General features: G+C 44.0%; 10 protein-coding genes and 1 non-coding gene across 35 annotated transcripts; 6 read left to right on the plus strand and 5 right to left on the minus strand.

Moving 5' to 3' along the window:
• The first annotated feature begins 474 nt into the window (after window positions 1-474).
• On the plus strand, window positions 475-7,842 carry LOC139547892 (general transcription and DNA repair factor IIH helicase subunit XPD). The gene is made up of 23 exons (XM_071357048.1): window positions 475-629; window positions 915-1,014; window positions 1,108-1,185; window positions 1,289-1,351; window positions 1,456-1,569; window positions 2,337-2,453; window positions 2,545-2,661; window positions 3,212-3,335; window positions 3,428-3,524; window positions 3,703-3,836; window positions 3,985-4,153; window positions 4,389-4,507; window positions 4,607-4,676; window positions 4,835-4,904; window positions 5,419-5,520; window positions 5,631-5,694; window positions 5,824-5,945; window positions 6,170-6,262; window positions 6,346-6,418; window positions 6,549-6,619; window positions 6,815-6,958; window positions 7,309-7,452; window positions 7,624-7,842. Exons 1-23 carry the CDS (start codon window positions 625-627, stop codon window positions 7,714-7,716), a joined length of 2,283 nt encoding a protein of 760 aa, XP_071213149.1. The 5' UTR covers window positions 475-624; the 3' UTR covers window positions 7,717-7,842.
• A 2,634-nt stretch (window positions 7,843-10,476) lies between these two features.
• On the minus strand, window positions 10,477-20,953 carry LOC139547893 (kinesin light chain 1-like). Of its 2 annotated transcripts, XM_071357049.1 has the most exons (12): window positions 20,679-20,953; window positions 14,819-15,049; window positions 14,461-14,691; window positions 14,025-14,100; window positions 13,568-13,796; window positions 13,355-13,442; window positions 12,983-13,084; window positions 12,181-12,354; window positions 11,849-11,948; window positions 11,496-11,676; window positions 11,345-11,411; window positions 10,477-11,189 (listed from the first exon to the last, which is right to left on the minus strand). In XM_071357049.1, exons 2-12 carry the CDS (start codon window positions 15,026-15,028, stop codon window positions 11,088-11,090), a joined length of 1,560 nt encoding a protein of 519 aa, XP_071213150.1. In that variant the 5' UTR covers window positions 15,029-15,049; window positions 20,679-20,953; the 3' UTR covers window positions 10,477-11,087. The 2 variants fall into 2 exon arrangements, with proteins under 2 accessions (XP_071213150.1, XP_071213151.1); XM_071357050.1 differs by lacking the exons at window positions 10,477-11,189; window positions 11,345-11,411; window positions 11,496-11,676 and having other exon boundaries at window positions 12,157-12,354; window positions 20,679-20,816.
• Window positions 20,954-34,203: 13,250 nt separating this feature from the next.
• On the plus strand, window positions 34,204-38,012 carry LOC139548540 (creatine kinase M-type-like). The gene is made up of 8 exons (XM_071358243.1): window positions 34,204-34,361; window positions 35,484-35,693; window positions 35,940-36,094; window positions 36,262-36,394; window positions 36,502-36,673; window positions 36,798-36,921; window positions 37,101-37,290; window positions 37,495-38,012. The coding sequence occupies exons 2-8, from the start codon at window positions 35,504-35,506 to the stop codon at window positions 37,671-37,673; spliced, it is 1,143 nt and encodes a 380-aa protein (XP_071214344.1). The 5' UTR covers window positions 34,204-34,361; window positions 35,484-35,503; the 3' UTR covers window positions 37,674-38,012.
• A 519-nt stretch (window positions 38,013-38,531) lies between these two features.
• On the minus strand, window positions 38,532-100,928 carry LOC139548539 (MAP/microtubule affinity-regulating kinase 4-like). 5 transcript variants are annotated; one of them, XM_071358242.1, is made up of 18 exons: window positions 99,898-100,928; window positions 83,730-83,927; window positions 82,337-82,390; window positions 67,994-68,042; window positions 67,377-67,442; window positions 64,764-64,834; window positions 64,467-64,523; window positions 64,020-64,256; window positions 63,458-63,577; window positions 63,239-63,338; window positions 62,907-63,016; window positions 62,044-62,236; window positions 59,706-59,932; window positions 58,775-58,881; window positions 56,958-57,227; window positions 53,059-53,141; window positions 51,333-51,369; window positions 38,532-41,614 (listed from the first exon to the last, which is right to left on the minus strand). In XM_071358242.1, the coding sequence occupies exons 1-18, from the start codon at window positions 99,943-99,945 to the stop codon at window positions 41,281-41,283; spliced, it is 2,361 nt and encodes a 786-aa protein (XP_071214343.1). In that variant the 5' UTR covers window positions 99,946-100,928; the 3' UTR covers window positions 38,532-41,280. The 5 variants fall into 5 exon arrangements, with proteins under 5 accessions (XP_071214343.1, XP_071214339.1, XP_071214340.1 ...); XM_071358240.1 differs by having other exon boundaries at window positions 41,410-41,614; window positions 51,333-51,377; XM_071358238.1 differs by lacking the exon at window positions 53,059-53,141 and having other exon boundaries at window positions 51,333-51,377; window positions 99,898-100,927.
• A 4,685-nt stretch (window positions 100,929-105,613) lies between these two features.
• Window positions 105,614-109,117, plus strand: LOC139548546 (insulin-like growth factor-binding protein complex acid labile subunit). The gene is made up of 2 exons (XM_071358256.1): window positions 105,614-105,891; window positions 106,884-109,117. The coding sequence occupies exon 2, from the start codon at window positions 106,890-106,892 to the stop codon at window positions 108,942-108,944; it is 2,055 nt and encodes a 684-aa protein (XP_071214357.1). The 5' UTR covers window positions 105,614-105,891; window positions 106,884-106,889; the 3' UTR covers window positions 108,945-109,117.
• Window positions 109,118-114,796: 5,679 nt separating this feature from the next.
• LOC139548547 (oocyte zinc finger protein XlCOF6-like) lies at window positions 114,797-125,521 on the minus strand. 14 transcript variants are annotated; one of them, XM_071358260.1, is made up of 6 exons: window positions 125,235-125,521; window positions 122,453-122,552; window positions 121,081-121,180; window positions 117,066-117,330; window positions 116,856-116,938; window positions 114,797-116,599 (listed from the first exon to the last, which is right to left on the minus strand). In XM_071358260.1, exons 3-6 carry the CDS (start codon window positions 121,081-121,083, stop codon window positions 115,190-115,192), a joined length of 1,761 nt encoding a protein of 586 aa, XP_071214361.1. In that variant the 5' UTR covers window positions 121,084-121,180; window positions 122,453-122,552; window positions 125,235-125,521; the 3' UTR covers window positions 114,797-115,189. The 14 variants fall into 14 exon arrangements, with proteins under 14 accessions (XP_071214361.1, XP_071214364.1, XP_071214368.1 ...); XM_071358263.1 differs by having other exon boundaries at window positions 122,440-122,552; XM_071358267.1 differs by having other exon boundaries at window positions 121,086-121,180; window positions 125,235-125,520.
• Window positions 125,522-131,959: 6,438 nt separating this feature from the next.
• Window positions 131,960-149,116, plus strand: LOC139548554 (protein yippee-like 2). Of its 3 annotated transcripts, none has more exons than XM_071358277.1 (5): window positions 131,960-132,152; window positions 135,922-136,159; window positions 137,641-137,684; window positions 137,924-138,032; window positions 145,772-149,116. In XM_071358277.1, exons 2-5 carry the CDS (start codon window positions 136,043-136,045, stop codon window positions 145,859-145,861), a joined length of 360 nt encoding a protein of 119 aa, XP_071214378.1. In that variant the 5' UTR covers window positions 131,960-132,152; window positions 135,922-136,042; the 3' UTR covers window positions 145,862-149,116. The 3 variants fall into 3 exon arrangements, with proteins under 3 accessions (XP_071214378.1, XP_071214380.1, XP_071214381.1); XM_071358279.1 differs by lacking the exon at window positions 131,960-132,152 and adding an exon at window positions 133,303-133,564; XM_071358280.1 differs by lacking the exon at window positions 131,960-132,152 and adding an exon at window positions 133,584-133,787.
• A 7,354-nt stretch (window positions 149,117-156,470) lies between these two features.
• On the minus strand, window positions 156,471-203,681 carry LOC139548544 (huntingtin-interacting protein 1-like). Of its 4 annotated transcripts, none has more exons than XM_071358250.1 (32): window positions 203,398-203,681; window positions 183,856-183,919; window positions 183,197-183,339; window positions 182,062-182,118; window positions 178,127-178,207; window positions 177,589-177,665; window positions 177,184-177,245; window positions 174,597-174,737; window positions 174,249-174,306; window positions 174,011-174,086; window positions 173,652-173,786; window positions 173,290-173,390; window positions 172,946-173,018; window positions 172,621-172,804; window positions 172,337-172,425; window positions 171,859-171,975; window positions 171,713-171,724; window positions 171,328-171,429; window positions 170,279-170,473; window positions 170,037-170,184; window positions 169,690-169,776; window positions 169,081-169,188; window positions 168,598-168,734; window positions 161,725-161,835; window positions 161,501-161,559; window positions 161,143-161,236; window positions 159,949-160,049; window positions 159,610-159,715; window positions 159,277-159,400; window positions 159,008-159,069; window positions 158,818-158,935; window positions 156,471-158,705 (listed from the first exon to the last, which is right to left on the minus strand). In XM_071358250.1, the coding sequence occupies exons 1-32, from the start codon at window positions 203,515-203,517 to the stop codon at window positions 158,695-158,697; spliced, it is 3,153 nt and encodes a 1,050-aa protein (XP_071214351.1). In that variant the 5' UTR covers window positions 203,518-203,681; the 3' UTR covers window positions 156,471-158,694. The 4 variants fall into 4 exon arrangements, with proteins under 4 accessions (XP_071214351.1, XP_071214349.1, XP_071214353.1 ...); XM_071358248.1 differs by having other exon boundaries at window positions 158,798-158,935; XM_071358252.1 differs by lacking the exon at window positions 203,398-203,681 and adding an exon at window positions 197,227-197,657 and having other exon boundaries at window positions 158,798-158,935.
• Window positions 169,533-169,636, minus strand: LOC139548658 (small nucleolar RNA SNORA16B/SNORA16A family). Its single transcript, XR_011669747.1, has one exon. It is a non-coding gene; the product is annotated as a small nucleolar RNA SNORA16B/SNORA16A family (small nucleolar RNA).
• Window positions 203,682-216,170: 12,489 nt separating the features above from the next.
• Window positions 216,171-219,752, plus strand: LOC139548551 (B-cell CLL/lymphoma 7 protein family member B-B-like). 2 transcript variants are annotated; one of them, XM_071358275.1, is made up of 6 exons: window positions 216,171-216,349; window positions 216,832-216,907; window positions 217,016-217,103; window positions 217,323-217,493; window positions 217,700-217,803; window positions 217,947-219,752. In XM_071358275.1, the coding sequence occupies exons 1-6, from the start codon at window positions 216,258-216,260 to the stop codon at window positions 218,013-218,015; spliced, it is 600 nt and encodes a 199-aa protein (XP_071214376.1). In that variant the 5' UTR covers window positions 216,171-216,257; the 3' UTR covers window positions 218,016-219,752. The 2 variants fall into 2 exon arrangements, with proteins under 2 accessions (XP_071214376.1, XP_071214377.1); XM_071358276.1 differs by having other exon boundaries at window positions 216,174-216,338.
• Window positions 219,753-232,787: 13,035 nt separating this feature from the next.
• On the plus strand, window positions 232,788-258,012 carry LOC139548541 (tyrosine-protein kinase BAZ1B-like). Its single transcript, XM_071358244.1, has 20 exons — window positions 232,788-233,863; window positions 235,247-235,363; window positions 236,313-236,457; window positions 236,663-236,879; window positions 238,057-238,178; window positions 238,450-238,647; window positions 240,174-240,344; window positions 240,568-242,140; window positions 243,211-243,349; window positions 243,589-243,734; window positions 244,413-244,524; window positions 246,874-246,972; window positions 247,162-247,342; window positions 247,577-247,762; window positions 248,455-248,602; window positions 251,208-251,355; window positions 251,688-251,806; window positions 254,732-254,868; window positions 255,000-255,106; window positions 255,384-258,012. Exons 1-20 carry the CDS (start codon window positions 233,745-233,747, stop codon window positions 255,988-255,990), a joined length of 4,791 nt encoding a protein of 1,596 aa, XP_071214345.1. The 5' UTR covers window positions 232,788-233,744; the 3' UTR covers window positions 255,991-258,012.
• The last annotated feature ends 30,346 nt before the right edge of the window (window positions 258,013-288,358 follow it).

The raw sequence follows: 288,358 nt of genomic DNA on the forward strand, positions 1-288,358 counted from the left end.
TTTCGTTTTATGAAGTTGAATAAAAGACTGCAAAATAGTTCTCTGAACCTCCCTGGCTGGCTGTATCGCTTTAGTGGATACTCAAACTGCTCTCAGGCAGGTCTGCAGGTTTTGACTAGCAGAAGTGTCGTAGCTGGTTAGGAGAATTTACGCAACAGTTTAGGAGAATTAACTTGGACATTTAGGACAATTTAAGTTAAGGTTAGGAAAAGGGTTAACTAACTTTTCCCCGACGCGACTCAGAAATACCTAGCTACAACCAGGTCTGCTCTGAGAATAGTCTTTGTTTCCACAAATGCGATTCAGCTCAACATTTAACTCGATATTTGACTAGTTAGTTCTGATTACAGGAATGGGGCGTACTTCCATTGAGGGATGCATACAAAACCCAATCAGAGAAGACCAAAGAATTAGCTCACAATTCTGCAGCCAATCGGAGAAGCAAAAGATAGGGCTTTGTGTAAGACGGAGGATGTCTGAAGAAATCGAATGTGTGGAACACAGCTAGCTAGCTAGTTGAAGGGTTTTGCTTTGCCAATAAATTAGCTAGGCATCTATTTATTGTAAAAAAAAAAGTGACTGACACATAAGCAGCTAGCTCGCCGCTGCAATAAATTCACTGAAATGAAGTAAGTGCTCATGGCAGAGAGATTCTCAGACAGGGCAAAGTTAGCACTATGTACCTAGTAAACTCTTTGCTAACATAGCTAGCAGTTGGCTATCGTAAGCTAGCTAACGTTAGCTGGTTAAACTATAAACATTACACCGTGCGATGTCTGTTGGAACGAACTTAGCCACAGATGAATAGGGGAGTTAGCTAGTTAGCTAGTTATGTTTTTTATATAGCTAATGCTATATGCTGAATGTTACCTGGCTAAAATGCCCTTACTATGACTACTACCTTTTTATTCTAGGCTCAACATCGAAGGGTTGTTAGTCTATTTCCCATATGACTACATTTACCCAGAGCAATATTCCTACATGCTGGAACTCAAGAGGACCCTGGATGCCAAGGTAAATAGAGAGACCCAGCAATATGCCACTGGTTGTAGACCTATCCTACTGCTATGGCCCTATGCATGATGGTAACACATTGTTTATCGAAAGGGACATGGAGTTCTGGAGATGCCATCGGGAACCGGGAAAACCATCTCTCTTCTGTCATTGATTGTTGCATATCAGCGGGTGAGTCAAGATATGTCCGTTCCTCCATCAGGACTCTGTTGGAAGAACCTTTGTCACCATCTGTTTCTTTGACAATTCACTTATACAGTGATCTCTTTGACAGGAGTATCCCCTTGAAGTCACAAAGCTGATCTACTGTTCCCGAACTGTTCCTGAGATAGAGAAGGTGATCTCTTTCTCTCTCACACCTTTCTTTGTGCTCCCCTGTCCTTGAAGAACATATGTTTCTCATCCCCTTCTCTGATGCCATGTTGCTCCCTTGTCCATCAGGTGGTGGAGGAGTTGAGGAAGTTAATGGAGTTCTATTGTAAGGAGACGGGAGAGAAGAACAACATCCTGGCTCTGGCGCTCTCCTCTCGGAAAAACCTGTGTGTTCACCCCGAGGTAGGAGCAACATGCCGTAGCCTCATATTACGAAATTACAGTAGGCTGCCTGTATCGATTACACTTTTCAGATATAATGGTATGTGGCCCCTTGAAAGCGCTATGGCATGTTTGTTTGTCTGTTAGGGTAGGCTACACTGTCTTTCTTTAAATGCCAACGCGAACCCTTCTCTGGAGACATGAACAGCATTTTACTTGTCTGTAAAGTAATGTTGCTTCTGAAGCGAGACTAACGTCTATCAGTAGGTGAGCAGAACAGTCAATCCTAGCCTGCCTGCGCGCAGGCCACTCTTTCCTAAAAAAAGTACTTTAAAGTTCATTAAATATTACCAAGACATTTAGTAGAAAGAAAGCACATCTAGCTACCCAGCCATAAAAAAGCAGCATAAGCAACACAGCAGCACATCAATCAGCAATGTTTATTGTTGTCAGGGAAACAATAGAACATGATATACAGGCAGAATTCTTCTGTCTGAAAAGGTACAGACGCTTCTAATGTGACACTTTTTCAATTGTCTGAAAAGTTATCAATTATCGACATGTTACTACTGTACTGTGTTCTATGTCTGTAAAGGGTCGCGGTAGACAACTTCATTGCCCGGCCCTAGCGGTCAGTACACATATCTTCACGATGACACCCACTAACCGTGGTTCTGTAACGCTCTTCAAACACATTTGTGTGTGTTCAATATAGAGCATTTCTTTGCATGTAGTTAAATTGTGTGTGTCCATGTCATGGTCCAAATTGCATGATTCTTTGTGTTCAGGTGAGCTCCTTACGCTTTGGGAAAGAGGTGGATGGGAAATGTCACAGCCTGACGGCGTCATACATCCGCGCCCAACGGCACAGCAACCCAAGCCTGCCTTCCTGCCGTTTCTATGAGGTGAGGGGCTTGGGATTGTGACAAAGAGAGTGATCTGGAGAGTTCCATGCCTCTGTCTGTCTGCCTGACTGACTCTGTCTATCTGCTCCAGGAGTTTGATGCTATGGGAAAGCAGGTGCCTCTCCCTGCTGGAGTCTACAATCTGGACGATCTGAAGGACTTTGGGCGGAGGAAAGGCTGGTGCCCCTACTACCTAGCACGCTATTCGGTAAGAATAGCCCTTTGTAGCATGTTATATTTCACAGCATTACTAAAGACGGTACAGTATGAAGATGGGCAGAAACTACTTCTCCAATAGAAATTGCCGATCACACTTGTAGGCGATGTCAAGTTGACGTTGGCTAGCTAAGCTCAAGCATAGAAACACGTAATCAGGTCTAACGATCGTCTCACGCCGAACTGAGCATGTGCAGGCGGTCAAATCATAGGCCCTTTCGACGATAAAGTTGTTTTTTACAAATGAAAACGTGCCTGTTTGTCACATTCACAAGGTTGCACTATTAACATGTTCAACTACTTAAGACATTGGCTCGAATCTAGGTTGTGCCTTTAGATTTTGAGAAAATTAACAACCAAGGATGTTTCACTTCTTCTCTCAATGTCTTCTCAAACCCTGGCCTGCTCTGCTTGGTCTGTTTCACAAGCCTTCCCGGACGTCTCGTGATGTTGCACTTCTGGGTTTATGTGGCATTACTTTATGAAGGAGATGGATTACTGGCAGTGTTTTTCCTTTTTGCTTCTTTCCTTAACACATACAGATCCTCCATGCCAACATCATAGTTTACAGTTACCACTACCTCCTGGACCCAAAAATTGCAGACCTTGTCTCAAAGGAGCTCTCCAAGAAATCAGTGGTTGTTTTTGACGAAGCACATAACATCGGTAAGGACATCCAGCTGTTTCTTTCCCATTTGTTTAAGCAGCCCACTGTTTCAAGCCTCCACAAGCTGACGTTCCATCCTCCTCTTCCTCAGACAATGTGTGCATCGACTCAATGAGCGTCAACATCACCAGGAGGACTCTGGACCGCAGTCAGGCCAACGTGGAGACCCTACAGAACACCATTCTCAAGTAAGGTCATACACTAGTGGATCTAGTGGAGAGCAGCACTAGAACCACTGTCATGTTCTGTGTACAAAGGAGAATGTACAAGGTGTCTATAATGAGACCGACTGAACCAGTTTGTTGTTCTTGCCCCAAAAGTGTAGAGGGTTGTGATGTCATCTCAACCGCTTGTCCTCTGCTGTAGGATAAAGGAGACAGATGCAGCCAAACTGAAAGAGGAATACAGACGATTGGTGGAGGGCCTGAAAGAGGCCAACGTTGCCAGGGAGACCGACATCTACATGTCCAATCCCGTGTTGCCAGATGAAATCCTCCAAGGTTAGCCCCCTGGAGTCCAGTCGAAAACAACCAGTTATTGAATATTTGTATCGATTTATGCTCAAACAGGTTTTCATGTATCTATCTTTCCGTTTCTATACCCTGTCCTCCCTCCCCCGCACTGTCTATCTTTCTTTCCCCCCTCCAGAGGCTGTGCCTGGCAGCATCCGCACGGCAGAGCACTTTGTGGGCTTCATGAAGCGTTTCCTTGAGTACCTGAAGGCCAGGCTGAGGATTCACCATGTGGTGCAGGAGAGCGCTCCACAGTTCCTCAAAGACATCTTCGAGAAGGTCTGCATTGACCGCAAGCCCCTCAGGTAACTTCTACAGTACTTTTGTGTTAGATTTATATAGCCTGGTGCCCTCGGTTGGTGGAGATTTCCACTTTAGGTCCTAACATGTGCAAACTCTGTCCACCAGGGCACCGAGCAATGTAAACCAAATGCTCCTAGACCTAACTGACTCCATCGTGGATTATGTCTCTTTGGTACATTGAAAGTTTCTAGTAACTCCTACTCACTCCTTATATGACATATCTGTTTGTTTCTCTAGATTCTGTGCCGAGAGGTTGCGTTCGCTGCTGAGGACTTTAGAGATAGCGGACATCGCAGACTTCTCAGCCATCACCCTCATCTCCAACTTTGCCACTCTGGTCAGCACTTACAGCAAAGGTACTGAACCTCCCTAGGCTGACTATGTTACCTCTACATGGCTACAGCTCTGTGGTTATTTATTTTCTTTGTTCTTCCCTTGCTATCTTCCACAATCAGGCTTCACCATCATCATTGAACCCTTTGAAGACAGAACCCCCACCATTGCTAACCCCGTCCTGCACTTCAGGTGGGGTTAATTTGTGTTGAGTATGTTCTGTTTTGCCAGCAGAACGGTGTGATATTGATGGATGTTGTGCCACTGCAAGAGCCAAGAGTGAAATAATCCACCAGGATGCAAGTGGATGGGATCTACTTTAACCCTGCTCTTCTCTCCTCTCCCTTCAGCTGTATGGACCCTTCCATTGCCATCAAGCCTGTGTTCGAGCGCTTCCAGTCTGTCATCATTACGTCAGGGGTAATCTCTCTCTCTCTCTCTCTCTCTCTCTCTCTCTCTGTTCCTAGATTAACTGTGACCTAGCCACTAATCTGTGATTATAAGACACCTGCTGATGGTCTCATCTGTCCAAGATGGGGCCACTCACATTCCAATGCAGTCGGGCTAGAGTGCCATTTTGTAAACTTAGTACAAGTGTTAATGAGGGACAAATGGCTTTTCTTTGTGTTTCTCAGTACTTTATCAACAGGGATCCCCTCCTTAAATCTGTGGCTTTTTAATGTGTGTTTTTTTACCACCATTCAGAATTTAGTTTATCAATGAATTTGCATGCGACGCAAACAGAAATGTAAAGTTTGACAGTTTTATATTATTTTCAGTATATTATTTAGGCTTTTCGGTGTCCTCAGCAGTCAGTTCAGTCGTATGATCATCACTTCTCTCCATTGACCCTCTCACTAGATCCCTTGGCTGTGTGTTGGCTCAGCTGTCCTACCCTGTGGTTGTCTACTTCTGATCATGTTTCTACCCACAGACCCTTTCACCGTTGGACATTTACCCCCGAATCCTGGACTTCCGGCCTGTTACCGTGGCATCCTTCACCATGACGCTGGCACGCACCTGCCTCTGCCCTCTTGTGAGTAACCTCAGAAACAGTCTACATGATATGACCTGAGTGGTTAATTCAAGCTATACTGAGCTTCAGAAAGGATGGAAGGGGGTGACACTGAGCTCTTCCTCTTTCAGGTGGTGGGGAGGGGGAACGACCAGGTGGCCATGACCTCCAAGTTTGAGACGCGTGAAGATTTTGGTTAGTGATTGTTACATTGTATCGAAATATTGTAAGCTTTCCTTGCCTCTTTGTAAGCTTAGACTCTCCTTTCCTTAGATGTGAAAAACAAATCACTGAAATAAACCTGGTCTGGGTTCAATTTTTCAGCTGTCATCCGTAACTATGGCAACCTGCTGCTGGAGATGTCTGCGATTGTGCCAGATGGCATCGTGGCCTTCTTTACCAGCTACACCTACATGGAGAACATTGTGGCGTCGTGGTATGAGCAGGTGTGTGTGTACACGGTCCACAAATGGAAGGGAGGATAAATGTTGTTAAAAGTGAATAACGTGTTGTTCCGTCTGTACTGTTATAGCAATAGACATATCTATGTTAGCATTTTATTGGCAGCAGATAGAATTGTGGCCAGAAATGTAATTTTTTGCAAGGTAGTAATCTGGAAGTTGAGTAAGCGTTGTCCTCTTGTCCTGCCCCTTTGTGTCTCTGTCTGTAGGGCATCTTGGAGAACGTCCAGAGGAACAAGCTGATCTTCATCGAGACCCCAGACGCAGCAGAGACCAGCATGGCTCTGGAGAAATACCAGGAGGTCAGGAGACCCTTTCTTTGACTGTCTTAGGTTGTCTTCTGTCATTGTTTGTGACCTCTGACCTCTTATCTGTTGTGCCCCAGGCCTGTGAGAACGGCAGAGGAGCCATCCTGCTGTCTGTGGCCAGGGGGAAGGTGTCCGAGGGAATCGACTTTGGTGAGTGTTGTTTAGTTCCTGTAACATAGTAGTAGAGCCTCTATTAGGTTCATTTGCTAAACAAAATGGCCGCCAAAGTTACAGCATAGGTTATTTGAAGAGATAAGTGATATGAAACTGTCTCCCTCAGTCCACCATTTTGGCCGTGCGGTGATCATGTTCGGAGTACCTTACGTTTACACACAGAGCCGGATCCTGAAGGTCAGTCTAACTCCTCTGCTGTTCATCATCTTTCCCTTGTTCTTCTGCTTTATTCACTGTTTTGGTCTGTTCCTCTCTTCTGTTCAGCGTATGTCCTCCTCACCCCTCTGTCTGCAATTCTTTCACTTCCTTTAATCCTAAAGGTCTGTTTTTCCAAAATAGTTACCCTTCCCCTCTTCTGTCCATCTCTACCAGGCTCGTCTGGAGTACCTGCGGGACCAGTTCCAGATTAGAGAGAATGACTTCCTGACGTTTGACGCCATGCGGCACGCAGCGCAATGTGTGGGCCGCGCCATCAGGGGCAAAACTGACTATGGCTTGATGATCTTCGCAGACAAGGTGAGGACCTTCGGAACTTGGTGTGTCTAGTTTTAAAGGAACATTTCTTACCACTCTGATCATTGATAGACTCTACTATGATCATTTTGTTTTTAGTTAGTTTAGTTCTGTGTTGGACCCCAGGAAGATTAGTTGACGTTGTGGCGTCAGCTAATGGGATCCTAATAAAAATTCTACATTTTGTGGCTTTCTTGAATTTGAAAGCCATTGTGCACTGAGGTCACAGCAGGTTGTTCCATAATGCTGTTACCTATCTAGTGCCTTCACATCAATGGTAACAAAAATAAATGGGTAAAATAAAAAAGGCTATTGAAGAGAATTGGAACAATTGTTTCTCACTCCTGTTGCAGCGCTATGCCCGGGCTGACAAGCGAGGGAAGCTGCCCCGGTGGATTCAGGAACACCTTACTGACGGCAGCCTCAACCTGACCATCGACGAGACGGTACAGCTGTCCAAACACTTCCTACGCCAGATGGCCCAGCCCTTCAGACAGGTACAGCACATCACAGTACAGGGACATGTTTAGCAGGGCTGTGGATTTTTTACATTTTTATGTAGACGCCTGTCTGACTTGTAGAATAAGAAATCACATCAGATCTATTCATGACATCTCTAACTGCAACGTTCAATGTTTTTGTCAACTGAACCTATCCATTCCCCTCAGGAGGACCAGTTGGGCCTGTCTCTGCTGACACTGGAGCAGCTGCAGTCAGAGGACATGCTGCAAAAGATCGCCCAGATCGCTCACCAGGCCTAAGAGGAAGTGTCATCACCCAGTCAAACCCACAGTCACTGTTCCAATACTGTCCTACTGTACATAGTTTATTTTTTAAGTGTATATTTGCATAAGCCGGTAGGCTGAAAAATAAATGTTTACAGTTTCTACCATGCAGTTGGCATGTTTTTTTTAAAAACACATTGACATGTCTTTGGCATCATTAAAAGTGAAGACTGTTATTTTATCAAATCGGTTCTCTGTAATTATTATTATTACATGATTAAACTAATCATGTAAATGTAATTAACTAGGAAGTTGGGACACTACGGAAAATCTTCAGATTACAAAGTTATAATTTTCCGAATATAACTATCAATTTGTCTTCTATTAATGAATTATTCTTTACCTCAAGTCAGTCTCATTCCAAACGTTGTAAATGGTTGGTTATCTGCACGAACCCAACCTTTTACTGTGAATCATACACCAATTGGCTTAATCATTTATTTACTAACTAAATAATCACAGAAATGCATAAACAAACATATGTTACTAACAAATCATAGGGAAGATTCCCTAGTGGGCTAAGCCGATATGACGGCTTGGTGGACAAAAGGAAGTGGGTGTGGACTGAGAGAGCGGGAAAGACCAAAGGAATCACTACAGTTAATTATATGAATTGAAATGCTAATCCTTTGCACATGAACGCTCACTCATTCGGGAATAATTGCAATCAATATATATTTACGCCCATGTGTCGAACTTTTCTGTTGGAATCCGGTCCGGTGCTGGAGAGTTCATCCGAGTCTGTTTCCTGAAGATCAGTCTTTCGTGGTTAGAATGGATACTTCAGAGTACCATTCAAAATGTTCTCAGATGTTTCGGCGGTTGTCGGCATTCGCATCCCAGGTTTACATAATTTCTAGCTGGAGACTAATAATTGGTATCTAAGATTTGCTCTTATTCGATAGTCTCAGAGTTTAACCATTTCCAGCCGTGTAGCCAATTCTCCACGTGGTATGGTTAGGAATTCAATAACTATTCGCAATCACAGCTCATGCTGTGCGTTTGCTCAGTCTTGGCACTCAAACCTGTGCCACAATTTACACCGAGGTATGTGTGGTCTAAAGAGGATTTCCTCAGGAGGGTTTTTTTATTCGTAACAATAGGAAAGGCGGTTCTATAACACCTGATCATGTCTGTGCTCACGGGGGCAGGCCAATGATTTAGTTAAACTTTAAAGGGAATACAATTCTCACATTAAAGGTTTATCACATTTCACAAAGTTTAATCTTTACTCATTTTATACAAGAATTAGATGCAAACCCCATAATTGAGAAATGTACACATGCAGAGACATAGTTGTGTTTCCTGTCCTCTCTGAGGTCACCAAATGAAACACACTCGTCATACCTGTCCCTTAAGTGTCCACAGACCATTCTCACCTCACAAGTGGAGATTTTGTTTCATTTTCCCATTTAGGGGATTTAGGAGTTTGGCCACGTGAAATCCTTTGTTCACTCTGTGGTCTCTGCATGAAAAGGGGGAGAGTCTCTGTCAGGAATTTACGACCTGAGATAACAGAACCTGGGTGTAGGAGAGAGTGAGAAGCCATGATCTGTACCCAGAAAGGGCCACGTCATGACAACATGTACATCATGAAACATACCCAGACAAGGCTAGCATGAACACAGTGAATTGAAGAGACTCAATATACTTTGACATTTGTCTGCTATGGTTTCCAGATATAAAATATATTTGTAATTTTCAATAAGATTGACAATCTGCAAAGAAAGCTCTCCATATGTAACAGCTAACATAATTCTACATAAATAAGATGTAGGGCTCTATTCAATCTGTATCGCTGAAGTTCAGCGTGATTGAAATTTAAAGGCAATGTTAGTGGAGATTGAATTCATGATAAAACGCTGCATATGAAATGCTTGACAGTTTGAATAGAGCCTGTGTGCTTTGTCAGCTTATAGCCCTGTTTATACTGTACATGGTGCTAACATGCATCCTGTGTCCTGATCTTGTCCACAATTTGGATTGTGCCCACTTTTTAGGCCAGAGTTGATCGTTGAAAGAATGGGCAAGATTAGAACCTGTGACCTTCTGGCTCTTATCCCAGTGCCTAGTCCACTGCAGCAGCATGAGGGAGGGTTCCACAATTATTTCCCACATATATACAGCTATTCAGTCAATTAGAACATCAAATGAGAAATGTGATTGGTTAAGGTTGGAAAACAAGACTCATTGTGATTCGAACTGGCGACCTTTTCGCAACCCACATTGAAGTCCCTCCATCCACCTCAATGGGTTAATAATCTTTTTACAATAGTGACTCCTCGATCACCCTTTTAAATGATCACTTGGAAATACCACCACAGTGAATTCATCGCTTTTTGTCCATCAAATTGCATATTTACTCTTGATAACATCCTGAGTAAGATGCATAGACAACAAAATCAAATAATTTAAAAAACATGTTTCAGAAGGAATTTAAATTAGCTAGCTCTACAAGAAAGTCAATGTATCCCAAACTGAGACAAATAAAAAAAATATGATATTACATACAGGCACATAGTGCTTTTACTTTTGGGCTATCAAAATAGCTTAAGCTTTTTATATCTGCTAAACATAGTACAAACATATTTTTACAGTATGCCAAGCCTTAGACAAATTGCATTCTACCACTGGACTGGGAAGTGCAGATTTTGTTCTAGTATTGTGGAATAAGGAGAGCACTTTACCACAACCTAACATGGAAGCCAATACACTATTTGTGCATCACATTCAATAGATATTAGTAAATATTTGTTTTAATTGTGGAATTAAAATCACCTAGGGCCAAAAACAAGAGTACCGCTGGTAATGGACTCAAGGAGATCAAATCGGAATGTAACACGTTTTAAAAACCACATTGTATAAATAAGACCTTTTTTGCATGCACAGATAAATTCATTTGGATAACATCCAATAGCTGCAAACACTTACTTGTTGACCCAACTGCAGTTGAAATGCAAATATCAAGATATTCATAATTGTGAACAATCGTTGAAGAATTCAAGCTTTCCCTCCTTGTACAGTAAGTCACAACAGAGCATTACTAAATCTAGTCTGAAACAGATTCAATCTGCATCTCTCAAAACCAATTGTCATTGCTGTGTGTATTCTAATCTATACCTCAGAACTGGCGCACCAGGGGATAAAACTAGCAGGCAAGGAGTATCAGTGACCTCCACCCACTACAACATAGTGCAGTAAACAAACCTAAACGGATCATTGTTCGATTTACACAGAGCAAGGGAAGGGGGTTGCAGTGACCCATGTAGGTCCACAGACAGATAGAGGAGTAGGGACCAGAGCTGTGTGAGAGTACTTCCTGGATGTGTGTGTGGGTGGGGGGGGGGCTAGTGTTCAGAGGTGTAGTGTGCAGAGCTGAGGGATCCTCGCCGTGCCAGACTCTGGGTGCTGGAGCTCAGGGTTCGGTTCTCTGTCAGGCTGCAGGGGTTCTGGAAGAACATACAATGACATATACATTCATTTTGATGACACACAGCCAGAGAAATGCCTTAGGATATGAAGCACATAAAATGAAAGGTGATGAATAAACACTAACAATCATATTGTACAGAAATGTGAGAATAAGCCAGAAACTGCTGCTCACCCTTGCTGCTTCTTGACGCTCCCTCGCACCCACGTTCAGCACATTCAGAGAATTAGCCCTTTTCATCCTGAGGGGGAACAAGAAAGAGAGAGTAAAAAATTGGACATCATTTTGAGAGCTAACACGTGCAGAATGAGGACTTGGTCTTTACCCAGGAGTCGGAGGGGTGGTATCCTGAGGTCCGACTCCTTTCAGCTTCCTGACCAGCTTCTCGCTGCTCCTGCGTATCGACTCGCGGAGCTTGGTGAATGAGCCGCTGCGCTTCAGACTGCCCAGGCCATCCTGCATGGAGCCCTCCTCTTCCGTGTGGGTCCAGATGTCCCGCACCTCACCTGAGACACCAACATCAGAGGATACACAGTGGCATCATCCAGTACAATTAGTTATTTACAGTACAAATCTGAGGTACATTTTCAATTCCAATACATACACCCCTTTTGGATCAAAAATGCTATTGAATCTAGAGAGCAGGTTTCAAATATCATATTATGAGTTTGCGCTCACCATCCACAGATCCAAAGTCTTTTTCATGGGCCCGGGTCAGGATCTCTTTATACAGAGCCTCAGCTTGTCTGTACTTCCCTTGTTTCAGGTAACATGAAGCCTGTAGCCAGAAATACAGCAATACTAGAGTCACAAATAGCACTATCACACCTCAGATAGATAGACACACGCATGCAACTTGGGTCAAAGTCCCCCAATTCTACTGAATCATAGCATATTATAAGCACACACACATAATATGGTAGCATCTAGCCCAGTGACCATGCCAACCATGTCCATCCCCCCTTTACACCCCTCCCTCCATTCACCCTCTCCTATTCTCCATCCTTCACCAGGTTATTCTTGGTCTTGGCCACGTTGGCGTCGTCGGGGCCCAGCCTGCTCTGGTAGATGTGCAGGGCACGCTCGTAGTACTGCTCCACTTCCTGGTACTTGCCCTGGTTCTGACACAGCAGCGCCAGGTTGTTCAGCTGCTTTGCCACGTCAGGGTGGTCCATGCCTAACACCTGCCCACGACAACAATAGGGTAGGGGGGGTGGAGATTAACAGGTTTGGGTAATAAGCAGTGTTAGGGGTAGCGCATTACAAAGTAACGTGTTACAGTAATTCAATTACTTTTTGCGATAACGAATAATATAACACAGAGTTACTGTTCCAATTGAAATAATACAGTTACTGATAAAAAAAATAGGTTGTTACTTATGTTATCATTCATTTCCTATTACAGTCACTGATCCAAATAAGTATTTGTGATGAGAGATAAGTGGCAGAAACGTACTCCCATTTCTTTGATTTGGTAGGACAAGAATATAACAGTAAAATGTCAACTGTGCCCAGGCAAGAAACACCTCTCCACTGCTAGCAACACGACATCGTTTATATTGAGTGAGGACGCGCAACGTAATTTGACGAGTAGTGTAACAAATTACTTTCCCCAGGGAATAATAAGTCATTATTTATTGTTGAAAGAAGTAACAAGTAATAGGTATGTGATTTTTGCTTGCATGACTGAGAAATTATAGTACAATATAGTACTGCAGGAGTGCTATACTACAGAATGCTTGCAGAGTTGCCATTAGTCCATCAGAGGGCAGGGTTTCTAGTCACGGTGCTGCTAGGTTACTGCCTCATTACCTTCTCTCTGATATCCAGGGCTCTCTTACACAGTGGCTCAGCCTCCTTGTACTTCCCTCTCTTTCCATACAGTACAGCAAGGTTGTTGAGTGTGGCTGCCACCTATAAACAAACACAGTACTGTTAGTTACATACAGTGATATACTCTGATCGCCGGTCGCGGTGAAAAAAGAAACACTCCCGATACCTTCAATACGTTCTTCCGCAAAAGGTGGGTAAACTGTTGGACAAAAAAACATTTACCCTACACCACTGGTTACATACTGTAGCTGCTTTTCCACTGTGCTGGGGAAAGCCATTAGCTATGCATGGTTTAGACTTCTTGTTTTGTCCATTTTGGTGACGCTTGAACTTCACTATAGAGGAACATACCGCAGGGTGATCTATGCCCAGGGTCTTCTCCCGAATGGCCAATGCGTCATTCAGGAGGTTAGCCGCCTCTTTGTACTTGTTCTGGTCTCTGCAGAGAAGAGCAAAACAGCCTTTAGCTTTAGCATACAGCTAACGTAACCAGCCACACTATGGAAATCCCCCACAGTAAGACCTAGCATGGAGGATATTCTAGGCTAACGTGGCTCCATTCACCTGTAGACCAGAGCCAGTATGTTGAGCATGGTGGCCACGTCAGGGTGGCTGTGGCCCGAGGACTTCTCCAGGTCCTCCAGGGCCTGTTTGCAGAGGGGCACGGCCACCTCGTAGCGGCCCTGGGAGGCGTACTGGATCACCAAGTTATGAAGGGTCCTCAGGCGGGCCGGGATCTCATAGCCTCCCTGCTGGGCCGCTGCTGCCGCACTACTACCGTGGGGCTGAGATACTGGGGGACAGGAGGACACGAGAGGGAGGTAGAGTCATTCATACAGACACAAAAATATACATTAACACAAACATACATAGACACATAGACATACACAAACAAACACACAGCGAGTGACAGACTATACAACAGAGTCACACCAAGACATCGACAAACATACATGCATAGCTCGTCTGCACAGCAGATTGACAGACAAGAATATCCGGTTCATTAGACGAGTGCACGTACTCTGTGACTGTTCCTCCTCGTCCGTGGGAAAAAGGTCATCTAGGGACTCCTTGGTGGAGCCCGTCTCTTTGTCATCCTGTCGACATAGAAAACATAACTAGATTGATAGTACAGAGCTGAGGGGAGTACCTATATTTTTTATTTATTTAACCTTTATTTAACTAGGCAAGTTAAATAAAGGTTTAACTATGAACTATACAGAGAAACACATAGCACCCTGCTCTGATAAGCCACCAACAGCTTAGCTTTAGTAATAACATAAAAGCTGAGGCAAAGACATGCACCGGGTCATATTCATTAGGGTACACCATAGCGAAACATTTTGCAATGGAAAGCGAATATGAGCAGTTTTGGTAGTTCCTCACTGTATCAGTCTGTTTCTTCCCCGTTTGGTGTATAATGAATACGACCCTGGTTGTGGTGGTCTGTGACATACCGGTGGGGGCGACTCCTGGTCGTACTTGCGGATGCTGCTCATGAACTGCAGGTGTCTGTTCTGCTCCTCCAGCGTGACCACCACCTGCTCCCTGTCCTGCAGCCTCTGCTGGGCCCCGGCCAGCTCGTCCCTCAGCCACTGGTTTTCCTGGCACAGCCTTCGTACCTGGGTGCGCAGCTTCTGCTTCTCCGCCTCCAGGGAGCCCAGGTGGGCCGACAGAGCCATCATCACCTGGGGAGGGAGAGGGAAAGAGAGCGAGAGAGCAAGAGAGTGAAGTAGGTGTGCATATAAACATGTACACATCCAATACAGTCAAAATACAACTTCACCCATTCTGCCATCTCCAGTATGACCCCACCTGTGCCTCTCCCAGGCCCAGCTCTATCCTCTCCAGAGACTGGCGGATGATGCCACTCTTCTCCTGCTCCACACTGCCACTCTCGGCCACCGGCCGGCCCTCCAGCACCTCCTGCAGGTTGTCCAGGAGGGTGTGGTTCTCACCTCGCAGCGCCTCAAGGCCCGCTATCACTTGCCGCGTGCTGCACAGAATCTCCTCCCCTGACAGCATGGCGCCTCTCTCAGCTCAACCCTGTATGGAGGAGGCGGCGGGAAGGGAGGGTTCAACATTTATTTATTTTTTTGTACACGGTCATATGGACTGTACAAGGTGTTGAAAGCGTTCCACAGGGACTCTGGCCCATGTTGACTCCAATGGTTCCCACAATTGTGTCAAGTTGGCTGAATGTCCTTTGGGTGGTGGGCCATTCTTGATACACACAGGAAACTTTTGCCCGTGAAAAACCCAGCAGCGTTCCAGTTCTTAAAACAATCCGTTGCGCCTGGCACAATCCATGTCTCAAGTCTTAGAAATCCTTATTTAACCCGTCTCCTCCACTTCATCTACACTGATTGAAGTGGATTTAACAAGTGACATCAATAAGGGATCATAGCTTTCACCTAGATTTACCTGGTCAGTCTATGTCATGGAAAGAGTTATTCATGTTTTGTATACTCAGTATATATGCACGTATGGGACACACAAATAGAATAAAGGTCTAACAGTGGTGTGCAATGGTAGCATTTAATTATGCACTAGCAGTAATATGGCTATTGGCTACACTCCACAGTAAACAGTGTTGTGTTGGACTAAAGCAGTACGACAATGTGTAGGCTAACCAACTAGCTATAGATATACAACTATACTTTTACCACTGCCGGTATGCTAAAGAGCCTTGTGACTAGAGAGTTACAGTAAAATACAGCTGGTACTGAACTGAGATGTCTAGGGGCTGCTGTTTGTGAGACACACACAGAGGAGAGAGGATAAGTCACTTCTAATAAGCTAAACCAGACTAATAGCACACAAGCCTACCATTATGACAACAATCCATTTTTATCTGTCCTATAGCTGTTTCACAAAACATCTTATCAGAACATACAATTATCCTCCAAGTTCTGTACAAAGTGCAAAACTACAAGTGTAGCCTATGTTTACCACCGCAGGGGGGTGTCAACAACGACAACAGTATGCTGCCCTGACAGCCTGTCAGAGCCTTTGAAACTGTAAAGTGATTGGCCTGTGGATTTTTATGCAAACTTTCAGAACCATGACTATGCATTCTGGCAGCCAAAGGAAACAGTGAATAGCCAATACAGATACCAATGGGACTGTATGTAAAACACATCCTGGTACAACGGTGCCATTTTGCTCCTGTGAGCCCGAAGGCATGAAGCCTAGAGCCGACAGCCGCCCAGTTCAATGACAAGTCATAACACATGATGTAGCCTACTTCCTGGTCGGTGAGGCATCATGCCACAGCGAGGGGTTGGAGTGGGATGTGTAGTACAATGAGAATGGGTCCATCAAGAACAGGTCTAATCATATGGTTGGAGTGCAGTTCTGACATTAAATGAAAACACGTTACAAGATCAACCATGACCTGCTTCAGATACAAATTAAAAAAATTGTAGTGGGTGTTATATTTCTGGTTAGGTGTTCTGCTCCCTGTGGCAATAACATGTTGATGCATCTTGCAACAGGGCTACAGAGGATGGCCTCCAAAAATTAAAAAAATAATATTATGTTGGCTTCTCAAAGACCAGCTGGGCAGCCTGAACTCGAATCATGAGCATAAAAGGACTCTGATCATCTTTCCACCATACCAATACTAATGGGGGTACAAGACAGGAGGGCTGCGCTGTGAAGCCAAGCGCCTAAGAGGAGAAACAGGTGTCTATGAGGAACAAGAGGGAGCTGTGCTGGGCCTGAGCAGGAGGCTGCATCAGCATAACACCAAAAGGCAGGCCAGCTGCAGCAAACCATACATTAACACAAGGATATCGGTTTACCAGTGGCTCCTGGGAGGAGGGCAGCATTTGGCAGTTGTAAACAACAGTGGTCATTGGAATTCACTGGGACTCATGCTGCAGTCGTTTTATAAAAGGACCTATAACAGATCTAATGTTGAAAAGAGCGGTGCTCTTATTTAATACTTGGGTAAATCCATTTGAATTCAATCCCTTTTTGACACCCTGCCTTTTGATTTAAACATACGGTAACATTCCATACATGTTCACCCATGGAAGAAGTGGTCAGAAAGTGACTTCTTGGACCTTATCAGTATTTATCGGGTCAATATGTTAGTGTATGTCTGTCTGTTTGTAACAGTGTGTTTATATGTGAAATTGTGTTCATATTATAAATTGTATTTTAATGTTTAAGGACTCTTGGACGATTAGTCCAAATGAGAACTAAAAGAGATTTAAAAAAATATATATATAAAAAATTAAATCAGGAGATAAAAGTACTCAAAGTTGACACATTTTGCATGTCTTCCCCTCACTGGAAAAGATAAACGGTTCAGTTTGATATCATTTAAAAGCTTACAAATAGTGTTGTCAAACTATTGGATTATTTCGTAAAACATCATTTTTTTAAATAAAAATTGTCATTTTAAACCTTTAACGTAAATGAGGTTTTTGTGTTGTGCCTACCATCGTTTACCTGCTCTTGAATACAGGGTGGGTGTCATTTCAATCATAGAAAAACAATTCAGAGAATTTACCTATCCTTCAGACCCCTGCCATTTAGCTGGTACACCATTGGAATTTAAATGAAATTGACATTAACTTCTAATTACTACCACAAAAGATGACCGCCGGTCCACCCACAGTCGAATGTCATCTTAAATGGTCATGTCTATTATCTATATTTTTATGATTTCAATAGGTTTCTTATAGAGGATTGAGTATAATTTAAAACAGATTCAAGTCAACCTTCTCTGATACGTGAAACTCCAACCATATGGTACCATTTTAAAGTTGAAATGTAAATTCTACTCCCATTTTAGTACATTAATCAGCCAAAACATGACACTCAACCTGTATTCAAGAGCATGTTGTGTCTCAACCAATGTGAACACAACCTCAAATTATGTAAAATAGGGTCTAAACTGCAACATATGCAAATATGGAAAGAAATCTGCCTTTTAATGTTTTTAGATAATTTACGTTAATGGTAAAAAAAAGAGATGTATTTAAAAAACTAAACAATCTCAACCGTTGGTCTTTTCCAGTGATGAAGACATGGATGTCTCATGGTATGGTATGCAAAATGGGTCAATTTGGAGCACCTTTATCTCTTGAATGTTTTGGCATGCAGGTCCAAAAAGTCACTTTCTGACCACTTCTGCAATGGGCAAATACAGTGCCTTTGGAAAGTATTCAGACCCCTTGACCTTTTCCACATTTTGTTACGTTACAGCCTTATTCTAAAATTGATTAAATACAAAAATAAAAAAACTCAACACTCCATAATGACTAAGCGAAAACAGGTTTAGACATTTTAGCAAAAGTATTAAAAATTAAAAACAGAAATACCTTATTTACATAAGTATTCAGACCCTTTGCTACGAGATTCAAAATTGAGCTCAGGTGCATCCTGTTTCCATTGATAATCCGTGAGATGTTTCTACAACTTTATTGGAGTCCACCTGTGGTAAATTCAATTGATTGGACATGATTTGGAAATGCGCACACCTGTCTATATAAGGTCTCATAGTTGACAGTACATGTCAGAGCAAAAACCAAGCCATGAGATCAAAGGAATTGCCCATAGAGCTCCGAGACAGCATTGTGTCGAGGAACAGCTATGGGGAAGGGTACCAAAACATATCTGCAGCATTGAAGGTCCCCAAGAACACAGTGACCTCCATCATTCTTAAATGGAAGAAGTTTGGAACCGCAAAGACTCTTCCTACAGCTGGCTGCCAGGCCAAACTGAGAAATCGGGGGAGAAGGGCCATGGTCAGGGAGGTGACCAAGAAGCCAGTGGTCACTGACAGAGCGCTAGAGTTCCTCTGTGGAGATGAACCTTCCAGAAGAACAACCATCTCTGCAGCACTCCACCAATCAGGCCTTTATGGTAGAGTGGCTAGACGGAAGCCACTCCTCAGTAAAAGGCACATGACAGCCTGCTTGGAGTTTGCCAAAAGGCACCTAAAGACTCTCAGACCATGAGAAACAAGATGATCTGGTCTGATGAAACCAAGATTGAACTCTTTGGCCTGAATGCCAAGTGTCACGTCTGGAGGAAACCGGGCACCATCCCTACGGTGAAGCATGCTGGTGGCAGCAACATGCTGTGGGGATGTTTTTCAGGGCAGGGACTGGAAGACTAGTCAGGATTGAGCCAAAGATGAACGGAGCAAAGTACAGAGAGATCTTTGATTAAAATCTGCTCTAGAACGCTCAGACTGGGGCGAAGGTTCACCTTCCAACAGGACAATGACACTAAGCACACAGCCAAGACAACGCAGGAGTGGCTGCGGGACAAGTCTCTGAATATCCTTGAGTGGCCCAGCCAGAGACCGGACTTGAACCCGATTGAACATCTCTGGAGAGACCTGAAAATAGCTGTGCAGCAATGCTCCCAACCAACCTGACAGAGCTTGAGAGGATCTGCAGAGAAGAATGGGAGAAACTCCCCATATACAGGTGTGCCAAGCTTGTAGCATCATACCCAAGACTCGAGGCTGTAATCACTGCCAAAGGAGCTTCAACAAAGTACTGAGTAAAGGGTCTGAATACTTCTGTAAATGTTATATTTCAGTTTTTAATTTTTTTCTAAATAAGCAAAATTGTTCAAAAACCTGTTTTTGCATTTTCATTACAGAGTGCTGTATGTAGATTGAGGGGGGGGGAACGATTTAATCAATTTCAGAATAAGGCTGTAACGTAACAAAATGCAGAAAAAGTCAAGGGGTCTGAATACTTTCCGAAGGCACTGTATGTATGGAAGGGTTTGAATTCAAATGGATTTACCCATTTCTTTCTGAGAAAGTGATCTTAAGGTACTATATCTTGAATTACTGAGTTAACAATGACATGAGGTTTAATCATGTCAGTCATAGAAAGTAGACAATAGGATCTGTTGCATTATTTGTGATACTTCAATGCAATACTCATACTGTGTGTGCAAAACAAATTAGTTAATTTCACATTTTATGGATGAATAGGCCTACAGCTCTATATTCACAGAATTAAGAAAATATAATATATTTAAGAAAATTAGAATATATCATTTTTATAATGCATTCTTTTGGCCTTTTTATGCACTTACTAGGACACTTTGGCAGGTCAGTAGACCTAAATGAGAAATCGAGAAGCAATTACCATAGGCCTACATTAAATTGGATGATGGCCTACAGAGGAGCATCCTGTCTGAGAGAAATACAACACCAGTCAGAGACAGATAAACAACATGTGCGCGTGTACAGGAGGACTTGTTCCATAAGCTATTGTATTTTGATGTTTTCCAATATTAGACCTTGTCTGCCTTCACAATGGACACGGTTTTATATAGATTACGAATTTGTATAACATTAGGCAATAACAACAGATGGTTAGGCCTGTGTGTGCATTGTTGTGGTTTTGTCAACGCGTTTAAAATGGTATAGGAATACTTAGGCTACAGACAAATAAAGAAAGAAAAACATTTATTCATCAAAATAAATAAATGTCAAATAAATGTATTGATGACATACTATAAGCATAGTGACAATTCGGCATTAAGGCAGCTGTGAGAGAAGAAAATAAAATACCATTGGGATATAACGCAGCCATTGAAACTACACAATTATGATCCACACGTCAAAGAAAAAAATGATGTGAAAACATTTTAACAAGAGTACGATCAACAAAAGTAATGTTGAACCTACCTGCTGCTAATTCCAGGTTTTTGGCGAGTTGTCGACCTCTTTTTGTTGCGTATCTCCGCTTTTCTTTCGGGCTCCCATTAAAGTTAATTGGACTCCTCGCGTCAAAACTTCCACTCTTTGTTCGTTATGGGACCAAGATAACGGATATATTTGGACGACAGCATTAACAGTAGACCTACAGTAATCATTCACCTGTTCTTGCGGCTCAGACTGTCTCATTTCAGCTTACCTGATCTGATCATTCCCACCATGCACCGCGGTAGATTGACGCCATCTCCTTCTGAGGACAAGGCCATCTATCTGTCGGTGCTCTGAACTGCGAGTGACGGGACAAACCAGCACAGACAGGACTGCAAGGATGACAGTTACCGAGATAAACTGCTCTTTTCACATTTTATTTTAAATAAATGCATAAAAAAGTGTATATAAAAAATATTATATTATGTATAAAATACATATGATATAAGTGATACTGCTCTATGACAGGCTTTCAATTTATTAGGCTGTAATGGAATGAGATTTTAGTTTTAAAGTGCTACATATCCCTTACCAGAACTGGATATTTCTCCATGAAATCTTTTTTGCTTTGGTATTCTTTTGGAATAGGCTACATGCTGGTGTGCTACAGTGTTACTGTTATTGTAAGTAACACATTGGTATGTGCATAATTCATTTGTTGAGTCAGTGACTATTATCAGTAAGAGTCAGTTACATTGTAACCAACACAACAAACAAACATGCCCAGTAGCACCACACATCACTGCATGGTGTTGTATTTATCATGCAGAGTACGAAACAATCAGTAATAACAGAAAGGTTGGGGCCTGGTATGTGTGTGGGGGCTGGGGGATGTGTTCTGGTGGTATAAGGGGTGGAACCCTGTGGGGACTTAATATAACTTGGCAAGTTTTCAACAAAGCAGATTAGAAGGGTGGGATGGAGGGATGGCCCAGGGAGAATAATAAACATTAGTAGCAGCAGCAGTAGTAGCTAAGCTGCTGGGCTTGTGTGGCTACTGAGGCTCCCAAAGTGGCGCAGCGGTCTAAGGCACTACATCTCAGTGCTTGAGGTGTCACTACAGACACTCTGGTTTGAATCCAGGCTGTATCACAACCGGCTGTGCTTGGGAGTCCCATAGGGCGGCGCACACTTTGTAGTGTTGTCCAAGGTTTGGCTGGTGTAGGCTGTCATTGTAAATAAGAATCTGTTCTTAACTGACTTGCCTAGTTAAATAAAGGTAAAACATAAAAGACAGTGGTGATGGCAGGGTTGTATGTGGCATCAACATTAGTTACAGTACGAGAGCAATGGCTTAGATAGATGTGACAAAGAGAACGTAAGTAAACTAAAAGGTATTGAAGTCTGTGGATCTTGGACAACATATCTGATGTGCAGGCCTCCCAGAATCTACAACATTAATGTAAACATTTGCATTGCAAAGATAAAGGATGCATGAAAAGTCAGAGTGATGGGAAATGATGGCAGGAGCAATGTGAGAGACTAATTGCAAGGCTATAGAGACCAACATGGACTATAGAACACAGTGGCATCTTCTACAGAGATGAAGAGAGAGGGAGACAGAGAGCAGATCACTCGGTGGGTGTCTGCAGGCAGTTATACGATCTGGGTGATTGATGGTTCAGCTGCTGGGCTGGTGTGGCTACTGAGGCAGACTCATACCTTTTAAGGGCAGCTCGGCCTCACTACTCCCCATGTCCTAGGTCAGGGATGGGCAACTCCAGTCTTTGGGGGCCAGAGTGGTGTCACTTTTTTCTAGCAAACACAGCTGATTAAACTACTTGCATTCTAAACTGAAGATCATGATTAGTTCATTATTGGAGTCAGGTGTTTTAGCAGATGCTGGGACAAAAGCGTGACATCAATCAGGCCCCTGAGGACTGGAGTTGCCCATCCCTGTCCTAGGTGAACACTGCTCAGGGGTCAGGTCAGCTGCTTGACAGCATCAGTGACACATTCTACACCCAATTCTAAATTCAGTGGCGTGGACCAGAATATTTACGTTTGCCAGTTGGCCTTAGTTTTGACACCTTTATTATTGAATCTTATTTAGGTCTGCAAATGCTATTCTGTTCCCTCTGAGCCCCCCAAAATATATATAAATACTAAGAGAAGTAATTAATATAATATAACGTTTGAGGTTAATAACAGTACAAAACTGTCCTACCAATATTGTTCTAGATTTATATCTTTGGCAATGTAATAAAGCGAATCCTCTCTTTGTAGTGTGATGTCAATGTTAAAAATCATATATCATTACTGGCCCCGCACGTAATTATTTATCTTACCGATTCCTATGATGCTTATCAAATTATCTCCCAAATGTCAGTGGTTTGAACTGTTGTAGGCCTGGTTTATGCCATGAAATCCCCTCATTCCTCTATATAATAACACGAGCCAGTGTCCATGTAATCCTGCAGAGTGGATGGTCCGTTTAATATTGGCAGAGGACATTGTGTGTGTGTGTGTGTGTTTTCCCATAGCTCATTGTATGCAGTGGGGCTTAAGGCTCCAGAAGATAGGGGTTTGTGGAAAGCCTGTGTTAATCGCAGGGAATGTGATATATGCGTCTGTGTCCAGGTGGTTTGGCAAATGGTAGAAGCAAACGTTACATCAACTGACGCCCACTGGACAGCTGTCTCTGTGCATACTGGCCATGCCTGAGAGGGGAGAATCATAGGACAGTTGGACGAGTGTGTATCAGTCAGTGTGTGGAGGTTAGTGTGTGTTTGGGGGTGGGAGGTGGTAGTGGATCTTATGCAATGTCTTCATGGCAACATGTAAAGTAAGTAAGCAATGTAACAATGTAAAATACATACTCTAACATGTACATCAGGGGTTCCCAATCTTTTTTTTAGCCCACGACCCCATTTTGATATCTGAAAATTCTCTCATCCCCACTCATGTGAAAAAAGTATGTAATTAACAGCCAATGTTTACTTTTTATTTGGGGCTATGGCAATCAATTGAAAAACATTCTAGCAGTATTTCTGATTGTCTTCTCAACTCACCCTCACATACTTTTGATGTGGGGCAGTCAATTGCAAATTAGTCAAACACAATGTATCTTATCATCACCACTAATGAGATAGGAGTGCTTGATGCATGTCGCGATGGGAGGTGTGGTTAGGGTAGCCTACTATGAGTTTTATGGTGCTTTCAAGACAACTGGGAACTCAGAAAAATACGAGGTCAAATCATGACGTTAGTGATCATTAGGTAGGAAAGTCTGAGTTCCAGAAAGAGGCCCGACTTCACAAGTTGTAATTCCGACCTGGATGACAGTTCAAAAATATTTTTTCCAGTCGGAGCTCGTTTATTTACGACTTCCCAGTTGTCTTGAATGCACTGAAGCTGGAAGTCAGAGATTTCCGAGTTCCCATTTTCCAGTTGTTTTGAACGTGGCATTTAATGCTCAGAGGTAGACGGCAGGGAATTCCCTTTGAGTCCAGTGATAGATGGAGCCATCTGTGCAAAAGCACACCATTTGATCCCATATGAAATCTGTTTTCCGTCAATATAGCCATTCAGCACACTGAACATCCCATATGCCGTTTCATGCTCGGGAATCGTGAGACAGAACAATATGTCCTCGTGAATAGCATCCCCCGACATGTATAGCGAACAAAAGTCAATGCATGGGCATCTCAGCCCTCACAGTTAACGTCCATTTGGAGATCATAAGCTGGGGAGTTTGAGTCGTTCAGTCAGTTTCCTCTTGATTGCTAGAAATATCATACATTCTTTGTTTAAAAGATATTGATGTGAGTTTCTGTTAATATATTTTAAAAATCCAGGATTTTGGAAATTTTACCGCAATCCCATTTTCATATCTGGCGACTCCATATGGTGTTGCATCCCCTACTTTGGGAACCACTGTTATAATATATATTGTTTTGTATAGGCCCTGTATGTTTTTTCTCTCAAGATTTGGGAAATTCTCTCGTGAACCCATTTTCATATCAGGCGACCCCACTTAGTGTTCTTAAACTGTTCCTAGGCTGTCATTGAAAATAAGAATTTGTTCTTAACTGATTTGCCTAGTAAAAAATAAAAAGGGTCACGACCCCTACTTGGGAAACCGCTGATGTACATAGACAACCCACTCAGCTATTCCCCCCATCTAGGCTATGTAAATCTGGTCAGTAGAAATCCACTGTGCTAAAGTTACAGGTCAAGGGGAGGAGAGGAGGAGAGGAGGTATCGGTAAATAGACGACAGACAGACAGACTGCTGAGTCGATGCAATTTAATCAGCCAATCTGGCACTGGTGGACGGAGAACTTTACACTGTGGCACTAAACATAGCCCCTCCAGCACAAGTGACTGAACTGGCTCTGGTTTCAATGGATGTGATTTCATCACCCAAACTGAGAGACACTATTTTAATGGACCTGTTTACAAAGATGTATTTTGTTTAATGTTTATATGTGCGTGACTCTGTGTAGGAATAACATATTATCTTAATAATACATGACAATGTGTAATTTCTCAATCATCCTGGGACCAATCACATATAAACCTATAGTCTAGCTAGCGCCTACCCTTTGACACATTATGATGTTGCCATACCTAGTTGATCCTTTCAGATCTAGGCTACCAAGAAGAATCTAAGGTCGTGGCAGGTAGGTGTGGCAGGTAGTTTAGGGGTTAGAGTGTTGGGCCGGTAACTGAACAGTTGCTGGATCAAATCCCTGAGCTGACAAGGTGAAAATCCATTGTTCTACTCCTGAACAAGGCAGTTAATCCACTGTTCCCCGGTAGGCCGTCATTGTAAAATAAGAATTTGTTCTTAACTGATTTGCCTAGTTCAATTAAAAAAAAAATTAAAATCTAGGGCAGTAGTATTCAAAATTCCTAGTGGAGGGGAACTGCAGTGGGGTTGGTAACTTTTGTAAGAATTAATTCTGGGGGGGGAACAAAAAATTAAGAGTACGTGTATGTGACAATATACAAATTTTTTTGAGAAAGATTATTTGAAAAATAAAATTTTATTGTGTAAATGTATTTATCGGTTTCTTTTTGTTGTGATAAGTGATGAAAATGTAATCAATTGAAGGCTATTTGTTGATGTAAAAATCTGAATTGACCAACTTTAAGGTTGTGTCATTAGATTTGGGGTGACGTGGGGTCATGATAAATTCTTTCCCAAAAATTGGGTCCCCAGAAATTCTTGTGAAAAAAGTTGGGTTTGAATACCATTGGTCTAGGGGGTAGAGTTTGGTTTGGGATTAAGTGGGTTGATCCTTCTCTCCTCCAGTTACAGACGTCCATGTTGCAGCTACAGCATACAGTATGTTCCATAGGCAGCCTGATAGCAGGCTCCTAGCTTGTTTATAATTTTGACCATGGCAGGTAAGCTGTGGTGCCGACAGCACAGAAAATTCGTACATAGAAAATGTAACATAGGGCCCTGAGATGCATACCACTGCCATTTTGAATAGCAACACCAATCCACACACAATCTTACAAGGTTATTTTGATTCTGTAATGTGTGAAAGTATTGAAATAGTGATGGCTATGGGAAGCTGGTTGTACTGTGATGAGGCTCTGACACCTCTATGTGAAATTGAATGTTAAACACATTGAAGTGCTTTACAAATATCTATACGATCTAGTGTACATGGTACTACAATGCTACCCGATATCTTAGAAGGCATCTGAAACTCAGACAGTGAGAGAAGTATAAACCAACAACACAAACCCCACTTCTCTGTCTCGTCTTTAGAACTCTACTTCATTCTATTCCACTTTGCAACAAATGCAACAAAGTCACATATGTTTATGGTGTCCCCTTTCAAGGGCTGGATCTATTTGAAGGGTCTGCAAACTGCTAAAATGTTTTTTTTTCTACATAGGTGTACATGTTTGACACTGGCCGCTCAGAGGTCACACCATGTGTGGATTCCAAAGAAGATGTCACTGTAGCCCAGCGTTAACTTCCTGTCTCATATTCTGTTTCGTATAGTACAGCCATCATCGCTTCTAGGGAAGTTCTCTGCTCTTTCAGCCTCTTCTAGGCCTCTTCTACCCTCTAACCTTCTAGGCTTCCCTAGATGTTTAAAATTATCCTATTTAAGAAGCCAATGTATTATCCTGTGCATGTGTAACGGAATTGGATATGTAACCTCACTCCCCAGCTTGAAATATCTCCACTTGCGCTATCAAATTGCTAGCTTTTTGGTATCGCAGTTGGCAAAGACACGTGTGTTTGCGTAGCAGAGGATCCAGGATCACTCCCATTGCACACGTGTAAGGAAGGAAGCTAAATGTTAAGCAAGCACAGTGACGCCTGTTACTCATGCTTTACTTTCAATAAGCAACAAGCCAATAGTAGATTGACAAACACCAGCATATAATGTGGAATGGTGGCCGTTTTACGGGGCGACAACGATGAGACAGCCTACAGGGAGGTCAGAGACAATCTCTCCCTCAACATCAGCAAGACAAAGGAGCTGAACGTGGACTACAGGAAACGGAGGGCGGGGAACGCTCCCATCCACATCAACGGGGCTGTTGTGGAACAGGTCGAGAGTTTCAAGTTCCTCGGTGTCCACATCACTAAGGAATTATTATGGTCCACACACATCAACACAGTTGTGAAGAGGGCACGACAACGCCTCTTGCGCCTCAGGAGGCTGAAAAGATTCGGCATGGGCCATCAGATCCTCAAAAAGTGACATAGCTTCACCATTGGCTGTGTATTGGGCCATACGCATTACCCTCTGTAGCGCCTTGCACATCTTGGCTGCATCACTGCTTGGTATGGCAACTGTTTGGCATCCAACCGCAAGGCGCTACAGAGGGTAATGCGTATGGCCCAATACATCACTGGGGCCGAGCACCCTGCCATCCAGGACCTCTATACCAGTTGGTGTCAGAGGAAGGCCCTAAAAATTGTCAAAGACTCCAGCCACCCAAGTTATAGACTGTTCTCTCTGCTACCGCCGATGCACCAAGTCTGGAACCAACGGAACTCTGAACAGCTTCTACCCCCAAGCTATAAGACTGCTAGATAATTAGTTATATAGTTAACCAATAGCTACCCGGAATATCTGCATTGACCCTTTTTGCACTAATCTCTTTTGACTCATCAAATACGCTGCTGTTACTGTTTATTATCTATGCCATTGCCAAGACATTTTATCCCTACCTATACAGTACCAGTCAAAAGTTTGGACACACCTACTCATTCAAGGGTTTTTCTTAATGTTTACTATTTTCTACATTGTAGAATAATAGTGAAGACATCAAAACTATGAAATAAAACATATGAAATCATGTAGTAACCAAAAAAGTGTTAAACAAAGATTGAGATTCTTCAAAGTATCCACCCTTTGCCTTGATGACAGCTTTGCACACTCTTGGCATTCTCTCAACCAGCCTCATGAGGTAGTCACCAGGAATGCATTTAAATTAACAGGTGCCTTATTAAAAGTTAATTTGTGGAATTTCTTTCCTTCTTAATGCATTTGAGCAAATCAGTTGTGTTGTGACAAGGTAGGGTTGGTATACAGAGGATAGCCCTATTTGGTAAAAGACTAAGTTCATATTATGGCAAGAACAGCTCAAATAAGCAAAGAGAAACGACAGTCCATCATTACTTTAAGACATGAAGGTCAGTCAATATGGAAAATTTCATGAACTTTGAAAGTTTCTTCAAATGCAGTCGCAAAAACCATCAAGCGCTATGATGAAACTGGCTCTCATGAAGACCACCACAGGAAAGGAAGACAGAGAGTTACCTATGCTGCAGAGGATAAGGTCCTTAGAGTTACCAGACTCAGAAATTGCAGCCCAAATAAATGCATCACAGAGTTCAAGTAACAGACACATCTCAACATCAACTGTTCAGAGTAGACTGTGTCAATCAGGCCTTCATGGTCAAATTCCTGCAAAGAAACCACTACTAAAGGACACCAATAACAAGAAGAGACTTGCTTGGGCCAAGAAACACAAGCAATGGACATTAGATCGGTGGAAATTTGTCCTTTGGTCTGATGAGTCCAAATGTGAGATTTTTGGTTCCAACCGCCATGTCTATGTGAGACACGGTGTGGGTGAACAGATGATCTCTGCATGTGTATTTCCCCCCGTAAAGCATGGAGGAGGTGTTATGGTGTGGCGGTGCTTTGCTGGTGACACTGTCAGTGATTTATTTAGAATTCAAGGCACACTTATCCAGCATGGCTACCACAGCATTCTGCAGCAATACGGCATCCCATCTGGTTTGGGCTTAATGGGACTATCATTTGTTTTTCAACAGGACAATGACCCAACACACCTCCAGGCTGTGTAAGGGCTATTTGACCAAGAAGGAGAGTGATGGAGAGCTGGATCACCCGACCTCAACCCAATTGAGATGGTTTGGAATGAGTTGGACCACAGAGTGAAGAAAAAGCAGCCAACAAGTGCTCAGCATATGTCGTTTGTTAAAGGAATCAACGGAATGGTATCAAACACATGAAACACATGGAAACAACGTGCTTGACTCTGTTCCATTGATTCCATTCCAGCCGTTACAATGATCCCATCCTCTTATAACTCCTCCCACCAGCCTCCTCTGAAGTACACATGTACTCCGATCACAGAGGCACTTTATAAAACACAAGGTGCTTTATAGGAGCAGCTGTCATGTGTGTAGAGACGCTGCCCCCTTTTCACTTCCTCCCTGCTCCCTTCTCGCTCCCTCCCTACTCCCTTCTCGCTCCCTCCCTGCTCCCTTCTCGCTCCCTCCCCACTCCCTACTCGCTCCCTCCCTGCTCCCTTCTCGCTCCCTCCCCACTCCCTACTCGCTCCCTCCCCGCTCCCTCCTTTTCCCTTTCTCGCTCCCTTCCTTTCCCCTTCTCGCTCCCTCCCTGCTCCCTTTTCGCTCCCTCCCTTTCCCCTTCTCATTTCCTCCCTGCTCCCTTCTCGCTCCCTCCCTGCTCCCTTTCTCACTCCCTCCCTTTCCCCTTCTCGTTCCCTCCCTGCTCCCGTCTCGCTTCCTCCCTACTCCCTTCTCGCTCCCTTATTGCTCCCTCCCTGCTCCCTTATCGCTCCCTCCCTGCTCACTGGAGCTTCCACAGCAGGGGCTTAGTGAGGGTCTAGTTCACGGGGACCCCCAGTCCCCGTTCTTCCTCAAGCTAGCTTCACATAACTGTTCCTCCTGTCTGCCAGCCCAGGCAGCTGAAGCCAGAGAGAGGATAAAGTGGCAGGCTAAATTGAGTGTGGCACTGGCCCAGAGTGCATCACTCTCTCCCCTTCTTCTCCTTCTCTATCGTCTCCTCACAGTGCATCCTCACCAAGCAGAATCTGTCTGGTCTGGCTTCACACCAGCACAGAGACAAGCAGAGCCCAGGCACCCAGGTGGAGAGTCCATCATGTGTCATGGAGGCCTCAGTTGGCAGAGCGGGTGTGTACATGGAATTCAGAATGATCAAACCTATGCATGGACAGTATTCTGCATGTAGGTGTATATTGTTCTACATGGTCAAAAGGCAAAACTACAAATCTCAAAAGTTTGACAAATGAAATTACTGATTGGTTGACAAGATTGAATGTCTTTTATTGATTGGTTGATGACCACTTAAAAAGGGAACCTCAAATAAGCTGCAAACATGAGTTGTGTGCCCAACATGCAGTCATGGTAATGCTGTTGACCATGGTGCATTAATAATGAGGATGGATGGGGGTTGACTGGTGTTGACTGGGCACACGGGAGGGGCATGGGGACATGGACAGAGATTAATTTGGTCAGTCATATTAGGGGAGGATAGGCATGACACAGCTGTAAAACTTCATTAAATAGTAGCCGCAAAACACCAGTCTCAACGTCAACAGTGAAGAGACGACCCCGGGATGCTGGCCTTCTAGGCAGAGTTGCAAAGAAAAAGCCATATCTCAGACTGGCCAATAAAAAGAAAAGATTAAGATGGACAAAAGAACACAGACACTGGACAGAGGAACTCTGCCTAGAAGGCCAGCAACCGGAGTCGCCTCTTCACTGTTGACGTTGAGACTGGTGTTTTGCGGCTACTATTTAATAAAGCTGCCAGTTGAGGACATGTGAGGCATCTGTTTCTCAAACTAGACACTCTAATGCACTTGTCCACTTGCTCAGTTGTGCACAGGGCCTCCCACTCCTCTTTCTATTCTGGTTAGAGCCAGTTTCGCTGTTTCTGTGAAGGGAGTAGTACACAGCATTGTACGAGATCTTCAGTTTCTTGCCAATTTCCCACATGGAATAGTCTTCATTTCTCAGAACAAGAAAGACTGACAAGTTTCAGAAGAAAGTTATTTGTTTCTTGCCATTTTGAGCCTATAATCAAACCCACAAATGCTAATGCTCCAGAAACTCAACTAGTCTAAAGAAGGCCAGTTTTATTGCTTCTTTATTCAGAACAACAGTTTTCAGCTGTGCTAACATAATTGCAAAAGGGTTTTCTAATGATCAATTAACCTTTTAAAATTATAAACTTGGATAAGCTAACACAACGTGCCATTGGAACACAGGAGTGATGGATGCTGATAATGGGCCTCTGTATACCTAAAAAAATCAGCCGTTTCCAGCAACAATAGTAATTTACAACATTAACAATGTCTACACTGTATTTCTGATCAATTTGATGTTATTTTAATGGACAAAAAAATGACTTTTCTTTAAAAAATAAGGACATTTCCAAGTGACCCCAAACTTTTGAACGGTAGTGTACATACTGCATATGTACACAAACAGACTTAAACCTGTCTTGTTGCTACTCTGCTGTGTCTTTCTACAACAAAGGGTTTAGAGCAGGGGTTCCCAAACCTTTTACCCAGGGCCCCCTTTTTCACATGTATTATTGTTTATTGAGAACGCCTATATTAAATACACCACCAGCTTGATTTTGTTTAATTTGAGGGACCTAGGAAAATGTTATTTTGAAGCTCATTTTCTGCAATTCTACATAGTTTAACAAAACTCTTGACAGAGCCCTGACCTCAACCCCATCAAACACCTTTAGGATGAATTGGAACGCCGACTGCGAGCCAGGCCTAATCACCCAACATCAGTGCACGACCTCACTAATGCTCTTGTGGCTGAGTGGAAGCAAGTCCCTGCATCAATGTTCTAACATCTAGTGGAAATCCTTCCCAGAAGAGTGGAGGCTGTTATAGCATCAAAGGGGGACCAGTTCCATATTAATGCCCATGATTTTGGAATGAGATGTTCAACGAGCAGGTGTTCACATACTTTTGGTCATGTAGTGTAATATTCCACTACCAAATATGTTTTATTATGATTATTTATATAACCCCTCAATTTAATTATACATATTTTATTTTACAGAAAGTGAATAGATCAATTGATAGCGACAGAGTCACACTACATAAGATTACTTCCCAAGCAAAGTCTAATTTATTTGACTCTTTGCCTTTGGAATGTCATAGTTCAGCTTCTGAATATCATAATGACAAACCAAAGATATTCCCATGTGCAGCAGAGTCGCATGTTCTTCGGGCATTTTACCGCTTGTTTCTATCCTAAAGCGGTGCCTATTTATGCTTTGTTTTAGATCAGTATAAACAATAGTGATATTTTTTTTGTAGCCCTTAAAGCAAGGACCGCCCCCCCCATGAAATGTTGGCGCCCCGCTATGGGGGTAGCGTTCCCTAGGTTGGGAACACCTGTTTTAGAGAATGCTTTGTTCCACAGAGTATAGCAAGCTTGAAACATATTGCAGAGACACATTCCACTTCCATCATTAAGAAATATGAACGTGGTCATTGAAATATTAACCTGATCATTGAGTCTTCACACATTTGGTTATTACATTGCTGTGACCGGAACCCCTCAGTAGTGTTGCAATAGAAAACCCCTGAGCACATCAATAAGTACTGAGCTTAGCTTCTCTTGGCTGCCCCCTACTTTGCATAATGGGAGGGATTAGAAGTGTTTGCGTCACACCCATCAACAATTTTGTTGTCACAGGGGCGCTCTCTGATTTAATATCTGTCAGTAATTGCACTACTGATATGTAATAGATCTCAGACACAAGGCACCTGCTATATCTCATACTCCTGCTGAACATCTCAAAATAATTTGATATAAAACCACTGGCTGGTACCCTTTGCCAATTTCCCTCTTGTATTATGTAAGGTGCATTTTATACATGAGATCGAATTTTGACAGAATTTTTTTACTTAATAATACTTTTGATAATATATGCTGAAAGAGGCTTGTGCACAAGGCCTGGACAATCAACATCTATCACTCTTACCCTTTCTAAATCTGCTTCAGCAAACTTTGGTTGTATACAGAGATGCTTAGGCTACCTGGGGTGGCAGGTAGCCTAGTGGTTAGAGCGTTGGACTTGTAACCGAAAGGTTGCAAGATCGAATCCCTGAGCTGACAAGGTAAAAATCTGCCTTTCTGCCCTTGAACAAGGCAGTTAACCCATTGATTCCAGGCCGTCATTGAAAATAAGAAATTGTTCTTAACTGACTTGCCTAGTTAAATAAAGGTAAAAAATCTTATGCAGTCCTTCCAACCAAAGACTCTTCTTCATCTGTGTGTTTGTTATGACTAGCTCTTGACTAGCTCTTATGACTATCACCCCATGGGACACAGCATCTTTCTTTGGCAGGGCCCTGGCATGCTGCTAGAAATAGACATGAAGGCATATATTATCTAGCACAGTTTGGTAGATTTGTCCTGACAGAATGGTTGGCACAAATGCTCAGGGTAGAGGGTGGCCGGCATGGATTTGTAAGTACGGCACACTGAAGTGTGGGGCTTGTTCATTCTGTCTAGTCATTGAGCTGGGAGACACAGTGGCACTGTGCGGAAGACTTGTTTTAAAAAGTCTCCTTATTAACATTGTTAAACCTTGTGTGATTAAACCTTGTGTGAAATCACATTAAGCCTTGATTGACTATGAGCTTCAACAAAAACCTCTGCGAAGTGCAATTGCTCTGAATCCAAGAGGAGTGTGTCACACAGTTCCAGTTTGTGGTTCATATTGTCAGGTGTTGTTAATGAAATGCTCAATGAAGTGGCTTTCTCCTTTCTCCTCTTCCGGTTCGTCATCTCTCTCAAGGGACCATAACCATATTCCTATGCAAAATCATATTACTTTTTTTGACTGATTCAAATTAGGACCAAGGGGGTGGTAATACGCACCAAACACACTATAGATGAATGAGAGGGAGCTCCAATGACCTTAGGGGAGAACTCCCATGAAATCCCACAACTAGTAATATAATATATGCCATTTAGCTGACGCTTTTAGACATAGTAGTTATTTGTTCCCCCAGGATCCCTCAATCTCTCAGTGTGAACACTTATAACAGTGTCCATGGAGAAAGTGTCTTTTTACAACTGTCGCTTTTCTTCAACTGTCTCCTTCAACCCCCCACCTCAACTAGCTAATCAGAGGAGGAGGGGGACGTTGCGTTCAGGGGGTAGGCACAGCTGTTGTACCGTATCGGGTGTTGTGATGTAAGTTCATGCCTTTTAGAAACTAAACTGGGCATCAGGGGTTGTGGCTGTCCAATCGAGTGAGAGAATTCAGAGACAAACCAGCCAATGGGTGCAAAGGTCTGGGTATATAAACTAGGGTCTAACACCTGTCAAAGTTGGGTAACTCCTATATTGGCTTTGGTGGATCCCGGGAACGTTACCTCCTTCTTTTCTCCTGTGCAGGTAAAACCTACTAGGCAGCGAGCTTCTGGAAAAGGGTTTTAAGTAGAAATTAGGAGAATTCCTGAAAAAGAGCACAAAAAGAAAAGAGGAATTAAAAAAAAACACTTTAGGCAATTGAAACCTCTCCGTTGCTGCACCATTTGGAATCCTGAAATCGGTTCTTCTTGTTTTTTTGCATTGGACTCCTCTTCAGTTTGTTGCAGCATTTCCTAAAATGGAAGATCTACTGTTTTTTCTTCTTTAAACTACTGCTTATGCGTTTATACTCGTCATCCTCTTGAGTGCAAACTGTAACTTTGTTAAAAGTTTTGTCGGTAAAAGAGACCACTAGTTTGAAAACAGCCATGATCACTAACGGCTGTTAGTAGAGGAGGGATAGTCACAGGAGGGATAGTCACAGGACAGTGGCTGGTTGATTTGTTACCAGTGGTGATCTATAGATGACACTGAGTCATTTTAGATATTTTGCTGAAAAAACATGCAAAGTGAAGTATTGAATTTCTATCATGTCCGCAATTATTCAACATGTTTGTAGTTGAGATGTTAATCTGAGATCCTATTCATTCTGATTTGAAGGTCAGTTGCACTAATGACCGGAGAATGAATCAAGTCAACTCTGGAACCGCCTACTGGGGTGGTAGCCAGACTAGGCTCCAGTGGTGGTGTTTCCCTTGAAGGAATGGAAATGTGGCTTGCATGCCAGTGTCAGAGTATAGCCACAGCAAGAGGGTGTAGTGTGGATGGCCTGGTCTAAAAATACCTTCTGCTGCTAAGTGCATAAAAGCACGTAGATCACACCCGTCACTCTCCGTGGAAACATGAGGCGGTGGCTGGAGGGTTCAGGAGACTGATAGATAAGACACTAGGAGACTCAGTACTACAAATCACAAAATATGGTATATTTAGTGGTATTGGTTGTATTGTTAGGCCATTGCTAGGACAGTTCCTTGTGATTTTTTTCTGAAAACCCATCATGCTCTCTTTTATAAATTGTGGCACAATTTTGTTGTTAGGGACCCAGATATTGTTCTTTCACCATTCTTGAATATTTAGTTGGGAGGGCTTTCGTCTGCCAGATCATCCTACATAGATTCACACTTCTTCCCCCTCTCCTTTTTGCAGGACTAAAGAGAGCCGCAATCATGACGAAGAACTGCCACAATGACTACAAGATGAAATTCTCTGATGTAGAGGAGTTCCCAGACCTCTCCCTGCACAACAACCACATGGCCAAGGTGCTGACCAAGGACATGTACAAAAAGCTGAGGAGCAAGTCTACCCCCTCCGGTTTCACCCTGGACGACTGCACCCAGACCGGTGTGGACAACCCTGGTAAGACTTGGAAGCACACACACAGGAAAACTCGTCAGGGCCCTGAGAGGTCACAGGATATGCATGTCCTGATCTGCTCTGATTGGTGGCTGATAAGGGCACCTGAAAGCAAAACATTCTTAGTGCTATTAACTAATACACTATTAGCATGAAAAATGAGACTGTTGGTAGTGCACTTTGTTGGGGGCCTGTTACATGTAGTTTTCCTGTGGCAATAGTTCTCACTTATTCTCTTTCTGTCTGCAGGACACCCCTTCATCATGACCGTCGGCTGCGTTGCTGGTGATGAAGAGTGCTATGAAGTCTTTAAGGATATGTTCGACCCCATCATCTCCGACCGTCACGGAGGCTACAAGCCCACCGACAAGCACAAGACCGACCTGAACTTCGAGAACCTGAAGGTGAGTGAAGAAAGTGGTCATGGCAATCACATTTTTACATTGGAGTTGCTCCTTTTGCAAGCTTGATTTCTTAGCTAATATATAAGGCTACAGTGGACCGTGGTGACTAGACAGCATTTGAATGAGTTCCAAGTGTAGAGCGACATAATTAATTTCCCCGTTTACAGGGAGGTGATGATCTTGACCCCGCCTACGTCCTGTCCAGCCGTGTGCGTACCGGACGCAGCATCAAGGGATACACCCTGCCCCCCCACAACAGCCGTGGCGAGCGCAGAATGGTTGAGAAACTGTCCATCGAGGGTGAGTGTCTGAGCACTCAGTAAAATCAGCACTATAAAATCATGGTCAGCTGTGCTGCCATGGAGCACGACCATGTCAATCTCATGTTTATGTCTCTCTCCCCTCAGCCCTGGCCACACTGGATGGTGAGTTCAAGGGAAAGTACTACCCCCTGAATGCCATGACCGATGCCGAGCAGGATCAGCTGATCGCCGACCACTTCTTGTTTGACAAGCCCGTCTCCCCCCTGCTGCTGTCCGCTGGTATGGCCCGTGACTGGCCCGACGCAAGAGGAATCTGGTGAGTGCCCAGGACACAGGCCCATACCAATACCCAAAACCAAAACGATACCATTGGTTAAACCAGATAATGAATGTACAGTATGTCCCACAGTCATGTAATACATACTCCCTCCTTTCTGAAGGCACAACGATGCCAAGAGCTTCTTGGTCTGGGTGAACGAGGAGGATCACCTGCGTGTCATCTCCATGGAGAAGGGAGGCAACATGAAGGAGGTCTTCAGACGCTTCTGCGTTGGTCTGCAGAAGGTACGCTTGCCACAGAGCCTACAGGACTGCCACACTGTCAATACCTAGATTGTTCTTTATCGCTTGTCGCTTTTCTTATAGTCAATAGTCGAACACACATCCCTTTCGGTTGGCTATTCTCACCTGAAAACGCACTCACTGGAACATTCTCGTCTCCTGTCCTTCTCTCCCTTGTGCAGATTGAGGCGGTCTTCAAGAAGCACAACCACGGCTTCATGTGGAACGAGCATCTCGGCTACGTGCTGACCTGCCCCTCCAACCTGGGAACTGGCCTGCGCGGTGGAGTGCACGTCAAGCTGCCCAAGCTGAGCACACACGCCAAGTTTGAGGAGATCCTGACCAGGCTGCGTCTGCAGAAGCGCGGCACAGGTACAAGCTTCTCTCAAACTCTCTTTACAGTCTTAATGCATGAAGTCATACTATACCTAGCAATAGTCCATAACATGTTATTACACTGCCATTACATATGCATTTCTGAGGTGACTTGTAAAGCCATATTTAACCTGACATGTACATCATGGAACACCAGTGTTAAGGATTATGAAGACTCACCTTTGACCTCTTTGCCTGCAGGTGGTGTGGACACGGCCTCCGTGGGTGGAATCTTCGACATCTCCAACGCTGATCGTCTGGGCTCCTCAGAGGTGCAGCAGGTGCAGATGGTGGTGGATGGTGTCAAGCTCATGGTGGAGATGGAGAAGAAGCTGGAGAAGGGAGAGGCCATCGATGGCATGATCCCCGCCCAGAAGTAAAGCGGCACTTGTGCTATTGAGTTTTTTGTATTATAAAAATGAGTAGCCTTGTCGTCACGCGGGCAGGAGACTGCCTCCCTGGACTTTTCCTAAAGACACTCCACTCTGATCCAACTCTTCTTTTCCTTCCTTCAATCTTTCTCTTCATCATTTATTTTTCTCCTTCCTCAGTCACTTTTTACCATCTGTCCCATTCTTTCTGTAACATCTTGGGAACAAAGTACCATCGCATAGTCTGGTGCCATGGGCCATCGCTATGTTTATGCACCAAATCTTAAATCCGTTTTTTGGTTGTAAAAATGTATTGAGCAAATAAAACAAGCCCCAGTTAACAATCAACCCCACTGTCTGATGTATGGTCTCGAAACACACACACAGACCCTCGCACGTACACATTCTTGCTGCACGCACACACACGGTGCACGCACGCACGCACGCACGCACGCACACACACACACACACACACACACACACACACACATAAACTCAGTGAGCGCAGCCCCGTAAATGCCCTAAAACCATGGTACAATTAAGCAATAAAACGAGAGGCCATGTGTTATGACATTTTTATCATGGCTGTGATGTGGTCATAGCCACGAGGCGAAGGCAGGTGGTCATGATGACTTATAGGTGCTAAGACTAGTAGTTTTAAAAGTAGTGGTAGTGGGTTGCTAGGTAACGACATAAACAATGCCACTTTATATGAACGTGACAATGTGTCTGTTGTCTCATATATCATGGACAGGAGAGGCTCTAACAATGGGAATTCCAAACCATCCATTACACATATGACCAACCTGTAATCTACTGAGACCACGTCAACCACAGTGAGAACAAAAATAAACTTCATCCAAAATGTCAGAGTTTGAAAGGAGAATTTATTTTTGCTTCAACACAATTTTCCTATGAGACATGCAGGACTGCAGGTCAGTCATTTCCATATTTGCACCCCGTTTAATCGATAACAGCGACTGCTTCAAACGCACTACTACTTCCTACTGTTGAAGCATGGTCCTAAGCTTTAAGCAATATATATGGGAATTGTTGGGCAAGAGAGGTCCTATTTTGGGCAAAGATGCCCAAAAATTGCACAAAATCACAGCTTTCACATTTTAAGACATTTGTGGCCACCTGTTGCAACTAAAATCTCCCATGATTCCTTGCAACGGGAAAACTGAAGTCATTGTAGTGTCATGGATTACTATGTACTACTGCCATACATGTGTGCAATAAATCTTTTTGCCAAAAGGAATAAGGTGGAAAATGTTGGAGTTTGAAAACAACTGAAGGTTTGTTATTGTGTTGGGCAGGCAGTCCAATGTAGGCAGGCTGGCGGATATGGTCAGAGGTGTAACAGTGACAAACAAGCACACTCTGTAATGAGAACATCATCCACTGTTGATGAATCTTTGAGCCATTTACAAAGGCCAGACAGACTTTCAGAAAACAAGGAAGGTTGAGGAACATTCAGCGACACCAACAACACAGTCTGAGCTGAGAAACTAGAAACATGGTTGAGCGATCTAAACTAGAAGAGCCCACTGCAGCAACTGGTAATGATGTTCTGGCATGTCTGCTGCTATGACCCACTGACAGGTGACAAGGATCATTACTGTATATTGGTGCAAATCAAAGCCAGTGACAAACAGTCAAGGCCGGAGTGAGGGACTATCTACCTGACTTGGATCAATTGTGAGCAGCTTGGAATCGTGGTTCATTTATAGAAGAGTGTCAGGGTTAATTTCAATAAGGTCACCCAGGGTCACATTCTAAACTACCCCCCTCAGCAATACAGAAGTCTGATTGGCTACCAGAAGGGAAGCGGCTACATCACGCCTGTTTTGCTGACCAATTGCTCAGTGTTGCCGAGGGCTGAGTTGAGGAGCAGTTCGGAACTCATCCTCCAGGGAACCACAGATAAAAGAATCAATGGACATAACTACTTAATGCAATTCAACTAGCATTGCTGTAGTTATTATAGTCTGTTTGATCAATCATATCCTTTTCTTTTTGAGCAGAAAATTAGGAGTTGTTGTAATTTTCTTTTTTATGCGATCTTGCGTCATTTTATACAAAAAAGTGATCCAAATTGTGATTGTGGAAATGTGACAATCAATATTCCCCAACATAATACTAAACACAGCTTACACCAAATCAAGTTTGGAATCTTGGCCCTGTGGATGTGCTGTAACATTTAAGAGGAAATACAATTATAAGAGGTGATATTGCTAAACCAAAAGTGCTACCAGAAGAGCGTGTAGAATGCTTGTGTACATTACCTGCTGAAACGCAGAAAATCAAAAGGTTAGTGGCTCAGAAGAGCAGTCATCACCTACTCCGCTTTGGACATTGAAGTCAGACAGCCTTGCTCATTAGCAACCAACATTCTGGTATATACAAAACACAAAATGAAACTTGACGAGAGCAGCAGACGGGGTCGTACAGAATTGAGCAGACGATGGACGGGCAGAAGGGTCTGGCATTTGTTTTACAGAATATTTTTTTGTCCGTCTCTGCATTTCAGCATGTCTCCCTATATAGCAGGGGTGTCAAATATATGGCCTGCGATGTGCGAGGGGGTCCAATCTGGCCTGCGGGTTTGAGTAAAACCCCACAAAAATAACAACCAAAAAATAGTATTTGTTTTATATATCTGTACCGGTATCCCCTGTATATCTGTACCGGTGCCCCGCTACTGTTTTTTACTGCTGCTCTTTAGTTATTTGTTATTCTTATCTCCTACTTTTTTTTTTTATAGTATTTTCTTAAAACTGCATTGTTGGTTAAGGGCTTGTAAGTAAGCATTTCACAGTAAGCCACCTGTTGTACATGTGACAAATAAAATGTGATGTTGAAAATATTTTAAAATGACTACAACCAAATCGAAACCGTGTAGAAATGATAAGATAATGGACCTACATTCATACAGTTTATTGATTGTGTCCAGATTGTTAATAATCACTGAAATGAAAGCTAGACAGTTAGGGAGCATCAAAAATGCAAAAAATGATGGATAGGGTGGATAGACTATTTTTGGCAAATTTTGACGGCAAGGAAATATAACATTTTCAGTGTTGCCGTCCGGACCTTGTTGAAGAACGAATGTGGGGTCCAGGGCAAAATGAGTTTGACACCCCTGCTCTATAGCCTGGAGTTCTGTCTAGGAGAGGGCTGGCCCCTTGTTTCTTAAATATGCATTCAGTCTGTCAACTGCTCATTGAAGTGAAAAAAAGAAAAACATGAAATTAAAAACCTTTTAAATAGCAGCTGTTAAAAAGGAATGACAACAAATATAATATAATCATAACGACATTGACGAAAAATATCTTAATCTGCAAATATGGAATTAAAAAATAACTGCTTGACTCCCTAGATTCACATAATATTGAGGTGCCTTAGCAGGGTTCATAGGTCATAGGTCTGTGAGTGGCGGGGCCGGGCCGTCCGTGCCGGTGCGCCTGCGTGTCCGTGTGGCACCAGAAGCGGGTCTTTGGCGGGGGTGAGGCGAGGTTGGCAGTGGGGGTAGCGGGTTCAGCCTGTCTCCTTCTCCCGCCCCCTCGGTCAGTCTGTCCAGTGTAGAAGCCCTCTGCCCCACCCCCTGTTGCCCTCAGAGCTCCAGATCCTTGGACACTTTTGTGGCGATATCCCGGAAGGCGAGCGGCGCCCCCCACAGGCGTTTGAAGCGCACGCCGCTGGTCTCGGCGGGACCGGCGGGCAGCTGGCACACCTCAGCCTCGAAGGCCACACGTGAGCCGGCCGCCCCGTGGGTGCAGGAGAGCAGGAAGGGCCCAGCCAGGTGGACCTGGCAGCCGCAGCCCTGGGCCGCCTCGCGCAGCGCCAGCACCACCTCCGCCGGGTCCCGCGGGCTCCGCACCCTCACATCCCAGCCGCATCGGGGGGTCCGGGGCTCTGCCGCTTTTTGATGCCCAGGTAGATGGCGACTGCAGGGGCAAAGTGGGTGAAGCGTGGGAGTGGGGGAGTGATTGGGGGTGAGAGATTGAATGAGAGAAGAGGATGCAGGTGGAGTGTGGGTGAAGTGCATTAACGTGGATGGGAAGAGAGGAACAGGGGAGAAATATATTAGTATCATATAGGGTTTGGTTTAATAGCCACAACTCTTAATTCATCAATAGCAATAGAAATCCATTCCTCAATTACGCATTAAAATAGATAACAAAGCCAGTAGAAATTAAAGTATATAAAATGTTTTTAACAGTCTTTACTGAAGAGTGGATGTAGCATCCACAACACACACAAGTTGCACTACCATCTTAAAATCATGCCACAAATTAGACAATTCTAGAAAAATAAATCTGTGGTTCAATTCAGAGGACAATTCAGAGGATACCGCAGTGCAATAAAATGGAATGTTAGGAAGCAACACAAGTTAGGCAAGATAACAACACAATTTTACCTTTTTGAGGACACGCTTGTTCTTCAAGGCAACAACATTCTAAATGATGCTGCACCATTATATCTCATTCATTAGACCAGGCTAGAGTCATGCCCCACTCAATGATCTGAACTGTATGCATATATATATATATATATATATATATATATATACACAGTGAGGGAAAAAAGTATTTGATCCCCTGCTGATTTTGTACGTTTGCCCACTGACAAAGAAATGATCAGTCTATAATTTTAATGGTAGGTTTATTTGAACAGTGAGAGACAGAATATCAACAAAAAAATCCAGAAAAACGCATGTCAAAAATGTTATGAATTGATTTGCATTTTAATGAGGGAAATAAGTATTTGACCCCTCTGCAAAACATGACTTAGTACTTGGTGGCAAAACCCTTGTTGGCAATCACAGAGGTCAGACGTTTCTTGTAGTTGGCCACCAGGTTTGCACACATCTCAGGAGGGATTTTGTCCCACTCCTCTTTGCAGATCTTCTTCAAGTCATTAAGGTTTCGAGGCTGACGTTTGGCAACTCGAACCTTCAGCTCCCTCCACAGATTTTCTATGGGATTAAGGTCTGGAGACTGGCTAGGCCACTCCAGGACCTTAATGTGCTTCTTCTTGAGCCACTCCTTTGTTGCCTTGGCCGTGTGTTTTGGGTCATTGTCATGCTGGAATACCCATCCACGACCCATTTTCAATACCCTGGCTGAGGGAAGGAGGTTTTCACCCAAGATTTGACGGTACATGGCCCCGTCCATCGTCCCTTTGATGCGGTGAAGTTGTCCTGTCCCTTTAGCAGAAAAACACCCCCAAAGCATAATGTTTCCACCTCCATGTTTGACGGTGGGGATGGTTTCTTGGGGTCATAGGCAGCATTCCTCCTCCTCCAAACACGGCAAGTTGGGTTGATGCCAAAGAACTCCATTTTGGTCTCATCTGACCACAACACGTTCACCCAGTTGTCCTCTGAATCATTCAGATGTTCATTGGCAAACTTCAGACGGGCATGTATATGTGCTTTCTTGAGCAGGGGGACCTTGCGGGCGCTGCAGGATTTCAGTCCTTCACGGCATAGTGTGTTACCAATTGTTTTCTTGATGACTATGGTCCCAGCTGCCTTGAGATCATTGACAAGATCCTCCTGTGTAGTTCTGGGCTGATTCCTCACCGTTCTCATGATCATTGCAACTCCACGAGGTGAGATCTTGCATGGAGCCCCAGGCTGAGGGAGATTGACAGTTCTTTTGTGTTTCTTCCATTTGCGAATAATCACAGAAACTGTTGTCACCTTCTCACCAAGCTGCTTGGCGATGGTCTTGTAGCCCATTCCAGCCTTGTGTAGGTCTACAATCTTGTCCCTGACATCCTTGGAGAGCTCTTTGGTCTTGGCCATGGTGGAGAGTTTGGAATCTGATTGATTGATTGCTTCTGTGGACAGGTATCTTTTATACAGGTAAGAAACTGAGATTAGGAGCACTCCCTTTAAGAGTGTGCTCCTAATCTCCGTTCGTTACCTGTATGAAAGACACCTGGGAGCCAGAAATCTTTTTGATTGAGAAGGGGTCAAATACTTATTTCCCTCATTAAAATGCAAATCAATTTATAACATTTTTGACATGCATTTTTCTGGATATTTTTGTTGTTATTCTGTCTCTCACTGTTCAAATAAACCTACCATTAAAATTATAGACTGATAATTTCTTTGTCAGTGGGCAAACGTACAAAATCAGCAGGGGATCAAATACTTTTTTCCCTCACTGTGTATATATATATATATATATACAGTGGGGAGAACAAGTATTTGATACACTGCCGATTTTGCAGGTTTTCCTACTTACAAAGCATGTAGAGGTCTGTAATTTTTATCATAGGTACACTTCAACTGTGAGAGACGGAATCTAAAACAAAAATCCAGAAAATCACATTGTATGATTTTTAAATAATTAATTTGCATTTTATTGCATGACATAAGTATTTGATCACCTACCAACCAGTAAGAATTCCGGCTCTCACAGACCTGTTAGTTTTTCTTTAAGAAGCCCTCCTGTTCTCCACTCATTACCTGTATTAACTGCACCTGTTTGAACTCGTTACCTGTATAAAAGACACCTGTCCACACACTCAATCAAACAGATTCCAACCTCTCCACAATGGCCAAGACCAGAGAGCTGTGTAAGGACATCAGGGATAAAATTGTAGACCTGCACAAGGCTGGGATGGGCTACAGGACAATAGGCAAGCAGCTTGGTGAGAAGGAAACAACTGTTGGCGCAATTATTAGAAAATGGAAGAAGTTCAAGATGACGGTCAATCACCCTCGGTCTGGGGCTCCATGCAAGATTTCACCTCGTGGGGCATCAATGATCATGAGGAAGGTGAGGGATCAGCCCAGAACTACACGGCAGGACCTGGTCAATGACCTGAAGAGAGCTGGGACCACAGTCTCAAAGAAAACCATTAGTAACACACTACGCCGTTATGGATTAAAATCCTGCAGCGCACGCAAGGTCCCCCTGCTTAAGCCAGTGCATGTCCAGGCCTGTCTGAAGTTTGCCAATGACCATCTGGATGATCCAGAGGAGGAATGGGAGAAGGTCATGTGGTCTGATGAGACAAAAATAGAGCTTTTTGGTCTAACTCCACTCGCCGTGTTTGGAGGAAGAAGAAGTATGAGTACAACCCCAAGAACACCATCCCAACCGTGAAGCATGGAGGTGGAAACATCATTCTTTGGGGATGCTTTTCTGCAAAGGGGACAGGACGACTGCACCGTATTGAGGGGAGGATGGATGGGGCCATGTATCGCGAGATCTTGGCCAACAACCTCCTTCCCTCAGTAAGAGCATTGAAGATGGGTCGTGGCTGGGTCTTCCAGCATGACAACGACACAAAGCACACAGCCATGGCAACTAAGGAGTGGCTCCGTAAGAAGCATCTCAAGGTCCTGGAGTGGCCTAGCCAGTCTCCAGACCTGAACCCAATAGAAAATCTTTGGAGGGAGCTGAAAGTCCGTATTGCCCAGCGACAGCTGAAGGATCTGGAGAAGATCTGTAGGGAGGAGTGGGCCAAAATCCCTGCTGCAGTGTGTGCAAACCTAGTCAAGAACTACAGGAAACGTATGATCTCTGTAATTGCAAACAAAGGTTTCTGTACCAAATATTAAGTTCTGCTTTTCTGATGTATCAAATACTTATGTCATGCAATAAAATGCAAATTAATTACTTAAAAATCATACAATGTGATTTTCTGGATTTTTGTTTTAGATTCCGTCTCTCATAGTTGAAGTGTACCTATGATAAAAATTACAGACCTCTACATGCTTTGTAAGTAGGAAAACCTGCAAAATCGGCAGTGTATCAAATACTTGTTCTCCCCACTGTATATATATATATACAGTGGGGAGAACAAGTATTTGATACACTGCCGATTTTGCAGGTTTTCCTACTTACAAAGCATGTAGAGGTCTGTAATTTTTATCATAGGTACACTTCAACTGTGAGAGACGGAATCTGAAACAAAAATCCAGAAAATCACATTGTATGATTTTTAACTAATTAATTTGCATTTTATTGCATGACATAAGTATTTGATCACCGACCAACCAGTAAGAATTCCGTCTCTCACAGACCTGTTAGTTTTTCTTTAAGAAGCCCTCCTGTTCTCCACTCATTACCTGTATTAACTGCACCTGTTTGAACTCGTTACCTGTATAAAAGACACCTGTCCACACACTCAATCAAACAGACTCCAACCTCTCCACAATGGCCAAGACCAGAGAGCTGTGTAAGGACATCAGGGATAGAATTGTAGACCTGCACAAGGCTGGGATGGGCTACAGGACAATAGGCAAGCAGCTTGGGGAGAAGGCAACAACTGTTGGCGCAATTATTAGAAAATGGAAGAAGTTGAAGATGACGGTCAATCACCCTCGGTCTGGGGCTCCATGCAAGATCTCACCTCGTGGGGCATCAATGATCATGAGGAAGGTGAGGGATCAGCCCAGAACTACCCGGCAGGACCTGGTCAATGACCTGAAGAGAGCTGGGACCACAGTCTCAAAGAAAACCATTAGTAACATACTACGCCGTCATGGATTAAAATCCTGCAGCGTACACAAGGTCCCCCTGCTCAAGCCAGCGCATGTCCAGGCCCGTCTGAAGTTTGCCAATGACCATCTGGATGATCCAGAGGAGGAATGGGAGAAGGTCATGTGGTCTGATGAGACAAAAATAGAGCTTTTTGGTCTAAACTCCACTCGCCGTGTTTGGAAGAAGAAGAAGGATGAGTACAACCCCAAGCACACCATCCCAACCGTGAAGCACGGAGGTGGAAACATCATTCTTTGGGGATGCTTTTCTGCAAAGGGTACAGGACGACTGCACCGTATTGAGGGGAGGATGGATGGGGCCATGTATCGCGAGATCTTGGCCAACAACCTCCTTCCCTCAGTAAGAGTATTGAAGATGGGTTGTGGCTGGGTCTTCCAGCATGACAACGACCCGAAACACACAGCCAGGGCAACTAAGGAGTGGCTCCGTAAGAAGCATCTCAAGGTCCTGGAGTGGCCTAGCCAGTCTCCAGACCTGAACCCAATAGAAAATCTTTGGAGGGAGCTGAAAGTCCGTATTGCCCAGCGACAGCCCCAAGACCTGAAGGATCTGGAGAAGGTCTGTATGGAGGAGTGGGCCAAAATCCCTGCTGCAGTGTGTGCAAACCTGGTCAAGAACTACAGGAAACGTATGATCTCTGTAATTGCAAACAAAGGTTTCTGTACCAAATATTAAGTTCTGCTTTTCTGATGTATCAAATACTTATGTCATGCAATAAAATGCAAATTAATTACTTAGAAATCATACAATGAAGCATACAATAAAAAATCATACAATAAAAATTACAGACCTCTACACGCTTTGTAAGTAGGAAAACCTGCAAAATCGGCAGTGTATCAAATACTTGTTCTCCCCACTGTATATATACAGTGGGGAGAACAAGTATTTGATACACTGCCGATTTTGCAGGTTTTCCTACTTACAAAGCGTGTAGAGGTCTGTAATTTTTATCATAGGTACACTTCAACTATGAGAGACGGAATCTAAAACAAAAATCCAGAAAATCACATTGTATGATTTTTAAGTAATTAATTTGCATTTTATTGCATGACATAAGTATTTGATACATCAGAAAAGCAGAACTTAATATTTGGTACAGAAACCTTTGTTTGCAATTACAGAGATCATACGTTTCCTGTAGTTCTTGACTAGGTTTGCACACACTGCAGCAGGGATTTTGGCCCACTCCTCCCTACAGATCTTCTCCAGATCCTTCAGGTTTCGGGGCTGTCGCTGGGCAATACGGAGTTTCAGCTCCCTCCAAAGATTTTCTATTGGGTTCAGGTCTGGAGACTGGCTAGGCCACTCCAGGACCTTGAGATGCTTCTTACGGAGCCACTCCTTAGTTGCCATGGCTGTGTGCTTCGTGTCGTTGTCATGCTGGAAGACCCAGCCACGACCCATCTTCAATGCTCTTACTGAGGGAAGGAGGTTGTTGGCCAAGATCTCGCGATACATGGCCCCATCCATCCTCCCCTCAATACGGTGCAGTCGTCCTGTCCCCTTTGCAGAAAAGCATCCCCAAAGAATGATGTTTCCACCTCCATGCTTCACGGTTGGGATGGTGTTCTTGGGGTTGTACTCATACTTCTTCTTCCTCCAAACACGGCGAGTGGAGTTTAGACCAAAAAGCTATATTTTTTGTCTCATCAGACCACATGACCTTCTCCCATTCCTCCTCTGGATCATCCAGATGGTCATTGGCAAACTTCAGACAGGCCTGGACATGCACTGGCTTAAGCAGGGGGACCTTGCGTGCGCTGCAGGATTTTAATCCATGACGGCGTAGTGTGTTACTAATGGTTTTCTTTGAGACTGTGGTCCCAGCTCTCTTCAGGTCATTTACCAGGTCCTGCCGTGTAGTTCTGGGCTGATCCCTCACCTTCCTCATGATCATTGATGCCCCACGAGGTGAAATCTTGCATGGAGCCCCAGACCGAGGGTGATTGACCGTCATCTTGAACTTCTTCCATTTTCTAATAATTGCGCCAACAGTTGTTTCCTTCTCACCAAGCTGCTTGCCTATTGTCCTGTAGCCCATCCCAGCCTTGTGCAGGTCTACAATTTTATCCCTGATGTCCTTACACAGCTCTCTGGTCTTGGCCATTGTGGAGAGGTTGGAATCTGTTTGATTGAGTGTGTGGACAGGTGTCTTTTATACAGGTAACGAGTTCAAACAGGTGCAGTTAATACAGGTAATGAGTGGAGAACAGGAGGGCTTCTTAAAGAAAAACTAACAGGTCTGTGAGAGCCGGAATTCTTACTGGTTGGTAGGTGATCAAATACTTATGTCATGCAATAAAATGCAAATTAATTATTTAAAAATCATACAATGTGATTTTCTGGATTTTTGTTTTAGATTCCGTCTCTCACAGTTGAAGTGTACCTATGATAAAAATTACAGACCTCTACATGCTTTGTAAGTAGGAAAACCTGCAAAATCGGCAGTGTATCAAATACTTGTTCTCCCCACTGTATATACACACTACTGTTCAAAAGTTTGGGGTCACTTAGAAATGTCCTTGTTTTTGAAAGAAAAGCACATATTCTGTCCATTAAAATAACATCAAATTGATCAGAAATACAGTGTAGACGTTGTTAATGTTGTAAATTACTATTGTAGCTGGAAACGGCTGATTTTTTATGGAATATCTACATAGGCGTACAGAGGCCCATTATCAGCAACCATCACTCCTGTGTTCCAATGGCACGTTGTGTTAGCTAATCCAAGTTTATCATTTTAAAAGGCTAGTAGATCATTAGAAAACCCTTTTGCAATTATGTTAGCACAGCTGAAAACTGTTGTTCTGATTAAAGAAGCAATAAAACTGGCCTTCTTTAGACTAGTTGAGCATCAGCATTTGTGGGTTCGATTACAGTCTGAAAATGGCCAGAAACAAAGCACTTTCTTCTGAAACTCGTCAGTCTATTCTTATTCTGAGAAATGAAGGCTATTCTAAGCGAGAAATTGCCAAGAAACTGAAGATCTCATACAACGCTGTGTACTACTCCCTTCACAGAACAGGGCAAACTGGCTCTAACCAGAATAGAAAGAGGAGTGGGAGGCATCGGTGCACAACTGAGCAAGAGGACAGCCCCGGTGCACAACTGAGCAAGAGGATAAGTACATTAGAGTGTCTAGTTTGAGAAACAGACGCCTCACAAGTCCTCAACTGGCAGCTTCATTAAATAGTAGCCGGAAAACACCAGTCTCAACATCAACAGTGAAGAGGTGACTCCGGGTTTCTGGCCTTCTAGGCAGAGTTGCAAAGAAAAAGCCATATCTCAGACTTTCCAACAAAAAGAAAATATTAAGATGGGCAAAAGAACACAGACATTGGAGAGAGGAAGATTAGAAAAAAGTGTTATGGACAGACGAATCCAAGTTTGAGGTGTTCGGATCACAAAGAAGAACATTCGTGAGACGCAGAAAAAATTAAAAGATGCTGGAGGAGTGCTTGACACCATCTGTCAAGCATGGTGGAGGCAATGTGATGGTCTGGGGGTGCTTTGGTTGTGGTAAAGCGGGAGATTTATACAGGGTAAAAGGGATCTTGAAGAAGGAAGGCTATCACTCCATTCTGCAACGCCCTGTGGACGGTGCTTAATATGACCCAATTTCCTCCTACAACAGGACAATGACCCAAAGCATGACACAATCCAAACTATGCAATAACTATTTAGGGAAGAAGCAGTCAGCTGGTATTCTGTCTATAATGGAGTGGCCAGCAGTCACCGGATCTCAACCCTATTGAGCTGTTGTGGGAGTAGCTTGACCATATGGTATGTAAGAAGTACCCATCAAACCAATCCAATTTATGGGAGGTGCTTCAGGAAGCATGGGGTGAAATCTCTTCAGATTACCTCAACAAATTGAGGTAAGGTCTGCAAGCCTGTAATTGCTGCAAATAGAGGATTATTTTATGAAAGCAAAGTTTGAAGGACAAAATTATTATTTCAATTAAAAATCCAACGTCTTGACTATATTTCCTATTCATTTTGCAACTCATTTCATGTACGTTTTCATGGAAAACAAGGACATTTCTAAGTGACCCCAAACTTTTGAACGGTAGTATATATATATATATATATATATATATATATATATATATATATTCAGGTGATTATATAGTTATTTCTGGAGGTGTCTGTGGTTTGCAGAGATGTGGTAAAATCCATTTAAATCCGGTCCATTCAGAAAGTAAACCAAATTCCAATTCTAATTCCTAATTTCCCTCATTGAAAAGCATTGAAGAGAATTGGAAATTCAGTGTACTCCCTGACTGCAATTGAAATGGAATTGAGCCCAGCCCTGGTGGTATGCACAGCTAATTAAAGTTGGCATTGATTTACATTTCAAAGCAGACATTTTTCTTTGGAATGCTGTCCTGGTGGGTCACAGAATCAGCTTGCGGTGGCATCTTACTATGCTCGGTCACAAGCTAGCAAAAACACATCTGCTGGGTAAGTAGGTGTAGGTTTAACGGTGGACATAGCCAGAATACCACACACTAGTACTAATACTACTCTTGGAAACAAGTGGAAGCTCTGTGTATTCTGCATGTCTACATAATTATGGGTATTTATTAATTTATTAAAATCGTTTGAGTAAGTGAGAATGAGGTTCATGTCAATGGATGGGGAGTTGAAGTTGTTATTACACTGAGGGAACCTACTTGATAAAACACACAGAAGGACCCTACTTCAGAAAATAATTAGAGAGGCAGTCACTCACAGGCATCTAGCACAGAGTACCACATCTACTATCTACGAGTCACACCAAGGGCATTTAGAGCTAATGCTGCATTGACCCATGCTCTGAGCTTTACCTGCTGGTTTTAACCAGAGACTGTCTGACCAGAGACTGTGCAGCCGAGGCTACAGTGTGAGGGAGAGAATAGAAATGCCTTTAGTAACTACTGGTCCTGGAGCTGTCATACTGCCCAATGGTGGGCAGACATGGAGTGATACAGAAAATCTTTGATTGATAGCACAACTATCTAACTGGTCTGGGTTCAGTTTCGCATTGTGTGATCATAATGAATGTGGTTACAACTGGGTTTGGGGAAACTAATCTTGGGCCTGTAATTAAATCGTTTCTCATCACAGTGAGACATACTGTATTGTAGACACTCACCTTGTGACCGGAGATCTGCAGATTCTCTCAGGTTCGTCTGTGACCCTCAAGAGGAAGACAAAAGTGCGTGTTAGGAATGAATCAGCCAATAGTGAAATATCCCTTGTTCCCTCCACTTCCTGTTCCAATCCTTCCCTCAACAACAGCCAATAGAGAAATAACCACAACACCAACAACTCATCAAAGACAGAGTGACATCAACCTTCCGAAATGCACGGAAATCATATGAAATAAAATAAACAAATAAAACAAAATATACACTTTGAAGCCACACTAGGAATGTTTTTTAGAGGAAGGGCTCAGGGCAGGTTTGGGTGTCATCCAAGAGACTAGAAAGCTGCTCCTGCTTGCACTGCATGACATAACTGGACAATTCTTACGTGTGCTGTGATGGATTTTACCAGGGTTTGTAGAACATTTATTCGAACATTTTAACAAAAAGCATAATGAAAGCACATAGTGTTTGCCCAATGACTACTACCACTAAAGTATGGTCAGCTTTTGAGATGTCCCATTACACATCCATCTAACACACACAAGGGGGCGCTGCTGTTCAAGCACCACAAAGGGTGTTGTCATGTTCGCAACCTTCCCATTTCAAATGCCGTCTCCACCAGCCTGACCAACCCAAATGCCATCCCAGGAACTGGGTGTGTCTTGAAAGGACTAGAGCTTTCCTTCTATAAAATCTCCATCTAACGGGATAGGGGAAAAATCTGACCTGTAGAGTGTCTTAAAACAAACCTGCAAGTGGGGATAGTGTCTGGGCTGCCATGTTGGGTCAAATCTCTCTGGGAGAGAGGGAGTGAGTGGTCCATGGTGAGTGGAGTGGAGGGATAAGGACTGACAAGCCTGTGCCTCTGGCTGGGACTGTGAAGAAGATCCCGTTAAGAGGGGGGATAAAGGCTCTATTACGCAACTAATCCTGCTTTGAAGTGTCAGCGATGCTAAGGACGCATGGCAGCAGCTCCTTACAAAAAAAACACCACCCCCTCCAATCTGAATCTCCTTGGCCTTGTGATAGTGTTGTCTTGTGTGGCAAAGAGGGAGGTTGGCTAAATCAAAAACACTGAAACAGCTTCACAGTACTGGCTCTGGGACTGGTAACGTTTTAACAACACGAGGAATATATGGAGCTCATTAAATGAGTCACCGTCTTACAATCGCGTTAAAAAGTACAACTGGACGGCACAATGAGTGAAGACGTCATCAGGGTGAGGTGCACCCTGAAGCTTTAGGAGAAGGTAAAGAACAGCCCGTAGAGTCCAAAGCCACATCAGACCCCTTTGATTTGACTTTCAAAGATAAGAATAAAGAAATGTTTAATGTCCAATCATGTATTATTGTTTTAAGTGCCACAATCATTTGGTAGATATCCATACAACAACACATCCATTAACCAACTGCCTTTACATGAACTGAAAATACAAGAAGAATGTATAGGGGATCCCAAACTGCTCCTACATCAAGTACTACAAGCGTGTGCGCATTTTAAAAGCCTTTGGAAAGCAGGGTTATTGCTGGCTGTTGTTGTCAAGGGTATGCTGTGTCACCTGTGGCCTCTAGGGCGCGCTCTTGTACTGAACTCAGACAACAGACACAGCGCACAGACTGTGAATGAGAGGAGTGGGCGAGGGGTTGGAGGTGCTGGCAGACAAGCAGGCAGACAGACAGACTGACAGGCAGACAGAGAGAAGGAGCCAGAAACATGGGAAGAAGAACTTACTAACTGTTTTTGATCCCTGCGGAAGAGTGCAGCCCGAGACGGACTTGTTTGAGTTTGGACGCTTAGAGGGGTCAAGATTGACCCTACAAGGAAGAAGAGAGAGAAACAAGGAAGAAAAATAGAGAGACAAAGAAAGAAAGACAGAGAGAGAAAGAGATATGGATAAAGGGGGAAAAGAAGGATAAAAGATTGCAGCTGATTGGCAAGGAAAAGTAAAGTTAACAAGGAAAAGCAAAGTAGTTAAGAAACAGAAACATGAAGCACTTCCCCAAAAAACAGCCAAGACCGAGCGAGAGAGAGAGAGAGAGAAAGAGAGAAAGAGAGAAAGTGTGAGAGAGAGAGAGAAGTAGGGAGATGTGAACTGGGTAAGTGGGGGGTTTGAGAGAGAGAGAGAGAAAGAGAAAGAGAAAGAGAGAGAGAGGGAGAGAGAGAGAGAGAGAGTAGTAGGGAGATGTGAACTGGGTAAGTGGGGGGTTTGAAGCCTGTTGTTAATAGAGGAGGAAGTAAGCCTGAGGAAAGTCAATGCAGATTAAGGAGGGAGTGAGAGAGGGGGACGTCAGAAGCATTTCGGACCCTCCAGCAGTGTATGTCTGAGTACCGATGGCCAGACACACACACACCTTACTGACTCCACTATGTCTCTAGGGCTGAGACGAATGTCCTCCATATTGAGGAAGGGTTCCAATTATCACTGCTAGTCACTGTCACCTGTCTTGGGCTTTGTGTGCTCTCCTCTACAGTAGAATAACTGGCTTTTCCTTAACACACTATCTAACACAGTAGCCTACACCCTAGAGGTCTTCACAGATCCGAATATCCGAGACCCAATCCAGTACCAGAGCGGTTCTGGATCCAGAATTCTAAATAATGACACAGGTCTGATCTGATTGTCACAGGTACAGTGAGGGAAAAAGTATTTGATCCCCTGCTGAATTTGTACGTTTGCCCACTAACAAAGAAATTATCAGTCTATAATTTTAATGGTAGGTTTATTTGAACAGTAAGAGACAGAATAACAACAAAAAAATCCAGAATAACGCATGTCAAAAATGTTATAAATTGATTTGCATTTTAATGAGGGAAATAAGTATTTGACCCCTCTGCAAAACATGACTTAGTACTTGGTGCCAAAACCCTTGTTGGCAATCACAGAGGTCAGACGTTTCTTGTAGTTGGCCCCAGGTTTGCACACATCTCAGGAGGGATTTTGTCCCACTCCTCTTTGCAGATCTTCGCCAAGTCATTAAGGTTTCGAGGCTGACGTTTGGCAACTCGAACCTTCAGCTCCCTCCACCAACTTTCTATGGGATTAAGGTCTGGAGACTGGCTAGGCCACTCCAGGACCTTAATGTGCCTCTTCTTGAGCCACTCCTTTATTGCCTTGGCCGTGTGTTTTCGGTCATTGTCATACTGGAAAACCCATCCACGACCCATTTTCAATACCCTGGCTGAGGGACGGAGGTTCTCACCCAAGATTTGACGGTACATGGCCCCGTCCATCGTCCCTTTGATGCGGTGAAGTTGTCCTGTCCCCTTAGCAGAAAAACACCCCCAAAGCATAATGTTTCCACCTCCATGTTTGACGGTGGGGATGGTGTCCTTGGGGTCATAGGCAGCATTCCTTCTCCTCCAAACACGGCGAGTTGAGTTGATGCCAAAGAGCTCCATTTTGTTCTCATCTCACCACAACACTTTCACCCAGTTGTCCTCTGAATCATTCAGATGTTCATTGGCAAACTTCAGACGGGCATGTATATGTGCTTTCTTGAGCAGGGGGACCTTGCGGGCGCTGCAGGATTTCAGTCCTTCACGGCGTAGTGTGTTACCAATTGTTTTCTTGGTGACTATGGTCCCAGCTGCCTTGAGATCATTGACAAGATCCTCCCGTGTAGTTCTGGGCTGATTCCTCACCGTTCTCATGATCATTGCAACTCCACGAGGTGAGATCTTGCATGGAGCCCCAGGCTGAGGGAGATTGACAGTTCTTTTGTGTTTCTTCCATTTGCGAATAATCGCACCAACTGTTGTCACCTTCTCACCAAGCTGCTTGGTGATGGTCTTGTAGCCCATTCCAGCCTTGTGTATGTCTACAATCTTGTCCCTGACATCCTTGGAGAGCTCTTTGGTCTTGGCCATGGTGGAGAGTTTGGAATCTGATTGATTGATTGCTTCTGTGGACAGGTGTCTTTTATACAAGTAACAAACTGAGATTAGGAGCACTCCCTTTAAGAGTGTGCTCCTAATCTCAGCTCGTTACCTGTATAAAAGACACCTGGGAGCCAGAAAACTTTCTGATTGAGAGGGGGTCAAATACTTATTTCCCTCATTAAAATGCAAATCAATTTATAACATTTTTGACATGCGTTTTTCTGTTTTTTTGTTGTTGTTATTCTGTCTCTCACTGTTCAAATAAACCTACCATTAAAATTATAGACTGATAATTTCTTTGTCAGTGGGAAAACATACAAAATCAGCAGGGGATCAAATACTTGTTTCCCTCACTGTATGTGTACTTTTAACTGACTTGTCCTGAAGGACCCGTACAGATCCAAACGCGACTGCTGCAGTAGAGAGAGAGAGAGAGAGAGAGAAGTTTAGAATTTATGCTGCTACTCTTTGCTTTTCAAGAGTGGCGGGTAGCTGGTTGTTGGTCAATCACAAGTCATCAAAGCGGCAATAGGCTATAGTCATAGAGACTCTGTGTGGGACCATGGTCAGGAGATATCTAATCAATGGAAGGTGGAATTAAAATGATGGAATTTAAAGTTAAAAGAGAAGGATAAGCTACAACGACCAAGAGCCAACAGATAGACTGCTACTTTATATTCTGAATGGTGTTGTTGTTGTTTGTAGCTGTAGGACGAGAAAGAGCACGCTGCATCAATTAGCCTAGCTAGCTGCTAGCTTAACTAGCTTCTCATGGTTTGATGCAGTCAAGACAGTTACTACGTAATCATATTGGATGATAAATCACCTAGCTATGGCAGCTATTAATCTACTATAGCACGAGTGGGCTTGGTAGGTTGCGGTCTCTCGTCTCTCCCTCCCTCCTCCCTGTTCCCGTGTCACTCGCTCCCACTCACAGTAGCTTACATACACAGCACGGCCCCTGAGCGTCACCTCTTTCTACCTCGCGCTTTATCAATTCCGGTTAATAAAGTAGCTTAAAAATGGAATCTTCTGCTGCTTCCCTCACTCGGATCGGACCAGGTCTGGATCCAACCAGGTCTATACAGACTAGTTGTCCTCTGGTCCGTTCGGAACGGGTCTCTATATTTGAAAAATGTATTTATGCATATCGGGTCCAGATGGGAAAGCCCCAAGTCTATTTCGGAACGGATCCAAGGCCTCTGCTGCATGCTAGTCTCATTTAGGACGCTATTTCATGGTCATATGCCTCAATCAACATTTATTTAGACTTTTGCTTCAGGCCTGCTATCTAAACTAAAGTTGATTGTCTCCATCAGTGCACACAGATGAGCAGTTTAAATCTCCTTCGCTAACAAAGATTTCCCCAGATTTCCACACGTAAAATAACACGGGGGCGTAACAGGAGCGAAAGCTCATAGTAATCCTTGTCCTTGCTAGACCGTACATGATCTTTATTTGATCTAATTGCTTAAACGGCAGTCGCTATCCCTGATGAGTGTTCAATTTTACAATGGCGCGCGCAGCATCGTATAATTAGAACTAACATCTATTAGAATCCTCCCAATTGCACACTGCCTGTCCCTTTCAGCTGTTTAGACTAGGATTGCTTACACTTCTAATGTTTCTACTGAAATTCCTTCAAGCTATGAATTCTACCCTCACTATGGACTAGCCTAGAATTGTTGTCATCACTATACTGGGGGGCTAAAGCTCAGGGCTTCCTCACACTCCCTTCACTCTCCTCTTACCTGCGTGTGAGCTTGGAGGTGAGCTTGCTGAACAGGTTGGAGGTGGCGCGGGTACGTGCGTGGGGCAAGGGGCTGGCGTCGTGGGACAGGGTGGGGGAGGTGGGAGGGGCGTGGGAGGGAGGCCGCCGGTCCCTCAGCTGGCCACCGTGGAAGGTGCTGCGGATGCTTGAGCCCCGGGTGAGGCGGGAGCCCGCGGAGGAGGAGGTCCCCGAGGCCCCAGCGATGCTGTGGGTAGAGGGCGAGGCCGGGGGCAGCCGGTGGGAAATGGAGCTGAGAGAGGAGAGAGAGAGAGCAGAAAGGACAAAACAATCAGATCAGCATCACATTCATCCATCACTCAACCATTAACAGTGAGGTGATCAGTCCATAATGTATGATAACCCCGGGCATATCATCGTTCTAATGTATCGGTTGAGACAAAGGATCTGACCCAGAAAGGCTTTAGCGGGAGTTAGTTGAGCGTTAAGGCAGAGGGATGGTGAACCATTACAGGGTAGGAGCTTCCACTTGTGTTGGCTTTCAGCAGAGGTAAGGTGGTGAGGACAAATCAGAACTGGGCCTTTGGTGGAAACAGAGTGTGAGGGGGAGATGGGGATCAGGGAGGAGGAGGGAAGGACAGACTGGAAAGGGGGATGTGGGATGGGTGTGACTGGTATGCTGGTAAAGAGTGAGAAAAGAAAAGTGGGCATAGAAATAGAAAGAGAGAGAAAGAGAGAGAGAGGGTGAGAGAGAAAGAGAGAGAGGGTGAGAGAGAAAGAGAGAGAGGGTGAGAGAGGGCTTGAGGGAGAGTGACAGACTGAAAATGAAGATCTCAGCCATCTGCTTGGAGAAGTGTGGCTGGCGTGTGGACGTCCAGCAGTAGCCACCTCTCCTTCCCCATGCCCCCTTAACCCTGCATCCTTTCATCCACTTGGCAGAGCTCCTCCTCCCCTCGTCCCCTTGGCCCGCTCCCTACAGTTCTCCCTGAATGGCTGGGTTAGCTAGGCTGGCTTAGCCCCTGTTGGCCTGGGGCCGCTTCACTTAACGCTCTAAATAACCAGAGCTCTGATAGACAGACACACACCCACAGGGAGAGGGGCCAAGTAGGGCAGACACATTAGAGTCCTTTGGTTGATTTGCAGCCGTTTCAGAGCACAATCATTTACCCTCAACCTGAGCCCCAAAGCAAAAGAGACCAGGGGCAGGAACTAAACATGTGTAGAATGTAATGCAGACAATGTATTTCTGTGTAATGTATTTCTGTGTAATGTATTTCTGTCTATATCATGTAATTGTATGACTGCATGCATTTGTTTATATGAGCATTATTATTTGTATCTGTTTCCGAGTGTGTTGGTTTGTGTATTTTATCATTGTGTGTGTGCAGCGGTGTATTTGTTTGTGCAGCTGCACTGTGTGTGTGCGCTCTAGCACGTATGTGTCCCGTCAGCCCATCTATCGTGGCATTGCATTGACAGGGCCTAGAAGGCGCTTGCTGGTCAAGCTGGGACACTGCCATCTCCCCACTTTCCCCCTCTATCTCCAACCCCCTCCCTCCCCCAGTCCACGTGGCCCTGAGCTGGGACTTTAGGTCACATGATAACCACCCCCTTCTGGCACACAGCAGTAAGCTCTTTATCTCCTAGTCAAGAGACGTAAGGAATGTTGTACACACACACAAACGCACCACTCCAGTACAGTCAAAACACACAGGTTATGTAGGCACATAATGCTGAGAAAGTCAATGTATCCCTGCTATTATACTCAAGGACTCAACAAATGTAGAAGCACATGTGCAACACTCAAACACAAACACGAAACCCAAACGCTCTGCTCACCTGTTCTCCTTGCCGTTCTGCAGCAGGGAGGGCCTGTCTGTGCTGTTCCGGTCCGTGGTGCACACGTATGTGTTCCGGCGGATCATGGCACTTGCTGGGACGTTGTTCTGAAAGTCAGGGAGAATGAGTTAGATAACACATTGACTGTGATCTGGTGAAATTCAGAAAGGCATCCATCCTACTGTATATCCCTCCTCTGCTCCATATAATGACATTGTCTAATGGTCACATAACGCTAGGGATGTTCATGTCTATTCAAAGCCCTGACTCTGATAACATCTACACCCCACATCACAGTGTCAGTGGGCGCATCCCAAATGGAACCCTATCCCCTTTATAGTGCACTACTTATGAGCCCTGTTCAAAAGGTGTGCACTTTAAAGAACCACAGTATCCGTGTTGAACTTTTGTTGTCACTCTCAGTCCACCCTGTCAGAGCGCCCTTCAAAGGGTTCATCTCAGGTTCATCTCCATATTCTCCGTTCACACTGTTGTTGTTCATCAAATCAAATCGGATTGGTCACATACGCATATTTAGCAGATATTGACTCCCTATATGCTGGCGTTGATTCTCTATTCTCTGTCCACATCTTAGTTGAGCATGAATCTGTAGATTCTCTATTCGAAGTGTTATTGGTTCATTCCCCAGCACACTGGTCTTAGTTTCATTAACCTCTTGTAACATTGTCTCTTGATGGTGTTAACCCTTCTTTTTCCTGTGTGTGTGCGTGTGTGTTTATAATGTACAATTATTTGTAAGGTCGTGTTGTAAGCCGACTGCATTACACACATTGCATTGCATCAACCAATGGTTGTGTGGCACGCCTTTGAAGGCGCAGTCTGGCATCAGATAACTCTATTATATGTGGTTTGCAGACATGTAGTCAGCCTGGAACACGGCCTATCTGTATGTGTGTGCGTGCGTGTTCACCGTGGCCGTGATAATCTCCTTGCGGCGGTCGGGGATCTCTGACTTGTTGGGGTTGTTGGCGCTGCTGACCATGGGGCTGGAGGGGGGCTGGATGGAGCGGCTGCCCACCACGCTGCTGCTGACCTTCCGGGACGCCATGCGCCCCCCCTCCTCCTTCAGATCCCTGTCTGCCCCCGCCACGCTGCTGGGGCTACGCTTGGGGTGGGACGGGGGTGCTGCTGGACCGCCTGCACAACAGACAAACAGGGCAGATGATACGACATGAGAATCAAAGTCCAGCCCTGTGTGGTTCAGTTGGTAGAGTAGAGCAAGGCGCTTGTAAAACCAAGATCGTGGGTTTGAATTCTGCTGGCGCCACCCATATGTAAATGTCTGCATGGACTACTGTAAGTAGTTTGGGATAAACAGCATGCTATTATATTATAGACTGACAGATAAGTGGGCAATGTACAAATTATGAATATCTCACCCACTTGTAAAGTGGTGGCTGGTGACCTCACACTCTCATACACACAAAGCAAACATTCTCAAACTTGGCAGAACGGAGGGGAATCCTACTTCACAACCATTTAAAAACACAAGTGAAAAGGTAGTGACGGACAGCTAGTTGGAAAACAAACACCCACTAATGGGTTAGGTCAGACACTAATGGGTGTACAGTGCATTCGGACAGTATTCAGACCCTTTCCCCTTTTCCACATTTTGTTACGTTACAGCCTTATTCTAAAATGGATTAAATAAATGTTTTTCGTCATCAATCTACAAACAATACCCCATAATGACCCTTTGCTACGAGACTCGAAATTGAGCTCAGGTGCATCCTGTTTCCATTGATCGTCCTTGAGATGTTTCTACAACTTGATTGGAGTCCACCTGCGGTAAATTCAATTGATTGGACATGATTTGGAAAAGCACACACCTGTCTATATATAAGGTCCCACAGTTGACAGTGCATGTCAGATAAAAGTCAAGCCATGAGGTCGAAGGAACTATCCGTAGAGCTCCGAGACAGGATTGTGTCTGCAGCATTAAATGTCCCCCAAAAAACAGTGGACTTCATCATTCTTAAATGGAAGAAGTTTGGAACCACCAAGACTCTTCTTAGACCTGGCCACCCAGCCAAACTAAGCAATCGGGGGAGAAGGGCCTTGATCAGGGAGGCGACCAAGAACCCGATGGTCACTCTGACAGAGCGCCAGAGTTCCTCTGTGGAGATACAAGAACCTTCCAGAAGTACACAGCCATCTCTGCAGCACTCCACCAATCAGGCCTTTATGTTGGTGGCCAGACGGAAGCCACTTCTCAGTAAAAAGCACGACAGCCCGCTTGGAGTTTGCCAAAAGGCACCTAAAGACTCTCAGACCATGAGAAACAAGATTCTCTGGTCTGATGAAATCAAGATTGAACTCTTTGGCCTGAATGCCAAGTGTCACGCCTGGAGGAAACCTGGCACCATCCATACGGTGAAGCATGGTGGTGGCAGCATCATGCTGTGGGGATGTTTTTCAGCGGCAGGAACTGGGAGACTAGTCAGGATCGAGGGAAAGATGAACGGAGCAAAGTACAGAGAGATCCTTGATGAAAACCTGCTCCAGAGCGCTCAAGAACTCAGACTGGGGCGAAGGTTCACCTTCTAACAGGACAACGACTCTAAGCACACACCCAAGACAACGCAGGAGTGGCTTCAGGACAAGTCTCTTAATGTCCTTGAGTGGCCCAGCCAGAGCCCAGACTTGAACCCAATCAAACATCTCTGGAGAGACCTGAAAATAGCTGCGCAGTGATGCTCCCCATCCAACCTGACAGAGCTTGAGAGGATCTGCAGAGAAGAATGGGAGAAACTCCCCAAATATAGGTGTCCCAAGCTTGTAGCGTCATACCCAAGAAGACTTGAGGCTGTACTCGCTGCTAAAGGTGCTTCAACAAGGTACTGAATACTTATGTAAATGTAATATTTCAGTTCTTGATTTTTAATACATTGGTAAAAATTTCCCCAAAAATGATTTTGCTTTGTCCTTATGAGGTATTGTGTTTAGATTGATGATGGGGAAAAAAACACTTTAACCCATTTTAGAATAAGGCTGTAACGCAACAAAATGTGGAAAAAGTCAAGGGATCTGAATACTTCCCGATTGCACTGCAATGTCATGGAAGCTCCTATGACACATAATACTCCCAGATGGACAGACAGTAATGTATATCAACAATAACTACTACCTATTCCCTTTATAGTGCACTACATTTGACTAGTGCATTACTTTTGAACAGAGCTCTGGGCTCTGGTCAAATATAGTGCATCATATAGGGAATAGGGTGCATTTTGGGACAGCCCACTCACAGAAGTCGCTGTGCCTCCTGCGGGGGTGGTAGGTGGAGGCGCTGCGCTGGGTGGTCTTGCTGTGGGAGGAGGAGGAGGCCGAGGCGGAGGTGGTGGAGGAGGTGGAGTGTTTACTGGTGCCGTTGATGACGGTGCTGGGCCGTACCCGCGCCAGGCTCAGACTGCTGGTTGACCGAGACTCGCTGCCCTCCACCTGATACACACACACACACACACACACACACACACACACACACACACACACACACACACACACACACACACACACACACACACACACACACACACACACACAGAGAGAGAAAGAGAGAAACACACACATTAGGATCAGGACTCAGGTGACTGTGGACAGTGTGGACACACAGGCATGCATACACACGTATTGTGGCAGACAGGCACGCCAGGTGTTCCCCAAGTATTTTTGTTAGCAGCGGTGGCTAAGAAAGCGGAGGGGGATAATTTTGTAGATTTTTCTGGTGACTTTTTAAAAGGACATTCTACTCCAAAATGCATGAAAATGTAATTATGTTGGAACCATCTTAAATATAACTGATGTGTGCCACTGCACTAAAGGGAGATGAGGAGCAAGTGGTGGCTGTGCACTCATGACTCTCTCATTCACACTAGCGCTAGCTCTGTTTGCTACAAATATACTTGTAACTTGTCAATTTCCCAAATCTCTCACTATCCCTTTAAAAGCGTGTCGCGGCAGAAATATATATATTTTTTGTAAACTCTAACTGCGAACGCTGGGAACGCAGACAGGCAACGCAGAAAGCCTTAACGAGGAAGAATTCTCTCTCTCTCCCCTACCTCTATCCCAACCCTCTCTCTCCCACACATGTTGTCTCGTTGTGCCTCACCTCATTCATGCGTCCCAGTAACAGGTAGGTGGCGGTGACCTCGTTGTACTTCCGAGTGGTCAGAGCGTCTTTGATGTCGTCACGGGTGTAACCCATCCCCACCATCACCTCTGAAGGCGAGTGGAGAGATGAGGGACGTTAGACAGAGATACAGGCTCAAAGAAAGAAGAGGATGGGTACGTCCCAAATAGCACCCTATTCCCTACAATAGTGCATTACTACTACTACTACCACCAGGGGCCAGTGAACTAAATATTGAAAACGGTGCCAATTGGGATGCATACAATATATAGGTAGGGAGTAGAGGAGAGTTAGAGAGGGGAGTACTTCACCGATGCGGCTGGCATCATTATGATCCTCCAGGGGCTCTGTATGAGGCTTCAGTTCTTCTCCGTCGTAGCCAGAGTTAATCCACTTGTCGTTCATGATTTGCTAATGAGGAGGGATAAAACAATGTGTTAAAGATGCCACAAACAGGTTGTGTGTGGGTTTGTGAGAGTGTGCATGCGTGTACTGTATGTCTGAGTGGCGCCTGCAGTTGCCCTCCTCACCTCCAGGGTGCAGCGTTTGGTGGGGTTGAGCACCAGGAACCTGCGCAGGATGCCTTCGCAGTCGGTGGACATGTAGAAAGGCACGCGGTACTTCCCCCGCAGTACACGCTCCCGCAGCTCCTAGGGAACAACACATATAGATAACGTTACACAAAACGTGCACATAACGTTATATAACGTTACACAAAACACAAGACATATTAATGGCAAATGGACTAAAAGACAACGTGTTCCTTCTCTTGATCAACTGAACATGAAAATAAAATGTGAACATGAACTAATCAGCACAAACCCCTTCAGGACCACAGGCAGCATTAGTAAGCAAAAACATCACATAATGCATCAACTAAATAACATCCAAACCAGACACACGCCGTCTTGACATTGACACCTCAGTGACACAGTCTGCATCCCAAAAGGCCCCCTATTCACTATATAGTGCACAACTTTTGACCACACCATATGGGCCCAGGTCAAAAGTAGTGCCCTATGTAGGGAATAGAGAGCCATTTGAAACTCAGACAAAGTAAAGGCCATTTGGCTGTGCTGCGGGGGGCCTTGCCTTGAGGTTCTGCCCGTCGAAGGGCAGTGATCCGCTGACCAGAGTGTAGAGGATGACCCCCAGGCTCCAGATGTCCACCTCAGGCCCGTCGTACTTCTTCCCCTGGAACAGCTCTGGAGCAGCATAGGGAGGGGAGCCACAGAACGTGTCCAGCTTGTTGCCCATGGTGAACTCGTTACTGAAGCCAAAATCTGCAATCTTGATGTTGGAGTCGGCATCCAGCAAGAGGTTCTCAGCCTGAGGAGACAAGTGAAGATAGCCGAGTGCAGCTTTAAGGACTGAGAGTCTGTTCAATTCAGGCTGAGTTTGTATGCTCATTTCAGGAAAGCAATTATCAGTGTTTCACATATGTTAATGAATTGATATTGATGTATAATATCAATGAGTTGTTGTCATTTTGGACAATGAAAAGGGGCCCATGTCATCAGGTCTGAACCGGTCACGTACTTTAAGGTCCCTGTGAACAATGTTCTTCAGGTGACAGTAGTGTACAGCAGACACAATCTAGATAGATATAGATATATATAGAGATAGAGGGAGAGGGGGGGAGAGAGCGAGAGAGACAGAGAGAGAGAGAGAGAGAGCGGGAGAGAGAAAGAAGGGGAGTGAGACAAGTCACAGTAAAAAAGCCAAACACAGACACTGACACATACAAGCTTACAATAATGCTTGCAATGAAATACAGGCCACACAGCACCATTCACCGGCTTTTGTTGCGATTATACATTTTTGGTCGCGTCTCACCTGACGGAATGTGGCCCGCGCCTCTTTCTCTTTCATTCTCCCATGGGACACGAGGTAGTCAAACACTTCACCTGAGGGAGAGAGACAAATCACATCAACAAACAGAGAAGCAGGCTTACAACACTCTGTCTGGTTGAATAGTCTGTAATTGAGGCACTTATACCGTATATTTGTGACTTATATCCGCGGGGCGGGAGGGTTAATGGTCATGAAATGAAGGGAGGTTGGGTGGTGGCCGTGTTGAATAAAGAGAAAATGATCCATTCATGAATGTATCATTCTTGTGCAATTCATATCTGGAGGCTACAATAAAGTTTTTCTTTCATTACTTTTATCTGCCGTTAGTGTGCAGATTAAGCTTTAGGGCCTAACTGTACGCTCGCAGAATACACGCCAATTGCCAAATGCTTTTGGGAACTTAGGCAGAAAAAGTTAACTTCGATCCGCAGAGGCAAAAAGGACAATGCTGGAGTTTAATTCGATAAGAGAAAAGCTGTGCAATGGAAAGTGGAAAATAAATCGAAGGGAGGGACAGAACAGTAGTCTAATGTTGGGGAAAGATTTGGTGAAGTGGTAAGATGATAGCAGTGCCGGCTATGTTATGTGTGATGAAGTCCACGTCCACAAGACGTGGACTTCCAAATGGCCCGTCAAGGGAACTACTGTTCAGGTGGGTTAAATGGAATAGTAGCCTGAAATCTTTACACTGAATGTAGGTCTATAACCTCTCAAATATAACATGAACTCTTGCAGAATTAAGCATTACTTACAGTGAAATGATACACCAAATGTTCATTTTGACTCTAGAATATGATTTATTTATTTCAGTATCTTGAAAGAATGAATTCGCAGTTAGGGACCGTCTGTAAAGGTGCACTCTTTACTGCAATCTTATCAGAAACATGTAGGGGAGTTTCACAGCTTTACATTTTCTTAAAACCGGTTAAACTGATGTCATTTGGAAATCCCTTTTTAAAATATTTATTTATTGCATTTTCTCCCGTCGAGTGAAGCAGAGAAGCAGAGATGAAAGAGAAAACTTTACCAATGTCAACTAGATTGAAGCATCTATTCTATCAATTTATGACGTTATTCTGGTGAGCAGGGTTTATTTAGTCTTCCAGGGCAACAAGTAATGACAGAAGAGAATCTGCATTTATCTAATTATAGAAGTTGATAGACATTGACTAACAAATAGCCTGCAAAAATGTTGGAAATTATAAGCAGTAACATATGCCTATAAAAAATGTTTGTAGTCGTGTTTCTAATAACCCATCTGCAACCGCCCGACTAAATGACATGTAGTCAGGCGGTTGCGGATGGGTTATTAGAAATTGCGGGCCGGTGCAGGTGAACAAACAGCTGATCCGCACACCCCTACTGTGTATATATAGTGTGTTTAGAAGAGTTATACAAAAATTATATTGTAATTCTATGAGGCACGCAGTGAGTGAGTGAGTGAGTGAGTGAGTGTGTGTGCGATGACGGCATTATGCCACAATATACCAGAGAAATTGCAATGTAAGAATTAAGGAGAACATAAAACAAATATTAAAAAATATGCTTAATTGTAACATAAACCGGATAGGTGCAGTGAAATGTGTTGTTTTACAGGGTCAGCCATAGTAGTACGGCGCCCCCTAAAACATAGGAGAGCATACACAACTGTAGTATCATAAGTGAGATGGATTATTAAATTGAGCCTGATCTGGGATCAGTATCTTCATCATGGAGCCTATAGGGCCTCATTCATCTCAGTGATCCCTGGCCCTATGGTTGACTTTGGGTCATTTACTGAGTGATTATTGACCGGCTAACGAAAAGATGAGAGGAGTGAGAGGAAGATGATGACAGAGAGATGGAGGGGGGAGAGAGAGGCAGAGATAGAGAGAAATAAGGAGAAAGCGAGGGGCAACGAGAGAGAGAAAGAGCAAGTGAAAAAGCGAGAGAGAGGCAGAGAGAAAAATGGAGAGGGCGGCAGAGAAAGGGAAAGAAAGAAAGAGGTAAAATAGTGATAGAACGAGAGAGAGAGCGAGAGAAGTTATGAAGTACAGGGAGCCACTGTCACATCTGGATACCTTATTGATGTGACGTATGCATGTGTGTCTACATGTCTGTGACCCATGCATGAATTTGGGAATATGTGGTGGTGGTGTGTGAGAGAGTTGAAAGAGAGTGACCTAATAATTGAGTGCATGAGTGTGTGTGTTGTGTTTATAAACAGTAAGTGCTTCATGCTAGAGGGCACATCCACTGGGAGAAAAGCAGTGAGGTTGAGATCAGGAGGGGGCACATGCTTGGCTATTAGCTCCTTATTTGGCAAGAAACAGAGAATGGGAGGAAAAATTGACAATCGAGCGGAGTTGGGGATTAGAGAAGGGAGGTGGGGGGGGGGGGGGCACAAGCAAAGAGAAGAATGGGGAGAAAGTGAACATGAAGGAAGGGGAGAGACAATGACAGTGCAGAGGGAGGGAGGAGGGCGGTCAAAAGACAATCGATGGGTCAGAGGTACCGGGGAGAGGGAAAGCGTGAGGGCGGGGTGGAGAGAAAACGGATGAGAAAGAGAAATAGAGGAGAGTGGGGATACTGATTGAGGGGAGGTACTCTGCTCACCCCCACTGGCGTACTCCATTATCAGATAGAGCGTATTCTCTGTCTCGATCACCTCAAACAGCTGCACTGTAACACACACACAGACAACTCAGTATAGTGGCACAGACAAACACACACAGTTCATAATGCACAAAGTGATTGACTGTGTGTTCCTTAGAGAAGGGAGATGTGCTGTAAATGCCAACAGTATGGTACAGCAGTTTATGGTTCAGCTGCATGCAGTACTAAATGTGACTGTGTGCTTTATAATAAATGGAGGAAGTCTACTTGTCCTGGCTTTACATGAGCGACTACACCCTATTGCCTTTATAGCGCACTATGTTTGACCAGGGCGCATAGGGAATATGGTGCTATTTGGGAAACACCCTCTGGCCATTACAGGGGCAGCGCGAGGGGGTCTGGGTGACTGTACCCCCCTGGAAAGGAGGATCATTTTGAGCTCAGTGGGGGACTATTGTCCACATCACACATCCTGACTCCTGCTCAGCATCTGTTTTGACAGTAAAGGGGAACATTGTGTGAGGATGGCTGTTAGGCTGATGATGTTCTGGGGTGGGGTATGCACTGCGGCGCTACACCCTGGAAGCTGGAGAGATTAGTGTAGCCGAGGCACTTACCGATATTTGGGTGGTTGAGGCCTTTCATGATCCGTACCTCTCTGAAAAGCTGGATGAAAGAGAGAGAGCAGAAGCGAGTTAAAAGAATGGTATTTCATTATTCAAGTACTTTTTCCCCAGAATTGGAACTCTTCACAGTCACACTGATATATATATATATATATATATATTATAGTGCATATGAAGATAGGCAAGAAAGTGGGGGATGATCACAATCCCTGATTCATAATATAAGAACTGAACATCAGACAGGCGGATAGGAGGAGGTTAGCCCGCCTCCACCACTGTCACTCATTTATTCATTCATAATGAAGCTCAGCTGCTTCTCGGGAAATGGACGTACCTCCCCCTCCAACACTTGCTAGCTTTCTGCTAATTAGAGAGAGGACCACTCCAGGGACAGCCTGACTAGACAGAGTACCTCTCTCCCTCGACAGAGCCTCCCTCCCCACAGGAGGTGCTGCTGCTTCCTATTCTAATTCTAGAAATGGTGGGGACACCACATCACATAGTTGCTGCAACGGTGGTGCGGCACGGGCACCGTCTGCCGCCGCTGTGTGTGAGTCAATGCCCTGCGGTTATGAGGTGACACACAATCGTATATCCACACAGTCTCACACCCACAATATTCCCACACACACACGGTCCTCCCTCGAACACGTTCACAAGCCTCCTTTCCTGGTTGTGACATCTGCTGTAAGTGGGGAAACTGGAAGCGCTGACGGCATCTTGGGGATAATTATAGTGTGTGTGTGCACCAGCACAGAGAGTCCTCTCTTTCAACTGTATATGTTGAGACTGGGTGACGAGGCATCGGCTTGCTCTGACCACGTAAAGGGGAATCAGTGAGAGACTGTGTCACAAGGGCTGGGTTTGTGGGAGGGGGAAAAGAAAGACTTCAATAAAGACAGAAATAGAGACAGACACAAAGTTAGATTTCCTATTGTATTAGTGTGAGTGGAAACAAGAGGAGGAAAGAGAGTAAGGGAGAAAGACAGGAAGGATAGGGAAAGAAACACACACAATGGATGGAATGTGCTGATGGTTGTGTGAGAAGGCGGCCAGCTTCCTTAGAAGTTCGAGCCCATTCTTCCAAAACACAGAGCGTCACCCAGGGAGCTGCGTTTCACCATGCCTCTTTCTCAGCCCCCCTATGCTCGATCCTGTGATTACGGGCCTTCGACGGCAGCTTTCAAACAAGATATCTGCACACGGAAGTGGCAAGAGTAAAGTTGCTAGGGTTATCTATATATTTTGGGTTGCCTTGAGGACAGAGGGAAACAGAGAGAAGGAGACTGTGAACGATTCAAATGTGTATGCCTCAGTGACTGTGCAAGCAAATGACTAATGTCTCAAATAAACATGCACAAACAGAACGGAGCTGGGCTGATTGGTGTACAGTGTCCTAATTCAATGATTTAAATTACGCTCGTATAAATAATACGAGGAAAAATATCTAGGGATATGGCCAGGGGGAGGAGAAGTAAAAAAAATATGAACATAGATTACTTGTGGTGTTACTTACGGGGGAAAGTTCCATCATAGCATAATGTAAGCATAACTGTCTACTTCCTGGTAGTGATGTAATAATACATGGAGGATGCCATAACAATGTGTGTTGCTTGAGGCGACTGGATGAGTCAACCTTCAGCATGGACATTACCAAACAGATTCCTGCTATTCTATGGCCCCCATTGTCCCGAGGACAAACTCAATATAGCTCCTATCGTCGGAACAATAGCAACGCTCTCCCTTTCGTGCTGTTGCACTGCAAAGTGACCTGCCTAAACCAGTATGGAGACATGTTTACACAAAAACACAGTATGTGATGCAACACAAGATGTTGATCGGTTTGTCGCTGCGCTACATGATTTAAGAAAAGCAGGCGGTGTCCACAGACCCACTTTTGTTTACCAAGTTCAACTTCAAGTAGAGGGCTAGTTTAGTGTTGTTGTACTAATGTCTTGTGCATTTGTATCCAGGACTCTGCACTGAATGTAAATATTTATCAAAACCCAACAAATATACAGTGGACTATAGGCTAGTGATACATGACTGTAGGATATAGGCTAGTGATACATGACTGTAGGATATAGGCTAGTGATACATGACTGTAGGATATAGGCTAGTGATACATGACTGTAGGATATAGCCTAGTGGTACATGACTGTAGGATATAGGCTAGTGATACATGACTGTAGGATATAGGCTAGTGATACATGACTGTAGGATATAGGCTAGTGATACATGACTGTAGGATATAGGCTAGTGATACATGACTGTAGGATATAGGCTAGTGATACATGACTGTAGGATATAGGCTAGTGATACATGACTGTAGGATATAGGCTAGTGATACATGACTGTAGGATATAGGCTAGTGATACATGACTGTAGGATATAGCCTAGTGATACATGACTGTAGGATATAGGCTAGTGGTACATGACTGTAGGATATAGGCTAGTGATACATGACTGTAGGATATAGGCTAGTGATACATGACTGTAGGATATAGGCTAGTGATACATGCCTGTAGGATATAGGCTAGTGATACATGCCTGTAGGATATAGGCTAGTGATACATGCCTGTAGGATATAGGCTAGTGATACATGACTGTAGGATATAGGCTAGTGATACATGACTGTAGGATATAGGCTAGTGATACATGACTGTAGGATATAGGCTAGTGATACATGACTGTAAGATATAGGCTAGTGATACATGACTGTAAGATATAGGCTAGTGATACATGACTGTAGGATATAGCCTAGTGATACATGACTGTAGGATATAGGCTAGTGATACATGACTGTAGGATATAGGCTAGTGATACATGACTGTAGGATATAGGCTAGTGATACATGACTGTAAGATATAGGCTAGTGATACATGACTGTAGGATATAGGCTAGTGATACATGACTGTAGGATATAGGCTAGTGATACATGACTGTAGGATATAGGCTAGTGATACATGACTGTAGGATATAGGCTAGTGATACATGACTGTAGGATATAGGCTAGTGATACATGACTGTAGGATATAGGCTAGTGATACATGACTGTAGGATATAGGCTAGTGATACATGACTGTAGGATATAGGCTAGTGAGATGAAACACCGTGCAGGGAAAAATAACTTCTGAGAAACCATGTTCTTGAAAAACAAAATTCAGGCGGGAAACCTGACTCACTGACTCAAGTTATTAGACGGTTATTTTTTAATGCCAAAGTTATTAGACGGTTATTTTCAGTGCCAACGTTATTAGACGGTTATTTTCAGTGCCAAAGTTATTAGACGGTTATTTTCAGTGCCAAAGTTATTAGACGGTTATTTTCAGTGCCAAAGTTATTAGACGGTTATTTTCAATGCCAAAGTTATTAGACGGATATTTTCAGTGCCAAAGTTATTAGACGGTTATTTTTCAATGCCAAAGTTATTAGACGGTTATTTTTCAATGCCAAAGTTATTAGACGGTTATTTTTCAATGCCAAAGTTATTAGACGGATATTTTCAGTGCCAAAGTTATTAGACGGTTATTTTCAGTGCCAAAGTTATTAGACGGTTATTTTTCAATGCCAAAATTATTAGATGGTTATTTTCAGTGCCAAAGTTATTAGACGGTTATTTTCAATGCCAAAGTTATTAGATGGCTGTGCAGGGCAGCTGGACACCACCATGAATCTGCTGGTGGGGGCCCGTCTGAGAGGATCAGCCTCTGTGAAGCAGACATGTTACATAATAGTGCTGCTAATGTGGACCAGAGCTACTGTGAGTGCCACAAAGTAAACATTCAGTGTCCACAAACACACCCCACCGAGGGGATGTCAAATTATCATTTAAATGACATGATGAATCGCCATGCGTGAACATACCATCCAAATCAAACACAGTCCCACATCCCTTGAGACTGTCTGTAATTGAATTGAGGAGAACAGAGCGCATCAGCTGTTCACCTGAGCTCTAAAGATAATAATCAGATAAGCCCGTCTCTCCTCTCCTCCCCCGCCTCCTCCTTGCTCTTTCTCTCTTCAGTCATATCCCCCTCCCTTCTATCTAGCACTTTCTCCCTCTCTCGCACGCCCATAAATGACTTCCTGGTCCATTCCCTTGGCAGTGGCCCTACGTCACTGTTGCCATGCCAACCCCGGTACCAAAGCCAGACTCTCTAGTCCTTGTCCCATCCCCAGGCCAGTCTCTTCCCAGGGGAGTTACTCCACCCCACCCCACCTCTGCCCTGCCTTGCCTGCCACCCTCAGCACATGACAGGCCAGGGGGTGGGACAGCCCATCGACAGTATGCATCTGTCTAATGCAGGCCTCCCTCCCTCCTCCCTCCCACCCTGTCCGTCACACCGGAAGCCGCTCTCGCTCTGAAGCAGAAAACAGAGAGAGAACAACAAGGCAGAATTAATCAACTATGAGCTCCCTCTGAGCTCCCTCTGGGTTTTCGCCTGTTTTGCATGTGGATTTGCACAAAGCAGTTTACTAAGTTGTCTCTCTCTCGCTCTCGTTCTCTCTGTGTGTCATTGTGGGTCGAAGTTACTGGGGGGGGGGTCAGTCAGTGGTGGACACAGGCAGTTGTTGAACACAAGGCTGTGTTTTTGTCTGGGCCGCATCCCTGCGGGCCTCACTCGGACCATTTAATCCAGGCCTTGTGTCCGAGCTCTCGCCTGAACAATCACACGCACAGTCGCATACACACACACAGGCAAAGTATGCCTGCACAGGACACACACATATACACTCGCTATACCCACACACAGACATTTTTGTAAATTGCTTCAACAAATATTTTACACAACCACATTGCGCACGTACAGTCGCACACAAGCACACACCTCCTCCCCCTGACCACACTGTCATGAGACCAGAGAGAGAGCCAGAGAGAATGCGAGCGAGAGAGGTAAACGGAACACACAGTCTCCCCTCTGAAATGACTAAGCAGAGCCACTGAATGACCTCCTCTTTCTCTGAAAGAGACGTCTATCCACGCCAACGGCCAACCCAGCCGTCGCCCATGAATGACTGTTCCCTCCCTCCCTGCATAAACAATAACATCTGATGCAAGTGCCACAGCCTACTGTCTCTAACCCCCACCCCACCAATAGAATACCCCTCCCTCCCTGCTCTAAACCTCTCCCCACACACCCCAGCCCCCCTTAATGTCCCTGTGGGACCCAGGCTGCTCCTCTGGGAAAGGGGGTGTGATTAAGCAGAGGAGAGGCCTTTCATGTTGGACAGTGTGGTTAGGGGCGTTCCAAGGCCCCGGCTGTTGTCAACATGGCCCCTCAACAGAGACCTCGTTACAAGCCCATCTAAAACCACACAGTCACTTTGTAAGGAAGGGCCTGAGAATACACTGGGCCTGGTTGGGACTGTCTGGTTTCCAAGGTGTCTTGTGAACCAATAATGCATCAACAACATCTGTCTGGCCAGCAACCCCAGGGGCCAGGGCTCAGGTGAGGGGTGCCCAGGGGCCAGGACAATTTCTAAAATGTATTTAACCTTTATTTAACTAGGCAAGTCAGTTAAAAATAAATTCTTATTTACAATGACGGCCTACCCCGGGCTAACCCAGACGACGCTGGGCCAATTGTGCGCCACCCTATGGGACTCCCAATCACGGCTGGTTGTGATTCAGCCTGGAATCAAACCAGGGTCTGTAGTGATGCCTCTAGCACTGAGATGCAGTTCAAACACACATTGGTGACTGTATGTGGCCAAATTGGTATGGCATAATTCCAGCCAGCCTCAGCTAAAATATACATTCAGTTTAAGATAGCACACACTTAGATTCACTTTTCATTTAAGTGTTTGAATGATCCATGGACGGTAATAATAAGCAATAGCTTCTTTCAGGACTGCACCTCATGTTTATTTGACCATAGTTTAGGACTGGATGTCCTATAATGTAACTGTAACACTGAGAAGCTGACAGATTAAAATCTAGAGCATGAGGTAGTACAACCTTGTTTGGCAAGAAGCAATAAAACTCATTCAAGTCACATGCCTATCCAGAACTACAGCAACTGATTTCAATTGTTTCCTGTAAAGGGTAGCAACAACAATCAATAGATCCCAAACAGAAAAGACACCACAGTCCATGTCTGCATCCCAAAATGGCACCCTATTCCCGTAGGGCTCTGGTCAAAAGTAGTGTACTACAGTGCCTTCAGAAAGTATTCATACCCCTTGACTTATTCCACATTTTGTTGTTACAGACTGAATTCTAAACTGATTAAATTAACTTTTTTCCCCTCACCCATCTACACCCAATACCCCATAATGAAAAAGTTAAAACATGTTTTCAGAAATGTTTGCTAATTTATTGAAAATGAAACACAGATCTATCTCATGTAAATAAGTATTCACACCCCTGAATCAAAACATGTTAGAATCACCTTCGTCATCAATTACAGCTGTGAGTCTTTCTGGTAAGTCTCTAAGAGCTTTGCACACCTGGATTTTGCAATATTTGCACATCATTTTTTTATTCTTCAAGCTGTCAAGTTGGTTGTTGCTAGATGGCCATTTTCAAGTCTTGCAATAGATTTTCAAGACAATTTAAGTCAAAACTGTAACTAGGCCACTCAGGAACATTCAATGTCGTCTTGGTAAGCAACTCCAGTGTATATTTGGCCTTGTGTTTTAGGTTATTGTCCTGCTGAAAGGTGAAGTTGTCTCCCAGTGTCTGTTGGAAAGCAGACTGAACCAGGTTTTCTCTAGTGTTTTGCCTGTGCTTAGCTCTATTCAGTTTATTTTTATCCACAAAAAAAACTCCCTAGTCCTTGCCGATGACAATCATACCCATAACATGATGCAGCCACCACCATGCTTGAAAATATGAAGAGTGGTACTCAGTGATGTGTTGAATTGGATTTGCCCCAAACATAACACTTTGTATTCAGGACAAAGTTAATTTCTATGCCACATTTGTTTACTTCAGTTTTACTATAGTGACTTGTTGCAATATTTGTATTCTGTAAATGCTTCCATCTTTTCACTCTGTCTTTTAGGTTAGTATTGTGTAGTAACTACAATGTTGTTGATCCATCCTCAGTTTTCTCCTATCACAGCCATTAAACTAAGTAACTGTTTTAAAGTCAACATTGGCCTCATGGTAAAATCCCTGAGTGGTTTCCTTCCTCTCCGACAACTGAGTTAGGAAGGACGCCTGTGTCTGACTAGGTGTATTGATACACCATCCAAAGTGTAATTAATAACTTCACCATGCTCAAAGGGATATTAAATGCCAGATTTTCTTTTTTTCATCTACCAATAGGTGCCCTTCTTTGTGAGGTATTGGAATACCTCCCTGGTCTTCGTGGTTGAATCTGTGTCTGAAATTCACTGCTCGACTAAAAGATCTTACAGATAATTGTCTGGGGTACAGAGATGAGGTAGTCATTCAAAAATTATGTTAAACACTATTATTGAGTGTTTTTGAGTCAATGCAACTTATTATGTGACTTGTTAAGCAAACGTTTACTCCTGAACTTATTTAGGCTTGCAATAACAAAGGGGTTGAATACTTATTGACTCAAGACATTTGTTTTTCATTTTTTTTAATTAATTTGTAACAATTTTGAAAAACATAATTCCACTCTGACATTATGGGGTATTGTGTTTAGACCAGTGATAAAAAACCTCAATTGAATCCATTTTAAATTCAGGCTGTAACACAACAAAGTGTGGAAAAAGTCAAGGAGTATGAATACTTTCTGAAGGGAATAGGGTGCCATTTAGGACGCAGTCCATGGGCAGCAATTCATAAACTGGATTACTGCATATATTCTGACCCCTGGATGAACAGAATGAAAACCTCTCTTCCCATCATCCTTCAACAGTGTGGGAAAATATCCCGCCCCCATCTGTATTAATTCCTTTAATATCTTAATGATACCCACTACACTCTGATACACAAACATACTGTCAGGCAGCATCCTTATCTCGAGTGCCGCAGCGGGCTAAGGCACTGCATCTCAGTGCTAGAGGCGTCACTGCAGTCCCTCGTTCGATTCTAGCCTGCATCACATCCGGCCGTGATTGGGAGTCCCATAATGCGGCGCACAATTGGCCCAGCGGGGGGTAAGCCGTCATTGTAAATAAGAATTTAATCTTAACTGACTTGCCTAGTTAAATAAAGTTTAAATAAATACGAATAAAATATCCCGTTCTCTACAACACACACACACACCAACGCGGGCACACACACACTCCGTCTGTGCTCTTTGGTTCTGCCTCATCTCATTGTCGCTTGCTTTCTCAGGATCCCAGCTCCAGTACCCTGGCCCCCTGGAGGCCCCCACCCCCTCTAGGTTTGGCTGTCCCCATTGTCCGTCTGTCTGGAATGCTGCTCCTGACTGAAGGGGGCTGATAGAGGGATAACAACCCCTCCCGCCTGTTCCCTGCCTGCATCCCTCTCCCAGCGCCGGATGGCTGCCTCCCGAATCCCTTTTGGTTCTTAAAGTAGCACCAGACTCTTTTGAAGGGGCCCTACACGGTCAAGGAGTACACCCCCCCCCCCCCCCCACAAGGATTACATGCTCCCCCCCCCCCACACACACACACGCTCATGACAAAGCTTGAGAAAATCTTGACATCATCCAGATAAAGGTTCAATAAAATAAATAAAGACCAGAGAGAGAGGTGGAAGATGAGGTGAATGGGGGTACAGAAAGGCTGAAGGGTGGGTGAGATGTGAGGGACAGAAGTGATGTGAAGGATGGGGTGGTTGGAGACATGGAGGTGGAGGCCTATCACTGAGAAATGGATATCGGGGTTTTAAGTTAAAGGGCCTGGTGTGGAATAGGTCAGAGGTCGGGACTGGGAATGAGTGAGAGGTAGAGTGAGGGGTGGGGTAAGAAGGAGACATAGGGGGTGGGAGGTTGAAAGGGGAGAAGTAGATGAGACATGGGGGGGGCTAGAATTTAAGGATATGAGATAGGCATGGGTTGGTAAGTGGTTGGGGGTGTTTCAGATACATGGAGCGGTTGTTTAAGGATGGGTGCAAGTGTCTGTCCTGCTCATGGCTCTGTGGACCATGCTGAAGCTGCTGGGAAAATACACTGTGTGTGTGTGTTTCAGCTGCCGGGGATCCCCCATGCAGTCCCTAATGGGATTAGAGGGAGAGTGAGTGAGTTTGGGGGGGGCGGTGGGCCAACATGGAGCATTGCTGCTGCTGCCCTGCTGTCACTGTCAGATTAAAGCCTGCAGATTGCAACCAGATTACCCCAAGAGTACTGCAGCATGGCAGCTGGCTGGGAGGGGGCGGAGCCTGGGCCCTTAAATCACCTGCCGCCGCTTGGGTGTGGGACACTAGCTAATGTGTGGGGCCCAGCCTCCAGAGAGACACCAGAGAGTACATCTGTGGTTATCCTGCATCGCCTGAAGAGAGAAGGGAGGGAGGGAGGGAGGGAGGGAGGGAGGGAGGGAATAAATAAAGTAGGAATAAAGTGGGGCAGGTGACTAATAGAGAGGAGGTCAGAGTGTGCGATGAGAGGGAGGGCGAAAAAAAGACAGGGTGGGACAGGGGAGTGTTGCAATACAAGAGAGAGAGAGAGAGAGAGAGAGAGTCACCTGGTGCTCTGGTCTAGTGTGTCCTGAATGGGAGGAGAATAGTGCTGACAGGACAACCGTCTGCCCGTTGCGCTACTGCAGCAGTATCCATCCACCAGTGCACCTCTGCATGCAGAGATCACAAAATGCCCCCCCGTCCTCCTCCCTCCCTGCCAGCATCCATCCCCAGTCCCCACCAGGCAACCACTCAACACTGGGGGTGCATCGTTAATGGCCCTCTATTCCCAACAAAAGTCGTGCACTATATAGGGAACAGGGTGCCATTTGGGACGCAACCTGGACCAGCCGGCATTTATAAGATATATTCTTCAAGAATCAATGGCTACAGTGTATAACTACTTTAAAAGTCCAAAATGGATATACTAATCGAAACCTATGGTGGCCACTTGATCACTGAAAACTTGAAGACAGGAGTTTCTTGCAAAAATTACAAACGTCTACAAATATGTTAACCTTACAGGATGTCTGCAAAGCGATAGTAGCTAACTAATTGTGAACAGTATAATTTGCAGTGGCTGGTGCCAGCCATATCTGTATCCGCGGCTGACAAATAATACCTTACACAGAGCCACAATCGATAGCTGTGTGTTTTAAATGGATTCAATTGTCCTAAGTAAGAGCCTGCTCCTGTTGTGCTGACAGGGTGGAAGCACAACGAGGCTAAAGTTTGGTCAACAGATGACGGTTTGGTCCGAATATGTGCAACAGACAAAGATCACCTCGTCAGATGTCTGTGAGAAGATGGTTGATCAAAACATGTTCGCCTAGCAACAGGGAAGCATGAGTGTGATGTCATCTGCATCAATTCTCACATGGGAGGTGTGAATGCCTCACCATGCTCATCAGCACGTATGGACCCTCTCAGTAGCAACTGGACTGATTATGATGGGTGACTGGAGTGCGTCTCAAATGGCACCCTATTCCCTATATAGTGCACTATACAGTGCATTCGGAAAGCATTCAGACCCCTTCACTTTTTTCCACATGTTGTTACGTTACAGCCTTATTCTAAAATTGATTAAATCGTTGTTTTCCCTCATTAATCTAAACACAATACTCCATAATGACAAAGCAAACACTGTTTAGAAATTTTAGCACATTTCTTAAAAATTAAAAAATAAAATATCCCATTTACATAAGTATTCAGACCCTTTACTCAGTACTTTGTTGAAGCACCTTTGGCATTGATTACAGCCTCAAGCTTTCTTGGGTATGATGCTACAAGCTTGGCACACCTGTATTTGGGGAGTTTCTCCCATTCTTCTCTGTAGATCCTCTCAAGTTCTGTCAGGTTGGATTGGGAGCGTCGCTGCACAGCTATTTTCAGGTCTCTCCAGAGATGTTTGATCGGGTTCAAGTCCGGGCTATGGCTGGGCCACTCAAGGACAGTCAGAGACCTGTCCCAAAGCCACTCCTGCGTTGTCTTGGCTGTGTGCTTAGGGTCGTTGTCCTGTTGGAAGGTGAACCTTCGCCCCAGTCTGAGGTCCTGAGTACTCTGGAGTAGACTTGACGCTTAGCATTCAGGCCAAAGAGTTCTTGGTTTCATCAGACCAGATAATCTTGTTTCTCATGGTCTGAGTCCTTTAGGTGCCTTTTGGCAAACTCCAAGCGGGCTGTCATGTGCCTTTTACTGAGGAGTGGCTTCCGTCTGACCACTATACCATAAAGGCCTGATTGGTGGAGTGCTGCAGAGATGGTTGTCCTTCTGGAAGGTTCTCCCATCTCCAGAGGAACTCTGGAGCTCTGTCAGAGTGACCATCGGGTTGTTGGTCACCTCCCTGACCAAGGCTCTTCTCCCCCGATTGCTTAGTTTGACCAGGTGGCCAGCTCTAGGAGGAGTCTCTGTGGTTCCAAACTTCTTCAATTTAAGAATGATGGAGCCCACTGTGTTCTTGGGGACCTTCAATGCTGCAGACATTTTTGGTACCTTTCCCCAGGTCTGTGCCTCGACACAATCCTGTCTTGGAGCTCTACAGACAATTCCTTCGTCCTCATGGCTTTGTTTTTGCTCTGACATGCTTTGTCAACTGTGGGACTTTATATAGACAGGTGTGTACCTTTCTAAATTATGTCCAATCAATTGAATTTACCGCAGGTGGACTCCAATCAAGTTGTAGAAACATCTCAAGGATGATCAATGGAAACAGGATGCACCGAAGCTCCATTTTGAGACTCATAGCAAAGAGTCTGAATACTTACGTAAATAAGGTATTTCTGTCTTTTCTTTTTAATATATTTCAAAAAACCTGTTTTCGCTTTGTCATTATGAGGTATTATGTGTAGATTGATGAGGATTATTTGTTTTTAAATCCATTTTAGAACAAGGCTGTAATGTAGCAAAATGTAGAAAAAGTCAAGGGGTCTGAATACTTTCCGAATGCACTTTAGGGAATAGGGTACAAAAGGGACGCACAATGGGAATAAGCCTGTATGATGTGTGGTCAAACCAAGCTCAACCCTGCTGTTCAATTGCCTCAAAATGAGGAGGGACATACATACACGATTCAATACATGTCTCTGTCCTACATTGGTTTTGTCTGAAGAAAGCCTACTACAGCCATACGAGGTCGGGCCAGCATACTAATCTGATTACAGCTTCTCTATGCAATGTATCTATACATAGGCTCCGTCTGCCCATGATCTCTGAGCACACTGGACAGTTATGTGCATCGCGCCATGCTTAAATAGAAATCCACTTAGTTCCACTGAGGGGCAACACATGATACAGCAGCACAGTTCTACAGTTCTCTCTCATGTAGGCCTATGTGCAGCAACATTATCATTGCATAGTTGTCAATGTTCCAAAATCATTGCCCCCATCACTCCCATAGATTTGTAGCTAGTGGTGGCTAAAGTTAGCTGAAGTTTGTAATGGCTGTTTAGAGAAAACAGAACTATGGATTATAGGGATGTGCATATTTCCCTTTTAAGAAGATTCAATATGCATCTAAATACATGGACTCCGATACAGGAACGACATGTTTTGGTTTGAAACGATTGGGTGCGATTAGAGATTGTGTGTGTGTTTGTGTGGTGTGTAAATTATGTATGTCTTTGCTGTATGTACTGTAGGCACCTGAGCAGTGCCATAAGGGAGGCTAGGCATCTACAACCCCACTATCACTATCAGATTATTGGGGCAATGTAGACTGTTTTTTGTCCCCCCACTTTGGTTCTGAAATCACCATCACCTACTAATTAACTTGTCATTTTTGCAGTTGAAGTGTTTTAGCTAGTAATGTATCAATATTTATTGTTTACAAATTAGCTATGACAAAGCCAATGAATATATAGCACAATTTTGGACGTCACCCCCAACTCAAAATCGAATGGCTATGACTGTTTGGAAGTTTTTATGGAGTGATCTTCTCTTCTCCTCTCGCTTCGGCTATGCAGTGCCGCCTCGCACATGTGATTGCTGTGCTTGTTATGAAATGATCAACTTTATCCTGTATATAAAAGAAATGACCATATACATTGATTGTTTAAAGCAAAACGACCAAAACTATTGCTGATGGTGAACCTGACCAATCAGCAAGTAGAGCCAGAGGAGAGTTGTGTCTCCAGTAGATTACTTTTTTATTCGTTTTTTTGTGTAATTTTTACCCCCTTTTTCTTCCCAATTTCGTTATTACGATCTTGTCTTATGGCTGCAACTCCCCAACGGGCTCGGGAGAGGCGACGGTCGGGTCATGCGTCCTCCGAAACATGACCCGCCAAGCCGCGCTTTAAACAGAGCATAGATAACAATAACCTAGCAAATGACATAGGTTCAACTAATAAAGCCTAATATCATGCAAGGCATTTTAGCATTAGAATGCGTGTGAATCGCTACATCCCCAATGGATAACAGTTTCTCCTGTTCATCCAAATGGTAAAATCCCGAACTTCCCCTTTAAATGGCCCTGAAATCACTGGTATGTATGCAGCAAAATTATTAGTGCAATCCGGGATCCTTGGGATGTCCCTACCCTAAACCCTGACACCTACCCCAGTGTTTCCCAAACTCGGTCCTCGGGACTCCAAGGGGTGCACATTTGAGTTTTTTGTCCTAACACTACACAGCTGATTCAAATTATCAAAGCTTGGTGTTTAGTTGATTATTTTAATCACCTGAGTAGTGCGAGGGCAAAAACCAAAACGTGCACCCCTTGGGGTCCCGAGGACCGAGTTTGGGAATCCCTGCCTTACCCCAACCATAACACTAACCATAACCATTTTAAATGTCAACTTCAATGGGGTAGGGACACCCCAAGGATTCTGGATAGCAAGTACCGCAGCAAAACCATCAAACCATCCCAGACACTATAAGCCTCCTAGAACTTAGAACTAGGTCAAAGGTCAGGTCATTGCATCATCTCACTGGCCAAATGTCCACTAAAACAATCACACAGGAGTCCACTTCCTGTCACGGTATATTGATATTAGCCTAGTTGTTTAGCCTAGATAGTAGCCTAGGTGTTGAGAAAGTTATCAGCTGTGTAGGAATAGAGTGCAGACAGAGCGCAGGTCAGCATAATATAGTCAATATCAAAACAAAAACCATGACGTTAGGAAGGTTACATTCAAGCTGTTACATTCAAGCTAACCATCATTATCTCAAATGATATGAAGAGAATGCTTCTCAATGCCTCTTGATGCTGTTTGTGTCTTGCAAAACTGTGTGACGTCGCATGCTTTGTTGGGCCTCGTTGCCGGAAAGTACCTTTAATCATTGCATCTCCAAACTGTTTCTCATGACAACCACACAACAGCACTCACCTTCTGTAGGCTGGTCGGGTTGAGCTGGTTTTTGTCAATGATCTTTATTGCAACCTGAAACGGCGAGAGACAAATCATTACGATCAGTGATACCAAAACAGTGACATATTCAAGAGCATTAGTAGATCTCAAAGCTCAAACTCCAAAACAAACCAACAGGCCATAAGGCCCCATAAATGGCTTAACAGCGTGATTTGTCTCGGTCAAAGTGTGAGTGAGACTAGGACTGTAAATGTATGTGGTTCACTACACACTGCCCTCCAAATGATCCCATTCCATGTCATTAGGTTGAACTTTATGGCAATCCTGTGTAATTATACACCTAAAAACGTGGGTCATGACTTGGGCTAACGTTAAATTATGTTTACAACTACACAGGCCTTAAAAGTCATGACAGACTAGGACAAACCCAGTCTTGTTCTGTCCAAAATGTAAGGGATCATCTCTAAAACTACAACTACCATCCATCCATCCCATATGTTCCATGCTCTCACCACAACCAGCCTGTCAAATGGCCTATTACAAACCTCATTGGCCGTGTGCACTATTCCTACCAGCCTAACCCCATTCTTCAGTCAAGTCCCCACTTCTCTACCCAAGCCTCACCCCTCAGTCTAGCCCATCTACACCTCCAGCCCCCCAGCCCAGTCAAGCCTCACCCCTCAGTCTAGCCCATCCACACCTCCAGCCCCCCAGCCCAGTCAATCCTCACCCCTCAGTCTAGCCCATCCACACCTCCAGCCCCCCAGCCCAGTCAAGCCTCACCCCTCAGTCTAGCCCATCCACACCTCCAGCCCCCCAGCCCAGTCAAGCCTCACCCCTCAGTCTAGCCCATCTACACCTCCAGCCCCCCAGCCCAGTCAAGCCTCACCCCTCAGTCTAGCCCATCTACACCTCCAGCTCCCCAGCCCAGTCAAGCCTCACCCCTCAGTCTAGCCCATCTACACCTCCAGCTCCCCAGCCCAGTCAAGCCTCACCCCTCAGTCTAGCCCATCCACACCTCCAGCCCTCCAGCCCAGTCAAGCCTCACCCCTCAGTCTAGCCCATCCACACCTCCAGCCCCCCAGCCCAGTCAATCCTCACCCCTCAGTCTAGCCCATCCACACCTCCAGCCCCCCAGCCCAGTCAAGCCTCACCCCTCAGTCTAGCCCATCCACACCTCCAGCCCCCCAGCCCAGTCAAGCCTCACCCCTCAGTCTAGCCCATCTACACCTCCAGCTCCCCAGCCCAGTCAAGCCTCACCCCTCAGTCTAGCCCATCCACACCTCCAGCCCTCCAGCCCAGTCAAGCCTCACCACTCAGTCTAGCCCATCTACACCTCCAGCTCCCCAGCCCAGTCAAGCCTCACCCCTCAGTCTAGCCCACCCACACCTCCAGCTCAGTCCAGTCTCACCTCTTTGCCCGTCAAGATGTGCCTGGCCAGCTTGACCTTGGCGAAGTTGCCCTTGCCAATGGTCTTGAGCAGACGGTAGTTGCCGATGTGCGGCTGCTCGTCCGAACATGAGGCAATAGAGTTCCGGCATCGTGCTCCGAGTGATCTGCTCGACCAACCGGTGCTCTTCTCCGAGCGGCTCGTCGAGAGAGAGGTATGCTGGGAAAGAGAGAGGGGTCATAAACAAAATGCAAAACAATCTAGCTGCATCGCATCTTGACATCAATGGCGTGAAATCACATTCTGGGCCAATAGATGATTCTAGAACACATACAAGTGATTTAAGCACACATCATCTAAGAAATTCTGGTGATCTAGAACCCCCAAAATGTCTACACGTCTGAAACTACCAAAGGCAACATTTGTAATGGTTTTGTGTAATGGAATTGTTCATGTCGATTGTTGAGTGGCCATGAGTAATGCATCAGTGTCGGTTAAGAAAAACCTGTTGATGGGATTAGAGAACGCTATTGGGCTGATAGTAAATACTGAGCAGCACCAAGCTAGCTAACAGGCTAACACATTAACACGTATGGGTTAGCAGTGGCTCATGAGGCCTATGGAAGCCAAGGAAGGCAGCTAATCTCATTCCATCCCACATTGCTGGCATTCTTCACACGCATGCTCCTCAGGTCATAGAATAGAAACGAGTGTCGTGGCCCAATTTGGCATCTCCTAATCGATCTGCTCTGGAATGCTCGACACTACACTGTAGCGCACGGCAAGCGGCGTTCACACGCCAACGCGACATGACGGCTCAACATTCCTCCTACACAGAGCCCTGGCTCGTTGGGTTACCCATCGCAGCATGTTCCAAGTCAACAAAGCATAAACGGAGAGATTGGATAACACAATCTATGACAGCATTTGGTAGAATCATTTCAAATAACTATCGACATTTTGAGAATAGTTTGAATAAGAGTCACAGCATGGGTTTCCTGAAGCAACAGTGTCATTTCAGAGAGATTACACTTTACAACGTAGTGTCACTAATGACTTTATGATACAGTGCCAATGCAGGAGAATTAAGAAAAAGAGAGGGAGAAGTGGCAGGACAAGGTTAAAATATTTTTCAGCAACTGAATAATTTAGGTGAGGTGTGGTGAGGGACATGTGGGGCCCCTAACGGAATAGGGCAGGAGGGGGGTGCATTCGGGTGGTTTCTAAGATGTGACCTTTTTCCTTTCCTAGTGACTTTACCGTGACCTAATTTGAAAAGGTCACAGTGTTCAAGGTAAAGCGGGTATTAAAAGGAAAAGCGAGAAGAGGATCGCGTTTGAATGAATCAAACCGTCCTCATTTACTCCTCGTTCACTTTGATGTCTATAAACGGAAATATAAATCATGAATGAAGTAACATTTGACTATGTATCCATATTTACGGAGGAACTCACTATAACGAAGATAATTACTATTTTGTGGTATATAAATTCGTGTTACACCAACGTTTCAGAGAATGTCCCGAAATTAGTTTAAACAGTCAAACCACGACATTATCTTTAAGCGGAGTTATGACGACATTAATCAACAACGCTTCCGCAAAGAATACTCATCTTCATCCTTGGCAAACTAACGTAGGTAAGGACTAATAGAGCGTCCTTCCCTTGATCATTCAATAAATCTGAAAGCGGTTTTCCTTGCTACCTGTCAAAAACGTCCTCAAAGGACTATTCAATACACCCAGAGAGATAGACGTGAGATTGAAAAGACAGATGCAGGCGGGGTGAGGCCCACAAACTCATCAGTATCCCTAAGCACAACCAGTTCCCAGCTTAAGACCACAGCCAGGCTAGCACAGGGAAGGCATAGTGTATAACCTTCCGACAGAATAGTGCACACTCATTCCCAGGAGAGATCCCGCTGCCTGACTGAGACCAACTGTCTTTCTTTAAAACACACACGTCATTACCGGCCGTGACCGGGAGTCTCATGGGGTGGCGCACAGTTGGCCCAGCATCGTCCGGGTTAGGGGAGGGTTTGGCCGGAGGGGCTTTACTTGGCTCATCCCGCTCTAGCAACTCCTTGTGGCGGGCCGGGCGCCTGCAGGATGACTTCAGTCGTCAGCTGAACGGTGTTTCCTCTGACACATTGGTGCAGCTGGCTTCCGGGTTAAGCGGGCGGGTGTTAAGAAGCGCGGTTTGGCAGGTAATGTTTCGTAGGACGCATGGCTCGACCTTTGCCCTTCCCGAGCCCGTTGGGAAGTTGCAGCAAACATTTTTTATAAAAGAACACAAACACGCAGAGACACCAACTCACACTACCATAAATGTGCAATGCACACGCAAGCGCACAAGCCTTAACCCCAGATCAGCACATCAGGTGAAACAGAGCATTTGGTGCTGCATCAGACTACTCTTGGCAGAGCCCTTTCAACCCCCCCATCCCCCTCAACCAGTCTGGTTTATCACTCCTCTCATCCACCTGTTGCCATGTCGTGTCCCTCGTTCGTTCGCTCCCACGGGAAGGAGGAGAGCTCCTATTGGGCATCGTCTCCAACCAAGCTCCATTGTCCCTGCCTGCATCCCTATCTCGCTGGGTGTGACAAGCCCTCAAGTTAGCCTCCTCCCCTTCATCTCCCCCTCCCCAAAAACAAATCAATTCGGCTCCCTCTCCTTTCCACACCCGAGCCCAACCCCCTTGTGTCTAGTGTTGGTATGTTTCTCTCATTTTTAGCCAACCTCACAATCTGGGTTTCTCTCTTTCCCCCGCCCCTTTCCATTTTCCCCTTTCAAGGAGATCCCATCGATTCTCTCTCTCCGTCCGATTGCCACGCCAATGCATTCAGATAGAGGGATGAAGGCTGAGGGCAGAGGGCTGAGTACGAGATGGTGTCGCTGATACATACATAGAGAGACTGGAAAGGTGGGGTGGGGGGGGGGGCAAGACTAGAGAGACATTTGGCATAAGGCGGCTGGGGATACTCTAACCCCAATAAAACAAAATCACACCTTGATATCGAAAATAACTCTTCAAGCTAGGATGTCCTTCTGCACCGTTTTCCTAAAACCAAACTGTCCATTGTTTCAATCCACACCTTTTCTAATGACACAACACAGAATGCATGTTGTAGCAGTGTCACAGTCCAACAGAGTAGGGTCACAGACAAGTCTTTGAGGTGAAACTGAACAACAACAAAAATGTCAACAACAAAAAACAAGTGACTATAAGCCTGTGATTTTTACTTGTTTGTTCCTACAACAATGTTCTGTGTGGGCCATGAGAACCCTGGAGGGTGAAGGCCAGAATAATCAAGTGTGAGAGATTGGATCCGTTTGAGTGTAAACAATAGGGAATGGATAGAATCTCAAATGTTCCACAAAATAACATTCAACCAGCTGAAATAAATGGAAAGTGCTGCTGGGTCAAAACAGAATTAGTCATAGTCAAGTAGAAAGAAAGACATACAGGTCGTGTCATAGCCCACAACTACAACAATAGGAAGTGATATGAACACACCAGTACACCCAACAAGTATGCTTTACCTGTTTCTAGTCTAAGTTCTCTCGCTCTCAACCATGTCCTTCTAAAGGAAGCTGGTAAACAGAGAAAGAATTTCAGGCTCAAGGCTTCACCTCCTTCAGAGGAAAGTAGTCCAGACCCAGTCATGTGACAGCAGCCTGGAGGCACACTCAGTTTCCTGTGCATCACTGGGCAAGGTGAGGCCAGCCCTGAGATATTAGGTCAGTATGGCAACCTACAAGAAATGCATACAGGCCAATAAAAGCCTGTAAGCGTAGGTTAGCATGAGTGCTAACATATAGAAGTAATTCTAATAGGCTACATGGTAATCTGTACCATCTGTGTCTATGGGCATACCACTGTAGACAAATGTGAACCACTTCCGTCTTTGAGTAAGGCTGGACAGTGCTTGGGGGTGGTTTGTGTCTATGTTCGCCTCTGATCACACGACTAGTGGGCTAATCTAAAAACAAAACTCCCTAAATTCTATCAGCATATCGATTGTGCTACCAGGGCTGGAAAAACCCTAGATCATTGTTATACTAATTTCCGCGACGCATATAAGGCCCTCCCCCGCCCCCCTTTCGGAAAAGCTGACCACGACTCCATTTTGTTGATTCCAGCCTACAAACAGAAACTAAAACAACAAGCTCCCGCGCTCAGGTCTGTTCAACGCTGGTCCGACCAATCTGATTCCACGCTTCAAGACTGCTTCGATCACGCGGATTGGAATATGTTCCGCATTGCGTCCAACAACAATATTGACGAATATGCTGATTCGGTGAGCGAGTTCATTAGGAAGTGCATTGACGATGTCGTACCCACAGCAACGATTAAAACATTCCCAAACCAGAAACCGTGGATTGACGGCAGCATTCGCGTGAAACTGAAAGCGCGAACCACTGCTTTTAACCAGGGCAAGGTGACCGGAAGCATGACCGAATACAAACAGTGTAGCTATTCTCTCCGCAAGGCAATCAAACAGGCTAAGTCCCAGTACAGAGACAAAATCGAGTCGCAATTCAACAGCTCAGACACAAGAGGTATGTGGCAGGGTCTACAGTCAATCACGGATTACAAAAAGAAAACCAGCCCCGTCGCGGACCAGGATGTCTTGCTCCCAGACAGGCTAAACAACTTTTTTGCCCGCTTTGAGGACAATACAGTGCCACTGACACGGCCCCCTACCAAAACCTGCGGGCTCTCCTTCACTGCAGCCGAGGTGAGTAAAACATTTAAACGTGTTAACACTCGCAAGGCTGCAGGCCCAGACGGCATTCCCAGCCGCGTCCTCAGAGCATGCGCAGACCAGCTGGCTGGTGTGTTTACGGACATATTCAATCAATCCTTATCCCAGTCTGCTGTTCCCACATGCTTCAAGAGGGCCACCATTGTTCCTGTTCCCAAGAAAGCTAAGGTAACTGAGCTAAACGACTACCGCCCCGTAGCACTCACTTCCGTCATCATGAAGTGCTTTGAGAGACTAGTCAAGGACCATATCACCTCCACCCTACCGGACACCCTAGACCCACTCCAATTTGCTTACCGACCCAATAGGTCCACAGACGACGCAATCGCAACCACACTGCACACTGCCCTAACCCATCTGGACAAGAGGAATACCCATGTGAGAATGCTGTTCATCGATTACAGCTCAGCATTTAACACCATAGTACCCTCCAAACTCGTCATCAAGCTCGAGACCCTGGGTCTCGACCCCGCCCTGTGCAACTGGGTCCTGGACTTCCTGACGGGCCGCCCCCAGGTGGTGAGGGTAGGTAACAACATCTCCACCCCGCTGATCCTCAACACTGGGGCCCCACAAGGGTGCGTTCTGAGCCCTCTCCTGTACTCCCTGTTCACCCACGACTGCGTGGCCATGCACGCCTCCAACTCAATCATCAAGTTTGCGGATGACACTACAGTGGTAGGCTTGATTACCAACAACGACGAGACGGCCTACAGGGAGGAGGTGAGGGCCCTCGGAGTGTGGTGTCAGGAAAATAACCTCACACTCAACGTCAACAAAACAAAGGAGATGATTGTGGACTTCAGGAAACAGCAGAGGGAGCACCCCCCTATCCACATCGACGGGTCAGTAGTGGAGAAGGTGGAAAGTTTTAAGTTCCTCGGTGTACACATCACGGACAAACTGAATTGGTCCACCCACACAGACAGCGTCGTGAAAAAGGCGCAGCAGCGCCTCTTCAACCTCAGGAGGCTGAAGAAATTCGGCTTGTCACCAAAAGCACTCACAAACTTCTACAGATGCACAATCGAGAGCATCCTGTCGGGCTGTATCACCGCCTGGTACGGCAACTGCTCCGCCCACAACCGTAAGGCTCTCCAGAGGGTAGTGAGGTCTGCAGAACGCATCACCGGGGGCAAACTACCTGCCCTCCAGGACACCTACACCACCCGATGTCACAGGAAGGCCATAAAGATCATCAAGGACAACAACCACCCAAGCCACTGCCTGTTCACCCCGCTATCATCCAGAAGGCGAGGTCAGTACAGGTGCATCAAAGCAGGGACCGAGAGACTGAAAAACAGCTTCTATCTCAAGGCCATCAGACTGTTAAACAGCCACCACTAACATTTAGCGGCCGCTGCCAACATACTGACTCAACTCCAGCCACTTTAAAAATGGGAATTGATGGAAATTATGTAAAAATGTACCACTAGCCACTTTAAACAATGCCACTTAATATAATGTTTACATACCCTACATTACCCATCTCATATGTATATACTGTACTCTATATCATCTACTGCATCTTGCCATCTTTATGTAATACATGTACCACTAGCCACTTTAAACTATGCCACTTTATGTTTACATACCCTACAGTACTCATCTCATATGTATATACCGTACTCTATACCATCTACTGCATCTTGCCTATGCCGTTCTGTACCACCACTCATTCATATATCTTTATGTACATATTCTTTATCCCTTTACACTTGTGTGTGTATAAGGTAGTAGTTGTGGAATTGTTAGGTTAGATTACTTGTTGGTTATTACTGCATTGTCGGAACTAGAAGCACAAGCATTTCGCTACACTCGCATTAACATCTGCTAACCATGTGTATGTGACTAATAAAATTTGATTTGATTTGATTTAGTGTGCGGCATAACAAAACAATAGGAGGCATCCTGCTAAGCTTTGCTGTGCAGTTTGCGTGACGGGGGTGGGGGGGAAATGATGATTGGTCAGGGTTGCACCATCCAGCCACCACGCATTCCGTCTTTGCACAATGCCCTCCACCCCATAACCGCCTCTCAGACTTACTCTCTCTGCCTGTGATGAGTGTTTCACTCCGGCTGGATCTGTCCATAGAGTATAATCTCACTGTAACCCTAGGTAAAATATGATGGCATATGAATTGTTACCAGTGACAAAATCTATGTCCCTCTTACCAATGTGGATGGTTGGAATGTCGTGAAGAGCACGGTGACATGCCACGTTGTCACATCATCAAACTGTGCAGTGTTTCCTGGACTGGCTGACAAGGAAATCCAGCTTGGTAAAAAACAGTGAGAATATGACAGCGTCCAAAAATGTTGATAGACTATGGCCAAAACATATATCCCAATATTCACTGGCAGGCAGCTGCATTAGGGAACCTGACTGAACCAATATTAGGCTACTTTATTCACTGGCACCAAGCTAGTAGATACATTGACAGATCTTTTGCTCTGTCGTGCAGAAGTCAGACTGAGCTAGTGAACTATAGTTTCTTCTGCCCGTATCAATCCCCTTCAATAACTTTTAGTTCCACAGCAGTTACATGTCAGTACATTTTCACACAAAACCTGCTTTGCCGTTAATCCAGAGCATTGACTGATCTTTTGGCAAATACCGTTGTGTTGGTTCAGGGCAGATTAGTTTGCAGCAATGACCTAACATTCTCTATTCTTTGGGTGTCCCAGACAGTCTGCTCTGCTGCCTGCCAGTGAATTCTACAGCATGACTCATGACTGAATGTACTCTCCTCAGTCAGTCAAGTCTGTAAACTACCACTATGGTTTTACCAGAACCATGAGCAACAGAGCTGAGAAGCCACTGCGGATAATGGCTTCAGAACACTAGACACACACAGCCACTGCAGCCATTGTTGTTCACAGCACATGTCTCACCTTGGGGTCAGATGAGAAGCCCAAACAAAACCTTGAAATGTGAAGACCATGTGCTAACGGCAAAGAGTACTACAGCAGGAAAGGTCCATACCCTCAGGGCTTGTACCCTAACCAATATAATACTAGAATAACCCCTAAAGCTATCATCAGGATCATTCAAACCTAAGTATATCTCAGCACCAGAAGAGGTGAGAAGTCTTTCCCAAAAGTATTTGTATGAAGAGCAGAAGAGAATGAGGGTCAAACTTGAATAACTTAACAATCTGCCTCTGAGGAGTGCCTGAAGCCTTCACATTCAGTACTACTTCAACAAATGCGTTCAAAACAAAATGGCCACACACACACACACACACACACAATCCCACTTTCAAATCTCTCATAGGATAAGCTTCTATACAAACTAAGCAAATTACAGATACAAATCTGTTCATGTTGTATTAGGTGACAGGTTTGGGGATTCCATCCCTTGAAGTGAATTTTCCATTGCAACAGGTCTAATAATCCCCCACATAGGCACGTGCTAGTAACACAAACACACATCAACAGAGACAGATGAAAAGAGAGAACTGAACTCTACCAGCAAGCACTTCTGCTTATTTATGTTTCTTTATTTCTCGCTGTGTCAGATATCCGTCTCTTTTTCTCTCATCCGACACACAAACCAAACACACAATCTGCTCAGTCAGGTTCTCTAATCAATGCAACGGAGAAGCCTGAAATGAATTTAACTGATGCTCTTATCCAAAGCCACTTACAGTGCACTGCACAGCCTACACAGTTCATCTATACACCACTGGCTCAGAGAGACAGGGCCATTAGCCTTCAATAGGAAGGTTCATTTTACTACAGTATGCAAAGCGTGAAACCGGATGCTTTGCTCACAGAACAAAACGCTGTCACTAGACTGGCCTATCACTGTAAGCCTACCATATTGCTCAACTTTTGCAATTGTGCTCTGGTCATAACCCCACACAGGAGTCGCATGGAACACATGCCTATCTGACCTTCTGCTGAAGACGTTTCCAAAATCAACAGATGCTCCACGTCGAGGCCAGGGGAGGACGAGCAGTACTGTGCAGTGAAACTGAGTAGATTTATGTAAATAGGATAGATCCTACCACTATAAAAAATATGAAACTAGGCATGAAATGAAACTAGGACTCTACCATCTATATGAACAGCTACAAGCCTAGTGTCTTCAAGGAGGACTGAATCTTAAATTTTCCAATAATCATTCATCCAGATTAAATCATTTTTAATTATGAAATTTACATGAAGAATCTTTCCACAAAAAGGACATTCCTTTTTTCTAAATCCAGAAATTGCTCAATTTCACAGTGACCCATCAGTTGTGGAAATTGAAACAGTTTACCCAACAGACTACCTGTTGACTTGAATGTGACACTTCTGTAATGTTCACTCAATTCATCCAGCTGTAATCTATTTCAAACTCAATGAAAATGTAGCAGTCGAACACAGGAGTGGAATGCTCTAGCGCAGCCTAGTCGCTCTGGAAAGCGACAGTAGGCTCAGGTGAAACAGATGTCTTACATGCTGACCAGACCGCGTGCGTGCGTTTGCATGCACCACCCCACACCAGACGCAATCAGAACACGCAGGTTGAAATATCAAAACAATCTCAGAACCAATTATATTAATTTGGGGACAGGTCAAAAAGCATTAAACATTTATGAAAATTAAGCTTGCTGTTGCTAGCTAATTTGTCCTGGGATATAAACATTGGATTGTTATTTTACCTGAAATGCCACAACCTACCGGAGTGTAGGCCTCAGTTCAGCTTTCAATCACCCACATGAGTATATGCTCCTAAAAACCAATGAGGAGATGGGAGAGGCAGGACTTGCAGCGCGTCGAGCGTCACAAATAGAACCAAGTTCTATTTTAGCGCCTGGCCACGCAGACGCTCGCGAGCATTGTGGGTGCAATGATTGAATAACATGTATGTGTAAATGTATTTTGCAACGCTGGCGCAAGCGACGCGTCTGGTCTGGTCAGCATGTTATGCATCGCTAGGTAACCTACTCAGCTATGGCTGGACAATATGGAAAAAATATCATATCACAATATTTTTCGCGGTATTTAAATTTTTCAGAATATTAAAAGTTCTTAATAGGCTTTATGAGTAATGCATGACACTAGAAAGGCCACACATTAATTCTAAGGGATTTAATTGGTCTTTGTCGGTTCTGATGGTTTTATACTCAACCAAACTAGGACAAAATTGACAGTGACGTAGTCCAATTTGTAGAACTTTGCATTTATTTATCACTGTATCAAAATACCTTTATAGATGGTATTGTAAAAATGTGGATGCATACCAGTATACCGGTCGTCGCAATATATCGCCCAGCCCCACACTCAGACCTGGAGACACACAGGTAAAATGACACCAGAGTGCAGCGGTTACGTAACAGAGCAGGGAGCTGTGTGCGAATGTTCTTGAAGCAATTTAAATAGACTCCTGTCCTGACAGCTTTCCAACTAAACCAGTTCAACACAACCAAAGCTGGCCTGATACTTAGGCTTACTTGGTCATATAAATGGGAGTAATAGTATCAAGGTCATTTCTACTCGATGATAGTCATCTTTAACAAGATGAGCAGGTCAAGTATAGCCCACCATTGATACAAGGTGCTGTTCAATGCAAATCAACAGACTGAACAATCCTATGTGAACTGCATATCTTCAATGGGATTCGAGGAGTCCTTTTCATGTAGAGACAGCCAAATCATGAATGCATCAATCCAAGGCCACACAATGGCTTTGTTCTGTGCCACCAAGAAAAACCTGTTAATTCATTCAGACCTGCATGTGGTTGCATTATAGAGGCTCGTGAATTATTTGCAAAAGGGACAAACTATTGACAGGTAAATAAAACAAAACATTTATATGCAAAATGTATGACTAAAAGTTTGTTCACAATATTGAGCATTCTCTGTATATTTGCAAGCTGAGCTGGATAAGAAATGTATAGAGGTAAGTAAAGGTACTGATCAAAATAACAGAAACTGAGCCTACATGGGCTCCATTCATGGGACTGGCTGGGAAACTGGAGAGTGCGAGTAATGGTCACTCTACCAGATGGTGCTGATTGAAGCGAGAGAAGAGGGGCATACAGAGGATGTCACAATGTAGGGGGGTGTGAAACTGTACCAGCCCAAAGACAGCATTAGTCGCCTGACTCAAAACGACTTGGATTCCTGGGACGTGCTGGAGCGGGAGGTGCGAAGCGACTGCGATTATGCAAATCTCAAATCTGGATGACTAATGTGTGCCACCATGTGTGTTGTTAGGTTTATTATTCAAGTTATGATGATAGGGAGATAATATGCCTTTGAATAAGCATCATTAGCCTGCCCTACATACCAAATTCCTTTGCTTTACAGACATGGATTTACATTGATTAGGCTTACACAGATTGATGTACAAGGATATAGGTAATGTCTTACACAAGGGCACAACAAAGGGAAACACCACCTGGAGTTAACATCATGTCATCTTCTGGTCAGTAGTCTATTTACTGTGTAGGCCTATTATCTTTTCTAGCAGAAAAACTAATGTGGATATTGAAAATGGTGGTTGAATCAACTGTTTACTGAGCCAAATATGCTACCCTCAGCCTTGTTCAAGAAATTCCGCATTTTAGGTCAACAGCCTCACAGGTCTGGTTTGTTGTTAACAATGATTTAACAAAATCTTAAAAACATGTTAAAGCCCCATCCCACCCTACTTTGCACACATCCTGATACAACCTTCATGCAACACGTTTTCACTCTCCCACACACCCCCAGGCTGTCCCAGGGAACGAGACAGAGGAAGACGATACAATCTAAAATCATTTTAATTACAGATGGGTCCTTCTGGGAGGTACGGCGCGAGCAACGTGATAGGAGGAGACCGGTGTGGACTTTCTCGTGTTATGCCACCTCCTTTTCTCTCAGCATAGATCTCGGATTTGGAGGGAAGTGTACTGGGAAGCGAAAGACCCCTAAGATTCCATTGAGAGATGTCAAACAAAAGGAACGTTTGACCCAGTTGACTCCAAGAGCAGGTCAATCATTTTGATCCCTGGCCTGCAACATTTCTGTCACATAAAGGACCACCAACATGGGTTTTTGTTAAACGGCCAGTGCAGCAAAACAAATATTTTTCCTGTGTAATGTATATACCCACACTATGAGGTTGGAAAAACACTGTGAAATTGTGAAAATGATAATGCCCTTTTAGCGTAAGAGCTGTTTGAAATGGCTGTCTACAATTTCAGCCTGTTTTGCTGGGATCGAGTGTTGGCCTGCCTGGTGACATCACCATGTGGTAAATTTGTTAATAGATGAGTTAATAATATGAAAGAGAGTTCCAAACCACTCTGCCAATAAGAGCTAGTTTTCAGTTATCCCTTCCCCACAAACCACTCACAGACAGTTCTAGCAAAATTCTTGCTTGAGAAATTGTTCTTTGCTAAGAAGCTATTCAAAACAATCACAGTAAGGTACTTAATTGTTACCCAGAAATTATTTGATATGGAGATTAAAAACATCTGCATTGAAACTTTAAGATGATCATTTGTGGATAGAATAGTATAGTATTGTCTCAGTGCAGAAATATTTTGACCATATCAAAAACTTTAGGTGTGATGAGAGGAGTCTGTTCATTTGATTATCTGTGCTGTAAATGTAATCAAGTTTAACAGTGTGGCGTCACTACAGACCCAGGTTCGATCCCAGGCTGTGTTGCAGCCAGGCTGCGATGGTAAGACCCATGAGGCGACGCACAATCGGACCAACGCCGTCTGAGTTAGGGGAGGGTTTGGCCGGCCGGGATTTTCTTGTCCCATCGTGCTGTAGTGACTCCTTGTGGCAGGCCAAGCACCTGAAAGCTGACCTCGATCGCCAGCTGGACGGTGTTTCCTCCGAAACATTAGTGCGGCTGGCTTCCTGGTTAAGCTAGCAGTGTGTCAAGAAGCAGTGTGGCTTGGCAGGGTTGTGTTTTGGGGGACGCATGGCTCTCGACCTTCGCCTCTCCCGAGTCCGTAAGAGAGTTGCAGTGATGGGACAAGACTGTAACTACCAATTGGATATCACGAAATTGGGGGAAAAAAGGGGTAAAGGTACAAAAATATATATATATAGTTTAGCTGTGTCGCAATGACAATATTTAAGTCAAATAAAATAAAAGGTTATTGTCACATGCGCCAAATACAACAGGTGTAGACTTAACTGTGAACTGTTTGCTACCAAACCCTTCCCAATGATGCTTAATTAAAAAATATAAGACAAATAAAAATTGTAACACAAGAGGAATAAAATACACAAGAATGGAGCTATATACAGGGAGTACCAGTACCAGATCTATGTGCAGGGGTACGAGGTATTTGAGCTAGATATGTACATGAAGGCAGGGTAAAGTGACTAGGCATCAGGATAGATAATAATACAAGTAAAATAAAGAACAGAGTAGCAGCAGCAAATGATGAGTCTAAAAGTGCCTGTGTGTATGTATGTATGTATGTATGTGTGTTTGTGTTGTGTCGATATGCGTGTGCGAGCGAGTGTGTGTGTACGCGAGCGAGCGTGTGTGTATGTGTATACAGTATGTGTGTTTAGCAGTCTTATGGCTATTTTGCAGTCTTATGGCTTGGGGGTAGATGCAGTCTCGGGGCCTGTTGTTCTGAGAACCAATGCTCTGGTACCGTTTGCCGGATGGTTGCAGAGTAAACAGTCTATGGCTTGGGTGGCTGGGACACCGCCTGATATAGAGGTCATGGATGGCAAGGAGCTCTGCTCCGGTGATGTATTGGTCTGTCCGCACCACCCTCTGTAGCACTTTGTGGTCAAGGGTGGTGCATTTGCCATACCAAGCGGTGATGCAGCGAGGCAAAGATGCTCTCGATGGTGCAGCTGTAGGGATCCGAGGATCCATGCCAAATCTTTTCAGCCTCCTGAGGGGGAAAAGGCGCTGTATTGCCCTCTTCACAACTGTGTGTGCGTTTTACTAAGAAAAGGCTATGTTTTTTATTTAAGTAGTATGTGTTCAGGAAGTGGAAATTAGTCTAAGCTATAAGAAGTTTGTTAATGGATATTTATATTTTGTGTTTTAAGTTATCATTTCAGTTTTACTTGGTGTTATCACTGTTACACACAACTGTGCGTGCTCTCCCCTCTTTCTCCTGTAGTCCATGATTAGCTCCTTGGTCTGACGTTGAGGGAGAGGTTGTTGTCATGGCACCACACTGCCAAGTCTCTGACCTCCCTGTAGGCTGTCCCATCGCTGTCGGTGATCAGGCCTACCACCGTCGTGTTGTCAGTAAACTTGATGATAGCGTTGGAATCGTGCAATGTCGCGCAGTCGTGGGTGAATAGGGATTACAGGAGAGGACTAAGCACACACCCTTAAAGGGTCCCCGTCTTGAGGGTCAGCGTGGCAGAGGTGTTGTTGCCTACCCTCACCACCCGGGGCCTTCCTGTCAGGAAGTCCAGGATCTAGTTAAAGAGGAAAGCGTTCAGTCCCTGGGTCCCCAGCTTGGTCATGAACTTGGAGGGGACAATGGTGTTGAATACTGAGCAGCATTCTCACATAGTTATTTTCCCTCTTGTCCAGGTGGGAGAGAGCAGTGTGAAGTGCAATTGAGATTGCGTCATCTGACGATGTTGGGGCCCTATGCGAATTGGGAGTGGGTCCAGGGTGTCTGGGATGAGACAGACCCTATTTTTCTCTGATATATCCACCTGTCAATAATGCTTTTGTCTGGGATGATGGTGTTGATGGTGTTGATGTCATGACCAGCCTTTAAAAGTCATATAGGCAGGTTAGGCAGGTTACCTTGGGGTTCTTGGGAACAGTGACAATGGTGGTCAGCTTGAAACATGTTGGGATTACAGACTGGGACAAGGTTAGATTGAAAATGTCCTTGAAGACACTTGCCAACTGGTCTGCGCATGCTTTGAGAAAACGCCCTGTTATTCCATCTGGCCCGGCAGCCTTGCGAGTGTTAACCTGTTTAAAAGTTTTACTCACATCCGCCACGGAGAGCGAGATCACACAGTCATTCGGAACAACATGGGCTTTCACACAATACTCTGTTTTGTATTCCTTGAAGTGAGCATAAAGTGGTTGTAATTAAGAGAATCATGTTATCAAATATTTACTCTCGTATTGTCACTTGATGTGAATGGAAGTCCTTCTGGAAGTCTGTCCTTTCTGAAAAGGACAACAAGCATGACCTGCTTCATGAATGGTTCGAAGATTTCTATGCCTTTTCTTTAAATAAATATTTTAGAAAAACAATGTAAGCTCAGGCCATCTATTGTGTAGTAACATAATATTATCCTAATATAGCCCTACACCCCACCAATCAACACACATCTTACCATGCCCTAATACTATGGATGAGGGTGCAGCAGGGTGAGACAGACCCTATCCCTCTCTGATATATCCACCTGTCAATAATGCTTTGTTAATTCAACTCAAATGCATTTGTAGTGAATCTATCTGCCTTTTAGTGTGTCACTATTGTTTGCAACTCCTTCCAGAAAGGACCAAGTCAGTGCCACGGTAATGTGAGACCTGCTTAGATATAGGATTTGAATGGTTATTTATTGTAGCAGAGGATGATCAACAAATAACAGCAACAACAATCAGCAGACAATAGAACGTAATATGTTATGTGGGCGTGGCCTAATATAATTGTCTATTTATCTATTGTTCGTCTATGTAAATAAAGAAATAAACTGGGGCCTGTCCAATGTTGTGATCAAAATACTGGGTGGATTGTCATACTTCTAAGTGTCTGGCCGAGGATCACTGCCAATAAACAGATAAAACTGTCTAGCTTCAAATGCCAGTCATCCGTAAAGAAGGTCTGTGCGAAACTGGTGAGCTACTTGTCCCTTTAAGCTCTGTTATTCTACATTGATACTGTACTGAGCAAACTAGACTCAAGCCAAACATCCCCTTCATGATTGATGGGAATTAGAAGAGGTAAAGAGCTTTTCGATGGTGATTAACAAAATGTCCTCTTTTCAGCATTCTTAAAGAAAATGTGTGAAACATAGACATTGAAACCAAAGTGACATATGTGCCTGAGAGGCTGTATACAAACCTGCCACTGCATTAACTCGGCCACATTTGTTTCACATTGAATTTACACATTATTACATACTGGTATGACAGTGTTACAGTTGTATCATTATTGATTTCCAGATTTTCTAGGGACAGAATGTGCTCTCTCAAAATGATGTATTATGGGTTATTCTGTTCACTTGAACAAAATGTACAGAGTGAATTAATTATGGTTTTAACAGGAGTGCAAATAGGCTACAGAAAGCCTTCCCCCATCAATCAATAATGGTTGTATCGGCTTTATGCATCCTCCTGTCGTTTTTTAATACGTTTACTTGTCACCTTGCTTGATTCTATGCCACTGTTCCATTTATAGGGTGTAATTCACATGACTGTCTGACATAAACAAAAGCTTATATAAGACAGTAAAATGTATTAAATACTTACGAGGTCCGATTTCCGATCGTTCCCAGGTAGTGCTGCACGAGAAGACATTGTCCCTGAGGTATCCTTTCTATTAGACTAAATGCCAACTTGGTTTGTATGTAGGTATGTACAGGATTAACGTTATATTCTACCGAAGATAACAGTCGACATTGGCCGCTCCACCGCCTAGCCAGTGTTCAAAGGCAATAGACGCCTATCCTACCCGCAACCCCAGGTTCGAGAGCAGTGAGACAGAATTGTATCCTCAAACAATACTCATTTTCATTGCAAAAGGGCAGCACCGAACACGAAAGGATACAGACAATTGTCTAGAAAACTGTCTGAATAGCCTACTTACTAGGCTATCCACTTCATGTTTGGCTGATTCTTCATGTGAAGAAAGGCATCAATGCTGTGCTTCATTTTGGAAATAAAATGAAACCAAAATGGGTTTATTCTAACTATCGCACCATTACTATACTAAAAATATTTTTTAGAAAGCAATTATGTTGTCCAGTGATGCCTGTGGGTGTATGTCCGGAACACAGAAGTTTGTTATATCCAATAAAAACAATTGTCAAAACAAAAAACATAGGTCAGGTAGTCTGCGCGTACCACGACCATGGGTGGATGTCTGTCGTTGAGAAATCTGTATTTTTTGGGGGGGTGCCAAATGATGCTCGCAAAACCAACCACTCCCAAGGCAAAACGCTGAACGACTTAAGCCTAATTGTCAACCCGCATTTCATAGTTGATTATTTAATAATTAACCGTCAAAAGAAACAATACAACGACATGACAATTGCTGATAGAGCATCGGCGAATGTACAGTTACCCCCTTTCTCTTTATGCTCGCGATGGACCACTTCCGAAAAAGTAGCCGTCGAATAATAATCAACGTTCGAAAAATTATTTATCTTGAATTCTTGCAGATATCCTTCATTAATATCTGTTGTAACATTTGCCTACATAAAAAGCCATCCCCAAACTGTATGACAAGAGCAAGAAGGAAGAACGTCAAGCAAAATAATAGGCAGGGCTGCGTCGGGGGCTCAGTAACACACCCTTCCCCCATGTACTTAAAGAGACAATTTCCCCATTCATTCATCGGTAGAACAGCAGTTACCAGCACAAACCACACGCCAACCACGTTGGCAAGCAATACTCTGTACAGTAATGTCATGACTTGACACTGCAGACAACATCTTTTGGGCATTTGACAACAGGGGTGACAGCGCCCGGTCTAAAATAGACACACTTAAACAAAGCAACACACAACTACTGTACTTGTATTTAATTTCCCCTCCACTTGTAATTTCTATTGTTGTGAGAACAAACCATCTGTTCTCTGGTGTATAGCATTTCTATGTTTTAATCTAGCTATATTATTCACGTCTATTTATAGATTATTCCAAGTGGGCGATGACAGCAGAAGCACACCACCAAAGACTAGTCTCACCTGTACAAATCGTACACGAGAGGGTTGGGCCCATGAACACCTCATTCTGCTGTGGTCCCCAGGATCGTTGTATTTTGTTATTGAGATAGGCATATAGTGGATGTTGGTTTAGCGCTTTTCTTGGTTTTGCATGGGTGAAAGAGCAGTGTGAGAGCACAGAAGAGCAGTGTGTGAAAGTGAGTCACTATTGAAACAGTGTGAACCTGACAAGTTCCACGCGTCAGACTCTCTCTAATCAGCATCTTGTCCCGAAGCATCATTAGGCAGTCATTTGGGACCAAATCATTTGGAAACCGCTTTATGTGGAATTTTCAATACTCCTAATGGGGTATGTGCAAAGGCAGGTAAAGTGTGGCCGTCAGTTGGTGCTGCTCTTTCCACAGTGTGTACCACGGAGAGAGCCTGGACATGATTGTAAGTGATGTGTGCACACGGAGTAGGTCAGGGTGATCGACCAGGGCCCAGCCCCACCACTGCATCCCTGGTTGACCCTGAGGAACTGAACACAAACCACCTCCAGTCAGGTCCACTGTCCATCAGAGCCTCCACTGTCTGACTCAAGACTCTTGGCAGATCTGATTTGATATAGCTTCATGAATTAATAGTATTAGTACTGTATTAATAACCCATTAGTAGTCCATTAATTCCAAACATATTACCTTACAACTTCAGCTGAGAGAGTGTTGAACCCTTTTAACTATTTGGCTTCTACGTTATAATAAAAAAACAAGCCCACTCAATATAGGCCTATAATAACATGGCAACATGAACGGTCCACTGTTATCCAAACGCCAAAATGCTTTACATTTCCTCGGACACTGGTTGTTTCTGCGCTGACACCACTGGAGGAGAGTTACAAAGTACTGTAACTTCTCTCTATTCCAGTTGACCTACTGTATTTCAGACCTAGTCATCTCAACGTTCTAATTACAGTTGTTGGTAGGCAGCGCCACAGCCAACCCCCCACTGCATTAATCTCTAATCTGGCAGAGATGATGAGGTCTGGAGGCCCACTGGAGGCCATGCTCTGCCCTTAATCAAGAGTCTGTCCAACCCTGACTGGTCCTGATGCCCAGGATGTTGTTGTTCAAAGTTTACAAATAATTTTTTGTTAACAGAATCATTATCATATTTGACGAGCCTGGACTGTAATTCAAAAATGATTGTAGATGTTGTCCAACTGTTTATTTGAATACAAATTGATAAAGGAACCAAATAGATAGAAATATAGAGCATTGATTGTATACATCATGGTTTTCAAGAGTATATCGACACCAAAATAATGCATTGCTTAAGTTACCATTGAAATAGGTAAGATTGGCATTTTTAGGAATTATGTTTCTAAATATCTCATGTATAGTCATCATACTTTTGCTTGTTATGTTGATATTGTTTGTTGATTGACATTTTTAGATAACATCATGTTGGTGAGAAGTTGCAATGTCATCCTGTTTGCTTTCTGTGCTGTGTTGCAATTCTGTATGTTGTAGAGGGCCACCTAGTGGAGTAGTAGCCTCATCATGGCCGGAGGCATCCTTATAACTGTTGTGATGGCGTCATCTTGTGGTTATCAATGATTATTTTACTTATGTGGTGGCAGTGTTTTATTGTATCGTCAGCAAAACCCCATTTTATCCATAGAATTGTGACATGATGATTGCCTGCAGCTTTAAGCCCGAAAACCCTCTTCCAATTGTGTAGTCTAAATAAGAGAGAGGGTAGAGTGCAGCATCAGGAAGTCAAAATACTTCCAGTCTCTGAACTGGTGTGAGTTTGAACTGTAAAGACAGGGAGGCATATTTCAAACAGCAGGGGAAGCACATAGGCCTACAGTACTTTCATCTTTTCATCCTTGTTTCAAGTTGCAACTATTTCAGCATTTATATGAACCTCTTGCCACATTTTGGTTCACAAATTGAATAATCCCACTCTCTACCATTATCCTTTATATCTGTGTCTATTATGAGACCAACCTGATCACAAGAATCTTAAAAGGGTGAAAAACTCTAAACAAAAAGACCTAGTCATGCCTGTTAAGGACGGTCTCACTTCCATCTAGCATAGACTTACTTGCCATGCTTCTAGGCTCTGAGATATATGCTTGGTGATTGAAACTAATAAACTCAGCAAAAAAAGAAACGTCCCTTTTTCAGGACCCTGTCTTTCAAAGATAATTTGTAAAAATACAAATAACTTCACAGATCTTCATTGTAAAAGGTTTAAACACTGTTTCCCGTGCTTGTTCAATGAACCATAAACAATTAATGAACATGCACCTGTGGAACGGTCGTTAAGACACTAACAGCTTACAGACGGTAGGCAATTAAGGTCACAGTTATGAAAACTTAGGAGACTAAGGAGGCCTTTCTACTGACTCTGAAAAACACCAAAAGAAAGATGCCCAGGGTCCCTGCTCATCTGCGTGAATGTGCCTTAGGCATGCTGCAAGGAGGCATGAGGACTGCAGATGTGGCCATGGCAATAAATTGCAATGTCCGTACTGTGAGACGCCTAAGACAGCGCTACAGGGAAACAGGATGGACAGCTGATCGTCCTCGCAGTGGCAGACCACGTGTAACAACACCTGCACAGGATCGGTTCATCCGAACATCACACCTGCGGGACAGGTACAGGATGGCAACAACAACTGCCCGAGTTACACCAGGAACGCACAATCCCTCCATCAGTGCTCAGATTGTCCACAATAGGCTGAGAGAGGCTGCACTGAGGGCTTGTAGGCTGGTTCTCACCAGACATCACCGGCAACAACGTCGCCTATGGGCACAAACCCACCGTCGCTGGACCAGACAGGACTGGCAAAAAGTGCTCTTCACTGACGAGTCGCGGTTTTGTCTCACCGGGGGTGATGGTCGGATTCGCGCTTATCGTCGAAGGAATGAGTGTTACACCGAGGCCTGTACTCTGGAGCGGAATCGATTTGGAGGTGGAGGGTCCGTCATGGTCTGGGGCGATGTGTCACAGCATCATCGGACTGAGCTTGTTATCATTGCAGGCAATCTCAACACTGTGCATTACAGGGAAGACATCCTCCTCCCTCATGTGGTACCCTTCCTGCAGGTTCATCCTGACATGACCCTCCAGCATGACAATGCCACCAGCCATACTGCTTGTTCTGTGCGTGATTTCTTGCAAGACAGGAATGTCAGTGTCCTGCAATGGCCAGCGAAGAGCCCGGATCTCAATCCCATTGAGCACGTCTGGGACCTGTTGGACCGGAGGGTGAGGGCTAGGGCCATTCCCCCCAGAAATGTCTGGGAACTTGCAGGTGCCTTGGTGGAAGTGTGGGGTAACATCTCACAGCAAGAACTGGCAAATCTGGTGCAGTCCATGAGGAGGAGATGCACTGCAGTACTTAATGCAGCTGGTGGCCACACCAGATACTGACTGTTACTTTTGATTTTGACCCTCCCTTTGTTCAGGGACACATTATTAAATTTCTGTTAGTCACATGTCTGTGGAACTTGTTCAGTTTATGTCTCAGTTGTTGAATCTTATGCTCATACTAGTATTTACACATGTTAAGTTTACTGAAAATAAACGCAGTTGACAGTGAGAGAATATTTCTTTTTTGCTGAGTTTACATTATAGAAATAGAAAGTGAACCAGCTAAACAGAGCATTGCGCCACTCTCTCTCTCTCTCTCTCTCTCTCTCTCTCTCTCTCTCTCTCTCTCTCTCTCTCTCTCTCTCTCTCTCTCTCTCTCTCTCTCTCTCTCTCTCTCTCTCTCTCTCTCAGCACAGCACATTACTATGTAATAATAAGGTTACAAATACTATATTTTCCATCAAAATGTGTGTGCCTTTTGCATTTTCTACATTATCAAGCACAGCAAGTGTCACCCCCTGACCATAGAGAGCCCTTGTTCTCTATGGTGTAGTAGGTCAGGGCGTGACTAGGGGGTATTCTAGTTTAATAGTTCTATGTTGTGTTCTAGTTAAATCTTTCTATGTTGGTGTTTTGTATGATTCCCAATTAGAGGCAGCTGGTAATCGTTGTCTCTAATTGGGGATCATATTTAAGTAGCTATTTTTCCCACCTGTGTTTGTGGGACATTGTTTTGTGTTTGTGCATGTGCACCATGTAGTTTCGTTGTTCGTTTATTGATTTATTGTTTTTGCTTTAAGTTTCACTTTGAAATAAATATGTGGAACTCAACATCCGCTGCGCCTTGGTCCCGTTCTTATGACAACCGTGACAGCAAGATAGTATCAGTGTGCTTTACCCTAGACACAGCCTAGACTGATTGCAGTGCGGTCACAGATGAAGCATTGAAGTGGTTTCTATCATTTTCTTGGTACTGAAATGTATCTGTCACATCTAGACACATGCTTAGCTTTCTGTGGTAATCAAATGTGAGACTGATCTGATGTCACGGATAGGGTCTCCAAACTGCAGAAATTGTGCTGACCTATTAGGAAGTTTCCGACACTTCCTTAAAACCTCACCTTTAAAATGAAGAATTAATCTCTGTGCCTTTCACAATTTATGACTCACAGCTGTCACATGCAGGCAGCACTAATCTCTCCTCCTCAAAGGTAAGTTGACTTATGACTAGTGAATAGCATTTTTGGTCAAATATTTTCATGCAACTGTGTGTTTTCAAAGTCAGAATGCATGCACTCATTTTACACTTTTGTCATTGCTAAAACATGATAAAAATGCAACTTCTTAAAGGGGCAATCTGCCTCGCTTGATGCATTTTAGACTTTAAAGTTAATGATATTATACCTATTGATTTTTGAAGAATATAACTTATCGACGCCTCATTAGCTTAGTTCAACTGTTGTACCCCATCAGAACCAAAAACATTTACTCTTTTGTTAGTAAACATTGTAATTGTAAACAAACAATGTATAGCCTCAAAACATGGTTTTCATTTTTTCTTCTTGTATCCATAGCTCTCTCCATGAATTTGAGAGTATTACATTTTTGCAGCCAAAGCTTTTTACCAAAACAGTGGTGTGGGGACGCTTTGTTATCGTTTGAACTGCAGGTTGCCCCTTAAATGTCAATAAAAGTTTTAATGATGAAAGGGAATCTACTGGAAAGACAGATTGTCACTCCCAGATTGTGTCACTCCCACTCCCATCTGTTGGGTTCCATTTTATAGTAAGTGACAGGGAAAGTATGTATTTATTAAGTTGGCAAGCACAGTGTAATTATAATGTACTCATTGCTACACAGTGCTGACATGTTTATAGACAAACTCCACTATGTATTTATTTGGAGACTGAAGCTAAAACTTTTAATTTGACTCATACTCCAGCATTTTGGATTTGTGATCAAATGTTTTCATTCTGTACTGCAAATGCATCCAACAAGTTTGTAGAGTCGCAAGATTTTCACGTAATTAACAAGACATTGTACTGGATATCCAAAGAAAGGAACAATGAAATGGCATAGATTACATTGAAACTGTTGAGCAGGATGTGTATCGTAAGCAGGAATTATGTCTCAACAGAAGTTTCATATATTTGTTTCACATCTCACATTGGCCCGCTTTCCTTCCCTGTCACATCAACACTAGTTGGCGATGTTGGGGATTTTAAGCACGGTCATCATGGCCCTCATCTCAGTAGCTGCTACCTGCCCTGCCTCACCATGTGAATGTCTGGACAACGTCACAGTCAGCTGCCCGGACAAGAGGCTGAAGAAGTTCCCTAACCTCCCCGATGGTACTGAGGAGCTTTATGTGGCCCACAACCTGATCCAGGCATTCCCCACCAGTGGACTGGAGCAGCTGCAGTTCCTGGATCTCACCAAAAACCGCCTCAATGTCTCCTTGACCTCCAACTTCATCTGGCCCAACATGAGCAGCCTGATCAAGCTGTTTCTCAGGGGTAATTGCCTGGGTTCACTGGGCCCTGGGCAGCTCCAAGGCCTCTCAGCGCTCACCTTCCTGGACCTCAGTGAGAACCACATGGAGGCCCTGCACCCAGGATCTCTCCAAGGACTTGGTCAATTGAAGACGCTCATTCTCACACTGAACCAGATCAACAGCCTGCAGTACGGGGCACTGAGTGGAGCCCCTGCACTCACTGACTTTCACCTGAGCAGCAACAGTATTGTGGAGTTTGAAGAAGGGGTGTTTGAGAACTCCTCCAAGTTGGTAAAGCTGATTTTATCCAAGAACAACTTGGTTAGCATTAGGAATGGCACATTCAGGGGAGCAGTTAACCTGAGTCATCTGGACCTCAGTGGAAACAAGTTGGATTTTGTGCCCATTGCTGCCCTGAAGGATGTGTCACAGCTGCACAGCTTGTACCTCCAGAAGAACAGCATCACCTTCATACCAGAAGATGCTTTCTCTGAGCTCCGCCATCTAAGGATTTTGGTTTTGAATAATAACTGCCTGAGCAGAATAGCTGAGGGCTCATTGAGCGGTCTAGCCCATCTCGGTCAATTGGATCTGAGCTACAATAACCTCCAATCCCTCCCCTCTGAAGTGTTTCAATATCTAGGCAGACTGGAGCTCCTGGATCTCTACCACAACAACCTGACATACCTTCCAGAGGACCTGTTTCACAACCTAACTAGTCTGAGAGAGCTGCAGCTTGACAGCAACAAGATCTCATCCATTCCACCAGGGCTCTTTCACATGTTGTCTAAGCTAAGGGAACTCCAGCTGGCCAACAATCAGATAGCTGACCTCCACAAAGCCTTGTTCTTCAGGCTGAGGAGCCTACGGAAACTCTACCTGGACAACAACGTACTAAGCAAGATTCCCAGACGCCTATTCCACAAGACCAAGAGCCTTAGGGAGCTACAGTTAGACAATAACCACCTCAGGTCTCTCGCTAGGTCCATCTTCCATGGTCTGGCTAAACTCCACTCCCTGAAGCTCTTCAACAACCGTCTCAAAGTTATTCACCCTGAGCAGTTTTCCAACCTTGGTGAACTGACAGAGCTCCTGTTGAATGAAAACCTGATTGAAGATCTTCCAAAATACTTATTTTCTGGGCTTCGAAGCCTCAAGATTCTGGATTTGGACAACAACCGCCTCACAGCACTGGCTCCTACAGGCTTTGATGGGTTAGGTGCCCTAAAGGAGCTTCATCTCAGCTTCAACCAGCTTCGTTATCTCCCATATGACACCTTCTACTCCCTGGATGATTTACGTAGACTCCTTCTCCAGAACAACCGCTTGGTGTCCTTGCACGCTAAAGTCTTCGCCCCCCTGGCCGACTTACAGGAGCTTGACTTGGACAACAACCAGATTGAACTGTTACACCCTGACATGTTTCAAGGCCTTCCCCACCTCCAGAAACTGCACCTGAAATCAAACCTCCTCAGTACTCTTGTGAATGGGACACTGGAGCCTCTGGAGAGCCTGAAGGTCCTCCACCTGGAGGGGAACCCCTGGGACTGCTCTTGCAGATCACCCATTCTGTACATCAATAACTGGATCATCAACAATACCCAGAAGCTACAGGACGAACCCATGTGTTCCTCACTCAACCGACCCATTTCACAGCCTGCACACTTATTAAAACCCTGTGTGAGCGTTGCATGCTGCCCCAGAAGAAAATTTCCTCTACAGATGCTGACAGTGCTTACAGCTTGGCTTCTAGGTATTGGTTTTCTGTGACTTCCTTTTGCGGTTTCTTTCCTGTTTTCAGATGGTTATGTTTATTGCTTTCATGCAGCTGTCTATTGCAAATGCATTGTTAAGAATCTAAGTTGACGTAGTGTAAAGATTAAAATACCATGGAATTATGTTTTTAAATAAACAAAGAAACGTCCTTCAAACAAAAAAAGAAACGTCCTCTCACTGTCAACTGCTTTTATTTTCAGCATACTTAACATGTGTAAATATTTGTATGAACATAACAAGATTCAACAACTGAGACATAAACTGAACAAGTTTCACAGACATGTGACTAACAGAAATGTAACATTGTGTCCCTGAACAAAGGGGAGGGGGGGTCAAAATCAAAAGTAACAGTCAGTATCTGGTGTGGCCACCAGCTGCAGTGCATCTCCTCCTCATGGACTGCACCAGATTTGCCAGTTCTTGCTGTGAGATGTTACCCAACTCTTCTACCAAGACACCTGCAAGTTCCCGGACATTTCTGTGGGGAATGGTCCTAGCCCACACCCTCTGATCCAACAGGTCCCAGACGTGCTCAATGGGATTGAGATCTGTGCTCTTTGCTGGCCATGGCAGAACACTGACATTCCTGTCTTGCAGGAAATCATGCACAGAACGAGCAATGTGGCTGGTGGCATTGTCATACTGGAGGGTCATGTCAGGATGAGCCTGCAGGAAGGGTACCACATGAGGGAGGAGGATGTCTTCCCTGTAACGCACAGCGTTGAGATTGCCTGCAATGACAACAAGCTCAGTCCGATGACGCTGTGACACACCGCCCCAAAGCATGACGGACCCTCCACCTCCAAATCGATCCCGCTCCAGAGTACAGGCCTCGGTGTAACACTCATTCCTTCGACGATAAACGTGAATCCGACCATCACCCCCGGTGAGACAAAACCGCGACTCGTCAGTGAAGAGCACTTTTTGCTCGTTCTGTCTGGTCCAGCGACGGTGGGTTTGTGCCCATAGGCGACGTTGTTGCCGGTGATATCTGGTGAGGACCTGCCTTACAACAGGCCTACAAGCCCTCAGTCCAGTCTCTCTTAGTCTTTTGCGTACAGTCTGAGCACTGATGGAGGGATTGTGCGTTCCTGGTGTAACTCGGGTAGTTGTTGTTGCCATCCTGTACCTGTCCTGCAGGTGTGATGTTCGGATGAACCGATCCTGTGCAGGTGTTGTTACACGTGGTCTGCCACTGCGAGGACAATCAGCTATCCGTCCTGTCTCCCTGTAGCACTGTCTTAGGCGTCTCACAGTACGGACATTGCAATTTATTGCCCTGGCGACATCTGCAGTCCTCATGCCTCCTTGCAGCATGCCAAAGGCACGTTCACGCAGATGAGCAGGGACCCTGGGCATCTTTCTTTTGGTGTTTTTCAGAGTCAGTAGAAATGCCTCTTTAGTGTCCTAAGTTTTCATAACTGTGAGCTTAATTGCCTACCATCTGTAAGCTGTTCCACAGGTGCATGTTCATTAATTGTTTATGGTTCATTGAACAAGTATGGGAAACAGTGTTTAAACCCTTTACAATGAAGATCTGTGAAGTTATTTGGATTTCTACTAATTATCTTTGAAAGACAGGGTCATGAAAAAGGGACATTTCTTTTTTTGCTGAGTTTATTTTGTTTTTCTTTTAAATAAAAGTAACTACTTCATTTCATTTCTTGAAATATTATATCTGCCATAATGTGGGATCTTGACGTGAATTAGACTCAAAGGAGTGTTGTTCAGAGTTAATAAACTTAAGGCATTTATTGTATAATGTATGACTAATTGCCCATTCATGGATACAAAACATACATACTCTCTCCAACTCCAGACATGCAGTCGGACACTCAGAGATACAACTGCTCGGGCTTCTAAATGCCACTAGACATCACTGCGTACCCACTGTGCAGAGTTAAAGATACATTAGCCTACAAGTGCTGAGGGGCATTATTGCTGAGTATTCGTGAGTGAGCCTTGAGTCAACCTTTTATGAGGTTGAATGTGATTAACCCTAAATTAAAAGAAATTAAGGAAACTGTGGAACATGGGGTCATGTTCGCCCCCATGGCCGACTTACAGGAGCTTGACTTGGACAACAACCAGATCAAACTGCTACACCCTGACATGTTTCAAGGCCTTCCCCACCTCCAGAAACTGCACCAGAAATCAAACCGCCTCAGTACTCTTGTGAATGGGACACTGGAGCCTCTGGAGAGCCTGAAGGTCCTCCACCTGGAGGGGAACCTCTGGGACTGCTCTTGCAGATCACCCATTCTGTACAGTGGCAAGAAAAAGTATGTGAACCCTTTGGAATTACCTGGATTTCTACATAAATTGGTCATCAAATTTAATCTGATCTTCATCTAAGTCACAACAATAGACAACCATAGTGTGCTTAAACTAATAACACGCAAAGTATTGTATTTTTCTTGTCTATATTGAATACATAATTTAAACATTCACAGTATAGGTTGGGGAAAGTATGTGAACCCCTAGGCTAATGACTTCTCCAAAAGCTAATTGGAGTTAGGAGTCAGCTAATCTGGAGTCCAATCAATGAGACGAGATTGGAGATGCTGCCTTGCCCTATAAAAAACACGCACAAAATTTGAGTTTGCTATTCACAAGAAGCATTGCCTTATGTGAACCATGCCTTGAACAAAAGAGATCTCAGAAGAGCTAAGATTAAGAATTGTTGACTTGCATAAAGCTGGAAAGGTTTCCAAAAGTATCTCTAAAAGCCTTGACGTTCATCAGTCCACGGTAAGACAAATTGTCTATAAATGGAGAAAGTTCAGCACTGTTGCTACTTTCCATAGGAGTGGCCGTCCTGCTATAACTACAAGAGCACAGTGCAGAATGCTAAAGGAGGTTAAGAAGAATCCTAGAGTGTCAGCTAGACTTACAGAAATCTCTGGAAGATGCTAACATCTCTGTTGACGAGTCTACAATACATAAAACACTAAACAAGAATGGTGTTCATGGGAGGACACCACAGAAGAATCCACTGCTGTCCAAAAAAAACATTGCTGCACGTCTGAAGTTTGCAAAAGTGCACCTGGATGTTTCACAGCGCTACTGGCAAAATATTCTGTGGAGATGAAATTACTGTTGAGTTGTTTGGAAGGAACACACAACACTATGTGTGGAGAAAAAAAGGCACAGCACTTCAACATCAAAACCTCATCCCAACTGTAAAGTATGGTGGAGGGAGTGTCGTGATTTGGGGCTGCTTTGCTGCCTCAAGGCCTGGACAGCTTGCTATCATTGATGGAAAAATGTATTCCCAAGTTTATCAAGACATTTTGCAAGAGAATGTTAGGCTGTCTGCCAATTGAAGCTTATCAAAAGTTGGGTGATGCAACAGGACAACGACCCAAAACACGGAAGTAAATCAACAACAGAATGGCTTCAACAGAAGAAAATACACCTTCTGGAGTGGCCCAGTTAGAGTCCTGACCTCAACCCGATTGAGATGCTGTGGCATGACATCGAGAGAGCAATTCACACCAGACATCCCAAGAATATTGCTGAACTGAAACAGTTTTGTAAAGAGGAATGGTCCAAAATTCCTCCTGACCGTTGTGCAGGTCTGATCCACAACTACAGAAAACGTTTGTTTGAGGTTATTGCTGCCAAAGGAGGGTCAACCAGTTATTAAAGAGTTCACATACTTTTCCCACCCTGCACTGTGAATGTTTACACGGTGTGTTCAATAAAGACATGAAAACGTATATTTGTTTGTGTGTTATTAGTTTAAGCAGACTGTGTTTGTCTATTGTTGTGACCTAGATGAAAATTAGATCAAACTTTATGACCAAATTATGCAGAAATCCAGGTATTTCCAAAGGGTTTACATACTTTTTCTTGCCACTGTACATCAGTAACTGGATCATCAACAACACCCAGAAGCTACAGGGTGAACCCATGTGTTCCTCACTCAACCGACCCATTTCACAGCCTGCACACTTATTACAGCTCTGTGAGCTTTGCATGCTGCCTGAGAAACAAATTTCCCCTAGAGATGCTGACAGTGCTTACAGCTTGGCTTCTAGGTATTGGTTTGCTGTGACTTCCTTTTGCGGTTTCTTTATTGTTTTCAGATGGTTATGTTTATTGCTTTCATGCAGCTGTCTATTGCAAATGCATTGTTAAGAATCTAAGATTAAAATACCACAGAATTATGTTTTTAAATGCTTTATTGAAAATTCATACTTTTATTTTTATTTCATTTCTTGATGATTTACAATATCTGCCATAATGTGAGATCTTGATGTGAATTAGACTCAAAGAAGTGTTGTTCAGAGTTAAACTTAAGGCATTTACTGTATAATGTATGACTAATTGCCCTTCGATGGATACAAAACATACATACTCTCTCCAACTTGAGACATGCAGTCGCACACTCAGAGATACAACTGTTCGTGCTTCTAAATGCCATTAGACATCACTGCGTACCCACGGTACAGAGTCAAAGATACTACATTAGCCTACAAGTGCTGAGGGGCATTACTGCTGAGCATTCGTGAGTGAGCCTTGAGTCAACTTCTTGAGGTTGAACGTGATTAACCCTAAATTGAAATAAATTAAGGAAACTGTGGAATATGGGGTCAGAGGTCAGGTGGCCTAACAGCAGAACACAACGTTTGATCCCTCACCTCCTGCACTACATTCTAGGGTGCTGCTGAAGAGCAGCTAGGAAGCGCCCCTTAATTTATATGACAAGTTATCTCCTATTATGTGCATGGAGTATGTGAGCGAACCTTGGGGGGGGAAAAAACTAAGTTCTTTGGTCTTGGTGAGTTTGGTCAAAACATATAAATTCTACCATGCCCAATGTGACTGACAGGCAGCAAATGTAGACTTTTAATTTTCAGGAATGAGGATCGGAGGGAAGGATAATCATTGATGGGTGCGAGGCAGACCACCATAACCACATATTAAATGAATTAATCAATGTAAAGTGTGCAACAATATTAGGAACATATTTAATTGATTACCCTATGAGGATTTGCAAATTTGAAGTGCCCAAGGTAACCTTACATGAATTATGAATATGCAGACAAAACAGATTGCTCAACCATTTCACTGAATCACAGCACATCAACTTCTAATAGTGCGGAAGATAATAATCTTCAGGTCACACTTCTTTTCAAATCACCTACAGCGTTACCTTGGCCTATTCATAGATTTGTTAAACTAGTTTGGCTTGATTCAGGAAACTGTCTCACATCCACTTTCCTCTTGGAAGGGAAGAGAGCATGGAACAGTTCTATCATAGTGACATTGGCTGAGGTATGGCTTGGATTTGGCAACACAGTTGCTAGTAATGCATACCTCTAAATGGGAGGCACACCACCAGTCCACAGTCAAGAGTCTGCTCATGGAGGAATTCATGCATTGATACAATTGTAATTAATTTCATGTGAACTAGATGATCTGCTAGAACAGTGCCAAAAATGGACTGAAAAATAGGTTGGTTTTCCTGTTGCTTCTCCTTGTTACATAATATCCATGTGAGTCTTTGTGGAGTTGTGCAAATATCAGTCACATCTGTGGCACTTTACATAGCGCCATAGAGGGACACCAACCTGCAGGCACCCGATAATTTGAATCCTTAAAAAAAAGCAGCACACTAGCAGCTCCGATGCCATAAATGAATAACCAACTGCAAGCTGTCTTCATCAGGGTTTCAGGCATGTTTCGCTCTACTGACAAGCCACTCCCTTAAATACACATTTTCTTTCTCCCTCAATAACCCTTTAATTTGCTCAATATTATGTTGCAGCTGTTAGAGGGACTATATGCACAGATAGCAAGAACAACAAGTAATGCTTCAAAATATATACACAAAGGACTAATTTCAAGAGTTTTATTTACCATTGGCTCACAAATCTGAGACAACAGTAATAAAAAGGTACACAAGACAAGAAAGGTTACAGATGTATATCCTTCTCAAATAAATGAGTCTTTGCTCCATTGAAAAGTTACTGGACCACCAGCCAATCCAAGTCCTTCTACCCAACAAAGGCAACTGGTTATTCATTTTTCAAAATCAAAGTTGATTTCGAAAACAAGTCATGTTTAAAATTAAATAATTTGAATAAGGCTGTTTTGACAACCAATCTTATCAGTACGCTTCATATGTCAGTATGCCACTCACTGACCTATAAATGCATTTTTAATGCCGAGACAATGGTTCAAACCAAGTAAGTGTGGTCCATCGCAATAAGAGGCTATGCCTATTGGTTTTAGATATAGTAACACTTGTGATCTTTCAGATTCCTCAGGTAGGAAAAACTCTTCCCGCATTTGTCGCACATGTAAAGTTTCTCTCCTGTGTGGATTTGTTTGTGGGCTTTGAGGCTGTTGCCCTGGTTGAAGCTCCTCCCACAGAGGTCACAGCTAAAAGGCTTCTCTCCAGTGTGTATCCGCTGGTGCCTGTTGAGGTTCCCAGTGTTGCTGAAACATTTCCCACACGTTTCACAGCTGAAAGGCTTCTCCCCAGTATGGACCGCCTGGTGGGTTTTCAGGCTGCTGTGTTGAGTGAACATCCTTCCACACACGTCACAGGTGAACGGTCTCTCCCCAGTGTGAGTTTTCATGTGTATGTTCAGGTAGCTGACCGACTTGAAGCTCTTGTTGCATAGGCCACAGCTGTGCGGCTTTTCCATAGTGTGGAGTTGCTGGTGCGATTTGAGGTGAATGAGAGAACTGAGACTACTACCGCACACTGAGCACCTACAAGGCATCTCTGCTGTGTGAGTCTGAAGGTGTGTCTTGAGAGAGTTGACGCAAGCCAGGACTGTCCCGCACACCACACAGAGGAAGGCGCTCTCTCCTGCGTGGGTTCTTTGGTGCATTTTCAGAGCACTTCTTTGAATGAAACATTTCCCGCACGTCTCACAGGTAAATGGCCTCTCTCCTGTGTGGATCCGCTGGTGGCCTTTCAGAGTGTCTGCCTGGTTGAAGCTTTTCCCGCACGTATCGCAACGGAACGGTTTCTCACCCGTGTGTATACGCTGGTGCCTGTGGAGATTTCCTGGTATGCTGAAACTCTTCTTGCAGATCTCACAGCTGTATTTCCTCTCTCCCGTGTGGACGATCTGGTGCATCTTGAGACCGTGGGCCCGGTTAAAGCTTTTGCCACACTCGTCGCAGCGGAACGGTCTCAACCCTGCATGGAGTCTCTGGTGATTCTTGAGCAGCTGCTTTAGGGTGAAAGCTTTACCACACTCGCCACAGGTGTGCGGTCTCTCTCCTGTGTGAAGCAGCTGGTGTGCATCCAAACTGCGTTTAAATGAAAAACCTCTGCCGCACTGCTGGCAGATAAAAGGTTTCTCCGCTGCTGCATGGATCGCCTGGTGAGCTTTCAGCTGGATCAGTTTGCTGAATGTCTTCCTGCAGTGCTTGCAGCTAAGGTGGTTCTCCTTTTTGGGCTTTGCCCGACGAGCCCCTGTGATCTTTGGCTTTCTGAAACGCTTTGGCCCCGTGTCGCCACCTTTGTCCTTTGGGTCCGCTGTAGGGTTCTCTGGGTCACTCACCTCCTGGGCCTGGCTCTCTAAAAAATGACTTGGGTCTGATGTGCTGTTGTACAGGTACTCTTCCAACCCTTCTTCTTTGATAATAACTGACTCGATCGTGTCCTCCATGTTGGAGTGCTGAGATGGAGAGGGAAAGCAGTTTTAGAGTCCGATCTATGTATAATGATATCATACAACAGAAATCACCAGAAAGGGATAAAATGCTTTAAATAATTAAATACAATTGGTACAAAATGGTGCATAATGATACTTGTGTGATACAGATGCAGACAAGTAAATAGGTTATTACTTTCTGTACCCCCTAGTAATTCCAGACAGCTTTCCAAGAACTGAACCTTTAACAGAATATTGTCAGTTACACAAATAGACCTACCTCGTTTACAGTTGAGGGAAGTCTCCCTTTCCACAGGTGGAGGATGGGGGATCGTTTCACTTCTGCATCACCAGCGCAAAAGCCTGAAAAAGATTGCAGTCAAAATCAAAAAGGTTTGCATCGAATTCAAAAGCACTGGTTTTAGTAACAGTGTGCAAAAGCAATCTAAAACCAGATTGATGGCCTTTCTGAAATAATGCCAAGTCTCACCTGGTTGTGTGCCTTTTAACTGGTGGATGACCTTGACTTCACTGCAGCAGCCATTGGCTGATGTGTTCTCTTGTCCTCCACTCCCTTCTAAGACAGTCCTCAGTTCGGTCTCAATCGCGTCTAGCCTCTTCTTCAAGTCCTCATTCTCAGTTTGACTCCGAGACACTTCCAGATGCAGAACAGAGGAGCACTCGTTGAATAGCTTGTAGATTTTGTCCACAGCCTCCTTAGCCAGTATCTCCATGAAAGAGGTCAACTGGGTCAACTGAGTGAAAAGAACAAAAGCAAGTTGAAGGCATACAGGTTATATTATTCACAGAACAAACTTCAGTTTACTTAACTAGCTAGCTACCATTATAAAACGTAGCTGACAAGTATTTTTGGCGATTATGATTCATTCACGCAATGGCATCAGTTAGAGCATGTCACATAAACAACAAAAGCTGGTGAGTTTGTTGCTGATGTTTTAGGGCCTGCTCTCTGTGATAACATTTTGTGCTGATAATTGGCCAGTAGCATTGTCACCAGCTTGTTCTATGCAAACGGTGCCGTCCCTTCTCTGAGCGCGCAACATTCTCTCTTTTTGACACTTAGGCCTCGGAGGTGTAAGTTCAGACTGAGGCTCAGAATAATCAGATGTCATCAGGATTCATTTCTTCCCCATCAGTGGTTTTCATTCAGATTTGATAGCAAAGCTAACGCAGCATGTGCATCCATTTGTCTTGGTCTTCTTGCCATTGTAAATGATGCACGCCCTCACTGACTGTGTACTCCAAGGCCAGAGTTGACTGATAGGACTGCTTGGATTCGGTGGACTGATTATAATTACAATAGAATGGCCCGCCCTGTTCTTAATTCACAAGTGGTGATTACACAATTATACATCGTTTGCTTCCCCTCGCTCATCAACTCACGCATTCGCCCCATCATACTTTACTTCATTTATTTGATCTGTTGTGATATGTGTGAATTTAGTTTTGGTATAGTTTAGGTTCAGTTGAGGCAATTATCGGGGTGATTATCAACTGCCCATTCAACTATTGGGAGCAGGGGCGCAGGCCCTACTGTCGGGAGGGGCAACCATTTAAAATGACATGCCCTCCTAAAACTGGTTATAATACTACTTCTGTTTGTGCTATTAAGATTCTAACAACGACAGTGTGTTTTATAGACTTATTAAGTAATAGTCAATGAGAGAGGGGCATGACTTTAAAAATTAATGAGCAGTCCAAATGACTACTTTACCGGTTCTAGTGTGTGTTTTATAGTAAAGACATGTAATTTAAACTGTAAAAAAGTATTACCTTTTAATGTGGCATGAACACAACCAGTCATGCTTTCATCTGTGTCAAACAATACACTTCAAGTAAGTTACCTTCACACGCTCGTCCAAACATTACTTCCAGCATCCGAAAAGTGTACCCGACAACTTTCCTTCAATTTGCAAGTGGCTGAAACTACCATATCACCGGAGACAGCATCCAAGCGATTGAAAAAGCACCTCTGTCTCAGTATTTGTAGCCCATGGCCAAAAAGAGTATGACATGCCATACTCTTTTTGTCCAGACATCATCATATACATGGGCTACAAATACTAAGACAGAGGGGCACCGTTTCACACGCTCTGATGATTTATCTGAGATTGAGTCTCTGTAGGGACGTCTTGGTCAAATAAATTATCAATATTTTTTATTTGGATTGCTGCACTGTTGGAACTAGCAGCACAAGCATTTCGCTACAGCAGCAAAAAGATCTGATAATCTATTATTGAGAAGATAATTGTATTGGATTCACCATGTGCACCGTGTCTCCTAGAGGTCTGAATCAAGAGTTTGAGATCAGACAATTGATTACCTGAATATGTTACTTTAATTTGTCTTGCCTTACCGGTTACCCACTTGGTCATTTTGTAAATATATATTATTTTCTGGAACCATTAGATGCACCCATCTCATTATTTAAGATACACAAATGTTTTGGCACCCACCATGCGTCATGTCCGCAATTGTCATGTGAGGTGAAATGTTCACATCCCAAAATATACACACTCAGTGTGTGTTTGACCCGACGAAGATCCGTTTCGGGTAGCAACGCTGTCAATAAAGCAGTGAATTGGGAGCTTTAACAGTGTGGGGGCCTTCTTGTTCTATACTAGTATTCTTTATTAACCCAGCACCTATTTTTTAAAGATGTGTGTATGACCACAAACTTCTCTAAACACGTGTATGTGACCAATAAAATGTGATTTGATGTACGATCTGAACGCTGGCCCTGGGCTAAAGGATGGCACAGATTGTATTATATTGACCAGATACTATAGTGGCCGCTGTAACAATGAAATAGCCGGGATTATGACTTTGTGGCTGTGGTAACTAATGACGACCAGGTACCGCGCAAAGTTGCCAGGATGTCACGTGTCCTACTTATATCAGTAAACTTCTATTCGATCAAATAAACCAAATTCTATACTCATTGACCTCCATACAACAACGTTAAAAATGCCACCTGCTGAGAACAGATTTTTGTGCCCAGTTACCCCGCTCGCTTCGCCTCTTCTTCGGGGACAGGTAACCCCAGTTCCCGGGGGCCAGTTTGGTGACACACTTTTGCCCCAGCAATAATCAACTAATCATGGTCTTCAGTTTAGAATGTAGCCAGATATTTATCTGGTATTGATGGTTTCATTTTACCATCCAAACGCATTGTATGCAGCCGGCAATACACTGGTATCCCCGTGGACCGGTTCATACCTAAAACAGTTTTCATTCAACTGCAAAGGCAAGGGTTATAGATCTGTCATTCTCATTGATCTGTCACGCTCCTTGAAAACAAGACTAAGAAGCGGTAGATCTGTCCCATTTCTGTTTACAGTGCTTAAGTTTCGTTTTTGCATCTTTTACTTTCGTACACCAGCTACAAACAATATTTTAGAAAATATTTCACAGCGGTTAACACTATACTGTGTTGTCCAATTTGTAAGTCGCTCTGGATAAGAGCGTCTGCTAAATGACTTAAATGTAAATGTAATGTGTCACAAACTGAAATTAGGCGAAGTATTATAATTTTAGCCACCAGGAAATGGCGGCGCAATTTCTGCATAGTGCATCTTTAAGAATCAAAATTAAGCAAACATAACGAAATGGGGAGGGCTCTTTTTGAATGTATCCAATAGCAACTCTCCTTTGCCTTTTCCGTCTGGAGTAAACGGTTTCGGCGTAATGATTACGCCCCAGGGTGGAGGCTGGAACCTCGGTATAATTGACTAGCAGGCTGGTTTACAACATGCCGTACTTCACACAATCAGCAGATATACCTGTTCGTTTGGGGTTTCACTCGCGTTCTCTCCCGTTGTTGGCACTTCAGACGAGGCAGAACCCTCGATAACTTTGCTAATTTCTGTAACAGTCGCGCTGACCATTATCTCCAAAATGGATCCAATCTGTCCTTGCAAAATTGACATTTTTGTCGAAATCACAACGCACTTACAAATCTTTGTAAATATGCGCTATTGGCCAAGTTGACCTAGCGCTATGTAACGTTAGCTACAAAATAAATGTAGCTAGTGCTGTTAGCAGTGTTGTTGTCCGACTGACCTGAAACACCTCGAACGGCATACGTCACATGTTCTTCCGGGTCGAGGCGTGGATTGTTATTGGTTACAGCAGCCACAAAGTCAATGTGGCTATATCGTAAAAATTAATGAAAAAAACATTTGCTTCTTGGTCTTGATTTAAGGTTAGGGACATATCCACATTTACTTGGCGGGATGGGCTGGTCCGACTCAAGGTGTCATAAAAAATGCACCCCTCTTCCCAACATTAAACATATTTTCACATGACCCTCCTTTTGTATTGTAAAATAAATGGAACACCCTCCCCCCTCATATAATTAACTCGAAATAATGTTTCCGACCCAAAATAACAGTAGTGACCCTGTGTTTATAAACGGATATCGAATTTGCCACTCCAACATGCTTTTGTGGCACTGTCAATGCCATAATCAAATCAAACCAAACCATACAGGGCCAGAATATTGAGGGTTTTCCGACCACCACAGAGGTCACTCTGTTTCATTACGTCACAGTCAGAGACGAGTCGGCTGCAGACAATGATCAGCTAGGGGGGAGAAAAAAAAGATTTACTTCATTTTGATGCCATATTTATAATTATATAAAATCTATGCAACAAATAATTATATAAAATCTATGCAACAAATTACCACCAACAGGATTCTGTGGCAATGCACCACACAACCAATAAACAAAGCATACCGACTACTTAGGGCATGGGTGTCAAACTCTGGCCCGCGGGCCAAATTTGGCCCGCGGGGTAATTATATTTGGCCCGCGAGACAATACCAAATTACTACTAGAGCTGGCCCGCCGGTATTATACAGCGCATTCACCGCTAATACTACGAATCCCATAATGCTCTGCTGTTGTTTTCGCGCGCCAATCAGGACAGGACCCAGAAACGCCCTCTCCTCTGTGGCAGTAGTCATAGCAACATAGACGCTACAACTGTCAGCGCGCTATCCCTTCCCAAAAATGGCGAAAAGAAAGGCAGAAAACAGGAGCTTTCTGGACAAGTGGAGGCAGAATATCTGTTTACATTTGTAAAAGACAAACCTGTTTGTCTTGTTTGTGGAGTCAACGTGGCTGTAAGTAAGGAGTACAACATTAGACGACACTATGAAACGAAACACCATGACAAATACAAGGACCTGGACATGACTCAAAGGAGCCAGAAAGTAGAGATGAAAAGAAGTTTGGTTTCACAACAGAATATGTTCAAAAAAGCCACATCACAAAGTGAGGCTGCTGTAAAGGCTAGTTATATAGTGGCAGCAGAGATCGCAAAATCAGCCCGGCCCTTTAATGAGGGAGAGTTCGTGAAAAAGTGCATGGTGAAAGTTTGTGACCTCGTATGCCCAGAGAAAAAGCAAGCATTTTATTTGTAAAATTATTAGCCAGTGGAAAAAGTTTATTTTGGTATTTAAATCAGAAGGCTGCAAATAGAAAAGAGGCATACGATTTTTATTTAAATTTGATTTATTTAATAAATGAATGCCATTGGTGTTTTTTCATTTGAAATTCGATTTTGCATGTCTCCACTATTAAATTATATATTGTATGTTAATAAGCGATGCTTGTTCCATATTCAATGTTAAAGCAAAACTTGTTTGGGTCCATATTAAAAGGTTCATTTGTTCAATGTTGGCCCTCGACTTTGTTCAGGTTTTACATTTTGGCCCACTGGGTATTTGAGTTTGACACCCCTGACTTAGGGCATTCAATATCATGTTTTGCGTTTTCAACACCAAAGTAAAAGAGACTCTGTAAATCTCGACAAACAGAAAAAACATCCCTCCCTACCTTGTAGGCTTACCAAGTATTGAAGGCTTGGCAATCTCACTTTTTGGTGTTTTGTAACAGATGTCTCTTCCATTCATCAATTGGCTGCTGCAGTTTGGATTGATGTATTTTAACTGACAAATAAAAGCAATATACACAAAAACATTTTTTTCAAGTGAACTGATTCCACAAAGTCAGGGACTCATACAATTACATAAATAGACACATTACAGACACAGAGAGGAGAAGTTTAAGTACAATTCTTACAAGCTTTTTTGACTGGTAGCTTATTCTTTAGATGTTTGGGGCTGCAGGTAAACCATGATATGGCGGCATAATCAAAGTGAAACTGGACTACAGCACTTGCCAGAGTCTTTAAGGTGTCTATAGCTAAGTTTTCATCCAATTGGCCACAGATTTTCATGCGAATATTCTAAAATCCTAATAAAACCAATATGCTATTTCAGAGTTTTTAGGAAAATTTGGCACCGGACAACATGAGGGGGAATATTTTTAATTAACAAGACATCCATATGCAGATCCGACCTGGCACAGCCGGCGCCATCAATAAACGAGCGATGTTGACCAAATTAGCCACATTTACTTGTCCTTAAAACAGCTATAACAAATTACAAAAACGCAATTCCTTGTGTTTCGATGTGTAGCATATGCAAAACATTATAGCCTATTTTTAAGGCTACTTTCATAAACTCAAATTGTACACTTCACAGTTAAATTGTCAGAGATTTGAGTATTAAAATGTATCAGGGCAGAGCAAGATTGACACTCCAGCCTTTGGTAGCCTTCTTGCCCACTCGAATTTCGCTCACGGCATACCCGGCTCAGTATGCATTTGTAGTCTACTTGTGTGCTGCTATAGCCCCTTGCTTTTGCTACTGTCATGGAATTCACAAAATATTTTCAAAAAGAAAACGATAAAACACACAGGTGCAAAAATCAAGGTGACTTACAAAGATGAGGAGCAAGAGAGGGAGTGCGGTGATGTAGTGTCCACAACTAAAGAATCATTGTGGAATCCCATAAGCATGATGGTGTACTTACTACGTGCACATGCTAAAAGAAAGGAATGAGGTGGGTAGCTAATTAAGCGTGTCTATCACGCCTGCTCCTGCTCTTCCCAGCGTCAGGCGCCCCAGCGTTACGCACACCTGCCACCATCATTACGAAAACCTGCCTTCCCCCATCACGCGCATCAGCGATTATTGGACTCAATCACCTCTGTCATTACCTCCCCTATACCTGTCTGTTCCCCCACTGCAGCGTTGATTGTCATATGTCCTTGTATACCCATGTGCTGATGCTGTTCCGATTAAAAGTTTAACTCCCTGTACCTGCTTCTCTATGCAAGGGTCTGTTCTTACAGTGTCATTGTAGCAAAGTATTTATAAACTAAAAATCATATCTCTTAAGTTTCCTTGATACAATAGGCCATAATTGATTTTGGCCCAATAGACCTGGCATATTCCAACTTTCAATGAGCTTTCTGTTTTGATTTGGTTATTTTGCCTAAAAACCTTTAGATATATATATATATTTAAAAAACTGCATCTCTGCCCAGCCTGGCAAGAGTGGCCAAAAGGGTGTTTAACATCCTCAGTGGCTCTGCAAGCGGGTATTCTCCAGTGCAAGCCTGCTCTCCAGGCACCATCGCATGAGCCTGAAGCCACAGACTCTGGCCAAACTGGTGTTTCTAAAAATGAATTCAAAGTCACTGTAGACTGAGCCTAATAAGGCATTTTTCATTTAATTTCTATTTAATTCTAAGTCACTGAGTATATATGCGCAATTTATAGACTATAATGATTTAATACAACAAAATGTTGTTTAAATGCAGAGCACTTAACCTCTACCAGCCTAGTGTGTCGCACTGGCAAATGCTTCACAATGTATTTCTTTATAGGCTATAGCGTCTGCTATACAGATATAGATGTATAGACAGAGGCTAATTCATACATTTTCAATCAGAATATGTTTTATAAAGATAAGCATTATAATGTTAGATTATAGGAGTAACTCTGGTAGGTCTGAAACAGTCTTCCTCACCTCAAGTTCAACTGTCAGAGTCAGTGCCGGGGCGCACTACCTTCATATCATAGGCCTACAGTATCTAAAGCTTAATAATAGCCACATCATACCAAAACTTCACAAACGCCATTGTTTATTTAAGTGATAATGCCAGAGAAGCCGGTGTTTGGAGGATATATTGGCACGGGTGTTATTAGGTCCGAAACGAAGTCCAGGGCCAGCAAACCGTATCCTCCAAACATCAGCTTCGAGGGCATTATTACTTTTATACAACGGGTTTCCAACATATTCAAATAATGATTTACATATTTTTATAAAAAAATGTTATTTTGATACATTTATTCATACTATTTCATCCTTCCACAACATATAGTCCCGACACTAATCTAGGGTTGCTAGAGACGCGACCCAGTCTTTTTGTTCTTGATCTATGGACTCGACCCAGTCGTTTGTTCTAAATGTTCCAATGCCGTACTGGCTGGCAACGTTCTTATCCCTTGCTTGCTAGTTAACCAACTACGGCTAATTTACAGTCATGTCAAACAGTGCAGTCAAAATAACAGCAAAGTAGCTTCATTTGCATTTGTTTAAGCTGTTATCTAGTGACATTTATTTGGATGAACAATGACACGATTTCGCCTGGCATAGAAAATGTGCTCAATCATCACGACACTGTTGTTCCGAAAAGCTAGCCAACAACACAGCTACAGTAACACAATCACTTCAAACTGAAGCTGGAAAGACTGTAAATTATCTAATTTTCATTTTACCTTTGTTCAATTGTCATTCTTTTGTATATATCCATCAAAATGATGCCAACTGATTCATGATTTCGACTGGCTCGTTCCGACACGTTCATTACTAATGTCACACCCTGATCAGTTTCACCTGTCCTCGTTATTGTCTCCACCCCCTCCAGGTGTCGCTTGTTTTACCCAGTGTATTTATCCCTGTGTTGCCTGTTTCTCTGTCCTAGTTTAGTCTTGCATGTTTCCAAGTCAACCAGCGGTGTTCCGTTCGCCTGCTTTTTGCAGTCTCCTTTCTCTAGTCCTCCCGGTTTTGACCCTTGCCTGTTTTCTGGACTTTGTACTCGCCTGCCTGACCACGAGCCTGTCTGTCACTGTACCTCCTGGACTCTGATTTGGTTTTGACCTTTTTGCCTGTCCACGACCATTCTCTTGCCTACCCCTTTGGATTAACAAACATTGTAAGACTTCAACCATCTGCCTCCTGTGTCTGCATCTGGGTCTCGCCTTGATAATTATGGGACAGCAGGAGAATGAATTTCAATATTTTAAAAAACATTGAAAATGACAGACAGTAAGGTTTATACATATCTTCTGTTAAACTAAATGTTAGTCTTAAAGAGATGTCTAGATCAAGTTTATAAATTCCCTGGCTGGGCTGATGAGACCGTGTATTGAGCAGTCAGATGGAACAGAGTAAATAGGCTTCTTTAACGTCATAGATTTAGCCGTGGCAACTTGTGGAATAGACACGGGATGGAATGCAGTTTTAACCAATCAGAATTAGACCCACCTGTTGTATAAAAGGAAAATGAGTGAATGTAAACCAGGGGAGAGAAAATAAAATCTCACTACCCTCCCCAAAGCAAAAAAACAACAAACATTTAACAACCCTCCCCAATTTTGGACCACCCCTCCCCTCAATACAATTTGATATGTCCCTTAAAGAAAAAATACGCTTATGAGTGTAAAATAACAAAAGTTTTGCTACAAATAAATCACTTGGAATGATAATACTGAGACCTTGTCATTTTCCTGCTCAACAAATGCCCAGATATCAGCTTGCAGCATCATCAACCCTGAGACTAACATACTTACCTTTTAGTGCCCACTCTAATAAAAGTTGATAACAATTACATGTCAACCATGTAGGTACCCATAGCTATAAATGTTGTGCTGCAAATGGTTATCTATTGACACACTTCTGTTTGACATTATTAGCTTGGCTGAACATTTTCCCACATACTTCACAGCTAAAGGGCCTCTCTCCTGTATAAACACGCATATGCCTTTTAAGGTCATCCCACAAGTTTCACATGTGTAAGGTTTCTCGCCAGTGTGAATTTGTTCATGTAGTCGAAGGCTGTTCAGCAAACTGAAACTCTTCCCATACATGTGAGACTGCTTCTGATGTATGACACAAGCGGCTCGCTGGGTGAAGGTTTTCCCACATGTAGAGCAAGCAAACGGCTTCTCACCTGTGTGAAGCAGCTGGTGTATTTTAAGCGTCCCAATGGAGCTGTAGCTCTTCCCACATCTCTCACAACTTTGTGGTCTCCTGTGTTTGTCCTTTTCATCATCCATGTGGGTCTGCTGGTGGTTTCTCAGAGCGTAATTGTATACAAACATTCTTCCACAAATGTCACACATAAAGGTCTTCAATTCTTTGTGTACCTGCATGTGTCCTTTGAGGGTGCTGGATTGGTTGAACTGCTTTCCGCACACCTTACAGCTGAACGGTTTAGTCCCTGTGTGAATCAGACTGTGCCTTTTAAGGTTAACCTCGTGACCAAAACTGCTTCTGCATATCTCACATTTAAATGCCGTCAGCCCTGTGTGCACTACCTGGTGAGATTTCGATACCCACTCAGTCATGAAACCCTTTTGACACTGAGCACATCTAAATGGCTTGTCGAGGGAGTGTGTTCTCTTATGTGTCGTGAGGTAACTGAATTGTGCAAAAACTCTTTCCAAACAGTTTTTCACCTGCGTGAATTCCCTGGTGCACCATAAGACTGTTTCTTGTTGTGAAACCGTGTCCACAAGTCAGACAGTTGAATGGTTTTGCCTCTGAATGAACAAACTTGTGTGGCTTTAGTGCTCTCTCCTCACGGAATGTCTTTCCGCAAACTGTGCAGCCGTAAGTCCTCCCTTCTGAGTGACCCAAGACATGATTGTTGAGAGAAGTTAAGTTTAGAAACTTCTTTCCACACTGGCCACAAGAGAAAGGCTTCTCTCCCGTGTGAACTCGCGTGTGCTGTTTCAGTAAGCTGCTCAGAAGAAAACGCCTCCCACACTGGTCACAGTTAAAGGATTTCTTCCTTTTGGGAAAGATCTGCTTTGTTCTGAGGCTGCTGAGCTCTGTAGTTTCTGTTACATCAGTAGATGAAACTTCTTAATTTGTTCCATTGCCCTCTGTTTTGAGCAGTATGTCATTAGTGAGAGCATCATTGATGTGTTCAACGTCAGTTTCAATGTCTCTTAATGTGGGCTCTGTTTTTACTTCCTCTGTTTCCTGCAAGGGGGTCACTGTCTGCGGCTGAATTCTCTCTGCATGCGTTGTCAACATCTGCAGGACCTAAGGACAAATACAGTACATTCAGAAATTATTCAGACCCGTTGACTTTTTTCCACATTTTGTTAAGTTACTGCCTTACTCTAAAATGGATTAAATAAAACATATTCCTCATCAATCTACACACAATAGCCCCTAATGACAAAGCGAAAACAGGTTTTTAGACATTTTGGCAAAATGTATTTAAAAAAAAAAAAAAGTATTCAGACCCTTTGCTATGTGACTCGAAATTGAGCTCAGGTGCATCCTGTTTCCATTGATCATCATTGAAATGTTTATACAAGTTGATTAGAGTCCACCTGTGATAAATTCAATTGATTGGACATGATTTGGAAAGGCACAAACCTGTCTATATAAGGTCCCACCGTTGACAGTGCAGGTCAGAGCAAAAACCAAGCCTTGATCTCGAAGGAATTGTCCTGAGCAATCGGGGGAGAAGGGCCTTGGTCAGGGAAGTGATCAAGAACCCGATGGTCACTCTGACAGAGCTCCATAGTTCCTCTGTGGAGATGGGGGAACCTTCCAGCATCATGCTGTGGGGATGTTTTTTCAGTGGCAGGGACTGGGAGACTAGTCAGGATCGAGGAAAGATGAACAGAGCAAAGTACAGAGAAATCCTTGATGAAAACCTGCTCCAGAGCACTCAAGACCTCAGACTGGGGCAAAGGTTGACCTTCCAATAGGACAACAGCCCTAAGCACACTGCCAAGACAACACAGGAGTGGCTTCGGGACAAGTCTCTGAATGTCCTTGAGTGGCCCAGCCAGAGCCCGGACAAGAATGGAAGAAACTCCCCAAATACTAGTGTGCCATGCTTGTAGCATCATACCCAAGACTCGAGGCTGTAATCGCTGCCAAAGGTGCTTCAACAAAGTACTGAGTAAAGGGTCTGAATAATTATGAAATTCGATTTTTTTATTAATTATTTTATATGTATTTTTTATTATAATTTTTTTTACCCCAATTTCATGACCAACATCTTGTCTCATCACTGAAACTCCCCAACGAGCTCGGGAGAGGCGAAGGTCGAGTCATGAGTCCTTCGAAACATGACCCGGCAAACCGCGCTTCTTAACACCTGCTTGCTTAACTCAGAAGCCAGCTGCACCAATGTGTCGGAGGAAACACCGTACAACTGATGACCGAAGTCAGCCTGCAGGTGCCCGACCCACCACAAGGAGTCGCTAGAGCGCGATGAGCCAAGTAAAGCCCCCCCCGTTCAAACCCTCCCCTAACCCGGACGACGCTGGGCCAATTGTGTGCCGCCCTACGGGACTCCCGGTCATGGCCGGTCATGACACAGACTGTCCGTTTTTTTATACATTTGCAAACATTTCTAAAAAAAACAACAGTTTTTGCTCTGTCATTATGGGGTATTGTGTGTATATTGATGAGGGGATTCTTTTTTTAAATCCATTTTAGAATAAAACTATAACGTAACAAAATTTGGAAAAAGTCAAGGGGTCTGAATACTTTCTGAATGCACTGTAGAGTGCAAACACAAAGAAAGCCACATGAACCTCTGGTTAATAGCAAAATGACCATCTAAATACAGTTGGGACGTCTACAGAGCAGAATCACTGAGAATAGACAATCAAATATATTTACCCCCTGCACTGGTTGATGTGGCATTGATTCCTGAAATATCACACTCCTTGATGGAACAGTCGATTGAGTCATCCTCCTGCCGACAGACACAAACACACACACACAGTAAAAACAGACTTCCTATTACAATGATTTCTCATTTGCGATGGTTTGATTTAGAAAAATTTACCCACCTCACAGTCTCCCTCTGATAATGCAGAGGTCTCCCCATCTTTCATTGCACTGGCAGGAGACACGACATAACCTAAAAGAGAAATGGAAATAAGAGGAACTCTTTCAACCCTGTTTCTTTCATATGAAATCAGATTAATATGTTTAAACAATAGAGTTTTCATCTAATGTTCTGCATGGTATTCTAGCTATTTAGATTTTAATGTTCTATTTGGGATTTTTACAATCAGTGATATTTCCTGTGGATTGCGGCCACACTCCCAACTAATCAAAATTATTATTGTTGGTCAACTCAGAAGTACTCTTTTCGGATCTCACCCTTTTCCAAAGGTGTCACCATAAATTCCAGTTCATTCTTTAGGGATTCATTTTCATTTTGTAGAATTGTAGTACACTCTGTGAATAACCTATATAACTTTCAAATGGCTTCCTTCATAAACATGTGCATGATGGAGATGGAAAGAAAATAGTGGCTAAGCAATATTAGGCTACCTAATATCACAACCACATCATGACCCCATCTCCCACCGTTTGATCCTAATAAACAACACCCCAACTACCACAGTTTGATGTTTAGTGTGTTATCTGAGGGGTGACATCAGCTAGGGGCATCTAGTAAAGCAGTGGTTCCAAAACCTGTTTGGGCGGTTGGCCATCATACCAGTGAGAGCCGAGTCTTCCTGAAGTTAGGACTGGGTCAATGCATTTTACTAACTGAGCATCGGAAACATCAAGATGTTACTTATTTTCCACCATAATTTGCAAATAAATTAATTAAAAATCCTACAATGTGATTTTCTGGATTTTTTTTTCTCATTTTGTCTGTCATAGTTGAAGTGTACCTATGATGACAGGCCTCTCTCATCTTTTTAAGTGGGAGAACTTGCACAATTGGTGGCTGACTAAATACTTTTTTGCCACACTGTATCTGGCTACGTAGAAAGACACCCACCCCTGTGTTGACATTTTGAGCACCATCATCTCCAGTGCAAGATATTTCACACATGATGCCATGATTGACCCTAAATGCTCAACTCTGCACATTTCCGCCATGGCCGGAAATAGACTAAATTGACGTTGTTTGTGATTTAAATGACTCGTAATCCATTGAAATTGTGTCCTCAATCTAATACTAAAATTAACAATTTTGTTGGACTTCTTTAGCTCCAGTAAGATTGCTAATGGAATCAAAAGTTGTTTGATGGCCCCTTTGCTCATCTCACCAGAAAAAATGGCAACCTTTGTGCATCTTCTTGTGCCATTTTCCAGTTTCAAAATAAATATCCAACACGTGATATAGTTCGAAATTTACATGTACATTTTAGTAATTTAGTAAATGTTCTTATCCAGAGTGACTTACAGGAGCAATTAGGGTTAAGTGCCTTGCTCAAGGGCACATCGATTACTTTTTCATCTATTCGGCTCGGGGATTCGAACCAACGTTTTGGTTACTGGCCCAACGTTCTTTACTGCTAGGCTTTATATACCACTAACATCCAGAGATATGGTATGTTATAACAAACAATCTCCAGACGTCAGTCAGTTAAGATTTACAACAGAATCTAAAACACACTGGATAAAATATACACCAATCAAGCATATCAACAGAAAAAGCAACGCATCTATGTGTCATGTCTCTCAGGATTCCAGCTAAATGACCATTAAACTAAGGGCAAGTTTATAGATGTTGAAGCCATTTGGAAAGACATTAGATTGTTTCTATTTATAATAGCAATAAGGCACCTCACCCCCAAGTATAAACATCAGATGGCGCTGATCTGCTTTCACACACAACCTTTACTTTAACCTCTTATTTTGAGTGTGGTTTAAAACCACCACTAGGAGACAGCAATCAGTTACATAAAGACTGGAAACAAATTATCCGTTTTGCACGTTTTGGTTTTTGCACTACACAGCTTATTCAAATAACCAACGCATCATCAAGCTTTGATTATTTGAATCAGCTGTGTAGTGTTAGGACAAAAAAACAAAACGTGCCCCCAAGGGGGACCCCAGGACCGTGTTTGGGGAACCCTGAAGTAGGATACAAGGAGAGCCCACCGAACATCAGAACAAGTTATCTGGAGGGTTAATCTTGGATCAAAAGTTAAGATGTTGAAGTCCATAGTCCATTGCTGTGCCTATTCTGCCTATTTACATAATTTCATCACAATTTTTCAATGATATACATTTCCGCAGCATATTCTTCAATACATCCATATCTGTCTCTGTCCTAAAACTGAAAAGAACTGCAGGTAGCCAGCCGTTATTACGAGCAAAAGTATTGGTTGCTCCTGTCTATTCATAACCAATAAGCGCAGTGTTGCTATGCCTTATCGCTGTATTGGTTGGCGGACACGGCTGTCAATTTGTCTCCAGCCGAAGTACAATGTGGTTCTGTGTAATTACGTCAAACTCGGCCTGGGAACCGCGCGCTTAAAAACATTGCGTCTGCACGATTGTCAGGGCTGGATAGGACATTTACCTCGAAAGAAATGCAAAGAAGGATATAGGTTTGGCTTTGCTACGAGGAAAACGAGGAGGCGCGATTTTTTTAAGTGATCAACATATTTTTCATATATTCAAAGGTAAATCCTTGCATATATATATATATATATATATATAAATATATATATATATATATAAATGGTTGAATATGCTGTTTTAATTGAATTGCCCATTGTAGTTCAGAATGTTGCAAGCTGGTTGTTTATGTTGCGGGCCTGGATGGGATGGCGAGGTCTGCAGTGGAGCTGGTTGTTATTATTATTACACGTTACGCGTGGCCTGATCCTGCGCCACCAGCAGCCGCAGGCAGAAATACGATATGAGAACATCGAGTGCGTGAACATAATCCTGCCTGCTGACAATATCATCATATGCATTGGTGTAGCGCAAGGTATATTTGCAGTTATATAGCTAATCTCATGCTATTTTACACATTTTGGCATGAGGCTGAGAAAATTGTGCTGTTTTAGAGCTAATTTCCAGCTAGTCTATACATTTTTCCATGAGGCTGAGAGACAATGTTGAACTTTTAAAACTAATTTCATGTCATTCAACAAAAAAAATCATGCTATCTGGGGGACCAGACCTCAGGTGGGATCCCAACCCTGGGTCTGCGGCGGTGTGTGCTATGCCAGTGAACATGTCTACGTCATGTTTATTATGGCTTCTGTGTTGGGTGTTGAATCGCCTGGAGCCTAATCCTCTAGTTGACCGTTGTCAAATTATTTATTTGCATGTCTCCTATAGACAACTGGCGCTAATAGACACGTGTTGCCTTAACATAGCACTTCAACTCCTCTATAGGACTGTTCAAAGTGTGACGCTAAAAGGCAATGCTGAGTAAATACTTTTTCTGCATCATATAATGTAAAGACAGATGTTGTCTCAAATAATGACATGTTACTCTACACCCAAGACATAATTTTGGATCATATAACACACTCATGAACAAGGTGTGTATGTGCCTACACGGATGTGTGTATGTTGAATCAACTTCCTTGCATTGCCAAACCGAGGCATCCCCACCAACTGTGGTGGCTAAAGGTCTGCCCTATATACAGTGATCCAGGCAGCCACTGTCTCTGACCAGATTCATATGTGTAAATACACAAGCCCCCCAATCAGACACACACACACACGTGACACCTGGACACATGATCAGATAAGAGGATTTGAGATTCAGTCTGTTGCTGTCAGTGATGTAACGCATCACTATCACTATGCTGTCTGTTGCCACAATGAGAGAGAGAGAGGAAACTACATAAAGCCTCCTGTTGGAGCTGTGTGCTATGAAGGACAGCTAGAGTCCCAAACACAAGGACGCATGCTCCCCAGTCCGTCCATCCATCCGTCTCGCTCTCTTTCTCTCTGTCCCCTGGCTGCTATCACTATCATCGTCCCTCTCTGTTCGACCGAGCGACCGCAGCAGCAGCTCCTCTCCGGTTACGTAAGCAAGGTTGTTGTTTTTATACCAGCGAGGACCTTTTGGCTGGTAAGTGATGTGGCATGTAGTGTGGCACCCAGACTATACCAATACCAGACAGCTCAGAACATCAGCCTTCAGGGGCGAGGCTGAGGGGCAGACAGAAACAGGAGAAGGTGATGGTGATGTGTCAGAAAAACACGGCAGCAGTTTTTGCAAGCTCAGATAGCATTGGCGGATCCCATCCCTGTTATCTTTGGATAATTATTTGACCGGGACAGAATTTGTCAGGGTTAGTCTTTGGATTTATTCTTAGCTGTCTTAGATTTTCTTCTGTGACATGAAACAAAGAGGCTTTGGTGCAAAGCAGGGTAGAGCCTCCGCTTGCTGTGTTGTTGTTGTTGTAGTGGATGCATTTAGTCTACAAACAAATGCTGGGTCTTGAACGAGATCCTTTTCTAGATGAGCGCATCAAAAGATGATCTGGTTTATGAAAATGAATGGAGGATTCTTCAAAGTGTCAGTCAGCCTCTCACCTAAGAAACTACCGGTGCAACACATGTTGAGTTGAACTATAAAATGTTAGATACAAGTGACTATATTCACCTGCTATTTCTATATCTGTTACTCTCTTTCTGTGCATATGTCACATGGAGATGTAATTAAGCAATAAGGCCAGAGGAGGTGTGGTATATGACCAATAGACCACGGCTAAGGGCTGTATCCAGGCACTCCGCGTTGCATCGTGCTTAAGAACAGCCCTTAGCCGTGGTATATTGGCCATATATCACAAACCCTTGAGGTGTCTTATTGCTATTATAAACTGGTTACCAACGTAATTAGAGTAGTAAAAATAAATGTTTTGTCATACCCGTGGTATGCGGTCTGATATACCACGGCTGTCAGCCAATCAGCATTCAGGCCTTGAATCACCCCGTTTATAATATCTCTTATAACTGAGAGACCTGGCCAAATTATTTTCCATATCTGAGTCGAGGGTGGAAAATCATTACTAATGGAGGTGATTTGGAAGGCTAATGTGATTTGTGCAGACAAGGCGTCTCCGTTTGTAATGCACATGAAACTCCGCTCTCATTTCATCTCTCAAGTAACTGACATGCATTGGAAAAGCTTGGGAATGGATCCTTTGGAAGGAAAGTGGGAAAGTGAGTCAGAAGGCAGTGACATAAGGCATCTCTTTCACAATACTTGATTTCCCCAAATCAACATATATCAACTCTGCTGTGTAAGTGTGTGTTTCTATGTGGGTGAGGCATGCTTGTGTGATATCCCCATGAGACAGAAATAGACCTAGGTAATCTAACCACCCGTTAGAGAGTGTGGTTGACTCGTCATCCATTAGCCACAGAACATATTGGATTCATAGAGTACATCACTGCTTTGACAGTTAACTGTAACTAAACACATCAGATCTGTATTTAGCTCCATATTTCAAGATTATGTCAGGACAGGCCTTGAACCTGCCAGATAACAGATATACATGTCTCTAACCAAGGCTGTTTGACTAGATGAACCTCATTGCCCCCTCATTGCAATCTCATTTACTGCAAGGTTGGGGTCAAGTTCCCATTCCAATATTCCTTAATGCGTTTCAAGGAGGTAAATGTGGAATTGGAATTAAGTTTACTTCCTCAATTGACTGAATTGAAAGGGAATTGACCACAACCCTGGTTTAGAGTAACACCCTGTTCCTAATTGGAGTCTATGGAGATTGTGGTGATTACTTAGATATGTGCTAAACTCTGCTTTAGTCTTATCCTCACATGTTTGTCCTAAAATGACAGGGAGAAAGGAAAGACTTTGGGGTTAAAGTGTGTGTGTGCAAGACCCTTTGAGTGGTCTCTTTATGCCCCGGTCCCACACTGATGGCTCAGAGACAGAAGCCTACAGAGAAAACAAGGGCATGTCTTAAAGGCTTATAGCACACAGCCTTTCCCTTACAAGCCTCTTTCTGTTAACAGTCAAGTTAAATTATTTTTAGGCTACTGTGTCTCAGTATAATGATCATGAGATCACAGTCTAATCTTAACTCAGTATAGAATACCTGACATTTTTCATCTATCATAGGCTACATACTGTACACATTCATGCTCCACTGCACAGTAATTTGCCTACTGAACATTAATTCATATGCAGAGAACAAATGGAGGCTAACAGATTTTCGGATCTTACAGTGTGTAAAGATAGACAATGATATGCAGCAATATATATATATATATATATACACAAAAAAAATCCAAGGCACTCAAGTTAAAATCTCTTTATAACCACACATGGATTATCCTGGACCCAGATCTGTTTGTGCTGTGTTGCCAACAACCTACACAGCGATTAGATTAAAAAAACAAGGTTTTGACTATAGACCACCTTCATCAGTGTGTGTCTCCTGTGCTCCGCTTCACCAGGTGTGTGCCTCCCGCCCCGCCCCCCACCACGGCCCTTACCTGTGTGTTGCGGTGCTTCCCCTGCGAGCCTAGCTGGGCCGGCAGCCCTTTCCTGCACCGCCCCCCTACCCCGCCCCACCCGATGGTCAGGATGACACGCTCCAAAACCTTCCAGGCCTACCTGCCCAGCTGCCACCGAACCTACAGCTGCATCCACTGCAGAGCGCACCTGGCCAACCACGACGAGCTCATCTCCAAGGTGAACACTGACTGTTTAACATACCGACCACAACCGTTCATCCCCTAATAACGCTGCTTGCTCTAATAGTGTTTCCCTCAATCTATTCCACATTTCCTTTAAAGAGCCACTGAACACCCCTAAAGGCACATATGTTTTTCTGTTGCTTATTAGAAAAACTAGATTTCAGTCTTGGAGGTGCGTTTCCTGACCGATTCCACGTTTTGGTTAATGATGTTTGTCCCTCATCAGACACTAGACACAGAAGCGTATTTCACTTTCTTCAAAATCCCCAGAATGAATCTAAGATAACTCAATAAATCTGTAATTAAGTTTGACGTTTTTACAGAGGATGTTTAAGTTGATCAATTTTACATCTAACTAAGGTGTTTGGTGCAGTATTTCTCAAGTAAAAAAAATGCGCAACCTGCTGTCTTATGTAAGCAGTCGGAGCTGCTGGGCAGGTCTGTCTCACTGTCTATGCTGCTATTGGATTGAGAGAAATCGCCGCAGCTGTTCACCCCATGTTAGTGGGCAAAAGGACATCATCATTTACCCATTGTGACTCACGGATGTTCTAAACTCCTTTTACACGAGACTTCCTTTATAACCAAAATCATCCTATTTCCACTTTGTAGTCAATTTGGACACTAGAATAACTGTTTCTGACTCATATCGATGCTACATAGGCTGTTTTCAAGGAGGTTTGTTGCTTTTTAAAGGCTGTCACTCTTTGAAGCCCAGCACCTGGGTGGTGCTCATTAGGGCATACAACTGAAAACGTTTTCAAATGTTTTAAAACAGAACATTTGTGTTTCTTGTTTGACAAGTCCAGGTAGACACTCTGTTTTCTTCTGTTTTGTGCCTAATGAACTTGACCCTGATTCTACTAAGCAAGGGTTTGGTGATCAGCTGAATCGGGTATGTAAGGGAAACTCTGCCCTAATGTGCAAGTCATTCCCAAGAGAGCGCATGGGAGAACACGCTACTGTTGGGCTCCAGGGCTTACCAGAAAGACATGTCCATCTCAACATCACCTGTATAAATACTGTCGTTTTTATAGATTCATTTGAACTTTCAGTGCATCGCCCTGTAATAACTAGAAAGGTATTGAGTGCTTGCTGCAGCTGTCTTAAAGCGCTGCTGGCAGACTCCTTCACACTTGGACCAAGTATTACAGCTGATGCTGCACTTTCAGACTGAAAACGAGCGTACTGCGCCTCTGTCGCTCATTTCACCGCCATCTTACTTCTACAGCTTGTGTGTTTGAATATGACTTTTTCCATGTGCTACACTATGTAAAGTAAACCCTCACCTGTACAAAAGCACATGTGTCTGTCAGTCAGTCTTAATTTAAAGGCAAAATCTGGGATATTTCCTGCTGTTCAATGATCATGTCAATGAAGTGGCGGGGCTGAAACAAACTCCAGATTGTGGCTTTAATGCTGACTGCTGAGGATACTCCTCCTCCTTTTTAACCTACTTATCTTCTTTTCCTGTAGTCTTTCCAGGGGAGCCAAGGCAGAGCTTATCTGTTCAACTCAGTGTGAGTATCAGTGTGTCTGCATGTAGTTACAGTACAGCCACGATCCAGTCCTCAGCCCGTGAGCACAATCACAATGAAGATGCTCATTTCTACTGTATGAGCATGGTCCCTATCTAGCTTAGTATGAAGTGCCTTTTGGGTAATATCTAGTGTGTGAGTGGGTGTGTTATGACTCAGTATAGACAGGCAACCTTTACGAATCGAACAGCTTATGAGCTTGCTTTCTCTCTCGCTCTCAGGGTGAACGTGGGGTGCGGGCCGGCGGAAGAGAGGGTGTTGCTCACGGGCCTGCATGCTGTGGCAGATATCTACTGTGAGAACTGCAAGACAACTCTGGGTTGGAAATATGTGAGTGTAAGAGTGTTTACGTGTCAGGGGAGGTTAGAACTGCATCTAGAGTTAGAGAAGATAGGCACATTATTACCTTCATTAGTAATAGCTTTATTAGCATATTAGATCGTTGTAGGATTGAAACGCTGTGAACTAATAAAGGTTTTGGAACAATTGAGTGTGCATGTTATGGTATTGACATAGATGAGTTCTGGTCTTAATTTTTTGACTATTTTGGGCCCATTATTCCTACCTTAAGTGTAACATTACAGTACATAGGCTGACTCAGTAAAGGGATTCCTTGCTGTTTCAATCTTGATCTGAGGGGCATATTTCTCATGATGTAGGCCTATATATTTTCCAAGAACTCAACCAACTTGACCTCCTTCTCCTAGTTCAGAGATGGTGGCCATTCATGATGGACAAGAGCTGGGCTGTCCACACTGAGATAACTGTAGTGATTCAAGACCAGTTTGACCAGTAACAAGAACAACTGCTTATCCAATCACAAATTAGACAAAGGGTTAGAATTCATTCAAAATAAAAATCTGTTTTTATGTATCGAGAATAAGTAGGCCCTATATCATGTTGCCTATATACTGTATAATTAAGCAATAAGGCCCGAGGTCGTCTGGTATATGGCCAATATACCATGGCTGAGGACTGTTCTTAGGGACAACGCAAAGCGGAGTGCCTGGACACAGCCCTTAGCCGTGTAATATTGTTCATATACCACAAACCCCCGAGGTGCCTTATTGCTATTATAAACTGGTTACCAATTTAATTCGAGCAGGAAAAACAAATGTTTTGTCATACCCGTGGTATATGGTCTGATATACCACGACTGTCAGCCAATCAGCATTCAGGTTTCAAACCACCCAGTTTATAATGTAGCCTATATACAGTGCATTCAGAAAGTTCAGACACCTTTACTTTTCCCACATTTTGTTACATTACAGCCTTATTCTAAAATTGATGAAATCAATGTTTTTCCTCATCAATCTACACACAAAACCCATTAAATCACAAAGCGAACACGTTTTTAGAAATGTTTGAAAATGTATTACAAATAAAAAATATATACCTTATTTACATAAGTATTCAGACCCTTTGCTATGAGACTCGAAATTGAGCTCAGGTGCATCCTGTTTCCATTGATCAAGCTTTCGATGTTTCTACAGCTTGATGGAAGTCCACCTGTGGTAAATTCAATAGATTGTACATGATTTGGAAAGGCACACACCTGTCTATACAAGGTCCCACAGTTGACAGTGCATGTCAGAGCAATAACCAAGCCATGAGGTCGAAGGAATTGTTCATAGAGCTCCGAGACAGCATTGTGTCAAGGCACAGATCTGGGGAAGGGTGAAGGTCCCCCAGAACACAATGGCCTCCATCATTCTTAAATGTAAGAAGTTTGGAACCACCAAGACTCTTCCAAGAGCTGGCCCCCTGGCCAAACTGAGCAATCGGGGAGAAGGGCCTTGGTCAAGGAAGTGACCAAGAACCCGATGGTCACTCTGATTGAGCTCTGGAGTTATTCTGTGGAGATGGGAGAACCTAACAGAAGAACAACCATCTCTGCAGCACCACCAATCAGGCCTTTATGGTAGTGGCCAGACAGAAGCCACTCCTCAGTAAAAGACACATGACAGCCTGCTTGGAGTTGGCCAAAAGGCCCCTAAAGGACTCTGACCATGAGAAACAATATTCTCTGGTCTGATGAATCCAAGATTGAACTTTCTGGCATGAATGCCAAGCTTCACGTCTGGAGGAAACCTGGAACCATTCCGACAGTGAAGCATGGTGGTGGCAGCATCATGCTGTGGGGATGTTTTCCAGCGGCAGGGACTGGGAGTCTAGTCAGGATCGAGGGAAAGTTGAAGGGAGCAAAGTACAGAGAGATCCTTGATGAAAACATGCTCAGGATCTCAGACTGGTTCGAAGGTTCACCTTCGCCCGAGTCTGAGGTTGTGAATGCTCTGGAGCGGGTTTTCATCAAGGATCTCTCTGTACTTCGCTCCCTTCATCTTTCCCTCGATCCTGACTAGTCTCCCAGTCCCTGCCGCTGGAAAACATCCCCACAGCATTATGCTGCCACCACCATGCTTCACCGTCGGAATGGTTCCAGGTTTCCTCCATTGTAGAATAAGGCTGGAACGTAAAATGTGGAAAAAGTCAAGGGGTCTGAATACTTTCCGAAGGCACTGTGTGTATATATAGACATTACCAGTCAAACTTTGACACACCTACTCATTATTTTTGTACCTTTTTCTACATTGTAGAATAATAGTGAAGACATCAAAACTATGAAATACACATATGGAATAATGTAGTCAAATGTGTTAAACAAATCAAAATATATTTTAGATTCTTCAAAGTAGCCACCCTTTGCCTTGATGACAGCTTTGCACGCTCTTGGCATTCTCTCAACCAGCTTCATGAGGAATGCTTTTCCAACAGTCTTGAAGGAGTTCCCTCATATGCTGAGCACGTGTTGGCTGCTTTTCCTTCACTCTGCGGTTCAACTCATCCCAAACCTTCCCAATTGAGTTGAGGTCGTGTGATTGTGGAGGTCAGGTCATCTGATGCAGCACTCCATCACTCTCCTTCTTGGTCAAATAGCCCTTACACAGACTGGAGGTGTGTTGGGTCATTGTCCTGTTGAAAAACAAATGATAGTCCCACTAAGTGCAAACCAGATGGAATGGCATATCGATGCACAATGCTGTGGTAGCCATGCTGGTTAAGTGTGCCTTTGAATTCTAAATTAATCAGACAGTGTCACCAGCAAAGCACACCCTCACCATCACACCACCTCCATGCTTCACGGTGGGAACCACACATGCAGAGATCATCCGTTCACCTACTCTGCGTCTCACAAAGACACGGAGATTGGAACCAAAATTTGGACTCATCAGACCAAAGGACAGATTTCCACCGGTCTAATGTCCATTGCTCGTGTTTCTTGGCCCAAGCAAGTCTCTTCTTCTTATTGGTGTCCTTTAGTAGTGGTTTCTTTGCAGCAATTTGACCATGAAGGCCTGATTCACGCAGTCTCGTCTGAACTGTTGATGTGTCTGTTACTTGAACTCTGTGAAGCATTTATTTGGGCTGCAATCTGAGGTGTAGTTAACTCTAATGAACTTATCCTCTGCCGCAGAGGAAACTCTGGGTCTTCCTTTCCTGTGGCGGTCCTCATGAGAGCCAGTTTCAACATATCCCTTGATGGTATTTGCGACTGCACTTGAAGATTTCAAAGTTTTCCGGATTGACTGACCTTCATGTCTTAGTAATGAGGGACTGTTGTTTCTCTTTGCTTATTTGAGCTGTTCTTGCCATAATATGGACTTGGTCTTTTACCAAATACGGCTATCCTCTGTATACACCCCTACCTTGTTACAACACAACTGATTGGCTCAAACGCATTAAGAAGGAAGGAAATTCCACAAATTAACTTTTAACATGGCATATCTGTTAATTGAAATGCATTCCAGGTGACTACCTCATGAAGCTGGTTGATAGAAGGCCAAGAATGTGCAAAGCTGTCAAAGGCAAAGGGTGGCCCCCTTGAATAATCAAAAATATATTTTGATTTGTTTTTATGCTTTTTTTTTTTGTTACTACATGAATCCATGTGTTATTTCATAATTGTGATGTCTTCTCTATTATTCTACAATGTAGAAAATAGTAAAAATAAAGAAAACCCCTTGAATGAGTAGGTGTCTAAACTTTTGACTGGTTTTGTGTGTGTGTGTGTGTGTGTGTGTGTGTAATAAATAAATGTATAAACTAAGCAAAAAAAGAAACGTCCCTTTTTCAGGACCCTGTTTTTCAAAGATAATTCGTAAAAATAACTTCACAGACCGTCATTGTAAAGGGTTTAAACACTGTTTCTCATGCTTGTTCAATGAACCATAAACAATTAATGAACATGCACCTGTGGAACAGTCGTTAAAACACTAACCGCTTACAGACGGTAGGCAATTAAGGTCACAGTTATGAAAACTTAGGACACTAAAGAGGCCTTTCTACTGACTCTGAAAAACACCAAAGAAAGATGCCCAGGGTTTCTGCTCATCTGCGTGAACGTGCTTTACGCATGCTGCAAGGAGGCATTAAATTGCAATGTCCGTACTGTGAGATGCCTAAGGCAGCGCTACAGGGAGACAGGACGGACAGCTGATCGTCCTCGCAGTGACAGACCACGTGTAACAACACCTGCACAGGATCGGTACATCCAAACATCACACCTGCGGGACAGGTACAGGATGGCAACAACAACTGCCCGAGTTACACCAGGAACGCACAATCCCTCCATCAGTGCTCAGACTGTCCGCAATAGGCGGAGAGAGGCTGGACTGCGGGCTTGTAGGCCTGTTGTAAGGCAGGTCCTTACCAGACATCACCGGCAACAACTTCGCCTATGGGGACAAACCCACCGTCGCTGGACCAGACAGGACTGGCAAAAAGTGCTCTTCACTGACGAGTTGCCGTTTTGTCTCACCAGGGGTGATGGTCGGATTCGCGTTTATCGTCGAAGGCATGAGCGTTACACCGAGGCCTGTACTCTGGAGCAGGATCGATTTGGAGGTGGAGGGTCCGTCATGGTCTGGAACGGTGTGTCACAGCATCATCGGACTTAGCTTGTTGTCATTGCAGGCAATCTCAACGCTGTGCGTTACAGGGAAGACATCTTCCTCCCTCATGTGGTACCCTTCCTGCAGGCTCATCCTGACATGATCCTCCAGCACGACAATGCCACCAGCCATACTGCTCGTTCTGTGCGTGATTTCCTGCCAGACAGGAATGTCAGTGTTCTGCCATGGCCAGCGAAGAGCCCGGCTCTCAATACCATTGAGCACATCTGGGACCTGTTGGATCGGAGGGTGAGGGCTAGGGCCATTCCCCCAGAAATGTCCAGGAACTTGCAGGTGCCTTGGTAGAAGAGTGGGCTAACATCTCACATCTCACAAATCTGGTGCAGTCCATGAGGAGGAGATGCTCTGCAGTACTTAGTATATGCTGTGGCCACCAGCTTCATTGACTGTTACTACAGTTTATGCCTCAGTTGTTGAATCTTATGTTCATACAAATATTTACACGTTAACTTTGCTGAAAATAAACGCAGTTGACAGTGAGAGGACATTATTTTGTTGAATATGTGTGTATGTGTATATATAATACACATACTCAGCAAAGAAAATGTCCTCACGTTTATATATATATATATACATAAATACGGTTGAAGTCGGAAGTTTACATACACCTTAGCCAAATACATTTAAACTCAGTTTTTCACAATTCCTGACTTTTAATCCTAGTAACAATTCCCTGTCTTAGGTCAGTTAGGATCACCACTTTATTTTAAGAATGTGAAATGTCAGAATAATAGTAGAGAGTGATTTATTTCAGCTTTTATTTCTTCCATCACATTCCCAGTGGGTCAGAAGTTTACATACACTCAATTAGTATTTGGTAGAATTGCCTTAAATCATTTAAACTTGGGTCAAACGTTTCGGGTAGCCTTCCACAAGCTTCCCACAATAAGTTGGGTGAATTTTGTCCCATTCCTCCTGACAGAGCTGGTGTTACTGAGTCAGGTTTGTAGGCCTCCTTGCTCGCACATGCTTTTTCAGTTCTGCTCACAAATTTTCTACAGGATTGAGGTCAGGGCTTTGTGATGTCCACTCCAATACCTTGACTTTGTTGTCCTTAAGCTGTTTTGCCACAACTTTGGAAGTATGCTTGAGGTCATTGCCCATTTGAAAGACCCATTTGCGACCAAGCTTTAACTTCCTGACTGATGTCTTGAGATGTTGCTTCAATATATCCACATAATTTTCCTTCTTCATGAAGCCATCTATTTTGTGAAGTGCACCAGTCCCTCCTGCAGCAAAGCACCCCCACAACATGATGCTGCCACCCCCGTGCTTCACGGTTGCGATGGTGTTCTTCAGCTTGCAAGCGTCCCCCTTTTTCCTCCAAACATAACGATGGTCATTATGGCCAAACAGTTCTATTTTTGTTTCATCAGACCAGAGGACATTTCTCCAAAAAGTAAGATCTTTGTCCCCATGTGCCATTTGCAAACCGTAGTCTGGCTTTTTATGGCGGTTTTGGAGCAGTGGCTTCTTCCTTGGTGAGGTGCCTTTCAGGTTATGTCGATTATAGGACTCGTTTTACTGTGAATATAGATACTTTTGTACCCGTTTCCTCCAGCATCGTCACAAGGTCCTTTGCTGTTGTTCTGGGATTGATTTGCACTTTTCGCACCAAAGTACGTTCATCTCTAAGAGACTAAACGCGTCTCCTTTCCAAGCGGTATGACGGCTGCGTGGTCCCATGGTGTTTATACTTGTGTGCTATTGTTTGTACAGATGAATGTGGTACCTTCAAGCATTTGGAAATTTCTCCCAAGGATGAACCAGACATGTGGAGGTCTAAAATTTTTGAGTTCTTGGCTGATTTCTTTTGATTTTCCCACGATGTCAAGCGAAGAGGCACTGAGTTTGAAGGTAGGCCTGAGTTTGAAGGTACACCTCCAATTGACTCACATTATGTCAATTAGCCTATCAGAAGCTTCTAAAGCCATGACATAATTTACAGGAATTTTCCAAGCTGTTTAAAGGCACAGTCAACTTAGTGTATGTAAACGTCTGACCCACTGGAATTGTGATACAGTGAATTAGAAGTGAAATAATCTGTCTGTAAACAATTGTTGGAAAAATGACTTGTGTCATGCATAAAGTAGGACTTGCTAAAACTATAGTTTGTTATCAAGAAATTTGTGGAGTAGTTGAAAAACGAGTTTTAATGACTCCAACCTAAGTGTATGTAAACTTCCAACTGTATATATATATATATATATATATATATATATATATATATATATATATATATATATATATGCATTCAGACATTGCATTTTTGTCTGTTTATCATTGGAATGTGATACAAAACGAGGCAATGGTGTGCTTTAGGACCATGCGGATGCCTCTGAGCGATCAGGTGGGCTGTTTGGAGTGTTTTTCCAACTGGATAAAAAAAAGTTCTGTCCCCCCCACTTCTAAAACCAGTTGCTCCCCTGTGTATATATATTTTAGTAATAGATGTAGACAGCTTTATATTTGCACTGAAATATAATTGTGCCTCCATGTTCAGTGCTTAGTAAAGGTGGTATTTCTAGCAGCAGGTCAATGTGGAACACACAGCTGCTCCACATACCAGCTGTCCCGTTTATCAGCATGGCTTTATGCCCGGTAGTCACTGCCACTTCCCCCCTCAGAACACTATGTGTGTGTGGGGTGGGGGGGTTGTTATGACTCACACACATACCTCACACGTCTGTCCAGATATAACGAAACGTGGGGTGAGGCCATTCATATTCCTGACACGGTTGTTTGTACACCGTCGTCGAGTTCCAGAACGTGAAACCTGATAATGTCTCTCTGCTTGAATAGGAAAGACTAAACAGGATATTGAGATGTACAGTAAAAACACATTTGATTACATTTGTAATCTGCAGTGGTCTACAGCACTCCTTGCAATGCTCCATTATATGACGTGGTTCAGTTAGGTTGGAGGTGAAATCAGAGGACAGTGTTTTCAGTGGCAATGAGTGTGAAATTTCTCATCCTGGAAAAGCCTAATCTTCTCTCCCCCTTCCCTCTCTCCCCTTTCCCTACATCTCTCCCTCCTTCTCTCTCCCCTTTCCCTCACCCTGTCTCTTCCCCCACCCTGACACTCCAATACAGGAGCATGCCTTTGAGAGCAGTCAGAAGTACAAGGAGGGCAAGTTCATCATCGAGCTGGCCCACATGATCAAGGACAATGGCTGGGACTGAAAGACGAAGCGCCGTCCGTGACTCGGTTCGGGGTTGAATGGGGGTGGATGGGAGGGAAGGGGGTGAGTGTGCGACTTTGATTTACCATGGACCTCTATCCTCCCCTCCTGATGACACACCAGCAGCCTCCAGGGTGGAGGTTGTAGGGGAGTGTGTGTGTGGCTGTAGTAGCAGCCTGACCTGCCCCTCTGGGTTCTGTGTGTGTCTGGACTGGAGGAGGATGTCATTGGGGATGGATGGACACCACCAGACACACGCACAATGGCAAGCAAACACACACACGTGCACACACACACACACACAAACAAACATGCATGTCCCAGACCAACATCCCAGCCTGATGTGTAGCTCTTCAGATGGAGAGCCAGGCCAAGGCCAGTGTTGTTGTGTTACTATCTATGTTAGGGCTGGCTGGCCTGCAGTGTGAGGAGGGACCAGGCCCTGGCAGGGTCAGTAGCCTTGGGTTAAAGAGCTGATGGGAGCTCTCGTCTGTATGTGAATGAGATGGCCTAAGATGATTATCCCCAAATCCAGCTGATCTGATCCACCAAAGGCCGTGCCAGCTGGTACAGTGATGAGGCCTCTGGGGGCTGGGTGAGGGAAGGGTTAAGGGGAGGAGGGTCAGGGAGAGGGCAGGTCCTGGATTCTAGTCCACCCTGGTTGTGAGGTTGTAGTAGCAGCTGGTTGCACAGCTGTGTGATCCACTCTAGGTTTCAGCGGCAGCAGTTGTTGTTGTGAGAGTCAGGAAGATAGGGAGTGTGAAGGATTTAAGTCTAAACTCTGAGAAGAATCTGCTCAGTCAGTGTTTCGGCTTTCTCCATCATCCGTAGATGCCTGAAATCATGTCTTGCGATGTTTGGATCCTTCATGTGTTATGTCTGATGTAAGTCAGGATACATCTACCATCACCACTTTGGATTAAATTGAACATCTTTGACTTTTGAAGCTCTGACTTGAACAGGCTTGGAGATTGGTTCTAGTGTTTTGGCCACTGAAGCAGTTAGGATGTGGAGGCCTTTAGGAGATGCTCTTATGACATTCTGAAAGGTTGATGTTCTGAAGCTTTCTTTCAGTCTGGGATGACCATAGCAGTTCATAGATTGTTACACACACTAATTTACTACCTGGCCCTCACTTAAAACACTGAACAGCAAAGCTGTACAGTAGACCTGTAGATTTTCTGAACAGAAGCCAACTAAGCAACACAACTAATCAAACTAATCTCCATGGTATCCACGGCAACTGACTGGCAGTCGAGACTTCCAATCAGAGGCTGTAGACGTCCCTAGCACAACCAAAGAACCCACCCATCTACCATAAATTGACCAAACACATATATATATATAAAAAATGTGTTTTGCTTGGGTCAAAATGTTGCCAACCGTGGGGTTGAGAATTGTTGTTAAAAGCCAAGGTTATGGATAGCCTTTCTCTTTTTGTGATATAATGCATTATGTTTTTGTAAATGATAGATCTTAATATACAGTGCCTTCGGGAAAGTATTCAGACCCCTTGACTTTTTCCATGTTTTGTTAGGTTCCAGCCTTATTCTAAAATGGATTACATTGATGGGGGGGGGGGGGGGTAAGGACAATCTACACACAATATCCCATAATGACAAAGCAAAAACGGGTTTTTAGAAATTGTTGCTAATTTATTTAAAATTAAATTTTACATAATTATTCAGACCCTTTACTCAGTACTTTGTTGAAGCACCTTTTGGCAGGGATTACAGCCTCAAGTCTCCTTGGGTATGACGCTACAAGCTTGGCACACATGTATTTGGGGAGTTAATCTCATTATTCTCTGCAGATCTTTCAAGCTCTGTCAGGTTAGATGGGGAGCGTTGCTATCCAGAGATGTTCGATCAGGTTTAATTCCAGGCTCTGGCTGGGCCACTCAAGGACATTCAGAGACTTGTCCCGAAGCCACTCCTGCGTTGTCTTGGCTGTGTGCTTAGGGTCGTTGTCCTGTTGGATGGTGAACCTTTGCCCCAGTCTGGAGGTCCTGAGCACTCTGGAGCAGGTTTTCATCAAGGATCTCTCTGTACTTTGCTCCGTTCAGCTTTGCCTCGACCCTAACTAGTCTCCCGCTGAAAAACATGGCCACAGCATGATTCTGCCACCACCATGCTTCACCGTAGGGATTGTGCCAGGTTTCATCGGACCAGAGAATCTTGTTTCTCATGGTTTGAGAATCTTTTGGTGCCTTTTGGCAAACTCCAAGCGGGCTGTCATGTGCCTTTTACTGAGGAGTGGCTTCCATCTGGCCACTCTACCATAAAGGCCTGATTGGTGGAGTGCTGCAGAGATGGTGGTCCTTCTGGAAAGTTCTCCCATATCCACAGAGGAACTCTGGAGCTCTGTCTGTGACTATCGTGTTCTTGGTCACCTCCCTGACCCAGGCCCTTCTCCCCCGATTGCTCAGTTCGTCTGGGGAGCCAGCTCTAGGAAGAGTCTCGGTGGTTCCAAACTTCTTCCATTTTTAAGAATGATGGAGGCACTGTGTTCTTGGGGACCTTCAATGCTGCAGAAATGTTTTGGTACCCTCGACACAATCCTGTCTCTGAGCTCTATGGACAATTCCTTCGACCTCATGGCTTGGTTTTTATTCTGACATGCACTGTCAATTGTGGGACCTTATACTGTATATAGACAGGTGTGTGCATTTCCAAATCATGTCCAATCAATTGAATTTACCACAGGTGGAGTCCAATCAAGTTGTAGAAACAGCTCAAGGATTATCAATGGAAACAGGATGCTCAATTTCGAGTCTCATAGCAAAGGGTCTGAATACTTATTTATATAAGCTATTTCTGTTTTGTATTTTTTGATAAATTAGCAAAACCCTAACCTTTTTTTGCTTTGTCATTATGGGGTATTGTGTGTAGATTGCTGAGGATTTTTACAAATGTAATCAATTTTAGAATAAGGCTGTAATGTAACAAAATGTGGAAAAAGTCAGGGGGTCTGAATACTATCCGAAGGCACTGCATACATATATTATAATTTATGTAAATCTGACTGTGTTACTAAATGTAAATAGTAATATGTAATGTCTCTTATCTATGATCGTCATATGATTTGGATTCTTGCCATGCTTTCTCTGGTATAGCCCTCGTCGGTTGAACGATATTTACTACTTTTTTACTCTTTGAAAATGTTTCCATTTTAGTGTCTTTTGTAAAAGGAGGAGATATAGGAGTGACAATATCATTGGAACTTGGTCAATTAAAGCATCACCTTGATACCTGTATTGGATGTGTTCTGCGTGCTATGTTGGTCTTTTATATACCACCATATGGTATCAAGTATCAGGGTCCATGTTCCTTCTCTATAGAACAGAATATGATAGTGACATAGAATATGTCACTAAGGACAGATCAGAGCTATATATATATATATACACACTGCTCAACAAAATAAAGGGAACACTAAAATAACACATCCTAGATCTGAATGAATGAAATATTCTTATTAAATACTTTTTTCTTTACATAGTTGAATGTGCTGACAACAAAATCACACAAAAATGATCAATGGAAATCAAATTTATCAACCCATGGAGGTCTGGATTTGGAGTCACACTCAAAATTAAAGTGGAAAACCACACTACAGGCTGATCCAACTTTGATGTAACGTCCTTAAAACAAGTCAAAATGAGGCTCAGTAGTGTGTGTGGCCTCCACGTGCCTGTATGACCTCCCTACAACGCCTGGGCATGCTCCTGATGAGGTGGCGGATGGTCTCCTGAGGGATCTCCTCCCAGACCTGGACTAAAGCATCTGCCAACTCCTGGACAGTCTGTGGTGCAACGTGGCGTTGGTGGATGGAGCGAGACCTGATGTCCCAGATGTGCTCAATTGGATTCAGGTCTGGGGAACGGGCGGGCCAGTCCATAGCATCAATGCCTTCCTCTTGCAGGAACTGCTGACACACTCCAGCCACATGAGGTCTAGCATTGTCTTGCATTAGGAGGAACCCAGGGCCAACCGCACCAGCATATGGTCTCACAAGGGGTCTGAGGATCTCATCTCGGTACCTAATGGCAGTCAGGCTACCTCTGGCGAGCACATGGAGGGCTGTGCGGCCCCCAAAGAAATGCCACCCCACACCATGACTGACCCACCGCCAAACCGGTCATGCTGGAGGATGTTGCAGGCAGCAGAACGTTCTCCACAGCGTCTCCAGACTCTGTCACGTCTGTCACATGTGCTCAGTGTGAACCTGCTTTCATCTGTGAAGAGCACAGGGCGCCAGTGGCGAATTTGCCAATCTTGGTGTTCTCTGGCAAATGCCAAACGTCCTGCACGGTGTTGGGCTGTAAGCACAACCCCCACCTGTGGACGTCGGGCCCTCATACCACCCTCATGGAGTCTGTTTCTGACCGTTTGAGCAGACACATGCACATTTGTGGCCTGCTGGAGGTCATTTTGCAGGGCTCTGGCAGTGCTCCTCCTTGCACAAAGGCGGAGGTAGCGGTCCTGCTGCTGGGTTGTTGCCCTCCTATGGCCTCCTCCACGTCTCCTGATGTACTGGCCTGTCTCCTGGTAGCGCCTCCATGCTCTGGACACTACGCTGACAGACACAGCAAACCTTCTTGCCACAGCTCGCATTGATGTGCCATCCTGGATGAGCTGCACTACCTGAGCCACTTGTGTGGGTTGTAGACTCCGTCTCATGCTACCACTAGAGTGAAAGCACCGCCAGCATTCAAAAGTGACCAAAACATCAGCCAGGAAGCATAGGAACAGAAGTGGTCTGTGGTCACCACCTGCAGAACCACTCCTTTATTGGGGGTGTCTTGCTAATTGCCTATAATTTCCACCTTTTGTCTATTCCATTTGCACAACAGCATGTGAAATTTATTGTCAATCAGTGTTGCTTCCTAAGTGGACAGTTTGATTTCACAGAAGTGTGATTGACTTGGAGTTACATTGTGTTGTTTAAGTGTTCCCTTTATTTTTTTGAGCAGTGTATATACATACAATAGCCTACATCTTGTATATGGCTGTATATATATAGCTCTGGTCTGTCCTTAGCCTATGTCACTATCATATTCTATGCTGATACACTGAACATATACTGTACCAGTCAAAAGTTTGGACACACCTACTCATTTTAGGGTCTTTCTTTATTCTTACTATTTTCTACATTGTAGAATATTTGCGAAGACATCAAAACTATGAAGTAACACATATGGAATCATGTAGTAACTCGAAAAGTGTTAAACAAATCAAAATATATTTTATATTTGAGATTCTTCAAAGTAGCCACCCTTTGCCTTGATGACAGCTTTGCACACTCTTGGCATTATGCGTTATTTCATAGTTTTGATGTCTTCACTATTATTCTACAATGTAGAAAATAGTCAAAATAAAGAAAAACCCTTGAATGAGTAGCTGTGTCCAAACTTTTGACTGGTACTGTATATATGTATATACTTTTTTATCCAGTCGGATAAACACTCCAAACAGCCTACCCAACTGCTCGGAGGTGGCCGCATGGTCCTAAAGCACACTGTTGCCTCGTTTTGTATCACATTCCAATGATAGAACTCCAGGGGACAAAAATGCAATTTCAGAATGTGCGGGCGGAGACATGTCCCCCCCATCCCCAGTGAAAGTTGCACCCCTGGTAGTAGGCAACACAGTACCTTCACGAAGGCTGAGTGATACAGTATGGCTCACATACTTTCATAACAGTTCTGGGCTAATAGCTGATGGGTGCAATTGCTGCCACAGGTTAAACTAAAGCAGCACTTGGGTGAAGCAAATGCCTTGTGCTTCCTTTCTTACTTTATTCATAGTACAAAATAACTCTATCCGTTTGTTTCACAACGCCATATTTATGGCCCATTGGTCTGAGGGTGTAAAGGCCGGGTCCAGACAGACAGACAGTGCACAACACCAGCTCCTACCACCGTGCCACAGCTCTACAAAATAGAGCCTGTGCGGTTACTAAAAGATAGGACCCAATGCAAACACAGCAACATCTGCTGCAATGATCTAAGAGCGAGGCGGACCGGCCGGGCAGCGGAGCCCCTTCTCAGCCTGGCACCAAGCCTCCCCTGGAAACCCATCCACCAGACAAGTTGGAAAGAGAGAGAGAGAGAGAGGATGATAGGAGAGAGAGAGGCGAGGGAGAAGATAGTGAAAGGAGAGGGACAGCGAGGGAGAAGGGAGGGAGGAAAAGCATAGGAGAGGGAGTGAGAAAGGAGGGGATAGGTAAGAGATATACAGAAACAGACAATTTGCAGGTGTGACATCAGCCCACACACTCTCCCCTAAAATCTGTTCCCGTTCCAACTAAAACAGCATGGGTTGAGCTAAAATAATCACATTTGCTTTTGATGACGCTAGAAGTGGTGATGTAGCCAGTCCTCAAGAGCTGCTATAGATAAAGGTGAAGCTGCCATTGTTTTTCCACTATTTATATGTATGTACATATAAATACATTGCTGTAAAGAAACCACTACTAAAGTACACCAATAAGAAGAGACTTGCTTGGGCCAAGAAACACAAGCAATGGACATTAGACCAGTGGATATCTGTCCTTGGTCCGATGAGTCCAAATTTTAGATTTTTGGTTAATTTGGACTCATCAGACCAAAGGACAGATATCCACTGGTCTAATATATATAAATAAATAAGACATGTCCCTCCCACTTCTAAATCCAAAGTTGTACCCCTTTCTACTACACATACTGTACCACCTGATTACAGAAAGAGGATGCACACATCTAAAGAGGTTGAATGAATGATTGGACTTGTTCATTCATATCATTGTGTGATCATCACTTCCCCCGATCATCCCGTCAATCAGCCAGTCTTCTCCGTACAGACCACAGCCGACGCAGAGGGCGAGTTAGGACTCGCTTCCTGACATTTCACTGCTCCTACTGTTTCCCTGCCCCGGCCTGAGGACAGAAACCAACCCACACACTGACTGTCTATAGCAGGGAAAGAAAACACAATGAATGTACTTTACCCTCCTACTTAATTCATTGCCTTGCTCGTTTGAGTCTTCTTTTAACCGTACAAGGCTTCACGACAAACCCACAAGCGTCAAATCATCTTTCTGTGAACAGATTGCGAAACAACACTCAAAACGGTCCTATGCCTGTGACTAGAGCTGTAGCTAGTAACTTTCCCTCTGTTCTTCTTAAAGATGTATGGTTTTCATTGGGAGTTTATAAAAACGAACAGCAACACTGCCTCCCTACTTGTTAAAAGAGTATATTGGTGTGATATCTCACCATAAGGAACTCGGCTAACCTCTAAAAGCTGTCCAGTGTACAGGAGGCACTCCGTCTCAGTCTGTGTTGGTGAAACATCATCGCCCCTGAGAATGCAGCATCATTTGCTGTTTTGTTTGTTTGCTTGCTTTCAAGAACCACAGCCCTTAGAGAGACAGCTCTTTATTTTATTGTCCAGTGACCTCATGTCACTTGACAGTTATTGAAGAGTCTCTTAAAAGAGATACTTCGGGATTTTGGAAATTAATCTACGTCCCCAGAGACAGATGAACTTATGGATACAAATTCTGTGTCTATGTCTGTGTCCAGTATGAAGGAAGTTACCATTGGCTCACGAAACTGCCTCTAACTATGCACAATGACTTTCGTTCAATGTGCAAGGCAAGCGAAAACAATGTAATCAAAAGACCTCCAGTGAGGCAGGCTGGGTTTGATCATAGTTTATTGTTCCTATGGCTGACACCCTTATTCACACAAACATTGAACAGTGATTACATTCACATGGCCTGGCTTCACAATAATGGCTCCTTTTTAGGGCTTTAACCCTGTAAAGGCACACAAAGACTACAGCACCTCCTGGCTCCAAGTAGAGGAAAAGGTCAACTCTACAATAAAGTCTTGTGACGCAGCTAGACAAAAATACTTTTATCTGGTCAGGTCATGTGGTCAGAAAAGAAAAACTCCTGGCCCTGATAACACTCATCCTGTAAATGAGCTAGCATGTGATGGTTAGTTAGACTCCATTTTATATTGGGATTCTGCACGTGCTGTTAAGGGCGTTGTTCTACTGTCATTGTCCAGTTTTCCTCAGTTGGATATATCGTTTTTCTCATATACCCAAAGCACTACGCAACAGAACCAACAGAGTCAATATCTGATAAATAAAACATGATAAAATGACCCAGACCTTATTTACTTCAGACAAAAAAAAAAAAACTGTCAAGATCAACATCTGTGATGACAGCAACTAGGGAGCTGTAGTGTCTGAATGGATGTGTTGTTTGTTTGGGGCATGGGGTCCATCCAGGCATCATGACGAGAACCTCAGTCGCAGTATAGCGAGAGAGCTCTCTCAATTTTATAGAGCCTAGCGCCTGCTCAGCTCCCAGCCAACCGCAGGGAACTAAAAATAGCTCAGCCTCTCTTGGAGGCATGCATCACACCTCCCCGTCCACCTCCCCCTCCCTGCTTGTAATGGATTAGAGAGGACACAACACAACATAAACCGACAACACAAATCAGCCAAACAACAGCTTAGCAAACAGCATCCTCCAGTGTTGTTCAAGACATTAATAATGAACAATTGAAAATGACTGTATACATTGGGTAAACTCTGGTTAATATATTTTAAAAAAGGAATACAGTCACTGTGGTGTGTGTGTCTGGTCAGATGTCGTCGCCGGGTGCTCGGGTCTGGTCTCAGGCAGGAAGAGGACACAGATCAGCCATAGCTGAGGCCTACAGTACCAGTACAGTACACAGAGGACATGTAGGGCCTGACACCTGTTCACAATGAAGAATGGTACTGCACTGCTGTCTGTATGCAGTATAGAAGTGTGTGGGAGATTGAAAAAAAACTGATTCAGGAGTTAATGCAGGTTCAAATCCAATCTAATTGTGTTTGTCACATGCGCCGAATACAACAGGCGTAGTAGACCTTACAGTGAAACGCTTACCTACAAGCCCTTAACCAACAATGCAGTTTAGAAAAATACCTAAAAGAATTATAAAAAAGTAACAAATCATTAAAGAGCAGCAGTAAAATAACAATAGCAAGGCTATATACAAGGCTCTGTACCGGTACAGAGTCAGTGTGTGGGGCCACCAATTAGTCGAGGTAATATGTACATGTAGGTAGAGTAATTAAAGTGACTATGCATAGATAATAACCGAGAGTAGCAGCAGAGTAAAAGAGAGAGGGGGGGGCAATGCAAATAGTCCGGGTATCCATTTGATTAGGTGTTCAGGAGTCTTATGGCTTGGGGGTAGAAGCTTTTTAGAAGCCTCTTGGACCTAGACTTGGCGCTCCGGTACCTCTTGCCGTGCGGTAGCAGAGAGAACAGTCTATGACTAGGGTGGCTGGAGTCTTTGACACTTTTTATGGCCTTCCTCTGACACCGCCTGGTGTCGAGTTCCTGGATTGGTGGAAGCTTGGCCCCAGTGTTGTACTGGGCCATACGCACTACCCTCTGTAGTTCATACTTTCCCCTCTAGATTAGAGATTGTTGTAATCTCCACATGTGTCTCAGATTATATACTTTGATTTACGCTCAATTTCCACTTTGAAATCCACAGCTGGATACTGTGGTCTATTCCATGAGGTGAAATGTTCAGAATGTTCCAGACAGAAATATAATGAATAGAGCAGACAGACACGATTACCTGTTCTACATGACAGGCAACTTCACAGAAGCCTTGTGTTACAATAAGGAGCGGTGTTCAAAGAATGAAGAAGACAAATGCTAAACGGCTGTACATAACTTTAACCAACAGTGTACTTTCTCGGGCATTGATGTTGGCAGCAATGTCTTATTAAATACAGATGTCAAGGAATTGACTTGAATCAGGTACGTTTCTTGGTATTTGTAAACAGGCCTTTAATGAGTGGAAAAGAAAGCGGGATATTGGTGCATTAGTCTACTCTCAGATCAATGGGAGACAGTTAAAAGGCTCTAGCTGAACATTGAAAGAGGATGTTCTTTCTCCAGTCCATCTTACTGTCCATAATGTATACTATAGCAGTAACAATGGTTGCGATGGATGTTAATACTGTGTAAATACTATACCCCTACTATTCAAAACTGTGCAGAATAGATTAAGTGATATGAAAGGCATGGTATGGTTTGACCCCCCCATCTACCTTTAGTCCCATTGTCTTGGCATTAAACAACGGTGTTCCGTCCACAACTAATCACGTTTATATAACAGTATTACTGTACAACTCACACAGAAGGAACTTAGTTCATCTTGCTACATTAAACAATTATTACGTTAGACAATCCACTCTTGACCGTTCCTAACAGTACAGAGCCAGACATCCATCCTACAGCTCCTGTATCAATCACTATGATTAAAATGTTTCATAATAATTCTCCAAGTGCATTACATCACATATAATCCTTAGAAAGAGTACATGAGATAACGTCCTGAAAGAGGAATGGGACGGGCTATCTGGAAATAACCCACGAGTCACTCAAGTGATTAGGAAAATGTATCATTCAATTGATTAAGGGTTTTAAACATATTAAACACAATATTCATTAACATTTCAAGGACTTTGAAAAAATGGTGGCAGCTTACCTTGATCAGTCTGCATTGAAGTGAGCAACAACAAAAAAACAAGCTTGTCATATTAAAGTTGAAATATTTAATTTTAAAAACTGAAAAAATTATACGCACATACATAGTTTTTAGTATATCATACAAAGACATTATTTAAATGTTATTTTGAGTACTGTGTGTTTCTCATCGACTACAGTGAGTGGCAGTTTGAAAGGCTGGCTGAGCTGGTTGGACTACAGACACAAACCAAAAGGGTGAGAGGTCAATAACCAGGAAGTACACGTTAAATCATTAAATACCCAGTGTCACAACTTTTTATATAAAACAACCAAAAGCAGAGCAGAATAATAAAACCTCAATGGGGCTTTAAGACACACAGGAAGACAAACTCAAAGAGCATCACACACAGAGAAAGTATACTGTGATTAAACCAGATCAGGGTCCAAATAGGATTCATACATTTTTTTGAATACTTCTTGAATTGCATTGCGTTTCATTGAGCCTAACTGGAGTGCCAGATGGGCGTGTTTTGAAGTATATTTGGGACTATTTCATTGGTTCCATTGCGCCAGGCAAGCTCAATCAAGCGCAGCTAAAGTATTTGAAAGGAAAACAAATACTGGATGAAACCCTACACTCATGGTGTACTCGACAACATACGATATCCTCATATCTTTTCATAAAGCCAGATTGAAGAGCAGTAGCGACCACTGGCAAGAGAGGTGAGGAGAATTTATGATGAGTCTCTAATGTGGTAGCTCTGCTGTGCAACACTGCCCTCTTGTGACAATGTAACATATTACACAGGTCCAGGTATACCCTCCCTGTTTCAGTCCGTTTTCTTCCATTTGGTGCCTAATGAACACAGCCCAGGTGTTATTGCTACTGTACACAGATGATGATGGAAGTTATCGGTTTCTCTGTCTAGGCTTTACAGCTACGTCGTCTGGTGAAGCTGATAAGAACCCAGCAGTGTGGGTGTGTAGGGCTGCGTTCCAATTCCCCACCTTGCTGCTTATTACTTGCTCACTCCACCAGATTCCTTACACAAGTCCATTCCTTTCAAATCAATAAGGGGGGGGTGCCTGGGAGAAGAGTAAATTATCAGACGTCAGCTTATGGGAGTCCTTTTTCCAACCACGTTACAGACACCAAGAAGCTCAGAGCCACACAGCCAATCAACGGTCCAGCATGATCAGTGTCCTGTTCAATAGGACACGGCGTAGCATACCATTTAGAAAGTGGAAACAAGCGTTTCATATTGGACACGTTCAGGTACTACCTTTTCTTCCGTGTTGTGCCTAATGAACACAACCAGGGGTTCAAAGCAGCCCCAGACCGTCACACACACACACACACACACACCACTTCATCTCTAGCTTCAACTCCAGCAACAGTCCTCTGGCTGCTCAGACACGCTACACTTGTGCCTTTAGCAAACCTAATCCCCATTAAATGGGCCGGGGCTTTTTTTGTATCCACAGGGTAGCTGGGCGTCTAAACAGTCAACTCTAATAATAACAACAACAACAGTCATCATGGTCTTTAAAACAGGAGGCGAAAAGCCATAAGTCCGTATCCCGGTGGGCGTATAGCTTAGGTTTGGGTTAGGGATGTAAACGCTCACAGTGAGTGGAAAAAGAGGATCCAAGAGAAAAGAAAAGTGGTGAGGCAGTGGGGGAGGGAAGGGGTTAGCTCTCCCTCTAACACAGGGTACCAGTTAACAACCCCTACCACTTAGAATAACAACACAACCGTTTAGTGGGAGAAAAACACACCTGTTTTCGTTGCACTGATGAGACATGGGTAGGCAGGGGGAGGGCAAGGGGTGGGGTCTATGTGGCAATCAGTCAAGTCTCCCTCTGATGAGGGATTGGTCCTTGTGCAATGCATTCTAGGATGTCTGGTTGTGAAGAACTTGTGCTCGTGGTGGGTCGCTCCACAGTCACACTGGTGCTGCTCTGACTGGGACAATGTGAACCGTTGGAGAACTGAAATAAATACTTGGTAGAAGACAGAGTGGTAGGGGAACCATCAGCTGGTGTGGTATTTCTCAACAGTCGAGGGGGAGGGGCCAGGCAGGTAGTCAATCCATCCCTCCACTTTCCCTCCTCATCAATGTCCAATTGGAAGCCACTGGAAACAAGATCATTTAAAAAAAGCACCTTTTTTATTTGGCTTTCATAAAAGATTAAAAAATAAAGAGAAAGACCAAAGAGAGTGTATAAATGGGGCAAGAGGCAGAGCGAGAGAGAAGTTAGTCTTGTGGTTGGAGGAGAGGTGGGGAGCAGACCTCAACCTGTACCTGTGAGGAGAATAGAGGGGTATTAGACTGGGCTTCAACACAACCAATTACACACAATCGCTATTTCTGCCATAGTGCCTCTGCGTAATCACCTTGAGACACACATACGCACCTTCGTCCTCCTTCCCCCAGCCCTCGGCCACCCCGGCCAGCTCGTAGTGCTTCTTCCTTAGCTCTCCTAGACGCTCTCGCTCCTTCTGCAGCTTTGTCTCCAGCTCTAGAACAGAAACCTGACAACACACACAAAAACACAGTTTACTTAGACCTGTAACACACACATAGCCACCCCACATTGCTCTTACCTGTGAGTCCATCTCCTGCCTCTTGATCTGAGTGAGGGTCATACTGGAGAAATCCATGGTGTCTGAAGCACACAGTCATAGGAGGGAGAGAGATGGAGAAAGGAGAGAGAGAAAAGGGAGGGACATATGAAGAGAAAGGAGGGAGAGATGAAGATAAAAGGAGAGAGAAAGAAATTCAGCATTCGCTCACAAAACATTCAGTCACAATACATCTCACGTTGATCGCTCACTGTGTAAATCCACGGGCACGCTACTGTTAATCCACTCACCTTTCTCCTCGATCTGGGACTTCCCGGACTTGGTGGAGGCTACAACCCCGGCAGTGGCCTGTGTGACCCCTTTGGATGCCAGCTTCAGGCGGCCCAGGTTGGCGTTATCTTTGTCTGCTTTCACCTGCCCAACAGACCAGAGAGTGGATGGGTCACCAACGGGAATGGGTCATGGGTGTGTCTTAAACACATGTGGAGATATGTTTGACACACTGAGTGATGAGAGAGATCTAACTTGGCATGTGTAGATCCATTTGTGAGTGAGTGTCTCACGCTTGCACGCACAAAGTTTCAGTTACCACAAATCATTACATATAAGAAGTACCGTCTCACCTTGGATGCAGCCACCAGTTGTGCAGTGCTGGCTGCGATCTCATGCGAACACACCATCAGCTCTTCGTACTTGCCCTTGCCCTGCACCACCAGGTCTGCTGCATCTCTATGGGATATATTACACAGAGCATTATGGGTACTGTAGTGCATCATGCCACTAGTTCAACGGTTATAGGCTATACAGCATGGGGTGGAGTTTTTTTTTCTGGTCAGGTTATGCAGTCAGGAAAATCTTCTGGCCTAAATGAGTGTATTCCAGAATACGATGGTGTTGTGGAGAAGTAACAACACTGCTGTAATACAAGGTTAAGTTAGAAGAGAAAGGGTGATACTACTTACACCATGACTGTGGCGCCCCAGCCCACGGCTTTGGAGGCTGAGATGAGGCCTTCCGTCCAGCGAGAGTTTTTGACATAGAACTCCTTCATGGATGCTGCCCCCTGGTCGAAAAAAATATTATATTGGAATATACACTGAATATACAAAGCATTAGGAACACCTGCTCTTTCCACGACAGACTGACCAGGTGAAAGCTATGATCCCTTATCGATGTCACTTGTTAAATCCACTTCAAATCAGTGTAGATGAAGGGGAGGAGACAGGTTAAAGAAGGATTGTTAAGCCTTGAGACATGGATTGTGTATGTGTGCCATTCAGAGGGTGAATGGGAAAGACAAAATATGTAAGTGCCTTTGAACGGGGTATGGTAGTAGGGACCTTTGAACGGGGTATGGATGGTAGTAGGGACCTTTGAACGGGGTATGGATGGTAGTAGGGACCTTTGAACGGGGTATGGATGGTAGTAGGGACCTTTGAACGGGGTATGGATGGTAGTAGGGACCTTTGAACGGGGTATGGATGGTAGTAGGGACCTTTGAACGGGGTATGGATGGTAGTAGGGACCTTTGAACGGGGTATGGATGGTAGTAGGGACCTTTGAACGGGGTATGGATGGTAGTAGGGACCTTTGAACGGGGTATGGATGGTAGTAGGGACCTTTGAACGGGGTATGGATGGTAGTAGGGACCTTTGAACGGGGTATGGTAGTAGGGACCTTTGAACGGGGTATGGTAGTAGGGACCTTTGAACGGGGTATGGTAGTAGGGACCTTTGAACGGGGTATGGTAGTAGGGACCTTTGAACGGGGTATGGTAGTAGGGACCTTTGAACGGGGTATGGTAGTAGGGACCTTTGAACGGGGTATGGTAGTAGGGACCAGGCGCACCGGTTTGAGCCATAACACCTTGGAGAAGAAAAAAAAGCTTGAGGCATGGAATGCATAGTTGGAACATGTCGGCCATATCTTTAGTGTACAATATGACGTTTCCCCCTCCATGTCAAGTGATAGTGGGAGCACTGAGCAGAAGCTACATTGGCAGCAGAGAAGGCAGCAGCTACATAAAACAAAATACAGCACATGCGCATAAATCTCCATATTAATACCCCCGGCAAGTCAGGTTCCAGAAAATCCGGAACCGTAGCCACTCCGTATATTATATTATTATGCACATATGATAGGTTTCTGTTTCTCACTCTGCCACTCTCCACAATGTCCCTTTGCAGATCTTTGGAAGACAGCACGAGCACTTTGATGGCCTGCATCAGGTCTGTACAGGAGGCCAGGATCCTATGGGGGGCGATAGAGGACACATTCATTCAGCAGCTCCACTGTGCAACAGATCTTGATATGAAACGTTTCACTCATTTGAAAGTTGTGTGATTCTCAAAGCCAGGGTTGTGCTCATTAGGGCACGCGATGAAAACGATTTGTAAAAGGGGATGAAAAAAATTTGCATTTCTCACTGGACACGTCCAGGTAGTCCCTCCCTGTTTCAGTCCGTTTTCTTCCATTCGGTGCCTAATGAACACAACCCAGGAGTGGGAGACTCACCTCTCGTTGACCTCCATCTTCACCCCTGTGTCGACAGCACGCGACTTGTTCAGCATGTCCTGTCAATAGGATACAATAGAGGAAATTAGACACCTTTTGGTTGGTACTACTGTAAAATGAAACCAGAGGATTCTTTTCACACACAAATTTCTGTTTTAGTCTGGGTCTTCCTTGGTGATGGTGGTGATACACACACACACCCATACACACGTTGAGCTGGTTACCTCTATCCTGGCAGCTGCTGACTCCACGGCGGCCGATGTGGCGGCCATTTCCTGCTCCACCAGATCTCCCAGCTCCCCCTGCTGCAGCTCCAGACCCCGAGGACGCAGTTTCTACAGACCAGAGAGGGAGATAAGAGAAAAAGAGAGGTGGCTTTGAATTTGTTGTTTTTAATGGTGCCCCTAGATGCTGTCAGTTTGACATTTCGGCAAAATGTTTTCAAAGATAAGGACATGGGGAGGGGGAACTGACCTAAGTTCAACTTCTACCATAAGCAGTGTTGTGACCTCCCCTCCACGGGTCACATACTTCGTTGAAAGGATAAGAGGCACTGAGACTCATCTTATCATGATGACATCGCCTGGTTTAAATGTGCACAAATAGACATTATGAGGAAGTTGAGGTTCTCAGAATGATTGCAGGGTGTGGACTTTTGGTAAATTTAGTAGACCTAGAGTACCAGTCAAAAGTTAGGACACAACTACTCATTCAAGGGTTTTTATTTTTACTCTTTTCTACATTGTAGAATAATAGTAGAGACATAAAAACTAGGAAATAACCTATGGAATCATGTAGTAACCAAAAACAAAACATATTTTATATTTGAGATTCTTCAAAGTAGCCATCCTTTGCTTTGATGACTGCTTTACACACTCTTGGCATCCTCTCAACCAGCTTCATGAGGTAATCACCTGGAATGCATTTCAATTGACAGGTGTGCCTTCTTAAAAGTTCATTTGTGGAATTTCTTTCCTTCTTAATGCGTTTGAACCAATTTGTTGTGTTGTGACAAGGTAGGGGTGGTATACAGAAGATAGCCCTATTTGGTAAAAGACCAAGTCCATATTATGGCAAGAACAGCTCAAATAAGCAAAGAGAAACAACTTTAAGACATGAAGGTCAGTCAATCCGGAAAATTTCAAGAACTCTGAAAGTGTAGTCGCAAAAACCATCAAGCGCTCTCATGAGGACCACCACAGGAAAGGAAGACCCAGAGTTACCTCTGCTGCAGAGGATGAATTTATTTGAGTTACCAGCCTCAGAAATTGCAGCCCAAATAAATGCTTCACAGGGTTCAAGTAACAGACACATTGCAACAGACACATTGGTCAGAGGAGATTGCATGAATCAGGCCTTCATGGTTGAATTGTTGCAAAGAAACCACTACTAAAGCACACCAATAAGAAGAAGAGACTTGTTTGGGCCAAGAAACACGAGCAATGAACATTAGACCGGTGGAAATCTGTACTTTGGTCTGATGAGTCCAAATTTTTGGTTCCAAATGCTGTGTCTTTGTGAGAAGTAGAGTAGGTGAATGGATGATCTCTGCATGTGTGGTTCCCACCGTGAAGCTTGGAGGAGGAGGTGTGATGGTGCTTTGCTGGTGACACTGTCTGATTTATTTAGAATTCAAGGCACACTTAACCAGCATGGCTACCACAGTATTCTGCAGCGATACGCCATATCATCTGATTTGCACTTAGTGGGACTATCATTTGTTTTTCAACAGGACAATGACCCAACACACCTCCAGGCTGTGTAAGGACTATTTGACGAAGGAGAGTGATGGAGTGCTGCATCAGATGACCTGGCCTCCACAATCACCCGACCTCAACCCAATTGAGATGGCTTTGGATGAGTTCGCTGCTTTTCCTTCACTCTGCGGTCTAACAAATGCTCAGCATATGTGGGAATTCCTTCAAGACTGTTGGAAAAAGATTCCAGGTGAAGCTGGTTGAAATAATGCCAAGAGTGTACAAAGCTGTCATCAAGGCAAAAGGTGGCTACTTTGAAGAATCTAAAATCTAAAATATATTTTGATTTGTTTAACTTCTCTGGGATATGTGGGACGGTAGCACCAAATTCAAAACAACAGAAATCTCATAATTAAAATTCCTCAAACATACAAGTATTATTCACCATTTTAAATATAAACTTCTCCTTAATCCAGCCAAAGTGTCTGATTTCAAAAAGGATTTACGGCGAAAGCACACCGTGCGATTATGTTAGCTCAGTACATAGCCACAGAAAAACACAGCCATTTTTCCAGCCAAAGAGAGGAGTAACAAAAAGCAGAAATAGAGTTAAAATGAATCACTAACCTTTGATGAGCTTCATCAGATGACACTCATAGGACTTCATGTTACACAATACATGTATGTTTTGTTCGGTAAAGTTCATATTTATATCCAAAAATCTGAGTTTAGGCGGTACGCTACTGTCTCACTTGGCCAAAAGCCAGAGAAAATGCAGCGCGCCAAATTCAAATAATATACTATACAAATCTAACTTTCATTAAATCACACATGAAAGATACCAAATTAAAGCTACACATGTTGTGAATCCAGCCAACATGTCTGATTTCAAATAGGCTTTTCGGCGAAAGCACACCAAACGATTATGTTAGGTCAGTACATAGCCACAGAAAAACACAGCCATTTTCCCAGCCAAAGATAGGAGTCACAAAAAGCAGAAAGAGATAAAATGAATCACTAATCTTTGATGATCTTCATCAGATGACACTCATAGGACATCATGTTACACAATACATGTATGTTTTGTCCGATAATGTGCATATTTATATCCACAAATCTCGGTTTACATTGGCGCCATGTTCAGAAATGCCTCCAAAATATCCGGAGAAATTGCAGAGAGCCACGTCAAATAACAGAAATACTCATCATAAACTTTGATGAAAGATACATGTTTTACATAGAATTGAAGATACACTTGTTCTTAATGCAACCGCTGTGTCAGATTTCAAAAAAACTTTACGTAAAAAGCACACCATGCAATAATCTGAGACAGCGCTCAGATATAACCAACATTTCTCCGCCATGTTGGAGTCAACAGAAATACGAAATTACATCATAAATATTCCCTTACCTTTGATGATTTTCATCAGAATGCACTCCCAGGAATCCTAGTTCCACAATAAATTGTTGTTTTGTTCGATAATGTCCATTAATTATGTCCAAGTAGCTACTTTTGCTAGCACGTTTAGTACACATGTCCAAACACTCGCGCAGGTCCAGGCGAACGTCGGACGAAAACTTCCAAAAGTTATATTACAGGTGGAATAAACTTGTCAAACTAAGTAGAGAATCAATCTTCAGGATGTTGTTATCATAAATATTAAATAACGTTCCAACCGGAGAATTCCTTTGTGTCTACAGAAGTAATGGAACGCAAGGCGATATCATGTGGAATGCGCATGACCAGGAACTGGCTCTCTGCCAGACCACTGACTAAAACACCTCCCATCCGGCTCAACATCACAGTAGAGGCTTCATTCAACGTTCTACAGACTGTTCACATCTAGTGGAAGGCATAGGAAGTGCAAACAGATCCATATCTTACTGGGATTTGAATAGGCGATGAGTTGAAAATCGACCAGCCTCAGAATTCTCACTTCCTGTTTGGATTTCTTCTCAGGTTTTTGCCTGCCATATGAGTTCTGCTATACCCACAGACATCATTCAAACAGTTTTAGAAACTTCATAGTGTGTTCTATCCAATAGTAATAATAATATGCATATATTAGCATCTGGGACAGAGTAGGAGGTAGTTCACTCTGGGTACGCTATTCATCCAAAGTGAAAATGCTGCCCCCTATCCTAGAGAAGTTAACACTTTTTTGGTTACTACATGATTCCATATGTGTTATTTCATAGTTTTGATGTCTTCATTACTATTCTACAATGTAGAAAATAGTACAAATAAAGAGAAACCCTCGAATGAGTATCTGTGTCCAAACTTTTGACTGGTAGTGTAGGTAACAGGAGCTTGCAGGTCAGGTATGTCACAACCGTATGTCACAACTGTATGTCACAAACCGTGTCAGAGAATTTCACAACCATGGCAGGCCAGAGAGTGGACAGCAGCAATAATTCTTCACATACATTTTTATATCATAAAACTTCCAAGTGACATGGCAAACAAGAGCCCATGTCTAAGGCATAAAACAAACGCCGGTGGACACCAGTCCCCAACAACTGCTGGGACCTAACCAGTGGTGTATTGACAATTTTTTAGGTGCCGGATCGCAAAATAAATGTATTACGTCATCGTTTCTCAATCAAAGTTTGTACTGCAGTAGACCATTGAATAATACCATATTAAAATATGCATAAATGCATATACATATTGGCTCAAATAAATATTCACAAATACCAAATTAGGCCAACCACTTGATCTCAATCAGTTTCATGGGAATATGCATTTAGATCTACTTGAATGATGTAACTAACTACTGTTTGAACAAATTTAACATGCCCCCCATTATTACCAAGACAATAAACATGGGAGTTTGCTCCTCATCCCCATAACAGTAACTGATTGAGTAAGTACGGTTGTGACATACCCAAATTCTTCCATAAAATGGTGAGTTGGGGACCAGATCTACACTCCTAATCATCTAGATTCCAGCTTAGATTCAAGCTACACCAACGTTCACCATGGACAGAAAAGGCCTGGTCTGCTCTGTCCTCCAGTTGCTGTCCCTGGTCCAAGTCTCTTCAATCAAGCAATGACCTGAGAACCATAGAGTTCGGCCACAGCTATACACGTCACGGCCTCAAGTTGCTCTACTGGTTCACTCAACAGCTGACCATCAACGGCCGCACAGACGCACATGTCTGTTGGTTGACGCCATATCTGAAGTGCTTTGAAAGGCTGGTCATGGCTCACATCAACACCATTATCCCAGAAACCCTAGACCCACTCCAATTTGCATACCGCCCTAACAGATCCACAGATGACGCAATCTCTATTTCACTCCACACCGCCCTTTCCCACCTGGACAAAAGGAACACCAATGTGAGAATGCTATTCATTGACTACAGCTCAGCGTTCAACACCATAGTGCCCTCAAAGCTCATCACTAAGCTAAGGACCCTGGGACTAAACACCTCCCTCTGCAACTGGATCCTGGACTTCCTAACGGGCAACCCCCAGGTGGTAAGGGTAGGTAACAACACATCCGCCACGCTGATCCTCAACACAGGGGCACGTGCTCAGTCCCCTGCTGTATTCCCTGTTCACTCATGATTGTACGGCCAGGCACGACTCCAACACAATCATTAAGTTTGCCGATGACACAACAGTGGCAGGCCTGATCACCGACAATGATGAGACAGCCTATAGGGAGGTCAGAGACCTGGTCATGTAGTGCCATGACAACAACCTCTCCCTCAATGTGATCAAGACAAAGGAGATGATTGTGGACTACAGGAAAAGGAGGACCGAGCCCCCATTCTCATTGACAGGGCTCTAGTGGAGCAGGTTGAGAGCTTCAAGTTCCTTGGTGTACACACCAACAAACTAACGTGAAGAGCGCATGACAAAACCTATTTCCCCTCAAGAGACTGAAAAGATTTGACATGGGTCCTCAGATCCTCAAAAGGTTCTACAGCTGCACCATCGAGAGCATCCTGACTGGTTCCATCACTGCCTGGTATGGCAAATGCTCGGCCTCCAACCGCAAGGCACTACAGAGGGTAGTGCGTACGTCACAGTACATCACTGGGGCCAAGCTTCCACCCATCCAGGACCTCTATACCAGGCGGTGTCAGAGGAAGGCACTAAAAATTGTTGAAGACTTGAGCCACCCTAGTCATAGACTGTTCTCTCTGCTACCGTACAGCAAGCGGTACCGGAGTGCCAAGTCTAGGTCCAAGAGGCTTCTAAACAGCTTCTACCCCCAAGCCGTAAGACTCCTGAACATCTAATCAAATGGCTACCCAGACTATTGCCCACCCCCTCTTTTACACCGCTGCTACTCTTATTATCTATGCATAGTCACTTTAATAACTCTGCCTACATCTACATATTACCTCAATTACCCCGACTAACCAGTGCCCCCGCACCGGTACCCCCTGTATATAGTCTCGCTATTGTTATTTTACTGCGGCTCTTTAATTACCTGTTGCTTTTATTTCTTATTCATATTTTTTAAACTGAATTGTTGGTTAGGAGCTTGTAAGTAAGCATTTCACTGTAAGGTCTACACCTGTTGTATTCGGCGCATGTGACAAAATAAAATAAACTTTGCAACGCACACGCGCTGCATTATGGCTTCCATTACTTTGGGAACACCGAGGGGCTACTCCCAGCAATTGATCGGGCCACACGACTCTACTTTGCATTGGGAAGCCTCAATCCAGAAATCAACCCCGATGCTAGAATCCTGCCAAATGATGCCGTTTGTGATAACACACAACCCTTTACTGCAGAGAAGAACATGGATCGGATCATTGTTACGATCGCCTATGACCAGCGTCATGTAGATTGTGGAAGACCTATACATAACGCAGCACCAACCACCAGGGATACCTACAAGATCAGTGTCGGCCTCTTGAGAGAGATACGCAGTAAGAGATATCGCAGATTTTAAGCAAGAGGTAGGTTGTTGATAGAAACTAGGGCTGAAAGTAGATTGACATTCTTGCCAGTAGGCATAGTACAGAATCTTTTGAACAAGTAGTCAACTTGTGATTGTTTGATTGTTCTTTTTTGATTGTGATTCTTCTTCTGATGAGATGCCAAGTGTTTAATAACAGCCTTGTTTTCTTTTTATAGTTCACTTTGAGATAAAATGGACATGTAGCCTATTCAAGTTTACCTGCAACCTGCAGCCTGACAGGTTTTTCAATGGTTCTGTATTGTTAGTATCAATGTTAGTAACCTGGGCACTGCATAGTATAAAAATAATGTTTTTCTCCTCCTCCTTTTAATTGGTATAATAATCAAATGTTTTTATGAAATCAAATTACTGTAATTTGCACCTAAACTGTACTATGTACTCATATTTACTCTTAAGAATAAAGCAGCAACAATAACAACAAAACTTGTATGACCATAAAGACTGCACTGACCTCTGCGGTGGCCAGGATGCCATCCAGTGCTGCCCTCAGCATGGCGCTATCTGCCGTTGCCAGGCTTTCCTGCACCTTCATCTGACCCAGCAGGGCCAGGGCCTCGGCCCCACACGCCTTCACACTGTCTGACAACGCTGTGGGGGGGGGGGGGGGGGGGATACAGACACAGTATGGAGACTTAGAGGAAGTGGGTGGCTAACCGCTAGCCTGGTCCCTGATCTGTTTGTGCAGTCTTCCCAACGCCGATGGTCATTGTCACTCGGTGACAGGCAGCACAAACAGATCGGGGACCAGGCTAGGCTATCGTTGCGTCTGTGCATTATCAGTACTTCTCTAACAGATGTATATAGGGATGTAGAGTTGTTTTTTTATAAGACATGGCTCAAATCAAACTTTATTTAAAAAATCCTGGAACATTCCTGTCCTGGATGTGTGAGTACACATTTCAGTTGAGAAGACACAGGGACAGCTCACACTCACCGTCCGCTTGCTCCACTGGCACCATGTGAGAGGTGGCACTGCCCTGAACAATGGTGTCACCCACCAGGTGGGCAAGATGGGTCACTGCCCGCACCAGCTCCGACACAACTGCAGAACCAAGGGTCAAAGGTCAAACTACTATAAAGCCTAAACACAATCAACAGGATATGCTACTTTAATTTTCAAGTACTTGAAGGCTGTAATGCTGAAAACCCAGGTATTTTAGCTATAAAGAAGCACTTTACTATCAATCTCCACTGTCCACAAAGAGAATAATGAATACCTGCAACATATTCAATTACATTTACTTTCTTCTATTGGGAAGAAATCAAATAGGACAATAGAAATCTAGATCTTTCATGTGGGCAAGAAACTGAAAAAGGAACTTTTCTTCAAGTAATATACATGTGTACCAGTCAAAAGTATGGACACACCCACTCATTCAAGAGTTTTTCTTTATTTTTACTGCACAGCGGCCGTCGGTGAAAGTAACGTTTTTTGTCTTCCTTTTGACCTTGTCTGCTACACAAGAACAACAGCTTCGATAGGTGCCTGAAAGTAGACTGTGATGACACAAAGCTGACTAGGGGAGTAAGTTCTGAGTCTGACCTGTGTTGTCTGCCAGGTAGCTGTCTCTGGCAGAGTGAAGTCTGGCCATACAGTCCAGAGAGGCCTGACACCTGGACGCCAGGTAGTCTACACACAACGAGGGTACACAGTGAGGGGGGAGGCATCTTCCACCATACATACAAACATACACACTATTATGAGGGGACATCATCCTACATCACACCCTGGAACACAAACACACATGTACAAGTAGATTGAGGCATCACACACACATCCAGCATAGGTTTCACAATGTGGCATCATCTCAGACGGTCGGACGGACAGACAGGAACAAAGCTGGAGTCAGGTGTGCATAAGACAGAGGTTGGAGAAGGTTAGGGGCTGACCTGCAGAGCTGGTGCAGCTGATGTGTGCTGGGTCGTCAAGCTGGGCCAGTGTGTCCTGGACTATCCTCTCTGCCTCCTCCACAGCCCCCTGTAGGGCGGACCAGCGGGCTGCCACCAGCTGGCTCTCCAGGGCCTGCTCCCTGCTCTCCTATCCACACAGGGTCAGTGAGAGAATCAGATATCACACACACTCACTGAGAGGCTGACACACACAGGCGCACACACACACACAGCTGCCACACCTTCTCATTGAGTTGGTTCTGTAGGGCCTCGGCGGTCTTCACGCCGCTCTCCCTCTCACTGGCCAGGCTGCTCTGAACACGCTCAAGCTCCTCCCCCAGGCCTGCAAGCTCCTCCTCTTTCTTCGACAAGGAATCCGCTAGCTCCACCTTCTCCGATTCCACAGTCGAGAGCTGAGAACTGAGCTCCTCACTCGACTGAGAGAAACGGAGAGAGACGTAGAAAGAGAAAGTGAGTGGGGGGGGGAGAGACGTAGAAAGAGAAAGTGAGTGGGGGGGGGAGACGTAGAAAGAGAAAGTGAGTGGGGGGGGAGAGACGTAGAAAGAGAAAGTGAGTGGGGGGGGGTGGGGGGGAATGAGTGAGAGAGAAGAGAAAGGAGAACAAGAGCGTGACACAGTATTTTAGGATCGTACATATCCCCGTTTCCCTGTTGAACTGAACGAAAACGCTCACACACTATACACTCCTAATACCACCTTTTAAGAGACAACGCCCTAAGTGCTATGAGATGTGGAAATGACAACTGCCATTCTTCTACTCTCCCTCGCCTGTTTGTGGGCACCCTCCTGAGCATGCGAACAAGAACGTGAACAAGAGACGGGAAGAAAGAGTTTGTAAGTGAAATGTGTGACAAAGTGACAGAGCATGTGTGTCAGGACAGGAGGGAGTGGTCGTGTGAGAGAGAAGTTGATTCAGAAATAGGGGTTGACAGGAGTGGAAGAGTGGAGAGAGGGATGGGCGATGGAGAGGAGGAATGGTAATTGGACATTCATGGCCTGGTAGGACTACACAGTGTCGGGATCACGCAGAGATCGAGGTCTGCACCGATGCTCCACACAACCCTCTCCACACACAATTCCACACGCACACAGGCACCGTACACAGACAGAGATGGGTCGAAGAGTAACATGGAGTTGTGGAATGTAAAGATAAAAACAGAGTAAAGACAATTTGAAGGTGTCAGGGTGAGGTATTGTGGGGTAGAGTGGAGAGGAGGAATGTACTGTTGGGTAGAGGACACAAGGGTGTTTTAGGTTAGAGAGTTGGCTACCTGTTGGGACGAGGCCATGGTGCTTTTCAGGGTGTCTAGCTCCGCCCTGCTGGAGATCAGCTCTCTCTGCAGCTCCTGCAGCTGCTCCACCTGTTCCTGCTCCTGAAGGGGGACAGAGGCAGGAGAGAGAGAGTGGCGGGGGAGAGAGCAGAGAGAGAGAGATGTGGGGGGAGAGAGATAGAGGGGAGGAGAAAAGAGAGAACGAGAGAGATAGAAACAGAGACGCATGTTATTTGCTAGGTCTCCATCTCTCTACCTCCGTCTATTCTACCTATCTAACTCCCACATGTACAGCAAGGCATCTCAGTTACACAATTAAATGATCAGAGACAGATGGAGAAAAAGTTGAAAATGTACTGTAGTATGAAGAAGTAAAGTATATTACATTTGAAGTCCTCTGTGTCCAAGAAAGCGAGAGAGGGAGAGGGGGAAAAAGGGGAGAGAGAAAACAGAAAGAGGTGATACATACTGTAAACACACAGTATTTCAGGAGAGTGTGCATCCCTGTGGGAGTGCGTGTCTCGCCCTCACCCGTCTCTCCGCGGCCTCCTTGGCAGCCTTGACCTTCTCCTGCATCTCTCTCCTCACGCTGTCCACCTCGTCCTCAGCCGCCCGCGCCACCGTCATCTGACGAGTCACCTCCGCATTCTGAAGCCACGAACAGAAACACAGACGGTTTTAGGTGAGGGAAGAGTTTTTAGAATTGTAAACAAGAAATGTGTGAGCATTGCTGCTAGAAGTGTATTCTCCATAGAAATGTTGTAGTACAGAATGGATAAGGGTCCCTGATCACACTACTCCTCCCTCCCTTGGCCCAAACCCTCTGATTGGTGGAAGCTCTATCACTACACTTCATACTTATCCAGACCCTTCAGATCTGCAAACATGGACGGGTTTGGGCCAAGGGGAAGGGAGCTAAATGGGACTGGCTGAGAGGGGTAGGAGTCAGCCTGCACCATGAGTCTGAGGGGTGAGGTTCTTCGATCGTAAGGGGTCTGGATGGGCCTACCTTCCTCAGCAGGTCAGCGTGACTCTGCACCAGCTCTGTGTACTTCTCCTTCAGCTTGACGTAGCGCTGCTCGTTGGCCACCGCTTTCCCTGAGACACACGGACAGACAGAGCTGTTATTGTCACAACAGTCAGATGGCTGAATCCTGACTTGAGATATGCACACGTAATTCAAAAAGTTTGTGTAGGCATTGATATCAGCTGAAGGTACAGTAAGAAGATGTTTGAGTGACTCATGTAAATCTTGAGGCCTGGGGTTGTCTGGCGGGCTGTCCCTGGACTCACTCTCGATCTCGGTGAGGCTTCGCTGCTCTTTCTCCGTGTCCTCTTTGACCCGGCGCAGGTCGTCAAGCTCCGCCCGCAGGAACTCGCCCTCTCCCAACGCCTGCATCCTCAGGTGGCTCTGCTCTGCTAGCTCCGCCTCCAGCTCATCGACACGCCCCCGCAGCGCCTGGCACAGACGCCCACTCTGAGAGAGAGACAGAAAGAGAGGAGGGAGAGAGTGTTATGGTTCAACAGTGTGTAAACACACTGCCTCAGAAGTTCAGGCATTATGGAGAATTGCCTCTGTAGTGGCTCAAGTGCCTCATTAAACCTCCTCCCCCCTCACCTCCAATCTGAAGGACTCCAGTTCCTCCCTGAGGGCCTGGATCTCCCGTGTCAGCTGCTCGATCAGGCGGTCCCTAATGGAAACAGGACAGGACAAGGTCGTGTTCATTAGGCACCAAATGGAGGAAAACAGTCCGAAAAAGGGAAAGAAATGGCTAGATGTGGCCAATGATAAAAGCGTATTTTCGGTTTTCCATTGCAAAATGTTCTGGGACGGAAAGCTGCAGTACCTCTATTGGAGGTCAGTGTGGTCTGAATTGTGTGACAATCTATACAGACCAAGGATATCCTACAAATGTCAAATTCGGTTATCCAGAGTGTAGCAGTTTGCTTCTGGTGTCTTACTTGTCGTCCTTGCGCATTCCGTTCTGACTGTTGAAATTGAATGGGTCCGTGGCGGCGGACGTGCCAAAGAGGTCGTCGAACCTGGGTTCTACCACAGCAGCCTAGTCGGAATCAACACAGCAAGACAGAGACAGACAGTCGTTCTATAGGCTTTAGGTTTCATTAGGTTCAGTTGACAGACACAGAACAACTAAGACAGAGCACAGGAAGGGCACCGTCTGTAACATGGCATATTTTGTGAAAAAAAATTATTCCGTGTGTGAGTCAGCTAGTGCACGAAATTCATCTTTCACACACACTACGGCATGTTACAAACGGCGCCCCATAAGAAAGCAGTAATGAGACATGTTCAGATGGGCTACCGGCTGGACGGGGACGTCGGTATCCACCAGGTCCACCATGTGTTCCGTCTCGGGGGAGGACGACTCAGCTGGAATAACTACCACGGGACTGATGTGCTCCGACAACGCCGACGCCCGCAGGAAGTTAGGTGGGTTCTGACAGCAGAGAGAGAGAGAGCGAGCATAATTAATCAAATTGTATAGCACTTAACCCAAGTAGCCGAACAGCAACCTGGGCCCAAATTCCTCAAGAGTAAGCAAGGGCAACAGAGAAAATGGGAGACTATGTTCATGCGTGTGTGTGAATGATACAGTATTTACTTGAAAATACACAGCAGAGATCCTGTCTAATCTACAGGCTAGTTCAGGAGGACTCTTACCTCAGGTAACTGTGGGATCTGAATGAGCCTCTTGAAGTACTGCAGGTTACTGGAGCGGTAGAACAGACTCTTCAGCCTAGCAGAGACAACACACACACCGATGAAACACTCCACCTTCATCATCACAACTTAGTTAGGTCAGGTGGCGGAGCACTATGAGCTCTGGTCAAAATTAGTGCACTACATAGGGAATAGGGTGCCAATTGGGACTCGATCCATGACTTGTGCGTGAACTGACTTCTTGAACTGCTCCTGGAAGCGGTCTCTGTGGCCCTGGAGTGTGTCAGCAGGAAGGCCTAAAACAGACAGACAAACAGTTTTGGAATGTGTGTGTATGTGAAACTACTGAGAATGTGGATGTACTACAGAGTGTGTGTGTGTGTGTGTGTGTACTAAGGTTTTAGGCATTTCGTAACCCTATGATATGACCAAGAAAATTATGTGAATTATGTGCCCTTGGAATAGCCACAGTTTTTCTGGGAAGGTCACAGGAAAAACTGTTGGCCTTAGATTAGTAGCCAAGTATGAGGTATTCAGGCTGTCACTCTGCTATTTGTCCAGCGGGGGGCGTGTGTGTTGGACTCACAAGAGTGCAGCTTGAAGAGCAGCTTGACGGTGTAGTCGTACAGGTGGCTGCTGTCCAGGATGACCTGGATCAGTGGAGCCAGGCGACACTGGCCCGCCGCCGTCACCGACACAGACCGCGACATGTCCAAGGAGCTGAACACTGCAAGGGAGGACACACACATCAGTGATCATCTCTCTCTCACACACACACAGTGTGTGCGTGCATGTGTATGTGCACACAGGTGGTCAGGCAATCAACCAATGAGTATGTACTCCAACAGTCTCTCTTTCTTCCCCTCTCATTACAGCTCTCTTTCAGTCCCTCCATCGCCTTTGCACTCCCTCCCTCCCGCTCTGATGCCAGTCCCTACGGACCCAGTCGTTCCGTCCACACAGAGATGTGGTTTCCTGTGCATCCAAACCCTGACACACACAGTCAGGGCTCTCAGCTCTTGGGTGACGTGATGCTTTAGCCTGCAAAACATCTCTCCTGATGGGAGGCAAAGAGTCTCTGTGTGTGTGAATGACATGAGGAGACAGGGTAGAAATGAGTCCAACTGAGAGTGTTCAAATGGAGGCAGAAGGGCAATCATGTTGAGACAAATGGAAGATGAAATATGTGTTTTACTTTGTGAAGAGCTTATAGTGGAAGGGAGACAGGAGAGTACTGTATAACTCTGTTTTAATGTCCATGCTAGTACACTACTTTCAATGAAGCAATGTATTGGGCACACATTCTAAGTAGTATGCTAGTGTGGCTATTGGGACGTAGCCTATGACGCCAAAACCAGAGTCATGTTCATTATGCCCCAAACGGAAGAGAATGGACAAAAACTAAAAAAGGGACACCTGGACTTAAGAAACGCTCATTTTTGTTTTCGGTTGCAAAATGTTTTACGGTGTGTGCACGGATGAACATGACCCTGACATATAAAAGCTAGAACCAGGTTGTGTGTGAATGCTGAGGGCCAGGTTATGTCACAACACCTTTAGATAAGCGCGGTTGCAGATGACATATATATATATATACACTGCTCAAAAAAATAAAGGGAACACTTAAACAACACAATGTAACTCCAAGTCAATCACACTTCTGTGAAATCAAACTGTCCACTTAGGAAGCAACACTGATTGACAATAAATTTCACATGCTGTTGTGCAAATGGAATAGACAAAAGGTGGAATTTATAGGCAATTAGCAAGAAGGAGTGATTCTGCAGGTGGTGACCACAGACCACTTCTCAGTTCCTATGCTTCCTGGCTGATGTTTTGGTCACTTTTGAATGCTGGCGGTGCTCTCACTCTAGTGGTAGCATGAGACGGAGTCTACAACCCACACAAGGTAGTGCAGCTCATCCAGGATGGCACATCAATGCGAGCTGTGGCAAGAAGGTTTGCTGTGTCTGTCAGCGTAGTGTCCAGAGCATGGAGGCGCTACCAGGAGACAGGCCAGTACATCAGGAGACGTGGAGGAGGCCGTAGGAGGGCAACAACCCAGCAGCAGGACCGCTACCTCCGCCTTTGTGCAAGGAGGAGCACTGCCAGAGCCCTGCAAAATGACCTCCAGCAGGCCACAAATGTGCATGTGTCAGCATATGGTCTCACAAGGGGTCTGAGGATCTCATCTCGGTACCTAATGGCAGTCAGGCTACCTCTGGCGAGCACATGGAGGGCTGTGCGGCCCCACAAAGAAATGTCACCCCACACCATGACTGACCCACCACCAAACCGGTCATGCTGGAGGATGTTGCAGGCAGCAGAACGTTCTCCACGGCGTCTCCAGACTCTGTCACGTCTGTCACATGTGCTCAGTGTGAACCTGCTTTCATCTGTGAAGAGCACAGGGCGCCAGTGGCGAATTTGCCAATCTTTGTGTTCTCTGGCAAATGCCAAACGTCCTGCACGGTGTTGGGCTGTAAGCACAACCCCCACCTGTGGACGTCGGGCCCTCATACCACCCTCATGGAGTCTGTTTCTGACCGTTTGAGCAGACACATGCACATTTGTGGCCTGCTGGAGGTCATTTTGCAGGGCTCTGGCAGTGCTCCTCCTTGCACAAAGGCGGAGGTAGCGGTCCTGCTGCTGGGTTGTTGCCCTCCTACGGCCTCCTCCACGTCTCCTGATGTACTGGTCTGTCTCCTGGTAGCGCCTCCATGCTCTGGACACTACGCTGACAGACACAGCAAACCTTCTTGCCACAGCTCGCATTGATGTGCTATCCTGGATGAGCTGCACTACCTGAGCCACTTGCGTGGGTTGTAGACTCCGTCTCATGCTACCACTAGAGTGAGAGCACCGCCAGCATTCAAAAGTGACCAAAACATCAGCCAGGAAGCATAGGAACTGAGAAGTGGTCTGTGGTCACCACCTGCAGAATCACTCCTTTATTGGGGGTGTCTTGCTAATTGCCTATAATTTCCACCTTTTGTCTATTCCATTTGCACAACAGCATGTGAAATTTATTGTCAATCAGTGTTGCTTCCTAAGTGGACAGTTTGATTTCACAGAAGTGTGATTGACTTGGAGTTACATTGTGTTGTTTAAGTGTTCCCTTTATTTTTTTGAGCAGTGTATATAAATATAAAAGAGAAAGAGAAATAGCTTACCACCCAGGAAGAGGTTGAGCTCACACTCCAGGTAGTCCAACATCTCCACTGTCAACTGGAAGCTGTAGTGAGGACACACACACACCAAACACACACATACACAAAAGGTGTTGGATTAGAGGGTTCACAGCATGTAAAGTGGAGGCATAGCCTACACATCACACATACAGAGGCTGTAAGACCCATGTAGCAATGACCCAGAGTTGGTTTGTATACATATAACAAGAGTCATATGCTCTATATGGAGTCTAATAGAAGGCAATAACAAAAATAATGCCCTTTCTTGTCATTTTCAACACCTGTAATCATAATCAAAGGGAACATTGGGGATATATTAAAATATGTATCATTATAGATCCAGCCCTCTGTGGTTCAGCGGGAACAACAAAGGCAAGCGACACTCACAAGTTGTTGACGTCGTTTTCTCCCGCCTCGTCAAGCTGCCTGTTTGACATCTGAAGGTTTCCGGGGAAACGGGGATTCTGGGGGAGAGAGAAGAACGAGTCATTGCAGAAAATGGGTCTGAATCTGAATTGTGATTCCTCGTCTCATCTCGCATTCCCTCCTTCTCAAAACGCATCGGAGGAGAAGACTCAAGGTCTTCTGCTACAATGTTCTTTGAGAAGGAGATGAGGAGATAGGACGTGAGGAATCAAGGAAATACAATTGAGATTTACCTTCGGTTTTTCCCAATTCAATAGGCATCTATCTCCATAAATTAAAAAAATCAGGAACAATGACTAAAACCTCCAGAGCAACACCAAGTCTGCTGCCTGCAGTATTTCACTGAGCTTAGCGGTCTATGAACTACTGACTCCTAAATGGCCATTCGTTTTAGAGACGTGTGTCTGTGTGAGGAATATCCCTAGAGAAGGGTATATGAGAGAGAGACAGAAGGGAGACTGGTCTGTCTGTCAGTCATACAGGCTGGGGCACTACTCACTTTGACGTGGAACTCCATCTTGGTGATAAGCAGTTTGAGGTAGATGCTGCACAACTTCCCATAGCCTTCACTCAGGTGACCCTGAGGGCAGAGGGGAACAGATGGAGTGAGACACCGGAGAGAGACCAGATCAAAGTGAGATAGACATGATCTTCTCCAGTGGCTTGGGAGAATTCCTAAAGGGATCGCTAGTTGCAGAAGGAATTTTATCATGAAATAAAAAGGATCTGCTTCTGCAAAGTCATACACTGTACGAGGGTGTCAATAGTATGTATGTTTGTGTGTTAGTGGTGCTCTTTGTTCACCTGCACCCTCTCGTGATTGCTAACCCATCAGTAGAGCCCGACTACGTGATAATGTGAAAATCTGAGGCCCACACCCGACTCTAACCCGCCAATATAGAAAATGCATTGTAGGCTACAGTCAAAGACGGCGGAACATTTTTTTGACAGGGGGTGCAAGATTAGTTTCGCCTGATTTTAGATATTTTTCTGCTTATAATTTTTTATAATCGATAACTAGATACACGCAGCTTCTCTTCTGTCATTATATGTTGCCCTAGAAGTCAAAAAATGCTCACCAGAATAATGTCATAAATGGATAGAATGTATGTTTAAATCTAGTTGATGTCAGTAAAGATCTATTTGTCATCTCTGCTTCTTCGCAGAACAAATATGTTTAGGGACCGGGGAGAAAATGCAATAACTAAAAATATAAATAAGACTGTGCATCAGTTTGACAGGTTGCAAGGAAATAGAAAGCTGTGAAAACAACCCAACATGTTTCTGATAAGATCTGAGTTCGGCTCAGATGCATATTTTATGTGGTTGAAATACTTATCAGCTTTTATGATGCTGATCAGAATCGCCTTTATTTGCCAAGTATATTTACACACTCAGAATTTTACTTGGCGATATGGTGCTGCTATTGAAAGACAACATTAAGAGTCAGACAGCTGGTTGAGAGAATGCCAAGAGTGTGCTAAGCTGTCATCAAGGCAAAGGTCAGCTACTTTGAAGAATCTAAAATATTTCGATTTGTTTAACACTTTTTTTGCTAACTACATGATTCCATATGTGTTTTCATAGTTTAATTCTTCACTATTATTCTAAAATGTATAAAATAGTAAAAAATAAAGAAAAACCCTGGAATGAGTGTCCAAACTTTTGACTGGTATTTATATCTGTAGAGGTGCTGACTGAACATTTGCATTCTTTCAAGATACTGAAATAAAATATTGTTCCGGATAAATAAAATATTGTTGCCAACATTTGGTGTATAATTTCACTGTAAGTAATGCTTAATTCTGCAGGAGTTAATATTAAGGCTGTTAGATGTTATTTACCTCCAGTCAGTGTCCAGATTTCAGTTTCTATTGAACCCATCTGAACAGCAGGCTACAGTTCCCTTGACGTGCCAGAGGCCTATTTGAAGGCCTAAGGCGCGCGTACAGTTAGGCCCTAAAGCTTAGGCTTGCTTACGCACGAATGCCAGATAGCCTAAAATAATGAAAGAAAAATGTATAATTGTTGTGCAATTTAAGTTTATGTATAATTCTTGTGCAATTTATATCTATAGGTATTATTTTCTCTTTATTCAACCTGACCCCCAACCACCAACCCTTCATTCACACCATTTTTAAATGACCTTAAACCTGCCCGCCCATAGATATAACCACAAGGACTGTGGGTTATGAGTCAACCCATGCATCATGTAGTGTGTGTGTGTGTGTGTGTGTGTCAAAAACTGAATAGCCAGCTATGAAGTCAATTGCTTCTTCTCACTTCCCTTTCATTGGGCCCTCAGTGTGATGTCACAACAGGAATGAAGCAGTACTGGTCATCAATGTCACTCTCCCAGAGTCCTAGTATATTTTGTACCATTAGCAAATACCAAGAGAGACCCAACTAAGTGTACTTCCAGGAAAAGGTGACTAGTCCCTACTACCCACCTACTCACTGAATACCTGAGCAGTAATCATTTTTCTACTTTACTGCTGCAACCCAGAGGCAACTCTTTTGTTGAAACAGGGTTATTTCATGTAAAAATAACAGTCAACAGTCCTGAATCAATCATTCACCTGGATGGAAACAGCCCCCCCCCCAAAAAAAAAGCAATAGTTTATACACAGTAGCACCATTAGGATACCATAACAGCAGCGTGTGTATTATTTAGTCTGACTCCGGTTTAGCAGAACCACATTGCTGTGTGACTGTCACCTATTATAATGTCGGTCTCTCCGATGGCAACACTGACAGCAGACCGGCATGGACACACCACACTGATAATAATGATGACATGGTGGTGATGATTTTACTCCCTCAGTCACTGTACATGACATGTGTGTTCTAAATCACATCATATTCCCTATGGAATCCCAATTTATCTGAGTGCCAGTTCTGGTTTTCATATGCACATTTTTGTCTAACAGTTTCATTTCATTTATTATAATGTCTTCATATCTCAAAACGGCTAATCAAAATTCTATAAAAATTTACATGAAAATGATACAATCCTAAAAAGTATGTCAACTACATAAAAATAGCGTACATATAAAGCCAACAAATAACACTGCAACCTGCAGGTAGAAAATATCCAGAGAAAAATAAGACTATAAATCACATTGGCAACATATGGCCTGTCTGCAACGCACTAGAAAAATTGTATCAACTATTAACTTGGTCAGGCCTGAAGTTCATGCTAGAAAACTTGCAACATTCTATAAAATATTCTGGGCCCTCAAAGTTTCCTGAACCAATGAGCTCAGGACAGACACAGCTGTAGGCTATTTACACAGGGGACAAGCAGTAGGACTAGTAGTAGGACTATTTTCCACTGAATCAGAGCATGCCATTATCCCCTTTCACACTGGGAGAGAAAAGGAGAGCTGGAAAGATTTGTTTAATACATTGAGGAACTATTGTCATTCTCAATGAATGTAGAAACAAACTTTGTTTGCTTGTTGTTTGAGTTGAAGAAAAGACTACTTTGAGAAGATCCACAGGTCATTAGTGGTGCGTTAAGCCAATCAGAAATACCATCAGATCCCCAAATGGGCACATTTATATGCCTACATTTGCATGCAGGCCAGGTAGCCTATAGGTCTACTTCTACGGGTAATCAGGTCCGCGTCCTTACTCAACATTGACAGGAGCACTCCAAACAAAAGACAATGACTAAATTAACAAAACTCGTAAATGGAATTAAATAAACAAAAACTACTTTCTCACAAGTGTAGCATAGGTTGTTCGCTCTGCAAACAACGTGTCCACTCCGACAATGACAACGGTAAAAGACTGGAATAATATATTGAATGCATTAACAGAAATTACCGTAACCAAACAAACATTGTAGATTCGAAATTCTAGGAATTAACAGTAAATGTACTACTGGTGATATACAGTGTGTAATGAGGAATTGATATACACTAACAATCAAATGCAAACAATTCACACAACAATGAATGTGCACAAATTGGCAGGAGAGCGTGCATTCTAGAGAGAGACGTGTATTGTGTATCTTAGCCATACTTCCCTTCTTCTTGGACTGTGCCATCCCCCGGCCTCCGCAATGGATTAGTTCACCGAGATGGGTGCGAATAAGACATGCGTCTCATGTGCCATAAAAAAAATATATATATGCTACTGCTCGACCCCCCAAAAATTGCATTTGACCAACATATCTACCAAACGACTAATTGCAGTCAGCCCTACCCTATATAGTGCAGTACTTCTGAACAGTACTGAACAGTACTGCAGAGGGCTCTTGTCAAAACTTAGTGCACTATATAGGGAATAGGGTGCCATTACTAACGCTGCCAATGTGTCCATGCCAGCCTGCCGGTTAAGAGTGGTAGACATGATCACTGGGGCTGAGAGTTTTTCCTGGCCTTAGGGCCCTAATGGCAACCGTCGGTGCTGTGTTCTGGTCCTTACCCACATTCTGCTCATGTCACTGAGGTCCGCCTTGTTCCTCATCGAGTCCTTTATCACCTGAACACACAGAAAGATCATTTAGACAAGGCTGAAGCCACAAGCCAAACATTCAGAATGTTGCTGATTCAACAGAGAGCACTACATTTGAAGTTGTACTGTATGCATTGTGTGTGTGTGTTCAAGGCCAGTGTGTTGGGCACTATGCTGATCATTTGCATGGGGCGTGATGCTAGTCCTTGGAGGTTGTAGCTAATTTGGCTAAACTGATGGTTGTCATCTCACTGTACCGTAGGATATATTCATAGAAGTAGAGGCCATGTAGCCTGGCCCCAGATCTGTTTGCGTTTGGCATGACAATGCAATATGACTTGGCACGGCAGCACATACAAATCTTGGACCAGACTAACGGCTATTCTGAATTAAGTGCAAATCTCAAATGATATTCCCTATGGGCCGGTTTCTTGGACACAGACTAAGTCTAGTCCTGGACTAAAAGCATGGTCAACAGAGAATCTCCATTTAAATATATTTTTTGTCCAGAACTAAGCTTGATCTGTTTCCGGGAAACCGCCCCTATATTTAGTTGAATTAAACCTTATTTTACCAGGTAAGTTAATAGAAAACACTCACTCATTTACAGTAATGACCTGGAGAAGAGTTGCAGGGGAGAGGACAAGAGAGGGGTTGAAATTAGCCAATTGGAAGCTGGGGATGAGGAGTGCCGGATTAGGAATTAAGACAGGGCAACCAGGGTTAACACCCCTAGTCGTGGGATAAGTGTTGTGGGATCTTAGGGATCACAGAGCGTCAGAATGTCAGTCTCCCATTCAAGCCCAACCCTAGCCCTATCCTGCTTAGCTTCAAACCAAAGCCAGCCGAGTAATAAACAGGGAATATTGTATCATTTGAGACCTCTTGAGCACAAGTCTACGGAGAGATGGGCATGTCCCTGGCATGCAGCATGTTCAGGATCCTGTTCATTAGTCACCAAACGGAGTGAAACTGGGAGGGACTACAGAGTCTTGTCCAATAACAAATGCTCATTTCCGTTGCAAAATGTTTTCTATTGCACGCCTTAAAGATCGAGACCCAGGTGTGTGCCCCATCAGGGCTGTGTTGGTGGGTTCAGACTTACGTTGGGATGGCCGTCTCGCAGCAGCTTGTGGAAAACGTGGCAAAACTTCCAGCAGAGCACCGCATTGCTGGAGAGCGGCAGCCGATTGACCGCCGCCCAGAAGGTGTGGGCGCCCTTCTCATGGTGGGTCCCCAGGATACAGGGTGAGACGAACCAGTCAAGGAGAAACACACAGGAGATGGCAGAGAGAGCACACATACTCTAACGAAGGCTGCTATGACAAAATGTGCTGGGGGAGTTAAGAGGTGTTTTGCTTGCCTATTCAACATCCATTGTTCTCTCAAGAGGGGCTGAAAACCTCACATCTCTGAACATATCTCACAGAAAGACCGTACGGAGCAGTCTGTCTCTCGGTCTCTTTCTCAGACACACAGCTAAATGAATGGCCTGGTCCCTGCCGACAACCACGGTCAGGTTACAATATTGTTTTTGTTTTGCACAAACAAAGCCCTGAGTCATGAAGGAACATTCAAGAGCTTCCACAAACATAACCCTGAGTCCTGAAGGAACACTCAAGAGCTTCCACAAACCCATGGGAATCAACATAAACACAGCTCTCCTTTCTCTCTAGTCAGAGGAAAACAGATTCTATCCAACACACACACACGCTACCAGACACTGCACACACACAGCGACACACCCGACTCCAAAGAGGATATTCCTGGCATGCTTCTCTTTGACGGCGACCTCCTGCGTGTTGATGGCCTTGTTGATGCTCACAGCCTGTGCAGAGGAGGAAGTGGAGGGAAAGAGGAAAGAGACAGAAAATACCAAATCAGGGCAATGCTTTTCACTCCTCACTCGAGGAACACAGAACACACATAATTCTTTATTTTGAGATGATTTAGCAGACGCCAAAGTGAATTACTGTTAACCTCTACGGGCTAGGGGGCAGTGTTCGGAAGTTTGGATAGTCTGACATGCCCAAAGTAAAACTCCCTGTTACTCAGGCCCAGAAGCTAGGATATGCATATAATTGGTTGTATTTGATAGAAAACACATTGAAGTTTCTAAAACTGTTACGATAATGCCTGTGAGTATAACAGAACTGATATGGCAGGCGAAAACCCAAGGAAAATCCACCCGGAAAGGACCCATAAAAAGGACCCATATTGCAGTACCTATGGCTTCCACTGGATGTCAACAGTCTTTATAAAAGGTTTCAGGCTTGTTTTTTGAAAAATGAACAAGTAGTTGTAGTTTTTCCAAGGTGCCCCTCATTAGTACTCTAGTCTTGTGGCGCGCGTGAATGAGGGAAAGCACTTCGTTATTTATTTCCGGTATTGAACATACTACATTCCGTCTTAAATTCTATTGTTTATTTACATATTAGAGTACCTGAGGATTGATTAGAAACATTGTTTGGACGAAGTTTACCGGTAACTTTTGGGATTGTTTTGTCTGCATGTTGAACGAGTGGATTACTGAATCAAACGTCCCAACTAAACTGACTTTTTTGGGATATAAAGAAGGACTTTATCGAACATAATTACCATTTGATGTGTAGCTGGGACCCTTGGGATTGCAAACAGAGATAGATCTTCAAAGGTAAGTGATTTATTTTATCGCAATTTTTTGTGATGCCTCTGCTGGTTTGAAAAATGTGTATAACCATTTGTATGCGGGGTGCTGTCCTCAGACAATCAAATGCTATGCTTTCGCCGTAAAGCCTATTGTAAATCGGACAAAGCGGTTCAATTACCATGATTCTAAGCTAAAGAATGATGTTTGAGAGTTGTATTTTCATGAATGTTTAATATTATGATTTTTGTATTTTGAATTTCGCGCTCTGCAATTTCACCGGATGTTGTCGTAGTGGCACGCTAGCAGGACACCTGGCCCAAAGAGGTTTTAACACATTCAGTAGGCTACAGGTCTATGTGGCCTATGATAGGGCAATCAAAGCCTAACCCTAATGTTTCAAACACCATACTTTAACTGAACCATTAGAACACACACAGTGACAGCAACTAAACTCAGAAAAAAAGAAAGGTCCCTTTTTCAGGACCCTGTCTTTCAAAGATAATTTGTAAAAAGCCAAATAACTTCACAGATCTTCATTGTAAAAGGTTTAAACACTGTTTCCCATGCTTGTTCAATGAACCATAAACAATTAAATGAACATGCACCTGTGGCACGGTCGTTAAGACAGTAACAGCTTACAGATGGTAGGCAATTAAGGTCACAGTTATGAAAACTTAGGACACTAAAGAGGCCTTTCTACTGACTCTGAAAAACACCAAAAGAAAGATACCCAGGATCCCTGCTCATCTGTGTGAACGTGCCTTTGGCATGCTGCAAGGAGGCATGAGGACTGCAGATGTGGCCAGGGCAATAAATTGCAATGTCCGTACTGTGAGACGAATAAGACAGCGCTACAGGGAGACAGGACGGACAGCTGATCGTCTTCGCAGTGGCAGACCACGTGTAACAACACCTGCACAGGATCGGTACATCCGAACATCACACCTGTGGGACAGGTACAGGATGGCAACAACTGCCCAAGTTATACCAGGAACGCTCCATCAGTGCTCAGACTGTCCGCAATAGGCTGAGAGAGGCTGGACTGAGGGCTTGTAGGCCTGTTGTAAGGCAGAGCCTCACCAGACATCACCGGCAACAACGTCACCTATGGGCACAAACCCACCCTCGCTGGACCAGACAGGACTGGAAAAAGTGCTCTTCACTGACGAGTCGCCGTTTTGTCTCACCAGGGGTGATGGTCAGATTCGCGTTTATCGTCAAAGGAATGAGTGTCACACCGAGGCCTGTACTCTGGAGCGGGATCGATTTGGAGGTGGAGGGTTCATCATGGTCTGGGGCAGTGTGTCACAGCATCATCAGACTGAGCTTGTTGTCATTGCAGGCAATCTCAACGCTGTGCGTTACAGGGAAGACAGCTTCCTCCCTCATGTGGTATCCTTCCTGCAGGCTCATCCTGACATGACCCTCCAGCATGACAATGCAACCAGCCATACTGCTCGTTCTGTGTGTGATTTCCTGCAAGACAGGAATGTCATTGTTCTGCCATGGCCAGCGAAGAGCCTGCATCTCAATCCCATTTAGCATGTCTGGGACCTGTTGGATCAGAGGGTGAGGGCTAGGGCCATTCCCCACAGAAATTTCCGGGAACCTTCAGGTGCCTTGGTGGAAGAGTGGGGTAACATCTCACGGCAAGAACTGGCAAATCTAGATGTACTGCAGTACTTAATGCAGCTGGTGGCCACACCAGATACTGACTGTTACTTTTGATTTTGACCCACCACCCCCCCCTTTGATCAGGGACACATTATTACATGTCTGTGAAACTTGTTCAGTTTGTCTCAGTTGTTGAATCTTATGTTCATACAAATATTTACACATGTTAAGTTTACTGAAAATAAACGCAGTTGACAATGAGGACGTTTCTTTTTCTGCCGAGTTTATATAATAAAACAATTGTAACAAAAAAGGGAATACTTGTACCCTACTTGTTCTGAATATTCAAGAAAGCAATCCTCAGCAAACTGGCCCAGTGTGGGCTTCACTTGTCCAGTTGCATGTGGTGGTAGTGGCCTACCTCCAGTTCTGAGAGGGTTAAACAAACAAGGCTGAGCAAATGCAAAAGAACACACACACACACACATCACAACCCCATCAGCCATCTGCCAGGTAAACATCTGATTGCTCACACACACTCCCAGAAAGCCTTCCATACCTTCCAAGAATAATCATTTCACTTCAGGGTTGTCATTTTTCAAAATCAGGAGACATTCTTTTAACTTCTGTGTAAAGAGCCACATTCTTTTTCCATTTAGTGATAGGCCTATCCCTTTCAGGCCTATTAGATATCGGCCTCCATCGGAGTGGAAAAAGCAGCCCCCCTATGCACCTCCAACTCTTCTCGGAGCCTTTAAAATCAGGGATGGGCAACACATTTTGCCATGGGGCGGAGAGAAATGTATGCAGTTTTTAAGTGTATTTCCTGCAATTTTACACATTTTGTCATGACTTATGCCATGTTAATATGATATCCGAGTGAGAATGACTAACAAAATCAATTACCCCCCCTCAACCTGGTCTATTATGCAACCATGATTACAAGTTTAGATAGCTGGCTAGACTAAAATAATCTAACTTACCAATGTCAGCTGACATGACTAACTGAGTGACTGACATAACGAGAAACTGCTGATGCACATCCACATTTCAAAATTGCAGCTTGTGTATCCTCCTATTCTAACTCATCAGTAAGTAGAGACCCCGAAAAATGTGATTTATATAAATATAGATAGATAGATCTGTGGGCCTACAAAAGATGGGCGGCCCAGCAGGTGCCCATCCCTGCTTTAAATTAATAGCTGTGTCACATGTAGCATGTTCTCTGATAAAGAACAGTGACATGGAGGTCTGAAGTGGAGTGGTTGCGGGGAGTGTCACAAAAGGACAGGCCAGGTTGAATAATCTCACTTCCCCCAGATGTCCTGAGTCCTCTCTGGGAGGGGAAGCAGAGGGTGATAAATCATCACAGGTCCACTTCCCTGGGAGCGCAGGAAGTGTGTTGGTTTCACATGAAGGAAGAACTTGCTGAACATGGCATTCAGAGGAATAGCCTAGGTGTAGTACACTACACAGTAATGCTTGGTTGAAGTAAAGTACACACCAGAAGCGTATGATGAGCAAGTCACAAGTCGAACCCCAAAATGTCTATTCTGGGTGATTTTTTGGACACCTTGTTCAGTTGGACATGTAGATCACAGAAACAATCTACATATTACACACACACACTAGGGGCGCAACAGTCATGACGAGAGCAGACAAAATAGACTACGTTTCTGTGTGTCTTTTTCTCTCAGCCTCATTACGAATGGCATATCCCAGCTCAAGGTGACAAAGACGGGCTTTGTATTGACAAGATCGATTCACAGGGTGACTGTCATGAAGTCACAGCTGTGCCTTCTGAAGAGGAGGAAGAGAAGAATGCAGAGCTGGCCAACAACTCTCAACACACACTGCTCCCTGGTTTAAATTCCACTCCAGCCGTGTCTCTGTGCTTAGCTTGTAGGCCTGCAGAGGACGAACCACAAACCATGCTCAAATCTACTAGCCATGCCTTCGATCAATAAAACATACATGCAGGGTTGATATGGAAACTGGTGCTACTGGTAGAACTCCTGTTGTTACATAATCAAGCACAAGCCAAGAGATGTGTGTGTCATCATGTCAACACAGAGCCATATATATCTGACCAAAGTCTCCTGTGGTTTCCTCTGTGTTTACTGAAGATCTGACCACAGGCAAGCTAATGTTTGACCTTTTCAAGTGTCACCATTGTTTGTCTGTGAGAATCCACTGCAGGATGGATGAGATACTTTATTGAAAACCGCTTAGGAGGAGACTGGACAAAGGACAATATCTCATATCTAGATTCCACTTGGATATAAATACTGCAAATACAGTCTACAGCATCTTCTATACTGAACAAAAAAATTAAACAATTTCACTGAGTTACAGTTCATATAAGGAAATCAGTCAATTGAAATAAATTAGGGCCCTAATCTATGAATTTCCCCTGACTGGGAATACAGATATGCATCTGTTGGTCACGGGTATATCTTTTTATTTATTTAAATATATATATATATATATGGGCGTGGATCAGAAAAGCAGTCAGTATCTGGTGTGACCACCATCTGCCTTATGCAGAGCGACATCTCCTTAGCATAGAGTTAATCAGGCTGTTGATTGTGGCCTGTGGAATGTTGTCCCATTCGTTTTCAATGGCTGTGCGCAGTTGCTGCATATTGGCGGGAACACGCTGTCGTACACGTCGATCCAGAGCACATCAGACCATGGAAGAACTGGGCCATTTTCATCTTCCAGTAATTGTGTACATATCCTTGTGAAATGGGGCTGTACATTATGCTGCTGAAACATGGGGTGATGGCGGCAGATGAATGGCACGACAATGGACCTCAGGATCTTGCCACGGTATCTTTGTGCATTCAAATTGCCATCGATAAAACGCAATTGTGTTCGTAACTTATACCTGCCCATACCATAATCCCACCGCCACCATGGGGCGCTCTGTTCATAACGTTGACATCAGCAAACCGCTCGCCCACACAACGCCATACACGTAGTCTGAGGTTGAGAGGCCGGTTGGACGTACTGTCAAATTCTCTAAAACGATGTTGGAGGCAGCTTATGGTAAAGAAACGAACATTCAATTCTCTGGCAACAACTCTGGAGGACATTCCTGCAGTCAACATGCCAATTGTGTTGTGTGACAAAACTGCACATTTTAGAGTGACCTTTTATTGTCCCCCAGCACAAGGTTCACCTGTGTAATGATCATGCTGTTTAATCAGCTTCTTGATATGCCACACCTGTCAGGTGGATGGATTATCTTGGCAAAGGAGAAATGCTCACTAACAGGGATGTAAACAAATTTGTACATATGGAACATTTCTGGGATCTTTATTTTCAGCTCATGAAACAGGGCACCAACACTTTACATGTTGCATTTATATTTTTGTTCAGTGTAAAAATAGCACTCGTATCTACCCTTACATTTCACTCAAAATCCCACACCAATTTTTCCCCAAAATGTTTTTAATAAAAAGTTTCTGAAAGGCTCCCAGCACTTGTGCAAGCGGTTCCCACACATGAACGACCCAATTAGTACATAGAGCGACTTTGTCATCCATCTGAAAGAGAGCGTCAGCTGCCCAGGACTCCTGGCAAGTCAATGGGACTGGAAGTTGGAGCAGCTCGCTGGCATCGACAGGCCTATTAACTCATCTCAGTATGACAGAGGTAAAATAAAATTAGGAAGTGAGAAACAGACTGGTGGTGAGTGTGTTGGGGGAGATTAGACAGAGGATGAGGCTTTCCTCAGACAGACTAGTCTGGACTGGGCACACCTACGTCGTGCACAGAGAACTCTGGAGGCCTCTCCCGTCGCCATTGATATGCTAGTCCTCGCCTGGCTGTGTGGCAGCGGCCCCGTCAAGAAACAAACGGTAGCGGCCTACGCATTCGTCGATCTTAAAGGATAGACGTGAGCAATATGGTTTAAACTCCACCCAGCCTATCAGAAGGCAAGGTGAAGGAATTACCATACTGCTTAAACCTATCAGACTCTTTGAGATCTACAGGAGTGCCCAGGCCTTAGGGGTGGATTGGGATTCAGCATGAGCCTGCGTTGTCTAGTACTGCGCAGGACACAGCCGGTGCCTTAAAAGCAGCCCAGTCAGGGCCCATTTAATAATGCAGCGATCTCACATTGATGAGTTATTTGTCCAAAGAAAACATTTGAGTAATGGCTTTGAATGCTTCACATGAACATGACTAACGGCCCATCCCATGGCATAATGGGGAATTTCTCCTGCAGACATATCGGTACTAGGACACGACACGATTATGACGACAGCGCATCATTTTTTACCACTGCTCTAGGAAACTTGTTGAAGAGCAGAATAAACTTCATGATGGTCCAAAAACATCTGTATTTAGAGATGGCAACCTCTACTCCTGTGCAACAACAATTATGATCGATTGAATCAATCAATAAACACAATCAGTCTAATCAAAATAATAGTCTAAATAAATAAGCCTGGGTTCTAATGAGTTTTGGGAGCTGCCATCGTTACATTACAATTTTTATTTAACTAGGCAAGTCAGTTAAGAACAAATTCTTAATTACAATGACGGCCTACCCCCGGCCAAACCCTAATCCGGTGAACGCTGGGCCAATCGTGCGCCGTCCTATGGAAGAAGTGATTTTCCGGTGGTGGTCGTGATGGTGTTTTAGATGATCTGCTGTTCACGCAGTGCTGAAACCACACCAAAACACAAGCAGGGGCCAAGCAGCACACACTATTCCCGGTTCCCACAGTAGTGCTTTTATCTGGCCACATCTCTTCGTAGATTCCTTGCATTCCTTTTTCTGAAGAAAATAATGAGTAAAAACACATGATTTATTTTTTTTTTAAATCAGGATCTCACCGATTTTTCACAGCCAACCTTGCGACGTTCATATGCTCGAACGGTACGATGAACTCACCGATTATGGGGTGGGACCGTTGGGGGAAACAAGGGGAGAGTTTGTGTTGTTGTTGTTGTTATCTTATACCGTGCATTTGGAAAGTATTCAGACCTTGACTTTTTCGACATTGTTATATTACAGCCTTATTCTAAAATTGATTAAATTGTTTATTTCCCCATCAATCTACACACAATTCCCCCTAATGACAAAGCAAAAACAGGTTTAATTTTTTTTGCAAACGTATAAAAAGGTTCATACCCTTTACTCAGTACTTTGTTGAAGCACCTTTGGCAGCGATTACAAGCTTGAGTCTTCTTGGGTATGACACTACAACCTTGGCACACCTGTATTTGTGGCGTTTCTCCTATTCATCTCTGCAGATCCTCTCAAGCGCGGTCAGGTTGGATGGGGAGCATCAACGCACAGCTATTTTCAGGTCTCTCCAGAGATGTTTGATCGGGTTCTTGTCCGGGCCCTGCTGGGCCACTCAAGGTCATTCAGAGACTTAGCCCAAAACCACTCCTGTGTTGTCTTGGTTGTGTGCTTTGGGTCATTGTCCTGGTGAACCTTCGCCAGGGATCTCTCTGTACTTTGCACCATTCTTCTTTCACTCGATCCTGACTAGTCTCCCAGTCCCTGCAACTGAAAAACATCCCCGCAGCATGATGCTGCTACCATCATGCTTCACCGTAGGAATGGTGCCAGGTCTCCTCCACATTGAACTCTTTGGCCTGAATGCCAAGCGTCAATCTTGATTTCATCAGACCAGAGAATCTTTTTTCTCATGGTCTAAGAGTCCTTGAGGTGCCTTTTGGCAAACTCCAAACAGGCTGTCATGTGCCTTTTAAATGAGGAGTGGCTTTCGTCTGACGACTCTACCATAAAGGCCTGATTGGTGGAGTGCCGCAGAGATGGTTGTTCTTCTGGAAGGCTTTCCCATCTCCACAGAGGAACTCTGGAGCTCTGTCAGAGTGACCAACATGTTCTTGGTCACCTCCATCACCAAGGCCCTTCTCCCCCGATTGCTCAGTTTGGGGGGCGACCAGCTCTAGGAAAAGTATTGGTGGTTCCAAACTTCTTCCATTTAAGAATGACGGAGGCCACTGTGTTCTTGGGGACCTTCAATGCTGCAGAAATGTTTTGGTATTTGTGCCTCGACACAATCCTGTCAATTTCAGAATAAAGCTGTAACGTAACAAAATATGGAAAAATAGAAGGGGGCTGAATACTTTTTGAATGCACTGTATGAGGAGATTCAGTCACCGTGGACAGGAGGTGCATGGCGGGCTGCTGCGCTGGTACTGCTAAGACTTGCCCACCACCTCAAGAGGAAAGGGTAAGCAGAGAATGAAAACAGGAAACATGGATCGCTGTTTGTACACGGAGGTGCTGTGGTGGGGAGAGGGTCAGTAGGTCTGGGGTGTGGTAGACGGGGGGGGGGGGGGGGGGGGGGGTTCAGTCAGGCTTCCTGTCTTGGCACACTTTTTCCTGCCCATTTCCTTTCTGCTGAAAAATGAACCCAGCTCCTCCCCTCTTCCTCCACCTCAGGCTTAGTACCCGGTGCCAACCCAAACAGACCTCACAGCTCCAGAGTTCCAGCTCCCCTCTTATAATGTTTCCTTTGCCAGCCTCTTCCAAGTGGCCCCAAAAGGTCAATTGCACATACTTTTAACATTTTGCCACCCTACCCAAAGACAGACAGAGACAGACACACACATTTGTAGCTGATTGACACTAATAATGCTCTCCTGTTGACAACAATTGCTTTAGATGGTTATCTTGAACTAAAAATACTACTTGCCACTTCCTGAAAAGTTACTCACTTCACATTACGTCATACTAGACAGACTGTGTGAAAACAGTCATCCAACTATGCACTTTAAAAACACACATTTTTAGGAAGCAAATGTGAAAACCTACATACAGTTGAAGTCGGAAGTTTACATACACTTAGGTTGGAGTCATTAAAACTCGTTTTTCAACCACTCCACAAATTTCTTGTTAACAAACTATAGTTTTGGCAAGTCGGTTAGGAAATCTACTTTGTGCATGACAAGTAATTTTTCCAACAATTGTTTACAGACAGATTATTTCACTGTATCACAATTCCAGTGGGTCATAAGTTTACATACACTAAGTTGACTGTGCCTTTAAACAGCTTGGAAAATTCCAGAAAATGATGTCATGGCTTTAGAAGCTTCTGATAGGCTAATTGACATAATGTGAGTCAATTGGAGGTGTACCTGTGGATGTATTTCAAGGCCTACTTTCAAACTCAGTGCCTCTTTGCTTGATATCATAGGAAAATCAAATGAAATCAGCCAAGACCTCAGAAAAAAAATTGCAGACCTCCACAAGTCTGGTTCATCCTTGGGAGCAATTTCCAAACGCCTGAAGGTACCACGTTCATCTGTACAAACAATAGTACGCAAGTATAAACACCGTGGGACCACGCAGCAGTCATACCGCTCAGGAAAGAGACGTGTTCTGTCTCCTAGAGATGAACGTACTTTGGTGTGAAAAGTGCAAATAATCCCAGAACAGCAGCAAAGGACCTTGTGAAGATGCTGGAGGAAACAGGTACAAAAGTATCTATATCCACAGTAAAACGAGTCCTATATCGCCATAACCTGAAAGGCCGCTCTGCAAGGAAGAAGTCACTGCTCCAAAACCGCCATAAAAAAAGCCAGACTATGGCTTGCAACTGCACATGGGGACAAAGATCGTACTTTTTGGAGAAATGTTCTCTGGTCTGATGAAACAGATATATAACTGTTTGGCCATAATGACCATCGTTATGTTTGGAGGAAAAAGGGGGACGCTTGCAAGCCGAAGAACACCATCCAGGGGGTGCTTTGCTGCAGGAGGGACTGGTGCACTTCACAAAATAGATGGCATCATGAGGTAGGAAAATTATGTGGATATATTGAAGCAACATCAAGATATCAGTCAGGAAGTTAAAGCTTGGTTGCAAATGGGTCTTCCAAATGGACAATGACCCCAAGCATACTTCCAAAGTTGTGGCAAAATGGCTTAAGGACAACAAAGTCAAGGTATTGGAGTGGCCATCACACAGCCCTGACCTCAATCCTATATACATTTTGTGGGCAGAACTGAAAAAGCGTGTGCGAGCAAGGAGGCCTACAAACCCGACTCATTTACACCAGCTCTGTCAGGAGGAATGGGACAAAATTCACCCAATTTATTGTGGGAAGCTTGTGGAAGGCTACCCGAAATGTTTGACCCAAGTTTAAATGATTTAAGGCAATTCTACCAAATACTAATTGAGTGAATGTAAACTTCTGACCCACTGTGAATGTGATGAAAGAAATAAAAGCCTCTACACTATTCTGACATTTCACATTCTTAAAATAAAGTCGTGATCCTAACTGACCTAAGACAGGAAATTTTTACTGGGATTAAATGTCAGGAATTGTGAAACTGAGTTTAAATGTATTTGACTAAGGTGTATGTAAACTTCCGACTTCAACTGTATTACTAATGTCCCTCAAAAGCAACAAGCTGCAAAAGCCATAGAGCGTAAAAGTGAGTGGGTTTAGGTTATACTATTTCTTCAGGTTTGAACTCCACCCCTTTTAAAAACGTCAGCACACTAAAAAGGGCCCTCTGTTTTACAAATTTGCTCACATCTCTGACGTCGATACCCGCTCCCATGGAATATTCACTCTACACCTCTAAAAGCCTGGTATGGTGGGGAAAGGAAAAACAAGACAATCCCTCCAGCATGGCCACTCTTCCTGTCTATGTGAACAGAGAGCCAACATGGATTAGACCAGGGTTGTGTTCATTAGGGCAGCATTAGCATAGCAAAATGTTTCACAAAGAAAATGTTCTTCTTCTTGGACAAGTTTAGGTAGTCCCTCCCCATTTAAGTCAAGAGTTTTTCCCTGGTTAGGTCATGTGCTCAGAAAAAAACTCAACACCTTACTCATGACCAAAGTATGACAAAATACTGTGAATATAAAGCTGTCCAGAATCAAACTGGTAGGCCTAAATATTTTTCCACTGAATAGGTATATGCTACTGTATTGTCCATCTACTTCTCATTGTCTCATGTCTATTAAGACTCCATTATCACTTCAAAACCTCCAGCATTGAGCTAGTCAAAGTCTATGACTTCACCGACAGGCTTTTGTTCCTGGGGGCCTTGGGCTGGAAGACAGAACAGCAGGTGGTTGAAGAGAATTACTGGCGAGAGTGTGGACCCTGGGGTCCAAAGGCCATGGCTAGCATAATAAAACCTAAACCCCATGGTACGTTTACAAGCCTCCTTTGACAAGAGTTTTCTGCAACCTCCTGTGAGGAAGGCCTCCTATCTGCTTTGTGTAACTAGTGGAACTAACTTACTGAAGAAGTGCTGACGTCATAAAAACACTGTAAAAGGGCAAGCACATCTGCAGCTGAATTAATTTGTGGTTTCTCTATGCACATTCACACTAATGAACCTTGATAAAGATGCTATGACACTGTAGAAATGTAATACAGCCTTACAAGACTAGGTTTTAGTTCACCTTAACAATAGTAGGACCTATACCCAAGATGTAAACGACAAGGCTGATCTCTGGGCCCTCTTTGAGAACGATTTGATATCTGTTTTTGATTCTTGCATCTGCCAAGAGTGCTGATGTTTTCATACCGTTGTCTCTCAGGTCATGACATAAATGACCAAAGCAGAGGCATCTGAGCTAAGAGGACACTGACAAGCAGGTGGCAGGCAGGCATGTATCTTCCTCTGGCTGAGAGAGAGAGGAATTCATCTCGGAGAGCAGCCCTGAGGCTTCGTCTGTTTGATCCAGAGCAGTGAACATCGCTCCAATAACATATAACATGACTTTGAGCAATCGGTGTTGCTTCCAAGAACAACTGAGGAGCTTTTTCCCCATCACAACCAGTGTTTGTCACAAACAAACTTGGGTGTCCTCAACAGCTACCTCCATGCCAATGAGCTTTCAGGGAGGAGCACAAAGCCCCTGGAGATGCTTTCGTATTGGCCCCCTTCCCCCACTCCTCTATACAGAGCCAGAGTAGCCTACACTGTGTTGGCACTGAAAGGGCAGTTTTGGTGCTTTGGCCCTGCTAATACACCTGCTCCGGAACTCACACCAAGTTCTGCCAGTGTTGAACTGACCCTGAGGGGATTTCTCAAGTGGGGATTCTCCTATTCACAAATTACTAATCAATGTTCTCCATCGGCTGTTGAAGGCCATTCATGATCAGTCATTCACAAAAGCATACATAGCCTCTATCACTATAACCCATAATATTTGCAATAACACTCAAGCTGTAATAAAAATGTGATGGTTGTGTATCAATAAGAGTGATTATTAGTCCGAACTAATCATGTATGGTTTGTAACGCTGTATCTTATGTCCCTGGTGATTCGTATTTTTTTAAATGTTTATGAGTTGTGGAATCCAACCTATTACTAGATAAGCTGCTGTCTCTAGTAGCCTTATAGAAAGTAGCTGACCATGACACACATTGCAAAGCAGCTGTGCTACCATAAATGTATGTCTGACATCGCTATCGTCCAAGAAAACAACACTACAGTCAGATAGCTCGTTGACATTCTAGTCACCGTGAAAAACATACGCGTGCTTACGTTATCTAATGACTATAGAGAAAGGGCTACTGTGAAAAAATAAAGGGGGAAACGTCCGATCAGTCCAGGGAAATTCGTTTGCAAACTATAGCCCAGTACACTAGTTATAGCCTACACTAAAACATGCATCTGACTGGAGTCTGGACTATCCTATAACAAACAATGTCCTACACGGCCAACTTAAAAAACATCACCTCGATATAGTTTAATGATCAGCAACTGATTTAGAGCGAACATGAACATATGCAGTATCTTAAATTTCATAAAGAAACAATCCTGGTAACAAATTAGTTCGCTCTCACCCTAAACATGCATATCTGTTGCGCCTTTAACACAATAATGCTCAATGGAAAAACAAATCGATATCTGGAAACCTACCATTTTACTAAGATCCATAGTCTCAGAAAAATGCAGGGTGGCTGTGAGATCAAAGACGAAGCAGGTCGCTGGCAATACTTCCGACACAATAGTCTACAACTGGGAAAGGAGAAATCTAGAAACGCTTATGAGGGAAAGGGTGGTGGAGTGGGCCCGTTAACTCAACATGTGTCCGGATTTGGTATCAAATTCTCTCCTTCCGTGTCCATTCTACTCTCCCCGGTCTTACGTGCTCAGTTAACAGTGGGGGCTCCCAGACACAGCATCCGACTGTCGAGAAGCGGAACCGAACTGTCTAGAAAACGACAGTCTACACACGGGAACGTGTACGGTACTCTGCATTTTCCGCATGTTTCATACCATTTTAGATTGCAGTATTAAAAACGACATGACAGTTTCTAAGCATTGAGTATTTAATATCCTTCCGGGGCTTTTGTGTAAACAATAGCGTGCCCTCACTGAGACAATAGGTGCAGACCGGGGATGGCACAAACCCCCACCTCGTTCCTCACCACGTAACAAATTATACAATCCTGAAAGAAAAAAAGAAAAAAACTATCAAAGAATTTATGAGAAGGCGAGACACCAGAGCTGCGCGGCTCGGACACACTGCAAATAATCATGATGGTAAACAATGTAACTTTCCATCACCAGTATAACAAATCATCAGTGATTGGGTGACTGCTTACATGTGGCCATAACACTACTCTCTGATGTAGGCCTATGTCTATGGGCCATATTGACATATGATGTGCTATACGAAAAGTGTAGCCTACAGTAGCATAATTAAAGTAAGTCACTGTCAATATCAAAGATATGCTGTGACTCTACTGCAAAAAAGGAGCCGTTTTCAGTCTTCAACTATGCTGAGGCAATGTGGCTATGAACTTTAGCCGACAGAGTAATCTTAGGTAAATAGTGCCCCCCTCTGGTTACTCTGAGACAGGTTTATATCAGAATCATGAAATGATTGCACTGTCTGGAACCTTCACTAAAGAAATCGAACAGCCCAGATAATTTCAGATAGCTATTCAAAGAGTAGGCTCCTTAAATATAGAAAAAGCACAAACAACTCAATATTAGACCAAGCATATCATTCTTTAGTAATAACCTCAGCAACCGAACACATTAAGTATTTTTTCAGAATTGTTTGCACGTCATGCATGAAAAGCACATGAACAAATAAAGTTACTATTATAACTACTAGGGCCAACTGAGGAGCATAGTCCGCGGTAATCAATATGTGACCCATTCTCCTGCTGGCAGACTGGCCGCTCCACACAAACAGTCAATCTTCAGACAAAGCCTGCTCTTCACCACAGTCTCTTCACTTTCTGGTACTGTGTGGGTGGACCCACCGAGCACAGCTTTATGGAGATGCTGCAATTCTCACATACACTACTCTAGGCCTTTATGAGTATCATGTTTAAATTGTAGTCAGTTGTATAATATTGATTGTTTACAAAACTTCTGTCCCCATACATTGATTCCGCCTTTGTGATGGTGGTGCCGAGAACACACACACACCAAGTTTCAAGGGTGAAAGTTCCCTCTGTCTCAATTCTGTGGGCAAAGTTCATATTATGGCCTTGAACACAGCTGAGACAAAACAGTTCCAGACCAAAAATCAACTTACTGGTAGGTCACGCCGGCATTTCATTGCGGAGTAGGCCCTTCTAGCCAGTTGGCCAGATTCAGGGCATATCGCTACTGTGTGTGAGAACAGTATCCACTAAGCAATACTGGTTTTACTCAATAATAATATCAAGTCCGATAGAAATTAGATCTAAAAATCACAAGTGTTATTGTAATAATGAACTCAATAATACAAATGTAGGTCCTTGTGATGATGTAACCTAAGCATCCAATGTCCAATTAACTTTTTTCAGCTTGTAAAATATCTAATCCACTCCAATTTAAATGCCAGAGTTAATGCCATTGTGATCTCATCTCAGCACTTTGTTCCAATGGCTGACCTGCCACTCATGTCCAGGACTTTTTAATTTACAGCCGGTGCAATGAGGCCACAGCCCAGTGCCTACTGTTTTTGCTGCTTCAGTGGTTTTAGTGGGCCCGGGCTGCTTTCGCTCTCCCTGTGCATGTGTGTATGTCTCTCTGGTTATAATGACAGGGTACAAGCACAAGGTGGGTGTAACTTACAAAGGCAGGAAGAGAAAAAGGAAGACCAAGAGTATTTGTGACAGACAGAGAGATTAGAGAGTCCACCCTGCTGTGCTGCTCGTGCCCAAAGGACATTCCACAGCTGCCAGGGCACCACTAAAGGGGGCAAAGGCGTTCTCTTAGTCAAACCAAGGTATATGATCTAAGAACTAAACTGTTAACATTGTCCAAAAGTGTCAGAATGACTCTTACTCTCAAAAAGCAGAGGATTTTAACACCCACCATCTCAGATTGTTTTGAAATTGTTTCTGTTAGAAACATAAGATTAGCATTCCTGCAACATCATTTCATTTTATTTATTAAATTAAGCATCATTTAGAAATTAAGCTAATTGATTGCACCAAAATTGGCCAATTTAATTTATAGGATTCACATAATATTCAATAAATATAGTACCTAACATCAGATTTGGACTAAACGGTTTTCTAACAATGAGTAAGACATGAGGAATCCAAAGAAATTGTCACCCACGGACCCCCCACCCCAATAACAAGTATATAGTATCAGTTCTCTATGTCTGACAAGCAGTATGGAACTGCAGCTCAGAGTATTGTGTCTTCATTCCCAGTGAATTTGGTGATATTTTTTCCACTGTTCAATGAAAGTCATTGAAGTTGTTAGGATGGGACATAAACCTAAATCCTGATATTACCAGGTTCTGGCCACTAGATGGTGCTGTTCCAGGTGAATACTCTTATTTTAAAGGCGGCTTTTGACAATTTCTTTGGATTCTTCATTGAATATTATATGAATCCTATAAATTAAAAAATTGCCAATTTTGGTGCAATCAATTAGCTTAATTTCTCAGATCTAATTATATTTCAACCAAATAATGTTGCAGGAATGCTAATCTTATCTGTTTCTAACAGAAATAATTTAAGATGGTGGGTGTTTTGGCTTGCTGAAATGACATGGAACGACCCATACTGAATATCCAGAGGCAGCCTGCCTTGGAGAGCTGTGGGATGCAGGAAGCAGGCAGGAAGGATCTAAATGTAAGGCCTTAATTATGTAAGCCACACTGGAGTCAATCTCAGGATGTATCCCACAATAGAAAGCCCAGTCTGGGAGGCCCAGGAGAGGTTCTAAAGTGGGGTGCCGGGCTGAACGGAAGTAGCCTTCCCACAGACGCAGCCATGTTTCTCTCATTTCAGACGACTATCCAGACAGACACTCTGTCATTGTAGCAGGCAGTACTTAGCTATAGTTTCTGACCACAACAGTGGTGATCATCACCATAGTGCATTCCAGGGAAGATGGATGGAAAAACATCAACATGTAGTCTAGGCCTACTAGCCCATTTCAGGAATAAATAGAAACTAATTAAACCAGGACTCTTTTATTGTTTCAAGACAAAGTCAGGTCTGTCTTTCCAGACGAGAAAGAGGTGGATAGCAGCTCTCCCCTGGAAGTTAAATGGTTAGTTAAAGTGGTACGGTTTTCAAATGGAGGTGGACTGCTGAAACGACTAAAATAGTTTCTCAAGATGGTCACTGAGCTCATTTTTAACAACTGTGCCATTATGTTTCATGACCGATGAGAAACTCTTACGTAGCAGTACAACTGTGACTCCAGAGAGAGGCATGGCAGTCCTTCATAAACAAGCACACCATAGATTAATTCCATCCAAAAATAGAGAGCATTACTAATTTCAGGTCTCTAAACATGTCATTATATGTATGCTGTATGTGTTACCTGGCCCTGGGTGAGGTATTTTTATAACTCTGCAGACAAAATGATGGAGCGAGGACTCGGAGTCTGAACACACCCTTCTTGTTTACCCGACTCTCAGGCTTTAAGCCTCGCCGAGATAGGAGCCCTGGGACCCATAACTTCACCTGTACCACTATCAGTCTACTCTAGAGACTTGTTCTGTGTCAATGCATTTCTATACACCATAAAAAGACTGCATGTTTCCAACTCCTACGGTCATTTGTGTAACCGCACAAACAGATCTGGGACCAGGCTAGATTGTATTAGAGTGCTTGTGCCTGTACAGAGGAGCTGGAAAGAGGTCTTAGAGCAGAGCCAAACTGGTGGTTTTGGGACAGTGGTGAAAGCCAGCAGATTCAGGCAGATCCGAGCCAAAACAGATCAGATTAACTCGGGATGATCCCTGTATTAAAGCACAAACAAGATTTCACTGATTCCTGCCTGCGCCGCAGAACAGCTTTACGACTGCTGTCAAAAATCTACCATAACAAAAACAACTGCCATAACCAGATTAGGAATCATATCCAATTTGAACAATTTTGAGAGGAATGTGGTGTGATTTTAGGTGAAAGCCTAAACTTGTCTATGTCACAGTCACAGCACACTACGACTACAAGAGACAGCAAAACTCTGCTCTCTGGATCAATCTTCAGTCCCGTAAATGAGTGCTCAAAAGCTTACTGATTAATTTAGCAGTGGTCGTAGTAGAAGATGGCAAAAGCAGGTTGCAGCCGCCGCTGAAAAATAAATAATCCAGCAGAGCATGGTCATTTAGAGGCTTGATTCATCTGACCTACTTTTTTGACTAGTCTGGGAAGAGGGGGGAGAGACCGCCAAGCAGGAAGTGTCATGTCCACACAGCTCAGTAGCTTGCATGAAAAATTAGCATGCGTTTTTCTGGACTTCAGCTCTTGAGTAACAGCCTGTCAGCTACATGGGATGGATAATTCATAGGACATCCAAACCATCATAAAAAAAGGGGGATCTGCAGTTGCTATATCCATTTTTGGATTTATAAATGACTATGTACCCATTGATTCTAGAAGAATATAACTTAGAAATGCCTCATGAGCTTAATTCAACTGTCCTACCCCATCAGAACCTAGAATAAGCTTGTTTCACTCCAATGTTTGTAAACAAACACTATATAGCCTCAAAATATGATTAAAACTAAAAAATGTGATATCATGGATGATCAGTCCTTGCATCCATAGTTCTGTCTATGAATTCTCCAGCCCCACCCCTCAGTTTTTTACAGAAACACTTATTGTTTGAACTGCGGATTGCCCCTTTAAACCGCATCAACAAACAGTGCTGCTCAGTTCCACCATTTCTTCCTTCCTTTCACACAATTTATTTCCCTGTATCATAGAAACAATGATAGTCCCACCCAGCTCTCTCTCACACACCCCAGTATGTTGGCTGATTGCACTTTCCAAAACCCATCACAATATCCCAGGTCAATAGTTCTAGTGCTGTGTCCAGGAGTCACTAATAGGCTTTTACTGCAGTTCGATACATGGTAGTGGTATTTATGGATAGTCCAGGCAGACACACACAGCATTTTGCCTACCTCTCTGAATAGTCCAGGCAGACACACAGAATTTAGCCTCTCTCTCGCCACAGTTGTGGGCGTCACCTCTCCTGAGATATGGTAAATCAGACCTGTTCTTATCAGGCAGAATTCCTCAAAAGGACAACATCTGTGCTCTTAGGACTAACCCATTTCAACAGATTTTGATCTTGCACTGAAGACCCAACACCGATGTCATATCTCTATAATCTTTGCAATGTCAATTTCATGTGATGGCATATTTTCTCTCTGCTCCTACGGGTGCTAGGCTATTTGAGCCATAGCCATCAAAAACTCATATCAGAGATGTTACCCCCTGCTAAGAATGAGGAGGGATGATGTTGGCTTGCTGTTGTGTGGTGGTACTATAGTACTGCATTGTACTACAAACATCGTAAACAATGCATTCCTGTAAACACTCGCTGATTTAGGTCAAATTGGCGCGCATGGATCATGAGCAATGTTAACAAAAAAATCCATGGAAATTCGAACGTGCGAGGCAGCACCAATCAGTCAAGCAGATGAATCATGACATGTCCGCACGTTCTCACGCTGAAAGGATCATTGCCAATTTCAACGCAACGGACGGTTCCAACTCGAAGCTTTACCAGAACTATTACAATATCTTAACATTTCTTAGTCCCTTCTAATTATGTAAACGAAATCCAGAATTCCCCCAAATTCCCACTAAACAGGTGTTTTACCTGACCGCGTTCAAAGTTCTCCTTTTCAAGTTCGAAACTGTTCGCACCACCGGTCCGACGAATCAGCGCTTTGTGAATTGGCTTCGGTACTTGCTGCATGGAACTCTTCACTCGGTCCATTGTGTCTCTTTAGAATTTCCACTGAAAAAATTATATTTCTACAAATTCATCGTCAAATTATTTCTAAAATTTGACAATAATAGTCCATGCAGTCGGCCAATTCAGGAGGTAATTTCGCCTGTCCACCGCGTCTCCCTCTGTAGGCGATGTCATGTTTTTAAGCTGGGTTCGTAACCAAGTAGGAGGTGGGATTTTACTAGTTGCGAAGTGGTCAATGGATGCGTTCATGTGCTTTTAATTCGTTGACAAACGCAGATTGGTTTATGCCCAACAAGCTGTGTAGACCATAAACTAAAAGTACAGCTATTATGCTTGTAAACAAACGATAGTGTTTTTAAATAATGCAGTGTTCTGCATTTAACTGCCAAAATGCTGTTATCAAGATCATTTTCTTAGTAGGTGGTCAGTTGTCAGCTTGTGAGAGAAATGGGAGCTCATGATGAAATAAGAGTTTCCCACTAGTAATTACCATTTGGAAGGCCATTCAAGTGGATTTTTCCCAGTCGTATGTGGTAAATTCCCACTGCCCACTTGGTTATGAATGCAGCATTAAGCCTGACATACAGTGGGGTTGCTGGTTGTACTAAACTGATTTTAAAATATAATCCCCATGCTCTCATGTTGTTACCCTTTCTCCCTATGCAGTCTAAATCAGCTTTTTTGCGAAGGTGTTGCACTGTTTTGACACTGATGAACTATAGAGTTGCCCAGAACATAGAGATAGATAGAACTCATTTTTGTATCTGTGCTATTATGTTTTAACCTTTATTTAACTAGGCAAGTCAGTTCAGAACAAATTCTTATTTTACAATGACGGGCTACCCCGGTCAAACTCTCCCCTAACCCGGATGCCGCTCGGCCAATTGTGCACTGCCCAATGGTACTCCCGATTATGGCCGGTTGTGATACAGCCCGGGATTGAACCATTATAGCGTCTGTGACAGCATGGGCAGCACCATTGAGGCTATCTCCATTTTGAAGTAGTAGTTCTTCTTCACGATTGGCTGATCCTTCCTGATGACCTGGTTGGACATGACTCCAGCAGGGTCACCAGGAAGGATCAGCCAATGAAGTTGGAAGTCCAACCTGGACTCAGAGGTCAACATAACATAGTACATGTAAATCCGGGACACACCAAGTAGTATGATATGTTAGGTTTCATATGGTACTGTAGGTATTAATTTCTGATTGTCCATCATCCATGTCGTATGATATGTTACGAATTACAATTTGTATGATATGATACGAATTGTAATTTGTACAGTATGTTACAAATTTGCTAAACGTATGATATGTTACAAATTCCAATTTGTTGTGGCTAAAGTTAGCTAAATTAGGGGTTAGGGTTAGGTTAAAGGGTTAAGGTTAGGATTAGCTAACATTCTAAGTAGTTGCAAAGTAGATCAAAAGTAGTAAATAGTTGAAAAGTTCCTAATTATCTAAAAAGTGAAAGTTGTCCATGATGAGAATCGAACACGGAACCTTTGGGTTCTTAGACGTTCACTAGACCTTTGCCTTATACATTTTATACTGATTTGAGTATCCAGAATTATAATTTACTATGTTACGTCTAGTCTATGAGACCAGGCTGGAAAGTCCCACCCAGTTGACTACGTTAAAATGGTGGAAGCCCTCAATGGTGCTGACCATACTAATATGATATTTTGGCCACGCCTTTTGGCCACTAGAGGCCTCTATCATTCTCTATGGCCCAGATGCAACCGTAACAGACAACTCACAGAAATGGCAATGACTGGCTGGAATTCCGCTGTTGTAGAGCTGACCCCAATTAGTTGACTGGTCGTTAGGCTGTTGGTCGACCGAGATTGTTTTAGTCGAGTAGTAACAAATATATATTTGCGGCCATCTCAGTGAACTAATCTAATCTTCGGACGCGAAGACTAAATGCCAATTTATGCTTGATTTGAAAATGTGGTCGTACGCTCCATATGGAGGGTGTGAGGCAATTGTGGAGCCTGCAGAGGCCAAATCGAGCTCTGTACGGCATCATCATGGGCCTCCCAAATGTTTTCCTACTGAATAATACTTTTAAGATAAATTGGGTTAAACATTTCTTAATGCACCACCACTAATGACCTGTGGATCTTCTCAAGTAATGTTTTCTTCACCTCAAACAGCAAGCAAACAGTCTGTTTTTACATCCATTGAAAATGACAAAAGTTCCTCAATGTATTTGAACAATCTTTCCAGTTCTTTCCCTTTCAATAACCACTCAGCATTAAAGGGGAAAATTGTCATGCTCTGATCCAGTGGAAACGTCATAAAATAGGCTTCTTATCAGTGCTTGACTTGTACTGAAATAGGTTCCGGTACTCATTTTGGGTGCTGGTACTGTTTATATTTAGGTGCAAGAGCTCCACAATACCTTTGAACTAATATTCTATAAGAGGAACATGAGCTCAAGCAGTAGAACATTTGAGGTGCCGGTACTCAGCTCTGGTGAGCTCCTGCCCAAGTCAAGCACTGCTTCTTATCCCTTGCGCAAATAGCCCACAGCTGTCTGTCGCGAGCTCACTTGCACGGGAAACTGAGGGCCCAGAATATTTTATCAATGTTGTAAATTCGCTAGCGCAAGTTTAGCGCAAGATCCAAGTTGATACAGTGTTTCTAGTTCATTGCAGATAGGCCATGTGTAGCCAATGTGATTTATAGGATATTTATTTTTATCAGGATATTTTCTACCTGCATGCTGCAATGTTTTTATTTGTTGGCTTTATGTAGGCTATTTTTACATAGTTAGCAATATAAGTTACTTTTTAGGTTTGTATCATTTTTATTTAGATTTGGATAGAATTTTGATTAACCACATGACAATGATTTTGACATATGAAGACGTTATTATAAATTAAATGAAACTGTTTCACGAAAATGTGTATGAAAACCATAACCACGCAGATCTGTAGAAATAGTAAGATAAATTGGCATTCCACATGAGAAAGGTTTCCGACTCCTCATGTAGCCTATTACCAGCAATTTCAGGAGAGTAATGGCAAAATCTGTGCGAAAGCCAGGAGGAGAATAGTTGGGTCAGGTTAAGATTTTTCTTCTTCTGGTTATCTAGATCTCTAGCGCCCTCTTGAGGCATGAAACCGTAAGCTTAATGCATCAGACAAGCTCAATGCATATATTGATTTTATTAAAACATGTATGTATGGAAAAATACATATTTAAACATTTCAAGCAATGATTGGTCGAAAGAACAGATGACATTCGGTTGACCAAGATTTCTTTTTAGACAGTCCTATCCTGGTGCCCTATTATTTGAAAATGATTGATTTTGATATTATGCTCAATTACGCATTGTTGAAGGCGCATGATAGCGTTTGGGTTGTTAGTACAGTCTTTATCACGATAATGTAGATATAGACAAGCCTGTAGGAAAAGTCCATGTTTATGACTGTAGGCTTACATTCAGTGTCTAATTGAGTTTTTGCTGCAATAGCCTACATAATAGACACAGCATGCCAGTGGCATATTCATTTTCTATTCAGAGTAAACAATGAACTAAGGAACTAAATGAAAAATATGGTGGTTATAGTATCTAATAATATGTGTGTAATATATGTTTTTTGGGATATAGTTATAATATGTTATTATATACAATACCAGTCAAAAGTTTGGACACCTACTCATTCAGGGGTTTTTCTTTATTTTTACTATTTTCTACATTGTATGATATGAACTATGAAATAACACATATGGAATCATGTAGTAACCAAAAAAGTGTTAAACAATTCAAAATATATTTTAGATTCTTCAAAGTAGCCACCCTTTGCCTTGATGACAGCTTTGCACACCCTTGGCATTCTCTCAATCAGCTTCACCTGGAATGCTTTTCCAACAGTCTTGAAGGAGTTTCCACATATGCTGAGCACGTGTTGGCTGCTTTTCCTTCACTCTGCGGTTCAACTCATCCCAAACCTTCCCAATTGAGTTGAGGTCGTGTGATTGTGGAGGTCAGGTCATCTGATGCAGCACTCCATCACTCTCCTTGGTCAAATAGCCCTTACACAGACTGGAGGTGTGTTGGATCATTGTCCTGTTGAAAAACAAATGATAGTCCCACTAAGCGCAAACCAGATGGGATGGCATATCGCTGCAGAATGCTGTGGTAGCCATGCTGGTTAAGTGTGCCTTGAATTCTAAATAAATCACAGAAAGTGTCACCAGCAAAGCCCCCCCCCACACCATCACACCTCCTCCTCCATGCTTCACGGTGGGAACCACACATGCGGAGATCATCCGTTCACCTACTCTGCGTGTCACAAAGACACAGAGGTTGGAACCAAAAATCTAAAATTTGGAATCATCAGACCAAAGGACAGATTTCCACCAGTCTAATGTCCATTGCTCGTGTTTCTTGGCCCAAGCAAGTCACTTCTTATTATTGGTGTCCTTTAGTAGTAGTTTCTTTGCAACAATTTGACCATGAAGGCCTGATTCAAGTAGTCTCCTCTAAACTGTTGATGTTGAGATGTATCTGTTACTTGAACTCTGTGAAGCATTTATTTGGGCTGCAATTTCTGAGGTTGGTAACCTTATACTCTGCAGCAGAGGTAACTCTGGGTCTTTCTTTCCTGTGTCGGTCCTCATGAGAGCCAGTTTCATCATAGCGCTTGATGGTTTTTGCGACTGCACTTGAAGAAACTTGAAGCTAAGTAGTAACATTAACATGATGCCTTCTAATTGTAGTCACTGTACTCATATAAAGGAGAACGGATAGCTGTGCTGCAAGCCCAGCTGCAGACGCAATCGTTAGGCAAGGATAATTTCAGTGTAGGAAAGGATGAAACAGCGTCTGTGCCACCAGTAAGTACAGATAGTAGTATAAACCCCCTCGCACAGTCCCCGCAGCTGGACAACTTTCTCATGGCTTCTGGAGGAAAATGCTGTAGGAATCCTCAACCGGTGTTGCTCATTCAGCCGACAGAAACTTTCAACCGGTTCTCCCCATTAAGCAGCGAGTCGGAGTCAGAGGCCGAGCCTTCTCTGGTCTCTTCTCCTCCCGTTACGGGGTCTGAGACGCCGAAGCCTCCCACCATTAGCTCTGACAAATTGAAAACCCTAGTCATTGGCGACTCCATTACCCGCAGTATTAGACTTAAAACAAATCATCCAGCGATCATACACTGTTTACCAGGGGGCAGGGCTACCGACGTTAAGGCTAATCTGAAGATGGTGCTGGCTAAAGCTAAAACTGGCGAGTGTAGAGCGTATAGGGATATTGTTATCCACGTCGGCACCAACGATGTTAGGATGAAACAGTCAGAGGTCACCAAGCGCAACATAGCTTCAGCGTGTAAATCAGCTAGAAAAGATGTGTCGGCATTGAGTAATTGTCTCTGGCCCCCTCCCAGTTAGGGGGAGTGATGAGCTCTACAGTAGAGTCTCACAACTCAATTGCTGGTTGAAAACTGTTTTTTTGCCCCTGCCAAAAGATAGAATTTGTAGATAATTGGCCCTCTTTCTGGAACTCACCCACAAACAGTACCAAGCCTGGCCTGTTGAGGAGTGGCGGACTCCATCCTAGCTGGAGGGGTGCACGCATCTTATCTACGAACAAATACAGGGCTCTAACTCCCCTAGCTCCACAATGAAATAGGGTGCAGGCTAGGCATCAGGCTGTTAGCCAGCCTGCCAGCTTAGTGGAGTCTGCCACTAGCACAGTCAGTGTAGTCAGCTCAGCTATCCCCATTGAGACCGTGTCTGTGCCTCGACCTAGGTTGGGCAAAACTAAACATGGCGGTGTTCGCCTTAGCAATCTCACTGGAATAAAGACCTCCTCCATTCCTGCCATTATTGAAAGAGATTGTGATACCTCACATCTCAAAATAGGGCTACTTAATGTTAGATCCCTCACTTCCAAGGCAGTTATAGTCAATGAACTAATCACTGATCATAATCTTGATGTGATTGGCCTGACTGAAACATGGCTTAAGCCTGATGAATTTACTGTGTTAAATGAGGCCTCACCTCCTGGTTACACTAGTGACCATATCCCCCGCGCATCCCGCAAAGGCGGAGGTGTTGCTAACATTTATGATAGCACATTTCAATTTGAGCTTCTAGTCATGAAATCTATGCAGCCTACTCAATCACTTTTTATAGCTACTGTTTACAGGCCTCCTGGGCCATATACAGCGTTCCTCACTGAGTTCCCTGAATTCCTATCGGACCTTGTAGTCATGGCAGATAATATTCTAATTTTTGGTGACTTTAATATTCACATGGAAAAGTCCACAGACCTCTGGACCTAGTCATACTCTGGACCTAGTTTTGTCCTGTGGAATAAATGTTGTGGATCTTAATGTTTTTCCTCATAATCCTGGCCTATCAGACCCCCATTTTATTACGTTTGCAATTGCAACAAATAATCTGCTCAGACCCCAACCAAGGATCATCAAAAGTCGTGCTATAAATTCTCGGACAACCCAAAGATTCCTAGATGCCCTTCCTGACTCCCTCCGCCTACCCAAGGACGTCAGAGTACAAAAATCAGTTAACCACCTAACTGAAGAACTCAATTTAACCTTGCGCAATACCCTAGATAAAGTCGCACCCCTAAAAACAAAAAACATTTGCCATAAGAAACGAGCTCCCTGGTATACAGAAAATACCCGAGCTCTGAAGCAAGCTTCCAGAAAATTGGAACGGAAATGGCGCCACACCAAACTGGAAGTCTTCCGACTAGCTTGGAAAGACAGTACCGTGCAGTATCGAAGAGCCCTCACTGCTGCTCGATCATCCTATTTTCCAACTTAATTGAGGAAAATAAGAACAATCTAATATTTATTTTTGATACTGTTGCAAAGCTAACTAAAAAGCAGCATTCCTCAAGAGAGGATGGCTTTCACTTCAGCAGTGATATATTCATGAACTTCTTTGAGGAAAAGATCATGATCATTAGAAAGCAAATTACGGACTCCTCTTTAAATCTACGTATTCTTCCAAAGCTCAGTTGTCCTGAGTCTGCATAACTCTGCCAGGACCTAGGATCAAGGGAGACACTCAAGTGTTTTAGTACTATATTTCTTGACACAATGATGAAAATAATCATGGCCTCTAAACCTTCAAGCTGCATACTGGACCCTATTCCAACTAAACTATTGAAAGAGCTAGAGATACTCTGAATGATCGGCTATGAAAAGCCAAGGACTGGCTACCCCTCATAGCCTGGTTCCTCTCTAGGTTTCTTCCTAGGTTCTGGCGTTTCTAGGGAGTTTTTCCTAGCCACAGTGCTTCTACACCTGCATTGCTTGCTGTTGGGGTTTTAGGCTGGGTTTCTGTACAGCACTTTGAGATATCAGCTGATGTAAGAATGGCTTTATAAATACATTTGATTTGATTCAAAGTTCTTGAAATTTTGTGTATTGACTGACCTTCATGTCTTAAGTAATGATGGATTGTTGTTTTTCTTTGCTTATTTGAGCTATTCTTGCAATAATATGGACTTGGTCTTTTACCAAATAGGTCTTTCTTCTGTATACCACCCATACCTTGTCACACCACAACTGATTGGCTCAAACGCATTAAGAAGGAAAGAAATTCCACAAATTAACTTTTAACGGGGAACACCTGCATTCCAGGTGACTACCTCATGAATCTGGTTGAGAGAGTGCCAAGAGTTTACAAAGCTGTTATCAAGGCAAAGGGTGGCATCTTTGAAGAATCTAAAATCTAAAATATATTTTGATTTGTTTAACACTTCTTTGGTTAATACTTGATTCCATATGTGTTATTTCATAGTTTTGATGTCTTCACTATTATTCTACAATGTAGAAAATAGTACAAATAAAGAAAAACCATTGAATGAGTATCTGTGTCTAAACTTTTGACTAGTACTGTAGGTAACAGGAGCTTGCAGGTCACCAGTCCACCCCTGTGGGCAATGAATTAGATCATTTTCATGGTTTCTGCTGTCCCTCTCATATTTGATAGCTGGCAACAAGCTGGTTTTCTGTACAGTACTTTGACAGTAGTGCTTATCTTACTGTCTTGTTTGTCAACTGGGATTGAATCTCCAGGAATGTGCTGTATGTTTACTTATTCTCTCATGTGAAGAACTCTCATATCCTCTTATTGAGGAAAGATGGGTTGTGACCTGACCAGAAAAAACTCTGGGCAAGAGTAAGGCTAGGCTATATCTATGACCTGACAAGAGCAAACTACTGGCCCTAGGCCACCTACATCTGATATGCATCCTCATTATCAGGCAGAGCCATGTTGATGCATTAGGTAATATGCTATGATGTAGAATAAAATAGTGTGTGTGTGTGTGTGTGTGTGTGTGTGTGTGTGTGTGTGTGTGTGTGTGTGTGTGTGTGTGTGTGTGTGTGTGTGTGTGTGTGTGTGTGTGTGTGTGTGTGTGTGTGTGTGTGTGTGTGTGTGTGTGTGTGTGTGTCCATAATCTTAAAAATACCTAACAGAAACAGAATTGCAAGATGTAATGGACATTGATCTGGGTTTGCAAACATTCAAGGAGCGGGACACAAACCCGGACCCTTATAAGAAATCCCGCTACGCCCTCCGACGAACTATCAAACAGGCAAAGCTTCAACACTGGACTAAGATTGAATCCTACTTCACCGGTTCTGACGCTCATCGGATGTGGCAGGGCTTGCAAACTATCACGGATTACAAAGGGAAACCCAGCCGTGAGCTTCCCAGTGACGCAAGCCTACCACAGGAGCTAAATGCCTTTTATGCTAGCTTCGAAGCAATCAACACTGAACCATGCGTGAGAGCATCAGCTGTTCCGGACGACTGTGTGATCATGCTCTTCATAGCCAATGTGAGTAAGACCTTTAAACAGGTTAACATTCACAGGACGTGTACTCAGTGTGTCTTCACTTATATTTTCAACCTCTCCCTGACCCAGTCTGTAGTACCTACATTTTTTAAGCAGGCCACCATAGTCCCTTTGCCCAAGAACACCAGGATAACTTCTTGAGAATACAGGGGGTGCTATTTTCCCATTAGCATAATTTGCTCTACAGATTAAACTGCCTCTTATTCAATTATTGCTCTTACTATATGCATATAAATAATACCATTGGAAAGAAAACAATCTCTAGTTTCTAAAACCGTTTCAATTTTGTCTCTGAGTGATACAGAAGTCATTTGACAGCACTTTCCATGACCAAGAAGAAAAAAGCAAGATGTGTATGCCAGCTTCAACGCTCTGCCTATATATGGTCGTGCCCCCTATGACCAGAAACACACCTCATTGGCCTTCCTCTGGGTGTCAAGAGGACGTCAGAGGAAAAATATCTTGTTTATCTGGGACTGACGTGAAATGAGAGCTAATTCTTTGGCGTGACCGACAACTTCCGGTTTTCTAAATCGTGCGACTTGTAGCTGCGATTGTCTTCTGTTGTGCGGCCATTATGGATGAAAACTATCTCCGTCTCGAAGTTTGTTTGATACATGTGACCAGATCATCGTAATGTATGTTTTTTCAATATAGTTTAATCAGATTATTTGAATTTTTTCGGGAGTTTTGTGGTGTTCCGTTGTCTGAATTTTTTTACGTTTGAGAGATCCGTGCCACTCGACCGGTACCTGTGCTAAATGGAGTGGGAAAGGAACAATTCTGAACGGAACCAACGACTCATCTTGACAAAGGACACTTTGATCAACATTCTGATGAAAGATCAGCCATAGTAAGACCCAATTTACGATGTTATATCATATCTGTTGTGCATGTGAACTGGCCGTGGGCGCCTAGCCGAATCTGCCTGGTATAGCTATGCTAATTTAGCGCTACATTTTGTTTTCGTTATAAAACATTTCATAAATCTGAAATATTGTTTGGATTCACCAGATGTTGGGCTTTCAATATCTGTACGCTGTGTATTTTTCTGAAATGTTTTAAGATGAGTAATTCGTTATATGACGTTGGTCTCTGTAATTGTTCTGGCTGGGTCAGCACTATTTCAGATTGCAGCTGCAATGTAGAACTGTGATTTATACCTGAAAAATGCACATTTTTCCCCAAAAAAACTATGCTATACCATAAATATGTTATCAGACTGTCATCTTATGAAGTTGTTTCTTGGTTAGTGGCTATATATATTTTTATTTAGTCGAATTAGTGATAGCTACTGACGCAGGAAAAAGCTGTTGGGAGTAAAAATATCGTGTCCTTTGCTAACGTGGTTAGCTAATAGATTTACATATTGTGTCTTCCCTGTAAAACATTTTAAAAATCTGAAATGGTGGCTTTATTCACAAGACCTGTATCTTTCATCTGGTGTCTTAGACTTGTGATTTAATGATATTTAGATGCTACAAGTTACTTGTGACGCTATGCTAGCTATGCTACTCAGTGGGGTGGGGGGTGCTACCGGATCAGGGTTGGTGACTCGTGAGAAGATAACCTGTCTAAATGACTATTTACACTCACATCCGTAGCCATGCAATGCTTTGAAAGTCTGGTCATGACTCACATCAACACCATCATCCCAGACACCCTGGACCCACTTCAATTCGCATACCACCCCAAAAAGTTAACAGATGACGCAATCTCTATTGCACTCCACACTGGCCTTTACCACTTGGACAAAATTAACACCTATGTGAGAATGCTGTTCATTGACTACAGCTCAGCGTTCAACAACATAGTGTGCTCCATGCTCATCTCTAAGCTAAGGACTCTGGGACTGAACGCCTCCCTCTGCAACTGGATCCTGGACTTCCTGATGGGCCGCCCCCAGGTGGTGAGGGTAGGCAACAACACATCCGCCACGCTAGTGAACTACTGCACAACTCCAACACCATCCTTAAGTTTGCAGAAAACATTATGGTGTTAGGCCTGATCATTGACGATGATGAGAAAGTGTATAAGGATGAAGTCAGTGTGGTGCCAGGACAACAACCTCTCCCTCAACATCAGCAGGACAAAGGTGCTGATCGTTGACTACAGGAAACGGAGGGCCGAGCACACCCCCATTCACATCGACAGGGCTGTAGTGGAGCGGGTTGAGAGCTTCAAGTTTGCCGGTGTCCACATCACTAAGGATCTATCAGGGTCCAAACACACCAACACATGACAATGCCTCTTCCCCCTCAGGAGGCTGAAAAGATTTGGTATGGGCACTCCCATGGGATCTTCAAAAAGTTCTACAGCTGCACCACTGAGAGCATCTTGACAGGCTGCATCACTGCTTGGTATGGCAACTGCTTGGCATCCGACTGCAAGGCGCTACAGAGGGTTCTGCGTACGGGCCAATACATCACTGGGGGCAAGCTCCCTGCCATTCAGGACCTCTATACCAGGCAGTGTCAGAGGAAGGCCCTAAAAATGGTCAAAGACTCCAGCCACCCAAGTCATAGTGTTCTCTCTGCTACCACATGGCAAGCGGTACCGATGCACCAAGTCTGGAACCAACAGGACCCGAAACAGCTTCTATCCCCAAGTCATAAGACTTGTAAATAGTTCGATAAATAGTTAACCAAATAGCTACCCGGACTATCAGCATTGACCCTTTTGCCCAATTCTTTTTGACTCATCACATACGCTGCTGCTACTGTTTACTCTTTGTCCCTTTATTCCTAGTTATATGTACCGTGCATTTGGAAAGTATTCAGACCCCTTCCCTTTTTCCACATTTGTTATGTTACAGCCTTACTCTAAAATTGTTGAAATTCATTTTTCTCTCATCAATCTACACACAATACCCCATAATGCCAAATCGAAACAGGTTTTTAGAAATTTTAGCAAATGTATTTTATTGAACCTTTATTTAACTAGGCAAGTCAGTTAAGAACAAATTCTTATTTACAATGACGGCCTACACCGGCCAAACCCGGACGACGCTAGGCCAATTGTGCGCCGCCCTATGGGACTCCCAATCACGGCCGGTTGTGATACAGCCTGGATTCGAACCAGGGTGTCTTTAGTGACGCCTCTAGCACTGAGATGCAGTGCCTTGGACCGCTGCGCCACTACTTAAGGTAGTTAGCCACAGCTATAAGATCAGAATACATAAAGGTTACACAAAATATCTCACCCTGCTGATTGAGCCTGCCAACCAATATTTGTTTGCTCCAGTGCTTGACTTGGGCAGGAGCTCACCGGAACTGAGTACCAGTACCTAAAATGTTCGACTGCTTCAGTTCCTGCACCTCCGATAAAATATTGGTTTAAAACTATTGCAGAGTTCCTGCACCTAAATATAAACAGTACTGGCACACAAAATGAGTACCGGCACCAATTTCAGTCCACGTCAAGCACTGGTTTGCTCAATAGAACCAAGCTTACAAATGCATGCCATATCAGTGTTTATTGGTCAGTGCAACCCTCTGCAAGACTAAAAAGATAGGCCCATAATAACACATACTGTATATAATTGGATCATTCCCTCTCTATTGTAGTTTCTTCATCCCCCTCACTTCCTCTCATACCCAAGGATTATCATCTCATATCCAATTTGATATAATGAACCATGTAAATCATTATGTTTATGTCATTTATGCGGCTTAAAATATCCAGATTTTCATCATTCCCATCATAACAACCTATTATTTTACTGTCAATGGTAATGTGATGACGTCGGTTCAAAGATGATGGGAGGATGGAGAAAACAGACAGACCAACCACTAGGAAAAGAGAATGGGTGTTAAAACCTCGCGAGAATATTAGTATAATGGAAGAGTAGGCACACTGCAAGTTTGGAGTTGCAAGAAAAGACATCTCCAAAAAGTAACAACAACAAAAGATGTCCGGACGGTCAGGTCGCGCGGAGACACGAAGTCGTGCTAAAGATGATATTAAAAAGGTGCTGGCAGCAATTGAAAAAGTGCGTAAATGGTAAGTAAAACCGCGGGGATTACGTAAATGAAATGTAAACATCTGCAACGCCACACATCAAACTTCACTCGTAAAATATTGGAAGGGTTGGTGAGTGATTGAAACAACAGCCAATAGAGAGACTGGGCTGCCGAAGCCCGGTAATGCTATGGGCGGAACTAACGGAATTTTTCACAATCTGTCAAAATGGCTACACTTGTCCATATGTTGTTACAATATTACGCATTCTGATATAACTGTGACCCACATTGAACATATCCATCGTCCATCTGAGCAGTTTCCCTCGGCGACTTTCAGGAATATTTGGCAGAAAATGCACTTGCACATATAAATAAAATAATATCACACACAGGCTATTTACATAGCCTAGCCCTATGCATAGCCACCAGTAAATGAGCCAACGCCAGCAGAATCTTTGGTTCATGCTTTTGATTACTGAATGTAGTAAATCTATTCTCTGTTCTGTTACATTTCATTTTCAGGGAGAAGAAGTGGGTAACAGTGGGAGACACATCCCTACGAATATTCAAGTGGGTGCCTGTGACAGGCACTAAACCGGTATGTTATCTTATAATGCTGCGTCTGGCCATTATATGGTTCATGAATTTAATGGGTTTGTGTATGGAACTACGCTGGCTCTATTTTACTCTCTCTCCTCTCTTTCAGGTATACCGGAGCAAATCCATAACTGGAGAGGTTCGAGGTCTAAAAGATGTGGTGTTGGAAAACTCCAGCTCTACCTTGGATTTCCAAGGTGACTGACTATGAGCAGCACAAGCAGCACTGTATTTGGAGCAGGTTTTAGAGCACTGCAATACTCTATATAACAGGGTTTGGGGCAATTCTGTGGAAATTCACTCAATGCAGATTAAAACAATTTTACATACTTTTTAAATGGAATTTCAATTGACCTGAATTGAAAATGATATTGATCTGAAACCGTTCAAGACTGCTCCTGTTCTCTTCAACACAGATGAATGCAGCAACCAGAGTTTCCTGTCTGATATCTACCAGCCCAAAATGGACAGCAGCAGCTCCAGCTCCCAGCATGCCAGTGAGGCAGTCAGTCCTCTTCCCCACACCACAACCCTCCGCACGACCGAAGACGCTCAACCACCCATGCTGGGCCAGGAGAGTGTGGACGGTACAGTTGGCCTAGCATACTACACCATCACACTGTACCCATGTAGGGCGAGGAGCTTTTCCAGACCCTGTAACCTGACTAGGAAAAACTCTGGGCCCTAGCTATTATGTCACTCATGTAACATGAGGTATACTCTATTGGCTATATTACAGTTAATATCTCAATGCCTTTTAAGTGTTTCACTCAGTCTATCACTCTATATGCAGAACCATCCCAGCCAGCACATGAAGTTGCTGATGAGCCTCCAACATTGATCAAAGAGGACCTGGTTTTGCCCCTTGGTGTCCAAGTAAAAGCTCCATGCACAGAGGTTAGTTGTTATCTATATTAATAAAGGATATTACCTTTTTTATTTTCCTGCAATTTTTATTATTGATAACGGCTTCAGCTCTTAATAATAACATGAAAGAAATCACCATAGTCAATTTATTTAAATACCAAAATTTCTAACAGGAAGAAGAGGGATCAGGAGCCCCTCCACTGAAGAAAGTTTGCACTGAAAAAAAGGCTGTACTGAGATAACTAGTTGATTGGATGGACATGCATGCATCCCATGCACTTGCTTTATTGAAGGCTTCAAATGGGACATATGAATAACTGCCAAAATAATAGAAACACTTGAGTAAATGAGGGATACAAAGTATATTGAAAGCAGGTGCTTCCATACAGGTGTGGTTCCTGAGTTAATTAAGCAATTAACATCCCATCATGCTTAGTGTCATGTATAAAAATGCTGGGGCAGGCCATTATGGCTACCATGGAAATGCCCCTATGGTACTGTATGACAATACCAAATGATGCAATTTCTTGTGGCAGAATGGAGTCGCCGCCCTCCGATAGAGTTCCAGACACTTGTGGAATCTGTGCCAAGGTGTATTGAAGCTGTTCTGGCTCGTGGTGGCCCAACGCCCTATTAAGACACTTTATATTGGTGGTTACTTCATTTTGGCAGTTATTTGTAGATAGATGATTATAAAATATGCATTTCTGTTAATCAAGTTATTACAAATGGAATACATTTAAAAAGAACGTTGAAGTTATTGTTTTAACAGTTTTAAGTTGTTTTTTAAAATACAATTTTACTTTCTCAGCTTTGAAATGGAATCTTAAGCCGTTTAATGCGTTACACTGTACATAAAGTCGTGCTCACAGAAAGTGCCTATTGCTCTGAAATATACACTATTTATTTTCTGTCAGGCAAGTGTCTCATATATTATGCTATTTGTATAAATTGCACAGATATAAATAATTATGGCCCCTATTCAATCAAATCAGTTTGTTAATCCTGAGGGATGAAGTGGAGCACATCTTAATTCATGTTCGGTTGAGTTTCTTTTGTTTCACACTGTTAGTGCTGTTTTGTTAAATATATTTATCCAAGCCGCACAGGAAGTATGAGGGGAAACTTATTACGATCACTGGATTTGATTGAATATGGGCTGAAGTTTTTTAAATCATTTTTTATGTTTGTACTTTGCTTTGCAAATAAGATTAGAAAACTGTTTGTCATGTCTATCCTTTTTGATATACTTTATCTTGCTTGTTCAATTTTCATAGGGCATTGAAAGTGAATGGTGAACGAGGTTGAAAGGTAGTTAAAGACCTTGGTGTAAATACACTTGTATTGTAATTCAGAGAATGTTTCTTATGGTCAGGTGGGTCATGCTCTCAAGTGCTTATTTTTGTGCTGCAAAAGTGATGCACATGCTGGAATATACGCTGCTTCATAGTAAAATATGGTTGTAGATATTGTGTTTTCTGTTTGCAGTGTTTTGTATCTTTTGACTCCCATACTCTCAAATAATTGGCCAAAATATTTTTCACCATATAGGATGACCACTTGACCTGGTTGTATTTTATCAACACTGTTTCATGGAAATTATTGGATTGCAAATCCATGGCCTTGAGCCCTCAATCTGTACATAGAAGGGTTGGGCCGTGACTGACCATAAGTCTCCAGACTTAGCACTGTGGGTTTTTAACAGTCCATGAAATAAACTCCGGACACCTGATAGAGATTATATAATTATTCTTGGTTGAATGTTAAAATCCATGGGAAGTAAGTAACTCCTATCACTGTAGGACATTTAATTTCAGTATAAATTCTTGTGAAAATGTGATTTTAGTGTTTTTGTTATTTGTAAAGAATACTATTTTCCTGTCATACTAAACATTTTCATGAGAAATATTCCATTGCTTGTTATTGAATGTAAGGGATAGTTCACTCAAAATAAAACAAAGTGGATTATAGGGGAATAAGGTGACTTTTCAAAATTGTAATGCATACAATGTCTTCAGACAGGGATACTGAATCTAAATGCAACGGGACATTATGTCAAAAAAACTTTTCTCTGTCTAGAAGGGGCCCAACAATGTCAATATATTTGACAGTTATGGAGGTGACCAGCCCACCCAAGCAATAGAGCAGTGGTTCCCAACCTTTTCGGTTACTGTACCATCAAATGAATTTTGCTCTGCCAGGAGTACCCCTGAAGTACCCCCGCATGTGCATTTTACCAGTAGGCCTATGGTCTCGTGAGTCTTCTCAAGTACCCCCTGTGGAAAGGCCAAGTACCCCCAGGGGTCCTAGTCTCCTGGTTGGGAACCACTGCCATAGAGCCCCACAGCGAATGCATCGTAAAACCTAGCGGTCAAACGGAAATATTTCCCAAACTTTTTTTTTCACCATTAATTTTTCCCATAGGGCATTTTAGAACCACTTCAAACAAGGTCTGTGTCTCATGTAGGCTTTCCCTGGCGTGACGTTTTGATAACCATGTAAACTCTTGTCAGACAAGGTGACTTTTAACAATATATTTGCCTCTATTTACTCGCCGATTCGAAAATGCTAATTAGCATCAAAGTAGACATGCAAGACAACAAGCTCCTGCACTTAATTTCTTGCTGTCAGCTAGCTAGCTACTAGCAACCTTGATCCAAAACAAAATATATATTGAACATTTTCATTTACTGTTCCATATTTTATATGACTAATAGTTGTCTTATTTATGCATCTGGTCTTGTGTCGTGTACAGAATACTATTCTAGTAGCAGAAAGATATTTGCAATGTGCCATGAATACTAGGCAATGTTTTTGCAAAGAAGCTAGCTAGCCAGCTACGTAAATGAATACTAGCAACATTCCCTTATTTTACAAGATCCTCTTCTCCTTCAGCCAGTGGAGGTCGATATTTAATCCCTTAACATTTCTGCCAACTATATGAATGAGGAGAAATCTATTTCAATTAATGGTTGTCAGAATGCACTGCTGTATTAAAGCAATTCAGAACTAACTTGTGGACATGTTCTGAAAATTCTTGCAATTCAAAACGAGATTAATTAATTGCAGAATGTATACATAATCATGAATGAATAAGCATATTTGTTTGACAAGAATGCACCTAGTCACCCATCAATCACTTCAAACAACTGAACTCCAACAATTACATTGTTTTAAAGAAATGAACAATGCATACATAAGCCTTTAATACATAACAAATAAACATCTTACTTAAAGTAAACATTAAACAATTTATTAATCAATGCCACAAACCTGGGACATCGAAGATCACCATATGAACGAGTATTACTATCAGAGAGCGCACAGATTCTTCTGCTTTTCCATTTTAGAAATTGGACCAGCAAAAATAACACAATGTAAAACAGTGTACAGTATTGTGATTTTTGGTGGGTGAGAAAAAACTGGATGCGTAAGGTAGGTTTAATATAAAATACTAGGTCAACTCCGGCAGAATGAGAAACAAAACAAGGAAGCCATGCCTAAACACAGCTATATCAACAGCCTTATTGTCAAAGTAATGTTGCTGCTGTCAATTGTGAGCAGAATATTTATCACTGCATTCAGTCGGAACCCCAGAAATAGCAGGACAGAATTACACAGGTGAAAAAAGGTAACAAAAACAGTACACCACAACACTTTTAAACCTTTTTTTTTAAATTCTGATTTTTTAAATTGAATATTTAAAACATACAATATACTTGCAGGGAAGCCGCTCAACAACTACATCACAGGGAAGCCGCTCAACAACTACATCACATTAGTCATCGAAAAGACTCCCATCCAGAGCGACACACAGAAGCAACCAGGGTCAACGGCCAGCTCAAGGGCACGTCGACAGATGTTCCACAAAGTCAAATTCCCAACCGTCGTCCAAGATCCCCCTCCCCACAGTTACCCAAGAGCTGCCCCTCAACCACCCGAGACCCCTCCCTGAGAAAATAAGATTTTAAAATAATAATAATTCCACCCCCCCCCCCAATAACCAGGAAAAAGAACAAAAGAGAAATAAGAGAAAGACAAAGGAAAAACAGAAAGCAACAATGCAAAAAACAAAAGACATCAAGGACAACAAAAAATCATAACAAGCAAGGCCAACTGAATATGTTTGAGTGCATATATGGCCCTATTTACATGTGTGTGTCTCCATGTATGTGCACATGTGTGCATTTGAATGAGAGTGTGCATATGCATGTGTACAAACACCTGCACGGCATCAGCTTCAGGCAAACCGGCATTAGCTGTAAAAACCCTGCCCCTCAGTGTCATTCAAACTTACTTTTTGTTATGTTTTATTTTGACTTTTTATACTTTTATCTTTGACCGCCATTCTATCCCCCGCCCAGCAACTCCACTCCCAACCCTCAGCTTCCCTCAGCCCATCCCACCTATCTCTGCTGGCCACTTTTAAACATGTTACTTAGTCTAGATTTTATCAAATCAGGAGAAGAACAAGTTAAGCATAGAGAAAACGGGTGGCACAGGACGCACTGGGCTGTGAAGGCACCATGGGGATACAGCGCGTAGAGCCGGCGCAGGATCTCCTGGACTGAGGAGGCGCACTGGAGACCAGGAGCGCTGAGCCAGCACAACCCGTCCTGGACAGATACCCACAGATACCTCGCACGACAAGTGCGAGGAGTTGGCACAGAACGCACCGGGCTGTGAATACGCACTGGAGACACAGTGCGTATCACCGCAAAACATGGTGCCTGACCGGTCACACGCTCCCCACGGTGAGTACGGGGAGTTGGCTCTGGTTCAAAACCTGGCTGCGCCAACCACCCCGTGTGCCCCCCCCGCATTTTTTTTTTGAGGCTGCCTCTCGAGCTTCCGTCGTGGCCGCGAACCCCGGTGTCGTCGTTGTTCCTCCCTCGCTGCCTCTGTCTGCTCCCATGGAAGGCGATCCTTTCCAGCCAGGATCTCCTCCCATGTCCAGGATCCCTTACTGTCCAAGATATCCTCCCATGTCCAGGATGTCTGCTCCTCCTGGCCACGCTGCTTGGTCCGTTTGTGGTGGGATCTTCTGTCACGTTCGTCATAATGATTGGACCAAGGCGCAGCGTGGTATGTTTCCATCCTTTTATTTGGAATAGAAAACTCAAAGGGAAAAAACAATAACGCGAACAAACGAACCGTGAAGCTCAAAGTAGTGCTCACAGACAACTATACCTAGACAAGATCCCACAAAGCACAATGGGGAAATGGCTAACTAAATATGATCCCCAATCAGAGACAACGATTAACAGCTGCCTCTGATTGGGAACCATACCAGGCCAACATAGATATATAATTCCCCTAGATAACCCACCCTTAATCGCACCCCGACCTAACCAACATAGAGAATAAACAGCTCTCTATGGTCAGGGCGTGACACAGAGACACTTAACATTGCCACATTCAGAAGCTTCTCTCACCTACAGTAACCATTGTTGTGACTTTACTTTCATTAATCTGATGACTGTTATTTATTTAATCAACTAACTACATTTAATTGTTACCCAATGTCACGATCGTTATATGGTGGAAGAGAGGAGGACCAAGGCGCAGCGTGATATAAATACATTCTTCTATTTATTATAACGTAACGAAGAATACTTAAACAGACTTACAAAACAACAAACGACCGTGAAGCTATACTACGACAAGTGCAGACACAGGCAACTTACGCAATGACATAGACAATCACCCACGACATACCCAATGAATATGGCTGCCTAAATATGGTTCCCAATCAGAGACAATGATAAACAGCTGCCTCTAATTGAGAACCAATCTAGGCAGCCATAGACATACAAACACCTAGACAAAACCCCATAAACATACAAAACCCCTAGACATGGCAAAAACACCTACATCCCCCATGTCACACCCTGACCTAACTAAAATAATAAAGAAAACAAAGATAACTAAGGCCAGGGCGTGACACCCAATTAAATTAATCATGCAACAATTAACTCATTAGGATTTGTGGCACCACGGAAGAGGTTGTTTAAAGAGTTACCATCTCCTGAATTAAACTCTAAAGGTCTTTACCTATCACATCCATTAAACAGTCTACGTATTAATCATTACCTCTTATCATATCATCATTCTGAACAGTCGTAACATTTACATTTACATTACATTTAAGTCATTTAGCAGACGCTCTTATCCAGAGCGACTTACAAATTGGTGCATTCACCTTATGATATCCAGTGGAACAACCACTTTACAATAGTGCATCTAGCTCTTTTAAGGGGGGGGGGGGGTTAGAGGGATTACTTTATCCTATCCTAGGTATTCCTTAAAGAGGTGGGGTTTCAGGTGTCTCCGGAAGGTGGTGATTGACTCCGCTGATCTGGCGTCGTGAGGGATTTTGTTCCACCATTGGGGTGCCAGAGCAGCGAACAGTTTTGACTGGGCTGAGCGGGAACTGTACTTCCTCAGAGGTAGGAAGGCGAGCAGGCCAGAGGTGGATGAACGCAGTGCCCTTGTTTGGGTGTAGGGCCTGATCAGAGCCTGAAGGTACGGAGGTGCCGTTCCCCTCACAGCTCTGTAGGCAAGCACCATGGTCTTGTAGCGGATGCGAGCTTCAACTGGAAGCCAGTGGAGAGAGCGGAGGAGCGGGGTGGCGTGAGAGAACTTGGGAAGGTTGAACACCAGACGGGCTGCGGCGTTCTGGATGAGTTGTAGGGGTTTAATGGCACAGGCAGGGAGCCCAGCCAACAGCGAGTTGCAGTAATCCAGACGGGAGATGACAAGTGCCTGGATTAGGACCTGCGCCGCTTCCTGTGTGAGGCAGGGTCGTACTCTGCGAATGTTGTAGAGCATGAACCTACAGGAACGGGTCACCGCCTTGATGTTAGTTGAGAACGACAGGGTGTTGTCCAGGATCACGCCAAGGTTCTTAGCACTCTGGGAGGAGGACACAATGGAGTTGTCAACCGTGATGGCGAGATCATGGAACGGGCAGTCCTTCCCCGGGAGGAAGAGCAGCTCTGTCTTGCCGAGGTTCAGCTTGAGGTGGTGATCCGTCATCCACACTGATATGTCTGCCAGACATGCAGAGATGCGATTCGCCACCTGGTTATCAGAAGGGGGAAAGGAGAAGATTAATTGTGTGTCGTCTGCATAGCAATGATAGGAGAGACCATGTGAGGATATGACAGAGCCAAGTGACTTGGTGTATAGCGAGAATAGGAGAGGGCCTAGAACAGATCCCTGGGGGACACCAGTGGTGAGAGCACGTGGTGCGGAGACAGATTCTCGCCACGCCACCTGGTAGGAGCGACCTGTCAGGTAGGACGCAATCCAAGCGTGGGCCGCGCCGGAGATGCCCAGCTCGGAGAGGGTGGAGAGGAGGATCTGATGGTTCACAGTATCAAAGGCAGCCGATAGGTCTAGAAGGATGAGAGCAGAGGAGAGAGAGTTAGCTTTAGCAGTGCGGAGCACCTCCGTGACACAGAGAAGAGCAGTCTCAGTTGAATGACTAGTCTTGAAACCTGACTGATTTGGATCAAGAAGGTCATTCTGAGAGAGATAGCAGGAGAGCTGGCCAAGGACGGCACGTTCAAGAGTTTTGGAGAGAAAAGAAAGAAGGGATACTGGTCTGTAGTTGTTGACATCGGAGGGATCGAGTGTAGGTTTTTTCAGAAGGGGTGCAACTCTCGCTCTCTTGAAGACGGAAGGGACGTAGCCAGCGGTCAAGGATGAGTTGATGAGCGAGGTGAGGTAAGGGAGAAGGTCTCCGGAAATGGTCTGGAGAAGAGAGGAGGGGATAGGGTCAAGCGGGCAGGTTGTTGGGCGGCCGGCCGTCACAAGACGCGAGATTTCATCTGGAGAGAGAGGGGAGAAAGAGGTCAAAGCACAGGGTAGGGCAGTGTGAGCAGAACCAGCGGTGTCGTTTGACTTAGCAAACGAGGATCGGATGTCGTCGACCTTCTTTTCAAAATGGTTGACGAAGTCATCCGCAGAGAGGGAGGAGGGGGGGGGGGGGGGGGATTCAGGAGGGAGGAGAAGGTGGCAAAGAGCTTCCTAGGGTTAGAGGCAGATGCTTGGAATTTAGAGTGGTAGAAAGTGGCTTTAGCAGCAGAGACAGAAGAGGAGAATGTAGAGAGTAACCTCATGCATCTGAAAAAAACAGCCTCACTCATGATTCAGTACTACACAAATTGGTTTAATAATTTATTTACTAGCTAACTAAATAATAACACAGACTAAAAATACACCCTTTACATGAGACAAAGGTTCCTAGTGGACTGACAAAATATGGCGACTTATACACAACGAACGAAGTGGGTTGGGGAGGAGAGAGAGAGAAAAAAAGGGACATTTATCATGGATACATTTTAGAACTATTCTCACATTAATCATATATTTTGCACACGAACCGCCACCCATTTGGAATATGAAATCATTCATGCATTTACGTGTGAGTGCCTTTATTATCTCTGTCGGAACCAGGCCTTCTTAGGAAGGATGTGAGTTGGCCTTTCAGCAGCACGCTTGCAAGGCTCTGATTGTCTGAAATGGTCCGGATCCATCTCTTCTACTGTTCTTCACTCTGGAAGATAGCTTTGGTGATGAGCAAGATTCCCATTGGTGATGAGTGTAGTAGGATAGTCTCACTTAGATTCGCTTTTCTCGATATCTGACTTAGGACAGATAATCAGTTGTACCAGTGATTGTCTGAGGTGAGCTTCTCGCCTCTTCCTCCTCGTGTTGATAGTCAGGATTTATAGTCGGGAAAACTGTCTGTGAAGAAGCTTCTTTGAAGATAGGCTAGCCAGCCGTATCTATGGTTCCCCAGTGAGGTGATGAGAGTAGCGTAATACGATGGTTTGAGCAGAGTAACAGGTTGGTCCTACTTAAATTCGTTTTTGAAGATACTTTACTTAGGACAGGTAATCAGCTGTACCAGTGATTTTCCGGGAGGTGAGTTTATCGTCTCCACCTCGACTTGAGATTCAAAGTTCAAACCATTTTAAACACGCAGCTCCAGCTTCACGCTTTTCTGGTCCCATGTGTTAATTCATAACCCATCATTTATGACTTTTGCACGAAACTGGCGGTTCTGGCAGGCTGGCATGCTCCATGACGTCACTCCGGGGCGGTGTGCAAAGTTATGGAAACAATTCTCTGTTATAACTTTTCAAATTACATCCCTCTCAACAAAAACACGTTCATAATTTTCCATATTACATGCACAACCAACCCATAGTATGTAAACTTCATCCATGTAGTGGGTATACTTTCCAAGTTACAGTATTTCCTTTATAACATTTTTAATGACATCACAAAATAACAAACAAAACAACATTAGTGTTCTATAGATCGCCTCTGACCATTCCCCACATTCTACGTTAGAAATATTGTCCAGTATTCGCTTTTGAACGTGTTAGAGTTTCAGCGGGAACAAGTCTGTTGAGACAAAGCACATTCCTTTGGTGAATTTTGAGAGCACAGGCCTGGATCTCCCTTGATTTACAACAGGACGTGAGTTGTTAATCCCCACCAGTTATTCACTGTGTGTGAATGATGGAAGAGTCTTACCCCGGATGTAGGTCCATTTCAGTGTGTATGGTCACTTAGGCCTGCACATCAACCAGTACTGGGACCATTGGAGACTTGGGATGCTTGCTCTCAGAGTGCTGCTTGAACGTCTTTGGGTTTGTATTTACTCTATAAAGGTCAAGTACAAAATGGAGGAAGTTAACAATCTGTGGCTTAGATTAAATTCAAAGTTGACACAAATGATAAACTAAGCAATATGATGCAAAAAACTACTATACATATGAAAGACTGTACCACACAGGCCAGTACAAAAGCCTACACATAGAGAGTAACCTAAAAGCACATACAGTACCAACCAATACTACTCACCCAACAGACAAGGCAGGTGTGGACCAGTGCTGCCTTGGCTGCAGTCTTCTGGTCCGTAGCTACTCCGTGCTTCTTAGCAGCGGCCGGTATCAGTCAACAAGTTCAACTGTACCCATAGTACAGAATAATGACTTAAATGGGTGGACAGCTCCAGATACAAATAGCAGGAGTGTGTATAAGCTTTTGTTCCAGCCCAGCTCATACCTGATTACAAAACATAGCCTATCGCGGTGATTCATTATTTTGATTATTTAAGTCAGGTGTTAGAGCTGGGCTGGGACAAAACCCTTCACACACTCCTGCTCTTCAGGACTTCCTGCAATGACTGGAACCAAATCAGGAGCACAGTGTTCCAGGTTGAAACAGCTTACCTAGTTGAGAGGTAATAAGACTCAGGCACACCCATTGGTTATGGAATAAAAAAGGTGCAAATAAGGTTTGCAATTTGGTATCAATAACATGACAGTAATTCTACCTAAAAAAAAGAACATGTGAATACCAATTCATTTAAAACCCACCATAGCAGGCAGGACTAAATAACGTTACATAACCTTGCCTACTAGCTATACTAATGATATGCTTTCCAGAAGGTAACAGCAAACAGATCAATTCCTTCCTGTAGTAAAGTAAGCATACTGTTGACTCAAGAGAGGATGATAATAAATCCATCTCTGAAACCTCTCAAAAAGCCAGACCAAAATCAGTGGTGTAAAGTACTTAAGTAAAAATACTTGAAAAGGGTATCTGTACTTTCCTTTACTATTTAACATTTTGACTACTTTTACTTCACTACATTCCTAAATAAAATAATGTACTTTTTACTCCATATATTTCCCTGACACCCAAAAGGACTTGTTACATTTTTAATGCTCATCAAGAGAACATACCTGGTCATCCCTACTTCCTCTGAAGTAGATCTGAAGTAAATTATGTTTGAGTGTTGAAGTTTGCCCCTGGCTATCCGTTAATGTATTTTTTAAAGTTAATATAAGAATTTTAAACTATTTATACTTTTATAAGTATATTTAAGTAATTACATTTACTTTTGATACTTAAGTATATTTCACTTTCACTTTTACTTGAGTCATTTTCTATTAAGGTATATTTACTTTTACTCAAGTATGACATTTTGGTACTTTTTCCACCACTAACCAAAAATAATACAGCAAGCTAGGGCAGCTACAAGTCAAGTAGTAATGAAGTAGGTTACCCACCCCTCACCCACAGACCCCAAAACATACTCTCAAGAACGCCTAGTGTCACCATCTAAGTTATATTGATAAAAGCAAAGATTATGGATATACTGACAAAATACACGTCTCTCCACCCTAACAATGGGAGTGATTTTCCACGAAACGCCACAGCGGGCTGTCTCAGCTCCCGCTTATCCTTTCTTTGGTGGATTGGTGGATACATCTCATTAGTGTAATGTTTTTTAAAATTTTTGATGAGGGTTGTTGACGTCAACCGCCAGTATTCAACGGAGAGAAATGCTATACTACTAGCCTCACGACATGAAAATGCATAGTCATCTCGAGACAACTCTGATATAAAGTATTTTGTCTCACAAAGTACACTATTACTACACTTGTAACATCTTAAGCATTACAAAACTTCTATCAGATCAAATAAACCTCACTTTGCAAATAAGCCATTCATTTTTTTGTTGAGGAAATTTGACACTGTCATTGACCTCCATACAAAAACTTCTTGCTGGGTGGGCAAAACAAAAAATCAAAAACAACTCTCTCTTCCTCTTCCTCTCTGATAATAGTCACCTAGTCTGAGAGAGATTTACAGTTATCAAAACGTCACGTCAGTGTAAGCCTACACGAAACACAGCCCTTATTTGAAGTGTTTCTAAAATCGATTGGAACCATTTCCGTGTTTGATCGCTAGCTTTTATGAGTATTATGACATACGGTGGTTCTCTATTCAAATCCGGATTATGGTACTTACACTGTAGATACAACATTATTACATTATTTACAGTGGTTGATGGAATTTTATAGTATGGTAGCAGCTGCTACAGTACAATATATTTTTTCATTTGATGACATATAAAAATATTCAAAGTGTCTGGGTCTTAAATAGGACTAGAGTGCCATCTGCATACACCATCGACATTGGCTGTGTTCGAGAGCATCAATACCATGATGTAGCATGGGTAAATTGTGACTGACCGACTGATCTACAAATAATATTGAGCAGTTATTTAGGATGCAAGCCAGGTGATTTGTAGATCAGGCAATCTCGACTTGACTTGAAAGTCGGTTGTAATAGAGCTCGCCAGCTTGTAGTCCTAAAACACGGAAATTAGCTACCTCTGGTTCATTCAGCCATCCCTACAGGAAAAATGAATGGGAAAATAATATGGTTTTGGAATAAATGTCAGAAAATAAGGTTGGAGGTAAACACAGACTTAGAAGATCTTATACATTTTGTCCTATGAGATAATCTTCATCAGCTAATATCACTTTCTGTGAATTTTGAAGAAATTGTGTAATAATAAAAATCACAAAGGCTTCACAATTCATGTTAACTGAATGCTATTATCTCACAGAACAAAACGTATAAGATCTTAAGACAAAGGAGATGATTGTGGACTACAGGAAAAAGAGAATTGAGCACGCCCCCATTCTCATCGACAGGGCTGCAGTGGAGCAGGTTGAGAGCTTCAAGTTCCTTGGTGTCCACATTACCAACAAACTAACATGGTCCAAGCACACCAAGACAGTCATGAAGAGGGCACGACTGTCACACCCTGATCTGTTTCACCTGTCCTTGTTATTGTCTCCACCCCCTCCAGGTGTCGCTTGTTTTCCCCAGTGTACTTATCCCTGTGTTTGCTGTCTCTCTGTGCCAGTTTGTCTTGTATGTCAAAGTCAACCAGTGTGTTTTTCCCGTACTCCTGCCTTTTATATTCTCTTTTTGCTAGTCCTCCCGGTTTTGACCCGTGCCTGTTTCTGGACTCTGTACCCACCTGCCTGACCATTCTGCTAGCCTTGACCTCGAGCCTGCCTGCCACTCTGTACCTCCTGGATTCTGAACTGGTTTTGACCTTTTGCCTCTCCACGACCATTCTCTTGCCTACCCCTTTTTGGATCTATAAACATCTAAGACTCCAACCATCTGCCTCCTGCGTCTCACCTTGTGCCCTGATAACAACAAAGCGTATTCCCACTCAGGAGACTGAAAAGATTTGGCATGGGTCCTCAGATCCTCAGCAGCACCATCGAGAGCATCCTGACTGGTTGCATCACTGCCTGTTATGGCAACTGCTCAGACTCCGATCGCAAGGCACTACAGAGTGTAGTGCGTACGGCCCAGTACATCACTGGGACCGAGCTTCCTGCCATCCAGGATCTCTATACCAGGCAGTGTCAGAGGAAGGCCCTAAAAATTGTCAAAGACTCCAGCCACCCTAGTCATAGACTGTTCTCTCTGCTACTGCACGGCAAGCAGTACCGGAGTGCCAAGTCTAGGTCCAAGAGGCTTCTAAACGGCTTTTACCCCCAAGCCATAAGACTCCTGAACACCTAATCAAATGGCTACCCGGACTATTTGCATCCCCCCGTTTGCACCGCTGCTACTCTCTGTTGTTATCATCTACGCATATTCACCTACATGCACATATTCCCACAACTAACCGGTGCCCCCCGCACATTGACTCTATACCGGTACCCCCCTGTATATAGTCTCGCTATTGTTGTTCTCTAATTACTTGTTACTTTTATTTCTTATTATTTGTATTTTCTAAAACTGCATTGTTGGTTAGGGGCTCATAAGTAAGCATTTTCACTGTAAGGTGAATACCTGTTGTATTCGGCGCATGTGACTAATATGATTTGAAACCTGTGTTAACCTCAGACATAATTTTCGTGTTTATTCCAAAACCCAATTTTTTTCATCATTCATTTTTCCCATGGGGATGGCTGAACCAAAGATGGTTTAGTATAAAGATATGTAGAAACTGCTTCTCCAATATAAATCCCTATTCGCGATGTCGGCTTGCTAAACTCATGCGCAGAAACACGTCATCGGGTGTAAAGGTCTATCGCGCCAAACTGCGCATGTTCAGGCCTTCAAATCAAAGGCACTCCTCAATATGAAGTTGTTTTTGCCGAAAATTTTAACTTGTTCGTTTGTCACTTGCACGAGGTGGGAGTAATAACATGTTCAGCTACTTAAGGCATTGGCTCGAAACTATGTTGTGCCTTTACATTTCAAGAAAATTAACAACTAAGGAAGGATTTTCCACTTTTTCACTCATTCCCTAAACCCCGATCTGCCGAGTTTTCATCGCTAGAGTTCCCGAATGTGGCTGAACAAACCAGAGTTAAGTCATTTCCGGGTTTAGGACTACAACAACGATTTTTTTAATAACTAACCCAAGATAGACCACGGCCTGACGTTTCAAATCGAAACAAATGAGTCATAGTGGGCAAAACAAGCAAAGAGGGAGCGAGATTACTCACTGCCTGACAATTTCCTTACAGCCCACGTTGCTAAACCACGCCCCTAATAGGATATAAGGGCTCGGTCAGGTAGTGACAAATGAACAATTAAAATCAATAAATCGCGTGTCCAAAATTGCTTGTCATTTGAAATAATGTGTTGACACAACAGCGGCAAATCAAATTATACTGGGGTTAAGAATCTGGCTCCATGACGTTTCATTCCGGAGGAGGGTACCATTTTGTCTCTACTGTTTCCAACCGTATTTCAAAGATTGTTATGAATAAACCAAGATAGACACCGAGCTGTCGTTTGAAACGGGAACAAATTAGTCACATTGTGAAGAACAAGCAAGGAGGTGGGCACGATCTAGAGATCCTATTCGCGGATTCTAGTATAATTTGCATATTTCTGTGAACGAACGCCTACTCAGTGATGTGCGAGTGTGCAATAACTCAATTCGCCTTTGTACTCCTTCTAAACAACGCAAGCGGATGCTTCACATTTATACATCCGGTGAAATATCAGCCTCCTTGTTCTATTTGTGATAGAACTCGCCAGTTTGTAGTCACGGATAGAACAAGGAGACAGATATTTCACCGGATGTATGCGTATGAAGCATCCGGTTGGCGTTTCCACTCCCTACCAAATATGATGAGAGGAAGCCCAGTGGCCGGCAGGTGGAGAAGATGGAGCAAGATGGATTTTGGCCGAAATTATGCTAATTTTCTCACCGAAGAAACATTTAATCTCAATACAGTTTTCTGTGCTCAAAACTAAAATATGTTACGAACAGAGTGGACTAGGTTTAGTAGATTTGACCCTTTGCCAAAGTTTATTTAAAAAATGGCGTTGTTTAGAAGGAGTGCAAGGGCGAAGTGAGTTACGGAAATATGCAAACACATTCTAGAACACGCCAATAGGATCGCTCTTTGTGAGACCAATCGAAAGCGAGAGGGGCGGGATAAATCTATACGACGCTGTTTGCTGCCGGGGAAACTGAGTTTTGGGGTTGTGCAGAATTTTGCCGGGCGGGAACTCCCGCCATTTTTTCAACCCAGGTGTTAACCTCTTGCATATTTCTATTAAGTTGTTACAACCCTTTACTATTATTGTAACAACTTCAACTTTCAAGGACGGAAACTGCGAGTCAAAAAAAAAGTCGCTCCATTAGAAGAGGCCTAGTCTTTGGAGAACGGAGTGTAGAGAGCGCGCCAGATCCCCTGACGGGAACCTCCGCTGTTGCCGCGAGTTCGAGAATCCTGTCAGCTCGCCTCTCCATCCTCCTTTAGGACTAGCTAGCATAGGTTTATCCGTATAGCCTACCCGAAGAGTCCTTTATCAGTTCACACTTTTAAACAGCTGTTTTTGACTAGTTCGTCATGATAAACAATGACACAACTACCGGCGAACAGAACAAGGATGCGATTTGACTGCTAACAAGAAGTGCTGTGTTATTGTTTTGCAGCGAGGATTTAGCCGAATAGCTAGCTAGCTTGCTACACGTTGAATGCTCCTGGAATATTTTGGGATACTTGACTACATGCTAAGGCCATATTGTCATATTTTGCGTAGTTTTGTACTAGGAGTTTTATTTTTTAAGACGTCATCGCTGCCGTTTCGTACTCAGGATGGCACCACTGCTGGGCCGGAAACCCTACCCGCTGATTAAGCCGCTAGCCGAGCCGCCAGGCCCAGAGGAGGAGGTCTATATCATCGAACACACCAAGGAGGCCTTCAGGAACAAAGAGTATCCTTTCACAATATGGCAAAGCCGACTCAGTTCGCCAGCTAGCTGACTATCAAAGCACAACCATTATGCACACTAATTGGGACTTCGCGTTTTGTCAGTGTTTTAACATGTTATTCACCTTCTGATGTTTAATAACTAAATACTGTAGCTATGTTGAATTTGTTATGCTTCTTTTGGGACTGTTGTCCCTGTCTTTGTCGTAATATGAGCACACCGTGTTATTTCGTAGCCGAAGTTGTGCTCTCTTTTTAAAACTAGCTAACTAGACAAACAGTAGCTAAGTTAACTACTACTACTTTTATTTGAGAATAGTACTATCCAGCTATCTATCGAGCTGATTTATGCCTAACTGGTTTGGGTAATTCGCAAGATTTGTTTAAGTTTGTTGTGGCGCGTTTGTTAGCATAGCTAGCTAACTTTACAGAGTAGACGGACGAGCAAGCAGCTAACTACAGACAGAAAACGTCACAGATTACATCACGTCGGTTCTGACACTAGCTCATGATCAAATCGGTCTGATTTGACATGCAGATAAAATTGGCAAGTTTGACTTGTTGGAAATACACCGGTTGTTATGACATGTAAGAAAAAGCACACGTGTTTGTGCCATGAACCACTTTCCAATCAAGTGTAGCCGGTGCAGGCTGCCTGGCATGCCCGCATGCCCGATTAAACATGTAACGTTATCGTTCAGGTTGCTCAACTGTGTAGTAACAATGCAGTTCAATGCATTGTTTTGAGGTCCCCTAGCCCTACTACCAATAGTTACAGAAGTATTTTGGTGCCCCACGTGAGTTCGAGATAATGTATTGCTCCTGGAGGCTGCATAACTCACTAGGCCATCATCACCACTTTTTGTCTCTCTAGTCTAAAGGTACGGTACAATGACCTTATTTGATAAGAAGCAAATTGAGCCACCTGTAAGCAAACCCTAATACTACTATCTCAGTGTACAACATCATCAACCCAAAACTTTGTGCTCTGCATTTTGTCAGTAAGTGTAATATAATGGGTGAAGTTTGTACGGCTTAACATCTAGCTAGCCTATAGCCATTGGGGTTATAGATGCCAAAGTCATAATGATATCGGGACATGACTTAACACATTGCTTAGCCTCTACAGACAGGAATACTGTTAGATTTTGTTTCAGCTGGAGCACAGTGTTTCTGGTTATTACCCTGCACTTTGGCTCTGTTATGAAAGGATCCCGAATATATGCATAGTGTGGGAGGTCCCTCACACTCAGACTTTTAATTATTGAGATCAATTGCTGCTAACTGGGTCAAGTGACTAAGCGGATGTTCCTATCATCTATCCTAGTACTCATACTATGATAATTTGAAGGGAATATATGTTGTTATCCTGATGAAATGGCTACAGAGAGTATGAGGCGCGCCTGCAGAGGTACGCCGAACGCATCTGGACATGCAAGAGTACCGGCAGCAACCAGCTCACACACAAGGAGGCCTGGGAGGAGGAGCAAGAAGTCACTGAACTGTGAGTAACAAGCACGTCTAGCTTGAGTGACATTACAACAGAAATACTCTGTCTCAAAATAAATATATATTGTCATTACATACAGAGGCTAATAAGATCTGTAGCACACACTGCTCACTGTCTCCCGTTGAAGGTCACATGATTCACAGCTGTGTTATTGGACCTTCCCCGTGCGACTCCTTCCTTTCTATTTGCAGGACGTATGGATTGAGTCATCCTTGAATCCAATGATGGGGAGAATGCCTTCATTTTATTTAATGAAAAGAGGGTGCAAAATAAGTGTATGGCCTGGTCCAGAAACAACCCTTAGCACTTCACGCCCCCTAGGCACTTGTGTCCATCTGAAGGGATTGGATTAGGGAATGTTTTTAGACAAGGTCTAGGTTCTCTCGTTTGATAAGTTTCAGGACAGTGTGTCCAGGTTGGCTGCTGTGGCATTGAGTGCTGCACTGTGGGAGGGAGTGAAAGTTGAGTTCCGTGTGTACACGAGTGACCTCAGCGCAGTGCCACAGCCAGGCTGTGCTCCACCAGCACCCTCGGCGCAAGCCATGCAGGATCAGCAACCGTATTTAAAGATGTCTATTTATACTATGCAGGGAAGTCTGGGTTTGAATTTGCTTCCCCTGCTGGAGAAGTGGTTGTGCACACTGTGTACAGATAGGATAGGCATTGGTGGTCCCAGCATTCCGTTTCATTGAGGTGTTACCATTTGTATTCATTCCTCGGCTCGGACTGCTGCGTGCATGTTTATGAATTACGGAAAGCATTTGCAGGTGACTCGAACAGTGCAAATAGCAATAGCCATACAAAGCCACCATCTGTCAAAATTAATTGCGTGAATGTGCACCAATAAACAGACTTCTTATGCTAACTGATTTGGGTTTATTGCTGCCATTTTCAATTGAGTGTTAGATAAATGTGATGTTTTACATGAGTGTTTTATCTCCAGGCTTCAGGAGGAATACCCACTATGGTTTGAGAAGCCCGTCCTGGAGATGGTTCATCACAACACGGTCTCCCTGGACAAGCTGGTGGACCAGGCCTGGGTGGAGATCCTCACCAAGTACGCCGTAGACGAAGAGTGTGACTTTCTGGTGAGGTTATTTATATTTTGGTTGAATGCTGTGAATGTTTGTTTTCATGTGGTGAGATAGTAGTCAATGAAGGTGGAAGAAATACTTTTAATGTAAAATATGTTGATAAATAAAATAAAAAGCGCCCAATTTTACACTTTTTTTGCACGTAATTGATCTGAAAAACCTTTTACCCCCCTTCCCCAATTCCTTTTGGGGTCTTTAGGTGGGGAAGGAAAAGAGTTTGCGGGTTAAGGTCGTGAAGATACATCCCCTTGAAGGGAACGCTGAGGGGGAGACGTCGGAGAAGAAGCTAGAGGGAGCCTGCGACTCTCCTTCCAGCGACAAGGAGAATGCCAGCCAGGAGAACCAGAAGAAGGAACAACAGCTGAACAGAGAGGAGATCCCCAGGGAGACCAGGGAAAGCAGAAGAGAGAGCCTCAGTGAGTACAACACGTTTGGGTCATGTTGTGCTAACAAATTATACTATTCGATTTTGGGTAACCTGCACCAAAATCCACAACATAGTAGGGGTGTAAATGTTTAAATGAAATTGGGAGCCTTAACGTTAAGACAAATCCCAAACAGCTTAAACAATGTCCCTACAACATTTTTATGACGGTACACTTATCAAAAAACATATTTTTTTCTGTGTTATAGCCTTAACTAGACGATAGGCTATAAAGGCTTGGGGAAAAAATTTTTACGGTAGACTCGGCGATATGAAGTGAATGCAGAAAGGAAACAACATAGTTGGTCAACTTATGCAACAACTAAGAGCGTTGGCCGTACTTCTCTGCAAAGTACGGACCTTTTTTTTTTCTGGTGGTATCCAATTGGTAGTTAGTCTTGTCCCATCACTGCAACTCCCGTACGGACTCGGGAGAGGCGAAGGTCAAGAGCTGTGCGTCCTCCGAAACACGACCCAGCCAAGCCGCACTGCTTCTTGACACAATGCCCTCTTAACCCAGAAGCCAGCTGCCCCAACGTGTCGGAGGAAACACCGTTCACCTGGAGACCGTGTCAGCGTACAGGTGCCCAGCCAGCCACAGGAGTCGATAGAGCGCGATGGGATAAGGAAATCTCGGCCTGCCAAACACTCTCCTAACCCAGACAACGCTGGGCAATTGAGCTGCCTCATGGGTCTCCCAGTCACGGCCAGCTGTGACACAGTCTGGAATCAAACCCGGGTCTGTAGTGACTCCTCAAGCACTGTGATGCAGTGCCTTAGACCACTGCGCCACTCGGGAGGTCCCCTCAAATTGATTTTAACCAACAATTGGTCCTCTAAAAAATACGTCCCTCAGTTGAATTTCAAAATCCCGACGTGGCCCTCGAGCCAAAAAGTTTGCCCACCCCTGCATTAGGCCCGCCATGGAATGAGTTTGACACCCATGATTTATTTATGTCACATCCCTACAACACAGCACATGGAGCTTTAAGACATGTGGGCTAGTTCAGAGACAGCTGTTTTCACATATTAAAGAGATTTGATGTCTATTGGACAAACCTGGATTATTCTTTTTTTATTCAAATGTACATGTAAAAATAGCATAGGATCCACACAGGCCTGATCTGTTGACATGTGTTAAAGTATACTGTGTGCTTGTTTGCCATTAGGTGATCGAGCACGGCGCTCCCCCAGGAAAACTCCCACCGCTATGAAGGAGGAGAAGAAGAGATGGGTGATGCCAAAGTTCCTGCCACACAAGTACGACGTGAAGCTGATCAGCGAGGACAAGGTTGGTGTCCTCTCCACAGTTTTAAAATGTCTATTGTTCACCTCCGACCATCAAGTGCACGTTTTATGTAACTGGGTCGTGTTCATTGGTTACAAAATGGAACAAAATGGATTTAAACAGACAGAGGCTGCCTGAACTTGTTGAATAAGAGACACACTTTTGTTTTTCGTTACCAAATTGATTTAAAACATTTTCCATTGCATACTCTAATGAACACAACACTGGCGTCTGTTATGTAATTTATATAAATGTTTAAACCCTACACCAACAGGTCATCAGTGATGTCCCAGTGGACAGCCTCTTCCGGACTGAGCGCCCTCCAACCAAGGAGATCATGCGCTACTTCATCCGCCACTATGCACTCCGGCTTGGGATGGGAGAGACGGCCCCCTGGGTGGTGGAGGATGAACTGGTGAAGAAGTTCAACCTGCCCAGCAAATTCAGCGACTTCCTCCTGGATCCACACAAGGTAAACCTGGATTTATATGGTGTTTTGTACTTTTTGTTTGTTTGTCCAACAACCTCCACATATACTCCTGTTGATGTAGGAGCTCTGGATTATGTGATAGAATACAACAGTAAGACAAAACTGAAAAATATATTGCCTTTCAGAAAGTATTCATACCCCTTGAATTATTCCAAATTTTGTTCTTACAGCCTGAATTCAAAATAATAATACAAATCTCATCTGTCTACACACAATACCCCATAATGACAGTGAAAACATGTTTTTTCAAAATGTTGCTAATTTATTGAAAATGAAATACAGAAATGTATATCTCATTTAAATTACTATTCACACCCCTGAGTCAATACTTTGTAGAAGCACCTTTGGCAGCGATTACAGCTGTGAGTCTTTCTGGGTAAGTCTATAAAACTATTTCACACCTGGATTGTGCAACATTTGCATTCTAATATAATATCTTCAAGCGCTGTCAAATTGGTTGTTGATCATTGCTATACAACTATTTCCAGGTCTTGCCATAGATTTTTAGTAGATTAAGTCAAAACTAACTCGGCCACTCAGGAACATTCCCTGTCTTCGTGGTAAGCAACTCCAGTATAGATTTGGCCTTAGGTGATTGTCCTCCTGAAAGGTGAATTCATCTCCCAGTGTCTGGTGGAAAGCAGACTGAACCAGATTTTCCTCTAGAATTTTGCTTGTGCTTAGGTCTATTCTGTCTTTTTTTATTTATTTTTTATTTATTTAAAGCATACACAACATGATGCAGCCTCTACTATGCTTGAAAATATGGAGAGTGGTACTCAGTAATGTGTTGTTGGATTTGCTCTAAACAGAACACTTTGGATTCAGGAGAAAAAGTGGATTGGTTTGCCACATTTTTTGCTATATTACTTCAGTGCCTTGTTGCAAACAGGATGCATGTTTTGGAATATTTGTATTTTGCACAGGCTTCCTTTTCACTCTGTCAATTAGGTTAGTATTGTGGAGTAACTACAATGTTCTTGATCCATCCTCAGTTTTCTCCCATCACAGCCATTCAACTCTGTAACTGTTTTAAAGTCCCCATTGTTTGGGCTTATGGTGAAATCCCTGACTGGTTTCCTTCCTCTTCGGCAACTGAGTTTGGAAAGATGCCTGTATCTTTGTAGTGACTGGACATATTGATACACCATCCAAAGTGTGATTTAATAACTTCACCATGCTCAAAGGGGTATTCATTGTCTGCTTTTTCTTTTACCCATCTACCAATAGGTGCCCTTCTTTGTGAGGATTTTGAAAAACTCCCTGGTCTTTGTGGTTTAATCTGTTTGAAATTCACTGCTCGACTGAGGGATCTTATAATTATCTGAATGTGTTGGGTATAGGGATGAGGTGGTCATTAAAAGATATCATCAACACCATTATTGCACACAGTGAGTCCATGCGACTTACGTCAAGCGGTGTGAATACTTTCTGAAGGCATTGTATGTATGTTTTTATGTAACATTTTGTTTTTAATTATGTGACTAATAGTTTTTTTTGCCTTCTAGTTTTTCGCAGAGAATCCAGTCTCAACCAAGCGCAGGAGCCTGAGCTCAACGGAGGGCAAACCCAGTAAGAAGCTGAAGACCTCGAACACCCCGGGAGGAGGGAATTCAGGGAACGAGAAAACTGATTCTCTTGGCATGCCCCTGAGCCCCACAATCTGGGGCCACATGCAGGTTTGTCAAATTTTATACATGCTGATGTAACCTGATTTGCAGATATTTTTAGCTGGCTTAGTGGTTTTATAAAGAATCTTAGTTCACGTGGAATGACTGTTGGTAGATAAACACAAGGTTTGTTTTCCTTATTTGACCATTGAGAATTTAAATGTTCAATAGAATTTGCAGATTTAGTCTGTTGCATTGAATTGAATCAATAATGCATCCATTTATATTGTAGATGACAATGAATGGCTCGCCTCTGAAGGTAAAGAATTCTGGAACCCCCAAGAAAAGAGATGGTGGGGCCTCTGTCCTCTCCTCTCCAAAATCCAGCAAAAAACCCAGAGATAAGAAATCTGCTGCTGGCAAAAAGACCCCCGGCAAGAGCGGTCAGAAGATGTCCTCCAAAAAGGATGAAAAAGGTGGAGGCGCCAAGAAGCCCAAGATGAAGCAGATGACCCTGTTGGACTTGGCCAAGAACCCTCTCTCTGCTGGAAGCCCCAAGAAGAGAGCCCGGAGCACTGGCCCAGGGACCCCCAAACTGGGCAAGCCCCTGCACCCCATGGCCCTGCACCTGCTGCGCTACTACAAGGAGCACAAGGGCAAGGAGGACAAGAGGAATGCCATGTCCTGTCTCATATCCAAGGCAGCCAAGGCCCTCTCGTCTGAGGACCGGGGCCGGCTGCCAGAGGAGCTCCAAGACCTGGTCCTGAAGCGCTGGGAGCTGCTGGAGCAGAAGAAGAAATGGGCGGCCATGAGTGAGGAGGAGAAGCAGGACGTGATGAGGAAGAGGCGTGAGGAGATCAGGGAGAAACTCCGGGAGAAGACCAAGGAGCGGCGGGAGAAGGAGCTGCAGGTGCGCCGTGAGCAGCAGCGCCGCTATGAGGACCTGGAGATTGAGGGCGGCAAGGCACTTCCTGTCTTCAAGCTGGTTGACATGCCAGAGGGCCTGCCCAACTCCCTGTTTGGAGACGTGGCCATGGTAGCGGACTTCCTCAACTGCTACGCGGGCCTGCTGATGCCCGATGACCAGTACCCGGTGACGGCAGTGGCCCTGATGGAGGCTCTGGCTGGGGAGGAAGCAGGTTTCCTATACCTGAACCGTGTGCTGGTGGTGCTGCTGCAGACCCTGCTGCAGGATGAGCTAGCTGAGGGCTACAGCGAGCTCGACATGCCCCTGTCGGAGATCCCCCTCACTCTCCACTCTGTCTCGGAGCTTGTGCGCCTGTGCCTGCGGCCGTGTGACGCCCACGGTGATGACTCTGGCCAGGGCTCTGGGGGGGATGACTGGGGGCCCCTAGGGGGATTCGACCAGGTGGTAAGCGGCGAGTTCCTCGAGCAGCTGGAGGCGGTGGAGGTGTTTGAGCTGACGTCGACGGAGAAGGCCAGCCTGCTGGTAGCACTGTGTCACCGCATCCTAATGACCTACTCGGTGGAGGACCACGTGGACTCCATGCAGCAGCGCTCGGCCGAGCTGTGGAAGGAGAGGTTGGCCTCACTCAAGGAGGTCAACGACCGCAAGCGGGCTGAGAAGCAGCGGCGTAAGGAACAAGCCGAGGTCAAAGGCGAGGAGGCTGCCAGTAGCGACACCCCATCAGCCACCGCCGGCGACACGCCATCAGCCACCGCCAAGGTGGAGAAAAAGAAAGAGGGTAGCGCTAAGAAAGAGGTGAAGAAGGTGAAAGCAGAGCCGGTGGCCGTGGAGCCGGTGGTCACGGAGTCGGAAGACATGATCAGTACGGTGAAGAGTAGGAGACTGATGTCCATCCAGGCCAAGAAGGAAAAGGAGGAGCAGGACAAACAGAACAAGGGTAAGGACAGCTGGGAGTATTGTAGGTCATTAGACTGGGCCATTTTTCCTGTTCAGGTCACGTGGTAAGGGAATACTCCTATCACTAGTTATAGAAAAATATGAAACATGTAAACAGCAAACATATCGTCCCCCATGAATGATGCAGCGCTTCCCATGAGCCAATCAGTGTAATTTTGTAAATGCCAGATCGCTATGGCAAGACGCATCATTCTCTCATGTTTAGTCAAAATCGGGCCGTTGGTGTTTGAGATCTCGTGGGTTAGCTAGACTCCTATCCCTGAGCATGTGTGCCAAATATCATCACTCGGAGTCAAACAGTTTAAGAGAGCTAAACGTGTCTCTTATATCGCCAACATGTGGTCGATATGAATGTTCTTGCATATGTTATGTCTTGACAGTGTTTGCAACATGTGTACCAAATGTTGTTACAATATGAATGTCCTTTGACTGATTTATATGCATTTGTATCAGACAACATGAACGTTTATTGGTCATTAGTCTTGAAAATACTGCGGAGAGACCTTTGTCCATAGATGCCACATCAAGTTTCGTGTAGATCAGTTGGTGCCAGAAAAATAGCGTTGAAGTGTTTTTTGCAAATTCAAAATGGCGGAATTTCCACCATGACAGATCTTATGAGTGCCTGAGGCAATTATGTTCCTTGTGTAAGTCAAACAGGGTGAGGGGCTTGACCTTTCAACGTTATCATTTTCTATCTCTTGTTACAGCGCCAACATCTGACCAATCAGTGTAATTTTGTAAATGCCAGATCTCTATGATAAGACTCATCATTCACACAAGTTTCATCAAAATGGGGCGAATATGGTCTGACGTCGCGTGTGACTAACGTACTAACAGACGGAGACAGATCCAAAGTCCTCCCCGATTTTTGTCGTGGAGGACAATTAGAAAAGATGAGATGACTATGGTTGAATTTGAGCCAAACAATGCTGAGTCCGTGGTTGCATAGGTGATTTATGCAATGGGAATGCTCTGTTACGTGCCTATTTAAAACAAAACGTATTTTTTTTGTCACCGGCTCAAATAATGCTGTTTCTCTCCCCTCAGAGCGCATGGAGAAGGAGGCGGAGGAGGAACGTGTCCGCAAGCAGAAGGCTGCAGCAGAGAGGGCCTTCCAGGACGGCATCGCCAAAGCCAAACGGGTGCTGAGGAGAATCCCACTGGGAACTGATCGAAACCATAACAGGTCAGCACGCACGCACACTTCAACTTCAAAACCTGAACAACAGGTTCAGGTGTTTCATTTACAGTGTACTCTTGATACATGCACATCACTTATATGGTTTAGTGCATGCATCCTCAACGGTCCCAAGACATTGGATATATTAGAAATCAACAACTATGTCAAATGTAAACTAATTTAATGTCACTGTTGGTTTATATTACCTTCGGTAGTGACATTCCAGCTCTTTGTGTCTGTGTTAGGTACTGGCTGTTTTCTGATGTGGTGCCTGGCCTGTACATAGAGAAGGGCTGGGTGCACGAGAGCATTGACTATAGCTACACCCTCACCCTGGAAGAGGCTACAGCCGAGCCTGAAGACGAGGAGGCCACCAAAGAGGAGACTAACGGTGAGTTATTACACTGTCATCACATATGAGAGTTCGCAAACCATAAGCTGTACTATGTTTAGTGCCTCATGTCCCAGTAGCCTCTGTGTCAATACCACATTACACATACTTTTGTTACATGCACATATAGAGACGCCGCTAACGGTTGGTCATGGATATTTGTCAATGTGTATGAACCCTGACGTTAAGAGGCCTACGTACCTAATTTGATTTTCTTTCCCCAAATTTCAAAAGTGGAGGAAAATCAATCCTGACGGAGTTTATGGGCCCTTGAGGCAAATTTGGCAAGCATGTAAAAGACGCTTACATACAAAGTGTAGTCTCTACTTATAACAGTGCCACCTATAGGCCAATCAGTGGCATTCTTTTTGACTAAATTACTCGTGGTCCTGTAGTTTGTGTGCTTAGAAACGTTACCAATCTATGCTTTGAGTTATTTAACCATGTCCCCAAAAATGATTTGAATTCAGAGAATAACAATGTTTCACAGCTTTGCTGTGAACCCCTAAATATAATTGAGTCATATTATTAGTTGTAGTAGATGGTCTTGTAGTAGTTGCAGTGTTAAACCTGGGTCATATACATTAGGGCACACTGTAGAAAAATAAGCTATTCCTATTGGTCAAGTTTGGTTTTGTGCCTACTGAACACGACCCTATTCTGTTGCTGGTCCTGCAGATGTTGAGGACGGTGGCAGTCTAGATGGTGCTCTGAGCGAGGGAGCCCACCAGGGGGCGCCAGCCGCCGTCTGCATAGAGACCACCACTCCCAACCAGGGACAGAACCTCTGGTAAGAAACTCACTGGCAGAGATGGTCATTGGTTGACTTGATAACTAAAAAGATTTTTGTCTTTCAATAACAATGTTGAGACGGTACTTACACCAGAGAGCAGATGATTATATTTGTTCAAGGACATACTATGTGATTACACCTTTTTTATTTATTTTTTATTTCACCTTTATTTAACCAGGTAGGCTAGTTGAGAACAAGTTCTCATTTGCAACTGCGACCTGGCCAAGATAAAGCATAGCAGTGTGAACAGACAACACAGAGTTACACATGGAGTAAACAATAAACAAGTCAATAACATGGTAGAAAAAAAAAAAGAGAATCTATATACAATGTGTGCAAAAGGCATGAGGTAGGCAATAAATCGAATAATTACAATTTAGCAGATTAACACGAGTGATAAATCATCAGATGATCATGTGCAAGAAGAGATACTGGTGTGCAAAAGAGCAGAAAAGTAAATAAATAAAAGCAGTATGGGGGGTGAGGTAGGTAAATTGGGTGGGTAGTTTACAGATGGACTATGTACAGCTGCAGCGATCGGTTAGCTGCTCGGATAGCAGATTTTTAAAGTTGTTGAGGGAGATAAAAGTCTCCAACTTCAGAGATTTTTGCAATTCGTTCCAGTCGCAGGCAGCAGAGAACTGGAAGGAAAGGCGTCCAAATGAGGTTTTGGCTTTAGGGATGATCAGTGAGATACACCTGCTGGAGCGCGTGTTGCGGGTGGGTGTAGCCATCGTGACCAGTGAACTGAGATAAGGCGGCACTTTACCTAGCATAGCCTTGTAGATGACCTGGAGCCAGTGGGTCTGACGACGAACATGTAGCGAGGGCCAGCCGACTAGGGCATACAGGTCGCAGTGGTGGGTCGTATAAGGTGCTTTAGTAACAAAACGAATGGCACTGTGATAAACTGCATCCAGTTTGCTGAGTAGAGTATTGGAAGCTATTTTGTAGATGACATCGCCGAAGTCGAGGATCGGTAGGATAGTCAGTTTTACCAGGGTAAGTTTGGCGGCGTGAGTGAAGGAGGCTTTGTTGCGGAATAGAAAGCCGATTCTTGCTTTGATTTTGGATTGGAGATGTTTGATATGAGTCTGGAAGGAGAGTTTGCAGTCTAGCCAGACACCTAGGTACTTATAGATGTCCACATATTCTAGATCGGAACCGTCCAGGGTGGTGATGCTAGTCGGGCGTGCGGGTGCAGGCAGCGAACGGTTGAAAAGCATGCATTTGGTTTTACTAGCGTTTAAGAGCAGTTGGAGGCCACGGAAGGAGTGTTGTATGGCATTGAAGCTCGTTTGGAGGTTAGATAGCACAGTGTCCAAGGAAGGGCCGGAAGTATATAGAATGGTGTCGTCTGCGTAGAGGTGGATCAGGGAATCGCCCGCAGCAAGAGCAACATCATTGATGTATACAGAGAAAAGAGTCGGCCCGAGAATTGAACCCTGTGGTACCCCCATAGAGACTGCCAGAGGACCGGACAACATGCCCTCCGATTTGACACACTGAACTCTGTCTGCAAAGTAGTTGGTGAACCAGGCAAGGCAGTCATTAGAAAAACCGAGGCTACTGAGTCTGCCGATAAGAATATGGTGATTGACAGAGTCGAAAGCCTTGGCCAGGTCGATGAAGACGGCTGCACAGTAATGTCTTTTATCGATGGCGGTTATGATATCGTTTAGTACCTTGAGCGTGGCTGAGGTGCACCCATGACCGGCTCGGAAACCGGATTGCACAGCGGAGAAGGTACGGTGGGATTCGAGATGGTCAGTGATCTGTTTGTTGACTTGGCTTTCGAGGACCTTAGATAGGCAGGGCAGGATGGATATAGGTCTGTAACAGTTTGGGTCCAGGGTGTCTCCCCCTTTGAAGAGGGGGATGACCGCGGCAGCTTTCCAATCCTTGGGGATCTCAGATGATACGAAGGAGAGGTTGAACAGGCTGGTGATAGGGGGTGCGACAATGGCGGCGGACAGTTTCAGAAATAGGGGGTCCAGATTGTCAAGCCCAGCTGATTTGTATGGGTCCAGGTTTTCCAGCTCTTTCAGAACATCTGCTATCTGGATTTGGGTAAAGGAGAAGCTGGGGAGGCTTGGGCGAGTAGCAGCGGGGGGGGCGGGGCTGTTGGCCAAGGTTGGAGTCGCCAGGAGGAAGGCATGGCCAGCCATTGAGAAATGCTTGTTGAAGTCTTCGATTATCACGGATTTATCGGTGGTGACCGTGTTACCTAGCCTCAGTGCAGTGGGCAGCTGGGAGGAGGTGCTCTTGTTCTCCATGGACTTTACAGTATCCCAGAACTTTTTGGAGTTAGCTCCTAGTTAACACCTAGCTTGTGTTGTGTTGAAGGTTTGTGTGTGATGCTCCACGGGACCTCGATGACCTGGTGGAGAGCCTCCATGCACAGGGTGTGAGAGAAAGCGAGCTGAAGACCAAGCTGCAAGTCAGGTGAGGAGACATGAGTGTTACATTCTACATTCCCTCCACCAATTCACTCACCAATGACTGCTTTGTGAGCGACTCCACACTTTACATTTCTTTGCAAATAGCCCAGGGTTTTTCCTGGTTAGGTCACATGGTACAGGTATATGTGCGTGAGTTAGTGTGACTGACTGACTGGGTGTTGTATGCTGACAGGTACCAGGACATCCTCCACTCTATCAACCTAACCCGCAAGGGGAACCCGGGGCTGAGGAGCTGCGACGGCCACCAGGAGCTGCTCAAATACATGCGCAGCGACGTCATCGAGGTGGCCTCGCGCCTCCAGAAGGGAGGCCTGGGCTACATGGACGACAGCATGGATGAGTTTGAGAAGAAGGTAACTATTTATTCATACAATCAATTGACATGTTTGGAATCAGTACTTTATCCTGATCACTTATCTGGTCAGGAAACACTAATGGCCATTCACATTATTTTGTTCAACCAACTTTTCAAGATCTTCCTCAATGCCCGTTTACCTGTATTTGACTTTGTGCCTCGCACATTCAGCAAATATGACCTCTGAACTTTACCATTCCCCTCTGACCTCTTTCTCTTTGTGTGTGTTCAGGTGCGTGACCTGGAGAACCTGAAGGACTTTGGGGAGTGTGTCATCACTCTCCAGGCTTGTGTCATCAAGAAGTTCCTGCAGGGCTTCATGGCCCCCAAGCAGAAGAAGAAGAAGAAGCAGGAAGGGGAGGAGAGCAGGAAGACTGAGGAGGTGGATGAGGAGAAGAAGCTGGCAGAGGAGGCCAGGGTGAGTAATACCTATTTTAGACAGAACATGGTATGTTACCTGTCATTAAAAACAAGGCAACCCCCTTTCAAACAGCCTCTTATTTACTATTTTCTTGCAAGTATAACCCCTTTTATACATATCAGTGCGTAACTGGCAATTTGTATGGCGGGGGGGGGGGGTTAAACCATGGGGCCTGTTTGCAATTCATATTATGAAGGTATTAAACAATATTGTTATTGAATTTACCCGCGTAAAACAGATTTTTTCTCACAGACCCATGTGGTTGCAGGGTCTGAAAATACAGGTTTCATGACTAGGTCTCGAGGTGGGTTGTAATGTAGCATGTTTTTATTTTATTTTTACCCCTTACCTCTTTCGGGTATAAGTAAAATATGGTATAAAGAGGATGGTATGGTAAAGTGTGATCTGTATATAAAAGGGGTATTCCTAACGACTAATCCAAAATCCGATGTTTCTTCATCCTGCTAATGGTTAAGGATAGGATTGAAGCCAGGGTAATCTGTTCCTTGATCTGGTTTTAAAGGGCTGCTTCTACCCCCAAGCTGTATTTGAGCTTAAGGAGGACTGTCTTTTCAAATCAAATAAATGTTTATTTAAAGTTCATTTTAAACAATTTGTTCTGTGAAAATCGATACAATAAAAGAGATGAAATAAATAAAGTCAATAATAGTCATTTGTCTGCTGTGCAGGTGGCGACGGCAGTAGAAAAGTGGAAGACGGCGATCCGCGAGGCTCAGACCTTTTCCCGAATGCACGTGCTGCTGGGCATGCTGGACGCCTGCATCAAGTGGGACATGTCGGCGGAGAACGCACGCTGCAAGGTGTGCCGCAGGAAAGGTGGGTGATCCTCAGTGTCCTGGAGCGGTCTGAAAACTGAAGGGGGAATTTTAAATGGTGTCAATGGAAAAACGGCATTCTAATTAGTAAGAAACAATTGAAGATAGTATCCTAAAAGTGGATCTAATTTGAACACTAAAGTCAATCAGATGAAGAAAGAAAAATATGAAGTATGTAGTGCTTTCATAGGTGGCGGTAGAGCACCGTGCACCAACGTCTCGTTAAGAACACTTTTCACAGTATTGAGTCATCTACACCCAGGTTTCCCAAACACGGTCCTGGGGTCCCCCTTGATGCAAGTTTTGGTTTTTGTCCTAACACTACACAACTGATTCAAATAATCTAAGCTTGATGAGGAGTTGGTTATTTGAATCAGCTGTGTAGTGTTAGGGCAAAAACCTAAACAGGCACCCAGGGTGGGCCCAGGGACAGAGGTTGGGAAACCCTGGTCTACACTACAGCATTTGACTGTCATTTCCTGCCTGTTGGAGATGATCTGCCTGAGCAAAGTCCTGTGAAGACTTGGCGATTCACAAATCACCTTGCATCCAAACAACGACCCACTAAAGCAGCGGTGTCAAACAAGGCCCACAAGCCCATTTTCAATCCGGCCTGCGAGGTGGTTTGAGTAAAAAATGAATAAACATTTCAGGGGAAATACAATCGACATTGAAATTACTAGAAGTAAATGGAGACTGTAGAAATAATGACCTGGGCCTCACATGTAGTGATCTAAGACACTGCATCGCAGTGCTAGCTGTGACGCTAGAGGTTCTGGTTTCGAGTCCAGGCTCTGTCGCAGCTGGGCCGCGACCGGGAGACCCATGGGGCGGCGCACAATTGTTCCAGCGTTTTCCGGGTTAGGGGAGGGTTTGGCCGGCAGGGATATCCTTGTGCCACTGCGCCCTTGTGACTCCTGTGGCGGGACGGGCGCCAGGTGTACGGTGTTTCCTCCGACACGTTGGTGCGTCTGGCTTCCGAGTTAAGTGGGCATTGTGTCAAGAAGCAGTGCGGCTTGGTTGGGTTGTGTTTCGGAGGACTTACGGCTCTCGACCTTCACCTCTCCGAGTCCGTACGGGAGTTGCAGTGATGAGGAGACTAACTACCAATTTGATACCACGAAAAAGGGGTTAAAATAAATAAATAAAATAATGACCTAGATTTAGTCTCTTTAAAAAAAAAAATATATATATATATATACAGTGGGGCAAAAGGTATTTAGTCAGCCACCAATTGTGCAAGTTCTCCCACTTAAAAAGATGAGAGAGGCCTGTAATTTTCATCATAGGTACACTTCAACTATGACAGACAAAATGAGAAGAAAAAATCCAGAAAATCACATTGTATGATTTTTAATTTATTTATTTGCAAATTATGGTGGAAAATAAGTATTTTTCTGTATATATTTTTGTCACATACACCCGATAGCTACAGTGAAATGTGTTTTACTCTGAAGCTTGCTACAGTCATCGAAATGTAAGTTAGACAGTCGGGTAGCATAGAAAAATCCAAAAGCGATGTATATAGGACAATATTTTTCGCGTTTTGGCCTTGGAGTCAGACCTCGAACAGGCAGAAAGACATGATTAACTAATATATGGAGTCTTTGAATGACAGAAGAGAAGTTATCAGCTAAGTGTTGAGCTTTGCTTTAGTTCATATATTACCTTTATTTAACCAGTTATCTTATTGGAACACATTCTCTCTTCCAATAACAACCTGTACTCTCTCCAGGGAGAGGGCTGATACCTCCTGTCCTTGTTCTGTGGGACATAGTTAGCTCCAGTCCCAGGCAGGGCAGGGGGATGAGCCCAGAGCAGGGACAGGGTAGTGTCACTACAGGTGAACTACCAGTAGGATACTACAATATAAGGCCCTGTAAGTATTGATGTAATATAAGTACCAATTACTGTAAGTAGAAGTACAATACTCAAGGCCCTGTATAAAAATACACTACTCCCTCCTATCCATGTTGCTGATTTGACATTAGCAGAGTTGGTGTAGTGGAAACCTACCCAGTGATTTCAGGTTAGCCATGACTTGTAGCCTTATCTTGAGCTGCAAATATTTGGAAATGAGACTGATTTAAAATAGGTTATAAATTATAATGATGAATGCTTGTTTTGATAGAGCTAATGGGTGAGCTAATGAGTGAAACAAAAGTCACTCTGGGCCCCTTCTCCCTGTGGGTTTGACCACCTGTCTCATTGCAAGCTGAGCCCTAGCCAAATGACCCAGAATGTCTCAGGGCATCTTCTTGGTCCAATCCCATATCATCCCCTACTCCCTAGCCCTTTTTGTGTACCACTCAGATTTTCTTTGTCACACCTGTCCTTGTCAAAATAGTTCCTCCACCTCTAACCAGTAACCACCTCTGGTCCTAACTTGTAGGTGTGAGTCCTGGGCTATGAGGGATACAGCGTGGGTATTTTTTTGTTTGCTCAGTTGGAGCTTTTGCACACGCATTCCGTACAGAGGCTTCTCCTTATTTCATATGAATAACTTTAGCTGGTCTTAGTGACTTTATGTATACACATTTCATTGTCTTGAGTTAATGACTCTTTACTGAGTCTGTTTGTGATGATAATCTCCATCGTGTCTTCAGGTGAGGATGACAAGCTCATCCTGTGTGACGAGTGCAACAAGGCCTTCCACCTGTTCTGTCTGCGCCCCGCCCTCTACCGCATCCCCCAGGGGGAGTGGCTGTGCCCCGCCTGCCAGCCTGCCGTACAAAGACGCTGCTCCCGTGGAAGGTAGGGGGTCACACAATAATACACATCACTTCACTGGAGGATTAAAGACTTAGCTGTGTCTAAACTTTCTTGTTCCTCGCCATACACGACAAGCAAGCCGTTTCAATCTGAAGATGGTACTGTACAGGCCACTTGGAAAATACTTGTTTTATTATTTTGACTCCACTGATGAGCCCCCCCAAAATCATACAATTCTGTTTCTAGTTTCAGATGTTCTTCCAAACCTACAGCGTGTAAAGAAAGAAGCCGGTTGTACTGGTTGGGTGGTTGTTGGGTACCAATTGGATGAATTCTCTTTAACATAGAATGCTGGTGGCTACTTGTTGTTCCAGAAACTACAACGAGGACACTGAGGAAGAGGAGGACGAAGAGGAAGAAGAGGAGTCTAAATCGGAGGATTCTGATGAAGATGACGAGGAGGATGCTGATTACAAGGCCGTGGGCCACAGCTGTGAGTATTATTGACCCTTGTGAGGAGCCTTATCATAACCCAATGTAACAGTACTAACGAGAGCAGGGTGGCCAACATGTGCAGGGGTTTTTCCCAACCTAGCTACAGTGCCTATAATAAGTATTCACCCCCTTGGTAATAAAAAATAAATAAAATTGTATTATTACATTTTAGTGGGAGTCTTGCCAAAAAAACTGTGACTTGGCCACTAAAGAACATTCTGTCTTCTTGGTAAGAAACTCTGGTGTAGATTTGGCTTTGTTATAGGTTATTGTCCTGCTGAAAGGTGAATTTCTCTCCCAGTGTCTGGTGTAAAGCAGACTGAAGAAGGTTTTCCTCTAGGATTTTGCCTGGTCTTAGCTCCATCCCATTTATTTTTATCTGGAAAAACTCCCCAGTCTTTGCGGATGTCAAGTATACCCATACCATGTTGCAGCCACCACCATGCTTGACAATAAGGAGGCAGTTACTCAGTGACGTGTTTGATTTGTCCCAAACACGAGGCTTTTCATTTAGGCCAAACAGTGTATTCCTTTGCTGTGATAAAAGGATGCATTTGTATTATGTATATTTGTGTTGTTCTTTTCACTCTGTGATGTAGGTCATTATTGTGGAGTCACTACAATGTTCCATCTTCAGTTTTCTCCCATCACCTACTGCCTCATGGTGACATGCCTGAGCAGTTTCCTCCTTGTCCTTCAGTTCAGAAGGATGACTATATCTTTGTGTCTGGGTGGTTTAATACATCATCCACAGCATAATTATTAACTTGACCATGCTTAAAGAGATATTCAATGTCTGATTTGTTATTGTTACCCATTTACTTACCAATAACTGCCCATCTTTGACGCTTCTGAAAAACTCCCTGGTCTTTGTAATTGAATCTGTGCTTGAAATTCAATACTTGATTCACACTCCTTGACTTCGTCCACATTTTGTTGTAACAGCCTGAATTTAAAATTGATAAAATATAGATTTGTCAGTGGCCTACACACAATACCCTATGTCAGTGGAATGATGTTTTTAGACATTTTTACAAATGAAAAGCTGAAATGACTCGCGTCAATATGTAATCATCCCTTTTGTTATGGCAAGCCTAAATAAGTTCATGGGTAAAAATGTGGTTAATAAGTTGCATGGACTCACTCTGTGTGCAATAAGTGTTTAACATGATTTTTGAATGAGTACCTTAATTTCTGTACCCCACACATACAATTATCTGTAAGGTCTCCCAGTCGAGCAGTGAATTTTAACCACAAAGAACAGGTAGATTTTCCAATGTCTCGCAAAGAAGGGCACCTATTGGTAGGTGGGTAAAAACAAAAGTAGACATTGAATATCTTTTTGAGCGTAGTGAAGTTAGTAATTACACTTTGGATGTTGTATCAATACACACAATTACCACAAAGATACAGGTGTCCTTACTAACTCAGTTGCCGGAGTGGAAGGAATCTGCTCATGCCAATCAAAGGTGACTTTAAAAGGCTTTAAAATGGCTGTGAGAGGAGAGAACTGAGGATGGATCAACATTGTAGTTACTCAACAATACTAACCTAATTGAGAGGGAAAATAAAAAATATTCAAAAAAAAAAATGCATCCTTTTGCAACAAGACACTAAAGTAATACTGCAAAAAATGTCAAAGCAATTAACTTTTTGTCCTGAGTACAATGTGTTATGTTTGTGGCAAATACAACACATTACTGAGTACCACTTCATATTTTTAAGCATATTGGTGGCTGCATCATGTTAAGGGTATGCTTTTAATCGTTTTTCAGGATAAAAAATAAATGGAATAGAGCTTCCACAATGGAATTAGTCAAGTGGTATGAATACTTTCTGAAGGCACTGTATGTATGGGGTAGGGATAGAGGAAGGGGTGGTCATTCAGTAATCCTGTCAACCTCTATTATTTCACACAGTGAGCCCATATAACTTTGATTTGTTAAGCCACATTTTACTCCTGAACTATTTTGGGCTTGCCTAAACAAAGGGGTTTATTGTTTTCATTATTTAATTTGTATTCGTTTGTGGAATTATTTTCACTTTGACATTACGGAGCATTTTATGTAGATCAATGACAAATTCACAATTACATCTATTTCAATCCCTCCTTGTAACTCAACAAAATGTGAAAAAATCCAAGGCAGGGTAAATACTTCGCCATGACACCCACTGTATATTTATTGAATTGGGTGTAAATGCAGAGTTGACACAGAAGCCCATACATTCTGAAGTGAAAAACTGGACTAGGGGTCTAAGACTGGGTGGGAAGGGCCTGTTGTGGAGCAGTGGTTTTACATAAATACCAGGGCCCAGATTGTCTCCTATCCTGACCAGCAGACCAGGGAAAACTCTGAACAGCCCGAACAATGGACACGTTTCCATTTCACGTGTGCAGAGAGAGATGGGAATGACAGGAATGTGGTGCAGTATTCTGAGCCCATTCTCTCCCCTCTTCATTGTCTGAATGTTGTCGTCGTCCCCTACCCCCTTTTGATCTGGCAGGCTTTTCACCCCCGGCTTGGCTTGACAGTATGTGGCAGAGTGATCCTCTGAGTTTAGGCATGCACGTAAGGTAACCACACACACAACTGGGTTTGGAAGACGGGTGGTTATAGTGCTGCAATAACATTGCGAACCAAACTGAGAGGATACGGCCTTGTGCATTTTGAGGTCTCTTGACTAGGCACAGCTCCCTCCCTCTAAGTTGGGCTCGTTGATGAGCCTATTAGACCAGAGGAGATCTGTTTTTAGGATGTCTGTTGAAAGATTTATTTTTTTAAATCTGAATTATGTTTGACCATTTAACTTGTGATTTATATCTTGATCCCTATTCTCACAGTTCATACAGGTACAACAAATGTGGCTGACTGAAAAAAAAATCTGATGGTGTGTGTGTATTTAACTAGACTCTTCTTCCCAGTGAGATCAAGGAAGAAGACCAAGCACTCTAAAGCATCGAAGGCATCCAGTAAGGGTGGATCTAAGAAGCACTCTCCCCCCAGTAAACCCAGGAAACAGAGGGCTGCCCAAAGCAGCCCTGCAGACCTCGATGAGCTGGTGAGAACACACCCTATGGCTCATGGTTATGAAGACTTTGGTCTGGTGACTCCGACGCACTGGTGCAAGCCAGCTTCTATGCAGATAATTTGACCCCTTCCCAACACTATGGTGTGTTTGGTTTGCTGCAGGTGCATCAGAGATCAAAGACAGGTGTACGTCGGCAGACCCTGGAGCTGGAGAGGTGCGAGGAGATCCTTCAGAAACTGGTCAAATTCCGTTACAGCTGGGCGTTCAGGTGAGACTGATGCACTACTAGTCTGTTAGACTGGTATGCAGTGAAACATTTGTGAAGCTGGGAAATGCCTCCTGAAAGTGTTTAAACTATGGCTTGACTGGTACAACTAACTTTGGACTTATACTCCTATCTCAATGTAACAACATACATTAACTATATAGATATCAGACAGTTGAATTTCAATGTAGGTGTCCATGTGAATTCCATGGCAATGGTAACAAGCTAACTAGATCTGAGACGGTAGACCTGACCCCTAACCTCCCCGTCCTCTCTCCAGAGAGCCGGTGTCAGTAGAGGAGGCGGAGGACTACTTTGACATCATCTCCAGCCCCATGGACTTCCAGACTATGCAGGCCAAGTTCAGCGAGGGCCAGTATCGGCACGCCCAGGACTTCCTGGAGGACGTCAAGCTGGTGTTCTCCAACGCCGAGGAGTACAACCAGCCGGGCAGCTCGGTGCTCTCCTGCATGGCCAAGACGGAGCAGAGCTTCACCGAGCTGCTCCACAAGCTGCTGCCCGGCCTCAGCTACCTGCGCCGCCGCCAGCGCAAGAGAGTCAGTCGGACCCCCCAGGTCTCAGAGGATGAGGAAGAGGAGACGCCGAAGGTTCGGAAGATGCCGAATGGGAAAGGCAAGGTGGGTCGGCCCAGGAAAGCAGTGGTGGAGCAAAGGAGGAGAGAGGAGGAGGAGAGCGAGGAAGAGCGAAGCGCGAAGAGGAAGAGCAAGCGGGAAGTGGCCTCTTCCTGCCGGAGGGACTACCGGGAGCAGGAGAGCGATGGCGATGAGTGCGACAACCGGAGAACTCTGCAGCAGGGGGCTGATTGCAGGGATAGTGACGAGAACAGGGGCGGCCACCGACATTCCAAGCGGCAAAAACGCTCATAATGAAGTCCAGGGTGCTTTTTCTGTTTTGTCTTTTGAAATTTCTGCCCCTAAATGAAGCAGACCCCACCTCCCAATTCTGAGGAAATGGGGCTCAACTTCTCAGATGGAGTTTTTTTGGTTTTGTTAATATTTTTTAGTAAAAAAAGAAACTGATTTATATTTGTAATGCGATTTGACATTTTTCAAACCGAGAAATTTACATTTAAGAAGAGAGGATTTGTCAGAGCTTAGAGACCCCCCCTCCTCCCAGGTTTAAAGTTGCGTCTTGGGCTGTGAGAGATGGGCTGGTAACCGTTGTCCAGGATAGAACTAATCGATGTACAGTCATCATTCTCTGGTTTTGCATTTTTTGACGTGACTTAACACTGGCCTTTGGGCAACCCAGCCGTGTGAGGCCACCAAAGTCCTTGGCGTATACGTCTAAATTCTTTCTTCAGACCGCACACACACTGCCTAGCCATCACTCTGCCTAAGCATTGAACCAGATTATCCAGGTTTTTACATATGCAATTCATTTTCCAGTGTTATTGACAATGAAAAGACCTATTGCAAAAACAACAGTACGCTTTAGTCCCCTCTTTCTCCAGATGGCTCTGTTCTGGATGCAGAAACACATGTTTATCTGCAGTCTCTCATTCCTGGTCCACCGCGGTACCCAACCTTTCACCTCCATAATGTCCTCAGGTTGAGTAGTTGATTCTCCTTCAACTCAGCCCTGTAGTTCTCTCCCTGTAAAACTATGCCTGCCTTTATTTTCACATGTCTACTGTCTCATTTAACATTATAGGCTTTTATGATTTGAAACCAGTGTTTAAACCACATACAAGGATAACCATGGTCTAAATGCATGGAAACGTGCTTGTTGATTTTAAATGTGATTTTCACGTTCGGTGTTTTTGTTGCACATCTGGCTGAATTTGATTCGAAGGCAGTGTATGAGAAATACTTGTGAGCTGTAACCACTTCCTCCTTCACAAAGATTTGTCAGCGGTCATCTTTATGCCATGCCACCCATACACGGTCTGGTTAGGGTCTAGTCCGGGGTAGGCGATCTGTGTGTGGAGGAGGGTTCGTGAACCATGGGACGTGTTGTTAGGTTCACATTCTTCAGCAGCATGTTATTGCCTATGCTTCAAATTCCTTTGTCTGTTTCCATTCATTAGCACCAGGTGGCACTATACTCCTGCATGTTTAACCAGCATAGTGCAAGCCATGGTCTCATGAGAACCTCTTGTCTTGTTAGTATCCCTTTCCTAAACAACCTCATGCACATTCTACTATCACTAGAGTGTGGACCATGCTGTGTGTGTACCATACTGACACCTTGGAAAGTGGCTAAGATCCTTATAGTAATTCTCAGAAGGGGTGTTGGGGTATCTATGTACAGGTCGCAGGTTAGGTAGTGATCTACAATGCAGATTTCTTGACTACCCTGTTCTGTATATGCAGTTATGTGCTGTTCTATGCAGTACGTTGTGTTGGAAAACCTAGTCATTGAATCCTCAATCCTACGATCTGATTTAATTTTGGTTCTTATAATTTGGGTAGTTTTTAAAAAGCGCTTTGAGGTTTTTGTTTGTACTTCTCAACTACTGTATCTGGGATGATTGGGATTTCATTGTTGGCCGTTCAATTACATTGAATATATAGATGGAAGTGCAAATCTAAATGACTGCAAAAGTGACTGCCCTCAGTAGAATACCCGTCTGTTGTAAATGCTTTCTTTCTGGAGGAACTAAAGTATTTTACACCTCTTTTTTTTTTTATATTAATAGTCTCAGCTGAGGTCGGGATTGGTTGGACAGGTGTGGGGCTCACATGTAAAGAATTCCCAATAAAGGATATGGGAGTTTAGATCTCCCCCTTTTTTTCTCTCTCTTTTTTGTTATTTTGAGGTAAATATTATTCCCCCAGCCATCACTGCCAATGGTACACCTTCTGATCCATCATTGCCTGTGGGGAGGAGTTAGCCAGGCTGACGTATGTTTTCTTTACTTTTTAATAAAACATCATACAATGGTATCGCTTTTCTAGTGTCTTGCTTATTTCTGTCTTTATACTTTGGTTGGTTTACCTTCCTTGGTTGAATGCACTGATTCTATGTTGTCTGCTTAATGACTGAAATGTAAATGTTGATAAAGGTCCTATGCATTGTGAAAGATGGTTACAACCCAGTACATGTATGCTTAGTTTGAAGATAACTTGCAGAATTAAAACTGCTTTTAGTCATCTGAGGGGGGACAAGACTTTCCCTAAAAGACTGTCCTATTAAGGCAGCTTTTGTGGAGTCAGGTGAACCTGTGGCGGGGGGGGGGGGGATGGTGGGCAGAGGGCCTGTGGTGGGAGGGGGGATGGTGGGCAGAGGGCCTGTGGAGGGAGGGGGGGGGGGGGGGTGCAGAGGGCCTGTGGCAGAGAGGGGGGATGGTGAGGAGGGGGGTGGGGTGGTGGGAGAGAGCCTGTGGCGGAGAGGGGGGATGGTGGGCAGAGGGCCTGTGGCAGAGAGGGGGGATGGAGGGCCTGGGGTGATGGTGGTCAGAGGGCCTGGGGTGATGGTGGGCAGAGGGCCTGTGGCAGAGAGGGGGGATGGTGGGCAGAGGGCCTGGGGTGATGGAGGGCCTGTGGCAGAGAGGGGGGATGGTGGGGAGAGAGGCTGCTATGGAGTGGATAATGTGGTTAAGGAAGTGATAGCTCCCAAGTTTCTATTTGGAGACTCAAGAATGTTTAACCATACAGGGAATTATCCAGACATAAGGTCATTTTGTACTCTGATACTAAATCCAGATTGTTTGAGTGTATTGCCAGTACACATATTTGACCTGACTGTCCAAGGGCGTATGAAGACCACTGTTGATATACTTCAAGTGTTCTGTATCTGGTTAAGCTCATCATGGCTTCTGTTTATATTCAAGATGGGTTATCCAACCTCCCCAAAACCTTTGGGATGTATCAGTTGATCTGAAAGACTCCTTTACAAAGGTAAGAGCATTCCTCTGTCCTCATCCAGTACTGTGGTTCAGCCATGGAATACCTTCAGCCATATTCACTCTAATCTCGGAAACCCCTGACACAGGGAAACAGTATATTGTAGAAGACAACCTGCCTGTCTAGAGCGACTATACTCTACCTGTTCAGGCCAGACCAATCGGTGTACACTTGAGTCTGCTCACTTGCGTGGGTGTGGACCTGCTCTACACGTCTTTTGAGCATCTTGGTATGACGACAAGCCCTGTGATTCCTCAGAACAGCCAAACTGACCAAACTCAGATGGAATGTACTGTACCTGAATACACTCTAGTTTTTTTGTAAATTAGCTTAGATGAAATTTGGAAAGTGTATCCTCAGACAGCATGCTCATTTCTAAACTCAGTGTCTACAGACATCTTCCAGTAATGAGAGGACGGAGCAAACAAACCTGTAGCTTACAGCTCTCTGGTTATAGGCCTTTAGGTAGGTTGACCTTGATGTGACCTGACCAGGAACAATTTTAGGCTCTTATGTTACAGGCTATATAACTAGAATAGAGCCCAGAGTTTTTCTGTGTACGGTCACTCCAGGCTCTATGTTTTGCTGTGGCCAGACTCAGCATAACATTCTAATGACCAGGTGTTTGCCCTGTAGGGATATTGTGTCGGTTGAGGTTTCACTCTCCACAGGGTGTTATTAAACTGATAATCGATGTCAATGTTATCTTCATTACATGAACGTGACCCCCTTATAAAGTACAGTCAGAACAATATTCTCCATCTGAAAGTGTGACCACCATTAGGTCCCCGGGGCTAAAGCAAACAGTACCTTAAAGTATGGAAACACACGAGCAGGGCTTCAAGCTGCAGACATCATGAAATCTAAAGTTTTACACAGCAAGTTGCTCATTAGGGCACTCAACGGAAAGCGAAAATGTGTGTTTCTTAATAGTTAATGAACATTACCCAGGTTTAATTTGAGGCAGTTACTTTGTATTATTATTATTATTGTTTTTTTTTTACTTTAGTCTATTTGGTAAATATTTTCTTTACTCTTCTTGAACTGCACTGTTGGTTAAGGGCTTGTAAGTAAGCATTTCACGGTAAGGTCTACACTTGTTCTATTTGGCGCATGTGACAAAGTTTGATTTGATATCACCATCGACAAGTAAACACTCGCCACGCGCAGAGTCACCTTTGACCAACCATGCCTTGTGCAACCTGCCAATTGGAGCGAGCGAGCCACAGACTGTGCGGGGGGGGCAGTGTGGCGCCCAGCAAATATTGACCCACATCTTCTGTCCAAGGTCCTGCTCAGTGCGGAGGGCATTGGGCAGCAGCAAACCAAAAATATTTCATAGGTGAATCCACAGGGGATTGTTTGTGTCTGTGCGTCATGTGGCTGTGGTTTGGTGGGTATACATCTTCATGTAAGGGCTGGTGATGAAACGTTTGCTTTGGAACAAAATAAACAGACAAGAAAAATCTTGACAGCCTGACTGTGAAGCCAGACTGAGCCACAGAACCATACAGAGGGACGAAAAGGACCTGAAAACAAGAGACAGAACCATACAGAGGGACAAAAAGGACCTGAAAACAAGAGACAGAACCAACTCCCCTGACCTCTGTATCAGCAACATCAATGCACCCAATTGAATCCTCTTCTCCCTTTCAATGCGAACTCAGAGGAGTACTAATGCATTATTCACAAAACATACTCCTTTACCCCAAATTTCTTGACAAAAGTACGTCCTCCTCTCCCTTTGATGATAAAAAAACAAAGTAAAAAATAAAAAACAGCAGAGTGCAGAAATAGAGAAGTTCTGAGGCTGAGCTTCCTCCTGGGGAAAGACAGGGAGATCATCCCGATGGGAGTTTGCTCTTCTCTGAAATCTTCCTCCCTCATCCCAGACTAGTTCAAACTCACCCAGAATTTACATCACTGATATATGCACTGCTGCAGCTGGATCTGGAAATAGACACTAATATAAAATAAAATTGTATTTGTCACATGCTTCGTTAACAACAGGTGTAGACTAACAGTGAAATGCTTACTTATGCAGAGAGAAATAATAGAAAAATAACACGAGGAATAAATACACAATGAGTAATGAAAGCTTGGCTATATACATGGGGCACGACGTAGTTGAGGTAGATATGTACATAGAACTAAGAATAAAGTGACAGACAATAACCAGCCCTCATCAGCTCAAACAGTCTTGGCCTGCTTACTGGCTGAATCCATTTTGCATTCCATTTGAAAAGTTGAACGGAGAAGTGGTACACTCCTGTCCTGGAAGTGCTGTGGTGTTTACTGGTTTTGCATGTTACATCTTGGCACTTTGATCATTTGGCGGGGCTTTTTAGACATGTCACATGTTGCAGCTGTTGTATTGGCAGGATTAGAATAGCAGTTCAGGTTGCTATTGAAAGTCTGTCTAAGGTGTAAAAACAAATGGCAAAAGTTTCAGTACAGTTTTTAGACCAGTCTCTTCACTTGTCAAATGGTTTCTGTTCTTCAACATTTTCCTAGTGTTTCACTCATTTGACAGTACACGTGTCATGAGAAACACATCTAGTCTTCAACATAGTCTTCATCTTATTTGTCTGCGGATTTAGTTCCGCTAAGTCCTGAGTTAAACTAATCCTGAGTGTGCTCTCGGCAGATAGAAGACTTCAATCAGAAAGAAAACCATTAAAGCGTGCAACAGCGTAATAACCACCCCAGGACTCTCACCTCCTACACAGCAGAACTAAACACTGTGATTCATTAAAAAAACAGGCTGCAGCTGTTGGGTCCTGCAGGAGGTCAGATTCCTGTAAAAGATAAGGGAGGGCTTTTACCGAGGTGTGAGCATGTGCAACAGAGCCCTTCTGGTGCGTGTGTGCTTGTGTGTGTGTTTTAATAGGAAGCGGTCAGAGGGGCTGCTGACGGTTCCATAAAGGATCCTTTGAATGGCGAGGCACTGGCTAATGCACAGCAGATGTGGATGAAAGAATATCTGCCCAGGTTGAGTGGCCTTCCGCCGCCAGGCGACAGGAGCCCTGTCCAGGGGAGGCAGCCAGATGGCGGGCAAACACTCTGGTTCCCTGGACCCACCGAGTCTGGAGGTCCAAGCTTTATGCAGGCTTTATGCCACATCTCCTGGCTCTGATGCCAGCGGGGGCTAGGAGGGCGCCTTTTGCCCAATTAACATCCTCATGTCATTAGCATGGCCAGGTTACACACAATACGTTCGCCGTCTGACCTGAGCCGCTTACGTGAGATCATCTGAGAAGACCATAACCTGAACACTGTTCCGTCTCACACACTTTCATCTGTCAATAGGGTCACTGGCCAGGAGTTCACAGGGGAGACAGATGATTCAAACACCTCTGACTAGAGTACAATAAACACTGGCTGTACTGTACAACTACCTTCGCTTACGAAGTACAAACAAACTGAAGTTATTTTAATCTGGAAAATCATAGGTTTGATCTGGAAAAGCAGTGAAGTATGGGACAATCGGTGAAATACGATACATCAGTAGTAATATTACAGGTCTCACTCTTGTGAAGATATCTCTAGTAAAATGTTCAGTTACAGATCAAACCTATGGAGGATGAGGTTAGAATGGGAGGGCTATAATTCCTATTTAGCACGAGAGACGTTATTGTGCCTGGTCTGTGACCCAAGATGTCCCGCCTCGCCTGACCGATAATGAAAACAAACAACCAGGAGAGAAGTTTCACACCATCAGCACCTTCCGTGTAATAACCGTCCCCCCATCCCTTACCACACACGCATGCACACACACACAAACTTCTCCTCAATCCCCCCCTGTCCCTCCACACAGATGGGACTCAGCGGGCATCACTTTGAATTAAAACTTAACACCCAAAATAAATTTGGCCGAGCGGATCGCCACCCCACTGCCCCCTCATTCCTGCCTCATGGAGAAAGTGGAGCCGGTAGGCCAGATGTTCGCCTTAGTTCGGATAAATATCCAAGTGCCAGCTTTCTCTGTAAGGCAATCTGCTTGCTGTGTCGTTTGTCGGATTAACGAGGGTAAGGCAAACATGGGGATTGTGTTCCCGTGGCATTTCCCACTCTCTCTCTAACCGCTCTGTGTAAACACCCCAGGCCTCAGCCTCCCCTCACTTCAAGTTTCAAGTTTTATTAGTTGTATTTACGGGATATACATGGTACACAGCGTCCAATGAAATGCTTACGTGCAGGTTCCTTCTCGACAATACAACAACAATAAGAAATAATAAAAGATAAGAATACGAACATAAAGTAAATGGCTCAGTAGAATAGAATAAACATTTTTACGTAAGTATAATACAGAAGGCCCAATTTAATGTTCAATATTAACACGTGTTTTTGGGGAAGGAGGGATTGGGGAGCAAGTGTTTAACCTGTTGTTATCAGACCTCATGCTCCGATACCGTCTGCCCAACGGTAAGGGAGTGAACAGCTTGTGGCTGGGGTGTGAGAAGTCCTTGATGATGCTGCGGGCCTCCCTCAGGCAGTGTTTCGAGTAGATGTCCTGGATGGGTGGGAGCACGGTCCCAGGGATGTACTGGGCTGTCTTCACCACATGTTGGAGGGCCTTGCGGCCGTGGACGGAGCATTTCCTGTACCAGGCCGAGATGCAACCGGTCAGGACGCCCTCGATGGTGCAGTAGTAGTATTTGGAGAGGACCCGGGGTGGCATGCCGAATTTCATCAGCTGCCTTAAGATGTAGAGACGATGTTGTGTCCTCTTAACAAGAGTGGTGGAGTTTTTGGTCCATGTCAAGTCCTCAGTGTGGACGCAGAGGACCTTAAAACTGCTGACTCTCTCTATTGCAGTCCCATTGATGTGGATCTGGGCATGTTCCCTACTCAGCTTCCTGAAGTCAACTACTTTGTTTTGCTGAAGTTGATGGAGAAGTTGTTGTCCTGGCACCACAATGCCAGTTCAATTACCTCCTTCCTATTGACTGACTGGTCGTTGTTGATTATCAGGTCTACAACCGTGGTGTCATCAACAAATTTGATTATGGAGTTGGTGTTTTGCAAAGCCACACAGTCGTGGGTGAACAACAGAGGGCTGAGGACACACCCCTGGGAGGCCCCTGTGTTAAGAGTCAAACGTGGGGATCACTTCCACCTCTGCTGCAGCATTCTGTGGCTGCAGAGTTCCCGGCTCCCCCGCGGCCATTTGTTTTAGTAGCAGAGCCCCTGGAGGAGTGTTTGGTTGTGTTGCGTGTCACACACTCTGAGAGTGTTAGATAGTGCTGTCGATTACACTGTGTGTGTGTGTGTGTGTGTGTGTGTGTGTGTGTGTGTGTGTGTGTGTGTGTGTGTGTGTGTGTGTGTGTGTGTGTGTGTGTGTGTGTGTGTGTGTGTGTGTGTGTGTGTGTGTGTGATTGTGTGTGTGTGTGTGTGTATATGTGAGCAGGACCGCAGCTCGTGAGAGCGCAAGGGATACTGCTAATCCCTCCTTCCCTTCTGTCTCCGCCCTTGGTCTCCCGTCCAAGGAACTATTTTGTTCAAACTGAAAACACTTGTGGAATTCATCTCATAGACTTCACTGAGGGCTTTGTCTCAGAGTGCCCTCTCTATCTCTCTTTCTCAGGGTATCACTCAGAAATCTCTCACACACACACACACACACACACACACACACACACACACACACACACACACACACACACACACACACACACACACACACACACACACACACACGCTTGACCTAACAAGAGAAATGCAGCCCTATCCCTGACACCCTGCAGCTGGACAACAATATTAGCCATGTTCCCTGTTGGTGCTGAAGGGCCTGGCATGGTGTAATAGAGCTAGAGGCCAACCGGTGTTGATGAGCACCTGGCCTAGTGTGACTGTGGCTCTGGCATGCAGTCTGGAGCCACTAATAGGTACTTTATGGACATATCCGCCCAGCGGTGTGTCAGCCTTAATGAGGCTCTTCTCTGGCCTGTAAACAAGGCCAGATGCAGAGCAGACCAACTACACAGGAAATGTAGTATTACCAGAACAAGGCAAGTCATGCCTCATGCCAAAGCAGGATGAATTGTGACGACAGAGATAATGAAGACTGAGGTATCGAACTTAGTGATCGCAAGTGCTGCAGCTAGACCTGGAAATTCACCCAACCATCACTTGCTGCCAAAATCATCACCGATCAACCACCTCACTGTTTCCAAAGCCTATATTGGTTGGCAGTTGATTCCAGTTCTACATCGAGCTGACATGTAATGTTCGACAGGCCACAATGGAGAACCATATTCATCTTAACATAAAGAACACCTCTCATGCAAGAACAGTTTTTTTCTTTAGGTTTGGGGTGGTTGAGGATTCCTTCATTTCCGGTACAAAAAAGGTCTAGTGTGTATGACTGACTGTGGCCTATTGGCCCCAAGCTGGTTCCTCGTAGTGCTGGGCAGTCTAATATACAGTGATCAGCCTAAATCTACACACCTGGCCGGAGAACGGGCTTAATTGATGATAGGAAAAATTGGAGCTAGTATGTCTGAACTGCCTAAAGAACTGTCTCAATAGCCCCATCTATACCTGGTTCTAACTAGGGCTGTTACGGTGACCATATTACCACCACCAGGGTTGGGGAGTAACGAATTACATGTAATCAGTTCCATATAAGGGTTTACAAAAAAACAGTAACTGTAATCCGTTAGGTTACCAGCAAAAATATTGTAATCAGATTACAGATACTTTTGAAAAACTAGATCATTACTTCGAGGATTACTTTTAAATTCAGAAAGGATGTTTGTGAAGGAAAGTCTTTGACACTCTCTGTTTTCTCAATGACATTCAAATCACCATTGGAAAAAGGCGCAAGTTTAAGTTTGTTCCACGTGAACGAGTCTGACCACAAGTCAGAGATCACTATGATGACACACCAAATGTGTTTGATTTATCGCGGGAAAAGAGCAGAAATAGGCTTTTTTAGGCTACAGTCCAAGCTATGTCTTCCAATTGTGAGATTTCTGTCGACATTCAAATTATCCAATTTGAATAAACGCTTAGAGGTAAGGATGACAGCAGTGGTGTAGTCTACGGCGATACGGATATCACTTATTATTGATATCTACACAGCTTATTGATGTGAATCACGCTGCTGCTCTCTCATTTAACTGTTTGTTGTGGTTGTTGTGGATGGCTGTTCACAAATCTAAATGTGCATTTGAACCCAATAATGGTTGAATTCAAGAAGTTTAAGCTGACTATCAATCATTGTTTTTGAAACCAGTGGACAGCCAGTGAAAAATGCGCTCTTGTAACAGCTGCATAGCGCGGATCCCAGACTATGGAATAAAAGTGGGGCTTTTATTGCTCAACCAAATCAAAGTTTATTTGTCACGTGCGCTGAATACAACAGGTGTAGGTAGACCTTACAGTGAAATGCTTACTTACAGGCTCTAACCAATAGTGCAAAAAAGGTATTAGGTGAACAATAGGTAGGTAAAGAAATAAAACAACAGTAAAAAGACAGGCTATATACAGTAGCGAGGCTATAAAAGTAGCGAGGCTACATACAGACACCGGTTAGTCAGGCTGATTGAGGTAGTATGTACATGTAGATATGGTTAAAGTGACTATGCATATATGATGAACAGAGAGTAGCAGTAGCGTAAAAGAGGGGTTGGCGGGTGGTGGTTGGAACACAATGCAGATAGCCTGGTTAGTGCGGGAGCACTGGTTGGTCGGCCCAATTGAGGTAGTATGTACATGAATGTATAGTTAAAGTGACTTTGCATATATGATAAACAGAGAGTAACAGCAGCGTAAAAAGAGAGGTTGGGGGGGGCACACAATGCAAATATTCCGGGTAGCCATTTGATTACCTGTTCAGGAGTCTTATGGCTTGGGGGTAAAAACTGTTGAGAAGCTTTTTTGTCCTAGACTTGGCACTCCGGTACCGCTTGCCATGCGGTAGTAGAGAGAACAGTCTAAGACTGGGGTGGCTGGGGTCTTTGACAATTTTTAGGGCCTTCCTCTGACACCGCCTGGTGTAGAGGTTCTGGATGGCAGGCAGCTTAGCCCCAGTGATGTACTGAGCCGTACGCACTACCCTCTGTAGTGCCTTGCGGTCAGAGGCCGAGCAATTGCTGTACCAGGCAGTGATGCAACCAGTCAGGATGCTCTCGATGTTGCAGCTGTAGAACCTTTTGAGGATCTCAGGACCCATGCCAAATCTTTTTAGTTTCCTGAGGGGGAATAGGCTTTGTCGTGCCCTCTTCACGACTGTCTTGGTGTGTTTGGATCATTCTAGTTTGTTGTTGATGTGGACACCAAGGAACTTGAAGCTCTCAACCTGCTACACTACAGCCCCATCGATGAGAATGGGGGCGTGCTCGGTCCTCCTTTTCCTGTAGTCCACAATAATGTCCTTAGTCTTGGTTACGTTGAGGGAGAGGTTGTTATTCTGGCACCACTCGGCCAGGTCTCTGACTTCCTCCCTATAGGCTGTCTCGTCGTTGTCGGTGATCAGGCCTAACACTGTTGTGTCGTCTGCAAACTTAATGATGGTGTTGGAGTCATGCCTGGCCATGCAGTCGTGGGTGAACAAGGAGTACAGGAGGGGACTGAGCACGCACCCCTGGGGAGCTCCAATGTTGAGGATCAGCGTGGCAGATGTGTTGCTACCTACCTCACCACCTGGGGGCGGGCCATCAGGAAGTCCAGGATCCAGTTGCAGAGGGAGGTGTTTTGTCCCAGGATCCTTAGCTTAGTGATGAGCTATGAGGGTACTATGATGTTGAACGCTGAGCTGTAGTCAATGAATAGCATTCTCACATAAGTGTTCCTCTTGTCCAGGTGGGAAAGGGCAGTGTGGAGTGCAATAGAGATTGCATCATCTGTGGATCTGTTTGGGCGGTATGCAAATTGGAGTGGGTCTAGGGTTTCTGGGATAATGGTGTTGATGTGAGCCATTACCAACCTTTCAAAGCACTTCATGGCTACGGACGTGAGTGCTACGGGTATGTAGTCATTTAGGCAGGTTGCCTTTGTGTTCTTGGGCACAGGGACTACGGTGGTCTGCTTGAAACATGTTGGTATTACAGACTTAATCAGGGACATGTTGAAAATGTCAGAGAAGACACCTGCCAGTTGGTCAGCACATAGCCGGAGCACACGTCCTGGTAATCCGTCTGGCCCCGCAGCTTTGTGTATGTTGACCTGTTTAAAGGTCTTACGTCGGTTATGGAGAGCATGATCACACAGTTGTCCGGAACAGCTGATGCTCTCATGCATGCCTCAGTGTTGCTTGCCTCGAAGCGAGCATAGAAGTGATTTAGCTCGTCTGGTAGGCTCGTGTTACTGGGCAGCTTGCGGCTGTGCTTCCCTTTGTAGTCTGTAATAGTTTGCAAGCCCTGCCACATAAGACGAGCGTCGGAGCCGGTGTAGTATGATTCAATCTTAGCCCTGTATTGACGCTTTGCCTGTTTGATGGTTCGTCGCAGGGCATAGCAGGAAGTCTTGTAAGCTTCCGCGTTAGAGTCCCGCACCTTAAAAGCGGCAGCTCTACCCTTTAGCTCAGTGCGAATGTTGCCTGTAATCCATGGCTTCTGGTTGGGGTATGTACGTACAGTCACTGTGGGGACGACGTCCTCGATGCACTTATTGATAAAGCCAGTGACTGATGTGGTGTACTCCTCAATGCCATCGGAAGAATGCCGGAACATGTTCCAGTCTGTGATAGCAAAACAGTCCTGTAGTTTCGCATCTGCTTCATCTGACCACTTTTTTATAGACCGAGTCACTGGTGCTTCCTGCTTTAATTTTTGCTTGTAAGCAGGAATCAGGTGGATAGAGTTGTGGTCGGATTTACCAAATGGAGGGCGAGGGAGAGCTTTGTACGCGTCTCTGTGTGTGGAGTACAGGTGATCTAGAAGTCTTTTCCCTCTGGTTGCACATGTAACATGTTGATGGAAATTTGGTAGAACTGATTTAAGTTTCCCTGCATTAAAGTCTCCGGCCACTAGGAGCGCCGCCTCTGGGTGAGTGGTTTCCTGTTTGCTTATTTCCTTATACAGCTGACTGAGTGCGGTCTTAGTGCCAGCATCTGTATGTGGTGGTAAATAAACAGCCACAAAAAGTATAGCTGAAAACTCTCTAGGCAAGTAGTGGCTTGCAATTTATCACAATATACTCTACTTCAGGCGAGCAAAATCTAGAGACTTCCTTAGATTTCGTGCACCAGCTGTTGTTTACAAATATGCACAGACCGCCCCCCCTCGTCTTACCGGAGTGTGCTGTTCTATCTTGACGGTGCAGCGTGTATCCCGCTAGCTGAATATCCATGTCGTCATTCAGCCACGATTCCGTGAAACATAGGATGTTACAGTTTTTGATGTCCCGTTGGTAGGATATTCGTGATCGTACCTCGTCTAGTTTATTGTCCAATGATTGCACGTTGGCGTATTGATGGTACCGGCAGCTTTCCCACTCGCCTTTCCGGGTCTTGACCAGGCATCCGGCTCTTTGTCCTCTGTACCTGCGTCGCTTCCTCTTGCAAATAACGGGGATGTCGGCCCTGCTGGGTGTTTGGGAATGTCTTGTGTGTCTTGTTTGTTGAAGAAAAAAACTTAGTCTAATCCGAGGTGTGTGATCGCTGTCCTGATATCCAGAAGCTCTTTTTTTGCCGTAAGATACGGTTGCAGAAACATTATGTACAAAATAAGTTACAAATAACGCAAAAAAACACATAATAGCACAATTGGTTGGGCGCCCGTAAACTGCTGCCATTTCTTCTGGCGCCATTTTAGCTGATAAAAATGTATAATTTAATCGTATTATCTGTAGTAGAAATTGATGAGTTAGAAGAAGCCTACATAACCAACCCATAAAATTAAATGTAACATCCATATACTTCCAGCTATGTAAACTTTAACATTGATTTATCCTGCAATAGATGTCGTTCAATTGGAAACATACATTTTTGTCTTCTTGTAATGCCTCTTAAGGGGAAAGTAATCTAAAAGTAACGGAAGGTAGTCAGATTACGTTACTGAGTTTGGGTAATCCAAAAGTTACATTACTGATTACAATTTTGGACAGGTAAGTAGTAACTGTAACTGTAACAGATTACATTTAGAAGGTAACCTACCCAACCCTGACCGCCACACCGGCGGTCACGAGTCATGAAAGCAGTCAAATTCCATGTGACTGTTTAGTCACGATAATTAGGCATCTCCAAACTCTGATGCTGCTGATGGTCATTAGTAGCCTACCAAACTTGCTAACTGCCTGGTACTCAGCACTCTATTGTCCCTCTAATCACTCTGACATCAATACAAATGTAATCGAAAATCTAATCAAACACTCGCAGTTGTAAATGAGAACTTGTTCTCAACTAGCTTACCTGGTTAAATAAAGGTGAAATAAAAAATTTAATAAAAAACTTCATGAGAGCACATGAGCTCATGTTGAGCAGCATTTATATAGGCTATGCAATTTCATGAGAAAACAGAGTGATGGCCTCTATTAAAAAGAAGAGGATCCCATCAGCGTGCTGCAGGCTAGGCCTACAATATTTATTTCTCAACTTTCCTAATATTAAGCACATTGCTTCTCTTTAGAACAGGAGTATAGCCTACCTGGCTGGAATGAAAATGAACCATAGGAAAAGCATCCTCCATTCACTATTTAAGTGCATATATGATATGTATTTTCCCCCTGCCCCTGTTTCGAGACAGGTGCATGATAATGGTCCATTCTAAATCAACAGAAATTTCACACATATATTATTTAATATACAGTACCAGTCAATTTTTGGACACCTACTCATTCAAGGGTTTTTCTTTATTTTGTACAATTTTCTACATTGTAGAATAATAGTGAAGACATCAGAACTACGAAATAACACATATGGAATCATGTAGTAATCAAAAAAGTGTTGTGTTGCACACTCTTGGCATTCTCTCAACCAGCTTCACCTGGAATTATTTTCCAGCAGTCTTGAATGAGTTCCCACATATGCTGAGCACTTGTTGGTTTCCTTCACTCTGTGGTCCAACTCATCCCAAACCATCCCAATTGGGTTGAGGTCGTGTGATTGTGGAGGCCAGGTCATCTGATGCAGCATTCCATCACTCTCCTTCTTTGTCAAATAGCCCTTATACAGCGTGGAGGTGTGTTGGGTCATTGTCCTGTTGAAAAACAAATGATAGTCCCACAAAGCGCAAACCAGATAGGATGGCGTATTGCTGCAGAATGCTGTGGTAGCCATGCTGGTTAAGTGTGCCTTGAATTCTAAATCACGACGGTGTCACCAGCAAAGCACCCCCACACCATCACACCTCCTCCTCCATGCTTCACATAACACATGCGGAGATCCTCCGTTCACCTACTCTGCGTCTCACAAAAACATGGCGGTTGCAACCAAAAATCTTAAATTTGGACTCATCAGACCAAAGGACAGATTTCCACCGGTCTAATGTCCATTACTCGTGTTTCTTGGCCCAAGCAAGTCTCTTCTTCTCATTGGTGTCCTTTAGTAGTGGTTTCTTTGAAGCAATTCGACCATGAAGGCCTGATTCACGCAGTCTCCTCTGAACAGTTGATGTTGAGATGTGTCTGTTGAACTCTGTGAAACATTTATTTGGGCTGCAGTCTGAGGTGCAGTTTACTCTAATTAACTTATCCTCTGCAGCAGAGGTAACTCTGGGTCTTCCTTTCCTGTGGTGGTCCTCATAAGAGCCAGTTTCATCATAGCGCTTGATGGTTTTTGCGACTGCACAGGAAGAAACGTTCAAAGTTCTTGAAATGTACCGCATTGACTGACCTTCATGTCTTAAAGTAATGATAGACTGTCATTTCTCTTTGGTTATTTGAGCTGTTCTTGCCATAATATTGACTTCTGTATACCACCCATACCTTTTCACAACACAACTGATTGGCTCAAACGCATTAAGAAGGAAAGAAATTCCACAAATTAACCTTTAACAAGGCACACCTGTTAATTGAAATGCATTCCAGGTGACTACCTCATGAAGCTGGTTGAGAGAATGCCTAGAGTGTGCAAAGCTGTCATTAAGGCAAAGGTGACAATATTAGTCTATCACTTGTGAATTATATATAATCACTTTTGAATGATGCCCAGCGTAAGGCAAGAAACAATGCATACCTTTTTTTGTGACTTTTTCAAATCATGGTCACACACCTCATGTAGCCTAGCCCATATACCTATATGTTTTGATAAAGTTTGTATCACAACTAAAGTGGCCAAATAACTTCTTAAAATTAAGCACATTAATTCGCTTTACAACAGGTGTAGAGCCTAACTGGCATACATAGGCAGCGTGTGAGTTTCAAGTTTGGGGAAGATAATTTTCACCATAAAAATGCACTTTTATAATAAAAGCATTACATGCATAATCACATTTGCGGTCACTTCTGATAATTGCTTTCCTGCTAATGGCACAGTTGCACTTATAGCCTACTGCTGTGTGCGCATTGCTGTGCTTATAATGTGAAAAAATTGCCTAATAGTTTATCAACATTTCAAGCTAAACGTTCTGATCTGTTGCGTAAGCCTCATTGCCTAAAAAAAGTGTTTTGATGCCAGTGGTTTTATTAATTTGGGATCTATCACGTCCCACAACTGTCCCAGACTGTTTGGAATATTTATTTCTCACACAGAATATCATAGGACAACTTTTGTACTATGAGGATAGTAGATTGACATAAGTTAGTGCTTTTGCTGTTCGTTAGCCCTACTTATCTTGTTGGCTGCCGAAAAGTAAACGTGGACAGTTCTTCCAATATCCTCAATATGCACCTCCGAATTGGATAAGGACGCGCGCAATTGCGTCACAGATGTGTCTGTCTTCACTTGTAGCCTGTGAGAAAGACCCGATCACTTGTTGGAGAGCCATGTGCGTTAGAGGTGCTTCGGAGCAATGTGAGTGAGAGGTTCTTTGGAGCCCGCAGCACAATCGAGGCATTATCAAGTGCTTGTCAAATTGTGAATGAGATACTGATGAAGTATCACTGCACAAAAAAACTAAGCAGAGCTCATACCTTACATGCAACTTTTTTCATGCAGCCTTAGAATGTATTAAAAATCAAAACATATATATGGATTTATTCTACTTATTAAAATGTAGATGTTCCTAAAGTCTGTCTCAGTGGCTTGTAAGCTATGTCTGGAAGCCAGCTGATGCTAAATGTGTTTATGTTAAATTAACGGTCAATTGCTATGAGAGCGACAGTTATTTGCTTGACAATCACTGGCTGATGAAATTTCGGGACCGCCCCAGCCTTAGTTCTAACTTGCATCCTTTGTCTTGATCTTGTCCATATTCTGATTGTGCCTACAATTTTAGTGTATGTGTAGACAATCAAAAGACACATTGTGATCGGATTGTGATCAGATCATCCTGCCCACCTCCGGAGATAGTCAGACATGCATTGTGTCTGGATATCTTACAAGTGTAGACAGATCTGGACAGAGAAAACCAGTCAATCATAATTATTCTGCCCTCTAAAATCATTGACAGGTGGCACCATTGACTAATTTACATCAATAAGTGTCTTACAATAAATATTATTCTGAAAGAACAGCTGTGAAATAATTTCCATGAAGGAAGGGACCAGGAAATCTGATCACTTTGCAGACACAGTGGACAGATAACAGAAACATTTAAATACCATGTGTAGACACATTTCTGGAAATGTGGGCACAATTAGAATGTAGACTCGATCAGGACAAAGGACCCATGTTTGCACCTGGTATAAACGGAGCTATTGAATTCTCAGGTTGTCTTTGCCCAGTAAACACAGACAGGGGGAAATTGGCAGGGGGAAGAGGCATTGTGTTGGGCTAAAGCAATGTTTCCCAACCTCCTCAAGCACCTCTAGCCGTTCCACTTTGATCTACTTCAGCACCTTCAGCACCATCACATCTGATTCTACTGTTCAACTAATCACCCAACCCTTGAATCAGGTGTGCTGGTACTGAAATAGACCAAATAGGTGAAATGGCTGGGGGTATTTAAGGAGAGCTTTTGGGCTAAACGATGTAGGATGTAGGATGTTTACTGGTAGTGGTATAGAACAGAGAACATAACGCAGAGCATGTCTAGGAACAGCCATATTCCACTGGTTGGTTTGATTGGTCTAGTCTTTGTTAGCCACGGCTAGCGGTCTTCACATTTTTCTCGGTCACCAGCCAGCCTTAGCTCGGACAATACCTGCCAGTCTGCACAGCGCGATATCAACCCAGAGCATATCGGACTGCTTCTCTCTACCACATACCGGATTCCTGCCACTCTGGATCATTACACCGGATCATCGCAGCTAGCTAGCTGCAAACGAGTGGCTACTGTTAGCTAACGCCTCTCTCCCGAAGCAGGCACCAGCTAGCCTTGAGATAGCCTCGAGCTAGGCCCATATACAAGCTAATTCTAGGGCTACAATACCTCCTTTGCCAATTGGCCTGGACCCTTTATTGTCGGCACGGAGCCCCGCCGATACATCACGACTGGACTGCCGACGTGATCGCCCGATGTGGTCTCAACAGGCTATTCTGTTACAATGTCGCCGAAGAACCATCTACTAGCCCTGGCCCGCTAGCTTTTCTGAACGTTGTGTCCCTTGCTCGCCTAGCGTAACAGTGACTACTGAACGGCACCCTGACTCACCTATTGCTGGTCTTTTAACCCTATAATCACTCGGCTACACAGCTGATGCCCCCTGGACTGTTTCAATAACACGGTATCTCATTTTGTTTACCTGTCGGCCCCAGCCTCAAACTCAGGTCCTGTATGTACCTAACAGACCCGCTTTGCCCATTCATCACCATTTACCCGTTGTTGTCTTAGCTCTCCTGATCAACACCTGTGATTGCTTTATGCATCTTTCTAATGTCAATATGCCTTGTTTACTGCTGTCTTGGCTAGTTCTTATTGTTTTATTTCACTGTAGAGCCCTCATTCCCGCTCAACATGCCTTAGATAGCTCTTTTGTCCCATCCCACACACATGCGGAGACCTCACCTGGTTTAATTGGTGCCCCCAGAGACGAAACCTCTCTCATCATCACTCAATGCCTAGGTTTATCTCCACTGTACTCATATCCTACCATACCATTGTTTGTACATTATGCCCTGAATCTGTTCTACCATGCCCAGAAATCTGCTCCTTTTATTCTCTGTCCCCAACGCACTAGACGACCAGTTCTTATAGCCTTTAGCCGTACCCTTATCCTACTCCTCCTCTGTTCCTCTGGTGATGTAGAGGTTAACCCAGGCCCGTAGCCCCCAGTTCCACTCCTATTCCCCAGGCTCTATCATTTGTTGACTTCTGTAACCATGAAAGCCTTGGTTTCATGCATGTTAACATCAGAAGCCTCCTCCCTGAGTTTGTTTTATTCACTGCTTTAGCACACTCCGCCAAACCTGATGTCCGAGCCATATCTGAATCCTGGCTTAGGAAGGCCACCAACAATTCAGAAATTTCCATCCCCAGGTACAACATTTTCCGCCAAGACAGAACTGCCAAAGGGGGTGTAGTTGCAATTTACTGCAGAGATAGTCTGCAGAGTTCTGTCATGCTATCCAGGTCTGTGCCCAAACAGTTCGAGCTTCTACTTTAAAAAATCCACCTTTCCAGAAACAAGTCTCTCACTGTTGCCGCTTGTTATAGACCCCCTCAGCCCCCAGCTGTGCCCTGGACACCATATGTGAATTGATTGCCCCCAATTCTTCAGAGTTTGTACTGTTAGGTGACCTAAACTGGGATATGCTTAACACCCCGGCCGTCCTACAATCTAAGCTAGATGCCCTCAATCTCACACAAATTATCAAGGAACCTACCATGTACAACCCTAAATCCGTAAACACGGGCACCCTCATAGATATCATCCTGACCAACCTGCCCTCTAAATACACCTCTGCTGTCTTCAACCAGGATCTCAGCAATCACTGCCTCAATTCCTTCGTCCGTAATGGATCCTCTGTCAAACGACCACCCCTCATCACTGTCAAACGCTCCCTAAAACACTTCTGCAAGCAGGCCTTTCTAATCGACCTGGCCTGGGTATCCTGGAAGGATATTAACATCATTCCGTCAGTATAGGATGCCTGGTTATTATTTAAAAGTGCTTTCCTCACCATCTTAAATAAGCATGCCCCGCCCCATTCAAAAAAAGTTGAACAAAGAACAGATATAGCCCTAAGGTTCACTCCAGACCTGACTGCCTTTGACCAGCACAAAAACATCTTGTGGCGTACTGCGTTAGCATCGAACAGCCCCCGTGATATGCAACTTTTCAGGGAAGTTAGGAACCAATATACACAGGCAGTTAGGAAAGCAAAGGCTAGCCTTTTCAAACAGAAATTTGCACCCTGTAGCACAAACTCCAAAAAGTTCTGGGACACTGTAAAGTCCATGGAGAATAAGAGCACCTCCTCCCAGCTGCCCACTGTATTGAGGCTAGGAAACACTATCACCACCGATAAATCTACGATAATCGAGAATTTCAATAAGCATTTTTTCTACGGCTGGCCATGCTTTCCACCTGGCTACCCCTACCCCGGTCAACAGCTCTGCACCCCCCACAGCAACTTCCCCAAGCCTCCCCCATTTCTCCTTCACCCAAATCCAGATAGCTGATGTTCTGAAAGAGCTGCAAAATCTGGACCCCTACAAATCAGCTGGGCTAGACAATCTGGACCCTCTCTTTCTAAAATTATCTGCCGCAATTGTTGCCACCCCTATTACTAGCCTGTTCAACCTCTCTTTCGTATCGTCTGAGATCCCTAAAGATCGGAAAGCTGCCGCATTCATCCCCCTCTTCAAAGGGGGAGACACTCTAGACCCAAACGGTTACAGACCTATATATATCCTACCCTGCCTTTCTAAGGTCTTCGAAAGCCAAGTTAACAAACAGATCACCGACCATTTCGAATCCCGCCGTACCTTCTGCAGTCTGGTTTCCGAGCTGGTCATGGGTGCACCTCAGCCATGCTCAAGGTCCTAAACAATATCATAACCGCCATCGATAAAAGACAATACTGTGCAGCCGTCTTCATCGACCTGGCCAAGGCTTTCGACTCTGTCAATCACCGCATTCTTATCGGCAGACTCAACAGCCTTGGCTTCTCAAATGACTGCCTTGCCTGGTTCACCAACTACTTCTCAGATAGAGTTCAGTGTGTCAAATCAGAGGGCCTGTTGTCTGGACCTCTGGCAGTCCCTCCCCTGCGGGTGGCACAGGGTTAAATTCTCAGGCCGACTCTTTTCTCTCTATACATCAATGATGTCGCTCTTACTGCTGGTGATTCTCTGATACACCTCTACGCAGACGACACCATTCTGTATACTTCTGGCCCTTCTTTGGACACTGTGTAACAAACCTCCAGACGAGCTTCAATGCCATACAACACTCCTTCCAGTGCCTCCAACTGCTCTTAAATGCAAGTAAAACTGTAACGGCTTTCATAATCCTCCTCCTCCTCGGTCGAGGAGAAGGAGTAGGGATCGGACCAAAACGCAGCGTTGTATGCAGACATAATGAATTTATTTAAACAAGACGAAAACACGAAGAACACTTGGATAGATTACAAAACAACAAAACGACGTAGACAGACCTGAACATGAGAACTTACAATATAACACGAAGAACGCACGAACAGGAACAGACTAACCAAACGAACGAAAACGAAACAGTCCTGTGTGGTGCGACAGACACAGACACAGGAACAATCACCCACAAACAAACAGTGAGAACAGCCTACCTTAATATGGTTCTCAATTTACATTTACATTTAAGTCATTTAGCAGACGCTCTTATCCAGAGCGACTTACAAATTGGTGCATTCACATTTACATTTACATTTAAGTCATTTAGCAGACGCTCTTATCCAGAGCGACTTACAAATTCACCTTATGACATCCAGTGGAACAGCCACTTTACAATAGTGCATCTAAATCTTTTAAGGGGGGGGGGGGTGAGAAGGATTACTTTATCCTATCCTAGGTATTCCTTAAAGAGGTGGGGTTTCAGGTGTCTCCGGAAGGTGGTGATTGACTCCGCTGTCCTGGCGTCGTGAGGGAGTTTGTTCCACCATTGGGGGGCCAGAGCAGCGAACAGTTTTGACTGGGCTGAGCGGGAACTGTACTTCCTCAGTGGTAGGGAGGCGAGCAGGCCAGAGGTGGATGAACGCAGTGCCCTTGTTTGGGTGTAGGGCCTGATCAGAGCCTGGAGGTACTGAGGTGCCGTTCCCCTCACAGCTCCGTAGGCAAGCACCATGGTCTTGTAGCGGATGCGAGCTTCAACTGGAAGCCAGTGGAGAGAGCGGAGGAGCGGGGTGACGTGAGAGAACTTGGGAAGGTTGAACACCAGACGGGCTGCGGCGTTCTGGATGAGTTGTAGGGGTTTAATGGCACAGGCAGGGAGCCCAGCCAGCAGCGAGTTGCAGTAATCCAGACGGGAGATGACAAGTGCCTGGATTAGGACCTGCGCCGCTTCCTGTGTGAGGCAGGGTCGTACTCTGCGGATGTTGTAGAGCATGAACCTACAGGAACGGGCCACCGCCTTGATGTTAGTTGAGAACGACAGGGTGTTGTCCAGGATCACGCCAAGGTTCTTAGCGCTCTGGGAGGAGGACACAATGGAGTTGTCAACCGTGATGGCGAGATCATGGAACGGGCAGTCCTTCCCCGGGAGGAAGAGCAGCTCCGTCTTGCCGAGGTTCAGCTTGAGGTGGTGATCCGTCATCCACACTGATATGTCTGCCAGACATGCAGAGATGCGATTCGCCACCTGGTCATCAGAAGGGGGAAAGGAGAAGATTAATTGTGTGTCGTCTGCATAGCAATGATAGGAGAGACCATGTGAGGTTATGACAGAGCCAAGTGACTTGGTGTATAGCGAGAATAGGAGAGGGCCTAGAACAGAGCCCTGGGGGACACCAGTGGTGAGAGCACGTGGTGAGGAGACAGATTCTCGCCACGCCACCTGGTAGGAGCGACCTGTCAGGTATGACGCAATCCAAGTGTGGGCCGCGCCGGAGATGCCCAACTCGGAGAGGGTGGAGAGGAGGATCTGATGGTTCACAGTATCGAAGGCAGCCGATAGGTCTAGAAGGATGAGAGCAGAGGAGAGAGAGTTAGCTTTAGCAGTGCGGAGCGCCTCCGTGATACAGAGAAGAGCAGTCTCAGTTGAATGACTAGTCTTGAAACCTGACTGATTTGGATCAAGAAGGTCATTCTGAGAGAGATAGCGGGAGAGCTGGCCAAGGACGGCACGTTCAAGAGTTTTGGAGAGAAAAGAAAGAAGGGATACTGGTCTGTAGTTGTTGACATCAGAGGGATCGAGTGTAGGTTTTTTCAGAAGGGGTGCAACTCTCGCTCTCTTGAAGACGGAAGGGACGTAGCCAGCGGTCAGGGATGAGTTGATGAGCGAGGTGAGGTAAGGGAGAAGGTCTCCGGAAATGGTCTGGAGAAGAGAGGAGGGGATAGGGTCCAGCGGGCAGGTTGTTGGGCGGCCGGCCGTCACAAGACGCGAGATTTCATCTGGAGAGAGAGGGGAGAAAGAGGTCAGAGCACAGGGTAGGGCAGTGTGAGCAGAACCAGCGGTGTCGTTTGACTTAGCAAACGAGGATCGGATGTCGTAGACCTTCTTTTCAAAATGGTTGACGAAGTCATCTGCAGAGAGGGAGGAGGGGGGGGGAGGGGGAGGAGGATTCAGGAGGGAGGAGAAGGTGGCAAAGAGCTTCCTAGGGTTAGAGGCAGATGCTTGGAATTTAGAGTGGTAGAAAGTGGCTTTAGCAGCAGAGACAGAAGAGGAAAATGTAGAGAGGAGGGAGTGAAAGGATGCCAGGTCCGCAGGGAGGCGAGTTTTCCTCCATTTCCGCTCGGCTGCCCGGAGCCCTGTTCTGTGAGCTCGCAATGAGTCGTCGAGCCACGGAGCGGGAGGGGAGGACCGAGCCGGCCTGGAGGATAGGGGACATAGAGAGTCAAAGGATGCAGAAAGGGAGGAGAGGAGGGTTGAGGAGGCAGAATCAGGAGATAGGTTGGAGAAGGTTTGAGCAGAGGGAAGAGATGATAGGATGGAAGAGGAGAGAGTAGCGGGGGAGAGAGAGCGAAGGTTGGGACGGCGCGATACCATCCGAGTAGGGGCAGTGTGGGAAGTGTTGGATGAGAGCGAGAGGGAAAAGGATACAAGGTAGTGGTCGGAGACTTGGAGGGGAGTTGCAATGAGGTTAGTGGAAGAACAGCATCTAGTAAAGATGAGGTCGAGCGTATTGCCTGCCTTGTGAGTAGGGGGGGAAGGTGAGAGGGTGAGGTCAAAAGAGGAGAGGAGTGGAAAGAAGGAGGCAGAGAGGAATGAGTCAAAGGTAGACGTGGGGAGGTTAAAGTCGCCCAGAACTGTGAGAGGTGAGCCGTCCTCAGGAAAGGAGCTTATCAAGGCATCAAGCTCATTGATGAACTCTCCGAGGGAACCTGGAGGGCGATAAATGATAAGGATGTTAAGCTTGAAAGGGCTGGTAACTGTGACAGCATGGAATTCAAAGGAGGCGATAGACAGATGGGTAAGGGGAGAAAGAGAGAATGACCACTTGGGAGAGATGAGGATCCCGGTGCCACCACCCCGCTGACCAGAAGCTCTCGGGGTGTGCGAGAACACGTGGGCGGACGAAGAGAGAGCAGTAGGAGTAGCAGTGTTATCTGTGGTGATCCATGTTTCCGTCAGTGCCAAGAAGTCGAGGGACTGGAGGGAGGCATAGGCTGAGATGAACTCTGCCTTGTTGGCCGCAGATCGGCAGTTCCAGAGGCTACCGGAGACCTGGAACTCCACGTGGGTCGTGCGCGCTGGGACCACCAGATTAGGGTGGCCGCGGCCACGCGGTGTGGAGCGTTTGTATGGTCTGTGCAGAGAGGAGAGAACAGGGATAGACAGACACATAGTTGACAGGCTACAGAAGAGGCTACGCTAATGCAAAGGAGATTGGAATGACAGGTGGACTACACGTCTCGAATGTTCAGAAAGTTAAGCTTACGTAGCAAGAATCTTATTGACTAAAATGATTAAAATGATACAGTACTGCTGAAGTAGGCTAGCTGGCAGTGGCTGCGTTGTTGACTTTGTAGGCTAGCTGGCAGTGGCTGCGTTGTTGACACTACACTAATCAAGTCGTTCCGTTGAGTGTAATAGTTTCTACAGTGCTGCTATTCGGGGGCTAGCTGGCTAGCTAGCAGTGTTGATTACGTTACGTTGCGTTAAAAGAACGACAATAGCTGGCTAGCTAACCTAGAAAATCGCTCTAGACTACACAATTATCTTTGATACAAAGACGGCTATGTAGCTAGCTATGTAGCTAGCTACGATCAAACAAATCAAACCGTTGTACTGTAATGAAATGAAATGAAAATGTGATACTACCTGTGGAGCGAAGCGGAATGCGACCGGGTTGTTGAGTGCGGAAGTTGCGTCAATCAGAGGAAACGTAAAACAACGCTCCTTTGCACCCCAGTATCTCTACTTGCACATTCATCTTCTGCACATCTATCACTCCAGTGTTAATTGCTGAATTGTAATTATTTCGCCACTATGGAACCTCCCTAATCTTACTACATTTGCACACACTGTATATAGATTTTTCTATTGTGTTATTGACTGTACGTTTGTTCATCCCATGTGTAACTCTGTTTTGTTTGTGTCACACTGCTTTGCTTTATCTTGGCCAGGTCGCAGTTCTAAATGAGAACTTGTTCTCAACTGGCCTACCTGGCTAAATTAAGGTGAAATAAAATTTAAATTAAATTGGTGCAGGGGGACGACAATCACCCCCCCTTCCTTCCTTCCACCTGGGGGTATGCTTAATTAAGTCGGCGCCCCACCTCCCCAGTCCCCATTCTGCCCTCCCGGTGTTAGGGGGTTGGGGTTGGAGTGATTGGGGGTTTGGTATTGTTGAGGTGAGGGAGGTCGCTCTCATTACACCCCTCTATAAAGCTACCAGCCGCTTCACAATGAGCCAGAGAACACAATGGGTCTATAGTCCTCCAGGTCTAGTGGGAAAAATCACTCCTGTGTGTGTGTGTGTGTGTGTGTGTGTGTGTGTGTGTGTGTGTGTGTGTGTGTGTGTGTGTGTGTGTGTGTGTGTGTGTGTGTGTGTGTGTGTGTGTGTGTGTGTGTGTGTGTGTGTGTGTGTGTGTGTGTGTGTGTGTGTGTGTGTGTGTGTGTGTGTGTGTGTGTGTGTGTGTGTGTGTGTGTGTGTGTGTGTGTGTGTCCCATTGGGAGATCCCAATCAACCCGACACACACCTCTGCTATGCTGAACATCACACCACTGCAGTTCATTCATCTCAGTCACTCAATCGCAATGCATTGTTCTTTCTGGTTTGTTAGCGACACTGCTGGGTCAGCGTGCCAAGGTAACCTTATAAAATATGTCAGAATATATGTAGACCTTAGTTCTTTTTTTTTCAGGTGGTTATGAAAATGCTCTGACTGAAATAATGTTCTTTGGAGTCCATAAATATGAAACAACGCTCAGAGATTAAAAAGTTCAAGTTAAAAGTGTGGAGTGAATTCAAAGGGAGAGGAACTTGGAAGAGTTTAGTCTACCCTGGGGAGATGAGGAAGGCTGTGCTGGGCTGGCTTTCTAAGAGGAACACAGACCCGTGGGGGGAACCTTTGATGGCTGAGCGTGACATGAGCACATTTTTGGTCAAAGTAACAGTGTGACAGCCACACTTGCAAGCCAACAGAGATGCAAGCAGCTCTCATCCTCTTCACCCACCTGTCAACACACACCTGCCAGCCATTTTGAAATGGTGTGTCATGTTGTTTTCTGGGATTAGGAGGTAAGAGACAGCTAGTGTGACAGACAGGGTTGTGTTCTCGCATTTGAAAGTAATGGGGACAAACAGAGAGAGGCGTAAAGTGCAGACAGACATACGAAGCAGGGTAGTGGAGAGAGGCGTGCAGGGTGACGACTCAGAATCACATCCTGGCCTTTACACTTCCCTTCTCCTTTTCAGAGTTTCTATAAAGCAGGTCGTAATGCAGCATGGTTTTGTGTTCTTTGTCGCTGTTGTTGATTTGGTTGTCTTTTGTGGTTCCTGCTCTCTTTACCTCCTCTCAAAGGAGACTCTATGGTACTGGCGATTAGAGAGGGGTGCTGCCTAGCAACCGATTCAAAATGGAAGCTACAAAAGGGGTGCTCTCTCTCTCTCAAACGCCTGACCTACATTATCCCAAGCCTCTGATATATGGCACAACACAACAACATGATGAAAGGGGCAAAATTATGTTTTAACCATCAAAAACAAATGCTTGCCATTGTTAGCCTCCACCCCGAGTCATTGCACCCCGAGTCGTATCAAAGGATGAGTATAAGCAACACTAAAATGAAATGAACATGCAATGAAATAAAATAAACATGCAATGAAATCAATGTTTCTGAGAAGAAGGCAATGACGATTATGATCTCAGCGATGCTATTAGTTTATTTGCGGTTTCACAGCAAGAGAGGTGGAACCTCCCTCTTCTCTGACTCATCCACCAGTCCAGAGGCAGGAGAAAAAGGGATGAGACGCTTTTAGAGTTCTGTCTCTGATTTATTGATCAAAGACTGTGAAAAAAACATGCAAAAAATAAAAATGGAAAGATGGAAAACTGGAAAATGTCAACTAATGATACCAATGATATGATACATCACTGGCAAGCCAGAAAATAACAGAGATGAAGACATTACATTATAATGAGTTATGATTGTTCATACCTATCGTGTAGTTGGGAAAACAGCATCATATTTTAAAGACATAGATGTTTTGGGTAACCATCTGTTATAACAGAGATAATAGCTCTGTGTCGCAGCAATATCCTTCCTACTTACTAAATAGCTCAAGAATATCTGAAATGTTTCTGAAATTGCAAGGCATTGAAAAAATACAGACAAAGCCCTATACAGCAGAAAATGAATGTTCTAATTCTTTGTGCTTTCCTCTGATTTAATAAAATGTAATAACATTTACATGGTAAATATCACAATTTTCAGCAATGGACTTGTCTCTCAAATTCTGCTCTTTTTTCAACCCAAGCTACAGTAAGGTTCTTATTTCACACTAGTCTCTTTATCAGAAGTTTCGATTGGATTTTGTTGGAAGTTGCATGTGCTGTATATATGAAAATCTTTACGTTTTGTGTGTGTGTGTGTGTGTGTGTGTGTGTGTGTGTGTGTGTGTGTGTGTGTGTGTGTGTGTGTGTGTGTGTGTGTGTGTGTGTGTGTGTGTGTGTGTGTGTGTGTGTGTGTGTGTGTGTGTGTGTGTGTGTGTGTGCGTGCTGGTTAGCGAATGTATGTGTGTGTTGGTAAGAGAGAGCGAGAGAGACGGTGTTGAATTGGCAGACAGGGAGCCCAGTAGGAGGCTGGTAGTGAAGGGTCTGAGCTGTGTGAACTCTGCTGCTCTCAGACAGGCAGCCCAGTGGGAGGCCGGTAGTGAAGGGTCTGAGCTGTGTGAACTCTGCTGCTGCTCTCAGACAGGGAGCCCAGTAGGAGGCCGGTAGTGAAGGGTCTGAGCTGTGTGAACTCTGCTGCGCCTCTCAGACTGGGGCATTTTCATGGAAAGCACCTCTTTGGGGCCTGCAGGTTTTCAATACACTCATTTACACATCAAAACGGCCCAGGAAAGGGATAGTGCTGAGGCAGAGTGGGGGAGGGCAGAGGAGGGAACAGCAACAGGGTAATGAAGGATGCTTTCTTTTCTCTCTTTTCTCCCCCCCACACCCCCTGAGGGGTAGGCAGCGGTTTAGGGCCAGGAGGGAGGGGCTTCGGTGCCATAACGATCGCCTCTCTAATCAGACGCATGACCATAGAGGAGGATTTCTATTCACACCGCCCGGCCAGACAATCACATAAACACTGTCAGCTCAATAGTACCTTAACTTTTAATAAACCCACCTTGAAAATAAATCTTATTCACCCAGCCTAAATAGTTAATGTAATACTCCACTGTTTGATAAATCAACCTTCTCCCACGCAAAAACAAACCAATCACAGATCCCTATGCCATGCTTCTCCAGTCTGAGTCGAAACACTGTAGCATAGCTAGAGACATAGACAAGGTAGATACACTATGTTGAAGTCCCCTTTAATTTTGAACTTTTTCAGATAGGTGCAGAAACAGAGAGACCCGTTCTGTCCCACAGACTGCCGTTATAGAAAGATACTAACTCAGGTTAACCCCTTGAGCCTTGTGGTTGAAAAAAAAAACAGTGCCTTGGCCAAGCAAAATCTTTCGACCAAGACCAAGCTTACTCACTCTTGAAAGTGAGCATTTCTGTAAATAAAAAAGGGTGTGGGGATTCTTTCCAGGGTTGTGCTGATTGGCTGGCACAGGTTCTAGAGTGCTGACCTCAGGAGTGTGTGTGTGTGTGTGTGAAGGGCAGGTGTTACCAGAGGTGTGTGTTTTGCTCTATATATGAAGTAGAGTTCGGAGCAGTCGGCACGTCGGATGCTTTTTTACCTGATTCCTTCCGATGAATTTCAATTTATTTTTGCTACCACTTCGTTTGTATTTAAATTCAGTTTTACGCTGTTGACCACAGGTATGGCGCCCCACAGGACACACAGCTCAAACAAACTCTGTTTTAGGTATTCTGGGCCCAGCACCAAACTCTCTTCCATCTACATAGAAGTTCAGTAGTGTTGTGAGTCTGAACAAGTTTTTCCTCCGGAGACAGCTAGAAAATACACAAGCTACTGGCACTAACATGTTCGGACAGCATTCAATCATGGAACAAGCCTCATTGAACAAGGTTTATAAACAACAAACGGTTGCGAACGCTCCCTGTTACTCCAATCACTGCATGTTGTCTTTGGGGATTTGTTTTCTCTGTCCAGCAACACAAATACAGCAAGTACCTCCATATTTCTTAACAGCCCTTGTCCTAAACAGACTGCAGTTCCTATCTATTCACAGAAAACACAGGTGGGACTGGCTGTTTTTTTATAGCAAGTGTTTCACCTCACTGGGTCATGTCACAGAGCGTAAACCCGAGAGGAAGCCAGCAGCTCGTTCAACCGTACGTGAACTGGTGCATGTGGCTTTAACTCCAGTTATTGTGTCCCAGCAACATGCTTCAAAGGAAACTCACACTCACTTTTAATAGTTAAATGTGGTTGGCAATGTCAGACTTCAGCTCTCTCTGCTAAGCAATGGACAATGTCTATAATGGCCAAGCAAGGAAAACACAGAGGTTAACCCCCATCTACCTCTCCCTCCTTACATATGCGCACACACACACACACACACACACAGACGCACACACACACACACACACACACTATAATACAATATGATACTCTGTTCTGCAAAGACTGTCATCTCAATTTAAATGATTTTGTTAAATTGCTGTAATCTTAAAGTTGATGGTGTCTAACAAAGGTTAAATTAAAAACCACAACACAACACAACCGTCTATAAAGCTTGACCAAATCTAAACCTTAAAGTGAGCAGCAGTCTGATGATTTAATGACACCACAAGTGAAATGTAACTCCTGGTCCTCACATCTTTCCATGCCATCACCCCATATGTTGCCTGACACGGAACACAATTACATAGACATAATAAACAATTACATTTTCTGTTGAACACCATGCATCCCAGCAAGCCTGCTATGAAACAAATGGTCTCTTATATTCGTGTGTGCTTATAATTGACATTGACACCCTAATTGTGTGTGTGTAATCTACTGAGAACAGTTGCTGCCAACATAAGGCTTGAATGTACCAAATTCAAACTGAGACAAAAATCATGCAACCAAAGACCAATATGTAGGATGTAGTATGAAATTTGTGAAACTTTTTGGTCAAATAGAAATCTTCAATTAATTTCCTCCCAATTTAGGTGTAAAACGTTGGACTATTGCTGAGATCTAGTTGGCCTACTTCAAATTCGTCCTCCTGGATCAAAGTGCGTGTATTTGCATGGGGATCAAACAGAGAGGAGGAGAGGGAGAGGGCACAATAGTGGTTCAGGGAAAGGATTAGCACACCCATTAAATATATTTCTCTGTGAACAGCTCTCGCATGTTAAAGGGATACTTCAGGGTTTTGGCAATGAAGCCTTTGTCTACTTCCCCAGAGTCAGATGAACTCTTGAATAGGCCTACCATTTGTATGTCTCTGCCTGCAGTTTGAAGAAAGTTGCTAACAAGCGTTAGCGCAATTGCTAACTAGTGTTAGCACAATGGCTGGACGTCTATAGTAACTGCTAGTATGCTAGTAGATACCATAGACTTCCAGTTATTGCGCTAACGCTGGTTAGCCTTGGATCACAGAACTGCCTCTAACTTCTTTCATACTGGATGCAGAGACATAATGGTATCCATGAGTTCATCTGACTGGAATGAGTTTGACTTCGTTGTCAAAACCATGAAGTATCTCTTTAAAGATGATCACTCGAACCTTGAGACTACTTACCATGGATTGCCACTCTATTCATCTCCAATTCTCTTTGAGGAATAGTGTGTCGATGTTGCTTCCAGGATGTAGCCTATTCGCAGCCTATGCAGTTGAACATATGGCACGCGATTCTCACTGTAGAAAATTGCATCAAAGCAAGAGAGGAAATTAAGGACCAAATGGTCGACAGGAAAATAAACAACAAATGTTGGCCTTATTGTCCTGTGATAAATGTGTTCAAAGAGGCTACGACTTTGGAGTAAGAAGAAATGGGCGTATTAGGCTACAAAAGTTAGGAATATAAACTGTTGCATTTATCCTTATATTGAGAAAAATTCTCCAAATGATTACAGTTGATATTTGCATGTTGGCATTACCATAGGAATTAGGCTACCTTTCATTTGCAAAAGAGAATGCACCCTACTACAGTCTACTTTACCTAAAGGAGAATGAACCCTACTACAGTCTACTTCACCTAAAAGAGAATGAACTCTACTACAGTCTACTTCACCCAAAAGAGAATGAACCCTACTACAGTCTACTTCACCTAAAAGAGAATGAACTCTACTACAGTCTACTTCACCCAAAAGAGAATGAACTCTACTACAGTCTACTTTACCTAAAGGAGAATGAACCCTACTACAGTCTACTTCACTCAAAAGAGAATTAACCCTACTACAGTCTACTTCACCTAAAAGAGAATGAACCGTACTACAGTCTACTTCACTTAAAAGAGAATGAACTCTACTACAGTCTACTTCACCTACAAGAGAATGAACCCTACTACAGTCTACTTCACCTAAAAGAGAATGAACCCTACTACAGTCTACTTCACCTAAAAGAGAATGAACTCTACTACAGTCTACTTCACCTAAAAGAGAATGAACCCTACTACAGTCTACTTCACCCAAAAGAGAATGAACTCTACTACAGTCTACTTCACCTAAAAGAGAATGAACCCTACTACAGTCTACTTCA

Source organism: Salvelinus alpinus, chromosome 21 (assembly GCF_045679555.1).
Source record: "Salvelinus alpinus chromosome 21, SLU_Salpinus.1, whole genome shotgun sequence".
NCBI classification, from domain to species: Eukaryota; Metazoa; Chordata; class Actinopteri; order Salmoniformes; family Salmonidae; genus Salvelinus; species Salvelinus alpinus.

Coding starts and splice junctions, on each gene's coding strand:
- LOC139548551 (XM_071358275.1), top strand. CDS start 216,258: ATGTCCGGACGGTCAGGTCGCGCGGAGACACGAAGTCGTGCTAAAGAT. Junction 216,350..216,831: donor ATTGAAAAAGTGCGTAAATG/GTAAGTAAAACC, acceptor TTTCATTTTCAG/GGAGAAGAAGTGGGTAACAG. Junction 217,494..217,699: donor GGGCCAGGAGAGTGTGGACG/GTACAGTTGGCC, acceptor CTCTATATGCAG/AACCATCCCAGCCAGCACAT.
- LOC139548546 (XM_071358256.1), top strand. CDS start 106,890: ATGTTGGGGATTTTAAGCACGGTCATCATGGCCCTCATCTCAGTAGCT.
- LOC139548544 (XM_071358248.1), bottom strand. CDS start 203,517: ATGGACCGAGTGAAGAGTTCCATGCAGCAAGTACCGAAGCCAATTCAC. Junction 161,560..161,724: donor CAGCAGCTGCCAGGATAGAG/GTAACCAGCTCA, acceptor TCCTATTGACAG/GACATGCTGAACAAGTCGCG. Junction 159,716..159,948: donor TGGGGCGCCACAGTCATGGT/GTAAGTAGTATC, acceptor TATATCCCATAG/AGATGCAGCAGACCTGGTGG.
- LOC139548547 (XM_071358257.1), bottom strand. CDS start 120,525: ATGTCAATTTTGCAAGGACAGATTGGATCCATTTTGGAGATAATGGTC. Junction 117,331..120,378: donor GTGAAACCCCAAACGAACAG/GTATATCTGCTG, acceptor CTTTTCACTCAG/TTGACCCAGTTGACCTCTTT. Junction 116,600..116,855: donor TTCCCTCAACTGTAAACGAG/GTAGGTCTATTT, acceptor TCTCCATCTCAG/CACTCCAACATGGAGGACAC.
- LOC139548541 (XM_071358244.1), top strand. CDS start 233,745: ATGGCACCACTGCTGGGCCGGAAACCCTACCCGCTGATTAAGCCGCTA. Junction 243,735..244,412: donor CACCAAAGAGGAGACTAACG/GTGAGTTATTAC, acceptor CTGGTCCTGCAG/ATGTTGAGGACGGTGGCAGT. Junction 251,807..254,731: donor CAAGGCCGTGGGCCACAGCT/GTGAGTATTATT, acceptor TCTTCTTCCCAG/TGAGATCAAGGAAGAAGACC.
- LOC139547892 (XM_071357048.1), top strand. Junction 1,570..2,336: donor ACCTGTGTGTTCACCCCGAG/GTAGGAGCAACA, acceptor CTTTGTGTTCAG/GTGAGCTCCTTACGCTTTGG. Junction 4,905..5,418: donor CTGTCATCATTACGTCAGGG/GTAATCTCTCTC, acceptor TTCTACCCACAG/ACCCTTTCACCGTTGGACAT.
- LOC139548539 (XM_071358242.1), bottom strand. CDS start 99,945: ATGTCTTCTCGTGCAGCACTACCTGGGAACGATCGGAAATCGGACCTC. Junction 63,017..63,238: donor TAATGATGCCAGCCGCATCG/GTGAAGTACTCC, acceptor ACTCGCCTTCAG/AGGTGATGGTGGGGATGGGT. Junction 51,370..53,058: donor GCAGGGATCAAAAACAGTTA/GTAAGTTCTTCT, acceptor TGAGGGTCACAG/ACGAACCTGAGAGAATCTGC.
- LOC139548554 (XM_071358277.1), top strand. CDS start 136,043: ATGGTCAGGATGACACGCTCCAAAACCTTCCAGGCCTACCTGCCCAGC. Junction 136,160..137,640: donor ACGACGAGCTCATCTCCAAG/GTGAACACTGAC, acceptor CTTTTCCTGTAG/TCTTTCCAGGGGAGCCAAGG. Junction 137,685..137,923: donor GCTTATCTGTTCAACTCAGT/GTGAGTATCAGT, acceptor TCTCGCTCTCAG/GGTGAACGTGGGGTGCGGGC.
- LOC139548540 (XM_071358243.1), top strand. CDS start 35,504: ATGACGAAGAACTGCCACAATGACTACAAGATGAAATTCTCTGATGTA. Junction 36,674..36,797: donor CCCGACGCAAGAGGAATCTG/GTGAGTGCCCAG, acceptor TCCTTTCTGAAG/GCACAACGATGCCAAGAGCT. Junction 37,291..37,494: donor TCTGCAGAAGCGCGGCACAG/GTACAAGCTTCT, acceptor CTTTGCCTGCAG/GTGGTGTGGACACGGCCTCC.
- LOC139547893 (XM_071357049.1), bottom strand. CDS start 15,028: ATGCTGTCAGGGGAGGAGATTCTGTGCAGCACGCGGCAAGTGATAGCG. Junction 13,085..13,354: donor TGGGCATAGATCACCCTGCG/GTATGTTCCTCT, acceptor GTTTGTTTATAG/GTGGCAGCCACACTCAACAA. Junction 11,677..11,848: donor AGACTTTGGATCTGTGGATG/GTGAGCGCAAAC, acceptor TTGGTGTCTCAG/GTGAGGTGCGGGACATCTGG.